Raw genomic sequence first — 260,155 nt, forward strand, 5'->3', positions numbered from 1 at the left:
AGGCGAAGGGGACTCTCCAAGCAAAAAAGACAAGTGGCTCGTCAGTTTGAAGGAAAGATACAATCTCCAATAGGAAGAAGAAAAAGGAGGGGGAGGGGAGGGGGAGGAGAAGAAAATTTACAAGAAGATCCCACTTTTCACCTATCAAACTGATGTTTTTTCAAGATATTTATACTGAGGAGGGTGCAGGGACTTGGCTCTCTCACAGTGTAGAACCTCTCTGCACGCAGTCTGGGAATATCTCAAACCATTTGCCCAGGGAAGCAGCGCTGTGGTGCCGCACTCAGATCCCCTCACACCCAAGGGCCCGTCTCCGCCACTGCACCTGCATTTCTCTCCTGCGGGCTCTGGCTTTTAGAGCCCCTCCGAGCCTGCCCTTTGTCTACCTGCAAGTTGCAGGGAAATTCATGCCACCTGGGAGCTATTGGATTGTGTTACAAAGGCCTTTCCCATGGATGTCTTTATGAATATGTGCTAAGACCTAGCTAGGCTATTCAGTGCTATCCACCCAGAAGTAGGAATTAAATAAATCCTACTGTATCCATGCAGTAGACAGATACTTCTTGGCCACTAAAAACACGTTATACAAAAACCTAGGGAGAACACTCCTGATAAAGTGAAAAAGGAATGTTAGAAGGAAAGGAAAAGGCACTGGATGTGTTTGCTGTAGTTGCAATGCTTTATATGTATATGGATTTGCCAAAGTGGTAACTGTTCAGTAGTTTGGGGAAACGTGACTACCGGAGAGTTTTATTTTCTGGTGTGTGTATGTGTGCACCTCTATATTTTTCAAATTTTCTGTCATAATCATGCACTACCTATATAATTAGAACACATAATTTAACAACAAATAAATGCAACAACAATGAAGATAAGAACACCTTAGAAATATAATTTTTAAGAATTCATATGTCATTCATTGTGGAAAATACCAGAGAAAATAAACTTGCCCGACACTACTTAACAAATTCAGATCCATTTGGCACAAGCTTTTAGCAAATTTAGATCCATTTGGCACAAGCAATGATTCTCCTTTCGAGGATGCCACCCATCAATTTTGTGCACCATTCTTCTCCCCCAAAAGTCAGACATTACACACGTTCTTGAAAGACTCTTTCATTTATTTCATTTATTGAAATAAAGGAATTATGTCATTGCTTTATTTCAAGTACTATGCCCTACAAGAATAAACATTTCCTTTTTTAAATACACCAAGTGACATCTGTGAAGCATGAACATAAATTAAGCTGCCATTATTGGTGAAGGAATTGATCACAACCATCTACAGAAGTCAGATGACGATATTAGAACTGTGGTTTCAGCAGCAGCGGAGGGACCATCTCTGAGACCTGGGCTCCCAAACCAGTCCCCATTTCTGAGAAAGAAAAGTAGTGGAGAGTGAAGGAGGCCTGTCCAACCCTCTCTCCCAGCAAGTCATTTGAAAGATGACAGGTGTAGTCCAGATCAGAGATCCCCAATGGAGCCGAACTCATATTCACATATCTCTACCTTCAGGTGTGACTGCCAATTCAAACGTTTTATTTTAAAATACACTCTGGGGTACCTAGTTTATGGCTGAGTATTTCTTTCATAATCACATGAATTGAACACTGGCTCTCTTTGCAAGTTTGGGTCACCCCATTTCGCACCCACTTCTCAGTGTGCCTTAGATTTGTGAGGTTTCTTAACCTGCGCTTTCTTCCCAAAGCACTTGCGGCAGCCGAAAGCACAGCATTTGTACGTGATGAAGACAACTGCCAGCACAATGGCCAGAAGGAAGCCCATCACGTCCAAAGAGTGGTACTGGTACCAGGTGAGGTCGTGGGCCGCGGGGCGCAGGTGCGGCGCCCCCTTGTGCCTCATCACGAACTCCACCCAGAACACAGCCAGGTCCAGCGGCTCCATGGGGCGGTCCTTGTGAAGGCTGGAGAGGTTCATGATGCTCTTCTTATAGCTAAACAGCAAGACAGTATGTGAATGTGCGGAACACCCACGGTAGTGAACCGCCCACCCTATATGCCTGCTTCCAGTTAAGAATGCAACCAGATTTTACAAACTTGATAGAGGAAATGTATTTCTATTACAGTCAGGAAAGAACACCCAACCCCTCAAACACACACACACACACACACACACACACACACACACACACACACACAATATTCTTTATCGCTAAAAACAAAACCAAAAGAAAGTAGAAAACTGGAATCCAATATTAGAATATTAAATTATTTGAAACTTGCTTCCTACTTTCTTCTTTTCTTTTTAGTGATATTTTTGTAGTAAATTAGACTTTGCATTCTTTATAATAAGATAAATAAATAAAGGAAAAGGTCATGGCAGAAATTATGACTGGTTTCCTGCTGGTAGTTGGAAACAGTCACATTTAGTCAACGTAAAAGCCATTTTTAAGTGCCATCTCCAAGGTGCTGTACACTTTCCATTCAGTTGTAGAAACCTCAGACTATCCTCGTGTGGCGTTTAGCCTGAAGCTGTGTCTATGCAGTCTGTCATGCAAAATGATTTCCGGGTCGTTGTTGTTTTTGGACAGTGCTGATAGCTATACCAGAATCTCCAAATCCAACAGGGGTTAGATGCTTCCACCCGTTAGTATGGACGCCAGAGCAGAAAGAGGAGAAGGAAAACAGAAAGAAAAAGACAAAGAAAGAGAAAATAAGACATTTTTATACAGGAATAATTCTCATCATTGCTGTCCTTAAACATGTCCGTCATCTTACTTGGATATGTTATTATAATGAAATACTAATATTTGGCCATAAATCCTGTTAAACATCTTCCTTTTATATAAATCTCTTAAACAAGATTTTCTTGGAACTTTCACTCATTCATTCAATATTATTGAGCACCTGCTATGGCCTGCTTGCATAATCTGATGTTGAAATTTATCCACTATTTCTCTCTATTTTCTATAGGTATAATCCCAGCTTAGAGTGTTGGGAACATGGAGATTCACAATTAGACAGGGCTGGCTCACAAACGAATAGGTGAAGTTAGTTGATAACTGATTGGTTCATGTCTTTAAAAGATAGTAATGCAGTACAGAACTTCTACCAAGTCATTTTTGGGTTACAAGCAGTTGTCTATACCACCAATCAAAAGATCAAAATTATACTACTAACGTAAACCTCAAGAAACCTCAAGTTTCATCAGCACGTGGAGAGAAGACAAGTTTGAATCATCTTCAATGTGAGCCACGGAGCCTGACGCTTACAAGCTGCGCCGCCAGAAGAGGCCAGCTGGACTGAGGGGATAAGAACCTCACACTCAGCGCTGGGCAGATGGTTACCAGCCCTTTACCCCGACTTATGTGGACTTTTCTTTTTTATGCATTGACACCACACCCACGTGAGCACCACCCTTTCTTCCCATCTTCCCTTGTCCAGGCTCGGTGTGCCCCCAACATGTAGTGTCTCCTCACATCTGAACACACTCGTGTCTTCACATCTGTCCTGAAGTGTCTTACAAAATGAAGCAACTACAGGTGAAGGCTGCTGACACTCTCCCCAACACACACACACACACATTCAAACACATTACTGTTGGATGAAGTCTACCCCAGCCACCACTTCTTCCCATAAGATTTTGATCAGCCTGTTACTAGTGAGTTTGGCAGTAACACAACACATTTCATGGAGACCCTTTGATCTGATGGCTTTACCTTTTAAATCATTTTCAGAGCGTCATTTGAACAAACTTGTCTTTACTTTTATTATAAACCTTTGTAATACCACATGATCCACCCGCTCATTTATAAATCGCCATGGACGAAGTTTCTTACAGGTTTCAGTGATGGGAAAAGCCGTACTTCTAAGCACCTGGTTTGTGTTTATCTTGTGGACACGGTGCCTCTTGTACTGGGACAGTTTTCTCTTTGCGGGAATTTAATCAGATATCTATTACGGTGACACTGTTTTGTTAGAAATAGAACTTTTAAATCCACCAAGGAGATTAATATTTAAAATCATTTCTGTGATACATTCTGTCAGAATTATAGCATCCTTTTATAAAATGACTACTAACCCCAAATCATCTTACTTGTAAATTATATTTTTACATATTTACTTTTGCAGTTGAATATTTATTGTGAATTCCATGGCCAAAATATAGAGAGTATTCCTCTGCATATTCTCTCTTACCTTTTGTCATTGATGACAGTTTTCAGGGCATTTGTTAAATCTTCAGACGTCATTTCCAGGACATTCAAGGTCACCCCAGCCCCCCGGGTCTCCATGCGCTTTGCGTTGTCCATCTGGTCGGCAAACAAGGGCAGCATCACCATGGGGACACCGTTGCATATCCCTTCGTATATGCCGTGGGAGCCGGAGTGCGTGATAAAGGCCCGCGTCTTCGGGTGACCTGGGAATCAAACAGAGCGGGGAGCCAGTGGTTAAGTCACTGAGCTTCACAACTGAACTCATCTAGGTCCTGAAAGATCTCTCAGGTCTCAGTGCTGTACAAATGTGGCCCCTGCAGAAGTTTGCAGAAGAAAATGTGGGTTGAGGTGCCCACTAGGTAGAAAGTAATGTGGGATACGCAGGCCATAATATCTTCTAGCAAAGCAATCCTTTAGAACAGCCATGCCTATACTGCTTTCTTAATTTAACCTTGCTTTGACCTACACCTCATATCCTCCCCACTTACCAAGTAGATCATTTTGGGGCAACCACTTGACAAGAATTGTATTATTTGCAAGATTCGATGGCCGTGGTCCAGTATACCGCCACAGGACCTTGCAGAGAGAAGAACAGAACTTAAAGAGCATAGTATGATTTTCTTAAATCTGCTATAGTATCTAGAAAATGGAGTCCTCTGAATGAATATAACCTTGGAAGGGGTGGGAAGTGTGCTGACTAAGAAGCTTTGTGGACAGGTAACGTTCTTTAAATTTGTGAAAATTCCTCAAGCTGTATATTCATGATGTTGCACTTTTCTGCACTTCAAGGGAAAGATTACTTAATAAGATGGGTGGGTATAGAACTCTAAAAGCAGAACTATAAAAAATGAATTCAGTGTCCTAACACACAGCCCTTTGGAGAACTCCTCCTACACAATATCAAGAAACACTATCCGATTCATAGTCTTTTTAAAGTAAGTTCTCCTTGATACACCTGAGTCTCTTAGAGAAAATGGGGATGCTTGGGGGAGAGGAAAGCTGTCCGAGGAGGATTTCAGAACACGTTCTGTGGGCTCCAAACCTCCTCTGAGTGAAGTGGACCGTGGTTTAAGAGTGCGTTTGAGAGTGAAATATCAAAAAGAAGAACTTTGGATTAATAACTGGGAATGGCAGGGAAACCAAATCAAAAGTCTAACTAATAGAATTAATTAGAAACTGGGAGTCTGGGCTTAGAACTCTTGTGAAGGTAGATATAAGGGAATCTCCTTACGGTCTGAGGTATTTTGCCCAAACCATCAGCAATTTCCATGGCTTTCTTCTCGGGAATCTCTGAGATCATTGAGCCCAAAGAGAAAATCACAATCCCATGTTCTCCAGAAGCGTTAATATAGGCTTCAAATTCCTAGGACCAAAAGATAAATTTCCAGTTAATTTTTTCTCATATTCTTTGGTGACTGCATACACTAAGCTCTGAATCAGGTATCTTCCTCTAAAGAGTATGATTATAGGGCTAAGTGTGTGTGTGTGATAGAGACACAAAGCACTGGTGTGTGCCACAGTTTCTCCCTTCCTCCCCCCCTTCCAAAGGAGAAAGGCTTCTCACTCACAGGGCTGGCTCTTGGGGTCTTTGAGACACAGAAACCAGGTAATGTCCTGATTCTCCGAAAGGAAAGCCATCAGAGATAAGACCACGTCTGCTTCCCCAGGGTTGAGGTGGCTGGGAAAGGAAAAAGCAGCTTTGGGGATGAAGGACAAAAGAGAAAGCAGAAGGCCGTGAGGAGGGATGGAGGGAGGGCAGTGAACAGCGTGCGACAGGAGAGCACCTATGAGCAGCTGCCACCGAAGGAACCATCGGGGGAGAGGGAAGCGGTCCAAAGAGGATTTCAGAACACTTTTCTGTGGACTCTAAACCTCCTGCACTGAACCTTAAGAAAATCTACAGCAAAGATCTGTATTACTTTTCAAAGCTTCTGGAATATTCCTTTTGTGTTGACACAATGAATGCAGTCAAAGCACCAAGTTACAGTGTTAAGGCTTAGGCTCATGATTAAGGGAAAACCTCAAATAGTAAAGATGACCTTTGACAACTGCTTCCTTGCAGCAGGAAGTAGAGTCTTCTTGGACAGCCAGTCCACTTGGATGATCAAAGAGGACATTCACATCAACCCAGGGCTGAAATTAAACCACCCAACGTTGTATTTTTCCACCTTTCCTGGAGAAGAGCTCTCTAAAGTACATAAGTCAGCTTTCTTGCCTTAGCAAGAAGAAAATACAGAAATATATTTGAATCTTTCTTTGCTGGTTCCATAATGTACTGTAAAAAGCAAATTATTCCTTCCTAGGTATGAAAGATATGAAATGGGGGGCAGAAACTCTTGCCAAGTGTGTGTCAATGATCTGAGCCCCTTCTGTGCAGTTCAGAGAGAGACAAGTACATAGTAAACCTTGACTTCCAAAGCCCCTGCTGGGAAGGCTAGAAGGCACTGAGTCCCAACCCACTCCTTGTATGAACCCACAGGTTGTTCATGTCCTGCCCCAGAAGCAGATTCCTTCTAGCAATATGTCCACAACTGTCATCCAAGGAAGATCGAGCTATGAGGCTGAGTGCCTATGGGCATTGTATCCTTGGCTACTTAAGGAGGAAGCTCAAGACAAAGCAATGGGACTTGTTTCTACAGAAACTTCTGGGCCAGATGACCCAGGGAATAAGGAATGAAGAACAGAGACAGGGCTGCACGACAAGCCCACCACAGATTACACCAGCTTGTTGCCTTACTGCATTAAAGGCAGCCTCGTAGAAAACTGGGGCTGGGTTGATTCCAAGTCCTTCCCACTGCTGATAAAGCTCATGTTTCTTAACAAGGAGGAGTTTTTTTTTAATCAAATGAGTTTAGGTGTATTTAAGTACAAACTGTGAGTGATTTTCTAGTTAATAATGAATCGTACAGCTACTGGAAAATGAACAATCTGTGGTTCCCTTGGGTGAAGTGAGAGGATGGGATTTTGGACAGTATCTGTACAATGCTGAGAAACAGATGGCAGGAATCCCAGCTGGGAAATACAGATTACAGATTACAGCCTATCAAGGGCTCATCCCTAAAATAAGAAGGAATCCACTTTAAAGGTAGATGTCAAAAGCTCTGAAAGGATGCAACCAAAGGGTAATTCAATCGGAAGGTCAGCAGCATTACCTACAGCGCTGAAGCCGGGGAACCTGAAGATAAGAGTGCTTCGTGTGTCCCCAGGAAGAGAGCCAAGAAGCTCCTTGATTCCACCCTGGGCAATGGACTTAGCTCAGCCTAATCTGCACCCAACCCTCAAGGACAACTCCAGGGTACTTTGGTCTTCAGGAAACACACACCTGCAGGCTCACAGGGGCAATGCCACGTAGAGGAACTAGAGCAGAGTGTAAGTATGGCAATGTTCCCCCAACCGTGGGTTTGTGGTGATCTAATTAACTACCCAGGAGTCTCACAAATGGTTTTACGTGCTTCCAAAGAATGCCAAGGGCATTCGAGATGACATAACATGGTAGGCTTTGCCCAGAACTGAGGGGCTTCCCGGGATATGGGACTCTTGGGGTTAAAACCTGAAGAGTCCTGAGCAAATCAGAACACCTGGGGCCCGGGATGTGAGACGTGGGAGTCTTTCAACAGGGCTCAGCACACACGGTTTTAAGAGATTTCTGACAAGCTTGATCCTGAGCGAGACCAGTAAAGCCCAAATGCTGGGGAGCCCACTGTCTATCCGTCCCCACCAGCACGAGGCTGTCCTCGAGGCCTCTGGCTCCTAGCGGCAGAGTCTTGGCCTTTCCCACTGGGCTCATCTGAAAGGTCAGGGAGGCCGGCGTCACCCCCACCCCGACTATGCTGCCTTTCTGGTCTGCAGCAAGAATATCCTGAGGGTGGTTTTCCCGAGGTCTTTCCTAGGATCTGTACACATCCTTCCTTCTTGGGGAGAGACAGCTCCTATCCAAGCATCCTTAAGCTCTTTCTCCTGAGCTTTCCTAATTTCCCTGCACCTTCTCTCCATGAAACCCACTCCTACTTTAACCTTGTCTCGAAAGGGCCAACTCTTAATTGCCCTCCTTGAACAGCCTTACACACATGCACTCAGCCACCCACAGGGTGTGGTTAACACAAAACAGGACCCAGAAGGAGCTAAAGTTTAATAGCAAGACTTGGCTAAAGTTTAAGTGACATGAGAGGAAGTTCACCTACAGATCACCAAGGGGCCAGCTGCAGAGACTGTGTTATCACGGCCGAAGCCTACCCTGCACCAGCTCTTCAGGACTCGGTAATGGCAAGGTCCGCCCCGTACTTGGTAAAGCGTCCCCTAAGCCTTGCCCTGACTTCACTGACTCTGGAATGGCCAAAGAGTGAGGCAACCTGCTAACTGAAAATAACCCTTGATCCCCACCTCCTATATCCATCCAGAAAAACAAAGGCCACCTCTGGATGTGAATGCAATCACCCTCTCCAGTGGGGCTTTTCACGTGGGTCCTAATTTTTGCTGAGAGTTTAGTATTTTTAGTTCCAGACTTGCGTTACATTATCCCTTTCTAAAAGTCTTTTGTCTTTCAAGAATCCTTCTCGTAGGCCCTTGGCATGTTGGGAGCATGTTGCATTATCATATAATGCGCTCAGAGCCCCCTGCAAGATTGCAAGCTTAGTGGTCACAGTCTTTCTCCTCGTCATCAAGCCTCTGTTGCCATTGATCTGCTTGACTCTTTTCCTCAGATGCCACATGGGTGTGTGGATGTCATCTCCAAGTCTCTACTTGTCAACAGAGATGGTCTCCCCCTGGGCAGGGAATGCCATCTGGGAATTCCAAACCTTGTTCCTTTGCTCTCAAAGCTGTTCTGCTCACTTCTGTCTTTCAGGCATCCAGAAGACATGCCCAGGCTCTGCTCTCACTATGGACTGTCTTTAAAGAGCTTATCAAATAAAGACTTTACCAAGAATGTCAGGAATGGGACAATCTCCACTAGAGGCACAGAAGTGTAGACTAGCATTCTTTCATTAACAAAAAAGGAAAAAAGAAAATAAACAGGAACTTGGCAAACCAGCAAAAATCAGGAAAAGGGAAAATGATAATGCAAAATAAAAATAAACTGAAAGAGTTACAATCAGATAATAAATTAAGTGCAAACAGGAAAAAAATCACCTGTTAAAGGAATCTGCCTGGCCAGGTTAAAAATATCAGCTTGGTGATGTTTAAAAAGAAGGCAAAAAGCTTGAAGACAGAGGAGGACTGAAGAGGTACTAGAGAAAAATGTAAACAAAAAAATGACAGCACAGGAATCATGATGTTATTATGAAAAAATGGCATTTCACACTAAACATTAAGTAGGACCAAGAGGGCTACTGTCGGGTACAATTTACAAAGACACCCTCACGCCTCAGCTTGCTTGCGCCGCACAGGACATCATCCAGCATGGGGCCCACACACTTCACTGCTTAGACAAATACAGGGGGAGAAATGTATCGATAAATGATACCAAAAAATTGTGATTATCAAGAAAGATAGTTGATAGTGCTGCAGCCGCCTCCATTAAACATCCTAAAGTGAAGGAACTAATTTAAGTAAATAGACTATTTGCCAAAAAATCAATGACAACCATAATGCAGAAGGATAAAATGAAAATCTATTTCCATTAAAATTAGGAGCAAAACAGGAATTCTCACAGTTGCCAACATTATTCAACTGTTTTTTACAGATTCTAATGGATTCACTAAAACCAATATTTGGTATGGACTTCAGAAGAGAAAAAAAAACAAATTTTGTTTATGGAACAAAGATGGCATGCTAGCTTTTTGAAATGATGAAAATCAGTATTTTGGACAGATGGTTGGATCATGAGTGTATAGCCTGCTGGAGAGAGAAATGGAAAAACTATCACATTCATAAGAGTGACCCCCAAAAAACAAACAATAAAACACTTGAGAAAATTTTATAAGAAAGGGATAGAACATGAAGAAAATTATAGAATATTTTATCCTTGTTAGGGTAATATCTGAAGACACAACAGAAAACCCTGGGTACAAATTTCACTGTTCCTCCTCAGGAACTAGAGTTGATGGCAAACACAATAACTTGTGGAACACAAATATCATGAAATAGTATGGAGCAGTTAAAAAAGTTAATTTGTAGAACTGGAGCAATATTTATGACATTCTGATATGTGAGCACTACGGATACATTATTACTGCTTTTCTAAAACAAGCAGCCAAAATTCTGTGCATATACATATATCTGTCTATAACTGTAGGAGTATAAAGAACTCTTGAGGATTGCTACCTACCTAACGACTACTATTTTCCTTTATTCATTTAACAAATGCTGAATTTATGCCTTAGATGCTGGCATTTACAGGACACCAAATATATGAAACCAGTAAGGATTCAATGCCCAGCACAAGCAGTACCTGCCCCTGTGTTTATGGAGGACATGGTCAATAAGCAATTATGACAATGAAATGACGGCAGTATTCAGTGTGTTACCAAGGAAATAGCACGGGATGCCGTCTCAGAGAGAAGTGCTCCCTGAAGAAGTGACATTACAGCTGACCTAAAAAATAAGAAGACAGACACCTAACAAATTCAGGCAACAGCATCCCAGAAAGAGGGAACAACATGCTCAAGGGTCCTGAACTGGGGAAGACTCGGGAATGTCCCGGGAATAGACAGAAGGCCAGTGTAACTGGAGATGTTCCTGCAGACTTACAGACAAGCCCTTCTATGTTGAATAGAATTTCCAGGAGGCACGCCCATCTCCAAATATTCACATTTCAAAGTGGAAGTGAAACACAATTGTTTTCTTTCGGGTCCTCCATAATGATGCCAGAAATATTTGTCCTTAATACCTCTCCAGCTTGGACATGCTGACTAGCCTTTTCCCTTTGATCTGAGATGTGCCTGTTGGTTGGGTAATCCTTCACCTCTTCCTTTTCCTCTATCTTAACAAGAATCATTAAAGGTATTCTATAACATTAGGTTTTCTCATTTTGCCTTCAGAAAATCAACGACACCTCCTTCTTTCTTAAGCAGACAACCTCAGCCACACATTTGTCCAATAGGCCACTGGGGTCAGAATCTTAGTGCCACGAAATCTGCAGGGGCCACCAGATCTCTATGTAACGGGAGGACTCAGAGTCCCACAGTCAGGGTCTGGTCATGCAGCAGTCTAGTGGAGGCATCCACCCAGTGCCTGATTTCTCACTTGGTATACTTCCTGTCACCCAAAGTTTCTCCTTGCCATGACATTTTCATGATCACTTAAAATACGTATCACACTGGAGACACCCTGGGAAGAAGATTCAACGTTCTTCCAGGGTGATGATAGATCCTTATTAGGAATCAGGCTGGCATCTGGAAAGCGCAGGGGCTGCCAGCAGATCCTCAAGCAATAGTTGAAGGATAAACAAATGAATGCCCACTGAAACGTCACCTCTACAGAGAATCTTTCCAAACTCCTCATCCGAAGGAGCCGCTTCTGCTATTCTCTATAACCTGTGTTGAGATTTGGAAGAAGATGTGAATGCTACTTTTTGCACACTTTAAATTCCATAGGGAAATAAATTAACATATAACCATTGTATTGAGTGTGACTCATGCCCACTGTCAGTACTTGACTGTCAAGTTATTTCATTATTAGAACAGAAGATACTGCAGGATCAAGCTTCCTATCAGAATATCTAAAAACTGGAGCTTAAACCTCGACCATAAAGGCAAATATCCCTGCCAGAATCTATAAATGTCTATAAATAAAGGATTATTTCAAAATCTGGAAATCTCACATGCCTGACCCAACCCAGGGCAAGGTGCAAGCAGCACATATTTGTTTTCTGCAAGGAACCCAGGACCCAACGCTCTGTGCTTATAGCATTTAACCCTTGTGGCATTTAACTGATTACTATCTCCTGGAGCACACAAAATAAATGCCCAAACGATACTGTCTCAATGTGTCCCGTACAAAGAAATAACCCAGAAGATGATGTGATAGACAGATATAAATTACAAATCAGACCCAGGAGACTTGCAAGATAGAAACTAACAAAAGAGAACACTTGAGAGTGTCTCAGCGTGCTCTTTCAGCATTTATCTGTGGCAAGTTCATCTCTCCAAAATACTTGCAAGAATATAGACTTGTAAAGTTCCCACTTACATACACACCCGAGAGAGTGGATTATGGCTGTTGCAGTTGATCCCACCAACAAAAATCATATTGGGCATCACGGGCCTGGGGTAATCCTTCACAAAGTCACCTCTGAGAATCCAGATAGATGAAGAGCTCATAAGGTCCTGGACAGTCACATCTCGCTGAAGGACTTCTGAGGCAAGCGGTTCATATGGGAAATAAGCCACATTGCACAGAAAGTTCTCTGAGAAGGCGATGAGCATGTTCTTCACCCTCTGCAGGAAGGTCATGCGATCTGAGTTCAGGGACAGAGCCCTGGGCACATAGGATGGAGGGTTGGGACACTGGGCACCCTGAAAATCCAGGCTGCACGGCAGGGCATTTGAGAAGAACACAGCAGGCAGAGCCAAGGACTGGGCGACAATGGGCCCACAAGGAAGGAAAGGGTCTGTAAGCACGACATCGAAGCGGCTTTCCACCAGGGAGGCCATCAGTTAATTGTTGTGCAGTAAATGGGAGCAGGCGGACAGGAGGAGAGCAGAGTCCTTTTTGATTCTCTTGTATGTTTTGACCACACGCCACAGGAAAGGCTCGTTCTCAAAAATGTCACGCCCAAGAGTGGTAAAAGTCTCCTCCAGGTCCTGCCTTTGGTATGGCACAGGGTATGTCTTCAAGGTGTAAAACGCTCCTTCCTTAATGTGCATGGAGGCCTCAGGCGCTATGACGACTGTGTCATGTCCCCTCTCCTGCAGCTGCTGGAGGACCCCAAGCAAGCTCAGCCAGTGGCTGCCATCCATGGGAACCAACAATAGCTTCCCACCCTGGGACACAATGGGGCCAAGTGCACACAGCAGCAGGCCCAGGACCAGCGGCCGTGGACCCTGGGATCCTGCTGCCATGGTGCCCTGCTTCCCAAGCCTTTCACCACCAGAGGTGAGCCCTCTTCTCCTTCCACGGCGCAAGCACTAATCGATGCACTAAGTCACTGTTTGACCATGTCACGTGGCTGTAGCTGTCAGCGAAAGATGACAGGAAGTTTTCTTTTAGAGATAAGGAGGGCAGAGCGTCACTGGATATCTTAATAGGCAAAAAGGATAATTCCGATGGAAGAATTTTTCAGATGAAACAACCTCAGCTCCCATTCTTGAATGAACAGAAGGCAAAGCATCTCCAGCATCTTTGAATCCATTAAATTCTTTATTTCCAGGGACCAAGAGAATGTTGCCCAAGCAGAAAAAAGGCTATGTAGTGACAAAGTAGACTTCCTCTTCAGAAATGAAATAGAAACCTGAATATGCCTTTTAGAAAGAAAAGAACATACCATTGCAAGCCCACCTTTGGTCCATGGAAACCTTTAAGAACATCCTTCTCTTCAATGGACTCAGGGTTCTGCCCGAACAGAGCAACATTTTTTTTTCATTCATTCAGCCAGCAAATATTTATTGAGTGCAGCACAGCCCTGGGCCTGGAGGCTCCACCAGAGGCCATCACAGATGAGTCCCTTCCTTCTCTGAATTCACGCTCCATCACTGAGAGTCAGATTGACAATTTAAACTAATAAACACATTAGAAGCTGTGAAATCTACTAAGAATGAAATGAATGCTGCAGAGAAGAGAATGATGGGAGGGGAAGCCCACCTGAGTACGCATGCTCAGAAGGCCTTTCCCAGGACAGAGCTGTGTTCATTCTGAGAGACAGGGAGACAACACTTGGTAAATAAGAAAGTAAAACAGCTGAGCAAGCAAAAGTAAGTTAAATTATACTCGTAACACAGACCCGGGGAAAGAAAACATTTGGGAAATTCTTAGGACTGAATTTCCCAAACGGGTTGAAGCAAAGGGAAAAATGGGCCAAAACAAGAGGAAATGTATTTACTAAGCATGTACTCTATGCCAAAGACGGTGCTAAGCGCTTCACAACATATCTTCTGTAATCCCCTAAAACCGCCCTGTGATGGCAAATGCTATTATTCCCATTTTACAAATGAAGACACCAAGAGACAAAGAAATTTGCCAGAGGCCTGCACTTACTAGGCGGTGGAGCTGAGATCCCCACCGGGTATCAGAGCCTAGAGACATTAGAGACCCGGCCCTTAACTGTAACTCCCCATGGCCTCCAGCAAGGCCCAGACAGTAGCACTGACGCCAGGGACAAAATTTACAACCACCTACAAGTCAAAAGCAAAACTCTGATCCCCACCATCATTACCCAGTTGAAGTAAATGGAGCATCTCACTTCCCTTTTAGGATTCATTGCCATTCTCTACAATCCTAGAATGAAAGCACAGATCCCAATATTTTGACCATGGACATCACTGGCCACCCAGTGATTGGGGACCTTTTAGGAGGGTTGTGGAGAAACTGCTAACTTTAAAGATTTGATGTCCTGGGGGGCACGGTCACAGGGCCTGTCTCATTCTGGAACATTCTGGGACTTAGAGTGTGTATGTGGAGTCCCTTTTCCCTGTGCCACCATCCTTCCTCCTCAGTCCTCCTGTCTTGCATGTGCTTCCACACACTGCACATACGTGCATATGCTCCCACGCCTGCATTCTGAAGCTCCCCCACCCCATCCCACAAGCTGTCCATTCTCCAGGACCAACATGCTGGGTGAGCAGAAAAGAGGAAGCAACGCTTATTCTCACTGGTGTGCTCTTATCTGCAATCCTGAAATTCACAGTCCAGTTAAACACCAAGGGTGATAAGTCTTCTGAAGCCTCAGTGTCATGAGAGTTCATCTGCAGATCACACAGAGTAAACGGGCTGTAAACACTCAGTCACCACGATAATGAGTTTATGACCTTCCTGCGTCACGCAGAGAAGCAAAACTTTGTGAGGCTTCTGTGCACCTGGGCAGTTTGGGGTCATAGCTCTGCCTTAAAAGGAGGGTGACGATGTGCTATCCAAGGATTTGCAGACAGGGAGCACTTAGTAACGCTTTTGTGTGCTTTGTGACTTCCCTTCTCCCTTTGCTCTAGGCCCCATGTCCAAGCAAGCAAGTGCTGAATCTGGCTCATTCTACCACTGTCTCCTTCCCAGCTGCCACGGTCCTGTTTCAAGACCTCAGCCTTGAACGCCCCCAGCCCCTATCCTTCTGATTCCCTGCATCAGCTGACCCTGTGTGGACCCACCCCACCACCACCCCTGAAACCTTGGTCAGCAGCTTCCTGGGGCCCTGAGTGAAATTCAGACTCCTGGACCTGTCTCTCCAAACTCCCTGGACTGGACTCCAGCCCTCCTGTCCAAGGCCATTCCCCCTCTCCAGCCCCTCCACTTGCTTGACCCTTGCCTCTGCCCCTTTGCCTCCAGTCGTATTGGGTCACTTAACCCTCCCCAAGTAGGTTTGGTACTTTCCCACTTTGCTTTGCGCACAGTAGACTCTACGACCAATCAGCTCCCTACTACTGCTTATTGTGTGCTTACGAAGTGCCAAGTCCAGGACTGATAGTCTCTCAGGGTAACGTCAGCAGCTTGTTCTGGGGATTTACAGCACTCTTTTGGGTCCACTTTCCCTTTCTTCCTCTTAGAACTAAGTGACCTTTACTGGTGTTGCCTTACATATCACACTATATAATTTGCTTTGATACATATACAGAATATACTGTCTCTGTCACCATATATATATGTCAGATATTAGCAAATGCCAAAAAAAAAACAATGATCATGATACAGCAGTTTTAGTGGAAATAACCACTGTACCCCGTTGACCCTTGGCACTATGAATATGGCCTGCAAATTGTAATCATTTTGATATATGAGACCAGTAGTTCCCAAACTATCGGCCAGGGAACCCTGGGGATACCCAAAAATTTTTTTCTGGGAATTTTGCAAGGTCAAAACTATTTCAGTAATAGTGATATTTGCCTTTTTCATTCTCATTCTCTCCTAAGTTGACAGACAAGTATCCCAGTATTTGACATGACATAGGATATAGCAACAGATTGAAAGCAGACACAGATATAAGAATCCAGCTCTCTTCTATTAAGCCAGAAAAAAATGCAAAGTGAAGTCACTCTTGACTAAATTTTTTGGTTCTGAAAAATGTTTTCCCATAAAAAATATAACCGAAGTCACTGTGAAATGGGTTTATTGTCACGGAATTGCCTAGTTAATATTTTTGATTGTTCTAATTTCTAACGGAGTAAGTACTGATAGGTACAACCCACATAAACAAAAGGAAAAGGGTCTCCAGGGCCTAAACTTTGGAAAACTGCCCTTGACAAATGATAGGACCGTCCTTGACCTCTGGGTCAGATTGAACTCACTCCCCTGGCTCTTCCCTGCAGCAGGGCCCAGGGTAAGCCTGACATAAAGCCTCCTACAAGAGAATCATTTTCTAAGGCAGCCCTCACTCCATTCCCAGTCTTGTTTGGAGATCACGGCCGCGCCGGGTGGGTGGAGCCCCGGGTGGGAGGAGCCCCGGGTGGGAGGAGCCCGGAAGGCGGGTCTCAGGGTGGGCTCGAGGCGGCGGCTGCAGGCTGCGGCGTCGAGGGCCCATCCGCGGACGCCTTCACCCGCCGCGACCCCGCCGACGTCTGCAGGGAATTCTTTGGGGGCCGAGACCCATTTTCGTTTGACCCCTTTGGAGACCCACATGCAAATGTTTGGAGGGGTCGGTGAAGCTCCCACAGAAGCCGAAGCAGAAGCAGACGGGCTACACGCCTTTTCCCCACCTTCGATGACTCCCCGGTGTTTGGCGTTGCTCTTCCCTCTTTTGATACCGGGTTGGCCTCCTTCGGGTCTCTGAGGGACGGGGGCCTGTCATCTGTGTCCACGTCACGTGGCAGTGGGGGGAGGCGCAATTTCAAATCCGTGTCGACTTCCACCAAAATCATTAATGGCAAAAAGATCACCGCCAAGAGAACTGCTGAGAATGGCCAAGAACGGGTGGAAGTGCAAGAAGACGGAGACTTGAAGTCCCTGACAGTAAATGGCAGGGAGCAGTTGTCGCGCCCTGACACTAATTCCAGTCCACCTGTAACTGAAAGCACACGGAGGCGTAGCAGGGCGTTGTTTTGAAGATCGCAAGTGAGCTCTGCTTTCAGGACAACTGTACCTAAACTTCATAAACATTTCATGGCGGCACCTACTGCTTCTTCTTGGGACCACACGAATAGGACCTCTGTTTGTCTTTAAACCTGTTGTAAATATGCGCTTTGCTGTTTATTAAATACAATCCAGAGGTAGACGGTGATTATTTTATAATGATAGAACAGAACATTCACCACAGCACCTCCAAAATATCCAGCATAGATTTCAAAAATGTCTTAAGAAAATGTCCTCTTTCCATTTCGTCTGAAATGTGAGGCAGGTAGTTTTCTCTCGTTAACGTTGCCAAAATAATCATTTTCTTCCGTTTATATCACACAATAGTACAAGATACGAATATGTTACTATGGCTGGCTTAATGATGGTTTTTAGTGCCTCATAAATGCTGGTGACATAGTAGGAACTGACCATTTGAACTGACTGTGAAGCATAGGCTTTTAAAAACGGATAAACCCAGCAAAGTAGATGTATTAGTTTCCTATGGCTGTTCTAATAAATTACCCACAAACTTGGTGACCTAAAACAGTACTCTTAAAGATCTGGAAGTCAGAGGTCTGAAATCAGTTTCGCGGGACGAAAGTCAGTGTCACAAAGAACACATTCCCTGCAACAGTTGGGCAGAATAAAGTGAATCCCTCATGGTTACAGGGTTGGTTAATAGCATCCTTTAGGGCCGTTTTCAGGTCACTTGACTTAAGCAATAAAAATGATGACTGAAAATTTTAATACAAATCTGATGGCTACCCTGTACTACCCCAGTGCCATGCTCAGGATGTATCTCATTTCAGATAAAGTTGACAAAAGGCAGGAATACTGGAAAGCTTGGAATACTGTTTGAGGCAACATATGCACATCTGAGAGACTCGCTTTCTCTCAGTACGGTTTTCTTACCCCCGTGAGAACCCTTTTAGGAATGGTGTGTGTGCCCTTGGTCGTCTCTAAGGAAAGGTTTGCAACAGAGCCTGGAAAATAAAAAAATCTATAGGTGCCAGATGTTCCCAAAGAAGGGAGAACAAAAATTTTGTTAATTTAAGAGGAAAACTTCCAAGTGTTCAGTAAGATCTGGTTTTAGGTTTACTTTGTGTGGTAGGCAGGAAAATGTCCACATCCTAATCCCTGGAACCTGTGACTATGTTATTTTATGTGGCGACAGGGACTCTGCAGATGTGACTGAACAAAGGATCCTGTGATAAAAGGATTCTCTTGGAGTATCTGGGTGGCTTGATGTAATCACAAGGGTCTTTATATGTGAAAGAAGGAGGTAGAGTCAGAGATGAAGATGCTATACTGCATTACAGGAAAGCAGAAAATACCAGAGAATGCCCCTATCGTCAAAGAACAACACTTGTTTAAAAAAGGGAAAAAGGAAACATGTGAAAAGAATGTGCTACACTAAATGTTAGGAATAAAAGTATACATACTGTGTAATGGACAGAGTTCTTACATCAAAAGCCATCAGTAAGGAAACTTTTATATGGTTTTGTTTTTAAATTAAAAGTAGAGAGAGAGAGACTTCATCTAAATGGTCAAATGATCTTTGCTCAACGGAAAAAAGACAGTCTTTTTAATAAATAGTGCTGGGAAATCTAGATATCCACATGCAGAAGAATGAAGTTGGGGTCTTACCTGACACCATCTATAAAAATTAACTCCAAGTGGATGAAAGACCTAAATATAAGAACTAAAACTATAAAACAAGAAGAAAACAGAGGATGAAGTTTGACGACATTGAATTTGCCAAGTGATTTCTTGAATATGACACCAAAAGTACAGCTGATAAAATAGACAAGTTGGACAATGAAATTAAAAAATTTTTTTTAAATTTCTGTATTTAAAAAATCAACAGAGTAAAAAGCCTCTAACTTTGATCTTTCCTATTTAGAGAGAATTTCCATAAACTGGAGGAGTCACACATAAGAGTACACCAAACCAAAATATAAAGTATGACAAAATCTCAAAGTGAAAAAGAGTTTAGTGGAAAATGATACAGTTCACCTATAGTGTATAATACTTGAGAATTCAAGTATAAATGAAGTTCATGTACCAAAAAAACTGGTATAAGCATATCTAAAGGCCTCCAGATGACATATCTTGTCCTGCTGGGCACCTTTTAAATAATCATAATAAATAATATTCATTGTGTGTTCATATTGACAATATTGAGGCCAAAATGATTAGGTCACCTGCCCATTCTGGTCATTCCGTTAGAAAAATGGGAGTGAGGATTTGAACCAATGCAGTTAACTCTACATAATATATTCACATAGAAAAACTTAAAAGAGCAAAAATTCCTCTTTAAATGACTTCCTGTTCATCAATGTTTATAAGTCTAATAGAACATATATATTTTACAAGTGAATAAATGTGTCGCATAATGGAAAAATAAAACCAACTAGAATTGATTCCTTGTGGCTTTGGCAAAAAGAAATGTGATGTTAGAGTCCTTTGCAGTAATATTCACATTAATACAAAGAGGTATACAGAAGTAAAAGTACAAAAACTATAAAAGATCTACAGTCACAACAGTTAGTACTAAGTGAACACAGCATAAATAGGCAACAAAAGATGGCTAACTCAGTGGATAAAGAAAACAGCTCCCAAAAGGCCTATTTCAATTAAACCCAAATATTCAGGGTTAAAAGCTGCCTCTGACGCTATTTCCTACCATGGAAGCTTACAGTGGGGTTGGGTCAGCTTGGTGCTATGATCAGCCCCTTCTAAGGAGCTCGTCACCTTTCAGACTGATTTCATCTCTGTTCCCACCTTGACTGGGTTTACAGGCTCACAGTGTTATCTCTTCCCTAAGCCCTTCCACTCTCCTTCGATGACTTCAGCATCCCAAGGAGAAGAGCGATGTGATAACGCAGTCCATCCCTGGGACGTCCCCATATTACACACCAGACACTGACCCTTGGTCAGAAAATGTTTTCTCAGCGCAGCTCATCTCTAGATAACTGGACTCAATTATTTCTTTCTCCCATCACAGAGCTCCCATCTTCCCCAGCATGGTCTTCCTTGCAGTTAGTTTTTCAATCTCTTTGAAACTTCTACTTCCTTTGGGTGTTTGTGTCTCTCCTGTGGTCATACCTTAGTCCCTTCTGAGATAGGACAGCTAACAACTATCATGTCAACAAATGCAATGCACTAGTCCCTCTATCCACCTAATGAACACCCACAAGCAAAACACCCGCTGGATCAGTTCCCAGTTCAATTTCTCTGCAGCTGCACAACTGGAGGAAAGTGCACAGCCACGAAGACAGTGCCTTTACAAAAGGGGCGATCTTGGTCGAATGACACCCTTGCTTGTCGGTCCTGCCATTGACCCTCACTTGTGCCTCTCATTTTGCTTGGTGACCAATGCAGAGCTTTACTCCACCACTGGAGGCACTTTAACAACTTATCAAAGACTGTTAGAAGGATAATAAAAAGTAGAAATCTGTACAAAGATTGGTAGATAAGCAATCACCTGGAAGTAAGGTTTAAAGAAAATGTGTCCCCCCTGGAACACTGATTGGAACTGATACAGACCTGAGATAATGGCTTCCTGTTGGCACAGTTTATGCCCCCAATGAAGGCCATGTTTGGCATGACTGGCCTGGGGTAGTCGAACACGAAGTCTGCTCTGAACAGCCACACCGATGCAGAGCCGAGAACATCCACCAGCGACACCTCTCTTTGAAGAATTTCAGAAGCAAGGCTTGAATAAGGACCATAAGTAAATTGGCAAATGTGTATCAGGGCCAGAGGGTAGAGCATGTTCTTTACCCTTTGCAGGAATGTCATGTGGTCTGAATTTTGTGTTAAAAACCTAGGAATATATGAGTAAGGGTTTGGGCACTGCGTGCCCTCAACATCTAATTCACATGGAATGATGCGCAAAAAATACACAGCAGGAATCGATAGGTACTCAGCCAGCAATGCCCCGCATGGGAACACAGGATCGGTTAAAACCACATCAAAGGAACTGTCGTTTAGTTGCCTGATCAAGTCCTTGTTATACAGCAGATCCTTACAAGACTTGTAAATAAGTTCACTAAAAGTTTTCATCATTGACATAGATTTCCAAAATGTCTTCAGAAAATGTTCTCTTTCAAAAATCATTTGACTCTGGCTTAACAAGAGGTGATCAAATTCATCCTGGGTGTATGGGACAGCATAGGTCTTCAGGGTGAAAAAGTCCTCTCCCTTGATATGTACATTCACCTCTGGCGAAAGGACCACGATTTGGTGGCCTCTGGCCTGGAGCGCCTGCACGGCCTTCTTCATGCTGAGCCAGTGGCTGCCCTCCGCGGGGAACACCAGCACCTTCCCGCCCTCGGCCCAGGGCCCAGCGCACAGGGAGAGCAACAGCCCCGCCAGCACCGGCAGAGGAACCTGGAGTCCCGCGTTCATCTCGGCAGAAGCCACAAGCAGCCGACTTTCCCGATCGGGCTGCGCCTCCTGCATTTGCTTTCTTTGTCTTCATTTTATCTTGGAGCCACTTTCGGAATGGCATGTAATTGGAAGGCAGCGTCCCCTCCTTGCATTAATCATTACAGAATAAATCTCTGCCAGTCTTTCACCTCTGGCCCTGCCCTTCTGCTCCCACCCAGAGACAGATCAATCTGCCTTATCTTGGAAAACTCATTTGACTTTGCTGCTCTCTCTCGGGGAACATTCTAGTTCACTCTCGTTTTTCATCCAATTCCCAGAACAAGGCTGCGGACACCTCTCATGTGATCACCTCCCACTTCTCTCTTAACCACGTTCTAAAGGGCTGTGACTGAGCTCTGAGGGGTCACCAAGGCCCTAGTCCTGGCCATAAATGCTCTGCTCCATATGACTTAGTTATAACTCTAGAACTCTTTACCCCCTTTCATGGGTAAGTAACACGGAGCCCATCCAGAAAATACATATAACTTTGCTAAGACAGCTTCCTTTAAATAGGGAGGGGGATGCTGGCTCTCTGGTTTTGTTCCTTTTCCATGCAGGGACATCTCTTTTGATGTTCAGGGAAGAATTTGCCTCATTGGAGGCAGCTGTCCAGTGTGGAAATATGTGGAGGAATCCTGAACTAGAGGCTTGATGAAGACAACACAAAGGTTTGCTGAAAACTCCATGTTTACCTCATAGAACAAAGTGCTGTTATCTAAAGCAAGAGCTAGGCCAGACAAGACAACCCTTAGCAATAATGGAGTAAGGCCAGAAAGCCCCCTCCCCACAGGCCCTGCACAGCAGGGACAGGAGGCAGACGTCCTCTGGCCTCAGATTGGGCCGTGTCTGACTTTCCTTTCTCCTGGATGCTAATGGTTCCAGTGTGCTACTGTTTAGGGATTGGGGTACTCATAAACCCAGGCCTTTATTACATTGGGCAGTTTATGCTCAGGCTTTTCTCCAAGGTCATTTACAGTCCTAAATCCTGATAAGGACTGGCTCCGCCAGAACAAGAAGAGCTATCAAATTTATGGGTTCCTTTCAGAGGTTGGGGCCTTGTGCAGTCACATGGGTGGTGTGCCTATGAGGCTGGCCCTGCTCCAGAAAGCAACTCCACATGTGCTCAGCAAGATGCTGACATCGCCTTGTCCTGTGCACCCCAGGGAGGGTGTGGGTGGGCTCCTCGGGCTGTCTTTCTCCCCGAGTGTGCTGTTCTGTATCCACAGCATCTGCCATAGCTACGTCCTGGCCCAGGCCCCCTTGACAGGAGACGCTGAGGCTTCCCTTTGAGAGGAGGTTACCTCCATCAGGGATCCACATTGAGAACAGATGCCCCTCCCCAGCCCACCCCGGGCAAATATGTGCGTGCAGGACACCTCCCTCGTGACCCTAGCTGCCACTGTGCAGGGAGCATTCAGTGTGACCATTCCCTGTAGGCTAGGAGGCCAGATCCTGGTTTTCTCAGTTGCTTTCCAACACCAAGTTCTCCACTCTCTTGTTCTGGATCCTCTTTCTGTCCCAGCCACACAACCATATATTTTTCCCAAGTCACAGTTTCTGTCCTACTCACAGGTCAAATCCTATTTTTTTCAATCCGAAATTCACTCACACAAACAGCCATGCAACGTGGCTTGAATGTATAGGAGGGAAGCTGCTCGCATGACGGTTAATGGGAAGGTGACGTTTGTTGCTGCGGAAGATGCTTTTCTTATCGTTAGCAAGGGAAGCGGCCACATTTTCAGCCATCACCGTACCTAGAGGCAGAAGCACCCAGCTCCTCGCTTACTTTCCCTTGGTTTGGAGAAGAACTCGGAAGTCTCTGTCATACAGCGGCAACGGCAGTGGGCGCCTGTCAGACGGTGTCCCAGGGCACCATCTCCAGCGTCCCTCACTGTGATTGTCTGCCGCGTGTTTACAACCCAACCCAACAGAGATACTACAGGCCAGCAGGAAGATGCGGCTTAGCTACCAGGCTGGTCATGGTGGTGGTGCCTTCTCTGCTCTGATAAAAAATACAAATCTTAATGGAATAAATGAAGAGGATGGGAAGATTTAACGTTGTAACACCCTTGATTTTTGTCCTAAATTGAGCTACAAGTTTAATGCAAACCAAAACAAAATCTCACTGGGATATTTAACGAGACCAAAAAATATTTTCAAATTCACCTGGAAGCATTTCTGGCTTCTGGTAATAAAGGAATAGCTCCCATCAGACCAATGCTCCCACAAATAAGATGATAAATTCTTGAAAAAGGTTTTTTTAACATGTTGTCCAAAGGCACTAGAGAGCAAGCAAAATCAGGCAGAAATGGAAGGGGGAAAGGAACAGTGGATGGAATGGGAGTGTGAGGGTAGCCGAGCGCCAGAGCAGAATTTCCCTGCCCTTCTTAGCACCCCATCTCAGACTGCTGCCCTCACCTCTGCACAGGTCCTTCCCATTCACAGGGACACTGTCCACATCCCATTTGTCCCCATTTGCCAGTAAGTGGCCAGCACCTCAGTCACCCCCAGCCCCAGGGAGGTCACACCACCCTGGGACAACAGGGCTGCCAAGCCCCTGTGTTTCCACCCTGCCATCATGAGTGCCCTTGGCAACTGTGCTTTCTGTACCGTACAGCTGAGCTGAGTACCAGGCACTGGTTACCAAGGTAGGGCAGCAACTGCACATAAAAGTGCAAAGAACATGACTATGCCGGCCGCTGGGAATAGAGGTCAAACACCTCTGCCCACTGCATCTTGTTCTCAGAGTCCCCAAGAACACAACCGAGCCCAGCCGAGCACCGGATGGAAGCATGCCTTAGCCACGGAAGAGACACCGGAAGGTCCGCTCCGATGGAGGGCACTGGACACCACCGGCCGGCAGGTCTCTCCTGACGCTGATGCAGAGCGATTTGCCTCCGCGCATCCGTCCTGCACCACAGTAGAAAGACCCCAGCCCGTTCCTCCAGAGGACAGTTATAACAGCCGAGTGGGGAACCGCATGAGGGAGACTACCTTTCCCAACACCCATTTTTTATGGCTTTTTGCATTTTTATGTTTTTTTCAGCTATTATATCACCCCCCTAAAACTTGTCCCCAAGCGCTTTGATGTCCCCTGCCAACCCCTGCATAGAGGCATGGGGATGGCAGGAAGCATTCCTAATGTTAAGGGAAAAATATGACTTGGGAGACTTGTACAGTGGGCGAGGGCGGGAAGCAGGAGACTGAAAGCAAAGAGGGGTGGTTCCCTTCCTCTAGGGCTGCCGTAACTGTGTCCAGAACTGGGGGACTTGGGGCAACAGAAATGTATACATCCCACATTCTGGAGGGCAGAGTCCAAGTCAGGGGTCAGGCGGGCCACACTCCACTGAACCCTTAAGGGGAGAGTGTTTTTATGCCTTTTCCAGCCCCTGCCTGGTGTTGGCTGTCAGTCCCCGGTGCTCCTTCCGTCACGTGGCTGTCTTCTCCCTGTGCGTCTTCACGTTATCTTCCTTCCATGCGCAGCTGCCTCTGTATCCCAGTTTCCCCTTTTTATAAGGACACAAGTCATATTGGATTAGGGCCCAACCTAATGACCTCATTTTAATGTGGTTTTTCCTCTGTAAAGACCTGCTTTGAAATACATCACATCCTGAGATACTGGGAGTTAAGACGTCAATGCATCTTTTTGTTAGGGCTCACAATTCAGCCCGTAACTAGGGACCAGTCAACACGGAGCTTGTATGCCAAACCAGACGCCTGGGCTTCATGCTGAAGGCTGGGGCAGTCACTGAAGAGGTGTTGCACAGCAGCCAGGTTTGTGTTTCTGAAATACATCACTTGCGGAGAAGTAGGGAATGATTTAAGGGGTCGACCTGGACCCAGGGAGTTCTGTTCAGATGCCATTTATACAAGGTGAGAGCTTGAATCAAAAATGCAGCTGTATTGAGGCAAAGCAAACGTAAAGGGCAGTCCACGGAAATGTCCACTAGGGGGGGGCTCGCAGCAGACAGGCCAAAGGAGGGCCGGAGAACGCAGGGGCGGATCCACACACATTTACTTAAACTCCTGCTTGGCACTGGGCAATCCCTTGCCAGCTCCTAAAGCCAGGGTCAACAGGCATCCAGTGTCCATTTTAATCTGCATGTCATGGGAACTAAGTCCCTACCACCCCAGGATTTGGGGGAACCTCAGAGATTTAGGTGGGGTGAGATTATGGTCTAAGAACTTCTCAAAGCAAAGAAAGGAGATTTTCAGGCAGGCTACTAAACAGCACAATTGTTCGGCTACAACCCTATCTGGGTCACCAGGTGATGGAAACTTGCAAGCCCCGATCAGAGATCTTAGTAGCCCTTCCCTACTTATCTGGAGTAGAGCAGAGAGAGTGACACACTTGAAGAAAGGGCAACTTCAAGAAGGAGGCTCACTTAAGGGTTTAGGGTTTGGAGTTTCATAGGGCATTTTGGATAAGGGTCAGCATAAGGCATGACGTATACAGGTGATTCATAATTCTTTTGAAGTTTTGTCTTAAGAATAGAATTATTTAAGTGACTGTGCTGGTCTGGATCTCATCATTCTTTATCCACGTAAGTTTATTTATACTTTGGTGGTCTATCTGCTGTCTTAGTTATAAAGTTACTTACGGGGCTGGAAGAACAGCATATAGGTTAAATTAAAGAAGAAGCTGGGCCTTTGGCACTAGCTACGTAGATTTTACAACGGCATGACCCTTGTCCTATTTCCCTGCCCTCCCTCAGGGGCTAGGGCCAGGAAGTCCTTGACTGACTTTTATCTGGGGACTATCCTGACGTTCCAAGTCACTCCTGGCCTTTGAAACTTAAACTAATTAACCCCTTAACTCTCTGAGTCCTTTTTGGCCCTCTGGTTTTATCTGGTTAACTCTTTAAATCCCTTTTAGTGAACTCCACTGGCTTTATTCTCCCTCCACCCCACTCATGTCTGCCCTTCTGCCTAACAGGTATCTCTTGGGCTTTGTAGGATTGATCATGGCATCCCTGGCCTCTGTCTTCTCGATGACAATAGTCAGGTGCGTCTACTAGGTGACACAATTAGTCATCCCCTAACTGAGACACCAAAGATGTCTCCAGATATTGTCCCCCTGGGGGAAAAATCACCCCAGTTTAAGAACTACCATCTAGATGATTCCAGAACACAAGAGGAGGTAACCTGGAAACAGAAGAGTTAGTTCTGAGGAATGGGGTCTAATTTTCTGAGAAAGCGTTCCCCCAAAGAATGTTGCAACACCACATTGTTTTTATCACCTCCCAAAGAGTTGCAGCCATATTGAGCTGAGGGCCAGAGAAAACGGGGATAGGAGTCACAGTTTCCCCTGACAGTCCACAAAGCACTTTCATGTGCATTTGATCCTTAAACAACCTTGTGAGGGGGAGGCGGATGTCAGCCCCATATTCAGATAAGAAGCTGAAGTCAAAGGCTACAAGGCCAGGAGGAGGGTTGTCAGATCAGCCGGCTCATCATCCAGCCTCCTTTCTTCCCTCCCCCAGGCTGTTACTTGTCAGGTCTACATAATTGGAAAAAAGAGTGCCAGACACACCCAGGACCTAGGATGGGAAAGTGACAGTGGTATGGTTCTTATCTTGCCTCAGCTCCTGGCTGCAGCCATTGTCTTAGCTTACTCAGCTTGCCCAGAAACAGCAGCTTGCTCGTTGACGTGAAAGTTAACAACCTCTTGTCCCAGGGCCCTCCATCCTGGTATTGCAGCCTAAACAGCCCTGTCCCATTTGTCTGCCTGTACCGTTTTCAAAGCTCTGTGAACTTGGGCTTATCTGCGTCCTACCACAGCTTCCAGAGTTCCCATTTCACCTGGAGAAACAGCCTGCTTATCTCCGCCACACAGCTGGGTTGGAATCTTAGTCTTGTAACTCTTTCCCTGCTAATGTATGGGGATAAGGGAACAATCCCTGGAGTCAGAGGGAAGGGAAACCTGGCCCTTCCCCACCCTAGCTCACTCCCCGCAGAGAGGCTCTGCAGAGAGGATGTGCTGGCCCAGGAGCCTGAGCTCGGGCCAGGACTTGCCTCAAAGGTCTGTGCGTTGCCCATAACAGGGAGAGCGGAACCCAGTCTTCTCAAAGCTGAGCAGGTCTTGGTATTGCAAGTGGAAGAGACTAAGATGTATCACTGAATTCCTTTGTTCTAGGAAAAACACTTCAACAATGGCACTTCTCATAATGAAATATAAATGTTAAACTCTCTTCTAAAATGGAGATATTTCAAACCTGACTACTCCAATAGGAAAAAGGTTAGATGGGTCCCAACTAAGAAGCAAAAGGGCAATGCTGAGTGTGTTCCAGCACCTGGCCTGGACTGAAGGCCCCCGGGCAGAGGAAACACAACAAGCAGAACTGTTTTGGGGCCAGGTGACCCAGTGCATGGTGGGAGAGGAGGCCCTGTGTTGTTGTTTCTTAGCATCATTGAAAAATTTGAAAACCACTCTTAGTTCTGGACTATATAAAAGCAGGCCTCTGGACAGATGTGGTCCACCAGCTATCGTTTGTTGGCCCTCGTTAAGAGCCCAGGAAAAAAGCATGGCACAGAGAGGGGGAAACGGGTTTCAGCCTCAAATGACCTCTTAGCTCTGTGTTCTCTAGGTGAAGCCTCCACCTGTTTCCTCAACAGGTAAGTGTAGGATTTGAGCCGGAACTTCTAAGGCTCATTCTGTGATTCTGTGACTGTCCCCAGATACCCTAGCCAAAGATTTATTCTCTTGCTGCCGGGCATGAGCCTGGTGTTCATTCAGAGCCTCAGCCTCAGATTTCCTGCTAATGTATGGGGATAAGGGAACAATCCCTGGAGTCATCACCTGAGTGACCAGCCCCTCTTCTCAGAGCCTGGCCTCCCCTCCTCAGGCAGCCCTCCTAGGTGACAGCCACCTAGAGGGGCCAAATGTGGAAGGGGAGGCAGAGCACAGGGGAGCGATGCCTGTCCGTGAGGAAACGGGTCCATCGGAAAGAAAGAAAACCACCGACCTGAGGCAGGGCTTTCTTGGCCTGGCAGTTGATCCCCCCGATGAAGATCATACCGGGCATGATCGGCCTGGGGTACTCCAGCACGAAGTCATATCTCAACAGCCAGATGGAGCCCTTCCGATACAAGGTGGGTAGGTGCACGTCCCTCTTGAGGACGCCCGATGCAAGGTCCTCATACTTTGAATAGAGACGGTGAAACAGAGAGGTCTCCAAGTGATTAACGAGGAAGTTGGCCACCCGCTGGGGGAAAGTCATCCGGTCTGAGAACTGAGTGTAGCACCTGGGGATGTAGGACACAGGGTTTGGGCTTCTGCTGATGGCGTGCTCTAGGGAGCATGGGAAGCCCCTGAAGAGGTACACAGGGGGCAGGCCCAGGTACTCAGCCAGAATCACCCCACAGGGTAAGGCGGGGTCTGTGAAAAGGACGTCAAATTTCCCCTCCCTGAGGAAGGTCAGGGTGTCAGTGTCCTGCAGGAGGCTCTGGCAGTTGGTGAAGAGCATGTCAATGACAATCATGTTATTTCTGTACTCCATCAGGGCGGCATTCAGGAACCACCTCTCAGCAAAGTGCTGATTCCCGAAAGCACGGAAACGGCTCTTCAGCTCTTCCTGGTCGTACGGCACTGGGTAGATTCTTCTTGTGTAGTATTTGGATTCTTTCAGAAGCAAATTGACCTCAGGCACCAGCACCAGGATATCATGTCCCTTCTCACTGAGAGGCTCAATTATGTCCTTCATACTGAGCCAGTGGCTTCCGTCCTGTGGCACCACCAGCAGCTTGTCACCCACAACCACCCCCCAAAGCCCTAAAAAGAAAACCAGTGCATAAACTCTGCGGAATGCTTGGAGAAGGCAGGCCATTTGGGAGGGAGCCCCGGCAGGAGCGAGATCAAATTGTTTACACTCGCTGGGGTGCAGGCCTCCTGGCTGTTTCTCTGAACTAACAGTGCTCTTCACCGAGCCTGCCTAGCTCTCCTTGCTTTGAATTTTGCCCTTTGATATGAAAAAAGCTAAATTAATATTTAACCATTTTTTAAGCACACAGCTAACTGGAACCAACTAGGCCCTTTGTCAGCCTTTGCCTGAGCTTCTGGGTTTATTTCATCTCCATCCATCTGCCTCTCCTTCTTCAAAAAATTGGTCACAGTTGAGGACAACTCATACTGGCCCCTGCAGGTGCATACAGCCATCTATCATGGGCTCTCCAGGACCCACATCCATAGACAAAGAGCTGTCTGTGCTTCTCTGCTTGTCAACTTTTCTTAGAGCAGAAAGGAAGTGTCCACAGATGCCACATTCCTGAATCAGAACCACTCAATGGGACTGCCCATTCCTGGTGACCTGGTTACCACAAGGCTGGTTGGATTAAAAGGCAGGGCTGCAGGAAGCCAGGGAAGCACAGAGGAGCCTGGTATAGCTCTCCCCATGCCTGCCTCTCAACGAAACCACTGTTTGGGTGGTGGGGGTTCTGTTACATTAGAAGACAGAATCTAATCCCTAAGTGAATACGTGCCCTAAGACCACAGTTCCCACTCTGACTGTGGTTAGATTAGAATCACACATTCTAGAGTGAACCTGCTGCCTTTGAGCTCTGTGACCCCTTTGCCCTGTGCCTGAATTGCCCATCTGTCAAATGGTGGTTGCATCTGAGGAGCCCCCTCGGGCTATGATGAGGCCACTGGTACTGTGTAGACTGAACCCTGGGGCACGCTGGTGGCCAAACAGTAGCTCTTAAAAAGGCCCAAGGAGTAAAAGAACCAGCCCTACACTGGGAATGCGAGAATTAAAGGAAGAGCAAAAGGGCACAGAAGGGGAAGTGAAAATTTTTTTAAAAGAAGAAAATGTAGAAATAGAAAATGGTGGGAAGGCATCAGGTGATGGACCATTTGATGGTGGCCACTCAATCTGCCAGCAGTTGAAACGAAAAGATGGTTCTAGCATGGGGGCCCCTGCCACCTGCAGAACACTTTCCGGCTTACAAAACAATTTCCCATTGCCCTAGTTTCTAGGGCTGCCATAACAAACTTCCATATGCTGGCCGCCTAAGCAACAGAAATGTATTCCTCCAAGTCTGGAGGCTGGAAGTCTGACATCCAGGCATGGGTAATGCCAGTCCCTTCTGGAGGCTCCGAAGAAGAATCTTCTCCAGTGTTAATATTTCTAGTACTTGAGACTTACAGTTACCTATAAAAAGGCAAATAGCCCTGTAAAAATAATTAAAGAATGTGGATATATAATTCATAAAAAAGGAAATGCACATGGCCAATATAGCTATGAAAATAGGAAATAAAAATTGAAGCATCTATGTGGAATTTTTCCAAAAAAATGTAAAAGTTTGACATTTGAAGCTGGGGAGGATATGGAAGAACTAGAACTCTCATACCCTGTTGACCAAAACGTCAGGTTGCTCAACATTTTGAAAGCAACTTACTGATGTCACGTGTGCGTACCTGTTGGTTGAGCTGCCCTCCTCCTGGCCACTCTAGCCTACTGAGTAAGAGCAAGGATATGGAAACACACGAGTGTAAAGAAGTTATTTAAGAATGTTTAGTACAGTCTCCCTTACAAAAGGAAAAACTGGAAGAAGTTTAAATATCTATCAAGATTGGTTAGCTGGATAAACTACAATGCATCCAAAGTAGAACAACTACTAAAAAAAATGTAACGGATTTGTATGTATTCACTGTAAAGATGTCCATGAAAAAAGCAAAGGACAGTCCGTCCAGTCTGATACAAGATCGTTTTAAATAAAATGGTATAAGAATTTACATTAGATCTATGCATACACATAAAATAATTTCAGAAAAACTGGAAAAGATGCATACAATACTGCTAGGAGCATTTTCTCACGGGGATGGTGTTAGATTAACAAAAAAGGAAGTTTCATTTTTCATTTCTTACTGTGCATTTTTTAGTACTTCCAGAAACTGTATTAAGAAAAGGAAATTATATATAATTATGTCAACTGTATACATATACATATCATATATAAAGGTCAGCTTTATAAAATTTGCTAACTCACAATCAAATGAATTGGCACAAAATAATTCATTCAACAGGGAAGACATTCCAAACGTGAGGAATGTAAGTGATAATCACAGTTCAAAAAGGAATTTCTTTTTTAAATATCCAAAGCTAGATTATTCTTAATATGCTAAAGGAGACACAACTTACCTTTGACAATGGGGTTCCCTCACGGCAGTTGATGCCACTAATGAAAGCCATATTGGGCATGACAGGTTTTGGGTAGTCCAAGACAAAGTCAGTTCTTAGCGACCAAACTGAGGTATGGCTGAAGAGATCATAGGAGAATCTCAGAGGCAACTTCCAAACCACGTTTGAAAAAATAGTTGCAAAACAAATGTTCCTCCAAGTGGAAGACTTGATTTCTCACTCTCTCCCTGAAAGTCATGGCATCTGAGAACTCTGAGAAACCTCTAGGAACATAGGAAAGGGGGCTGGGGCTCTGTGTGCCTTCTTCAAGGTAATGGCAAAATACTCCCCTGGTGAAGACCACGGATGGGAGTGAAAAATATTTGGCTACAATCAAGCCACACAGATCAAAAGGATCTAGAAACACGGCATCAAAAGAACTCTCTTCTAAGTATTTCACTAATTTTTTGTCATTAAACAAACTCCCACAATGTGAAAAAAAGTATTTATAAAAATCATAGCATGAACTCCTTAATATAGAAAATAAACTTTGCTCTCAAGTTTCCCTTCGAGAGTTGGAGAATTTCAAGAAATGGCTATTCAAATCCTCTAGAGTGTAAGGTGTGGTATAAGTCTTCAGTGTATAATTAAATGACTTTCCCAGTTGCCAACTCACGTCTGGTGTGACTACGACCAACTCATGCCCTCTGTGGATGAGTTTCTCCACAACAGAACTCATGGTAAACCAGTGGCTCCCATCCACAGGTACTACCAGCAGCTTGCCTGCCTCTGCGAAGCCAGATGTCAGCAGGACACACACCCAAAGAGGAAGGAAGCCGGTCAAAACTGCAGACGCCATGGGATGACTGTGCCCAGAAAAATCCAGCTGCTTAGATTCTAAGCTCGGATAGCACAGCAGAAAAATAAACACAAAACCTGTCTCAGGGTGAGCATACCTCCATTTTTAAAAAATTACACCCATTGTCAATGATTTACCCATAGTAATAATAATGATTGCGTAGCATTTCCTGAGAACATACTTGTATGTTTTCCAGATAAGAATAGCATTTGATCTTTGCCTTGGGCAGAGATCATGCACTACATTGCAATGCCCCTTTGGAAACAGAATTATTAAGCAATGTTTAATGGATGCTAAGAACTCAAAATGAAAGGACATTTTTTTCAGAATGAAAAAAAAAACCAAGAAAGTAAATTTCAATAAAGCTAATATTTTTGCACCTTATCCCAAAGGAAAATTTGGGTTTTATCCTCAGGCTACCAAAGACTGACCAGAAAGAGAAGGGCATCCCAGGTTCCAAGGAAAGACTCAAAACCTAACCTCCTCATGGAACAATGGGCTGTGGTTCACAAGGGTCTCTGAAATGCTAGGCATTGCTGCTTGTCTTGTCTCATTTCCAAACCCTCTGGGGCTTCCAAAATGTGAGGTAAGATTGACAACCCCATCTACATGGACCATTCTAGGAATTCAATGGATTGTGACTGTCATCTATTGTAAACTGCTTTCTCTAGATATGACACACGCAGTGATGGTCACCTCCCCAGTGTTTGCCAGAAGCATTCTGGCTGGGACTCCTCTCTTTTCTCTCTGCTTCCACACTCCTCTGTTTAGACCTCTGCTGTTGGGTCACCTCCATCAACCAGATGCCCTCCTTCAGGAATTTCTGTATCCCTCTCCCACACTCTACCAAGTACTCCTTGAGGTCAGGGGATATGTTTTCTTCATGTTTGCACTCCCCTCCCCTAGTACCCATGCTGTGCCTCACAAAGAGAAAGCACACAAGGAATGGTTGATGCATCAGACTGAATCACACTATGCTGGTTTATTATGCTGAGGAACATCTGGTGAGGGAACTAAAGCCAAGTGGGCGGCATGATCTTTGTTAGGAACCAAGCTTACTTCTTCTGAGACACCCGAACGGTTGCTAGGCATTTGCTTAGTCACCATTTACTTGGTGACTGGGGAACTTTCAGATGAATATCTGAAAAATAAAAATGGTGGTGAGTGATCTACCTTCCTAGTAGGCTTACTTCAGAGTAGATATCAATAAAATAGAAAACAGAAAAACAATAGAAATAATCAATGAACCTAAAAGCTGGCTCTTTGATAAGTTGAATTTATTTGATAAAGCTCTAGCCAAACTACTCAGAAAAAAGGAGAGAAAAAAATTACCAGTATCAGGAATGAAAGAGGTGACATCACTACAGATCCCACAGATATTAAAAGAATAATAAGAGAATATCATGAACAAGCTTGGCCAATATATTCTACAACCTGGATGCAATGAACAAATTCCTTAAAATATACCTACTACTAGAGTTTAATCAAGAATAATAAATAAGCTTAATAGAAACAACCTATATATTTTTAATTGAGTTAAATTTGTAATTCAAACTTTCCCACAAATGAAACTTCAAGCCCAGATGGATTCACTGATAAATGCTACCAAACATTAGAGGAAGAAATAATACCAATTATTAATCTGGAATATATTCTGGAATACAGACACAATATATTCCAGAGAATGGAAGCATAGGGAACTTCCAAATTCATTCTATAAATCCATAGAATTGGTATATGAGACCAGCATTGCCAAATACTAAAACTAGATAAAGGCATTATAAGAGAGGAAAATTACAGATCAATACCTCTCATGAACATAGATGTAAAAATTCTAAACAAAAGTTTAGCAAATCAAATTCAATAATATAAATTTATATAAAGATATAAAATATATGTAGTAGTAATAAATAAAAAGATAATACATCATAACCAAGTGGGATTTGTCCCAGGGATGCAAGGCTTTTTTTTAACACTGGACACTCAAGTTAATTCACCTATATAAATCAAGCTAATTCTCTATATAAATAAGCTAAAAAAGGCAATACCTTATCTAGTAATCCAAATAGGAACAGGAAAATTATCTGAAAAAATCCGTCATTCATTCCTGATAAATATTCTCAGCAAACTAGGAAAAGAGGGAAAATTTCTCTATCTAATAAAGGGCACTTACTGAAAACTCACAGCCAACTATGGTGAATAACTCAATGCTTTATTCCTAACATCAGATACAAGTCTAGGATGATTGTCTTTTCACTTCTATTCCACATTGTCCTGGAGATTCTACCTAGAGCACAGAAATTCCAATTGAATCACTAAAATCTCCTAGAACAAATAAGTTTAGCATGGTTGCAGGATACAAGATCAACACTCAAAAATCATATGCATTTCTATATACTAGCAATGAAAAACTGGAAATTCAAATTTAAAAATACCACTCAAATAGCATCAAAAATATGAACTCCTTAGAGCTAAATCTGACCAAAGATGTTAAAGACTGTACTGAAAACTACAAAACATTGATGAGAGAAATTAAAGAAAATCTAAATAGATACACCATGTTCATGTGTTACGGAAGATACTGGAAAACCTGGACTGGGTCACTGACGGAAGAACAAAGCAACACTCTTGGAGTGTGGAGGTTTTATTTCACACCGGCAGGCTCAGAGGGGAGTGATCTCCCAAGGTCTGAGCCCTGAGCACAAGCAAGGGGAGCAATTTATATTATTTTGCTATGTGGCATTTCGGCATGCACAGGGCAAAAGAGGAGCCCTCCTTACTTCGGTGACAACTGACCCACGCTGTGTAAAGTTTGCTTAAATGGGTTGTAGAGGGCAGACAAGGTCAATAGGTGGTTGAAGACACTGACTTTCAAACAGTTTGGGTCAGGACCCACAGCAATAATTTACACATAACACCAAAACTCAATACACAAATATGGATCTGTGTATCTGAAACAGAGTTCCACATAACAACCATTATCCTTACTATTTGGAGTAAAAAAAAAAAATTATCTAATCCTATTCTACTTCTTTTCCCTTAGTCTCGCTCTCTTTTTAAAAACTGACTAAAACCTCCTCTGAATAGGTTTCATGACCCTTTACTAAGACACAACTTTTAGTTTGAAAGATTCTTGTTTATAGCATTGGGTAGAGATTGTGTAACAAATATATTAAAAGGAAATGAATAACCAATACCAAATAAACTGCAAGTTTTTCAGGTCAGAGTCCTGGGTTTTTACCTCTTGCAAACCATTTGGGGCAAAAATCACAGAATATTTGAGAAAGTACCCACGAGACTTAAAGAGTTGGTGGCAAATCATTACTGCGTGCAGGAGTGGGATCCAGGGATGGGATCCACAGACAATGTCTGTGGCATTTCTGGCTGGGGTGAGCCTCTGGGGGTGGTGCCGTTCTGCTGCATGCAGGGCACCCTGCATCAGAGTCCCTGTGCGCAGCACCCAAGAGGAAGGTGGACAGTAGAAGAGGAAAATTCTACCCAGGCCCAGAATCAGGACTTTTGGAGCTGGGCCTTAAGGTCAACTAACTTTGTGTTCCTCAGTCCATAGACTAAAATTTTCTCATCTTCTCACATATAGGTTCCTCCCTGTCCCCTCTCTGTCCCCTCCCTACTAGCAGCATTTAAGGCTGTGAGTAAAATTGTAACATTTCCAGATTATCTCGCCTGGCTTTAGTGCATTTGCATATCTTCAGGGGTGGGGAGAAGTTCATCTCCATGTCGGTGGGTAATTACCTGGGCAACTGAGGGCGTGTCTGAACCTGAGAAGTTAAGGGGAGGGGCTGGCTTCCTTGCTTCCTTCCGGAGCAGACGGCACTGGACTGCAGTTTGTAAGCAATAAATGGGTTTTGAACTTTATTTCTCCCTTTGACTGATTTCAGTTTTTAGAGGTATTTTGCCCTGGGATTTCCTCTCCCCAGACTTACAAAGGCTTAGACTATTGCCTGACCTGTAGGATCTATGGAAAAGGCCTGGGTACAACCATCTGTCCCAGCATTGTCCCCTAGAAATCTAATGCAAGCCACGTATGTTGTTTTAGATTTTCTAGCAGTCACATTTTAAAAGCAAAAGAAACAGGTATAATTAATTTTAATTTCATTAAATTTACTTAACATATGCAATATATTATCATTCCAACATGTAATCAACATAAGGATGAGACATTTTCCATTCTTTTCTTCATACTGTCTTCTAATTCTAGTGGGCATGTTACACTGAAGCATATCTCAGTTACGACGAGCCTTATCTCAGGGCCCAGCGGACCAGCAGCTGCTGCATTGAACAGCACAGGTCCAGCCCCCAGCAACTCAAGAGTGGTCCTGAGACCAGCAGCATTAGTTCGCATCAGCCAGGATCTTTCTAGGAATGCAAAATGTAGGGGCCCATTTCAAACCTCCTGAATCAGAATCCATGTGAATAAACTCCCCCGGTGATGCATGGATGTATCAGTGCATTGATGTTTGAGAAGTCTGTTGCACTCTTCCCCAGACTGGGCTGAGGGAAGCAACAGAAGGACTGATCAGTCCTAAGTTAATCAATCTCCATTTCCTAAACTCTCTTTGCTCTCTCCTAAAGCCCATTGGCCTGAGAAAGCATCTGAAGCAAAGGGTTCCCTTTCCCAATCCAATAGCCTTTTCTTCAACTTTACAAAAGAAAAGAATTGCTCTCATCCATTTTATTTTAGGGCATGCATCAAGGTGTAAAACCCTCTCAACAAAAGGACAGTCCCCTGAATAAAGGTACCCACCATTCACTCATCTCATTAAGAGATGCAGTTCCAATAAAAAATGCATTTTTAGTGTTTAATAACCATTTTTCAAAGTTTGTAATATACTATTCATTTAAAATAATTGTGTACTAACAATGATTGCAATAACAACTTAATTCAGAGGACATTGATCACTTAGAGCTAATAGTCATTGGAAATTATTTTTAACATTTAATTTTGATGTTTACAACATACATTAGGATGATCAATAAAAGATGTCAGGCATAAAAGCAGGATAAAAATCTGTGGCACTGTGGAAGAGAAATACAAGTTCAAAGAAGAAAATGGGATGATGCCAGATTAAGCAAATTAAAATCCAAGATACCCAGTCAAACTTGAATGTCAGATAAACAACATTTTAAAAATATAAGAATGTACTAAATGTTTCATGGGTATTCCTTATCTGAAATTCAGATTTTAATGGGCATCTTTTATTGTTATCTGGAATCCTTAAATAATGGGAAACTTCTAATTATAAAGAAGGGCTTGTTTATGTATTTTTTTTTTTAATGGCTATCATCCTAATGCAGGTAGGACTTACAGCGGGTCTCGTGGGCTGAGAGAGAGCTGTGTAAAGGGAAGAGGCATTGTCCAGACAATACTTTTGAAGTAGGTCAGGAACATGGGACAAGCATATGATTAACTTTTCCTGCCTACGATGGAAAATGCTGAGATATAAATAGCATAGTAAGAATATGAGGGATGCCCTCTTAAGGCTAAAATTCCATTTTAAAAACCAGGGAGTTAGGAGGTGAGATTCCTAGCATATTCTTTGGTAATCAGACAACAATTGACCCTATCTTAAGGCAGGGCAAGCAGTCTAACGGATATGTTCCCCATGCTTGAGGGTAACCACTACCTTGGAGAAGAACTGGATCAACAAATACCTTGTGTTAAGTTTATCTTACAGAATTATCTAGAGGACTGACTATGAATGGTGACATAATGTCTCTCACTGGACATAGACATAATGAGACCACATGGGAAGCCTAGGTCTACCCCCCACCCCCTGGCCCTTTGCCCCATTCCTGAAAGTCTTAAAAAGACAGAATCCTAAGCTCTTAAGTGCACCTCCTCTCTGAGGTTGCCTGCACTTCCCTTTCTTTGAGTATGTACTTTTTGTCTTAAATAAAGACTTCTCACTGCTCAACTTATTGCATTTTGTCTCTGTGCTCTTCCAGTAGTAAGTGTCTTTGTTACTTTTTCATTTCATTCAATTTTCTACACTTAAGCACAAGTCTTCATTCTCTCTGCCCTACTTCAGACAAGTAGGGAAGGGCTACTGAGATTTCTGATTTGGGCCTGCAAGTACCCATCACCTGGATGACCCAGACAGGACTGCAGCCGTAGTATGATAGTGCTCTTTAGTAGCTTCCCTGAAAATCTCCTTTCTTTGCCGTTAGGAAGTTCTCAGAACATAATCTAGCTCCATCCAGTGCTCAGGAGCTCCCCTAAATCCTGAGGTTGTAGGGACTTAGTTCCCATGCTGTGCAGATTCAAGTGGACACTGGATGCCAGGTGACCCTGGCTTCAGGAGTTGGCAAGGGATTTACTTTATGCCAAGCAGAAGTTCAGTGAGCTTCCCTTTCCTCCCTCTGTTCTTTCTTGCTCTCTGTTGCCTGCAGAGCAGCTGCCATCCACTACTACTCTTGCTTTAATGAATTCCTTCCTTACCTACACTTGGCCAACCTGTTCAAGAGTGCTTTCTAGTCCAGAGTCAAGAACCTTTCCCCATCCATGTTGAGGTTTCACCTAGTGTGCAGGGAGACACCTCCCTAGATGCAGCTGCCGACAACACTTTGAGTTGCAAATGGTTGGATTCCTGAAAATTGGTGTAGGGAAACCTCTGACACAGAGTTGGGAGGCCTGCAGGGGTGGCTCTCACTCCCACCGCTCCTTAATTGCAGACCCCACCAGAAGAAAGTGACAGACACCTTACAGCTCATACTATTTTGGCTACTTTACCTCCCAGTAGGAAGAAAGAGTTTCTGCCCGCCCTGACAACAGCCCAGCTCATGAGAGGCTGTTGTAACTCAGCCAATAGTTTGCCACAACACATGGGACTCCCAGTTTCCCCCAATGGGCTTTTTGCTTAGAACAGTCCCCCACCAACTCTCCTCCCTTTCTCCATAAAAGAGCATTCCTTTCCTTTGTTCTTAGAACTTGTCTGTGGTTTTGCCTTGGGGTGCTTGTCTGCAATTGCAATTCTTTGCTAGTCTGAATAAGCCTCTTGGGCTAGTAAAGCAATTGATAACTTTACTTTTAAGGCTAACAGACTTCTGGACAAAAGGTGAAGTTTCAAATATAGCTCCAAGATTGTGAGGCTGGTTAAGAGGGAAGATGTTGGTGTTGACAAGCCATTCATTCACTCAACAAATGTTTATTAAGATGCTGTAATGAGCCAGCACTATTGAGGTGGCGGGAACACAGCTGTGCGGAAGAGAGAGCTTGTGTCCTCAAGGAGCCAACCTTCCAGTGCTCATTCTTGGTCAGAGAATGGAAGTTTGAAAACTATGGAGGCGCAGAAAGAACAGGGGGCAGAAAGCAAGGAAGAACAGTTAGAATAAGACAAGGGTCCTGGAGAGGACAAGGGGGATGCTTATTACTAAGGACCTTGAGAATGTGAAAAACAGGAGACTTGCAGCTGAAACAGTGCAACAATGTAAAAAGAAGGTTCTCACTGAACCTCTGGAAAGAGAACCATTTTCACTGACTATAAGTCACACAGCTCATGCAGCTTGACCAAGGCATACTAGGTAAACATAGAAATGACCTCTCATACTGATGCCGGGGTTCTTGTTCACAAAGCCAAAGAATGAGCTTCACAAACACTCAAGGTAGGAGAGTAAGTTACAGGCTTTTATTTAGAGATAAAGAGAAAGAACAGAGCTCCGGGCTTACGCCAGGAGGGGACAAGAGAGTCCCGGGTGGTGCGTTGTCTAGGGGATTTATAGGCAGTTGAGAGACTAAGAGCTAGGGATGTGGATCCACCAGATGGTCTCTAAGTGTTTATTTTTAAAGAGACACTAAGTTTCTTATCGGGTTTTCAGACTATTTTGCGGAGTTAACGTAAGAAATTTACTGCTTTGATCCTTTCTCAGAGTAGCAGTTTCTTGGTTTGGAAGTATATCAGTCAAGGCTGCTTGTTTTGCTTTCAAGGTGAGCTGAGTTACTGACTTGATTAGGGCTGGAGGAGGAAAAGCAGCATCTGGGTAAAGTTAAAGATAAACTGGGCCTCTTGGCAGGCTAAAGTAAATTTTACAATAGCCTCATTTAATTGAAACAAACAAGACATGGGCTATGCTGAGGTATTTTCTTATCTGGGAGATGTTCAAACATTCCAGGCCAGGTTATTCCTGGCTTTTTAGTTTTACCTAATCTTCACTGAAGAATGCTTATATTCCTAGTTTGATATTCTACTTTAGAGAATTAATGTGACTCTGTCTTTGTTTAATTGTTTAATATGGAGTTTTGGTAGGGGTCTTTTTCCAGAGGCTCTCACCCTACTCTGAGTGCACCCACGGTCCCTGTCTCAATACGAAAGGCTATATAGCTGGTATCCTAACGGGAACCTACAGAAACCAAATAGCTTCTCTCCCTAGTCCATGCAACAGCATAAAACCCCTAGACCTGAGCCCCGAAACGGCAACCTCGTCCCTCCCAGTATATCCCTGGGAGCTCTGCGTCTTTATTTCTATCAATAAAAAGCCTTTCTTGCTTGCCTACCTTGAGGGTTTGTGAAGTTCATTATTCGACTCCATAAACAAGAACCCCAACATCAATATCTACAATTAGGGGGCGATAGAACAGTGGCGAAGGAGATGCCATCTAAGGGCAGGCAGAGAAGCGGCAGGCAGAATGCCGTGGAGCCAGGAAGGGGAGTCGCGAGGAGGCTGCCAAGGGGGCAACACGCCTGCGTGAAGATCATCAAGAACTGAGGACAGGCTATTTCCACTATGGTTTCCTAATCTAGACCTTTAAACTCCTAGCTGGTCCCTGGCTCCAGGTCTTTCTCTGCCAACACCTTCTGAACACTGCAGCTACACGAATCTCCCTCAAATATTCCAAATGCAAATCCCTTAAGCTGGCATTCACTTTGACTCCTGCCTTACAACTTCATCTATCACTATTGCTGTTCTCTATCTCTCATACCTTTAGCTGAAATTTAAATGATTTCCTCCCTGTTTCCCTCATTCATTCCCAGATGGAAGCTGGATTGGGTGTGGGAGATGCCAGATGTAGAGCCTAAATAGGCTATTGAAATAGTCCAAGGCAGGCGTTCAAGTACGCAAAAGAGGATAATTTTGAGGTATTTTTAGCGTACTCTTGTGTCTGCTACTTAGAGTTGGTGCAGACAAATACCGAAGATGTTATAAAGCTTTTACTGGAGATGCACGCAGAAAATGTCTACGCAAGTGGATGACAAACTTAAAGTTCTATACACGTTTCCAATGCTTAGGTAATGGGAATTAGCCTTGCCATTGGACAAGTGATCTTTGTATACTCTACTGCAACTCGCACAGATTGAGAACAGCCATAAAGTTAAAAATGTGAATGAACGAGTGTCCGCCTGACCCAGCGGACTCCCGAACCCACCAGCGGACAGCGTAGCCAGCGATCCCTCCCACCGCGACTCCCGAACTTCCCCCTAAAAGAACTACATTGCCCAGAAAGCCTCGCGCGGAGGGCCGGCGCTCCCGCGGGGCGTCCTGGGAGGTGTAGCCCCACGTTCCATAAATCGCTCACGCGCGGGGCCGGGAGAGACCGGCCCACGCTAAAATGGCGGCGCCCATGTCGGGTGCGTTTCTTCGCTTCCAGTTTGGGCCCATGTGGGGGTCTGGGCTTTAGTCAGTAAGTGCGGCCGGCGGCTGGGAATCTCCGGAGGGGTGAGGGAGGTGTAGGAGCCGAGTGGGCCGCACGGCCTGGGGAGGACGAGGCGGAGGGCTGCCCGGGACGCGGCGCTGTGGGGTCAGTGGTCCCCGCACCTGCCTCCTCGCTCGCCCGTGCTTTGTGGGGCCTGGAGGGCTTGAGGGGCCGGCTCGGGACGTGGCGTGGAGGCTAAACTTTCAAGTTCCATTGTGTGTGTGTGTGTGTGTTTTCCTGAGGAACGAGGCAAAAGAAAATCATTGTGTGTAGTGTTTGTGTGTGTGGAAAATCATTGCGTTTTACCTCTTTTGCTTCTTACCAACTGTGCTGGGCGCTTTGCTTTTCTCATCTCTGAGTGACCCTCGTCCGCACTCGGTGTGAGACCTTGGGCGGGTCCGCTAGGTCCCCAGAACTAATGTTGCCATCACTACGTGTGCGTATTCGAGGGCTTGCAGGCTCCATTATTTTAATTGCAGTCTTTTTTCCCCAGTGAACCTCCTCCAGGCTCTCCGGCTTTGGGACCATGTACCGAACTCAATAAAGATTAATCTTTCTCCACTTAATTCATTTACGGCCATAATCTGGTACAAGGAGCTTGAGAAGCAGAGATTTTAAGGAAGTGCTTGATGGTCGCCACGCCCTTGTCAACTCTTGAAATCTAGGATCGCTTTGCCGCCCGAGCAGTAAATTAGGTGTGATGATGAGTTTTCTCACTTTTTTCCCTAGTGAGTCAGACAGCTATCATTTATTGTGGGCCTAACCCTGTGCACCCAGTGCCTTTCTTTCGTTGTTATTTGGTTGTTTGAATGACCCTGAATGACAGGTGGTGTCCCATTTGACCTGTAAGAGCACAGTTTAAGTAACTGGCCCAAGGTCACAGGGTAGTGTGCAAAGCAGGAATGAAAAAATCCCTGTCTTAATGCCGTACAAACTACTGTCTGTATTTTCTAAGGAACAACTTCAAAGTAGATTCTTGACGTAGGACGATGTGGGGAAGTTTTGTTTTAAAAATAAAAGCATTCATATAACATGTCATTTTTTTTAAGGGTAGTATTTAGTTTCACAATGTTTGGGGACCTGTTTGAAGAGGATTATTCCAATGTGTCAGATAATCAGTATGGAAAAGGGAAGAAATTAAAGACTAAAGCTCTGGAGCCACCTGCTCCTAGAAAATTCACCAACTTAAGTGGAATCAGAAATCAGGGTGGAACCTGTTACCTCAATTCCCTTCTTCAAACTCTTCATTTTACACCTGAATTCAGAGGTATGCTATGTTACATGTATTCGATTAGAAATATGAGAGTACTGCGTACCCTCCTCTCTACATTTAATTAACTGTGCAAAATCACAAAAGACAATGTATCTCAAAGGTGTATTCTAAAGCATGTGTTTATTGTTGTTAATGTAAGTCGTAAATTGATAATTCTGCAGAGAAATATGAAGCTTAAATTACATGAAATACATTCTGTGTGATCACAATAATGTTTCATAACAAAATAAAAATGAATGTCCTTTCTAATTACTATAATTTAAATACAACATAAAGACAATTTTGTCATGAGTGCCAGCCTTCATTATCGTTACACTTTTTTTTAACTGTCATACAAAAAAAGAAATACGTATTTCTTAGCTTTAAAATTTCTCCAAAGTAATAACACTAAGCCAGAGTTACCCAAAACAATTATATTCTGCCTTTTAGAGTGGGGAGAGTGTCACATTATTTATACAGTCCACAGTCATTTATCTGCAGTTCTAAAATCCAGAAAGCTGGCCGCCTGATCTGATCTGAACTTGTTTGGCCTCAGAACCCGACCTGATGTGAGGCTGTTTATGGTCTTTGTTACTCTCTTGGGTGAATATTTGTACATTTGTTACAGGAATATTAACTCCTTTGTTAATAGCTACTGTTTGCCCCAGGCCTGCTGGGATTTAATGTTAACGTATATAACCCTTTTTTCATACTTTCTTAAATCTGGAAATTCTGAATCCCAAAGACCCAAGTTAGTAGATAAGGGACTATGTGCAAGGGACAGAAACCCACTCAAAGTACCTCAATTAAAAAGGGGTTTTACTGTAAGAATATAGAATCTTCTTGAAACAACCTACAGGAAGCTGGTCTGGCTTCATTGGACCCTTGATTTCTTGCCCCTGTTTTTCTCTACATGTTTGTCCCATTCCCATCTCTGCAAACTAACTTCCTCCACAAGGGTCTTAGTCTTTGTTCCCTTGATTTCAGCATAAATGTTACATTACCATCACATGGCGCTGGTTGGCACCCCGTGCCCCACACTGCACGACTATAGCTCAGCTCTCCACCATGTTTTCATATCCTGGGGACTGACAACCTGCTCATCCCATATCCAGTATCTCACTCGCCTTACTACCACCACTACCAAATCTAGCAAATTTGGAGACATTTCCTGTTGCTTCTAAGTTTAGAAAGACTTCCTGCCTCCAGAGATTTAGTAAATAACTGCTATCCCTTTCCCAGGGCCATGCTAACGGATTGAACTGCATGTGGGGGTTAAGCGTGGTACCTTCTGTCCTTGACTCCATCCCCTCCATAAAAATATCTCCCTGGTGCATTCAGTAATTCCACCATTAGAAATTGTCAGCCTGAATAAACAGATTCCTAGGGAGGTTAAAACTTTTCCAAGTTGTAACATGGTTGAAGTTAAAGAGCAACCTGAAGCAGAAAAGTAGCCTTAAAAAGAAACCGAGGAAGGCGGTTGGTGGGGGAGGCAGCAGGGTCTGGGAGTACCACTGAGCAAGAATAGGCCTGGGAGCCCCAGGCCATCTTCCTCTCCAGCCAAGGAAATTCCTGGCCAAGCCCATGTGTTGACATCTTCATGTAGATTGTGCACTTGCAAGGCTTAGCATGAATTCTGATGGCTTACTAAAGGTGAGGCATACTTCGGAAAGGGTAAGGACTGGCAAAGAAGTGATGGGGGAATTTTCTGGACTTTTGAAATCGTATTTTAAAGAGGGGCTAGATTGGGTTCCATTGTACTCCCAGTGAGACTCGTGAGAGATGTTTTTATGCCTTAACCTTTACAACCTTTATGTTTGTAGTTCATTTTTTCCCAGTTCCTGCCGGGAACTCAGAGGAAAGTAATGGTAATGGTAGGGCAGCAGTGTTCTTCAGTGGGAGACAGTACCCATCCCATCCCTTATCTCCCTTGAGTGTTTCAAAGTTTCCCAGGAGGAGTTTCTGTCTAGTTTGAATACAGATATACTAGGAGATTGAGATATGCCGCATTGGGTGGCATACGTAGACACTGGAGTATAAAAATACCTTGGAGACCAATACTAGGTTGCCAACTCACTTTTCCAGGTAAGATCACCACCATCTGTACCACCCTCAATATAGAAAAGATATTTTCATACCAAAGAAAGGAAGAGCATGACCTTAGAGTTCCAGGTGGTCCTTCTCATGAAAGGGTGGTTGGAGGCCACACATGTGGCTTGTGAATCAACACATGCGACTCTGTCATGTGTCGCTTATTGTATTTCCTAGTAATCCTCATGTGGCTTTTGGGACCCACTCATAGCAATAGGAAACCACCAAAGATTTGACATTACTGTTTTTAATTTTATGTGCATAATTGTCCTTCTGTAGATATTCCACACTGAAATACTAGTGTGCCACTTTACAGAGTCACTGGTTAAAAATAACATCCCCAGAAAGTAAAATGTATAGGATAAGGGTACAAATGTTGTAGCGATCATAACTCTGAATCTTTAACCTACTGGTGGCCTTTGCTTTCTAAAGCAATTCTCCAAAATGAAATAATGTCGTTTACAACTCTGATTCTACTTTTTTATTTAGAAGCTTTATTTTCTCTTGGCCCGGAAGAGCTTGGTTCATTAGAGGATAAGGATAAACCTGATGCAAAGGTATTAAATCTATGATTTACAGGGGTTTTTTTTAGTATAGAAGAAATGTTTTTTAAGGAAGGAATGAAGTTCCTTATTCATAGAAATCAATAATTTTATTAATTACCAAATATGATCTTTATTTTCAGAAAGTGACATGGCCTTCTGGTAAGGGAACTTTCTTCCAAAAAGAATTACTTTTCCAAGTGTAATGCTGCTTAGTAGACCTGCCCCATTCTCCACTATGCTTAGTCTTTCTTTTAGAGAAGGAGATGGTTGCAAGTTGTCCATACTAGCCTACCAAAAAATCTACTTAACTGCACTTGTAACAACTAAAAATAGAGACTGCTATTCTTTCTATTTGGTATTCTGGAACTAAATTGAATAAGGAATTCGTTTATTATGAATGTGTACCTAATCATGTTTTTCCTTGCTTAAACATCATTCAGAAGTTTATTGCTCTCAGGCAAAAATCTGTACTTCTAACAGGAGTCTTCCATGATCTAGCCCAGTGCTTCTGAAATCACCTGTGTTGCAAACAGCCATTTATTGTGTATTTTTTTATTCCCAGTCTGTTGCAGATCATACTTTTGTGAGATAAAATAAAAATGTGACAATGTCAAATTGCCATAAACATTTCTAAAGGCTTATTCTCACTTCAGATACTTAAGTGCAGTTTGCAGCATTCTCGGGCTGGTCTGCCTGCCCTCACACACCCCGTAAGGCAGGAATGGTCTGGAGCTGGCAGGAAAAAGCAAGGCCGGGTGCAGCCATCCCTGGGAGGTGCCCCAGCTCCGCAGTGAGACCGTTGTGGCTGGAAATTCCTCATAGCGAGTATCTCTGTGCCTGAGATATTATAGAGAAAGAATAAGTATTAGAGACTTAAATTACTGTCAGTCTGAAATCCATTGGGTGGTTCGTTACGGCCTGTTTGGGTTTTAACATTGATCTGTACTACGTTGAAGTAGAAAACCCCAGATAACTAAAACTTTGGATTGATGTAGAATTTTCAAAGAAAAATGAATCATAGCGCACCCTTTATAATATTTATAAATTTTTCCTAAGTGAACTAAATTATCTAGAAGTTAAGAGAGACAACTAGTATGCAATTTTTTTAAAGCCCCAACCAACATCTAAAAAACGTCATTTAGAAATATATTCGTTTCTCATTTAGGTTCGAATCATACCTTTACAGTTACAGCGGTTGTTTGCCCAGCTTCTGCTCTTAGACCAGGACGCTGCGTCCACCGTAGACCTCACGGACAGCTTTGGGTGGACCAGCCATGAGGTAAGAAGGGCGGCTTCTCCAAAGAGGGAAGTTACCAGCAATCAAGAGGAAACCCTGGTTCAATAGTGTCACCTAACTTCCTTTAATTTTGTCTTAGGGTCTCAAGATAGTGTTTACGTATTTTCTTCTCATATTAAATAATTGTAAGCCAGAAATATATTTTTAGATACTTGCTGTGTGCAGGATTTTGTGAATGGTGTGATTTGGGGTTGGGGGAAAGGTTGAGAAGAGCTGATTTTTACATTTTCTAACCTTTGTGTCATCTAGTTGATATATGGTACCTATTACATGGAAATCATCATTTATATAGCCAACTGCTAATCACCTTAAAAGGCTGACTGGCAATAATTCTTACCTGCCTGTATGGCATGCTTTTGTGTTTGAATCTGGGTGTTGAGATTTGCACATTTGCTTCAAGCAAAACAGTAAATCCATTCTTGGCAGGTCTTTTCATTTTCCCTGTCCTTCCTTCCTCCCAGCTCTTCATTTTCTTCTGTATCCTCATGTGGTTCTCTAATTTTTCTGCTTGAGTTCCTAAACGGTATTTCACTACATATAAACTGAACATTAGTCAGCAACAAGTAAAGGTATTGACTTGTAGTCAATATTGGTGAGCTTTTAGCTGTCCAAATCAATCAAAACCAGGTCTGTGGTTTTTTTGTGTGTGAGTTAGGTGATTTCTTGCAGAGACAGAGGTATAGGAGGCTGTCACAGAATTTAAAGAGGCAATAATCAGAGTAATGTTGTTGCCTTCAGAAATAAACTCTAAACTGCAATCTTCTAACCAGGGAAGCTTCTAAACTAGACGAAGCTGTGTGGGAAAAGAGGTAGGGCTGGACTTTGAAGTAAAATGGGGTACGACACGTTCCCTAAACAGTGTATGTTAACTGTCTAGTGTAGGGTAGGTGCTACAGATAATTCCTTTTTCTTTCCTTACTTTAAACATAATCACTTTATTGAGATATAATTCACATGCCATAGATTAACTCTTTTATAGGATACAATTCAGTATTTTTTTTTAAGCATATTCAGAGTTGTACAACTGTCCCTGTAGTCAATTTTAGGATATTTTCACCACCCCAAAAAGAAACTCCATACCCAGTAGCAGCCACTCCACTTCCCATCCCTTCTTTCCCCAGCCCCTGGCAAACCACCCATGTACTTTCTGTCTGTGGATTTGCCTGTTCTGGGCATACACAGAAATGGAATCATACTATCTTTTGTATCTAGCTTCTTGCACTTGATGTTTTCAAGATTCGTTCATGCTGTAGTATGCATCAGCACTTCATTCCTTTTTTCTGCCAAGTAATACTCTATTAGAAGGCTATGCCACATTGTTTTTCATAATGCAGTCATCAGTTGATAGATTTTTCCTTGACTTTTGGTAAGGAGCTTCCACTGAGTTACTCATTCATCCTTCCTAAAGCTGTGAAAACCTTATGTTTCTAAATAAAATCTTATAGGAAATCCTTTGGGGCTGGATCTGCAGTGATGGGGTGTCTGAGGCACTTTTATCAGATTTAGGATTGCTCAGAAGCAGAGCTTGGAAGCTTAAAGTTTTCTGTCCCATCAGAGCCAGTGATAATAGAGAAATTTACTTCCTCTAGCATCTTGTATGTTAAAAAACCAGAAAAAGATCCTGAGGCCCACATGTCGTTCCAGGTTTCGTCCACTTTGTCAGCTTCTCTTTACGTGAAACTTTACAATTATTTTCCCTCACTACCTCTACTTCTGTGCCTCTCAGTCATTCCTCTACTGCCTTTCTTGTCAGTCCCTCATGACATCTGTGTGCCAAGGCCAGAAGACACTTCTCTGCTCTCAGCTGAGTGGGCTCTCAGCGGCAGTCGTCACCTGCCCTTACCACCAGCTCTGCTGGTTTCCTCGACCTCACCCTCCTGGTCTCCCCTCCCACTGCTGTTCCTTGGGTTTCTGTGCTGGGTCTTTATCTGCTTCTCCACTTCTAAGTGTGGTGTACCCCTTGGCTTGACTTATATGTTGTTCTTAAGGAGTAGTTCTCATAGTGGATTAAAGCAGGTTCCATCAGAATTTTTCTCAGTAGTGTGTGTTAGTCTTTTGTTAGTTGGTCTACATGTCAAAACAATAAATCCCAGATCTTTTCAGGTGTTGTTGATAAATCAGACTATTTACTGATCCCTCTTAGCAAAAGAGAGCTTGTGGTGCATACATGGCTTGCTCTGTGTGTGTGTTCCTTCCTCCCCTGGGGCATGGCCATGGGTATCGTTTCCCATAGGAATAAATGCACTTTCCTGTTTGCAAGTTGAGATGAGTTATATGTACACATGAACATCGCCTGTTCATATTTTCATTTTGTAGTAAAAATAACAACCTGTGGTAATCTCTAAACCTGCTCTCATGTCTGCTCATTTAGCTTAGTCATCCTTTGTTTGAGACTTACCTTTGGATTTCTTGATAAATCTTGTGTTTTTTTAACTAATATCACTTTGAAAATCTGTTTTAAAAAATCTAAAGCACAAAATTACATTGAAAAGTTACCTGTTTTGTAGGAAATGAGGCAACATGATGTGCAGGAACTGAATCGAATTCTCTTTAGTGCTTTGGAAACTTCCTTGGTTGGAACCTCCGGCCATGACCTCATCAGTCGTCTCTATCATGGAACCATTGTTAACCAGATTGTTTGTAAAGAATGTAAGAATGTCAGTGAAAAGCAGGTGAATATGCAAGAGAATCTTAGTAATAAGTTATATCATAAATTATAATCCATGTAATAAAATCTATGATCTGTAATACCATATGAGGATTAAAGTATTTATTACTAGAAATAATTTTATCAGTTTTCTTTTACTCTAGTTACACTTTAGTCATAAGTTTATAATCCAGATTTCTCCATGTAAACTGAAAGAAGCAGGTATCTTAAAATGCAACATTAAAGCTTTTACTCAGTACCTGAATATTTGGAAAATAGATTTGGAGGTTGTTTATAAGTAGAAGTTCGTGGACTTGGGAGAAAACTACCATCATCATGGTTAGGGGTTGGAATATTACAAAGAAAGTTACTTAGGGAAATAATAAAAATAGAAAATACTAAGGAATGTTTAAATCAACAAACATCTGTAATTAAACATTGGGTTTAGTTTATTAATGCCCTTCAGAAAGTTCATTTGTATGTGTGTGCTTATGTTTAAATATTATATATTATATAGCTACTTCTTTTTAAACTAGTGTAACCGTCAGTTCTTTGCTATGACAGAGTGCCCATTCAGTCTAATTGGGAATTTGCTCATGTAAATATAGTAATCTTTTGTTATGGCAAGAGTTAAAGTTTCTGTATTTGACTAAAAAAGTAAAATGCCATTTTCTAAATGTGTTAATTGATTTTTTTGGAATATATATATATATATATATATATATATATATACACACACATATATACAAACATTTTTTTTTCTCCTCTTGCTATTTTTCATGAAAGAGTTGTTGTGGATGAAAAAAATACTTTTTGGCCCCTATTGCCTGTGCTGATAGAAGGTTTGGTCAACCGAGTTTGGAAATACTAAGATACTGCATGTGTTTGAATTACTGTACGATTGACTTGACTATAATGTAATAATTCACAAAGTTATTTCAAGACAATGCATATGAAGGCACATTATAAATTAGAGACATTAACTTTTCATATACATATATTGTAAACTACAGTTGAACCTTGAGCAACACAGGTTTGGACTGAGCAGGTCTGCTTTTACACAAATTTTTAAACATAAATTAACTGGAAAATTTTTCAGAAGTTTGTGACAATTTGGAAAAAAACTTCTCTAGCTTATTTTATTGTAAGAATACAGTATATAATACATATAACATACTAAATACATGTTAATCGACTTTATGTTATTGGTAAGGCTTCTGGTTAACAATAGGCTATTAGTAGTTAAGTTCTGGGGGGTTTAGAAGTTATAAGCAGATTTTTGACTATGCCAGGGGTCAGCACCCCTAATCCCTATGTTGTTCAGGAGTCAACCTTATATATAAATGTTGCTTTTACTAGCTTAAATTTCCATCATGAATTAATTAGTGCTCTATTATTTTACAAATCCCCATGTTCCCTTAAAGTGATACTATTGAGTATGTACACACAAAACTATAAATATGCTTTAAACTTGTCAAATTTTAAGTGTTTATTACTAGAAATATGTTGTAATTCAAATATAGTTATAGTAGAAGTGATAGACTCCCACTTTGCAAAATACCCTCCTCTTATTAAGGTAGAAAAAATACCTTTTTATCCTGACTGAAGAAGTTTTTTTAAATTATAGTGGACACAATATTATAATAGTTTCAGGTATACAGTATAGTGATTTGACACTTATATACATTATAAAATGCTCACCACAGTAAATGTGGTTATCTGTTATCAAACTAAGTTATTACAATATTAAAGTTATTTTTTTCTTATAACTTCCTCAGTATATCTTAAACCAACCTTAGCAGAAGATGAGGAAGTGGAGGTTAGAGAGGCCAGCCCTGCCCTTGCTATCCTGGTCTAGAGACTAAGCACTAATGAACTTGGCCAGCATATATGCTTCTCAATTCAGATGTGTGCAGTGGTTTGTTTTATTTCCTGATAGAATAGGTTTTATTGTGTCTATCGTGAGCTCAAATCTAGTTCCTGGTATATTTTAAGCTAAATTATACTTTGATTTGGAAAGGGTAATTTACTGTTAGGAATTTCACAGTATTTGATCAGAGATCTATACCTTCACGCGCACAGTGTTTTAGGAAAATATGTCTGGTTATTCCCAATACACATATGAGTTGGTGATGTGTTTGTGAGCCTCTGTGAGATTTTTTTCAGTATTATTATTTGTGTGTATTTCAGGAAGACTTCTTAGATCTAACAGTAGCGGTAAAAAATGTATCCAGTTTGGAAGATGCCCTCTGGAACATGTATGTAGAAGAGGAAGTTTTTGACTGTGACAACTTATACCAGTGTGGAACATGCAGCGGGCTGGTGAGAGCAGTAAAGGTAAAGATGAAGCTCTGCCTCTTCTTAGGGCGCCCACTTAATGCCCAGAGCAGGAGGTCTGTCAGGTGAAGTCAGCCTGCATGGAGAAATTTGGAAGATACACATGAAGCTGTCAAACAGTAATAAGGATTGAAAAGACCTTGACCTTTTAGCTGTCTGTATTTTAAATTGTTTACAATAAAGAATTTTTTTATGCTTTCACATCAACAATTCTCTCAACTTCTTTCTCTTCCACGGAGAATTTATTTGTGCTTCAGTGTTTCTTAATTATACCTTTTTTAAATAGACTCCCCACATCCCTGCTTTTTGCAAATTACCATTTTGAAGAAAGCAATATGTTTTTATATGTGCCAGCCAGTTGACCTTTCTTTGTGTACTGCTATGAAATAGCTGGCTACATTTTCTGCATATGCAGTTATTTTACTATATATATGTGTGTGTGTGTGTGTGTGTGTATGTATATATATGTATATATCTTCCCTGACTTTAGCAAATCTAATATGCCCTTTCCTCCTTCCCTGGTTGGAAACTTTTAACTTACTAATTAAAGGGCTTGAGTACCTGGATTTCTTTTTGTACAGCAAAGCAAAATACAGGATGAAAGGAGGACTGGCTGTAAGTGACCAATGTCTTCTGCTCGCATGCCATTTATACAAGGAGGTGGGGTAAAAATGATTTCTAAATAAAAAGCAACTTTATGTAGGGTTTTGTTTTAAAACAAGGAATTAAAACAACAAAAAAATTTTCTTCTTATCTGCTTTTTTAAGAACAGTAACTGTAAAACCCCAGTTAGTGGATCTTAGCATCTGGGAGTTAGAGCCTTTTTCAAAGTCTGATGAAAACTATGGATTTTCTTCCCAGAAAAATGTATGTACACAGACATTTTTTGTATAATTTCAAGGGCTTGGATCCATTGAAACAGCTCCCTAGGTCCTCAGTTAAGAGCTTCAGTTCTTCAGTAAATAGAAGGACTGTGTGTCTGCCAGATGCAGTGGAGACAGCAGAGACGAAGGCTCATGACGAGGACTTGGGCAGAAAGAAGCATTGTTAGGGAGGGAGCTCTCAGCTGCCATGGGATCAGCAGATAGCTTTGATTTTATAGCAACACCAGAAACTTAAAAGTGGATTGTAAATTCTTAGTTGTAAGCACAAATGAGTGATATCACCTTTAGTTCCATAAAACAGATGAGTTTATATGAAGAACTATATTGAAGAACTAAGATGAGTCTATGTGCTTTAAGGACATGTCTCTTAAAACTGGGTCATAGGTTGCTTTTTCATGTGTTAAACGTTATGTATTACTTTATATAACTCTGCTTTTAAAAAAATTAAAAATTTTTTCTTTTAACAGTCAGCCAAATTACGAAAGCTGCCGCCCTTTCTTACTGTTTCTTTATTAAGATTTAATTTTGATTTTGTGAAGTGTGAACGATACAAAGAAACTAGCTGTTACACGTTTCCTCTCCGGATCAATCTCAAGCCTTTTTGTGAACAGGTTTGAACTATTTTTATTTTGAAATTCTTTCTCTCCCTCTCTCAAGATTGAATCTTTCATTGGCCTGATTTTCAGCTGGCTTATTGCAGAATCTTTCAACCTCTGCACTGTTAACATCTTGAGTTGGACAGTTCTTTGTTGTGGGGGCTCTCCCAGGCACTGTAGGACGTTAAACGGCATCCCTGGCCTCTACCTACTGGATGACAGTGGCATCCCCACTGCACCCAGTAGTGACAAAATTGTCTTCAGACCTTGCTAAATGGGCGCATCTCCTGGGAGTGGCGGTGGGGGCGGCTTCACTCACAGCTGAGACCCATTGGTGACTGCAGTCTTATTGCATTTCCAGAGTGTGAATTGGTTCTTGGTTCTTTTCATTCAATTCTCCTTGAAAAAACCTTTGAGATGAAAATTTAGGGACAAAATAACCCTGCATCAGGAAACATTACCGTTAATTAGTATTTCACTTTTTGGATTAAGTTTACTTGGATAAGAATCTAGAATTTCACATCTAGATAGTGAACAGGTATTTGGAACGTCACTAGTCTAGAATTTGTAATCCTTAAGTCACAGGAAAGAAGTTTTGAAAACTAATTAATTACAAATAAACCTACTTTATAAGGCATCTTAAGACATTTTCTATATAATTACTTATCTGTGCCAAGAGCAGAATGATGAGACTGATGTATTTCTTATTATAAATCATTCTTTATATGTTTATTAAGACAAGACCATTTTAACTAGCTATTGAATTTCTACATATAAAAATAATCTTTTTAAATGTTCTTAAATTCAGATGGACCTTCCTTTACTTCAGGCCTAGTTACTGAGCTTTTTTGGGTTTTGTTTTATTATATTAATTCTGCCTATTATTGGCACACACAAACAGTTTTGCCAGAGTAAGTTAATATATTCACCCCCACCCTCCACCCCCATTATTTACTGCCTGGGAAAAATAAATTTTTTCAGGATAACTGAATTAATCCTCCCCCCACACAGTAGTTTTATTGAGAAATAATTGACATATCATTTTATAAGTTTAATAAAGTATACAGCATGATGGTTTGTTATAAAAAGTGTGGTATGATTACGGTAACAGGTTTAGTTAACATCTATCATCTCATACAGAAGAAACTTCTGTTCTTTTATAAAAAGTAACTTGTCATATTATTTACTCTGAAATACAAAACTGAAATAAGTAAAACATTAAGCATTTATCTAATAAATTCATGATAATTTTTAATGAAAAAGATTGTCAGTTTGCATCTTTGTTCACATCTCTGTGTGAATCAGACATTTAAAAAATGCTGATTATTTAAAAAGTACAATTTTTAAGCAAACAAGTTCCTGAAATAAGTGACACCCCCTCAAGTAGTATATACAGGGAAACACTGTCTTCACCTAAAATAGATGTTTTTGTTTTAAATGCCAGTGTAAGAATTCATCTGTTGGGTCAATCATAATTATAGAGCACATTAATTATAGAAGAGATTGATCATAGACTTAATAAGTCAAGAAAGAACCTTTTCATTATACTAAACTGCCTCTAAACAAACCAATTGCTAAAGTCCTGTTATATGCAGAAGACTGAATTGTCAGGAGGAATGATAGCAAGTAGGTATCTCTTGACTTGGAGGCACATGGCAATCTAGTTGGATTATAAGACAAATTCAACAGCTAAAGAGCGCATTTATAAAACAGCATGACAATATAAAACAAAAGTAGTTTTTCATGCTAAAACTTTATCACAGTCTTACTGGTAAGGTAGTGTGTTTCATTATCACACTTGCTTACATGATCTTAACCAAAGTGTACATAAAAATAGCATTTAGTTTAAATATATGTTCTCTTGTTTAGCTCAGGCAGAATTTGGTTAGTGCAGTGTGATTGTTAGTAGATCGATGATAGATATCAGCCTAAGAACTAAGAATTTTAAAATTTAAAGCCAATTCAAATTTCTTAGTTTACCCTTAAATAGCAGTAACATTGAAGTTTCTTATTAGTTTCAATATTTGAAATCCCTCTTTCCCTTTGGTAATACATCTTCCTGTTTTATGTAAAATATATCAAGTTCTTCTTTTTTTTGTAGAGTGAATTGGATGACTTGGAGTATATGTATGACCTCTTCTCAGTTATTATACACAAAGGTGGTTGCTATGGAGGACATTATCATGTGTATATTAAAGATGTCGATCATTTGGGAAATTGGCAGTTTCAAGTAAGTATAGAAAGCAATTTAGAAGTATCTTTGCAATCTTTTTCCTTTTCTAGTCCTGTGTTATTTTGGTGAGGATAATCCTTTGTCATTTATTCTATATTCAGTCTGTAGCACAAAGTTAATACAGAGAGAAGCTTTATGTTTTTATTTCTGAACAATTTTACACTTACAGAATAATAATCAGTATAGTACAAATACCTCCTGTACTCTTCACCTAAATTCTTTAGTTGTTAACATCTTGCCATACCTGTGCAGACACACTGTGTATACACGCACACAGTTAACATTATTGCTATAAGTGCTGAACCATTTGAAATTAGGTTGAAGACATCAGGTTTCTTTATCCCTAAATACTTCTGTGTCTATTTCCTGAGAGCAACGACATTCTCTTATGTGAGCATAGATCAAAATCAGGAACTTAAACATTGATATAATACTATTATCTCTTCAGTTTATATTCACATTTCAACAGTTGTTTCATCCAAACCCTTTATGGTATTTTCTTCCCCACTCTAGTATCAAGTCCAGGATCATGCATATATTTAGTTAGCATATCCCTTAATTCTCCTTTAATCAATTGCTAGTCCTCAGCTTTTCTTTATCTTTCATGGCACCAACCAAAGACAATAAAGATTTTCTTCCTGTGTTGTCTTCTCAAAGTTTTGTAATTATGCCTTTTACATTTCAAACTTAAGTCTTCCTGGAAGGGTTTGCTGTGAATGGTGTGAGATTTTTTTTCCATTTGGATACCCAATTTCCCCTAAGCGTTTACTGAGTAATCCATTCTTTCTCTACCAATCTGTAGTGCCAGTTGTGTCATATGAATTGTTTATGTGTGAGGCCATTATGGAGCTCTCTATTCTGTTGCATTGTTGTTTTTTCTATTCCTGAGCAAATACCAGACTGTTCATTTTAAGCCATGATATCTAGCAGGGTAAGTCACCCTACATGTTGTTATTTTGCAGGAGTGTTGTGCCTGTCTTGGCTTTTTATGCTTCTGTGAACATTTCCAGAATCAATGTATCAGTATTCACACAAATGTAGTGGGGATTTGAATCTACATAGGTAAACAAGATACATCTTTTCAATTTTAGAGTTTCTTTAATGTCTTTTTAAAGAGTTCTATAAGTTTCTCAAGAAAAGGACTTGCAGATGTTCTGAGGGAAAGCACTGAGTAGGTGTCTAGTTTCAATTATTTGCAATGGGAAAAATTATAATGTGTTACATACGAACCTCAAGCTCTCAACCAGTTTTCTAAAATGTAACTAAAACACAGTGAAACATTAATATGTAAGTTACATACCATCATGTTAGGATGTAGAATGCTTAAAACATGTCTTCCTGATTATCAAACAGTTAATGTTGATGCATAGCTGCACCACACATGGTGACATGGTTTCTCTTGGTGCCAACAATGTTCAAGATGCACAGTCCTTTTGCTGACACTCTAGTTTGCTTTTCAGAATGTCAGTCTGTATTTCTGGTGCTCTTGTCAGTTCTGCTTGGAATGTATTGAGAGATAAATGTTTTGTGAAGTTTGGATATTAAAGTTGTCAAACCATTCTACCAGTAAATGTTAACCAGGGAGGTATTGTGTGGGGCTATGTCTGTACTTGTATTTTCTGGCCTGCTTGTGACTAGTGTGTTGAAATGCAGTTACCTTTAGTATATTGATTTTATAACCGACCATGCTGCTAAACATTGTTACGTTGTAGACATCTTTGGAAAAAGACAGTTTCACATTTTCCAGTCCTTCACTTTCCATTCCTTGTATCTCCAGAACTGCCGTTCCTAGGTAAAGGAAGCCACACAAGCATCACCCTCAAATGCCTGTGCCACATTTGCAGAGACACTAGCTGTTGGGCACATTGCCAGTCACATGAAGTGAAGCCCTTCTGGTCCGTTTCAGCCCTTGATGTTCCCATGCTTAGTTTGAGCTGATTCTTCCCACGTTACCTTCCTTCACACCACTTTCTTATTATTTACAGTTCTAGGATCCCATAGTAGAGTCCTTATTCTCCAGAGCAGCCACTCTCCTCCACCCTTTTCAAACAATTATATTAGCTTTAGTTCATTCTCTCTAAAAGAGGGAGTTGAAACCTTTCATCAGATCCTGATAGAGGCTTGTGAACAGATTTGGTACATATTTATTATGTTGCTGATTTATTTTTTTCTCTTTGCCTTGCCCACCGTAGTTCTTGATATTTTTCCTCCAGCCATGCCTTCGTTGTCACAACCCGTTTTTTTCAACGTGCCATGTTTCATTTCAGCCTTAGAAAGTGCCCCCGCCCTCTGCGCCAGTTGAGCTCCCACCTCGGGGACTGTGTCTGCTTTCCTCAATGCCTGGTACAGATTCGCTCAGCCAGTATCAGATGTCAGGCACTTCTAGCTGGTGGGATTTATCCTCTCTCTCTTGATACCTAAAATATTTATGTGCAGTTTAGTTTTCAAGTTTATCATTGAGTCATGCGCAGAGGTAGCTTCACACTGTGCGGTGCGGTAGCGTGTCTCAAGAGTAATGGTTTTCTCTTCCGTGTCTGCCTTTGGGTCGTGCTTTGTTGGACATCGGTGCAGTTTTGCGTTCGTTTCTTTGGCCTGCAGCGCTCTTCTCTAGCAGGTCGGGCTCCTCTCCCCCTTCTGCCTGACAGGCCACCTGTGTCCTCTGGACTGCTTGTCTGTTCTTGTGGCTCTTCCTTTAGCAAGGCTGCCTCAGGGCTCAAAGAGCAGTGAGAAGATTACTTTCCACTCCTGCATAGTATGCTTCCTTAATCATGGCTCTCTGAGGCATCTCATTTGTTAATTGTTTTCTTTCTTTTTCTTTTTTTATTGTCAAGCTATCACTGATATAAAATCTTACAAAGGTTTCATATGAGCAACTTTGTGGTTCTTACATTCATCCATATTATCAAGTCCCACACACACACACCCCACTGCAGTCACTGTCCATCAGCATAGTAAGATGCTGTAGAGTCACTCCTTGTCTTCTCAGTGCTATACTGCCTTCCCCGTGACCCCCATACATAATGTGTGCTGATATGCCCTGTAATCAATCCCCTTCTACCTCCCTCCCCACCCACCCTCCCCAACCCCTTCCCTTTAGTTACTGCTAGTCCCTTCTGTTAATTGATTTCTTATTCTGATGTTTAAGAATCACTAGCTTTTCATCCAGAGCCTTGTGGTGTTCACATAAAGTGCTTTAAGAATTTCAGCTTCAGTAGGCACACTTCCGGGACACTTCTGGTCCTTCTACTGCTTCTACTACTGAGAGCTCTCTTGTGCCTAGAAAAAAGGACTCCCAATATTCTAATAATAGCCAGATACTGTTCTTTCTGCTTATATTTTGGTATTTTCTTCTTCCCTGTCAAGGAGTTGATCCCTGAATTCATGGAGTTCATTAATGAGTGCTATCTGCAAGGAATAATTTTCAGGACCAATCTCACATAATTTTCCATGGGTTAAAGCCAACATTCCATTTTCTTTCAGATAGATTTTAGTCTATCTAGAAGGTGATCCCATTTTTATAGTATGGAGGACATGAGCTATTCAAAATGTGACTCTGGATTTGGCTGTAAAGAGGGTCCTGAGCTATGCCTTCCATTTGCTAGGGAGCCTTTGGCTTCATTCACAGTTGACATCACTTTGAGCATCATCTGGAGCATTGAGGAAGTGAGACAAAGGAAGCTTTTACAGCAGCTCCCAGTAGGCAGTCTGGGACTGGCATCGACTTGTCCGGCCTGTCCCCACAGGCCAAGGTTGGACATTGGCAGAGTGGCAGAGGGCTGAGCCAGCCTGTGTGTCACCTGCACCAGCCTATAAAATACCAGGCATTGCCGGCCTTCCTTCCCACTCCTACCATTCTTAAATCTTTTCTTCCTTAGTCATAAATGTCTTTGAACATATTAAGCGTATTCTTGTTACTCTATATTTAATAATTGCAGTATCCGAAGACTTTGTGGGTCTGATTTGTTTAACTACTGATTCTGTTTCCTTGTCATTTTAGACTGTAGGCCTGCTTGGTTGATCGGTTGGTTGGTCTTTTAAGAACATGAGTTACAGGAGTAATTTGAGGCCTGAGTTGAAAGTGCCTTCCTCCAGGAAAGATAAGCATTTATCTCTACCACATGGCTGGGGTCATTTCCAACCCTTAACAATTTAAAATAAGATACTGTCTTAATGGTTTTAAAGCCATATAGCTAGTGTGAATTTGGGCCATAAATCCACATGAGGATGTACTTCTGATTACAGATTGTTAGAGAAAATGTTGTCCACCTTCTGGTATTAATCTCCAAGTAAGCCAGGTCCTCGTTCTTTAGTGTGGGGTGGGTTTTTTCTAGGTCATGCTTATTTTGAGAGTGTAGCCCTTTCAGGATTCTAGCTTTTTGCTAGAGTCATAATAATAAAATTTATGGCATAAATTGTTCATAACAAAAAATTGTGGCATAATAAAAAATATGTATTTGGTCTTCATCCCAGGTTCTTGGCATAGAGCTCCTTGAAATTTTTTGAATGATAGGCATGTCTTTTGTTGTTCATAATGAACCCCTCTGAACCATACCTGAGTTTATGCTAATAAAGGTGACTCTTGGTGGGGGCCTAGCTACTTTTGGTATGAGGGCTGGTCACAGGGGAACCATCTGCATGATTAGAGGGTTGGAACTTTCAGCCCCAGCCCCAAACCTGGGGAGTGGAGAGGGGCTGGAGAGCATTCTGTCACCAAGGACCAATGATTTAATCTGTCACGTCTGCATAATGAAACTTTGATAAAGACTTTGAAACAAGACGGCTAGGGGAGCTTCTAGGTTACATCCACATGCAGGGAGGGAGCCACCTGGACTCCATGGGGCAGAGGCTCCTACACTCAGGATCCTTCCTGACCTCACCCTGTATAACTCTTCATCTGGCTGTTTGTTTATATCTTTTATAATAAATTATAGTCCTGAGTGTAAGTTCCTGAGTTCTGCAAGCTGTTCCAGAAAATTATCAAACTTGAAGTGGGGGTTGTAGGAACCATAGAATTTGTAGTCAGCCAGGCAGAAGTACAGGTAGCCTGGGGACCCCATTAGTGGCTGGTGCCTGAAGTGGAAGCTCTTGTGGGACTTAGTGAAGTTAGTGTCAGAACTGAAGTGAATCATGGGTCACCCCAGTGGTGTCAGACATTTGGAGAACTGTTGGTTCGAACCAATCATTCAAGTCCCTGTTTTGGGCAGGTCCTTAGGCTTCGTCTCCCAAACCCTGTCCTCTCTGAACATCAAAGTGGAAGTCCTGTGTCAGCAAGATTGGGCACCTGGAATTTTGACATATTCCCAAATAACTTCATAGCATGGAGTGAAACCTGGGTGATCATAAACTAGAAGGGAGTGTTTAAACTGACCTTGCATAGATGCGTAGGATTTAATTAGGGCAACACAAGTGACTGAGGATAAATTGAATGAAAGCCAAAAAGTATTTTGAACTGAATGATAATGAAAATGCAACATAGCAAAATTTGTAGGATGTAGCCCAAGTGCTTCTGTCGAACCCTCTGTGCGTACTGTGCCTGAAGCTTTACTTATCTCACTATCCCAATGTACAGACAATACCAGAAAGATTAAGTAATTTGTTCCGGATTATTCAACTGGAGCTGGAATTCAAAGCCAGGTCTGTCTGATTGCAAAGCATATATAAATTAAGTGTTTTTTTTAAATCATCATTTCTCCATCTTGAAACCTCCACAGCACATTTTTACTTTGTCACTTACCTTTTAAGGGATTAGTGATAGATATTTTGTATTGTTTTCCTTCCTAGCAGGAAGAAATTAAGCCAGATGTGAATTTGAAAGATCTTCAAAAGGAAGAAGAGAGTGATGATCCATTGATGATTGTCAAAGCAATCTTATTACAGGTAGAGAGAGGATGTTTGTATTTGTGTGTGTGTGTGTATATCAGATACACAGTTGACCCTTGAACAGTGGTAACCCCCCTGTCCTTGCACACTCAAAAATCTGTGTATAACTTTTGACTTCCCTAAAACTTAATACAGCCTACTGATGACTGAAAAAGCCTTACTGAAACATAGTCGATTAACGCATACTTTGTATGGCATATATATATTGTATACTATACTCTTAGAATATAATAAGCTAGAGAAGAGAAAATGTTTTTCAAATTGTTGCAAATCTCCAAAATTTTTTTCCATATACTTATGAAAAAATTCATGTGTAAGTGAACCTGTGCAATTCAAACCCATGTTGTTCAAGGACCAACTGTGTATATATTTGTGAGATTTTTTTGGTAGAACTCATGTTACTATTCATGGTGTTTTTCCTTTGGAACATTCTCTACTTTAAAAATTTTTTTAATTGGAAACTTTCTGGTTTTAAAAGGAATATGTAGTCATGGTAGGAAATTTGAGAGAAAAAAACTAAAAAATATATAAGGAAATAAAAAGTATAAATAAACTAAATGTCCAGTCATTGTCAACACTTTGATATATATTCTTTACATTCTGCTTTCTTTGTACTTATATAAATATATATATTTATGTATATATATATATAGGGATTGGATTTGGGTTTTTTTGGCATTATTGTCATTTTAAATAGAATTGGGGTTTCATTTACATACTATTTCAGAATTTATTGTTTTCCCATGTTATCCTTTACATGTCTGTGGGACCTGAAGTTATGTCCCTTATATAATTCTTAATATTGGTAATACCCCAAGTCCTTGATTTTCTGTGTTTGCTTAGTACCCTGTTGTGAAGATGGTAGGTTTCCTTTCATACTTATTTTTAATAACTAATTTTTCATAATTCTTTACCAGGGACCTAGGCTGAGTCCTTTAACTATATTATGTGGCTACTGTATTAAACTCTTAGGGCCGCCAGAGCCAAGTACCACTAACTGGGGGGCATCCACAGCAGACACATTTTCTCCCAGTTCTGGGGGCCAGAAGTCTGAGATCATGGTGCTGGCAGGAATGGTTCCTCCTCATGCCCCTCACCTTGGCTTGCAGAGGGCTGCCTTCTCACTGTGTCCTCACGTGACCTTGCCTCTGTGCATGTGCATCTCCGGAATCTCTGTCCAAATTTCCTCCTCTTTTAAGGACACCAGTCAGATCGGATTAGGCCCGCCCAAGTGACCTCATGTTAACTGTATCACTTCTTTAAAGGCTCTATTCAAATACAGTCACAGCTGAAATTTTGAAGGTTTAGAGATTCAACATACAAATTTTGGCAGGAGGACATATTTCAGCCCATAACAGTCACATCTTACCCCCTTTCAGAATTTGTTTACTTCGAAACATTCAGAAAAGGCATTTGTGACCCTTTTTTATACTTAAGTATTTCTCCTAGAAACTCCACATAATATCAGGAACTTAACAAGACTGAGACTATTCTTTGGATATTGCTCTTTAAGTGTTAAACTTTGACACATGGAAAGTAGCAAAATTCAAGCTTTCTAGTTTTAGAAAACTTTTTATTTTTAAGTAAGTATGGTTAATCCACTTACATATTTACTGTTACAGGTTTATTTAATTACATGGTCGCTTTGAACTCATAAGTGTTTTGGTTATATCTCATCAGATTCTCTGAAATGACTTCTGTTTCTTTACTAAGGAGGAGGGTAGTGGAATTCCTGTTGATCAGCTGGGCCAGAGACTCTTGAAAAAGATAGGAATATCTTGGAACAAGAAGTACAGAAAACAGTATGGACCCCTGCGAAAGGTAATACAGGACATCCTTACGGGAAGTCCTATTCCCAGGCCCTCTCATTATGATCCTTTTGCAGAAGGAAATTTAAATCTGGTGAAAATAAAATCAGTATTTATGTTTAATGGTTAGAATTCAGCTATGTTACTTACTAAGTATTGAGTTATCATGGGATCAAGAAGCAAGCAAGCAAAGATCTGAAGGGCCTTTAACCGTAACAGCAAAAAAATGTCACAAGTTCATACCTTAAAGCTTTCCTTTTACTTACAGTAATAAGTCAAGTCTGCAGATATTCACCCAGATTCTACTTGATCTTTCTTTTACAAACAATTCTAGTCAACTTGGTAATCTGGTTTCCTAGCCTATAAAATTAGATGCAAAACTGGTAGTGCCAGAAATAAGAGATGTAACGACTGGGAAGAAGCAAAGCAACAGAAGACGTAATATTTTGGAGCTATTTCTTGTGGGAGTAAAGAGCTTACACACTTCAGTAAGTGCTAACTGCGCCTTTTGATTAGACACAGTTCATAAACCGATGTTAGCTTAACCACCTATTTAAAATGATTGGATTGATGTTTCAGTATTTTACTTTAAAGTATGATAATAGCTGTGCAGGTTTTATAGAAATACAAATACTTTTTGTAATGAGGGAAGTACCTTTTATTCATAGATGACTGAGTTTCATCTTGAGTAGAGGTTGAATTTTATCAAATGCTGATTGTTTGATTTTGGGGTTTTTTGTTTTGGGTTTTTTTTTTTTTTTACATCTATTGAAAGGATCACATTGCTTTTCTCTTTTATTCTGGTAATGTGATTAATTCTGTTGACTGATCTTTTTAATGTTAAATCTTACATTTCTGAGATAAATCACACTTGGTCATGATATATTTTATATATTGCTGTAGTGCATAATTTGGCACTTTAGGATTTTTGTGTCTGTTTTTGAGAGATAACAGTCTTTAATTTTCCTTTTTGTAATGTCTTTGTTAGATTTTAGCATCAGGGTTATGTAGGACTCTTAAGAGGTTGGGAAATATTCCCCTGTATTGTTGGAAATAGCCCTATACTGAGTCCTTTAACTGTTTGGTCTGTGGCCACTGATATTAGTAGTTTGTATTTGCTCACTTTTTGCCTTCAGTCTTGCTTGGGGCTTATCAAGTTTATTACACTTACCAAAACACTCACTTTTGACTTTGTTGATTTTCTCTACTACTCATCTGTTTTCTGTTTCACTGATCTCTGCTCTTGTTTTTAATTATGTCCCTTCCTTTTACCTCTGGGATTTAATTTGATCATCTTTTTCTAGCTTCTTGGGTTTGTATCTCAGTTGTTCTTAAATATTTCTTTTAATACACGCCTTTAAAACTATAAATTTCCTTCTGAGCACTAATTTAACTGCAGCTAAACTAGACACGTTTTCTTTATCATTCAGGTCAAAATATTTCCTAATTTTCCTTGTGATTTTTTTTTTTTGTGAACTTGTTGCTTAATTTCCAAATGCTCAGGGGATTTCTAGTTCTCTTTTTGTTATATCTGTAAATTGATTTCTAATTAATTCTACTGTACTGTGAGAACATGTTCTCTGTATTTTCAGTTCTTTTGAATTTGAGCTGTTCCGTGCTCAGAATATGGTCTGTCTTGATGACTGTTCTGTATTCACTTGGAAAGTTATTTTCTGCAGTTGTTGGGTATAGTGTCTCATAAATGTCCACCTGGTCAGATTGATTAATAGTGTTCTTTATTTCTTCTTTGTCCTTACTAACTTTTCTTTTTATTGTTATCAGTTACTCAGAATAATTTTTAAATCTCCTACAATAATAGTGGATTTGTCCCTTCCTTCTTTTACTTTTGACAATTTTGCTGCATGTCTATGGAAGCTATATTACTAGGTTCATATACCTCCTGACATGAAATACCCTTTATCTCTGCTGATATTCCTTGCCTTGAAATGCACCTTCTCTAGTATTAATGTAACTGTGCAAGCTTTCTTATGAAACGGTGTCTCTTGCAAACTATGAAGTTGATTCTTGCTTGTTTTGGAAAATTGTGATTTTTAAGTAATTTGTTCTTTTACTTACAGTGTCAAATTTTTTATCATAAAGCTCTCTGCAGGACCTGAAGTTAGTTCCATATTTCATTTCTGATACTGATAATGTGTGCTTTTTAGCTCTTTTTTATCAGTCTTGCTAGGGGTTTATCAAGTTTATTAAACTTTACAAAAGAACAAGTTTGCATCTATTGATTTTCTCTACTGTTCATCTGTTTTCTATCAGGTGATAATTTGATAATCTTTTCATTTTAATTAGAATGTTTATTCAGTCCAGTTGTTTTTAATCTATTGATTGATACCCTTGAGTTTGAATTTACCATCTATTTGTTTTTTATTTCCTTCCTCTATTTTGGTTCTTTTGGATTAATTGAGAAATTTTTAGTGTTTCATTTTTATCTCCTCTGTTGGCTTTTTAGCTATACTTCTTTGTTTAATCCTTTTACTCTGCGAATACACTATACATAAATCAATATTTAAGTTAATATTATACAACTTCCTGTACAATGTAAGGTGTCTGCTGTAGCATAATTCCATTTCCTTACTTCCATCCTTTTCTGCTTTGATTTTCTTATATTTTTACCATTACATGTAAATTCTGTACATTACTTATTATTTTTATTGTTATTTTTTGCTTTAATCACTTAGGCAGCTTTTAAAGAAATTAATGAAATAATAGTGTTTATTTATCCATTCTGTGTTCATTTTTCCTTCTTGCACATCCAGGTTTACATCTAATAAATCATTTCCTTTCAACCTCGAAAACTTCCCTTAGCACTTCTTGGAGTCTAGAACTGCTGGCAAAACTATTCTCAGCTATTGTTTGCCTGAAATCTTTATTTTGCCTTCATTTAAAAAAATAATTTTGCTGGCTGTAGAATTCTAGGTTAATAGTATTTTTTTCTTTCAGCACTTTGAAGATGTCATTCCATTATATTCTGGCTTCCATTATTTTGGCTGAGAAGTCAGTGTCACTTAAATGCATCTTTTTCTCTGTCTGCTTTAAGAATTTCTCTTTATCTTTGCTTTTTAGCAGTATAACAATAATGTGTTTCAGTGTATGACATTCTTTGTGTTTATTTGCTTTGTATTAAGTTTTTCATTTCTGTAATTTGAAGTCTTTCTTCCATTTTGGCCATTAATACTTGATTTTTTTTCTGACCAATTATCTCTTCTCCTTCTAGAATGGTAGCACCATGTATATTAGGCCATTCAATATTTCCAAACAGATCATAGATATTCCGGGGTGGTTTTTTTTTTTCTTTTTCTTTTTCTTTTTCTTTTTCCCTCTCCTTCAATTTGGATAATTTCCATTGATCTGTCTTCAAGTTCATTGGTTCTTTCTTCTGTCAAGCCCAACCAGTGAACTTCTGGTTTCGGATACTATGTATTTCAACTGTAGAATTTCCACTTAGCTCTTTATTTAGAGTGTCCATTTCACTGTTGAATTTCCCCATCTAACCCACTCTGTCCATCCTTTCCTATAAGTTAACTGTATTTTTAATAGCAGTTTGCTATTATATCATCTGGATCACTTCTGGGTCTGTTTCTATTAACTTTTTTTCTCTTGTATAAATTTACTGTATCATCTCTTGGTTATGTTTCACATTGTCCTGCTTATCACATTGTTCTGTTTCTTCACATGTCATATAATCTCATATTGCCTTCTGGACATTATGGTTGATGTGTTGTGACTGTGGGTTTTACGTTATGTTCTAACAGGCCCTTAAATTACCTTTGAATCACCTTGATCCTATGGAAGCTCTGTTTCAGGCTTCAGTGGGGTGGGTTGATTGCAGTTTTGCTGTTAGTCCTAGGGAATAACTCTTAGTTCTGGGGTGTGCATGGTCTGTCCTGCCTCTTAAGGCAGAGGTTAGCAAACTATGGCCCATTGGCAAAATATGGCCTGCTGCCTGTTTTTTGTATAGCCCCAAGCTAAGAACTGTTTTTTCATTTTTTAAATAGTTACTTTTTGAAAGTTATATGGATACCTACATAATGTCCTCAAGTTTGTCTCTAGCCCATAAAGCTTTACAGAAAAGCTTGCCAGCACCTGACCTACCGAATGGCCTGTCTGCATTCTCAGTAGAAAGCTTGAGGTATTCATCATATACCTCTGATTTGGCAGGACTTCAATTCTGTGTTCTTTTCTACCTGGCAGCAGGGTGCTAGGATCTGTGTTTAGATCTGGAACCTCCCAGTTTGTTGCTTCCTGTGGGGTTCCTCAGGTCTCAGGCTGTCCATGTACCATTCAGGAGTCACCCAAGGATTTGAAGGGGATTTGACCTAGATTTGGGGCTCCTTAATGGGATTTCCTCTTTCACTTGCTAGCCTTTCTGGCATTCTCAAATTCTGTGTCCTCAGCCCAATAAGATTCCTGCCTTTTGCTTGAATTCTCTTCCACTAAGCACTGCTACAAACTAGGAAGTGGTGGATTAATGTAGAATTCACCTCATTTGCTTCCCTCTTTTGGAGGTTTCTGTCCCCTCCACTTTATGCCTGCCTGTGATTATTCTCAGACAGTTGTTTTCGTTATTTGTTGAAAGTTTATCATTTTTATCAGGAGATTTAGCCCAGTAAAAGTTCTCTGCCATTACTGGGATCAGACTGCACTGAAGTTTGAAATTTAAGAATTAATCCTCAACTGTCAAACAAATAGAAAATTGGCTATACAGAAAGTTCAATACTCAAAGGTTTCAGATTGTTGGTATTTTATTGTACCTAAAACAAATCAGCTACAAAACTATTTTACCATCTGTCATACACAGTGTTAACAATATTGTCTTTGGGTCATATACTCTATGCCTCTCTGCTTGTGATAAAATGGTACTTTTGATTAGAGAGTTGATATTACCATGTTACTCTCTTTCCAAAAGAAAAGTGAAAAAAATCACATATCCATTTTGATTGATGACCCAAGCGAATGTTACACATACCTCCCAAGTGATTTTTATGTAAAATTAATTTGTGCTGAGAGCAAAGGAGATGCAAGGCTGCACAGAGATGAGGCAAAGAGAGGAGCAGAGTAGAGAATGCAAATGTGGGAAGAGTAATGGGGAGGGGAAGTTTTTTTCCTCCTAAACCTTTAGCTAAAAGAACTGGAGAAGTAGTCTTTAGGATTATGACTTAAGTCTTTCTATGCTTTGATTTCCAGAGATAACCTGTTAGCTTCTAGAACAGCATTCAATTTAGTTAATATGAAATGATAATTTAGATTTGTAATTATTACTTTATCCTAACAAGAGCTTGTCTGAGTTACTAGTTTGAAATTATCTTCTATGGTGCTTCACTGTGTGACTGTCTTTGTTTTGTGCTTTGTTTAGATTGCTTTAAACATTTCAGAAGTGTTCTTATTCCATCTAATCTGTTTCAGTAAAGTACTATTTTTAAACAGCATTATTGAGATATAATTAAAATACATTTTAGTTTGTAGCATGGCAGCAATTCTCTTGACTATTAGACATTTAACAGAGAGAACACTCTGATGTTTATTAAATGTTTTTTTACAGTCCAAATGGATATTTTCCTTCCTAGCTGGCCAGGGCAAGAATAAAGGTAAAGTTAAAATATTTAAATCACAGAAAGGAAGATCAAGTTTTTTTAATCATGTCTCATTAAAAAACTCTTTATTAATCTAGTATTTTTTGTTTTTCTGTGTAGTTCTTACAGCTTCATTCTCAGATATTTCTACTCAGTTCAGATGAAAGTATGGTTAGTCTATTGAAGAACTGTTCTCTTCAGGCTGAGTCTGATTTCCAAAAAGATGATCAACAAATTTTCAAGATACTTACTCCAGAATCCCCAGGACTTAATAATAGCACCTCCTATCCCCACTGGTTTGATATAAATGATTCCAAAGTCCAACCAATCAAAGAAAAGGATATTGAGCAGCAATTTCAGGGTAAAGAAAGTGCCTACATGTTGTTTTATCGGAAATCCCAGATGCAGAGACCCCCTGAAGGTATGGAAAGAAAAGTGTTCCTATTTATTTAAGTTGATGACTTCAGAAGGTAATTGTTGAATGCTATTTGAATTTTTTCCCTTTTAAAAGAAAGTTTACTCTTGGAACGTTTTAAAATATTTTCAAGCTAACAGTAAGAAATATATTTTGCCAAAAGAAACTCGATGTCCTATTATAAAGATTGAACATTTCTATTTAATTTTTTTCTCCTCTAATAATTTGAAGCCATAGTTAGGTTTTCAGAATTGGCTTTTCTTGGTTTATATAATGTTTTCTTGTTTTGTGTGCAAGCTTGCATGTGGTTGACCTGTGCTCATGTGTGGTTCTGTCGTCCAGCCATGTGTTGCCTTTGAGTTGTAAGTGGCCTAGGTCTTATTTTTATGTTCCCTTTCATTTTCCTTTCCCTCAAGGTAATCTGTTCTCTCCTAATTGAAATATCTTCGAAGCATTCTTTGTTGAACCTTCTAAGAGAGCTCATCATTGAGACCCACAATGATAACTTTTTACTGAAGTCACTAACATAAATCAGTCTGTAAGACTTTTTGATCACTTCCCAAAGTCTACTCAGAAGTGAAAACTAACTAGGAAAACTCTTTAGATTGAGATAGTTGTGGATTAGAGATGAGGATATCATCCTTAGGGAATAAGAATTGTGTTCTTTTTATAAAGAATAAGAATAAATCAGTTACTAATCTGTATGTGAATCAAAGGAAATTAACTTTCTGGATCTAAAACAGTTCCATTACCTATTCTTTTTACCAGAAGTGGCTCTGCATTTTTCTGAGGGGATAAAGGTATGGTAATGGTTCTGATGATATACTGTGAGCACGATTCACAGTTATAGAACTATTAACAGAAAGAGAATGTCTTCAGGTAATATCTTTTTCCCCGAATTGAATTTTAGTATGTAATAATTGGAGCATGTACTAAATGACAGTTCTCCAGTTAGCTTAGGAATTGAATAAAGGTCCAGCCAAAATCTTGATGGACATTTTGGAGGATGAAGGGATGGAACTTGGCAAAATGATTTAAAAATTCAGAGATAAATTGATGCAAATTGAAGAAGGGACTAATGAAAGAAAATTTACTGTATCTGTAAAAAATTTAGTGCTAATGCAAAGAGTGGACAGGTCATTGACATAGAGCAATAAGCATAGAAATTGATCCAAGTATTTTCAGGATATTAATCCATGGTAAGGTAGCTTTTCATGTAAGGTGGGAAGGAGTTCAAGAAAAGTGAACTACTCAATAAATACAACTGGGAAGTTGATTAGTTGCTAATCAGTTACATTAAATTATAATTCCCTTAGTGTTTATGTAAAAAAGGAACCTTAAAATGTACAAAATATAAATATTTTTCTGATCTTAAGGTTTAGAAGACCTTTCTGAACTTAAAAGCAAAGAAAGAAAAAATCAAGGAAAAGTGATATAAACCTTAAACAGTATTAAAAGGCAAATGATAAGCTAGTGGAAAACAGCAAAGTATATGACAGTTTTATTTCTCCCATCTGGAGAGGGCTCTCACATATATCACAGCGTGCTTAGAGTAAATTAGGAAAAGGTTGTAAATAAGTGATGCACAAAAGAAGGAATAGGAACAACCGGTGAAGTGCAAAAAAGAAAAAAAGATTCTTTCAACCCAGCCCATAATCAAAAAACACAAACTGAAACAGCAGTGAGATGCCACGTTTTTCCTACAAGTCAAATATTTCTATTAATCTGGTTCTCAAACAGTTGATATTTCCTCTGCAGCTGGTAGGCATATAAAGTAATACAACCGATTTGGCTCTATGCATCTAAAAACCTTAAACCAGTAATTCTCCTTCTACAAATTTGCCTTGAAATAATCAGAGTTGTGTATAAATATTTATGTTCAAAGATGTCTGTTATCCCCATTGTTGTATAATAAAGACTAACTGGAAATCCCCTAATAGAAGATTGTTTAGAGAATGCTCTTTATAGAATGGACTACTATGCAATCATTAGAACTTTAGAAAAATGCTCACTATATATGAAATGAAAAAGCATGTTACGAATTTGGAATACAATCCCAATTGCATTAAGTGTGTGTGTGTGTGTGTGTGTACACACACTGTGTAGATAAAAAAAAAAAAGCCCACAAGTATTTATACCAAATTTTAGTAGTAATCTATTTATTTTACATTAAAAAAAATAATTTCCAGAATTTTTACAGTGACCAATTATTATATTTGTTAACAGGAAGAAAATAGAGGGTGTTCTTTTTAAAAAGTGTATTTAAAGACAATTGAAGAAGTGGAATTCTAGCTTGGCTTAAAGAATGTTTATCTTTCATGTATTCTAATGTTTCCATTTCTCAGATGGGAAAGCTGAGAATCAGAGAAAATTAGTATTCACACAGATAGCTAACAGAAGCTGTCCTATGCCCAGCACAATAGTCCTTTTTAGCTTTGCATGATACTTACTCTTCAGCAACCAGATTTCATTTTCTAGTCAACACAAGTTAATGAAAAGTTTTGTTCACAGCTCAGGCTAATCCAAGATACAGGGTTCCATATCATTTGCTGAATGAAATGGATGCAGCCAACATTGAACTGCAAGCAAAAAGGTAATTTTGACTTACTTAGAATTTCAGTGTTTTTTCTGGAGAATGATGATCTAATTTAGGTCTCTAGTGTAATAATGAAAATTAAAAAGGAAAAAAGTCTACTAGTTAATGCTAGTGTCTGTTTAGCTGCTGAATTTTTATAGTGAGAGTATCTTTTACTTCAAAATTAGCCTAATCTGTGAGATTGAAAGATGTACTATGATGTAAATGGCCATTGCTAAGTAGGGATTGAAGCTTAAGAAAACTAGAGAAATCAGTAAATTCACAGTTGTGCTAAATGAATTGTATCCTGGCTTGTCAGGTGATTCTGTCGGTACAAGGAGAGCCTGCTGTGAGAATCACCCCTTATGTTTAAGTAGCCCTGGAGAACTGGCAGGTAGAGACAGAAGAGCAGAGGTGGGCAAAAGGCAGGAAATGTGGATCCTACAAACTACTGGGCTTAATGTCAGTCTTGGGCAGAACCTATAATGGATTATTAAAGGGATGGTTTGTGAGAACTTGATGATCTCAACATTCTTCTCTTTTGAGGTCTAACCTTGGACTCTAAAGAACTGGTTCTTTATCTGTTCTCTGATAGGGTCGGTGGGATATCAGGTTAGGGAAACGGATGTTCCCACAGTCTCCTGGTAGACCCAACAGGCGGATTACATAGCAACATGTTCAGTATTTCTATCATTGACTTGAAGCTGTGGAGAAAAATAGGTAGATTGAAGGCCAACCACTATCAAAGGGAATCTCAGCAAAAGTCAAGACACTAAAAATAAAATTTAGAGTAAAATATCTTAAGTGCAAAATATAACCTGCATGAGCGGGGTGGATTAGCAGTTGGTATAAAAACAAAACACAGCCTAGGGGGATTTAGTCAGCCAGCACCAAGTTTTTTAATGTGGTCGTCAAAAAGGCTAATGCTCTCTCTGACCGCATTAACAGAATTGTATCTGAAGTACCTGAGCAGTGGTGATAGCCTCATCCAACCCTTCGTCAGTCAGGCTGCCTGAATCACAGTGTTGGGGTCTGTGCTTCAAGGCAGCTGAGGGGCTTCAGAGAAGAGCAGCCAGCGCCAGGCCACTGTTGACTGTATTTGATCTGGGGAGGGAGACTCAGACCATGAGACTGACCTCAGTATTGTATGGGAGAGTCACTGGGGTCTACTGGAAGTTAGAATGAAATAGAAGTTTGTAAATCTGGCTCTTAACACAATTATAGAAGCAAGTTGCTAGCTGTTCATAAGTGTAATTCTCAGGATTGAAGCATTCTGAGTGTATGTATTTGTTGAGAGTAACATTACAGAGTGTACATTAAAACTCATTTTCCTTGGAATTCACAGTGGCAGAGCTGAAATTATGCTATTCATTGAGAAAATAAAGTGAGTCATTTTGGAGCATGGAAGAAAAGGATGTTAATGATAATTACTTAGGTGGAATGGAGAATATTTATATCATAAATATATTTTTGGCTTTTGATGAAATAGTGTCTCTTACAAACACATAGAATTTATGTATTTTTTATGCCTCTTTAAAGGGCAGAATGTGATTCTACAAACAATAATTTTGAATTGCATCTCCACCTGGGCCCTCAATATCATTTCTTCAATGGGGCTCTGCACCCAATAGTCTCTCAGACAGAGAGCATGTGGGATTTGACCTTCGATAAAAGAAAAACTTTAGGAGATCTTCGACAATCCATATTTCAGGTAATTTAGCCTTGGTTCCACTTAACTTAGACAGAAGTTCCATCACAGGCTATATTCTCCTTTTCAAAAATCTTATTTAGAATACAACTATTTATTTTCCAAAGCTGCTTAAGAAAATCCTGCATCTGCTGCTTCTATAGAAAGCTGGCCCAGATGTTCTCCCCTTACTTGGGGGTCTGTCAGAGAGGATCTTCTTCCTGGGAGAGACGCTCTCAGTCCTGCCAGCAGGTTTGCAGGGGTAGACGCAAGCCCGGTATAGCTTATTTTAGGGACAGAAAGAATATAAGGTGGTCCCTTTTCTGAAAAATAAATGAATGAAAATTGTTTTTTAAAAGGAGTGAAAAAACAAGCATGTTGCCTAAAACCAAGAACTACTCAACAAATAAAAGCAACTAGCTTTTCTACCTTTCAGTATAGAATAGCATTTTAGTAAGATTTTTAAGTGAAGGAAAATATCTACTGGTCTACAGTAAAAATATTGTTAGCATTGCCTCCAAATAATTTATCCAGTTGTGTTTTAATGATAACGGTGCCCTTTATAATGCTTTCATATAAATTATATCACTTGGTTCTTTAACCTCATGAGGGCAAGCTGACCCACTTTTAAAGCTGAAGAAATGGGGATCTGAAGAGATCTAATATCTACCCATAGTCAGACATCTAATTACTGGTAAAACTAGGACTCCTGCCCTGGTCTCCCTACTCTTTCTTTCCTCTTAATCACACTTCTTCACCCCACAGTACTTACTGATCAAGGAAACATGAAATAGAAAATGTAAGCTTTTTTTTTTCCCCCAGAAATAAATGAAGTTTCTGGAAGACCATATGAGTTACCAAAATTAGCTTTCTTTTTATTTTCCTCATGTACAAAGAAAAGCAGGCCAGTTTCTTTTTTAACTTTAGTTCATGCGAATGATATTTAAATGTTGGATCATATCAGGATTTCTAAAATTGTCTATTTCTGAACTTTTCCATTAAAAGCAAAACCAGTCCTGACAGTGTTGATTCAGGTGGACTTAGGGAATCTAACACTATCTAAGGTGACATTTTGTGGTGGAAAAGACCTTACTCACCTTCATAAGTTTCAGATTTGTTCTAGTCTGCTTTTTGGTCTTTAATACATATCTCTGTTATTTTAGAAGTAAGCAACAGGCAATAGGCTGTGAGAGTGACACAATTAACTAATCTAATCATTTGTCAGTATGAAATTAATTTTTTAGAGAACTATCTTGTGGTATTTTGGAGAGAGGCAAAATAGGACTGACGTTTTAGGTGATGTTATTTTGGCAGAGTTACCACAGTCCCCAGAATCTTGGATCTAGAAACTAAAAAAAATATCCCTGGTAATCTATTACATACACTTTTTTGGATTTGCAGTCGGAGACATGCCTTTCAAGAAAGGAGACAGTGTGCGCTGAAGTTCGCACCGCTTTTCCCTGAACAGGGCTAATTCAACAATTAAGTTTTGCTCTTATGGACAAAGATTCTTGGCTTGGAATGCTTATCAGTCTGCCTTCTGATAAGAAGTCTCCCCATAAATTTGTTTAGACAGTCATTGTGCTCTTTGTGTATGCCAAGTCACTAATGAATGAGATTAAATTTGACTAACTCAACATTGAGTGATGTCTTCTTACCACATTTGTGGCATTGGGCAGGGACGGGCAAATTCGTTTGCTTTCTCCCTGTGTCCTCTGTATATGTATATCTGCACAGTGCTCTTCTTTACCTGGAAATGTGATATATATGTTACTTTTCATTGTTCTCTTTTCTTGTTAATATTTGTACAGCTGTTAGAATTTTGGGAAGGAGATATGGTTCTTAGTGTGGCAAAGTTTGTACCAGCAGGACTTCACATTTACCAGACACTTGATGGTAAGATAAATATTAAACCGTAGTGACTCATTTTATATTTTTATATTTTTGTGGGCTCATCTGTAATGTTCTTTCAGTCTTTCCCCCTACCTACTTCTTTTGTAATGATGTAGATTATCATCACATTGTAGATTTTTAAACAATGTATCCAATTTATGATAATGTGTAAATTTTTGCTAATGTGAAAATGTTTATATTTTTTGAAATTAGGGCTACCTCACTGCCAAAACAATTTTTAAACACTTTGGAATTTTTTATAACCGCAACTTTTTGAGCACAATGGTTTGAAACCATTAGAATCTTGTTTATATGGTTGACTTTTTACCCATCTCTCAGCTTCAGATTTTGTAGCAAAAGTACTTTAAGAGTTTAAAAGTATTTACTTCTGTTATAACAACAAAACAGCAATAGCAGTAGTGGCAGGAATGTTTGCTTTGGACTCCATTGTGCCAGGTACGGAGGTGATGAGAGAGCTGAGGTGAGAGGCTTGAAGTGTGCAGGACATGCAGCTCATTAATGGTGGGGCGAGGATAATTCAATGCCTAAGCCCAACTCCTGTTTACAATTCACCTTTTATTAACTCTTTTTCTCTGCAACCATGCTCACAAAACTTATGTAACATGGGGAAAAGCTTACATACAATGAAAGAAAAAAGATGAGTATGGTGGAAGGAACAAAGATAAAAATAAAAGATTAATATAATAAGCATAACATAATACCGCCTTTTTCTTAATTTTCCTTAATGAAAATACTTTTTCAAACAAGTGTCACAGCTCTGTTTAGTTAAATTGTTTTTGATGATCATGATGAATGGTCTCACTGATAATCTCATCTTCCTAGGAGATGACCTGGCATTGTGTGAAATTGAAATTACTGATGGGGAAGACATCTTTGTATGGAATGGGATGGAGGTAAAAAAGTGTTAAAGAAATATTCATGATAGTTTTGGATTTTTTAAAAGTCATTGAAATAAAATTTTATTCATTATATATGAAGGCAATTAGATATTAGAAAGCTGCTGAAAGAGCCAGTAAATTTGAGGTACCATCAGTGTTAGTTAAAGAGATATTCATGGAGCCCCTCCATTGTGCCAGGCTGTATGTCAGATGCAAGATACAAAGGTAAATAGCCTGTCCTCAGGCGCTCACAGTGTAAGTAGTTTCGCTAATGCAAGTGCTGGGGTGGGGCCTGTGCGTGTTTCCTGTGAGAATTCAGAAGGGGGCAAGTAGGTGTACCAAGTTAGAGAATGGAGGTGACTTACAGGAGGAGAGTGACTTCTAGGTCAGGAAAAGGGTGAGGAGCATCTCACTCACTCAGCGGACTGTCCCTTGGAGGGCCATCTCATGCATTTCAAGGCTTCAGCCACCACTGAGGTCTTGGACATCTGTCTCCAATCTAGATTTCTCTTAAAAAATAAAAGATGGTTAAGAGAAAATTTCAAAAGAAAAATCTGAAGTTTTTCTGATACTTAAAAGATATTTGTGAAAATTAATTTTGCTTGAAAAAAAATGAGAATTGTTCTACAAGAATAGTCTTTTACTATGTTATGTTGACTTCATTTTGGCAAGTATAAGCTATACTGATGGTTGTCTTGTTAATATTGTAGGTTGGAGGAATCCAGATTCCAACTGGTAGTGACTGTGAACCTCTGCTTCTGAATGTTCTTCACATGGCAACAGGCAGTGAAGGAGACAAGTGTCAGCAGTTGGTAGAATCCCCACATGTCTTCCCGTCTAATGCGGAAGTGAGCACGGTGTTCACAGCCTTAGCTCTCCCAGTAGGTGTCCTCTTAGTCAACAGTACTGAGTCTGCAGGTGAGAACAGCTGGACTGCCATTCCCAGGGAAGGCTTGAAGAAGACATTCAGAGAGCAAGGTCTCAGAAATGGAAGCTCACTTTTAATCCAGGATCCTAGTAATGGGGATAACAGGTAACTCTTTACAAAGAGAAAAAATTGTTTTAATTTCAGTTTACTGCTCTCTTAAAACTCAAAAGCTTTATTTTAATGATAAGAATTAAATGTTACTTTTTATTTCTAGACATTGTGTCCTACAGATTGTAAATAGGAAGGTTCTAGGTTAGGCAACTTGGAGAAAAAAGTGATATTGTAATGTGATTTTTTTTTGGTAAATGTGGTAACTAAATACAGGTATAGACAAGATATAATCTAGATTAACTGACTATAAAGCAGAATCCTATCAAATGAATTCTGATTGGTATACTTACTATAAAACTGAAGGCACATTCTCACAAAGAAAGTTCCTGAAATTTTTTACAAGGAGGATATTAAGATCATAGCCAATTTTGTCACAAGAATCCCATAAGGCGATTCAGTTTTTTTTGTAATAGTCCTGTTTATGACTATGCTCTCAGTTCCCATAGGTCACAGTGTGAGCTTAGGTGCTGCCTCTCTCCGTTTTTGTCATCCATGTCCGTTACAGTACATTTCTGGGTGCAAGGTTTGATGTACTGTAATCCCACAAATTCCCATATAGTCAAGGCTTAAGGTTGCAAACAATAAATCAGTTCTGTGAATATATTAGATTACAGAGTCTCTGCATTATTGTTAATGGTGACTGTGATGCAGAATACTTGTGAGCTATGTTTATCTTGTGTTATATTTACTACTAAGACAGGTGGTAAATATATTTCCCCACTTTATCTACTTAATTTTAAAGTTTATTATATATTCCTTTATAAAAAGTAATACCTACTTAACAGATTTGAGAAATACAGAAGCTAAGACAGGAGACCCAGAACAGGACCACCCACTCAGTAGCAGTCACTGTCAGCTTTCCTGACTTCCTGAGTTCAAATAAGTCTTTTTGTTTTGAGATTTTTTTTCTTTTTAAACAAAAATGATTATAGATAAATATTTATATTCTCTTTTCCCCGCCCTGTTGGTAGACTTCATAAACCTCATTTCGTGGTTTTCGGATTTCGTGATTCCGGTATGCAGGCAGAGGTCAACAACTGATTTCCATTTACAACAGTTATCTTTGAAAAATGTGGCAACAAATTATTTGTATAAGTTAAAGATTTGGAATCCTGAATATAGACTCTGTAGAATACTGCCTAACACCACCCTAAAAAAATGGTCAACTTTCATAAAGCCATCTCATTAGAACTTGATCACCTTTAATAGCTATACACTATACACTATAGAATAGCCTGTGTTGGTGTTAAGATTACCTAACTGTGCTCCTGTGTGAGGCAGTACGTGTAGTGGGTAAGGACTCTGAAGCCAGCTGCCTGGGCTTGTTTCCTGCTTTATCACTTTTCTGACAGACCATGGGCAAGTGCTGTCATCTCTCTCTGCTCAGTGTCTTCTGTAAAATGGGGATAATAATCTGTACCAACTTCCTAGAGTTTTAAGGATTGAAAGAGTTAAGTGCTTACAAAGTGTTGGTGTATAATAAATGCTATTTTAGTTAGTGTCATCCTCAGTCATTGTCATCATCGTCTAGTTTTTCACTGTTTTAAGGTAGTCTTCATGCTTAAAACATTGATATATTGAGGACTGTTAACTTCAAGGGGAGACCCAGAGTTGAATAACTGTAGTAGCATAGAATTGTGTTTCAGGGCTCTGACACACACTTCCAAAAAAGACTTCTTCTAGCCCATTCATTGCCTCTGTGAATTAGAAGTCACACTTACTTAAGATGTTTTACTGTCTGTAAGAAAATTTTTTAGAACAAGACACTATGCCACCTGGCTATCATAAAATAGAATTCCATAATGAAAATACAACACTTGCAACATATATGCATATGCAGTGTATGTGATGGGAAAGATACGCCTTAAATGTGGCACTTTTAACATTGTTGGTCTGTGCAGCTGTACGTGGCTGTCCTGTTACTGAACTAAATCTAAGTTCTGTAGTGGGCTTGAGGCGTAAGTACTCTTCTAAAGCTCCCCTGGTGATTCCGGTGTGCAGGCAGAGGTCAACAACTCATTTCCATTTACAACAGTTATCTTTGAAAAATGTGGCAACAAATTATTTGTATAAGTTAAAGATTTGGAATCCTGAATATAGACTCTGTAGAATATTGCCTAACACCACCCTAAAAAAATGGGCAGCCTTCATAAAGCCATCTCATTAGAACTTGGTCACCTTTAATTAGCCACATTAAGGAAAACATGCACCATTTTGGAAGTGGTGCCTAAGAAAAAGTATTAATTTTGTGATCCTTTCTGATTCATAAAAGTGCTGTGTAAAGACACTTTTTAAAAATGTCTTTTAACCTACAGTTTATTGACCAGACAAGGGAAGTGGATCACTAGTATGAATGAGATTGACTGGCTCCAAGTTAAAAATTTGTGTGAATTAGAATCTGAAGAGAAGCAAGTTAAAATATCGGCAACTCTTAACACAGTGAGTAGAGTAGATTATAATTAAAGTTTGGTTGACAGTGTTTTAGTTAACGATGTTATTTAGAAAGCAGTACTTTATTCTTTAAGAACAGTTGTCTCAGTAGACTTCTAAATCAAGAAGTCAACTTTTTAACATTTGATTATTGCTTTTTTACCCATATTAGCCCTTGGCCTATTTCAAGAAAATATACAACCTTATTTTTCCTCCAAAGCCTAGAATTAGAATGTAGGAGTTACCTGTTTAATTAATTCATGGAATCCTCTGGCTTTGATAAGTAGAAAATGTTTCCAAGAGTGTTTTTTTATTTTTTTTAAACAGGTATAAATGTTGTTTTTGTGTTATGTTTTGGGTTTTTTCTTAGTTTATCTTAGACTGCTCTGCATGACACTCCGTGCTCCATATAAAGCCTCAGGTGTCCTTGAGTTTTCCATCTGAACTGTGATACTGGTTTCCCCAAACTTCTTCCAGGAAATCTTTTTATATTTATGAGTCTCAATTCATTAAGTTTTTTTTTTTACAACATTAAGAGAAACTTATTAGAGTATTTTCTATAAATATTCAAATTTCTTAAAGTGCTCCCCTATTTGTTGGTACAGGAGAGGGGCCAGTATAGACCAGTGCGCTAAAGCTCCCCCTAAGTGGGGGCCTGCTGATGTCCTTGATGAGTTCAGTCCCTGCTCCTTCTGGCACAGTGTAGGGCGCCGAGGTGGGGTAGAGTCAGTCATCTCCGACATCACTTCTATCCCTAAATAGCATGCTCTAATGGCAGTTAGCTTAAATTTAAAAAAAGAGAGAAAACAGTCTGAAAGTATTTTAAACAGTGCCCTTGGATTAGTATTGTACATTTTTATATTATTTATTCTTATTGGTCCTGAATTCATCATTCTGGACACAGAGAAATTTGATTACCTGCAGTTTGCATGCTGTCGTTAGAAAGGTTCATGGTTTATCAGCCTGTTGCCTTTCTGGCTAGAATTCTTTAGTTTTGGGTAGCTTTCTGTTCCAATTAACATCAGTTTGGTAAAAACTTAATTGTAAAGATAATCTAAGTTTTTGCCTTTGACTTTGTAGAAGAGAGAAAATTTCAGGGATAGGAAATTTTTTTTCAAGAAGGCAAAAAAACTAACTGTCAGGCAGTGAACGACTCATATGATGTATGCACACACTGATGAGCTTCACTTTGATGTCATTGTTTTCAACTTATACAGAGTTATTAGTTTATTTCTCTATTTTAGGTGGTGTTTGATATTCGAATTAAAGCCATAAAGGAATTAAAGTTAATGAAGGAACTAGGTAATCATTTACATTTGTTTTTGGATTTGGGGTTTAATTTTGTTTTGATTTTTAATCGAAAAAAGTATAGGAGCATACAAAAAATAATTCAAAGAAAACTCATGCACCTACAACCCAAAATGGACAAATTTATATGGAAATGTGAAAAACCCAAAGTACCCATAACAGTGTGGGGTTGTGGGGGATCAAAGGAATGAGGCTGGGAGAGTTCCACTGCCTGATTTCAAGACTCAGTGTGAAGATGTAAGTAATCAAAACAAGTGTATTGCGTTAGAGCTGATCCATTGAACAGGGGTCAGCAGGCTGTGGCCCACAGTCTGTTTCTGTACAGCAAGTGAGCTGAGAATAGTTTTTACATTTTTAAAGGGCTCTTTTGAGAAAAAAAATGTACAACAGAGATTACATGTAATTTTTGAAGCCTAAACCTAAAATATTTATAATGGAACTACATTGAAGGTCCTAAAATAGGTGCAAACTTATATATTTATGTATAGTCAGTTGACTTTCAACAAAAAGGCTAAGGTATTTCCATGGAGGAAGAGAGTGTATTTCAGCATATAGTGCTAGACCAATTGGATATCCATTGATACAAAAATAAATCTCTAGCTTTGCTTTAACATCATGTAAAACACTAACTTAAAATTGTATCCTAGACCTACATGTTAAAACCTAAAACTATAATATTTCTGGAAGAAAACATGAGAAAATCTTTGTCACTTTTACCATAAGGAAAAGATTTTTTTTAGATGGGACTCAAAAAGCACAAATCATAAAAGGAAAAATTGGACAACATCAAAATGTAAAACTTCTGATCTTCAAAAGGCATTTGAAAAGGCAAGCCACAAACTGGTGGGAAAAAAACTGTAAAACACATATTTGACAATAGACTTGTAATCAGGATATATAAAAAACGTGCGACCTACTCAGAAGACACTCAAGCCAAAATGGGATGACAGTTTACAAAAAGAAGACCTACCTATGAGTGACCAGTAAGCACAGAGAAAGATGTTCAGTGTCGCTAGCTATCAAACTGAAAGCACAGAAAACACTACCATATGCTCAGGGGAATGGTTCAAGTATTGACAAAACCGAGTGGTAGCAAAGATGTGGTGCAACTTTAACTCCCGTGTATTGCTGATGAGAGTGTAAAAACCGGTCACTTTGGAAGGAGTTTGCTTGTTTCTTGTGAATTTGAACATTTACTTACCAGTACCCTAGATATTTACCCAAGAAAAGTCAAAATTTAATACAGCCTTACAAATATTGTACATAAATGTTCACAGTAAAAAGCTGGAAACAATCCAAATGTCCATGACCAGGTGAAGGGAGGGGCAGACTGGTGTATCCACACGGTGGGGTGCTGTTCATTCAGAAAAGCAGTAAACCACCTCTGCTTATGAAACATGAGCGAATCTCAAAGACAGTGTGGCAAGCAAAAGAAGTTAGACACAAAAGAGTACTATGAAGTTTTCATAAAAGAAAACAAAACCTAAGTCTTAGTGACAGAAGCAGATCAGGATTAGGGATGGATGATTGACAGCAGAGCAGTTTGAGGGAATTTTGGGGGGTGATGCAAATTATCTACTTGCTGCTGGTTGTTGCGTGTTTATATCTAATTCTTTGAACCAAACATAATGTAAACACTAATTAAAAAAATAAGGCCCATGCCATTCTTGCCCTCTGAGAAGGTCACACCCCTCCTAATAACCTCACTTCACATCTGACTTTGTAAGAAATCTGTTTGGACTAAATATCTGTGTGTTCCTTCCCACAAAGCAGGAATCTTTGCATCCTCAGTCCAGGCACACTGGCACTATCCATTTAATAAGCATAAAAATCACCTGTCATATTTTAAATATAGGCAGTCTCTGCATAGTTCCAGTATGCATGAGTTTCATTTACCACAGTTGATGATGCAAAGTCAGTTACCTAGCAGCATCGTTCAAATTTCAGCTATCACCAGATGTTAACTAAGTAATTGCATCAGTACTAACTCTACTACTAGCTGTTCATTCCACAGATCACTACATGGATAATAGATGTGCATCACGATCAGTGACCAATTACTTCACTCTTTAAATTCTGCCAGTGATTGGTGATTGCACATCTGTTACTAATTTCACCACCGACAGGGACCTCCTTTTCTCCCAGTGGTAAGTCCATACAACATTTCACAAGAATGGATAATCAAATTGCCCAGCAAAGATGAGAGTGCTGCAAAGAAACCAGAGAATATGGAGTAACAGAAGGAATCGCTGACCATTCGAATGTTGATGCTGCTGTCATTCAAGAGACTCTAGGTTTGCAGCCAGAGGAACGACATAAACTTAGCAGCAGAAGCGAAGAAAGTGGTTGTGGCAGAAAGGATGAAGGTATCCCCGAGGGAGTGACACTGGCAAAGAAAACTTCACAGTAAAGGAGCTCTTGGAGATGCTTAATGAGACTGAAAGCACAAAATATAAAATATTGGAAACTGATCCAAATTTTGAGTATTACAATTCGCTAGGGGATACAGAAGGCATTCTGCACTGTAAGCTCTACAGTGAGGAAAAAAGCAAGCCCTGTTTGAAATATTCTTGATATTTGTACAAAGAAATATTTCAATTCTCAATGTTTCTAATATTTTAACTTACAGTGTATTAGTTTTACTATTTTTTTAGGACACTATACATGTATTACGGTTTTAAATGTTTTAGGTTTTTTCATGTCGCCATACATGTATTACTGACAGAGTTTTAAAAGAAATGTTTAAAGGTCATAGAACAGTCATAACGTTCCTCATTGTTTCTAAGCTTGCCGTGTCACAGCCCTGGGCTCCTGTGCAAAGTGAAGACCGCCTGTACTCGTTTTCTAGTTGTTGGGGTTTTTGTTTGTTTGTTTTTTAGCTTGTTGTAGCTCCTGCTAATTAACACATAAGCATCTCTCCTTAGTCTTCTTTGGTGCAATAACCAGCTTCTTTTTATTTCTAGCTGAGAATAGCTGTTTAAGACCTATTGATAGAAATGGGAAGCTTCTTTGTCCAGGTAAATATTTTGGTAGCCCTCAAGAGCTGACACATGCTCATGCCATTTGTCTTTCTTAACACTTTAAATGATGGTTTCTAATACCTAATATTCTTAAATTATTTTTTAGACGTTAATGGGACATATTGCCATCCAGGTGTCTTCTTCATATGTTGCAGAAAATCTTAAGCAAAACTTTAAACAATGTGTTTCCTAAAGTAAAACACCTATCTTTCCTGATTTGCTGATCCTCATCTTAGTCATGGGTTTGATCTAGTTATGGCTTTCTATATTTATTGTCCGTTTTTTATTTGTTTTGCTAATTTTACTGTGACACCAGTTAGGAAATCATCTGCCCTCACCTCTGTAGTGCACCTTTGTCGTTAGACTTAGTTCAGTGCAACTGTTGGTGGGTAGTCACCGTAAGAGTTTTAAACCTGGAAGAAGCTGGACCGTCGTTCATGAATTCTTTCAGAACATCTAGCTTTTAGGCCATGTAAACAGCAGTTATTAAGAATCTAGATCATTCCTAACTGCCCCTTATTTCTTAGCATTGTTGTCTAGAGTGTGGAAATTGAAAATCAAATGTAACTATAATATGGGTAATCCTTTTGCATGGAGTGCAGCTCATTTTTTTTCTTTCTTGACATTCTTGATTTTCAAAGAAACACTGATTTCAGTGTATTATTTTGCCCAGAAAGGTAGGAATTAATAACTGATCATGTTATCAAAATTCTTCTCAGTGCCAGACAATTATACTTTGAAGGAAGCGGAACTGAAAACGGGGAGTTCCTTGGGACTCTGCTTCGGGACGGCACCAGCTCCTTCTCAGGTAACAGGAGGTCCTGTCAGAACAAAATCAGCTTGCCGTGATTGGTTCTTACGTTTACAATTCATACCTTAACTATTGCGGTAATAATGTTTCTTGTAAAAGTTTTATTTTTTCCTGAAATGATAATACCTTTCATAGGAATACATCTGTATAGTGCTCTGTGTTTAAATAGCAGAATTTACATCAAAGCATATTCATAAGGTTCTTTTTCTGTGAAAATTTTGTAGTTAAGGGGGGAATCTTTAAAGTTGAGTGGCCACCAGTTTCAACCAGCATATTTCACAAATTCTAAATTGTTCTCTTTTTCCCACATTTTAACACCTATGGGATTAGGATGAGTCTTATAATCAGTGGCTTCCTGCACTTGTAGCTGGTATCTTCTCTTTCTTTGTGTCACATAAAGGAATGAGTAACAACCAGCAGCACTTCACATTTAATGAAATCAGCATATTGATTTTGGACTTAATTGCTCCCTGCAATAATATGATAGTCTCACAGCAGCTTTGTCTTTATCAGTATTCACTTTCTGTATCAAATGCCATCAGGTTGACCTTTGCCAGAAGCCCTACCTATTTAATAAATTTTTATTGGAGTCCAGAAGTCATAATGCTATCCTAAAATACCATCAGGTCAACCTTTGCCAGAAGCTCTATCTATTTAATAAACTTTTATTAGAGTCCAGGAGTCCTAACGCTCTCCTTCCTCTTAGGACTCTGTGTCACGGTGTACTGGACTCCCGTCAGGATCCCAGGGTTCCCAGGTCTACTGCATTAGTCTCCTAGCCACCTCCCCTTTAATTCGTTCTGCCTCTGAGCTTTAGCGAACAGTGGCACACAACAAGCTGATAGGAGGAAGAACATGGCAGGTGAGGCTGAATTAGAAAGGAAAAGTAGGGCTAGAAGGAACTGCATTGATAGAGATCAGATTTATGTTTTTCCTGTGGGTCTTGGGAGTTACCATATATGGAATATCTGGAAAGAAAATGAAATCACAACCAAAGACTCAGAGGAAAACACAGTTAATGCTTTCAGTGTAAAAAATTGCACATCCCTTTGAGGAATGACCAAAAAAGAGATGGAGGTCATAGTAGAATAAATAACCATGAGAAGAGATTATTAGAATAACATGGGTGGTGAAGCATGTTACATTTCTAGGTTGTTGAGATTTTTGTTTAAATTGTAACATTAAATTACCCAATGTTGTCTTGCTTTTACTTAATTTGAGGTTTTTATTAAAAGTTCATGGACCATTGGCTTTTCTTTTTTGGAAGCAAATAATACATTTATAGAATCTTCAAATTCAGATTAAATTGCATTCATACTTCTGTCTTGGTTTTAGCTGTTCCTGTTTTTTGCTGTGGGAAGTGATGTTCAGCCTGGGACAGAGATGGAGATTATAGTAGAAGAAACAATATCTGTGAAAGAGGTAAGCATTTTTATTTTTATGGGGGAGGAGCGGTCTGTGGGAGGCAGTGCCAAGCTATGTTACAATTTTGAGGTTCTAAAGGTAGGGTTTACAGAATATACCTTAAAGAATTATATACATTCACTGAAACACTAGTTTTGGGAACTTGAAAATTAATGAACCAACTAGAATCTTTAAAATAAGATATATTTTTTTCTGATTTTCAGTAATACTTGTTGATTGTAGAAATTCGGGATATATATAAATGGAGTTAAAGAGAAAGTTAAACCCCTTACTATCCCTTATACCACTAATATTAACATTTTGGCATATTTCCTTCTGGTATTTCACTTTATATACATACATAATCATATATACACAGGATGTGTCTGTGTGAGAGAAAGCAAATGAATAATTACGTTGATGTAATTGAGAACTGGGACTTGCCATGTTGGAAAAGAGAGACAAGTAAAATTGAGTAGTTAGATAAAACCTGTACTCCTGAATTTGAGTTAGATGAGTCAGAATGAACTTGATATATTTTGTCTTTAAAAAAATATTATTCTAGCTCTGTCCCCTGAAAGAGCTTAAAATCAATGATCAACCTATCAGTAGCAAGCACCCCAGCACCCAGACTGTTGTTGCTAAATACCATTTCCTACCAGGGCTTCGTGGGGTAAAAACTGGTCCTGATTCTAGGTCAGGAAAGTGTAAGATAAGCCTGGAACAACCTTGTAACAGAAACAGTGAAGCTAGCAAAGACTGCCAGGTTCAGCAGAGAGTCTCAGGAGCCAACATGAAGAGGCTCTCACTGGTCAGATGAGACCGTTTGAACCTTAGTGGGAATAATAATGAGAACTGATTGGTACACATGCATAAAACCCATGGGTTCATAGTGACCCTAAAAATACCATATGCATTGGTTACCTATACTGGGTGTTAGGGAACCATAAGGAACAAAAATCAGGGATTTACCCCATTTTTCTTCTGCAGACAATACCACAGAATAACCAAGTAGGTAATGAGAAGGTCTTTTTTAATAGATGTATCCCAGCTAATAAATAAAATGAAGACAAAATTTTAGGCTATCAACTTTCTCAAGTTCTGATGAATTCATAGATCTAGGCAGTGATTCTGAAAGAGTGCTAATAAGCCAAAAAGAGTCACACGTAGTCATTGTAGAAATTCAAAACAGTATGCATGCTCATCTTGCCAAAAACAAACAAACAAACAAACAAGTGGACCTGAGTCTGACCAAGCCAACAGGTCTGAGCACTGGTTTATAAAGGAGTACAGGGACGTGGCTGTGTTAATGCACCACAGGCCTGCAGTCAGCTCAGGCCCAAGTGGAAACTCTTAAGAAATAAGTTGCAGGGTGAGGCAGCTTATAGGTTAAAAGAGACAGGCAAAATGGTAAGCAGGGGCAATGTTACAGACTTCAGGGGGCCCTTATTCAAAGAACTTTAGTAATAGTTTAAGTAGACAAATATGAATATTGACTGGATATTTGTTATTAAGGAATTCTTTAGTTTCTTAGATGTTGATTCTTTTAGGGTTATGTTTTTAAAAAGACTCTTCCTCTATAAGAAGTGAATACTAAATATTAATAAATGAAATGATATATCAAACGTGCTTCATAAGAATTTAGGGGGGCATGATGGGAAAGTGGATGGGTTGGACTATTGACAAACAAGATTGGCTCTGGCAGTGATTGAAGATTGGGTGATGGATACTTGAGGGCTCATTTTACTATCCTCTGCATGTGTTTGAAATTTTCTGTAGTAAAACATTTAAAAAAATTTTTTTACCTATCATTACACGCTGTTAATATTTTCCCAATTTTTCATTTGCCTTTTAATTTTAGTGCTTTTTCCTCTCAAAAAAAGGAAATCACAAAACTTTTCCAAATAGAGAAGTGTGTATCTTTATGTTCTCCTTTGGATTCACTGCAGACCTGTTCCCCGCCGCTCTCAGACGCAGCTCTGATCCAGGCCGCACGTGGCCTCCACGCTGCCGTGTCCACTGCGCCCTCGTCTTCGTCTTACCTGCTCTCAGCAACATTTGACAAACTTAGATTTTTGTCACTTATTTCCAGAAGAACACAGCTCTTCAGGTTTTCCTTCCACCACGGGCCTCTCCCCCCGTTTTCTCTTTTCTCTTCTCTCCACCTTATGAGCATCTTCGTGCTCAATCTTAGACTGGGCCTCACCCCAGAAATTCAGGCTTGTATAGCTAGCTGCTGCTTGGTTGTCTGATAGTCATCCCAGATTATAACACATCCACAACCAAAGGCCTGATCTCTCTCAGACATACTTGACTCATATTTTCCTTTTCAGTGGATGGTGGTTTCTCTGCTTGCCCAGGCCAGAGACCCCGGGGTCATCCTTGGTTCTTTTCCTTCTTCCCTCACATCGTGTCTCAGGACATCCTTTGGATTCTACCACCAGAGTTCCCCGATGATCTGAGCGCGTCTCCCCTCCACTGCTGCCACCCCAGTCATCTCTCACCTGGATTATTCCAGCAGCTTCCTAACTGATCGCCTTCCTTCCAGACCCCTCCCGGTGTCTGCTCTTAGGGAGAAGCTGAGTGCCCACTGACGCGTAAGTCCTCATTGGTCCCTGTACTCACAAGCCTCCTCGTGTTCCCGGAGTTCCCGAGTGGCCTCGCGGGGCTCCGATCTGGCCTCCAGTATCTTGGGGTGCGGTGCACCTCCCACTGCTCTTCCTCTTCTGCTCACTCTCATCAGTCACATTGGCCTCCGTGCGGGTCCTTGAACAAGGCCTTTACACTGGCTGTTTCCTCTTTCTAGAACACAGTTAAGTTGAATTCTCAATTGTTTTTCTTAAATAATGGAAGGCTTTAAGACCAGTTTTCTTTGAATACAGCTTTTGATTCATTCCCTATGTTTTAATATATTCTCATTGTCATCATTTTTTAGTCTTTTATTTTTAATCATGCAAGTAATCCTGGATTTATTCTTATCTTTTAAACTTCAGCGAGGGGTAAAAATCCCCCTTGGTTACCACCCTACTCAAGTCCCTTCCCCAGAAGTCACTTTTATCTCCAGATGATGTAATCTTACCCGCATCAGCAGAGTGCCCTCCCAGCCTTTGGCATACATACACCGACACGTGGAGATACATATACGTACTTAGGAATGAAGAGCTTGACTTGTTTGTGTGGTTTCTTTTAAATCATAAACAGGGTCCTGCTGTATGTATTATACCAGGACTTTGTTTCACTTTTAAGACTAGTACATGTAAATCTATTTTACCCTCTTAATCTTTCTAAGACCTCTCCTAGTTTATTTAGATGTTCCCCTGCTAAAGGGGTGTTTTGATTGTCTGCCATTTTTCTCTCACCCCAAGCAGTACCGCAGTGACATCTTTTTCTTGCTCCCTTCTGCTCTAGCATAGTACAGTCAGTTTTTATTAATTCTTCTGCCGTAGGTTCAAGAATGTTTTTCCCTCAAGAAGTTGGGAGTTCCTAATTATTATTTTTGTTATGTGAACTTCTGTAAATCACATCCCATTGATTGCACTGCGCCACAGGATTGGAGCTCACATGGCTCTCTCCCTGGGAGTTCGTATATGGCCAGTTGTGTTTCTTGGGTGCTAAATGAAGGCTAGTCTCTTTTTATAGGATTCAGAGTTTAATGTATGTCTGTGAAATATGCTTAATAAATCACATCTGGTCAAAAATACAGTTAGTCTTCATAAGAAGAGAGTTATACTGCAGATCTGGAAGCAGATGAACAAAACTTTGAACTAAGGCCTGATTGCAAACAGCAGACTGCTTTTTTTCTCTCCTGAGTTGGCCACATCTCTTAACTACGTAGATCTTTATCTCTTTGAGGATTATTAAATATAATCAGACTTAAATAGGCCCGGGGGTGGGCCTCACAATACTGTAACTCTGAAACAGAAAATTAATTAGCTTTCTTTTTTCTTTTACAGTGTTTAAAGATAATGCTGGAGAAATCTGGCTTACCAGGTAGGTTACAGATGATGATGATACAATCTTAGCCACACATTTTACTTACAGTAAATTATCTATAAGCCTAATGGAAACTTTCAAACTTTTTTTTCTCTTGGGTTGTCAGTTACAATTTACATTTCTATATGTATATGAGTTCTCCTGGTTCTTATTTACAAGCTATAAAAGAAAACTAGTTGCAGAAGACTAGGTTAGCTTACCCCAAAGGTAGGCTAGTTAAGAGGTAGTTAAGATCTGTACCCTCTCGAAGTACTCAGGCCTTTCACTCTTTTTTTTTTGCCTCATTGATTCAGAATTTCATGCCAGTATTTTTGTGATATAGATTAGAGAATGTAATATGAATGGAAAAAATAAATCCAAGATACCTGAAGTAGCTCCCTGGGTGGAATCATTTCAGTGAGCGTGGTGAGGCATCACACCGCTGTCATCAGAGCGGTCTGCCGTCCTCGGACTTCATCACAGTGGAAGCCTGGGGCTGCCCTCTGGAAGGGAAGTTAACGTGCTCCGGCTACAGGACAGTCTCCGAGGGGCTTACAGGGTCTCGTGTCATCTGGACAGTGTCCTCTCATGCAGTGATCATCGCCCCTCTCCATTTCAGAGAGGCTAAGAATTGTTAAATGCTTACCTAGAGCTGTACACCAAGTAGCTAAGTCTCTGATTTCAGAACCTGAGTTCTTTCCACCGTGCTGTGCTATGAAGTAATGATGCTCACTTTTAACTTACTGGTATTTTTTTTTTAACCATACAAAGATTAAGGTAACTATTAATACAACTCTTCCTGTATTTAAAACTAGAAGTAATGGCAAAATAGAGTCTACAAAGAACACTATTATGGGGATTCAAAACCCATGGCCTGTGCAGGGTGAATATGAGATCTATGTTTGTCCCACTGGCCACAGCCCCCTTTGGGGCTGGAGGCGCGGACTGCCTATCTGCTGTATTTTTTAATGACCAGGATTCCCAGCTTTTGCTCCATTCATCTCCCTCTCCTCAAAAACCAATCCTCTTCACTTTCATCAGTGTAGCAAGCATGCTGAAAAACAGAAATCTAATGAAAGGTTATTTAACATTTATAAATGTTTCTTTATACCAACGTCATTAAAATGCTATTCCAAAAATACTGTTTTTTGTTAGATTAATTGCCAGTTGTCTAGCAACAGTTTTGTAGTACATGTCAAATGTAGTACATTGCTGAGTGATGTTAGCATGTACTTTCAGCCAAGACAGTGAAATAAAACTCAGCCTCATAATTTTAGAAGGGATTCTATACCTATATATACATGTATATGTATATATCTATACTAGTGCATAATGTACATGTATGTGTGTACATGTAAATAATAGAAATCAATATTAAATATCCTATAATAGTAACAAGTGTTATTTTTATTTGGAAGCATACAGTTCTTGGAGAACAGAGAGCTAATTAACCAAACCAAATTGGGGGAACAACAATGTTTTTCATGCTCTGGAAGAGATAATTTACTTTAAAATTGAGTTAATAATTATTAGATCAAATCCCATTTAATATTCACTTATCCAGAAGGGTCATTACTGATAAACTCTTTAAACATATCCTGAATTTTTTTCATCCTGATTTTGATTCCTTCTAGGCGACACATGGCATTTACGAAAAATGGATTGGTGCTATGAAGCGGGGGAGGCTTTATGTGAAGAAGTATGATTATTTCCATACATTTCGTTCTTAAAAATTATTGTTTATTTTGTGTTTACATACAGGATATCCATCACTTATGTGAGTAAATTCTAGAGAAAGCTTTAATATTTTTTAGGATATAAAAAATCTGTATACATAGGTCTACCTTCACTACAGGTCTTCCTTCCTGTAGTTTTTTGGTAGAATCAGAGGGAAAGTCTCAGCTAGTGGGAGCATCGCTAATATCTGTGTGAAGTCCTCTTTTGACCTACTATGTCCCTACAGTGGTAGCTTTGCATTAGGATGCAGAGAAGCTCAGAGAACAAAAGACATTTGAACTAATGAAAGTATCTGAAGACACACTGTGAATTTTGAGTCCTAAATATTTTAATCTCAGAGTTTTTCTGTAAGTTAATTGATGGCAGAATGCATCTTACCAACCAGTCACTTAGGCTCTGATCCAAACTACATCTCTAGACCCAGCCAAACTCTTAATGTAGCCTTAAGAACAATTTGTCACAGAATAGTTGGAATCTGTTTAATCTTATTGTTGATCCAGTTAGTATAAACCTCCCAGTCCAAACCCATGACCTTAGAACTAGACCCAAAATGAAGCTTTCTTAGAAAGCTTAGATACTTGTGGTCAGCCACCCTTTTCCAGTCTATATCTGCCTTCCTTCTGTTCAGGAATAGACAGTGGCATTGAATATTAACAGAAGATTGATTTAAGCAGGTGTACTGGGCTCTTCCACTGGAATACTCTTTCTGTACAGCAGTCAGGAAATCAATATAGAGAGGCCCCTCTTGAAACATGGCCAGGAATTTAATTGCCCAGAGTAAGAAGTGGACCTCATGGAATCTTCAGGACATACAGTTGGATGTCAACAGATTATTATCTAGTCACATGGTTTCTGCATTTTCTTCTCTATTCCCAAATTGCTATCAAACATTTCATCCTAGAGCAAACTCATTATCTCAAAACTGGTTCCTCTGCCTAGATTTGCTGTCTGTCTTTCCCGTGTGATCTTTCAGCCTGAAATGGGGCTTACCGTACTTACCTTGCCATCCTTCCTATTTGTTCTCAGCCGCCAAAGGCCCGTCAGCTGTTACACTCCTTCCTGGTCATTCCTACTGCTGGTCCCCTGCTTTGAGCCTTTTTCCCCAATGCGTAGTCACCTCTCCAACCCAGTTCTCTTTCTGGTTCCTCTCCAACTGATACTTCTCACTCTAATCAGTCTAGTTTCTTCGCTCTTCCCCCAAACAACATACTTATCCTTGATTTAACCTTAACTTTGGCCTGTTGCTCTTTTCATGAGAAATTCCTTCTCTTGCTTCCTCTAGCTTTCAAAATGTAACCCATGCTTTTAGACTGAAGTAGAATTTCATCTTTTGTAAATCAGTCTCATTTGTCATCTCACCCCTCGCCCTTTCCTCTAACAGAGTTCATACCCCCAAATTATACCTTGTAGTCTTAACTTTTATTTCTTCAATATCTGCTTTATCATTCATTTATTTATTTCTGGAAAGGGTAATAGAGGCATAGGGTTTGAAAAAATTCAAAGGTCTGTTTGTTCCTCTCGTAAGTCATAAGTGACAAAAAATGTCTGTATTCCCAGGATGCAACCCTGAAAGAGCTTATGATATGTTCTGGAGATACTTTGCTTTTAATTGAAGGAAAACTTCGTCCACTGGTAAGATTTTACTTCTGAATTGACATTTTGTTATTAAATAACAGTTACTGTTTTCTGATTATCAAGATGATATATTCTCATTGTGAGAAAATTTAGAGAGACTAGAAAACTTACCCAGTCCCAACAATCAGACAACTACAGTGTTTTACATCTTTATATATTTCCTTCCTATAAAATCAGTTGCATATGTGATTTTATTTCTGGCTTTTTATATTTAATTATCACCTGACCATAAAAATCCAAAAATAGTCATTATATCTAGTGTTTGTCTTACCAGTTTGATTCACTGTAATCCCATTGTTAGAAACTTAGCTTGTTTTAAACTTTTTGTTCTTATAAATAGTTAAATAGTTCTTGAATATGAATCCTTCTTAAGGTAATTGTAAAGATGGAATTAACAAATCAAAAGGTATGAACTTTTTAAAGACATGATGATATATATATTGCTAAGTTGTTTTCCCAGTTGAACTGAATTTACAGTCCGATCCACAGTATGAGAGGGCTGGTCATTGCTTTTTCATAAACAGTGCATATTACCACTTTTTAAAACCATTGTCTATTAGTTATGTTTTTTAATGTGAACATGATGTAATTATGAAACTTCTAGCACTCAGATAACCATTTTATGATTAGCCTTAAAATGTAAAGTTTCTCCCATATCTTTCTCAGAAAAAGCCACAAAAAAATACAGTTTGTATTCTAAGTGTAAATATTTGTATACCCTTTTTAAATTTATATAAAGGGGATCATATTCTTTACATTGTTTTATGCCTCTTGTTTTTATTCACTTAATATATCTTGAGGATCTCCTCATATCAGCACATACAGACCCACCTTATTCTTTCTCATGACTTCATATTCTATACCATGCTCTTTAAAGTCAATTTTTGGATTGGTAATACTCATGATACAAAATTCAAAGTGTATAAAAAGGTGGGCCAGGAAGAATAAATACTCCTCCTCTCCTTCCTGCCTCCAGCCACTCACTCCTGCCCTCCCTCCACAGGCCAGGTTTCTCTATACCCTTCCAGAGGTATATTCTTACATGCACACAGATGTGTATATTTGTAGCATATCTATACATACTCTTTCTTTTTATTTATTTACACAAAAGGTTATATGCTAGACAACCTATTCTGTACCTAGCTTTTTCATTAATACTTAATCTCTGTATATATATCAGTACATATACACTGTCTCATTCTATTTGATGGTTATTATGTGGAGGTACCATAATTTATGTAATCAGCCTCTTTTGAAAGATTTAGATTATTTTCAATCTTTTGTTTATACAAATAACATTGCAAAAAACTATCATATGTGCCATTTTGCATGTGTAATACATCTATAGGATAAATTCCTAGAACTGAAATAGGTGTGTTAAAAGTTGTGGCCTACCATCAAGGAAGCAGACCTTGAGGTTGGTTCGTGGTTTTTGCTACCATAAACAGTGTGCAGCGAATATCCATGCATCTGTGGCTTTATTTGTATGCATGGGCTAGTTTATCAGAATGTAAATTTCTAGCCATGGAATGGATGGTTCAAAGGGCTTGGACATTTAAAATTTTGAGAGCGCCAAATTACTCTCTAAAATTTTTGCAGCAGTTTATTTTATACTCCTGCCACCAGTTTACAAGCATTTAAGTTTACCTGTATTTTCACCAATTTAGAATACTCTTAGACTTACTAGTTTTTGATGGTCTGATAGGTTAAAGAAAGGAATTTTTGTTTTTTCTGATTTATATTTTTTAATTGAATGGAGGTTGAATATTAATGTTCACCCGTTTGATAAATAGAAAAATATTTTCATTTTAATATGCATTCTTGAAAAATATTTTACTTGGTTATTTTCATATTCTTGTCTTCTGTTGTTGCAAATTATCACTGTAACAATATCTTTTATTCCTTAATCTATTAAAGTTTTTTACTAACTCTGAAAAAGAAAGGGGTCGAGAAGAAGCAGGTAAGTAACACTGAAATGACAGGATGTGTTTAAGGAAATGGATTTATTTCATGCAGTTTGCATACAGGAGCCCAGCTTAGGTCAATAGACAGTTGCTTCTTTATAAAATCTTTAGGAATCTGAATACATGAAAATGGCTTGTAATTGATGCATGATGCCAGTGGTGCTCTTACAATGCCTGAAAATACAAGTTTGTTCTGTCAAATACTTTATTTTGTTTATACTTTTATTCTAGCTACTAAGATATTTCTCACAAAGAACACTTAGTCCTGGTTATCTCAAAGACTGATTTTATGATTTTTAAACTTTTGATTGTAAAAATAATAAACAAGTGTAAGATGTGACAGTTACTACATCTAAAAGGAAAAGAAATACATTCAGGAAGCTTCTCTGTTATGAAGCTGTTTCTCTCTGTGGAGGTGGAAGCTCACTTCGTCTGTGTGCATCACAGCAGTTAGAAATGCCCATTCCTCAGGGTTTCCTGGAGGTGCCCGTCTGGTGGTACCAGCCTCGGGGAGTGAGTCACGGAGAGAGTCATCAGGACCGGGTGAACTGCACCCCTTCTCAAGGTGGGGTCTGGAGAGCCACCAGCCAAGGTGAGAACAAGGCAGAAATGCAACAGCCAACCTGCCGTAAAGAAAGGTAAACTGACCACTTCTGCTCTGACAGGCAACTGAGATATGTAAGGTTGAAAATCAAAACTTATTTATTCCATTATTCATTCCATAATAATAACACCGTCCTATTTTTATGAGTGCTTTGTAACCTCTGTCAAGTACCATCTGTTTTCATCTTTATTGTTACATCAGTATATAAAGATTTTTAAAGGGATTCTTATAAATCATCTCTCAAGATCCTCCTGGCAGTATGAATAGTGGCCTCATTTATTATCCTAGCTAGGATATTGAGGCCTAACTCACTCAGAGCGACTTCACTCAGCCCCAGGGGCAGAGAGCCAGGGCTGGAGTCCCCTCCCTGTCCCCTGCCTGCTCGCTCTGTCCCAGCCACTGGAGCCCCAGGAGCTACTTCAGGGACTTTCCGTCTCATCTCAGGGCCTTCTGAGAAGAAACTCAGAGCATAAGCTTATTGTTTGACTCTAAGTTGCTTTTCCACAAATTCACACACACTGTGGAAAGCAAGAGGCACCAGCAGTGAATCTGAATTGCATCGTAAAAAGTGGATTTCTGCTTCACTATAAAACACATATTAATCTCCTTGGTAACTGTAGAGAATATATTTATAGTAGGATCAACTATATATTATTTCCTTTTATCATACTTAATGATTTAGCTTTTCTAGTGCCTTGAAGTATTATACATTTCTTTTTGTCTTTTAAACTTCAGTACTGAAATGAGTACATAAATGAATCAAACTCTTACCTCGTTACTCTTTGAAGTAGAACTGTTTGTATAGAGCAACCTCATAACTTCGTTGTGGGTTAGCTATGAAATTGGCATTCAGTTGTTTTTGTTTGGGTTGTATTAGACATGTTAACTAATTCTTAAAATGCTCTGGTTATAGAATGATAATTATGCTATTGGATACAAACAGTGTGTTTCTCCATGAAAGTAAAGGAAAAAAGTTCATTTTTTGATAGTCTTTCTGTAACACAACATATAGGAAATATTTTTCATTGCCAAGGGTTATCTAAGAGTCTTTTGTGTAGTACTATCTTGTTAGTGTCTTAAGAACACAAGAATCACTCATGGGAAGAGCTTTTTCATTTAGCTTACTTAGAGTCTAATTTCTTATTATGTATTAGCAGGATGCCCAGAAATAAAGACAATTAACTAAAGCAAAAATGAAATTATTCTGAATTTTAAATTTAGTTACCAACTTTTATATCCAGAGGTTCAAATGAAAGAGCATTTTGTTTCCCCCTTTTTTAAACAAACGTAGAAAGGCCTTCCAACTGTCTAAGGATCCTTTCAGTCAGTAAACATTTATTGGGCATTTGCTGTGTGGCACCCACCACTCCAGGCATTGGAGAGACACACAGATAGACGGCCTGCCCTCTCATATTATTTTGAGGAGACAGGAGAAAACAAAGACACACATGAGAACAAATAGAAGAGTAACACGTTGGGATAAGTGTTACGCGAGAAAGAAACGGGAAGGCATCATTAACAATAAGGGCCGAGCATCTTCCCAGCAGAGTCGTCTTTGAGGAAGGAGAGAATGTGGAAAAGAACATTCTAGACGGACAGCATGACTATAAAATTCGTCCAACCCATTACGGGGAGAAAGTCATGGTACTGTGCCAGTAGCCTGCCCCCTGGCTGCCGTGAGCCGGGCAGCGCTCCTCGCCTCTCCAGTGCTAAGGGGGCTAATTGAGGAAGGCAGGTTCCGTGTTTCCTGACTGGAACTGTACTAAACCTACATATGATATCAAAACATGGCATGTATTTCAGAAACATGAAACGTATTTCAGAAGCATATACATTTAAAGCTCCTTTTGGACACCGAGCTCTTGTTCCCTCAGGTGCTCCGGGTGACGTGCACACCGAAGCTGCCCTCCACTACTTGGGAGACGTTGAAATCTCAGAAGATGCCACCTTGGTGGAGCTGAAATCTCAGGTCAGACTTCCTCCTGCAGCGCACCTTAGTGGTGATCTGGCTTATTCCAGTGAGATATTAATATATTCTTCTATTTCCTTTTCCCTCAATTACAGTCGTTCTGATATGGCATGTGTTATATGCCATGTTCAGTGGTAAGTACCCATCAGGCCACACGTGCCTGTGGCTCGGAGAGCTCCCTGGTATTTGTTCTGCCAGTCTCCCTGTGGCTTTCATGTATCCCCACTCTGACAGGCATGCCGTGCTTTCATTTGACTATTTCCTCAGTAACTTGCAGCTTATGTTCGTTTTGATTTTGTAGGGAAACATGATTTATTGAAACATTTGTAAAGCATTCACTTTACCCCTTTATTTACATTGTTTTTGTATATCATTGTAATCCATGTATTGAATGTTGTTAGTAAAAGATGTGTTATCAGTTTCCCAGGTCAGAATATCAACTATATGTTAGGAAATTAAACTAGATACTGTATTGTTTTTTTAGGCTTTAACCTACCTAGAGAAAAGTGTTTTGTCCAATGAGACTGGAATGAGTACAACAAAATGTTTAGCATCTTAGTGTTGTTGGACTGAGGTGAACATCAGTCATTGACTTGACTTTTCCTGTGGATCCTCAAACATATGAACTAACCTTCCTCAAAAAAAGAAAATTATCTTATTCTCATGAGAACTATAAGGAAGACACTTTTTTGTCTTATGTTGGATTGAAACAAAATTGCTGTTTTTAGATGTTAAAAAAGTCAACCATTTCATATTCGAAGCCTAAATATATAAATAGTTATCTACCCTTCAGAATTACTACAGAAGTTTAGGCCTAGCAGTTGGAGCCAAAGATTTTCAAATAGAAGTCATTTCATCAGCAGAGCAAACATCATTGAAGAACTACATTAGCACTAAGGAAAGTTGATGAATCCCTTGCTTTTATCAGAGTGGCCTCTGCTTGTGAGTTATAAACACATAGAAATTAATTCTCAAGTTTCACTTCCTAAAACATAAGGATTAAAAATTTAGAAATAGAAAGTTCACTTATCTCTCAAGTTGTTTTCAGTAGAGAGAAATACAAAAATGACTGGGGAGTAATTTCATTTAAGAGAGATTCCTGTGATTTTTTAAAATAGATTTTATCATTACTCGAGATACTCTCCCTCAGAGGTCATCATGTAGTGCCTCACTTTTCCCGAGAGCAGTGTATTGTTAAGAGTGCTTTGTCAGACCATTAGAGGTGTGCTGTTTCTTTTCTAGGCCATGACCTTGCCCTCCTTCTCGGAGCCCGGCACCCCATCCCCAGGCTTCCTCAGAGCATGGACAGTGGAAGGTCAGCGCCTCAGCAGGCTTTTACGGACTGACCTGCAGCAACTCAGGTGGTTACTCCTGGAGCGCCACGCTGCACGGCTGACATGGGGGGCGGGTGGGGTGCCAGTGGAGAGGTCAGGCAGCACCAGAACGCCTGTTCCTGGCAAGCCCACGTTTGTCACTTGGGTGGTGCTTTTAATCATATACACTGGGACAACTTCAGTTTTCCATATTACATAGAAATGTAGCTTCGTTTTGTAGCATTTTTACTGTGCTCTAGATACTGTGAACAAAATTTTGAGTGTTTTTCAAGCTTTATTGAGATATATTGTGATGTAACATTTTATAAGTTTAAGGTGTATAACATGTTCATTTGATACACTTATATGTTGCAGAGTGATTGCCTCCATATCATTAGCTGCCCCGCCCCCACCCCCACCCCAGCCCCGGCATCGAATCACGTAATTGCCATTTCTTTTTTGTGGTTAAGAACATTTAAAATCTACTCTTAGCAACTTTGAAATCTGTAGTACAGCATTATTAACTATAATCACTGTGCTGTACATTAGATCCGCAGAACTTGTTCATTTTAGAGCTGGAAGTATGTACCTTTTGGCCAACATCTCCCCTTTCCCCCACCTCCAGCCCCTGGAAACCCCCGCTGTATTCGAGCTTGGCTTGTTCAGATTCTGCATATAAGTGGTATCATACAGTGTTTTGTCTCTCTCCATCTCACTTATTTCACTTAGCACAGTGCCCTCGAGGTGCACCCATGTTGTCACAAACTATAGGATGTCCTTTCCCATGGCTGAATAATACTACAGTGTATGTGTATGCACCATGTCATCATGCATTCATCTGTCGGTGGACACTCAGGTTGTTTCTGTGTCTTGGCTGTTGTGAATAATGCTGCTATGAACATGAGTGCACAGATATCTGGTTGAGATCCTGTTTCCATTTCTTTTGCATATATATCTAGGAGTGGGTTGCTGGATCCCATGGTATTTCTATTCTTAATTTTCTGAGGCACATCCATACCGTTTTCCATAGTGGCTGCAGCGCTTCACCTTCCCACCAGCTACGCACAAGGGTTCCCTTTTCTCCACGTCTTCTCCAACTCTTTTGTCTTTTTGGTGATGGCCTTTCTAGCCAGTGGGAGTGATACCCCGTGTGGTTTTCATTTGTATTTCCCTCATGATTGGTGATGTTGAGCGTCTTCTCAGTACTTGGCCATCTGTATGTCTTCTTTGGAAAGATGTCTATTGAGTTCCTCTGGCCATTTTTTTTTAAAACTCTTCATTGTTTTTTGGCTATTAAGTTGTATGAACTCCCAATGTATTTTGGGTATCAACCCCTTAACAGGGACATGGTCTGTAAATAGATGCCTTCCTCATGCTGTTGGTGCCCCGTGCTGGGCAGAAGCGTTTTAGTTTGATGTAGTTTCACTTGTTTCGTTTTGCTTTTGTTGCCTTTCCTTTTGGTGTCAAATCCAAAAAAAAGACCAGAGTCAAGAAACTTACTCTCCTGTGTTTTCTTCTAGGAGTTTTGTGGTTTCGGGTCTTAAATTCAAGTCTTTAATCCATTTTGAGTATGGTGCAAGGTCAGGCTCCTTTGTTGACGACTCTCCTTTCCCCGTTGTTTTTGGCTCCTTTGTTGTGAATTAACGGGCCGTAAGCGCATGGGTTTGTTTCCGTTCCATTGATCTGTGGTCTGTTTTTATGCCATTACCATACTGTTTTGATTATTATAGTCTGTAATATAGTTCGAAATTAGGAAGGGTGATGCATCCAGCTTTGTTCTTTCTCAAAACTCTGTCAGCTCTTCAGGGTCTTTTGTAGTTCCATCTTGAATTTTAGGATTGGTTTTTGTATTTTTGTATTTCTGAAAAATGCCACTGAAATTTTGTTGGGATTGCATTAAATCTTCAGATCACTTTGGGTGGTATGGGCATTTTAACAATATTCTTCCAGTCCATGAAAGTGGAATATCTTCCCATTTATTTTGTCATCTTCAGTTTCTTTTCATCGATGCCCAGATTTTCCCCCCTCCTTGGTTAAATTTGTTCCCAAGTATTTTATTCTTTCTGATGCCATTATATAATGGGACTAAAGTTTTCCTAATTTCTCTTTCTGATGGTTCATTGTTAATGTTTGAAACACAGCTAATTTTTTTGTACATTGATTTTGTATCCTGTGACTTTACTGAACTCACCTATTAGTCCTAATGATTTTTGGTATTTAGAGTGTTCTTTATATATTATGTCATCTGCAAATGGACAGTTTTACTTTTTCCTTTGTAATTGGGATGCTTTTTCATCTCCTTTTCCTGCCTAACTTCTCTGGCCAGGACTTCCACTACTGTTTGAATAAAAGTGGCACATGTCGGCACCCTTGTCTTGTTTCTGTTGTTAGAGGAAAAGCTTGCAATCTTTCACCACTGAGTATGATGTCAGCTGTGTGCTTGTCACATGTGGCCATTATGTTGGGTTATGTTTACTGTCTACCCAGTTTATTGAGAGTTTTGATCATGAAAGGATACTAAATGTTGTCAAATTATTTTTCTGCATCTATTGAGATTAATCACAGGATTTTTATCCTTCATTTTGTTATGTACATTCATTAATGTGGCACATCACATTTATTGATTTGTGGATATTAATCTACTCTTGCATCCCTGGAATAAAGCCTACTTGATCATAGTGTGTGATCCTTTTAATGTACTGTTGAATTCTGTTTTCTAATATTTTGTTGAGAATTTTTACATCTGTGTTTATAAGGGATATAGGTCTGTAATTTTCTTATAGTATCCTTGCTTGGTTTTGCTATCAAGGAAATGCAGCTCATAAAATAATTTTGGAATTCTTCCCTCTTATTTTTTTAGAAGAGTTTGAAAAGGATTGGCATTAATTCTCCTTTAAAGGTTTGGTAGAATTCACCAGTGAAACCGTCTGGTTCTGGAATTTTCTTTGTTAGGAGGTCTTTGATTACTGATTAATTCTTCTTACTAGTAATTACTCTGTTCACATTTTCTGTTTCTTCATGGTTCAGTCTTAGGAGATTCTATGTTTCTAGGAATTTATCCATTTCTTTAGGTTGTCCAATTTGTTAGTGTATAATTATTCATAGGTGTCTCTTAAATGTTCAGTGTTCTTATACAGTATAATCTTTTGCTTATGTTACTCAATATTATTTTATTTATCATCAGGGAATATAAACTGGGAAGGAGAACTGAGATCTGCTTAGAGCCCCTTCAGAGAGAAGAACACTTGGGGTAAGATGTTCTACTAATAGAAAATTACATGTACATGTCTTATTGTGGATAGTTTCTTTAAAAATTTAACAACTTAGTATTTTTTTCACTGCTTCTAAGTAGTCTGGCAACTTAAAACAGATTATGTTCTAGAAAAGTGTTTATATGTCTGGTATCTAGGGCTTGGAATTCTTTTTACCTTAAAAAACAGAATTAATTTTCCAGGAAGTCCTAAATGCATATTGAACCCAAAGTGTAAACAAGATGCTCAGACCCTGTCAGTGCGTTTGGGTCATCTTTCGTCACACTGATTTGTAATGGTAGCCATCACTTTGTGCCTGATGCTGTTCCACCTGATGTATTACATACTGATCGAATTATTATCTGTCTCCCAATACTAGAGTGTAAGCTTTGCAAGAACAAGTACTTTGTTTTTTGGTCACTGCTAGTCCCCAGTACCTAGAACAGTCCCTGTGTCATAGCCAGTAATCAATTATAGATAACTGTAGGTGGTTCTTTAATCAATAATTAAGCTTTCCTGTTCCTTTTTCACTATACAAAAATTTTCTATAACATTTCTTTACCTGATATGAAGTATCATTCTTTTCAACCTGTTGTAGAATTACTGTGGAGCACTCCTTCAACCGTGTCTAACCTTCATTTAATTCCATGTTTTTTTATACAAACATATTCATAATACAAATTGTATTACCAGGAGTAGTTTCCCAGTCTGAAGACCGTGCTGGTCACCCCGGCAGTCCTGGGCACCAGCACTCGGCTCACTGACCGGCCGCCCGACCCTGGCTCGCCAGGCCTGCGCTCACCCTGTGCTCTTCCCTCCAGTTGCTCCTGCTCTTCCACTCTGCCACCCTTTCTTTTGGTAAAAACACCAATATCACAGGGAGATGGGCCTTCTCCCCTCTCTGCCTCCGATTCTTATCTGTAGTTGTCATTTCCTGTCCTAATCTCCGCACATCTAACTTTTCCTCCCGCCGTTCTGAGGTTTTCTCTCCCTCCAAGGCCTCTTGCTCATGCTCGTCCCTTGCAGCATCTCCTTGCGCTCCGCGGCTCTGTCCCCTCGGCTACCGCACAGCAACTCCGATTTTCATCACCTGAAACAGCTTTTTTCTGCCGACTCGTGCTTCTGAAATCAGCACATCCCAGGGAGTCACTGGTTGGGAACCTGACCCCCCCGGCTTGCCTCACGGCGGCGCAACCACTGCCTCCCCAAGGGCTCTGCTGTGGGCTGAGGCTGGGAGCTTCACCTCCAGTCCAGGTCAGGACTGAAGGACACCCAAGCAGAGAAGATGGTTTACCACTGGCTTTCAGGGTTTAGGGAAGATCTGTCCTTACAAAGCCAAGAGACTCAGAGGGGGAGCTTCACCCAGCACAGCCTCATTTTGTTTGTTTTAAATCTGACACTCAATTGTTCTCAGGCCCCAGGACGTGCTGCTGAGGACACAGATGCGCCTCCCTGGCAAGAGGGCATACGCCCCGTCCCTCGACTTCGTGTGGGACACCACCCGGGGCTGGACTGCCAGCTCCCTGAGGCAGCGTGTGGCCGATTTCTATTCTCTTCCCGTGGAGAGGATTGAAATTGCCAAATATTTCCCTGAGAAGTTTGAGTGGCTTCCAATATCTCGCTGGGTAAGGTTGTGGGTCTTCCTCAGAGAAATTGGGCCTTAGTGAAATAGTTAACTACAATGTTCACAGATAGGAATTAAGAATTTTAAGTTGAGTTGCCTTAATTCAACATGCTTGCTTTTTCTATAGAACCAGCAACTTACCAAGAGGAAAAAAAAGAAAAAGCAAGATAATTTGCAGGGGGCACCTTACTACTTGAAAGATGGAGATACTATTGGTATTAAGGTAAGTTATAGAACAGCAAATTTGACAAAACACCAAACAGAGAAGTTTTATCAGATCTTCAAGGCACTTATATAAAGTGTTTCAGAGAATGGAAAATAAAGAGGAAAAGCCAGACACCTCATTTTATGAGACCAGTAGAACCTCCATACCAAAACCTTAATTTTAGGTCTGACTTGAATGAAAATGCTTTTGTGAGATGCTATAGGTTTTCGGTAGATACCTGTATTAGCTTAGAGTTGTCTCCTACTAGGTGGCTCTGAGTTCTTTTTAAACTACGAGTGAACACTGGATTTTTAATACTACATGGATTAAAATGATTGATTCTTAGTCAGTAGTATGTTGAAGAGCAAGCATTCCTTGAATCCCTGCTTCTTAACCTTGTACCCAACAGCACGGCCCACCACCCGCAAGAAAAATAAGTAAGAGAAATTCTAAAAGGAAAAGAGAGAATTGCTTTTATGTGCAGTTTTCCTACAAAGGAGATTCAAGGGACTGTATAGATAAACCATTAGCCCTATGAAGAGAGGTCCAGAGGTTACAAGATCAATATACATAAAACTATAAGGTAACTAGGACTGCATCCAGCAAAAAGATTTTAAAGATCTTTCTGGAGACCATTACAAAAATACTGAGCAGTGTTAAAGTTTTAATTAGCTACACAGCCATACAGATTATATTAAAGAACAAAAAGGTGAGAGGACTTACCTTCCCAAGTATCCAGCTGTGGTTGACAGTGTAGCTTTGGGGCGGGGCAGACAAGCAGGATGGGACAGAGCCCAACACAGTCACACAATAAGGACACCAGGTATTTAGGTGACATTAAAAATAAATCATTCAATATGGTGCTGGCAGAATTGGTTATCTGTGTAGGAACTTTTATTTCATTTTTATAAAGTAGGTCCCTAAGTTTATGTAAGCTTCAGGCCCCATACAATCTGTATCCCCCTTACCTCACCCATATAGTTCAGTCAGTGTGAAGACTTAAATGTGAAAAGCAGTGATTTCAACCTTTAGAAAAACACATGTAAGGAAATCTCTGACTTAGAATGAGAAGGAGTCTTTAAATAAGAAACAAAAGCCAAAACCATAGAGAACAAGTCAGATAAACTGACTACCTTAAAAGTGAAAACATTTGTTCATCAAGGGAAACCAGGAAAAGTGGAAAGACAAGCCACGCAAAGGAGAAGGATCTATGCAACCCTGTAATTAACCAGGATTAGCATCCAGAGTATGAAAGTACTTCTGCACGTAAGCTACAGAATGATAAGCTAATAGAGCAGAAATGGGAAAAAAACGATTAACACCCAGCAATTCTGAGAGCGCAGCGCACACCAGCAGGGGGCGCGCGCTGGCGTTGCTGCCGCGGAGGGCGGTTTGGCGGTATTACAAAACGAGACGCCTGTACGGTACACACAGCGATTCTACTGGAGGAGACGTACAAAAATGTACATGGAGGCACTGTTTTTAATAGTGTAAACTGGAAAAAGCTTAAATGACCCTCAGGATAGAAAAAATACGAGGTTATTGACTCGGTGTAGACAGAACATTCAGGTGTCGAGCCAGGGCTGCATACGCCAACGTGAACAGACATCCAAACGTTAAGGCGCAGAGTGAGCATAACAGCGTGGAACCAGGTAGAAGGCCGAGAGCTGCGGAGGGGCACGCGGACCCCGTGGGGCGGGCGAGGTGCGACAACCGGGCAGCAGGGTGCTCAGCGCCAGTGCGGAGTGGACAAACGGTGTGTTTCTTCCTCGAAAAATAGGCAGGCAAATACGGTGCAAGGTCAATACTGTTAGGAGCCCATTGTCACTGAGCATTCTGTTACATGCCAGGCGCCAGCCACGCACCCACTTACCTCAGTTTTCCCTCATGACAATCCTGGGAAGTAGGTGTGGTTAAGGTGAGGGCACACGCCGGCTGGGCACATGGCCAGGGGACCTCGACCCCCGGCCTCACTGCTGCACCCCTGCTCCGGCTGCCTGCCTGTGATCTCCATGCCCTCTGCTCCCAAGGCCTCACAGATCGGGAAGGCACAGTGCACAATTTCCCTGTTTGTCATGCACCCTTCCCAGGGTGGACACGGTATTTGCTACACGTTCTCTCCCCTGGGAGCAGCAGCAGCCCCCTCCTGCAGTTCTGCCGTTAATGCCGTAGTCGCCAGGGTTTTCTCACTAGGAATGTGACCAGGCAGCCGGGCCATCCTCACCAGCAGCCCCAGCAAGCTCAGAGCTGTCATGTTCTGCCGGACGTTTCCCTTCCTAGTTAGTGTTCTCTTGAGGTTAACATTTTGGCTTGTTAACTGAGAGACATGCTTGTGGGTGGCCAAGGGGAGCAGCCAGTATTCATGGTAAACAATGTCCACAAGAAACGTCCTGGGAAGGAGGCGGCGGCCGCCAGGAGGGCTGCTGAGCGTCCCGTGTTCGGGAAGCTCTGGGAGCGCCCAGGAGTGAGCGCGGGCCTCCCCGGGTGCCCAGCGTGGCTGTGGAGCCGCGTGAGGGCCTGACCCCGCGGGGTGGGCGTGCCGGGGCCTTGGCTCGGGGCGCCGGGAGTCGGGGTGAAGGCCCCGGAGCCGAGCCTGCGTTCCCTTCTCAGCCCCCTGCCCTCGGCGGGCTTCGCCTCTGGCTTCCTTAGCTCTGGACGCCCCCTTTTGTCAATTCGGGTAGTTTTTTACGCCTCTCTTAAATGTAAGCTAAAGATGTTGAAAACCGCTCGTTAATTATCTTGAAATGCAGAATCTCCTGGTTGAAGAGGATGATGATTTCAGTACAGCCAGAGACGACATTGGGAAAGAAAAGCAGAAACAGCTCGCTCTGAGCAAAAAGAAAAGGTACTGTCGGGATTTTCACCTCGAGGCAGGTTCCACTCGACCCCCGTGGGCAGCTCGCGGCCGAAGGCCCCGATCGGGGTTAGGACGCTGGCGGGCCAGGGCGGTGGGGGGCGTGGCGGCAGGACCCGCTGTGAGGGGCCCCCGGCCCTCCCGGGCACTCGGCCCCTCCGCCCTCCCTCTCCCGGCGCCCACCACCTGCCCCATTTCCTGCGTCTTCTCCCCTGCCGGCACCTCGGGTCTCAGTCACCTGAGAACGTGCGCTCTGGCTCGCGCCCTGCACGCCGTCCGCCACGCCTCCTGCTGCCCCCGTGCCCTCGGGGGTTGTCACCTCACTGCCCGGCACCCCAACCCCGCCCTCGCCTGCAGGCTGCGACCCCCTCTGCAGCTCTGCGCGAGTCGCCTCCCCAGTGGACCCGCTCCCTGCCCCGGGTCACAGACCTGTCGGGGTCCGCGGCAACGTTCCGCTCACACCAGTACTTGAACTCCGCGTGCCGGGACCTCTCGCTGCCGGGGCCCAGGTTGCCGCCCCAAGCAGGCCACAGCGGGGGTGCCGGGGTCGGCCTCACTGCCGGTTTCCTGACGGCTTGGCCTGCCCCCCTGTCAGAGCTTCGGGCGTGGTGGGTTTCCTGTTCTTGAGTTGCCACGGGAGCCTCTGCTGTAACTCACCTGCCTCAGTGGCCCCTGCTCACCACCTCTTCCTCCCCTCCCACCCCTCCGTGTCTCGTTAGCAGTGTGTCAGGCATAGTGTGACAGCAGCGAGCAAGACATGCCCTGTGTGTGTCACCCATGTGCACTTAGAGCGATTCATGGAGCTCAGTATTTACAGTTGGTGCTTCTATGAATATTATACTTTGATTCAAAAGATAAAGGGAAGGTGACTGCCGTAGACAGCTACACCTAGCAAATTGGAGAGGACCCCTACTCCGACCCACTGTGGGCACCCACTATCCTGTACGTGGGTTGCTGGCCGTAGACAGAGGTCCTCTGGCCAGGCAGTTTAGAAATATCTGTCAAAATTGCAAATGCACGTCCCTGAGACCCGTTCTCGCCTGCTCCTAAAAGTTGGAGTCAATATTGGAGTCCCTGCAAACCCTCGACCTGATGAGGCCCAGTGTCCGGGCTGCAGGTCAGCGGCAGCCTCTGTGTCTCCCACAGCCGAGAAGCCCTTCGTGCGCAGAGCAGCGACGTCCTCCCCAGTGCGGACACACCTGCCCGGCCTCGTGGGCCAGAAGCCTCTCTTTCCATCCATGTCCGGAGTTTCAGATAGTGTGGGCAGCCGCTGACGTCGCTGTGCGCAGGGCTCCCAAGGCGGTGCCCGTACCGAAGCAGCTGACGTCCCGGGGCCTGGTGGGGCCAGGTGGCCAGTGGGTGCAGGGGCTCTGCGCTCCTGCTGCAGTGCGCGCCGTGGTTCCATGAGAGCAGGTCTGTTGGGTTTCCTGCCAATGGACTCCAAATCCTCGGCTTCCTCACGAGCAGAGGGCCATTTTCCTCTCAGGCCAGGCAGATGCACGTTATCACTCGGCTTCACAGCAGGTCCCCCTGGGGCTTGCACAGACCTGCAGGCATCTGGCAGGTGCCAATCAGATTTTGCCCACATTTGACCCCAGCCTGTTTTTATAAGATTTACTTGTTTTGCATTAACTGCAGGCATAGACAAGTGGCACATTGCTAACCTCTGACAAATCTGCCAGTTAAAATGCACACGTCCATTCTCTGCTCTTGCATTGTTCACATGACTTTTGGTATCTGCACCGGATGAGGGTCTGACAGCCCATCTCACACTGGTGGACTGGCTGGGCTTCTGCTGTGACGGAACGGGCCGTGCCCTGCACAGCACATCTCGCCTCCGTCTGAGTTAGAACTGAAACCAAGGTGTTAGCTCTCTTTCCAGAAGGGTGATGCAGACGGGGCATCCTCTAAGTTAGCATCTGCTGCTCAATGGGGGAGCCCTGGTGTGGCTGTCGGTGGCTGCTCAGCACCTCTAAGGTGTCACCTGACTTGTGGGGAGGTGGGGGCGTCCAGAACGTTCTAGCTGGTGCTGCTGTCTGCAGACACCAGAGCCCCTCATCTGGAAGCCTGGCGGGGAGGCCGAGTCATGGCAGACAGGCCTGGCGCAGCTTTGTTGACAGTTGAGAGTAGCCTTGCCTAAAACAAGAGGAAAAGGAAATGTGGAGTAAAGGTCTTCTCTAGCTCAGCGTGGCTCTGTCGGATTTCAAAGACTGAATCGGCACTAAAGACAATACAGCGTCTGTGTCAGCGAACCAGCTGGTTAGGACGCTAGTTCACTTTCTCAGACTCTAACCTAGCTGAAGGCAGGGTTCCTGAGAAGAGAGAATAAATCCTTCACTTTCTTACCTCAGATGAGACGCTGGCTAATACGGCTACCATCTTAATTCCGCACAATTCCTCACAAGCCCTTTCTTTTCCCACTGATGGTGAAACAGCACTCAAGTGTTAGGAGGGAAAGAAGGCGCAGGTGCGGACGAGCCTGTCCGAGTGGCCCCACGCCTCTCCCCCTTGCTCTGCCTCCCTCCTGCACATCCGCACCTCCCTTAGAAACTTGAGTCTCTTCTGTGTGTCTGTCTGTCGGGTCCCAAATGAGGTGTTCGTGTCATTGTGAAGCAGTTGTGCTCTGGGAAGTTGGACGGTGGTGCCTGCTCTCAGGCTCGGAAACACTAAGTCCGTCTCAGGACGCTCACATGGCGGCTCCGACGTCCTCACAGCTGCCCCCCACTTGCTCTGAGCCCCAAACCGTGAGCGTGGCGCTGACTGGCGGGACGCTCAGCCCGTCCGCGCGGCTCCTCCCCTGTGTCCCTGTCCTGTAGCTGACACGCCTTGCTGTGTGCCCCGTCCTTTCGTTTTCAGGTCATAAAGTGTTGGTGTAAACACTGGAAAGCTTTTGTGAGATGCCAAAGGCCTCGGTGGCGCTACAAGACAGCGGGTGCCTCGTGGGGCCCTGCGGCCCTCGGGAGGGTCTCTGCTCATAGGCCTCCTGCCTTCCCTCCGTCCACTAATTCAGGGGTGCCATGGGGCTCCAGGGAGAGAGCTGTAAGAGTCTGTTAAGGAAGAAATAAACCGTCAGAGCTGTAGTCCCGTGTTCTCTGGTGTGCACTGCTTCGCGTCCCCTTGGCCTTCCCCCGGGGGCTTCAGATGCTGAGGGGGCACCGCCCGCACAGTGTCAGCAATCTAAAATGGTTTTAGAAATAACCAAAGTGTGCTTTGGTTTTTTAAAGATTCACACTCATGGGAAAAATTGTATTGGAAGAAATTGGAAGTGTCTGCTTCTCTTTCCTTGTGGGGAAATGGGACCGGCAGCGGCGGTGAACCACCTCGCACAAAACATGCGTTCACCTGTGACATTTTTCCGGCAGAGGGGCACACGGGAGTCCCCAAGAATCCAAAAGTCCAGCTCCAGAGGGGTGGGCTTCCCTCTGGGCCAGACCTAACTGTGCGGCCCCCTCACCCCGCCCGGACCAGAGCACAGGCAGTTCCTCCGCTCTGGCCACAGGCACGCGCTGTCTGGAGCGTCCCAAGTGTACTGCGAGTGAGCTTGCCCGGGGAAGTTCCCCGCACTTCACGGAGGGCAGTGGAGCGGCGAGAGTGGTCCACACAGACGCCATGTCCCTTGGCCCTCCAGCTGCCCCAGTTCCCGCCGGCCCCGCCCCGCCCCGCCCCAGGGGAGCAGCCTCTCGCCTGGTGGCGCTGTCATCGCCGCTTGCAGACTGTTTCAGCCAGGACTCTTCCCTGGCTGGTGACTGAACCCTGCGCAGGTGGCCGGGCCGCAGTGGCTCCAGGCCCGCGGCAGGAATGAGAAAGGCACAGTCCTGCGAGTTTAAGGAAACACTCCGGGAGTCTCAGTTAATACACGTCTTTGGCCAGAACCGCGTCACGTCACCCAGGTCTGCTGCAGAGGCCCTGGAGAATGTGGTCACACTGCTTCCCCCAGGCGGTGCGGGGCTTCTCGGGGCGTGGAGAACTGACGTTTAAAAGCGTCTAGCAGTGGCTCCCACGAATGCCAGGATTTGAGCTTCTAACACTGCGACTTAGGTTACATAACACAGGGCCAGAACTGGGGCGAGGTGAGGCCGTGAGCACAAGACATACAGGCACCCAAACACTCAGTGATCAAGATCCATTTTCAATACAATATTTTTAGAAATTAAAGTGCAGGGAAGTACACAGTGAACAAAATACAAATATTTTAAAGACAGGGTCCACACAAGTTAGTAGTCACGCAAGCTTATTTCCTTCAGGAGAAACCTGAACTTGCATTTGGCAAGCAGCCAACAAAAGTTGTATCTACAACCTGCTGTGGCCGAGTCCATCCGCAGGCGCTGCCGCAGTGGAGTGGCGAAGGGGAGCCGTCCATTCCATGCAGCCTGCGGGGCGGTGAGCGGGGAAGGGGGCGGGGGAGGCGGTCAGAACTGTTTCCCCTGCACAGGCCCCCCGCCCCATGGCCCAATAGCCCAGCCACCCTGGGTCATGTAGTGTAGACACAGCCAGGAGCCTGTGGCACAGACCAGAGCGGAAGGGACTGAAGCCACCAGGGGTGAGGTGATGGCACCAGGGACATTGGGGCTGAGAGCAACCCCTGCGTCTCAGCCATCAGCCTCCAGGGGCAACTTCAGCGCCCCAGCCAGCAGGTGCAGGACGCGGGGGGCAAGGTTGGCGCCCCAGCTGGCAGGTGCAGGACGCGGGGGGCAAGGTTGGCGCCCCAGCCGGCAGGTGCAAGACGCAGGGGGGCAAGGTCGGCGCCCCAGCCGGCAGGTGCAGGTCGCGGGGGACAAGGTCGGCGCCCCAGCCGGCAGGTGCCAGCCACGGTGGCAGAGGGCACACTGCTGACCAGACAGCACCAAGGGGCAGCTTGGGGCACAAGGGCCCCCTTCCTCTCCCGCCTTGCTAACACCTGGAAACCATCCAAACGAGGAAGGTGGGGCAAGGTGGGTGTTACCTGAGGGACTTCCGTAAGGAGACCTCGTGCCCCCTGGGGGACCAAGAGCAGGGACAGGAGGAGCACCACCCACGGCCACCCACCTTCCCCGACGGCACAGCCCAGCCCCGCACTGAGACGTGGCCACATCCCTCCGGTGTTTTCTAAGTGCTACGTCCAGGCTGGCGCAGGAGGCTCCGAGCTCCCCCCACCCACCCACCCCACGCTGCCCCACACAGCCCACATCCCCGAGTAGCAGCCAGGGTCCCCACATGCCTGAAACACACCTGCCCTCAACTTTTCAGTTCAAGCCATTACATTTGGGGTCGAGCAGTAAGCAGCGAAGTCCTACCCCGACTCACGATTCCCGTCGGATGAGATCGAGTTTGATCTGCTCAGAGTGCGCGCTGTGAGGATCACTTAACAGCAAACGCTTCAGAAAAATAAGGCCCACTGCTTGCATCCCCCGTTCCCCTCTGGGTCGGCATCTGCCTGCCCTCACCTCCTGCCTGCGTGGAGCCCAGCCCCATCCGAGGTGCCCACCCTGGGGCAGAGGAGAGGGAGGCTGGCCGCCGGCCCTCCCCAGACCTGCCCCTGCTCATCTAGGTGCTACCAGCAGGCAGCTAGGGCCAGGATGCCTGCATGTGACACGGCCCTACTTCCTCACCTGTCATGGGAGCTGAGCCTGATGTCAGGCCTAGGACACGGGTTAGCACGTAAGATACGATCTCTGGTGCCCACCTGCCCCATGCTTTCATCTCTGCCACCTGTCAGCTGTGTGACATGGGACAAGTTGTGAACCTCTCTGAGCCTATTTGCTCATCTGTAAAATATCCACTTGGTAGGACTGTTAGGAGGAATAGATGAGTTAACATGTAAAGTACTTAGGCCAGCACCTGGCATAAAGTCTTGCAAATGTACATGAGCATTGTGAGCAATCATCACCGGCGTGGGCCTTTTCTGCGCACAAGTGGGTTTTGTCATGGGTGCGTGATGCTATTCTAGAGTGTGAGACCTTGGGGAGATCAGAGGCCAGGGCTTCTGAAAAGGTTCCTTTTATCTCAGGAAGAGACGAAGAGACAAGTACACACACCTTACCCCAGGCATGGTCATGTTTGGAAGATGGCTGGAATGGTAGCGGCCATCTTGTAACCACGAGGCCTGATCCTGGATGGCCTCATGGAGGAAGGGCGGGGCGTACACCAGGACAAAACTGGGGCTCTGTTAAGGAAAGAAGGAACAGAAAGCCACTGGGGAAGCAACTGACATGTCCAAGGCCCACGCATCCCGTTTGTACACTGATTTCTGATATTCCATGATTCCAGGCCCCAACCCTCACCCCAGGAAACAGACGACAAAGTGACCTTGAGCTTGGAGATGCAACTCCCTTGGGAAAAAGATACTATGACTAAAAACAAGATAGGAGGAGAGCTTCTGGTCTGCAGTTTTACATAAAAGATCTAGGAGGGTTAGAATGTTAGGTAAAGTGGCCCAGCCTCAGGAGACTGGACCCAGGCTGCGTGGGAATTAAGTCTGAGACGCTCAGTCACCCAGTGCCCCGCCTTCTTGCTGAGGTTTTAATTCAACAGATTCTAGAAGCCACACCCTGAAAATAAAACAACGCCATTCTGTTTTGCTTTTCAGCCACCACCAATTCAACTTATTTTTAGCAGTGGAGAAACACAATTCTGAACCCAGTTTGGAAAGATTTTGGCGACAAGTATTTTATGTCAAAGCACAGGAATGACGACAAATCTGACAACACAACATCAAAAACAGGCTTGTTTTATTTATACACAGAACAACTTATTTACAACCCCAGATGTGGATATGTACATAGCAACACAGGAGGCATTTGCTTCCATGGTGGGCACTGTATAAATTAGAATCATAAATATGAGGGGTAAGCCCCACCCGAGGGCACAAAACCTTTTCTCCAAGACTCCAGGATCCTTCCTTCCTCTTCCCACGCTGGCAGGACCATGAGACGCCCCCAGAACCAGGGGCAACGTCCAGCCCCCAGCAGGGGACTGGGGCGGGCAGAAGAGCAGCCCCACACGTGCAGCAACAGAGACCACAAGGAGCCGAGCGCGCCGGCCCTTCCCGACAGCCGCATGCAGCACTCTGGTTTATTCCCTTCGCTTCTAACTTAACTAGAATTACAAAAATTATTTTACGTAAACAGTGTTGCTTTCATTACTGACAACATATTAATTTTAAGCACCACGCTTGACCCAAACCTAGGGGGCTCCTGGCCAGGGAGGACACTGCCGCGCTCTCACCCGTGCTCTCGCTAGTCCGGCGCTTGCTCGGGGAACTGAGAGCCCCCAGCGCCCCCAGCACAGAGCAGACCCGTTCTGGGGCCACGGGCACGGGTCTTCATGATCTTCCCCAGCCTGTTCTACTTGGAAATCGATTTCTGGAGGCTAGATGGTCTCCCTCCACCTGCCGGCTGCAACGGGGGTTGTGTTAGGAAAAGGCGATGCACGGCTGCCCGGGGCCCCTCCACGGGGCAGCGAGCGCGCACACGGGGCACAAGACGGCCAAAAACCAACCCCACTGCTCCACACGCGGGGCGGGGGCCTCCGCCCGAGCCTTGGGCCAGGAAGAGACGCCAAGGGGGGGCACCCCCAAACCACAGGCAGGGGCCTGCCCGGGCACATGCCACTAAGGCGGCCAGCAGAGGGGTCTGCGGAGCTGATGGCAGGTAAATGGTGCTCGGCTGAGCCCCACAGGGAGCCCCGCTACAGGGAGCCTCCGAGGACGCCCTCAGCACCTCCTGCCCAGCGCCTCCCACGGGCAAATGGGGTGAAGCAAACCAGAGGGTGGGGTGGCGGCCCGGGCGGTGCAGGTGCCCCTCACCCAGGGCTGCGTCAAGAACCCCTCTCCAGGCGGGGCTGCATGTCCCTGCAAGCTTCGGCCATCACAGGGCGGAGGGGAGGGCACGGGGTGGGGGGGCACAGCAGCATGGGCGGGGGGCCCGGTCCCTCACCGCCTCCAGCAGCCAGAGCCGAGAAGCCACCCGCAGGGCCAGGGGCAGAGGACGGCCCTCGGACGGCTGCACGCCGGGGAGGAGGCACCACCGGGGTGGGGGGCGGGGGGGCGAGCGGGCCCCGGGGGCTTCCTCTCGGAAACGCTGCACCGCTGCAGACACCGTCCCGCACAGCCCCCCCAGTATCCTGGGGACAGCGCGCCGCGCCCCCATGTCCACAGCTCAGGAGGCGGGGGCGCAACCTCTGACCGAGGGCCGCAGGCCACAGGCGGGGGTCTCCCCAGCCCCGGGGCCGCCCGCCCGAGGGGCAGCCAGCTTTCCTTCTCTCCACGTCAGACCAAAATGACCAGGGCCGGGAACGCCGCCGCCAGGGAGGGCAGGGCCATGGTAAGGGCCTCGCTGATGAGGGTCACCAGCAGCTGGCGCACCACCAAAGGGCCCGGGGGCCGTGCGTGTGGCCCGGTGGCCGGCTGGGCAGGCGGCACAGTCCTGGGGGCAGACGGCAGCAGCAGGCTGACCCCCGACGCCAGGCTGGAGACGGCGCGGTCCCCAAGGTAGCTGCGGTGCTGTGTCAGGCCCGGAGCTGCCGCGGTGGGGTGCCTGGGGGGCGTCCTGTCGCGGGCAGAGGGGTAGCACCAGGAGAAGGGACGGGGGCGCCGCGGCAGCGTCCCCCGGGCCTCAGTCGCGGGCAGGGCAGAGCACGCAGGCCGAGAGGGCCGAGGCTAGGCCTCGGTGGCAGGGGAGCTCCGGCTCAGGTCCTTGATGCCACACAGGATCCTCTTCATGTGGCCCACCTTGGTCACGCCAAGGTCCTGCAACGAGAGGACAGCACCCTGATGCCGGGGAGCGCGGCCGGGGCCACCGACCTTCCTACTGGCCTGGTGCACACCAACGCGGGGGACACGGAACGGCCACATGACGTGGAGACAGTGTCAATCACAACCCAGCAGGAGCGCCCTCGAGTTTCTTATTTCAGCAAGGGCACCTTGAGCAAGACAGAAGAACACGGGCCAGGGAGGGGACAGAGGAGGGGAGGGCAGGGCAGGAGAGGGGAGGTGCGGCCAGCAGCCCAGCCTCCTGACCGAATGGGACCCTGTGGCCAGAGGGACGGCGCATGCGGCTGTCCCACCAAGCGCTCCCCAGCCGACTCAACAGGGTGGCTTCTGCCAGCAGGGTTTTTGATGTTGAAGTGGCTCGTTGCCCAGCCGGCAGAGGCAAGGGCCCCATCACTCCGCTGTGTTTGCCGTGAGTGGGGGCATCACTGTCGAGGCAGGCGGCCTGGCACCGCCCCACACCACCCCGGCGCTGGGCGGGGGCGGGCCGGGGGCGGGGACAAAGAGCGAGCGCGGAGGGGCCCGCGCAGGTCCCGGGAGAAGCCGGAAGTACCTTGAGGTCCCTCCGCTCCAGGTGCAGGAGCTCAGAGCCCCGGATGTCGTGCCGCGTGAAGATGTCCTTATACTCACACAGACTGAGGTGCTCCAGCCAGGAGGCAACCTCCTCTGTGCCCCAGAGGTGAACTGTCGGAGACGGAGAAGCACCAGTGCAGTGAGTGCCCAGAGCCCAGCGCGAGGCAGGGGGCCACCAGCGCCCCAGCAGCCACACCTGATACCCCAGAAGCGGCTCCCAGGCGCCCCAGCAGCCACACAACCCCAAGCAGTGCAAAGCAGCCAGGAGCCACCCACTCTCAAGGGGCTTGGGCTGTAGCAGCTGCTGTCCATCCCTGCGGGTCGGCCATCAGCCTTCTGGACATTTCCGCAGTGTCCCAGGAGGGACCAGACGCCACCAAATAGGAGGGAAATGCCCGTCTGCACAGCTGAAGCCAGCTCTCCCTCCGCCTTCGAGGGTTCATTTCACTCGGGCCCCAGCAGGGAGGGAGGCATGCAGAGACCTCACTGGGTCAGAGACACCATCAAAAGAAACCCAATTTCTGCACAAACATGCAAAGAAAAATCAAATGGAGCTGCCCTTACTGGCAGCCACCAGCAGCCCCAATCCAGGCTTGGGGCCCCTGGCACCTGAGGGTGCTGCGGACAGCCGTACTCAGGAGCGGCACTTCAGATTCAAGCCCCAAATTACTGACCCAAAGGAAAAATATCCTTTAGTGCCACCTGCTGTTGATTTAACCACCCACAATCACTGGCGGCCGGTTCCCAGCCCGAGTGTGAGCGTGTCTCTGAGAGTCGTCACCTCTGCTGTCCTGTCCCCACCCCGCGCCCCGCGTAGGCAGGCAGGCGGCTCAGTGGCTGCCCACCCTGAGTGCACGGGGAGGGAGACCAGGGAGTGGCAATGGCCAGCGCCCCACAGCTACAGGCAGACGCCCTGGCAGGCCGGGCCAGGGCTGCCCAGGGCCCACGAGGGGAGCGCGCCAGGCCAGGCCCGCACGGCGCTGGGCAGGACGGCGGGAAGGGCAGCGGGAGGGCAGGTACCCGGGGCTGCCAGGCTGCTGCTCGCCTCTCGGTTCTTGTTGTTCTTTTCCTTCTTAAACTTGGTCACCAGGCGGAACTTGCCGCTGCGGCTGCGTTTGGAAAGATCCAACATCACATTCTGGCGGGTGGAAGCGAGAAACGGAGGATCAGAGCCGAATTCGGCCAGGCCTCGGCCGCGTCGCCATCAGAGGGCAGGGGCTAGGAAAGGCGCGCGTTCCCTGGGTCATTTATCCTTGTGTTTTCCCTCATTTTTAGTCTTCTATCTATTGATTTCTAATGCCTTTTAAGAGTGGTTTCACAGTCTATTTTCATATTGCATTTTTTCATTTTATGACGTGCGTTTCTGATGCGATTAAAAAGCTCTGTGAATACTATCAGCCCTGTTGTGGGAAGACTACTCGGTAAGCTATGTGCCCCCCAATTTCCCAGGACGGAGCTAGAAGCTGACCAGCGCTCTGAGTAAAAACACAGCTTTTCCTGTACTTTGCAGTCTTTCTCTGGAATCTTCTCCTTGAGGCAGAATCATCGAGGCAGGGGTGTAAGAGGGCCTTGGGTCCCTGCGTCCCCCCTCAGTAGCCACACCGCCCCCCAGCAGTGCAGGGACCTGGCAGGGCTAACAGGGCCCCCTCCCAGGGGGGTGTGGACCTCCTCTGACTGCAGCCCCGCAGAAGCTAGGTCAGGCGTCTCCAGCGATACGAAGTGTTCGCACACACAAACCTGTGTATGCCAACCACCCCAACCCCCATTTGCAAAAAAAAAACATAATCCCCTGATCTTTCAGGTGTGCCAGTCTCCTCCCCCAGGGTCCTATCTGCCAACATCCCCACAAACCCGCAAGGATAGGCTGCAGCTTCATGACTCCTCCAGGTCTGACCGGGCACTTGTGGTCACACTGAAAAAAACTCCATAGGAACTTTCACTGGAATTGCACCACCCAGAGTTGGGAAAGAAAGGGCATCTCTGGAATGTGCTCCTCTGTGCCACTCAATCTTCTTATGCTTGTTACAGCCCTCCTCGTGGGTTTATCCAAGGCATGTGTTTTAGGTTTTCTACTATGAGGGAGGGCTGCGAAATGATATTGGCCATCAACAATTTTGAGTATTCACGTAACTTATTTTTATAAATTTCTTATACTTGGCAAAATTGCCAACTATTGATTCTAATAGCTGCTCCCAGAGGCCATCGCAGCCTCAACAAGCTAGCACCTGCCTGTCAGGGAGGCGGGGGGCAGTGTGGGCAGTGCGGGGTACATACTCTCTGACATAATCCAAGCAAAATCCTATTCCTGACTTTGTAATTTTTTTTAAATGCATACATGAGCATTACATTTATTTCTAACTTAATATGGGTATTTTCATTAACTCGTAGGATGGATAGACTAACTCAATGAGGCTGATTATCAACATGTTATCTTATTTCGTCTACCCTGCCTTTTAAAATAAGCAAATTTCAGACACCAAAGTGTCCCACTCATGAATACTCCACTATGCAACTTGAAAAGACAAGAATACTTTTTAAACCATAATACAGCACCGTTATCACACTCAACACTACCAAGAATCCATTCCTTCCTGATGAGTTCACACGCATCACATCTCTGCAGTCAGAGGCTTACATTCCTCCATGTCTTCTGGCCTCAGAACCCTGAGGCAGCCCCCCGGGACACTGGGCTTGTCTTGTCTGCAGGGCCTGGGTCTGCGTGTGAGGCGGCCCCCACCTGACTGGCCTCAACCCTCTCCACCCCCCGACAGGGAGGAGACAGACAGGCTGAGAGGGGCCTTTGGGGCTGAAGATGTCCTGGGTGACGGGTGCATTCATCAGCTGCCCAAATCTAGGTGTTCCCCAGAGACACAGAACGCCTTTTACTCCTTCTGTAATTTCCAGCTGGAATTTTTTTTATAAAGAACTTCTTTCATCAACTCTATGACTTTTATACATTTACTGATACTACTGAATTTTGGAATCAGATGTGCTAGTTTTAAAAATAACTGTTTGAAACTTCTGGAGATCTGTTTTCACAACAGCATGAATGCAAATAACACTCCCGAACTGTACACCTAAAAATTACAAAGGTGGTACATTTTACACTTTTTACCAAAATTTTTAAAAATGAACTAGAATGCTGGCCATCCTTTTGGAGGCTCAATACTGTTTCTTGTATCTGGAAACCACACATTCCTTGCTATTTTTCCTATGGAAGCAATATTTAGGGTACTTTTCCAAGGTGTTCTGTGGGTGCTTTTTTTAAATGACTTCAGATTTAATCTATGTAATTTGAAATTTTCTTGAAAAAGTTTCATCAAGATTTTTAAATGTATCAGCATTTCTCTGAATGTAACTTATTTTCTTATCTACTGCTATATTCCCTTTATCACTTCATTTTGTTCATTTTTTCCTTGATGATGTTTGCTAGAGGGTAGTTTATTTTTCTTTACTTTCAAAGACCTAGCTCAAAGACTTACCACTTTTTTTTGCTTTCAAATAAATGATTCCTATTTTTATGCCAGTAGAAACATACACCATCCCCTCCAAGGCCCCTCGGCCCTTTGTGCCTCATCCCCATCTCTTAACCTGGGCCAGGGTCCCAGAGGGTGGATGCTCCAAGCTGTAAGGCAGCCAGCAGAGGAGGCTGGAGAAGTCGGGGGCCCAAGCAAGGCCCAGGAGCAAGCTTCCTGCTCTGCCTAGCTGGCGCTATAGGGTTTCTGATTTTTGCAAATAAACCTCCACTCAGGCACCATTTGCGCCACTCCCACCAGCTACGGCAAAACCAATGCACATCCAGGAACTCTTAAAACCAGAGCCACTAGACACGGCGGCTTAGAGGACCCACTGGGGCAGACATCCTGGGGGCCTCGCATGGATTTGTCTGTCTTCTGCGGCACATCAACAGCATTTGGTGGCTTATTTCTAAAACATTTTGAGGCTTAAAGCACTGCAGCTATAATCCCTGTTCCATGGGCTTTTAGGACTAAGACCAGAAAGGTCCAAACAAACACGCTGGTTGGTCACCCTGCAGCCTGGGCAGGCTGCGGACCTCCCGCTGCGGCAGCTGCCGGCAGCGCATGAACAGAGGAAACCCTGGCTGTCCCTGTGTCTTCAGAGGGCATCCGCGTGCAGGGGGAAGCCGCCCATCCCGGGCAGGCAGGGCGCCGGGGGCGGCCGCTGACAGCCCGCCGGGTTTCTGCTCCGAGTCCCTACCTCAGGTCTCCCCGCAGCCCAGAGCCGGCTTTAAACATCGCCAAGCCACACCGGACTGGCACTTCAACGAAACACAGTAAGGCAAGTTACTGGAAAAAGGAAACTTTTAAAAGGACATACAAAATACAAACCTCAATGTTCTGAATGTAAAATAAAATTTCTCTGTCAGTTGCTTTAATTTTTCTAAACTCTTCCTCTCAATTTCTATAATGGTACTAGTGTTTCCTGCTGTCAGGAGCTGGTCTAGCCTATACTCAACATTTTGAAAATGTCCTACGGGCAACAGAAAAGAGAGCATATTCCCCCCTTTATAGAGCATAAAATTCTCCTTATAGAAAAACAGGATATATATTTGTATATATTCTATTATACACGCCTTTTCAATTTTGCTCAAATGCTGTGATACAGTGCATGTAATTGATCATGGACTGTGTGATGGCTCACGCTACAATTTAGTTTTCACTTCATATTCTTTGTGCCTGTAAATCAAAATTAAAATTTGGGGGGTAGTCACTAAAAGAATAGAGAACATATTGACCCTTAAACAACATGGGTTTGAACTGTGCAGAGCCAGTTCAAAATGAACTGCGGATTTTTTTCAGTAAATATATTGAAAACTTTTTTGGAAACTCCCAACAATTTGAAAAATCATTTTCTCTAGCTTATTGTAAGAATACCACACATAAATACATATAACGTACCAAATATGTGTTGATCAACTCTTTATGTTATTGCTAAGGCTTCCAGTCAACAATAGGTTAATAGTAAAGTTTTAGGGGGATCAAAACTTAGAGGTGGATTTTCAACTGTGCTGGGGGTTAGTGACCCGAACCCCTGTATTGTTCAAGAGTCAACTGTACTTCCAAACCAGTAGAGCACAAACAAAATTATGTGGGAGGAAAGAGAGACTCATCGCTCAAAAAGGAGGAAAAGAAAGTGGGAAAAATACAAAGCACAAAACATGGTAAAAATATATCTAAATATACGAGTAATCAGGCTGCTGTAATTAAAGCACAGCATACCACAGTGGAGAAAAATCCAGCATTTAGCAATATGTTATTTATAAGAGAGACAATTCCAATAAAGCTTGAAGATAAAAGTATGAAAAAGAAAATACCAAACAAGTGGACTTGAAAATAAAAATACAAATTATTAAAGGTCTTTACATAATGGTAAAACCTACATATACCTGATAACACAGCCTCAAGATAAGATAAAGCAAAAACACAAAACCACAAAGATAAATTGAGACATCTACTTTGTAGTCAGAGTTCAATAGTAATTGCTAGATCAAGAAGACAAAAACAAATTTTATTATAAAATCATATTTTACCAACATAAAGTGATCTTTATCATTTACTGTCTTAATTATGCAATTCTATTTTTTTTTTTTGAGAGGGCATCTCTCATATTTATTGATCATATGGTTGTTAACAACAATAAAATTTATGCAATTCTATTTTTATATTAGTGTGGCTCCTTTGGTTTTTTTTAATTGTGTTTTCTTAATCTTTCTGTGTCATAAGTCTTTATTGGAGGTATGGGAGAGAAAACTGGGCTCTTATGATAAGACTTCTTTTCTAACACAATCTGATGATAATGGCTTTTAAGAGTGGAAGCTCTGTTGTTTCTATTTTCTTAATTTTATGCTGTTAGCTACATATTCACTAGCTCCTTATTTTCTTTTGCCATACAGATCACATTGTGTTTTTGTCTTCTGCAATGCTTTGGAAAGACATAAGTCTTCAATTCTACTAGAAACTACCTAAAAGTTTTTAAAAACATTACTGACCCTACATTCACCCAATTGTCAGCCAAGAACCCCTCCTTCCACCATAGGGTAAGGAATTTAATGTGCTTTCCTCCCTCTGTCCCTGTCTTCGTCCCAGACTCCCTACCTCACTGTCCAGTCTACAGGTTCCAATAATTTAATCTGGAATTATGGGGCTAGGTTACTGTTACATTTGTTGAACACTTCATATATCGTTATTTTAGAAACTTTCTTTTAAATGAAAACCTTATAATTAACCAATTTTGATAAGCTTGGCCTGACCCTATAACCCAAAGTCCTGTTCTTAAGTTACTGAGGTTTGTTGCTTGGCTAAGAGGGCCTCAAGTCCATTTTCCAGGCAGGGTTTGCACCTGTCTACAAATGCCGTGTGTTCGGGGAAGACATGGACGTGGCTGCCCTGCTCTGCATCCTCACCGTGCGGCCTACAGATTCCAACCAACGAGGCTGGTGGCCGGGCACCCAGTGTGCGGCACGCAGCAGGTCTTTTATCTCGTGAGCCTGTGTTACCCTCTGGTGACCTTTTCTCCTGGCACTTGGGGGGGAAGGCAGTCTAGGCTTTGCCTTTGGCCAGGTGCTACCGTAAAGACTGAGCATCCAATGAGCTCCTCTCCTGGGCTCCCCTGCCTGTGCGCCTGCTGCACATCCAGCTACTGGAACCGTGGCAGGCGGATACATGGAAGAAAAGCATGGCTGTGAGTCCACACCACCTCCATCCCTGCCAGCAGCGGCCTCCAGGGAAGCTGCCACTTATCCTGCCGACGTGTCCCTGGGCTAAGGCACACATGGGGCTGGGCTCCGCCTGCCGTCTATGTACTCCCTGGCTGGCCAGGCCGCACAGTTTGTCCCCATCTGCCCCATTCAGCAAGGACTGCTCTTGATGCCGGCTCCCGGCTCCCTCCTGCCCGCTAGTCTGTCTCGTGCTTGGAAGCATTTTAAGAGACAAGTCTCAAGACGCCATACTACGGCTGCAAGACTGACACCATCCTAATCCCAAATCTGCGCAGAGCACACTAACCGCAGGCACCAAAGGGAGAGAGAGCAGTGTGCCCAGGGCACCCGAGCTGGGGGGCCGGGACCCGCGTACCTCGTCATCACCGGGCTCCAGGGGCGGGCCCAGCCAGGGCGTGTCTGCCAGCTTCCGGAGCTGCTGGTCCATCTCAGTGAGAGCAGCCCCAAGCCGCTCCTTCTGTGGGGGGTCCAACTGCTGCTCCAGGCGGGGAGGAAAGAGACACAGCAGTTGTCAGCAGCGAGGAGTGAGGGCCCAGCATAGCCCCCGGCCGGCCCAGCGCAGACCGCTGCAGAGGCGGAGCGCACCCTACAGGACCTCCCAAGGAGACGCAATCACAGAGCGCCAGCGCAGGGGCCACGCTCAGAACCCCCCTTCTGAGACGCATCAAGGTGGGAATCAACTCCTGTCATAAATAATGCAGTAAACCCAGCTTATCTGAAAATGACATCAGCAGGGCTGACACCTTCCCTGCTTCACTCTTTTTTTAATTAAAGTATTGCTGATACACAATCTTATACTGGTTTCAAGTATACAAGAGTGTTCAGCAGTCACCCGTATCATTAAATCCTCACCCCCACTAGTGCAGTTACTATTTGTCAACATAGGAAGATTACAGATTCCCTGACTGTATTCTCCATGCTCTACTACTATTCCCGTGACCAACTTCTGTTATGATTGAGAAATTTTGTGCCCCTCTGTCCCCATCACCCACCCCAACCCCTCCCCCCGGTAACCATCAGTCACTTCTATCTAAGACTCTCAACTGCTGTTTTGTTCATTTTGTTTTGTTTTTAGATTCCACATGTAAGTGAAATTATATGGTATTTGTCTTTCTCTGTCTGGCTTATTTCACTTAGCATAACACCCTCTAGATCCATCTATGTTGTTGCAAATGGCAGGATTTCTTTCTTTTTTATGGCTGAATAATATTCCGTTGTGTATATGTACCAAATCTTCTTCATCTACACCAACAAAGGCGCTCCTGTCCACAGTCTCTGACAAGCTGGGGATGACACTGAGATGTGGCCAGAAGGCTCACCAGCCAGTGGTCAGACCAGATGACCTCTGAGACCCGTTCCGACACTGAGTCCCGAATTCTTAAGGCCAGAAATTCTGGACTAACGTGTGCCACCCTTTGTGCACCAATAGTCACTTCACGCCCAGCAGGAGCCTGGCCTCTCAGCTCACCAGGGCCATCTTGCCGGCCAGCAGCAGCTCCGTCTCACTGCGCAGAGCTTTGATGTTATTCACCATTTCCAGGACAAAGCTGCAGTTCAGCCCCTGAGAGGAACCTGAAGAGGCTCCATGCAGCAGCCCCGAGGGCCCCAGGAGTCCGGAGGAGGAAGACCTGAGCGGCGCAGGCACCTCCGCGGCTCTGGCCCTGCTGTACACGCGGTCCATGGACTTGGAGCTGGCATTCACAGCGTGGGCGAGCTCCTGCTCCACGCCCCGATGGCACTGGGCTATCTCCCGGATACTAGCGAGCAAGAGAAACAGGGGCTCCTCAGGTCGGGTGAAGGGGGCCTGTAAGGTTCCTCCCTCAACACAAGCCCAGGTTAAGCCAAGGTTAAGCCCAGAGGGCTTGGTTTGATCATAATAACCAGCACAGGATGACCTTACTGATTATTTCCTGACGAATGGCAAACAAAAGATCTTAAACAAGAAATCTAACATAAAAATCTTAAGTTTTTCTAGCAACTTGATCCTGCAAGAAAATGCCCAAAATGAAACTTAACACCCTGTCAAATGGCAAGCTGGTAAACAGCCCAGTTTATAGGCCTGCTGCATGGTGGCCCTGACCCTTCCCTGTTAAGGGGGCTGTGCCTGCCCTGCTAAGTGAAAATGATAGGACCCTCCCAAGCGGGACAATCCTGGCTTAAAAAAGGCTCAGACCCTGGGACACAGCCCCAGGCACTAGCCTCTTGCCCAAGGGAGCCACCCAAATATAAGGCAGTGACAGGGTTGGACACGGAGGGTGGGGGCAGCAGGGGCAGGCAGAGAGCGCAGTCAGGGCAACTGGGTGGGGAGCGACATGCCCTGGCCCCAGGGAAAACGGGGGATTGCCGATGGACTTCAAACAAGGCAAGGACACAGCATGTTCACCTTCCCGGCAGGCCACCAGGATGCCACTGGCTTTGTGGGGACAAGAGTGAAGATGGGAGGCAGCTAGAAGCTGGTTGCACAGCAATGAATTGGGTAAATAAGAAGTCAGGTGTGGTTACTGATTTGGTTGGATGGGGGGACAGAGGTGGAGCCGACCACATGCGACGGAGAACACAGGGACGTGCTCTTGGGGAAGGACATGGAGCCAGAGGGACGCGCTGAGCCGGAAATGCCTACTGGCTGCCCGTGAGAGCTCCCAGCCTACTGGCCGAGGGCCTGGTGCCTGGGGAGAAGGTGTGGCAAGAAGAGCCTAGAAGGGCAGGCAGATCCCCAAACCTCCAGGACCACAGTGCCCCTGGCAAGGGCAGATGACGAGGAGGCCAGGAGGAAGCAAGGGGGCTGGTCAGGGGGTGAGGGCGCACCAGGAGGTGGCAAAACAACCGGGCAGCATTTGAAGAGGGTGATCGGATGTGGCAACTGAGAGGGCAAAGGTCGGTCACAGGCTGAGCATGACCCTCCCAGATGGGCGGGCAGAGCTGTGAACACTGCTGCAAGGTCAAAGCTGCTCTCTGGGATGGTAAAGGAGGCAGCAAGTGAAATATTCTTAGGAATGCAGGATAGGTATTCAAATCTGAGCTGGCTCTCAAAACGCCTGTGGGTTTTAAGCTTCCAGCTACAGAAACCCCACACGAGCTCTCAAAGACCTAAGCCTCTCAAAGTGGACCTAACCAAAGTGCAGGGTGAGCAAAACCCCCAGCCTCGTGACGGGACCGACTGGCACGCAGGACCCAAGTGAAGCTCCACGCCTGCGCGCGGCAATGGAGGCGGAGCCCCGAGGCTGGCAGGGCCCAGGGCTGCAGGGGCGCAGGCTGACCGTGCAGGCGGCCAAGAGCCCACCTGTGGATGAGGGCTCCTGCCGCCTGCCCGAACTGGTCCATCTGGGTGGCCTCTTCCTCGGACAGGATCTCCGGGTGCAGAGAGCAAGATGGGGGGCGCAGCAGCTCGCACTTCTGCTTGTCCTCCCAGGACTTGAGGGTGCTCTCGAAGGCCTAGGGCACAGGGACTCGGCATCAACACCTCCCGCGCCTCAGAGGCAAGCTCACGCTAACAACGACCATCACCGGGTCACCAGCAGGGCAACCCGAAACGGAGACACAGAGGTCTTCTGTGCACTGTGGGGGGGGAATGGTCCTCCACGTTACAGCCCTGTTCACTAGCCTTGGCGACAAAAATAAACTCCTAGGAAACCCAGCTCCAGGTCTTCTCGCAGAATATTGCACGTGTGCCCCGGGCAAGCGCGGCGCCCTCTCTCTGGGTCCCCGCAGGCAGCCTTCTCACCCGATCTCTTGTGAGCGTCTGGGCCCGGTTCTTATGGATAATCCGAATGTATCCCGGGGGCTGGACCCAGGCCTCTCCGTCCACCTGCACAGGCACGCCCTCATCTCCCAGGATGGAAATCTTCACCGTGCGACACTGCGGGAACAGCTGAGCCATTACTCATGCACCGCGCTGAGCCTAGGATCCTCAAAGAGCCGCCTCGGCGCTGTGGGAGCCTCCCATCCTTGCGCTCCGGCCGGTGCCAGGTGACCTCTAGGGTGCCCACAGCCAACCGCCTCTGCGGTCAGCTCAGCCCGCCCTGCCACCCCTCGCGCAGCACTGCGTCTGGGACCGGCAGTGAGAAGTCAGTGCTCAGGCATGAGCCCAGGAGGGCAGCGGGGAGATCAAGACCACCAAGGGCCGCTGGGTCCCTGGGCCCGCGCCAACACTCCCAGCCAGAACAGAGCACATGCCCAACAAGTGGTTAATGACACGCCATTCCTCTCTTTGACAAAAACTACTGCAGAAGAGTTAAAATTGAAAAATCGAAGCAGCAGCCTATGGAGACAGTCTGGGGCAGGAATCACTGGATGATCACAGCCTGGGGTGCAGGTGAGCTGTGCGGTCAGCACCCCCCACCCGCCTACTCTGTGTGCCGTAAGAACACCACCTTCCCAGCCCTACTGACAGGCAGGCCCTTCCCAATCCATTGCAAGAAGTCCTGGGGAAGCCTAGGCCCCATCTCCCCTCTCCAGCTGGGCCTTAGAAGGGCCCACAGGTCACATTCACTCGGCCTCCATTCCCAAACTCAGGCTCCACTTCCGAAAGCTGAAGGCACTGGGCCGGGTTCAGTGGGGACCTGTCTCATCCCACCCCCCTCCCAGGAGGGCCGGGACACAGCCGCTACCACAGGGAGAGCCGGCACAGGGAACTCAGGCTGGGTTCAAGTTGGCCCTAGTTCGGAAGGACTGGTTTTTAACTGTCAAATGCAGCAGGTGAAAAAGGGCTCTCAAGCAGGAGGAGGGACCAGTGGCCATCCTCCTGGTGACCCCTGGCCGGCTCTGCACCAGGGTCACATTTATCAAGGACTACAGTTCTGGGCCAGGCTCTGCCCCTCCAAGCCTGTGAGCCAGGCTGCCTCCCAGGCTCCCCCACCCCGCCTGCAGGGCCATGGCCAGTACCTGGGCAATTCGGTGATGCTGCAGCTTAATGACACGGGACACAGCCATCTGCATACTGCCAAACACAGCGACCACCTCCAAGATCTTATCATCGAATGACGGAGCTGTGAACGTCTGCAAGGGCCCACGTCAGAGCTGACCGCTGCTCTAACTCCTGCGAGCATTCCCCTACCTGCACTCTTCTCACTTGGGGCTGCCGTACTGGTGAGACACAGGGCCCGGGGCATCCTCGCTGCAGCAGCAGGGTAAGGGGAATACGCCACTACGCGGCTTCTAGTACTGACCCTGAAACCGGCTGCCTGGGATCAAATCCTGCAGCTGCCACTTTAAAGCCATGGGACCCTGGGCAAGTTACTTAATTAAAATTCTCTCTTCCTCAGTTGTAAAATGGGGATAATACTGGTATATTCCCAGGAGGTTCTTATGAGGAACGTGCACAGTACTTAGAACAGCGACAGCATGTAGTAAGTATGCAAATGCAACTAGAGTCAACTATCTTTCTTAGCGATTCCGTACAAAGGAAGTCACACCCCCAGTTAAAACCTACTAAGGCCTCCCACAGTTCTTGGCACAGACTCCAAACTTCGTCCCGGGCTTATGCAACCCCATTCTGACTACTAACTTACGTTAGCTCTAACTGCTCTGCACTCCACACGCTGCACATGGCCCTCGGAGAGCTTCCTCTGTGCACCACGCCCTCTCGCCACCACACCTTCACACACGCTGTTCCCTCTGCCGGGAGCAGCCTCCCCAGCTTCCCCTCCCCACCCCCAACTCCATGTGACCTGGTCAACCCCAAGGCTCCCTGCAGATCTCAGCGTAGATGTCTCCTCCTAGAAGCCTTCTCAGCTCCCACATCACACCAGTTCCTCTGATCACATCTGTCCTTCCCAGAGGCCCTTCTTGTGAATGGGGGACCCTGCCTCATTCTCTACTGTCCCCCCACGGCCAGCACAAGGGAGGTATCCCACCCATCCCTCCACGTCACACCAGGTGGGCCAGGATGCCCCATCAGGGTCGAAGTGGCTGACACTCCAGGTACCCACGCCCTGAGCCTGGGCCCACACCATCCAGCACCCTCATACGTACATCATCTTCCTTGGTGCCCCCCCAGAAGTTGGTCCCTCCAGCATAGCTGGGAATGTTGAGGACAGCAATTCCCTGGAGACTGGGGAGTGGGATGGGGCGCCCGTCACACTGAGCAGCAGAAAGGCAGGAAAAGGAGAAGATGCACGGTGTCACCCGGGCCCTTCCACAGCAGGGCTCTCACCGAGGGAGCCACAGGGCCCAGGGGGTCTGTGCACCGTGAGGACGCCGGGCAGCCCCGCCCCCCGCGGCCACGGGAGGCCCCGTGCTCACCTCCAGCAGGACCTTCTGCTCCAGGTTCCTGTAGGTTCGGTGCAGCAGCTCTTTGGTGCCGAGAACACCGTACCACATCATGTTCTTGGTCCTGCTCCTGGAGACGGAGAGCAAAGGCCGACGTGAGCCCCGGCTTGCTTTGTACACTCACCTCCTTTCCGCAGGGGGGATCTGAGCACAAGGCGGCCTGGCTCAGCACCCTCCTAACAGCGGGCTCCCACATAACGGAGCCTGTTCTTATAGTGCATCTATGTAAGATACACTTAAAGAGGCAGATTTAGTGACAGGAAGTTCTGCTAAAAAGTAACATTCTCAAGAAAGTAATCCTGCCCTGAAAGGCAAAAAGTTGCCATTACAGAACTTCACAAAAAACCTATAAATCATTATTTTTTCCAGCTATAAAAAATTATGCTTACCATAGAAAATTTGGCAAGTGCAGAACAAAGGAGGAACTAATCTCGCTGACTCCCGTGCGTGTCTGTGCTGCCGAGCACGCTGCAGTGTATTTCCTTACTCTTTTCCGGGTACTTCATTTAAAGAGCAATGAAGCTTCCAGCCTCCTCAGACGGGTCACTTTGCCCTGCACGCTGTGCCCTGAGGTGTGGCCGAGCACAGCGGGGCATTTCCCTACGGCACTTGCCACATAATCCCTCTCACTGGACCCAGCCTGCTCTCCTCCATGAGCTCTATAAATGACATGGCAGTGGCCCCCCCTGTACACACCTCTTTGCCCACATTGCTAATTACTTCTTTAGGACAGATTTGTAGAAATGGAATTTTTCTGAAGAGACCTTTTTAAAGCTCTCGATAACAAATTCAAGATTATGTATCAAGGTCCCAAGGTTGGAAAATTATATTATACATGCCCTGTTTTCATCTATTTTACTCTGCTAAATTATGCGTTTTAATGCCTTTTCCAGTTATATCTGAACTAAGAGGGATGTTTTTAAATGACTCGGGCTCACCAGCAAGTGCATGTGTAATGGGGACGCCCCTGGGGACGCTGAGCCACCTTCCCCCACTCAGGAGACCCAGAACCCAGAGACTGTTGGAGATCCTAAGCTTGTTTTTGTTTTCCTAGAATTCCAATGGCACAGACCCTGGGTGATCACCAGGGCAACCCTCAGATGTGAGTGGGACACCTCCCAGGCAGCTCCCCTCCAAGAGACAAGGGCACCACGTGGGGGGACATGGACAAGACGCCAAATGGGCAGGTCTGCAGGCTGTCCTGGGCCAATGGCCACTCTCTGGCCAAACCCACAGAGGCCTCCCCTCCCCCTCACTCCCCTAGGACGCCAGAGCTGAGCAGTCTCTCTCCTCAGGGTGACTGTGGGGAAGGGCCGGGTGGGAGAGGTTAACCCCACTTCACTCCTCGTGTTTCCACAGAGGGGGTTTCCCCTGCAGCCCAGAGGGCACCTTCCGAGTCTCTCCATCCTCTCTCTGCGCAAGAAGACTGAGGAGATGGCAATCTAAGGAAAGGAACTGAACACCCCCAGCAAAAGCCCTCGGGGGCCTCTCCTGTGGCTGTCTTGCTGTGAGGCGTGCGCTCTCAGGGGCTTCGTGGGGCGAGCCCTGCCTGCACCATGGAGCTGCCTGCTCTGCCTGCGCCTGGGGTGGGGCCGGCTGACATGGGGACAGACACCCAGACTGGCTGACCAAGGTTGCTGGGGACGCACAGTAACTTCCAAGCGCACTGTCCTTACAGCGTCATCACAGACTTGCAACTTAAGAGACTCAGCCCATTCCAACTGACTGCAGTGACTGGTTTCTCCCCTTGCATTTGCCCCAACCTGGCCGGGCCTAGGGGTGCAACCCCCGCCAGGGCTGGCATCCTGGACACCCACCTGCTTCCTCCCCCACCTCAGGAAAACACTTCCCCTCCAGACAAGGCCCTCCGGCTGTGTGTCTTCTGCCTCAGCACTCCGCACGCCCTTTACCCACCGACTCCACACACCGCCCACCAGCTGGAGGGAGACAGGAGGGCGGGGGAGGGGGGAAGAAGGGGGGTGCCCACGAGTCCCCGCCCACCTGCACTTCTCGGGGTGCTCGTCGCGCTTGTTGTTGAAGTCCAGGGATATCTTCGCGTCCAGGCCGATGCCGAAGTAATTGTTCATGACACACTTCTCAGTATAATACTCTCTGCAAAGCAGGGTTCCAACCAATTAAAAACCCTACTTAGCAGCTTTTCCTCCCAGCCTGCCAGCCTCTAAGCACCTCCACCTGAGGGCAAGACGCACAGCACCTTTTTTTTTTTTGGTAGAAGCTTTGCAACAGAATTCACACAGCCACAAAGTTACCCGCCTGAAACGCACGCTCATCACACAGTCATGTAACTGTCACTAATGCTAACTTCTCATCAGCTCAGGGAAGCCCATGCCCTTCAGCCAGCGGCCCCCACCCCTCCCAGCCCCGGCAACCACTGATCTGCTTGCCAGCTCCATGGATGTGCCTGTTGTTGGAATCACAGGACAGCGCCCTCTGCATCTGCGCCTTCCACTGAGCACAGGTTTTCAGGGCTCATCCATGCTCAGTACTTTATCCCTGTTCTAGGCCGAGTAACCCTCCACTGTAGGGCTACACTGATTTCACTTTTCCCCCATCAGTTGATGGACACCCGGGTTGTTTGACTTTTGGGCCACTGTCTGCAAACAGCTGAACACACACTTTAGCATGAACACATTGCGATTTCTCTTGGGCACGTCTGCAGGAGTGGAGCTGCCAGGCCGCGGGGAAGCTCTGGGTCTTGAGGCATTGCCAGCCTGTCTTCCAAAGTGGCTGTGCTGCCTCACGTCCCTCGCCAGCAACGTCCACCCTGGTGCTGCCCAGGCCCCATCAAAGCAGTCTCCAAATCTGAGAACATCCACCTCGGCCTTCCCTTTCCTGAGCCCACCACTGACAAGACCCATTCATTCCAGCATCTCCTGCCCAGCTGGCAGTCCTGCCCCTGCAGCGGACCTGGCGGCTGGCAAAGCCTCGCCCAGCCCTGCCGTACTGCTACAGGAGCCGGACACCCGTTCCCATGGCTGCAGGGGCGGCACCCGTGCGCTGTCAGCCTGGTTTCCAGCAGTGCGGGTGGGTAAAGGGAGGGGTGATCCTTCACCAGAGGAAGCAGCAAGGAAACAGGCATGTAGACGGTCCCAGCGGAAGACCCCACACAAACACGACAGACTGTCAGGCTCAGGAATACCGCCTGGGTCGGAACTCAGCTCCACTGTAGGCGCACCGGCTTTGCAGCCTTATGTGAAAAGAAATCCCCACGTGTACGTGCGCTTGTGACACACCTCAACCAAGCGTCAGCAGCCGAGTAAGAGCAACGCTCTGGGACAGAACTGTTTTCCGAGCTGAAGTCCACATGCTGACCAGTGTTTACAGGTCCTAGGAAAAGGGTGGGACCCAGCCCAGAAAAACAGCACAGGCACAAAGGAAGAAGCTGGGAAGGCCGGGCACAGGCCGCTGGGAGGCGGGGAGGGCCCAGCCCCAGGAGGCCACTGTAGGCAAAGGCAGGGGGACCCAAGCCCCAGAGCTGCCGGCACAGACCCTGTGCTGGGGGCAGCTCTCGTCTCATCCCCGTCTGAAGGGGAGACCCACAGCCTGAGCTGCCAGACATGGAATTCCAATCTCTCAGATGAAGGAGACAAACGAAGCCTCCAGTTTAGGAGGCCCGTGGGTGCGGCTCACAGAAGGCCACAGCTCTGGCCTTGCTGAAGCAAACCCCACCAGGAAGGGCCAGGACCATAGCCCCAGCCAGGCCCAGGAAGGGGTGGGCCCGGGGGCGGCCAGTGCGAGGAGCAGACAGACCCCAGCAGTGTCCAGCCCGGGACGAGGGCGCTGAGATGTGCAGGCAGGCCAGCACCTGGCAGCAGGTGCCTGCACAGAGGCCGCTGTCTTGCACACAGTGGGGCAGAGGCTGTCGCTGTGTGCTTTCAGCTCCACCTTCCCAAACCACAGCCTCTGTGAACCTCGTGGTTCTCACTGTTACTCTCCCCTACCACGCCTGTTAACAAATTGTCACCAGCTTCTGGCTGCCAACTTGCTATCAGTCAGCAGGAAGGAAAATCTAGAAGACTGGGTTTTCGAAATGCCATTTGTCTGCACCACGGCCTCTCTATACACAGATGCCACTGACCCACTGCACAGACGTCCTCGCTGCCGCAGAAACTGGGGGAGGACGCGGCGTGAGGAGCACAGCACAGTTGGAGCGTTCTTCCCTACGAGTCTAAACCAGGGCAGTATCTCCCGGGACCACAGAGGAGCTTCCAGCCCCAGCATCCTGACTCTGCAGCCCCAACGAGGGGGAGCAGCAGACTGCAAGAGGGGCACAGACTGTGGGGAAGAGGCGGCAACACGGGGCCAGCCAAGGACACTGGCGAGTGAGCACAGAGAACACACGCAAAGCTCTGAACCCACTGAAAACTCAGAACAGGAGGCATGTCCAGGTGCCACTGATGCGTGCCCACTGCAGGAACCTGGGAATGAGCCGCGACAGGCTGCACCCGTCACAGGAAGTACCCAACCCCACTCTTTAGCTGAGGCTTCAGGATTCCTAGGTTTTCCTTATCAGCAAACACCAACTGGAAGAGGATCGCCTAGTCGACTGTTCATGGATTTCTCTAGTTAATTCCAAACACTTTCTGTGCTCTGGCCAGATTTTAACAATATGCCTACTTGGTTTACCCCCATACTCACAGGTTTTCGGGTTCGGAGTTAAAGGGGTCAGCATTAATTAATAAGCGACTGATGACTGACCCTCCAGGCAAAGACCCAGACATCCCAGCCCGAACATCTGGAGAGAGGAAGAGGAAGACACAGGGCTGTCGGGGGCTCCTCATGCAGAGAAGCTCCCGTCTTTGAGGCTGAAGGACATGTAGTCTTCACAACACTGTAATTAAATGTGTCTGAAATAATGCATAAACATGTCCAAATTCTGACAATTAATAGTCTCAGGTCAAAAATCACCATCATAAATCCATGATCATGGAGCAAAAATAAACAAACTGGGTGGCAGAAACCAACACCTCTGAGACATAATGAACACTGCTCCCAAAGGCGGCCCTCATCTCTGCAGGGGGCCCCACCGAGTGACCTCCGAGGGCGCACTTCGTAGCTGTTTCATGAGAAGCGAGAAAAGATCAAGGAGTACCCCAGGCGACCAGAACCCCAGGTTCCTGCACCAATTTGGACATTTTAAATCATAACATCGAGGCAGAGATGGAGCCCTGCTTTTGAACATCATGCCAGTCCATCCCCTCGGGTTAATGCCCTAGGCACTGATTAACCAAACACATCTCCCGAGCCACATTTCCCAAGGACTTCTGCAATTTTCTATCTACTCAGTGAAGATTCACCTAGAAATTGACAAATCACTTATTGGAGCAGACGGTGGGAGAAGTACAAGGGTCACGGGGCTGAAACTGCTGATAGGACTCCCCTGACTTGCTCCAGAGATCCTCGAGGCCTCCTGGGCCAGGCGGGGCACATGCCGCACCGTCTGCTAGAAATAACGGGGTGATGGCACTGGCTCCCCAGCACGACCCTCCCTTTCCACTCCAGAGAACTCCTACATACCCTTCAGCACCCAGCTTGAGTACTACCTCCGCAGTGAGGTGTTCCTGGCCCCCCACCACAAACCCACCCTCCTTCCCCCATGGAATTTGGGTGCCATCTGCCCTTTGTAATAAATAAGGGTACTTTTCATACTATAACTTTGAAGCTCTATCTTTCCCACGGACCTATAAACTCTTGGAGGACAAGGACCAGTCTCATTCATTCCCACACACCCAGTGCCAGGCGAGCGACAGGCCCTGGGCCTCACTGGCCGGCAGGTCACCGTCCCCTGCTCCCCCGCCACCGCCATGGCCCTGCCCACCTGTGGGGACACTCACTGGGGAACAGGATCTTGGTGTTCAGTGCTGGCAGGCCGTCCCGGTTTCCTGACTGGGCTGGAAGAGAGGCAGAACTGCCCAGTGACAGACTTCCTTTGCTTATCAGCTTCTCACATGGGGATTTGGACACTATGAAAACAGAACAGAAAGCCAGAGACTGTCTAAAATAGGACACTACTGACTACTGGGCGAGTTCATCAGACAAATGACCAGGTGGAAGGGCCGAGGGAGGTGAGGGTTGGTTGAAAACCACGGTCAGCACCAGGGAGGGCACGCGAGACAAATAAGGAGGCCCAGAGAGAGGGGAGGAGGAATGAGGCGGGGCAGAGAGGCATCAGGTTTGCATGCAGGCCACTGAGGGCGCTCGGCTGGGCAGAGGAGGCTGAGGCAGCAATGGGGCAGCTCACCCCAGATCACAGCCAGGGCTGTGGGTGTCTGTGCGCAGGCAGAGTGGAGCTCTGGGAGGTAACGACCGTGGAGTGAGCGCTTAGGCAGGTACCTCCCAGGGCCTGTGCAGGTCAGGCAGGGAGGGAGCACCTCTGCACAGCAGGCACATGCACTGGGTGGGGAACGGGGGTGAGCGCTCCCAGGTGGCTCTGCACACAGCGCTGGCTGGCTGCAGCCAGCAGACCCTGAGTCCTGCTGGGCCTGAGCTGCTGCTTCTGGGGGAAGCACACTCCTCAGCAGCGAGGCTCTGGCCACAGACCACACATATCAGGTGGTGCACAGGAACAGGCCGTGTGTTCACGACTTCCTATACCAACAAGTGGCCAAAGCATTTATGAAAAAGCATCCTAAAACCTCCGAGGCAAGCTTTCTGGTGCTGCAAAACCAAAAGGCCTGGCTGCAGTCCTGGGGTCGCCAAGGCCGATGATACCTTTGCGGAGGCTCCTGCTCTTGGCAGCCCCGCAGCTCTCGCTGTGGCACACTCTGTTGTCCGACCTCAGGTCCCTTTTCTCCTCTGACGCAGACAGACCTAAGACGAAGCCCTCCTGTTCTTGGGTCTGGGCGTTCTGCTCGTCGACAGCTGTGCAAGGGAAGGACGTCTGCAGCTGAGCACAGGGCGCCAGGCCCACAGGTCATACCCTGCAGATGAGCACCTGCTGACACGACCCCCTGCCCCGTCTCACGCTGGATTTTTCTTCCAATGGCCTCTCAGCTGAAGGCTGAGACCCCGAAGCTCCCACCCTGCTCCACCCTTCTCCATGGTCAGCACCCTGCAAGTGCAGCAGGCATCCGGGCCTCCATGCCAACAGGCGGGGGACCAAGGACAGCCAAGAGGCCCTAGACCTGGAGAGAAGGTGAGTGACTGATGGCATGAGGGCAGAACAGCCCAGGACGGACATGACGGCCCCACCTGACCATCAGCTAGGAGACGGGTGGGCAGGAGGGGTCACGACCTTGTTATTCTCACTCCCATACATAGCAGGTCCCTCTGCTCAGTGGAAAGGTGGGGGCTGGCAAAAGGCCTGGGGCACGTGGAGTGGGTATGAAATGGTTTCTGAGGGTGATGGGAGAGAAGACAGACCAAGACCGACAAGAGAAAAACCTGCTGAGGAGGGAAATGAGGGCCCGAGGGCTGGAGGCAAAGAGGTGCGCAGATCAATGTGGTTTGTAGGAAAAGGGAGGGTCACTGGGCATCCTGAATCCCACGCAGGCCCCCCACTGCAGCCCGCCCGCCACGGCTCCACCCACGGCTCCAGGCAGCTCACACAGTCCCGACCCCTCCATGCGGCTGGCCCCGCTCTAGCCTCTCTTCCCATCCCTCAACTACAGCCTCGCCCACCTCTCTCCAGGGCACAGGGCCTTTCTCTCCAGGTGTCCTCAGAGCACCTCCGTCCTGAGCGCCAGGGCTCCCCTCTGAATAACGCCCCTCGCTCGCAGCCGCGGCTCTGACTCGGCAAGGCCACACCGCATGGCCCGCGGCTGCCATGCTGCACCACGAGGCACCTTTTCCCCAGTAGGGGGCACCGCTCAGCCTGGCTTCCACTCCCTGGAATGCCAGTGCCCCCTCCACAGCTGGCGTCTTAGGAACAGGCAGCGATGTTCCCAGCACGTCCTTAGGCAGGAAGTGCTGCCAAGCCAGGTGGTCAGGCCGGGGTGGCCTCAGGCAGTCCAGCTGTGCGTACACAGTGGGTCCCTTTATGTCCATCACCGTGTTCAGGGGAAAATGGAGCGCCCAGTGCTTGCCTGTCAAAAACTACCTTGCTACAAAGAGACCAGGTACCTTTTTCTGTGTGCTCTATGATCTGGCGGATCGCTTTTTTCAGGCTGTTGGCTCTTAGCATGAGCTGCTCCCGAGGACGGAATATCTGCGGCCGGGAGGGGCACGCCAGCCCCACAGAGCGGTCCCCAGTGGGGCCGCAGCCGCCGCCTGCCCCGTCCCCATCCTCCACCTCCTCGGCAATGGTCGGGGGTGGGCTGGGCAGTGAGGACGAGGCCTGGGACTCATCATCCAGGGTCTTGAGGAGAGAATCCAGCTTCTCTTTCAGGACAGAGCACTAGACGGGAAACGGGTGCAATGGGTGGGGTGCTTCTCTGTCGCCGCCCTCCCCCCGGGGGTCCAGGGGCCAGACCTTCTTGGCCATGACCTCAGACTCCTCCGAGCTCTCGGTGGTCTTCTCGTAGGCCTTCCCCACTCGAGCCACAAAGTCCTTCACCGTTTCGCAGAGCACTCTAGAGGGGGAGATGCGGGAAGACACTTGTAGAGACAGTCCTGGCTGGGAAAGTGCACAGGTGGCCCCCTGCTCCCCCAGGGTCGGCAGGCACTCACTTGGCTGATGAAATCACCACTGAGTGCTGGTCAGAGGTCAGGATTTTAGAAAGATGAGCTGCAACCGAGTCTTCATAGAAGAGAATTTGCTGCACCTACGATCACCCCAAAACACGGCGGATGACTGCCAGGCCGGGGACTGAGAGCCTCACACGGGGGTCCAGGGACCTCCTCAGCCACGCCCCCTGCCAGCCCAGGCCTCAGCTCACTTCACACTGACCTGGTCGCTAGCGCTATCTCAAAGATTTCAAAAGCTTCATCAAGCTGTGGATGGGCGGATCTTAACAAAAATGATGCCAAGGATACCTTAAGCCACTTAGCAGGAGATCTGCTACCAGCAGCTTGTTCTGGGAGCTGTAATCTTGAACTCATTTCGTCCATACAGGGTTCCCACTCACAGCCTTGCTGGGAACTCGGACCTGGCCCTGGCCTTCTCTCGAGGTAAATCCCCCCTCACCACTCACTCTGCCCAACCACAGTAAGGAGCCCTAGCCCAGGGTCAGCAAACTCCACTACTGGACAGACAGTAAATATTTTAGGCTTTGCACACAAATTCTTCCTCCCTTAAAATGTACAGACCATTCTCTGCTCACAGGCTCAGATTTGACCTGGGGGCCATAGTTTGCTGACCGCTGCCCTAGTCCCCTGTCCTTGACCTTCCTGATGGGGAGACAGCCCTTGGCAGAGCCCTCCCTCTGCTCACCCAGTGGGGATGAGCACAGCAACGTGCCCTGAGAAAACCGCTAAATCGTAAGACCACCATAAAGTGGAAGGGAGCTGAACACTCAACCAGCAGAAGTGAACCAAGGGCCGCAGAAGCAGAGAGGAGCGGGTGGGCCTAGGGAGGAGCCTGGGGCCCCAGCAGGCGTGCACACCGGGAGAGTGGGCAGTCCTGGGACACCCTTGCCACAAAGGACCCCAAATCCCGGGATAACCCTGGAAAGCCCCCAGCGACCCCAAAAGCCCGCAGGCAGTCAGAATCCACTCGGCCCCAGCTCAGCCTCGGGCTGACCCTGCACCGCTAGGGCAGATGTTTAGGGCTCGTCACCAAGGGGCAGGGGAGGCGGTGGAAACCGGGGAGTAGGGCAGCGAGCTCCTGCCACGGGCACCAGGAAGTACCTCAGAGCCCTCACTGAAGTCTTCTGCGGCGGTGGAGGAGGAAGCCTGCCGTGGGAGTTTGGTCTCGTAGGCCATGACGCTCCACCTGCACACACAGAGGAAGCTCGAGGCGGGTGGGCCCAGCCCCAGGGCCGCCCCGCGCCTGGTCATGGCCTGGGGACTCGACCTTAAAACACCTCTAACTTCACTTGCAAGCCCTGAAACTTGACCCTGGTCCCAAAACATGGCTTTGCTGGGAACAACTGTCACAAGTTGGGGGCACTGCAGCTATGCGGAAGGCAGGAGGTACCCCATTAACGCTGCTGCAGGGAGAAACAGGTCTCCCCTCCCTCCAAGAGCTAAAACCCCCCGGCCACCAGCCAGCTCTCCGGGCTACGTGAGCACTGCACAGGCTCCACAGGCACACTGCCCCGGAAGGGAAGGCAGCCACAGGGGCAGCTACAGAGCCCCAGGGGCACTGCTGAAGACCACGGCAGGGGCTGCGAGAGGACCGCAGCGCTTCCAAGCCAACCTCCCACATCCAGCGCAGAACCAAAAGCAGCCCCCTCAAGGAGGACGCCAAAGTATCGTTACTGTCCCAGACTCTGATCCTCCTGGGAACAGAATCTGGGAGAATGCACTTGCTCAACTATGCAGTGAGGAGGGCTTTGCTGACAGGTGTCAGATCAGGGCTGAGGTGGCCCATGGGGACAAAGTCGCCACCTCCAAAGGCCCCGGTGGGTCAGGCAGCCACATGAGAGGCCCTGGCCACTGCGACGGTTCCTAACACGAGCTGTTTTTACCTTTTTATAACCTGACCACAGTTAAAGATACCTCAAAGGAAGCATTCCTGCTCAGGTCCAATATTTATGAGTAACCGCAGAGGGCCTAATGCCTCCGGAGCCCAGGTAAGAAGGGGCCAGGGTGGCCTGTCTGAGCAGCCGCCACTGCGCAGCCCCGGGCACTGCCCCGCTCACCGGTCCAGCATCTTGGTGCCGGCTCTTTCCAGCTTCTCCAGGATCTGTGGGAGCTGGGCATCGTCGTCACAGGCTGAGCCCCAGCCGAGCACGCGAGCCAGGTCATTCCCCGTGCCGAGGGGCAGCACGCCCAGCTGACACTGGGAACACAGTGGGGCAGACACACCATTAGACACCCTCCTTTTCACCTGCATCGGAGGCTAAACCCAGCGCGCGGGCCGAGCTCCAGTGGCGGGGCGGCTATGTTCTGAGCACAGCCCGCTACATCAGACAGACGGTCCTTTGAATCCCGCAGAAGATTCCAGAGCCATGTGAGCCCCCTCTCTCCCACAGGCACCTTTCTCATCTGTTGCCACATCTTGACAATTGAATCTTCTAGGACCTCCCTGGTCATTTCCAAATTCCCCCTCCTTCTCATTTTCACTGCTATGGACACAATCCTGTACCTCCTACTGGGTATCTGAGCCCCTAGAGAGAACCATTCTATGCCTCCCCACACCTCTCTTCACCCACAGCATCTTACTCATTAATGCCAGGTTCATCCTCTGAAAACACCACTAGCATTTCATGCCACTAAACACATCTTCAGTGGTTTCTAAATCCTACCAAAAACAGGTGTTAGGACCTCCACAGTCAGGCCGCCAAACCCGAGCAGGCCCTGGGGCTCAGCCTACACCCCTGCACCTGCCACTCCCAGAGAGATGCCGAGCACTGCATCCCCTCCACCTGGAATTCCCACCTGAGCCCCTGTGGAAGCCCCGCCAGGCCATCCAGTGCTCGGGACACTCCCTGGACACTGGCTACCCAAGAGTTCTGCCCCCGCAATCTGACATGCAGTGTGCGGGCAGGTCAGGGGCCCTCCCCAAGCATGGCACAGTGCGCAGTCACCCACCCCAGCCCCGCGGGAGGTCCTGCTGCCTGGCTGGGGAGAGCAAGCTGGAGGGAAGGTCTGCCTCTTCGAGGATGAGGACAGGCAGCAGGCATGAGCAGGCACACCAGGCAGAGCCTCAACGAGGAAGGGGCAGATAGCGCACTACGTGTAGGCACGGGGGTGCCCGGCGGAGAGGCGGCGCCCTGCCTAGTCAGAGGTCGGTCAGGAGGAAGAGGGATTGGAGAGGCAGCCACAGAAGCAGAGGAGGAAGCAGCAGCCACACTGGCCTTCATCCTCGAGCCAAGGGGCGGCCAAGGGACGCTTGGCGGGGCAGGTGCGTGAGCCTGACTGCCGTGGGAGGGCCCCTCAGGGCAGTGGACAGACAGAGGCCCAGGGCCAGCGGCACACAGGGTGGCCTGGGCACTCTGGGGGGCAGCACTGGGCCCCTGTGATTAACTAGAAATGAAGAGGGGGCGCGAGGGAAGAATCAGGCTCCCTCACACCTCCGGCTTAGACGTCCGGGGGGTGGTGTTTCAGATGCGAAGGGACTGGGGGTTGGCGGCGCTGAGTTGGGGGTTCAGGGCTGGAAATGCCAGGCTGGAGGCACTGTGGGCACCCGGGGCAGGGAGCGGCGGCCAGGAAGAGGAGAAGCACTGAAGGGGGTGGTCGCAGGGAAGCCAAAGGAGACGAACGCTTGCCAAACTCGTTTGTAGGGATGAAGACAAACAGCGTGGTGGCCCTGTCTTCCTGACTGGTCACAGGGAACTTGTAAGTCATCTGGAAGCCAACGCAACGGAACACGGGCCCAAGCGTACTGCTGTCATTCCACCTGTAGGGGGCAGCGTTCTCCTGCCTGAGCAGGCCGCCTGGGCGGTCACCTGGGGGGCTCAGACCGCCCACTTTCCGACTTCAGGCCTGTGTCCAGGGCTAAATACTGACAATGAAAAGTCTGCCCAACCTACAAAGACCACCAACACTAAGAGTGGGGAAAGAATGTTAAGCCTCTGAAACAGTACATGCTCAAGGCAGGTAGAAGATTTTTTAAAAGGTATGTTGAAAGCAACTGACCGACTAGAAAAAATGACCAACAAGGCACTTTATCCCTAACACAGAAATGATACCAGAGATCAATTTTTTTAAAAAGATAAATACCCCAGTAGAAAACTAGGTAAACATCAACACATGACTCATTTAAAAATTCAAAGTTAACTGAAATGCTTGACTTCACAGTACTCAAGAAATAAAAATAAAACATTTTTGTCTACTCTGTTGGGCAAAAACTAAAAAGATGAACAATGGCCAGTGTATGGGAAAGGACAGTTTTATGTGGCATCAAGAATGTAAATTAGGACAGCCCCAAATAGTTCGCGGCACATATAGAGATTCAAACCTGGAGCCCTCGGAAGAGAACGCTAATTGAGAATTGTATACGGTTTTCACCAGAGTTGCCTCCTGAAGCACTAAGCCTCCATCAATGGGGGAAGTGAGCCAGCCCAGCGCTGGCACAGCTCTGCCCAGTGGAAAACCATCCCACAGATCATTTACTGATGGCACCACCAGCTACCTGCCACGGACTGATCCGCAAAGCACAGACAGAAGAGCGTGGCGATGTGGGTACGCTGAAATCGCAACTGCATTTCACATCATACTACATAAACGCTGATGGAGAGTCCTCGAAGGTAGTCCCTGAAATGTCAGCAGTGGTGCAGGACATGGAAACATCAATGAACTTTTTTTTTAAATAATCATGAAAATCTATTTTTAAATTTAATACAAAAGACCACTACTTCCAAGGCATCCTAACTCTAACTTGAGGGGCGGGTCTACCTCTGTCTCCTCCTCACAAGCAGAGGCACAGGCAGATTTGATCACGGCCCAGAGCTGGCATGACAGCAGCCCACCCAGGCTTGCTGCCGCTGGGACATTCAGGGACTGGAATGGTCTTTCTGAAACTCCCTTACTGCTCGGAAGCTCCCAGTCCTGCACTGCGGCCGAGTCCCAGGCCCCACCATGCCATCGAGATACCTGCTCTTCCCCAGACACCCTCACTGTGCCAAGACACTTCTCCCAACGGCTCGGCCTCTCTAACTGGGGCATCGCTTCCCCAGGCTGGCCCCGCCACATCCATGTACCTGTTTGTGAAGACCGAGGCTGTCAATTTCAGAGAGGACCCAGCCGACACTGCCATCCCCACCACAAACCAGAATCCGGAATGTATCGAACTTCTGGAATAAGCGTAAGCTGCAGAGAAAAGAGAACATCAATGAAATGTGGTATATTCTAATGCACAAATGGTGACCAGTTAGTCCTGGGCTAAGAGGCCTGTCCACACTGCTCACAGCTGCCCTTCTGTCCCCTTCTGTGCATAAGTCTCTTGGAGGCTTGGGCCCAGGCACGCTCTCAGCCTGCTGGGCAACCAGGGGGCCGCCGGGCACCTGAGAGCAATGGCCTCCCACCCGCATCCTGCCAGCCCTGCTCGCTTCGCTCAGGAGCCCCCAGCTACAGGACTCTGCCCACACACTCCCCAGTGCCTCTAGGCCACTCCATCCCCCAGGCAACGTGACCCGCCCTGCTCCCCTCTAAACTGCACCTCCACCTCCTGCCTCTGACCTTCTTGCTCACCTTGCCCCCTCCACACAGTGACCCCTCAGGACACCCTGCAGCCTTCTGCTTACTCCTCAGTGGCCTTATCTACATTTTGGACTTAGGGACTACACAGGCACCGATGACCCTGAGGGACCCAAACGATAACCTCCAGGCTTTCCTGAAGGACAACCCTTGCACCTGTCTACCAGATCACACCACCCAGGTGTCCCATGGGTGCCTCAGCAGCCTAGGTTTCCTTCCTCAGTGCAGAGCACCATCAGTTCCCTTGCGATCACTACACGCGCCTCCTACCTACTATAGTCTCCTTGGGACACCTCCATTCTATGCTATCTGCACCATCTTCCCACAACAGGTCTCAGCGGGCATCTAGCTTTAGAAGTTGCCGCTCTTTTCCAGGAAGGGCTCCTCCCCGGCCGGCAGCTGTCCCCCTGCCCCAGCTCCTGCTGCCCCGCTGCGTCCTCGCCTCCGCACACACAGCAGCCTCTGCCGAGAAGGCCCCCACCTCGCTCTCAGCCACCAAAATGCTAACTAACTCTCACTTCACGTGCTAGGCCAGGAGACAAACTGAGACCCCCAGTTGGCTTCCATGCCCCCTCACTGGGCTCCCAGAGGACCTGCACCCTGTTCTGGGACCCTGGCTGTCCCTCTGTGAGCCGCACACCCTGCAGGCAGGGGCCCAGTTCCTTGGGCCTGCTGCTAGCAGAGTCTGAACCAGAGGGAGGCCTCAGAAGACAGAGGAATGAGCGGCAGGGCACAAGACGCGGGGCATAAACAGGTGAGGTTCTCAAGTGGCAGAGCTGCACCCAGCACTCAGGTCACGAGGGACACGGCCACGCGGGCCCCTCTGAGAGTACCGGCCTCTCGGCCTCCTGTTCTCTGCAGCACAAGTGATACATCAGGCCGGGAATCCGAAAACAAAGGATTGTCTCTGAGTTATGAGATTGAGGCTGCTTCCCAGAAACAGGAACTTACTAGCCCAACTTCCACTGCACCTCCGTGGGGCTTCGCAAGTTGCCCAGATTCACGCTGAACCCCTACTGTGAACTGGGGGATCTGCACGCACTCAGAATCTACCCTTGCCTCTTCTCAAGTGCTGCCTGGCCTGCCCAGCACCACTCCATGGCAGTTGTCAGTGCCCTGCTGCCATGCTGAGGAACGGCTGGCCTTTGCTGCATCGCCACTGGGGCCGTGTGGTCCCCCCGCTGCCCCACCGTTTAACTAAAATGATCCTTCTGTCAGCCAGTGAGTGTGCACCTGCGTGCCTGATTCACTTAGCAAGCCCACCTGCAGAACGTGCTGAGAGCTGCCACGAGGAAACAGATTCTGGAGTCACCGTGTAAGACTTTCCTCCAACAGCACCCCGGCCAGTGGGGACACGGACTGTGGCCCCCTGGCGGCTGGTGTGCCCACTCCTCCCTGCCAGGCGTCTGGCTCCAGAACAACACACCACAGAGCAGGTCTGCACGCACGGTCCACTCAAACATCCTGGACAATCTCCCTCACATGCTAGGTGGCCTCTTAGAGCCTCTGCCTTGAACTGGTGTTTCCAAGCAAGTAAGGAGTTCGTTATTGGGCAGAACTCACAGAACAAATGTTTTCTGCAGACCTACACAATGTCCCCAGCCAGGAGGAGCACACCTCCAGTCTCCAGCTAGCGGGCAGAAGGCACCCTTCCACTGCTGCTTCCTCCTGTGTCATCGGGCATGTGTCAGCACGTCCCCAAGCCGAGCCACCTCTTGCACCCTCCCCAGGTGAAGACTCTCCCTTTGGCCTTACTGGAGAAAACCTTCCTCCTCCGCACCAGGCGGAGGATGAAAAAGAAATGAGGCAGATCTGTAACTGCTGACATCCGAACACCCCACGCGGTCACATGCCACATGACAGCACGTCAGTGGGCAACTTGGCTTGAAAGCACACGTGTGCACAGATACAACTGAAACACGGGCTTGAAAGTCAGAGGGACACACAACTTTTACCAAGAGTGGGTACTTCTGCAAGTGGCATTTGGGGAGGGGATGGCTGAAGAAAGACATCTTCTATTTACTACTTTAAATGTCTGTATCTGAGTCTTTTTTTAATAAGCATGTAGTGTCTTCAAAATTTTTTAAACTCTAAGGGAGATATATTTTCCAAGCTTCCCACCCAAGGTGTGGTCCTCCATTCATGAGGTCGAAGACCTGGGCAGGGTTCAGCAGCTGTTTGAACCTTCTGAGGAACTTCACTCCCTGGTTGTCGCCACTTTTTGAGTTGACGAAGACCAACAGCGGGCTGGTGCAGGACGGTGGGCATGTGGCCTTCCAGAAGCCTGGAAAGTGAGGACAGAAAAGGCCAGAAGGAACATGAAGGCCAGGAAGGGCACCAGGGGTGCTGTCACTCCTACTGAGCAAAGAGGCACCGCACGAGTCCCGTGCCTCACACGCACACGCCCAGCCACCAGCGAGAGCCCGGGGAACCCATCTCCACATCGCCACTCCTCACTGGGGAGGGAGGAACATCCAGTCGGACCTTCTGTTTGCAAGGATTCTAAATTTCAGAAGACCATGTGCCTCGCTGCTCCGTCTCTCCCTCTTGCTCTCCATCTGGAAGAGCTGATGTCCCTGGAGACCCGTAGCCCGGTTTCCTGCCTGCCCCCTAACACCCGTTAACATACCTCATCATGCACCATCTGGGCCGGCGAGAGCAGGCACGGAAGGCCGTGCTAACCAGCACCTGCTCTGAGGCGGAGCCTCAGTGATGGAGAGGCACAACTGCCACGGCTCACATCAAAGGCAGAGAAGAGTCTCTGACTCATTCCATTAATGGTCAAGTGGATCCAGTGAAGTCCTGGCCGTGAAGTGTGCTCAAGGGCCATCAGGACACCATTTACCACTTTTGTGCATAACTCCTGCCCCTCCCACCCCTTGGGGAGACTGGCCTGACTCAAAATAACCAATATAACCAACTCTCAAGTGGGGAGGGGAGAATGCACGGAGGAGGCAGGAGGAAATGGCCAGAGGAGAGCGCACGGTACCCACCATCAGAATCAATGCTGTTGAGCGCAGTGGGAGGGATGACTGACACTTTACACAGTCCCAGTGGGCACTTGGTCAGTAAGGAATCCTTGCACGACGTGTGCACCTGAAACCGGTATACGCATGTCACAAGAGGTCACCAGCATGCTGGATGCACAACTCTCCCAGCCCTGCAGCTGCAGGAGGAGGAGGCACTTTCGGAGTCAGGCTAACCTGCTGTTCCCATCAGGGAATTTGCCAGGACTCAGGAGAGGGACAGAGTGCACCACGTGCAGCCTGGAGGCTGTGCGCTCACTCACCATGGCCTTGCACCAGAGGCAGCGCCAGTCCTGCAGGCGCAGGACGCTGCCACATGTCTTATCACACACTGTGCACTTGGCGCTCACAGGCAGGTTTCCCTCCAGCCACTGGTGAGGCATGGCGATCTGCAGACCAGGAAGAGACACACTCAAGGGCCACCCAGGAGCCCCGCACCGGGGCGAGGAAGCCCTTGGGCCAATGTGCCAAAATAAACTCAGCCGAGACGTTCTTGTCGATGTAAGCAGAGGGAGGGCAGGGGCTGTGCCACAGACAAAGCACTGTCCACACCACTGCTCCTGCGCCAGGCACAGCCTGACTCACTGCGCAGAGCTCGGGGCAGCAGGCCGGACAGAGCCCCCAAACACACCACAGGAGCAACGCAAACGCATTCCTGTGCAGAAGAGCACCGAGCACAGGCCAGTGGGGCACACAGGCTCAGCAGCCCCCGCATGGGGCCTGCAGGGAGTTTTCCCTAAAGCGTACCCCATCCTCGTCCTCGATGATGTCCTTCCCAATGGAGGCCAGCGTGGTCCACTTGCAGTTGTTGGTTGCACGCACAGCACACCGTTTGTGGGCCTTAAATTTGCACACTGTGGGAGAATGAACACGTGACCACATGACCCTTCAAGCCTAGCCCATGCCAGGTGCCTCCAGCTTGAGGAGGTGGCCCCATGTGAACCGCCCTGGTTGGCCAGGAAGATTGGGAAAGATCCATGCTATAACCTAAACTGCCAGGGTGTGCACAGACTGACCCCAGAGAGTCTAGGCACCTGGTACACCTGTGAGTTGGCAGACTTTCTGGAAAAGGCCAGATAGGAACCAGTGTGGGTTTTTTGTGGGCCATGCACAGTCTCTGCCCCAACTCCTCAACTCTGTCCCCAACACAAGGGCCACCATGGACGATGCTCATGTGCCGACACTGACATTTGAATTTCATGTGATTGTCTGTGTCACAAATCAATGTTCTTCTTTTAACTTTCTTCAACCACTTAAAAATGTAAAAACCATTCTTAACCTTACAGGTTGTACAAACCCAGGTGGCAGGTGGGAACTGTCCGGGGTCGGCCGGAGCACAGTCTGCCTATCTCTAGTCTTGCCCAAACACTGTTAACCCTGCCCTCTAAATTTGGAAGACGATTTTTAATACATTTATCCACAACCTGATTCACCCAGAGAGCCGGTATTAACTACACTGGGGCTGAGAGATATTTTTAATATCTTTACCCTCCGTGTCCTCTATATTTCCTCTTCATGTCTCCTTATTACCCTCCTTTTTATTATTTTGGTCCATTACTATAAGAAAAGATTTATCAGGGACTCCTCAATAGGTAAAATTAAAAAAGCATGGAGTCACAGAAATCGCCTTACTCCTGAGTGACCTGGGACGACAATGTTTGGATTTGTAAGGCTTTGCTGGGTCCAACCTCAGGCTGCCTCTCCCAGCAGGGTAACACATCATTCATACCTTCACAGGACAGTCCGTGGGATGTGACCCCAGAAAGGGCCTCGCGACACACGTTGCAGTAGGTCGGCCTCGCGTGGGAACAGGCGTACCAATTGTGCATCCCTGAGAAATGGTCCATGCTGTACTGGGTAGGCTAGAAGGGGAAAATACAGATGGCAACGATAAGGTGTTCCTCTGAAATGCTTAAACGAGGAGGAGGACTGGGTCACCATCTGGTGGGTCAGCCAAAAGAAGGAGCAAGAAGCCTTATTTTATAAGGAACACGCTGAGAAAGTGAGTTGCAGGACTGTATGGTCCATGCATGGAGATACATGGATGGCAGGATGCTAAGGAGAGGGCAACGGGGCGGGTGTATTTTTCCCTTAACCTCAAAGTGCTCCCTATTCTGGACCGTCCTCAGGGCTGCAATCCAATCTTCCATTTCTTTTCTGTTATCAGCACACAGGATGAGTTTCCTACATGGAGTGATGACCTAGAGAAAGAAACAAACGTACAGGACATGAACAACAGACAAATACTAAGTTTTATAGCATAAAAACTTTTTAAAAACTGACTGTCGTCGTACATTTTTTAATGAAAAATGTTTCATTCAGATAGTCAGTCAAATACAACATTAAAATGATTATCATGGGTCACTAAAAAACAAGAAAAATCTCAAACCAAAGACAATCACATTTAGTTTGAACATTCACCAAAAATCAACTTAAGTGGACATTTACCAACTATTTACTACTAAGACATGGTAATAAGCCACAGGAAATTTTTTAAAAAGAACACAGTTGCTATAGCTCTGAAGAGCTCACAAATTGAGGTCTAGCACTTGAACAGTTTAGGGAAAGAGTCTGGTCCACGTAACGCTGGGAATAATATGAGTAATTCAAATGTATTAAACATAAATGTTCTTGTACAAAATCTTTTAATAAACAACAGAGTAACAACCAGTTACTACACTCAGGGCTGAATCATTTGACTAGAACCAAGGTCATGAACCTGATAATAACAAATGAAAATTCTATTCAAAACACATAAAGACTTTTTATAAATCAAGAAACTGTTTTTCTTAAAGAAAAAAGGAACTTGCGCTTGCAATGAACTTGAATTCACAGAAGAAATACAAAATGACTAAGAATAAATAGAAGATGTTTAACCTCTCTAGCCTCCGGGGAACACAGCTGACTAGCTCTAACTAGTAGATTAGCAATGTCTTAAAAGATGACAATCTGTCACTGGCAAAGATCTATGGGGAAAAAATGGGAGGAAAGAGTTCTCAAGTACTGATAGAGGCTAAACAGGGTATAAATTTTTTTGAGAAAAATTTGACAATGTCTTATCAAAATTTTTAAAAGCCAATCTTTTATTTGATTTAGTTTTATAATGATTCCACAGTGAAATCTGGTTTGGAACATGGTTCCAAAGTCAAATTTACAAAATAACATTCAGTCAAAAGCGTAGCTTTTACACCTGACCCCTCCCATCCTGGTTCCCTCCCTTCCCCACAGGCAGCTGTGAAATACATCAATAAAAGCATGGTTTATCTTTCCACTTTTGATATTTGCACACACATGTATGTCCTCATATTCCCCCCTTTTAAAGCCTTAGCACATGGCCCATACTTTTCTCCACCTCTGCTTCTTCTCGTCTTCTCCCCTGGCCCCCGCTCCTTTCCGACACACGGCCGCACACAGCTCGACCCGACAGAAGCTCCGGAGCCTTTCCCACCAGTTCCGTAGTAACAGACTTTGAGGCTGTTGAAAATCCCTTCCTATTTCAAGTAGGAAAAAGCTGCAATAGTAGCCTTTATGCTGATCTTTTCATGTTTCCACCAGGGCATTTGGGGGATGAATTCCTACAGGTAGAGCTGCGCTGACAAAGACTAAATGCATGTGTGATTTTGCTGCCTACGGCCAAATTCTCCTCCACTGGGCTTGTACCCACGTCACGTTCCCACCAGCAGTGTTAGGAAAATGCCTGGCTCCCCACAGCTTCACCAATAAAACATGTTATTTAACTTTGAGATTTTTGCCCCTCTTACGGCTTTCTTTACTTTATATTAGGAACACCCAATTTAACTTATTAAATGATCATGTTTCTTGAACAGAAGATTTAGAAACAGTGTTTTACAGATCAACTACCTACAAAGCTGATCACAGGAAGGGATAATCGCAAATGCATGGCACCCCTCATTCTTCCACATAAGCAGGGTAACCAGGGTAACCACGCATAGGAGCCAGACTGGGTGTAGAAGGAGGTGAAGGATGGGAGACTGAAAGACAGAGAAAACGGCCCTGGAGAAGCTGGGTGGGAGGGTGGGAGGCGGCGGCAGCTCCCCTTCACGCTCAGCCCAGCGAACAGCCTGTATCCTGGCACTCCTAACACCCACGGGCCCAGCAAACACGTGCTGAGTGCCTGCCTTAGACCTGGAATTCCAAGAACATGACAGGCAACGTTCCTGCTCACACAGAACTTACACTGGGCAGAGACAGACAGACAGACAAGGAAACAATTCCAGACACTGACAGGGGCCGCAAACACAAGGGGGGGGCGGGCAGGCTGTGGGCGGGCTGACTGCCGATGGCCTGGGGTCGGTGCTTAAGGGATTTCCATCAGTAACTGTCCATAAAATCTCAGCACTTTTCTATTATTCACTTTGGGGTGAGTTTTAATATTTGAACATTTTTATCAGCATTATAAATGCAGTTACAGAAAGATAATGTACCTCACTTCGCATAACAGGGATTATGAGTTGCGCAATGTGACAGTTACAGAAGAGAACAATGAGGTTTCTATGCCCATTCTATTTTAGGTCTTGTTTCTACGACTCCCATGACAACCTTTCCAAGAAGATGAAGTGCCCACCTCATTCCAGAACTCTGCTATGTCATCTGAGAAGATGGGCCTTTGGGAACCACCTTCCACATGCCAAGCAAGGGATGTTTCCTGGAACAGCTTTGTGGATTCTGGGCACCCATGGACAGCAAGTTATAGACAAAAGTGCTATGTTTAAAGACAGCGAGTTAAAGAAATAAATGATAAATGACATCATTTCCTAATTCTGTGCAATTTCCCACAGGGAGTAAACCCTGATCACCAGATGAACATCCAAGAACCTGGTTTGCAGCCTTATAAAAAACTCTTACTTGTACCTGTCTGAAGAAGCCTCAGATTCAGACCTGAAGCCCCTGGCCACTGACTGGCTGGGAAACATGGGCAGACAGGCTATCTCCGTTCCTCTTCTGGAAAGGGGGCCATGATAAAAGCCTGACTGGGACCGAGCATCACAGGGCCTAATACACGATGTTTAGGACATGCCCGGAAGCCCTGACGAGCTGTGTCACCAGCAACAGCTGCCTGCCCTCGCCGCACCTCCCGGTGCTCATCGCAACACTGGGGCTGAGACGGCGACGTCCAGCCCAGCACTGTGTACGCTTTAGGGCAGCCAGTACAAGAGAGCTGAGGGGAGCCCCTTGCAAGCGAGTGCCCACCACCATCACTCTCGGTGCTACTCCAGGCTCTGGGCCTGGTGGGAGGGTGTCATCTATTTCATAGACCCAAGGATGGCTCGTCCACATGGACATCATCCTCTGAGGTCATTCTGGTGGGGACAGCTCACCTTCCAGATCATGAGACCCATCGTAGAAGACTCCCACCAACTGTGATCAATCTCTGCTTCTCTCTGACTACACCAAGCCACCTTCGAGACAGAATCCCTATTTCTTAGTTGCCCCAGGACTGCTCATGACCCCAAATCCCTCATCTCGGTCTCCTTGCAAGGCCCTCAAGAGCCTTCCAACCCTGGGGAAGTGCCCCAAACACCAGCTGGCACCAGCAGAGGCTCCTGCTCCTCAACACCCACCTGGGGCCCACACATGGGAGAAGTAATGGCAGGAGGGTGTCCGAAGGAGGAAAGGAAAACTGGAGGCTGTTTCTGAGAGAGGTCCTGGACAGGACTTTCAATTCCCTGGATTTTGGAGACAGAGTGGGCAGGACAGGACCCAGAGGAGAAGCAGGCGCTGGATGAGACCTTCAGGTTATTCCCTCCTAGCTGCTCACCCCATTCACACGAGGGCAGAAATAAGGCAGGTGGAGGGGAGACGTGCCACAGAATAATAAGAGTGTGCCTCTGTGTCGATCACAGCCAAGGCTGTTAACTGCTAGAAATAAGGAATGGTACAAAAGAGTTAGAACTACCCCCAAAATCCAGCCTTCACACAGAAAAACAGACTTTGGAGACCAAAAGATGCTCTATATTTTTCAAGCAAATTTGTAAGGTAAGAAGAAGCTCAAACAAACTCAAGTGATAAATGCAAATTACAAGTTAACTTGACAGGACAAATGAGTGACATTACAGAGATGCAGCCGGCTGGGATCATGACCAGAATACACAGACTTGGCATCAAGGGACAGAGCAGAGCTATACTTAAAGCAAGATGATGTAGCTATCTACAGAAAACCCACACTCGAAAGTGAAACACATCCCAGACCTTGAGGTTGGAAAGACACGAGAGGCAGTGAAGCAGAAAGAATAGTGCAGAGGAAGAACAGAGAATTCTCACACAATGCTGAGGGACAGCACTGGGAGGGCAATACACAGTTGAGTTCTTAGACACTTGCTGGAATTCTCCTAAAGAACTTAGAAATTAGTAAGAAAAAGGCAGACACACTAACATAAAAATGGGCAAAAGACTTGAACAGTTATTTCAAAATAATAAGACACATGAAAAGGTGTTGTTCAACTTCCTTAGTCATCTAGGAAGGGGGTGTATGCCCCAGTGTGATACAACTTTCACAGTGGCCAAACTGGAAGACAGGCAGTATCAAGTGTTGGTGAGGCTGTGGAGCAACCAGAACTCCATACGGTGCTGGTGGGAAAGCAATTTGGGGCAATCACTTGGGAAAACAGTAAAGCTGAACTTATATATACCCTATGGCTCAGATATTCCACCAATACAGCCAAAAGAAATACAAACATGTATTCTCCTCATCAAGACATGCACAAGAATGTCTGCCTATGGCACTGCTACTCTTAATAGGGCTGCAGTGGACACAAGCCAAACAGCCAGCACTGGTAGAGTGGGCAAATACACAGAAGCACATTAATACAACAGACAGAACATCACAGAGCAATGAGAATGAATCATCTACTGCTAACGCAATAGCAGGATGAATTTTACAATGCAGAAAGCTAGAACATACACTGTTCATATAATTTCATTATGCATATTTAAAGTAAATCTTTAAAAAGGCAAAACGAATCTGTGCTGGAAGCTAGCTGCTCCTAGTAGCTGCTTTTGGGGAGGGGGCACCAAGGAGGACTGCTGGAGGCTGCTAACAACCTTCCTGCTCCTTGGTCTGGAACACTCGTCAAGCTACTTGCTTGTACTAGGTATGCTTTTCCATCTGCAGGCTTTACTTCAGTGAAAAGGATGCAGAACTTGGAATAAATTAACCATGTTACTGAATCAAAAGAAAAATAGCACAGCCGTCCAGACTCTTGGACAAAATCTGGTTAGAAAACTAAATATATAACAGATAGGCAAAAGATGATGGAAGTGTATTAGTAAGTATGAGAAACTGGCACAGCTAGTAAAACGGTGCTAGAAATAGATCTTAAACATAGGGGAAATGCTCAGTCTTACTCGTAATATAAATGCAAATTAAAATTACAAAATGCCCCTCCCCTCCTTTTTTTAACTTACCAGATCCACAGAGATCAAGAGTTTGGTACCATGCTCTGCTGACTCTTACACATTACGACATAAATTAATACAACTCCTATAGAGAACACCTGGTGAAATCTAGTAAGCTTTAAAATACACACTTTGTCTTAGCAGTAGTGCTTCTATAAATTTATCCCACAAATATGCCCTCCTGAGAACTGGTATTACTATGTTACAAGTAATTCAAGGTCACTCATGCAACACTCAGTGTAAAGAAAAAAGACTGGAAACCACTCAAATACAAGATCAAGGTTAATGATGGGCTGTAGTCATTAACAGAACACTACACAGCCACTGAAAAGACAGAGGCTGGTCACTCTTCATGTCTGCAGGAAACAAGATATACTGGTAAGTGCTCAAGGCAAACTGCAGGACTAGCGTAGCTACAGAGGAAAAAGCAATACGAACCCCTCCCCTCATTAGAGGGCTGGGAAACTTTATACCTTTTTATCCTTTTGATTTCTGTGTCATGTATTTGTATTATCTATTAGAACAATATTTAAAAAACATAAAGCCTTAAGTTTATAATATATGTCAAAGACCAAAAAAAAACAGAGCTTTAGAAGTTCTATTTGAATTAGTAACTTTTGCTTCCATCCAGAAGATACAAGAAGACACCCAGCAACTCCAAACAAGTCTAAGACACCCAGCCACCAGGCAATTACCTTCTGGTGTCCTCGGAAGAACTTGCCAGGGAGGTTATTAAGTCATAGGTAGTGGTCTTTGAGAAATCAAGGTGAAAAAGGAGATGTGCTGGAGACACGCAGGAGTGATGCTTAAATGGAGAAGGTGGACTGGTGAATTCCATACACGCTAGCTGATAAGACGGTTAGTTAGCCATTAAGAGGGTGTCAGGTCACAGTGGCAACTACTGTGTGCAGGCACTCAGGAGTCTCGGGAAATCTGCAAGGTGTTTACAAGTATTTTCCAGTTTCATCTTCTCCATAACCTAATGAAGTAGGTCTCTGGGAGGAAACTGTGGCCTGCATAGTGACTTGGCCTAAGTGTCAGAGATAGTGAAGTAGGGGGCAGTTCACCAGGCAGGCTGGCTCCTGACCTCTACCCAACAGCGGCTTCCCACCTGGATTCCTGGCAAGACTGCAGGGCGAGCAAAGCCAGGAGTAGAGGAGCTGAAGGCAGGGAAGGAACTGGCACACCCCTAGAGCTCTCCCAGGTTCCCTCAGAACAAGCAGTGCGTGGTGTGTCACATTTCCTTCTTGGCAGGGAGACCAGCCTGGAGACCAGTGCAGGGATGATAGGGACATCTCACTGAGCCATCTGACCATGGCCCTTCCCAGGCTGACCAGGTTCCCAGGAGCTCAAAATACGAGGTGGAAAAATAACGTCTGGAGGATGGCGACAAGGGCAGCTAGGGACTCGCCAGCGACGTCGGATTTCAGATTGATGTGGACATGCCTCTCATTTGCAAATGAGACCTTAAATGACACAGACCTGAAGATCCTGCCCTTGGTCATGCTGGAACCACAGGCCAAACCAAACAAGCTTACCAGTAATAAACATGAGGCCCTGAACCCAGGACAGTCCAAAGGCCGTGATGAGCAGGCGTGGCGAACACAGCTTGGACCGGGCACTGCTCGGATGCTGGTCGGATACACGGATCCAAAGCAGAACACCAGTAACCAGCACACCTGGGCCTCGGGGAAGGCGATCAGATGTACTCTTCCCTACTTCTCTGGCTAAGCACAACGAAAACCCTGGACATTCGATATAAACATGACAAGACTTGGAAGGGTGGGCAGAAGACAACAGACCGACTAGGGGCCTTGGGGCTGGGGAATGGCATGGGGCTCAGTCCCCTGGGGTCTCTGACTCAGACATCCCAGAGGTGGAACTGAAGCCAGCAGCCAGAAACACCAGTGGGCACAGAAAAAATTTTAAAGCCCACCGGAGAAGTCTGCTCTCTCCAAGGGGCAGCCCAACGAGACAGGAAGCACAGTAGTAGAGTAGCCAGCAAGTACTCCATCCAGCCAAACACTAGGGGAGAGGCGGCCCCACGCCCACCTAGCCAGGCGGGAAACAAGGCGCTCCAGCACCCTGCCAGCTGGTGTCCAGGAACGGTCACGCAGATTCATCTGTGCTTGCTGGCTACAGCCCGTCAGTGTCGGGACACAGAGGCAAAGAGGCACAAGAAAAGGGCTTCCACATCACAGCCACAAAGGCAATGCTGACTAAAATGAGAACACAGTGTTACCAAAGCCTCCTCAATGGTTACACGGAACAGTGACAACGCCAAATGCTGGAGAGGATGAGGAGAAACCGGCTCCCACTAGTGGGAAGGTAAAATGGTACGGCCACTCTGCACGACAGTTGGCTATTTCTTAAAAAACCAAACAGGCAACTACCGTGTGACCCAACAATTCCACTCTTGGGCATTTACCCCAAAGAAATGAAGACTTCTGCTCACACAAAAACCTGTCCATGAATGCTGATAGTAGCTTTATTTGTAATCACCAAAAACTGGAAACAACTCAGATGCCCTTGAGTGGTAAACGATTAACCACACTGTGGAGCACCCGTTCCATGGACTACTATTCAGTAATAAAAAGAAGCATCGCCCTACAACAACCTGCGGGATCTCCAGGAGTCATGCTGAGTGAAGACAGCCCATCCCCAGAGGCTACATGCTGGCTGATCCCATTCACGGCACATTCTGGAAGACAGAATTACAGAAACGCAGAAGGGTGAGTGGTTGCCAGGGGTCAAGGGCGGGAGTGGGTGTGGCTCTGAGAGGGCAGCCCAGGGATCCCTGTTGAGATGGAGATGTTCTGGGTCCTGGCAGTGCCAAGGTGCCGTCCTGGCAGTGATGCTGCACGCCAGTGCTGCAAGAGGTTACTGCTGGTTGGGGGGGGGTGTTCCTGGGTAAGGGCACAGAGGGCCTCTGGACTATGTCAGTTCTGCATGAAAATATGATCTCAAAATAAAAGTTACCACAATCAACATCTTCTAACAGCTAATGTGTTTAGATTGGGAAAATTGGGAGTTAACCCAGAACAATGCTGTATTTTTTAAAGACAAGGGCACCTGTGGTCTGACTCCACACAAATTAGACATGCAATCTTATCTTGTTACAGTCATTTATGGGTACTGCAAACTCAAGAAGCACCTGACTTGCCAAGGAAATACCATGCGGACACGCCTTTGGTTCACACTCTCAATGAAAACCAATCGGATCCTTCGGAACGCCTGACCAAGTAAGTACACACAGGGTCCCAGGGCTCACTGCTACGGGGCGGAGACACGGGGCCTGGGACTCGAGCCTGCACAAGACAGAGGCGCGCAGGAAATGGCAGGACTTGCTTCTACCTACAGCAGGGCTTGAGGGATCAGTGAGGCGCCATCTCACGTCAGCGGTGAACACAGGATGCCAGAACCACAGGCCTGCCCTCCACAGCATGCACTTCCTGGGTGGGCAGACCCCAGCACCCTTCGACACCAGGTGCACTCCGGGAACACCCAGAAATGTTGCCAAGACAAGGGGCACCCCCAGCTCCAGACCCACAGATCTCACCGCCCACCAGACAGGCCCTTCCCGGGTCCCACTCACTCACCTAAACCTGACCTCCCACCAGCCAGCCCTGGGCACTGCCAGGTGTCCCACTGTGCCCTCCGCTTCATGCCTCTCCTGCGCCCAACACTCATCTTCAGGCCCCACGTTCCTCCTTTCTTCTCAGAAATAAATTCAGGCAGTCTTTCATTTACGCCTACAGCCAAGATCCCTGCTGCCACGGAGCACAGAGGCAAATGCAGACAGGAAACGAATACTATAATAAAGAAGTGAATTATATAGCATGGAGAGGACTAGCTGGTGATAAGTCTATGGAAAAAGAAAGAGGAGAGAGAGGTCAGAGGGTCAAGGTAGGCCTCACTGGAAAAGACTGGAAAGGAAGAAGCAGGCAACAGCAGGAGCGGAGGGAGCCTGGGGAGAGGAGCCAGGAGGAGCCTGGAGACACAGCAGGCACGGAGCGCCATGCAGGCCCTGGAGCAGCTCTGGCGGCCACTCCAAGTGAAACGGGGAGCCACGGGGCATTTGTGCGGAAGGCTGACATCTGACTTAGGTGTAAAATGCATCATTCCGGTTACTTATTGAAAACTGAGCAGAGGGGCAGGGCAGAAGTCAAGACAGCTCTTGGGACCGTGCTTAGCAATCCCCCAGCAAGACCAAGGGAGTGGCTGCCCTCCCAAGAGTCCTGAAGGAACAGGGTTTCCTGAGAGACAGGAGGGGGAATGAGACAGAGAGGCACCCACAAGCACCACTTCTCTGCTGGGAGACGCAGCTGCCATCGGGGAGGGGAAGGCTGTGCACAAGCCTTGCAGCTGCGGGTGGGAATCGGCAGCTCCATTTTGGACGTGCAGAGGGCGAGGTGTCTATCCAAATCTTTGACCATATCCAGTGTCTCATCTCAGCCTCAAGGTCTTCACCTTGCCATAAGCCTGGCTACACTAAAATAAGGAATGAGATCACTCCTAAGTTACTACTGCTAGTGGTCATTTACAAAAATTAAGCGTAGGAGAGCAATCTGACAACATGCCATCAAGCTCAAGATGTGCACACCCGGCAATTTTACCCCTGGAAACACACACTAGAGAAACTCAGCCCGTGTGCCCAGCAAGACAGTATAAGAATGTCTGTGACAGCACTGACTACCATGGTGAAATGTGGGAAAACGTTGGTCAACGCTGGGACCCTTTATGCGCTGGACCACTACGAAAGCCACGAAAACTAACCACGGAGCATTGTGACCCCAACTCGGGCTGCCCTGGCAAAAAGTTCATACCCCACACCCCAGAAGTTCTGATTTAATTCCAGGAATCAGGAATCAGTTATATTAAACCTTGAACCACTTAGCTAAAGGCAGGTGAATCCACATGGCTAATCCTTGGAAACACAAAGCTGGGTGAGAAAAGCAAGTTGCGGGAGACAGATGTATGGTATACTGCCATTTATTCGAAGGTTTTAAACTGGCTAAGCAATACTACATACATATTGTTTATTCCTACATCTATGAGTAGAGAATGCATTAAAAACATGCAAACAAATGATAAACACCGAAGTCAGAATGGGAGTGCCTCTGGGGAGGGAGGTCAGGAGGAGACTAGGATAGGAAAGGGAACACAAGACTCAAGTATATCCATTATGTTTCTTTCTCAGGCTGGAGGTGTACACAGTTGTTCATTATGCTACTTTTCGAATGCCTGAAATATTCAGTAACTTTTTAAATGTTTAATGTTTTGGTACTAAAATACACTAAATACCCAAGCCAGAACCAGAGACACACATAGTATGTCTTGTATGTATAGTTTATAGTTCATTGTGTTTACATATACATATGTATAAATATATATATACACATGTATGGTATGCAGTTTACTGTATTTTACAGTATAAATATATAGCTTGCCTTGCATTTAGTTTAGCCCCACAGAAGGGAATGGAATAGTCAGCTTGAAACCACGCCTACAGGGGATTCTGCTGGTGACTGGTGCCCTGATGCCCTGCTCTGGGTGCCCGTCCCTGACGGTTATACAGCCCCACTCCTCCATCTCCACTGGCTGCCATGTATTTCATGGCAGACACAACTGTTCTCAATTTGCCTCTCAAATTTCTCATCCTAAAACAGATTCCCGAATCCTAAAGAGCTGGCTGAATGTATGAAAATAATGCTGGTGTGTTTTAGGAAGGGTGGAACGGGGAGGTACTGGCTGGAGCGCTGGAAGGAAGCTTGTAGAGACCAACAAAACCCTCTTCCACACCCCCCTTCCATGAATCACCTCCCTTCTGGCGGCTGCCAGAAGCTAACATCAAGCCCTAGAAACTAACTTTTTGAGGCTTCTCAAAGCACGCTGAGACGTGTCCTGAGGCTCAGGACAAGCCAGCTCAGTAAGCCTTCATACGAGGTGTGGCAGAGAGTGACAGCACAGCAGAGCGTTAGAGCAGGCTGAGCTACCAGAGAGCCACTGATACAAACGACTTGCCTCTCTAGGCCTCAGCTTCGCAACCTGCAAAATGGGTGTCAGTGCCTGTCCCTCGGGGCCACTTGGTGAGTGCATGAGAGAAGCCACGATTGCTGTTGGCAGCGGGAGCCATCACCGCTGTCCCTGGCAGGAAGGTGCTGGTCTGCAGGCCAGCACATGGCAGGGCGTATGAGGTAATGCATGAGAGCAAACGGTTGGCTCCCCAGCTGCTCCTGCAGCAGGCTGGCAGTCAGAGCAGACACCTGGACACAGGGGACGGACCAATCGGCCCATGCGGGCGTCTGGTCGGCACCTGCCTGAAGCACTGGCCGAAACCACTGAGAAAATCACCTGTGTCCACAGCAGCTCCAGGAAGGAGTGAGCACCCGCCTGGGCAGACTCCCAGGCTCCGCAGAGCTTGTGGCGGGGTGAAATTGCTCCTGACAAAGCTCAGACAATGGGAATTCATCACAGAGAAGCTGATCCTGCCTGCAGGCTTTCTGTCTGGCCAGGTGGGGACCAAAATCTGTTGCTAACATGTGGGTGACGTTGCACTACGAAGCCTGCAGCTTTAAAAACCACAGCCTTCCACTTCTAAGAAATACAAGACAAAAATCAATGCCCTTGAGACGCTTACAATAATTTCCAATTCCTTCCCCTACTTCATTTTAAATCCTTACGTTTGTAACTTCTTCACACAGCTCCAGTGGCCTTATCACCCACCATCACCTGGAATTCTTACCTGCCACTCTGCCCTCTTTCAGAACATTTCCAACTGCTAAAATGGACCAGAACTGAAGGGGCCCAGCAGAAACAAAAAACAAGTTTTAAAAGCAACAGACAAGAGCCTGTGGATCGCCAAAGCAGACCAGAGACGCTGGAGTACGCATCAGCACCGCCCGCTCGGCCACTGACCACAGAGGAGCAAGGGGCAGCCCCCAGACAGGACTAAGGCCTGGAGATGTGCTCTGCTAAATATAGCTCCCTGGCCTGTGGGCTTAGAAAGGTGGCCGAGAGTAAGCATCTGACACGCTGGGTAATTTCTGTCACTTCCTGTTACTCACATCCTGCTGTTCTCATGCTGCCCAAGCACTGGGTTCACAGCACACAAATCTCTACCTTGAAGCCCCCTGAGACCAGACTATTCAAAACAGCTGGGATGTGCGTAGACAACGGACTTCCTTGTGGTGCTGTATGAAACACAAAAATAGACACCACCAGGCAAACAAGCTCCTGGACGCCCCTGTGCAAAAGCAGCCCCAGAAGGAGGCCTGCCCTCCAGGCACTCCGCATGCTGCCCAGCCCCTGAGCAGAGAGCCCCGGCTGAGCACCAACTGAACACCCTCCTCTCTGAAGCTGTACTCATCTCTGGCCTCGGGGCAGCCGCCCACCAAAGCTGCTGGACCTGCCTGGGGACCAGAGCACACAGGCAAGGCAAGGCCCCCTCGGCCGCGCCCCACTTCCCAGCCCTCCTGAGGACACCGGACACCAGGAACACGGGATGCCTGGGCAGGGAGCAGAGCCAATGGGCCCAGAGGCTAGACCCGCATGTAATAAATAACCTATCAGAAGACAGATTTTTTAAAAGGCACAAAAATTAAAAGTTATACCTAAAACTGAAGCATGATAATATTTGAGGTTATTCATCTATTCAGTATTTCAACAGTGCTTCATTAAGCTTTGATATGTGTTCAATGGTAAACCTTAGAGATTACAGACCAGCCCAAGAAGAGGTGGTGGAGGGGGTGCCACTACCCATGAAGGGCAGCCCAGTGTGGGAGGGATGCCCCAGAGAGTGGCTCCCCAAAGGGCAGGTGGGAAACAGGAAGCCAACACGTAGGAGGCAAAACACACAAACAAACCCACCACGCTTCCAGCAGCAAACCCCTACAAGTAGGCTACATCTCCAAAAACCGGGAGCAGTGAAACGCATAATGGCATGACCACACAACAGCACACCACATGGCATTTCTTTAAAGAATGAGAAGACTGCATATTTATGGACTCATAGGAGGACACAAATGTTCATAATATAAATTTTAAAAGCAGGTTATAAATTAATATGTATAACCAAACCCACTTTTTATAAAACTAAAGTGTATTTACTGATATTCATAGGGAAACACTTAAAAAACTATTTGCCTTTATTAGGGTTTTTTGACCTCAGTACTACTGACATGTGGGGCCAAATAATTCTTTGTTGTCCCTGCAACACTGTAGGGTGCCAAGTGGCATCCCCGAGCATGCCAGCAGAAGGCTCCTCACCCCACCAATCTGTCATAGCCCAAAATGCTCCCAACTGCCAAACGTCCTTTATGTGCAGATCTCACTTCCCCCTCCCATCCCTGTCGGGAACCACAAATCTCTGTAATAGTATTTACATCTATGAGCTCTGCGATCACACTTTTGAGTGCTTTATGTTTGTTTTGATTATGTGTACTTCTTTATAATGAAACATATTATTTGTGTTAAAAATAATACAATAAAAAATAATCTTTTATATGAAATAACAATCTTAGCATCAGCACCACATTACAGGCATTTATAATGAAGTATCTCAATTGCTGCAAACCCTCACCTTCTGCAGAAGTGCACAATAAAAATACTAAGTTTTGGGAGAAAAGAAGAGCTGGGGCCAACCGGCTCCAACCCGTGCAACTTTGTAACCGAGCATTAAACAAACAACAGCAATCCTAATAAAACTCTAGTGCAAATTTTTTAAGGTGGTGAAGAAATATTACAGTAAATATAGAATTTACCTTTTAAAAGAGGGAAGGAGCTCGATGGCTGGAGTTGCTGCGGCTAGGTCAGGGAGATGGGCAGAATGCACAGGGCTCTAAGGTGCAACAAGCACTTCCAAGGCAGGGCCTCAGGCTCACCGGGCTCCTCCCTGGCGGTCACTCCTGCAGCTCGGAGTGTCCTCAGCTTTCAGCTGCTCGGTCAGGGCACTTTTTGTTAGAGCAGTAACAGCAGAAAGGACTGTAACTGCATCTCCCTCTTGGCTACTGCACAGAGGGAAAAAGCAGCTCCCAGTCATCAGCTCAAACACCTAGGATTATCATTATCTCAGAGGTAATGAAATCTGAATGACAGACCCCTGGCAGTGGGTATGGACGCCAGGGGGATGAAGAAGAATAGGAAAGCTCTGGCAATCTTAAACTGGCCACCACCATGTTGTCGTAATTTACTTTTTTTCTGTGGGGCTACTGGATGGTACCTGCACATACACCCACTCAAGTGCACCTACAGAAACATTACAGTTAACAAGTATCAAGGGAAGGAGGAAGCTCATAACCTCTGCAGCACAAGGCCCGCCAGGCACTTTTCCGATCAGTTATGGTCAAGCTGAGAGGCACTAAGACTTCCCAGAGCAAGTGGCCCACGATTACAAGGCCTGCTCCTGCTCACTCAGCAGGGGTGCCCCCCAGGAAGAATCTTGGGCACACCTTTGACTGCAGCGCTCATCTCAAGGATCTTTACACATCCAATGCTTCTGGTGATTGAGTAAAAAAAAAACATGGACTAGCTACAGGCAGCATGCTGTGGAGCCAGAATTCAGACGGACAAAATGCCAGGCAAAGGGGAGAAGAAGGTTTACAAAGATTTCTGAAAGGGCATTTTTATACTACATCACTGTGCGAAGGGAACAACAAAACAAGATTTAAAAAGCAGGACACACAGAGCCTGAAAAACTGGAAGTTGACAGATCAGGTTGTGGGATTCAAGCGTTTTTTTTTTCCTTCTGGTTTTCTATATTTTCCACATTTTCCACAGTAGAAAGTATTTTAACACATACCTATGGCATTTTTTTTTGCCATACAAGGTCAACATGTGGGACAACAAAAACTTCTAGCTGCCTAGACAAGCAGCGAGAATTTTCTCCTTCTTCCACCCAGACTGAGCCTGCTGTTTCCGAGGGCCTCTGAGCCTGGCTGTCGCTGCCCCCTGAAGCAAGGGCATCACTGCGGGCAGCTCCCAGAGAGGAGGAGGCCCTGGAGGCCACGCAGGCCTGGCCCACAACCCCCCTGGCCCCACGCGAAGACCTGAGAGAGCAAGTCCGGGGTCCCTGCTGACCGTCCAGCTCCATGCGGGCCCAAGACTGCGGGCCCTGGTCTCTCCAAGGGCACACAGACAAACCTCTACCTTATATAAACTTGTTACCTGGGTTGTCTGTTAAACATCCCAAACCTAATCTTAACCAAGACACCATTCTCATCCAATCTTGATTGAGACGCCATCCTCATCAACACACAGAGAGGAAAACTGAGGCACAGAAATGGAGTCCTCTTTATCCTCCAGGTAAATAATTTATTTCGTTAGATAAGACCTGAAAACCCTTAATTCAAATGGGCAACAATGCCAAGGGAGCCTAACAGAGTAACAGTAAGGTTGGAATAATAACACTGCAAATCAAACCTCAGGACGTAAGTCAGGACTGGGCAAACGACAGACTTTAAATGAAGTTTTATAGGAACACAGCCACACCCATTCATTTACATATTACCCCTGGCAGCTACGTATGGACAGAGAGACCCTACAAACCGTAAGACCTAAACTATCTGGCCCTCGACAGAGGTTTGCTGTAATCCCTGACAGAAATGATTTCCTTGCATCCTTATTAGAAAGATAGCTATAATTATTGCCATATATACCTTATGAAGAACATAAAAAGAATTTGATGTGGAGGTGTTAATGCAATGGGATACATAAAAGATGTAATTTGCACCTTGTCCGTCCTCTCTACCTCTGGCTCACAAAGGAGGGGTCTCTGTTCTGTTCTCAGAGGAACCCAAGTGCCTGGCAGGTAGCACATGTTAACTGAACTCTTCCCATTTATGTGAAGACTCACCACTGAGAAGTGTATATGTATGCTCACACTAAGCAATTTAGGATGGAAAACATTGCAAAAGTGATGGCCACTACAGCAAGGTATACTTCAGCATAATGCCCTGACACATCTCACCCGGTTCATATGGAATGTGCCCTTATGGTTTGCCCAGTGGACTGGAGTCCCACCTTCAGCTTCCCTATGACCCAGTCTGGGAGCTAAACCATCCGGGATAACGCCCACGCCCACTGCAGTCACACTGCTTCGTGCTGTGTGAGGCAGCTCTGGAGTCGTGCTCCTGGCAGAGAACAGGGCCTGTGGGAGCAGCACCTGCGCCGTGGGGCCTCTCAGCCCCCTACCAGCCCCTCGGCAGGGAACCTGGTGCTGCAATGGCCCCACCTCTCCCAGGCAATCCACCGGGCAAGATCAAAGGGACAGTCAGCTCCTCTCCCCCAGAACCAATGCTCAGGAGAACATCTACAGACATGCTACTGTCACACTGAAAAGAAGCAAACCACCATGATGTGAAGGTTTCAGAGGGGACTGCTGCCAGGCACATGACTGTGCCCGGGACATGGATGACCATCTGTTCCAAACCCGCTCACACACTGGGAAATGGATGTCCAGAGAGAACGTGCCTTCCCAAGGCCGCACTGAATGCAGGAAGCAGAGCAGGAGCCAGAAGACAGCTGGCCAACTCGTCCCATCCAGGGTATGTCCTGGTCCGTGGAGCTCCCTCCTGAGGGATGGAGTGACCACCTGACAACTCACATGGGCAGGGGTACTGTGGGCGCCAGCACTTGGCCTAGGCACTCTAATTAGCACGGGAGGCTGGTGTTCCCTGAATCTGAGGACCCTGAGGACCACCACAGGACCCCAGGGAGCACCACTGCTGTTCTCAGCTCCCCCCAGCCCACCTCTGCAGCTGCTCTAGGTGCCCAAAGACCCAGCCCTGGAGCTGCAAAGGGGAAATGGGCACAGACCCCCTCTAGATGCTAGAGAGCTAACAGAGTATATGGCCACAGCGGTCACGTCCTCTCAGAAATGCCCAGTCCAAATCGGGCTATCCACACTAACGCCCCAAGTAACTAATGTACTGGTCAGCTGCCGCCATCTCAGACTACATTCCCAGTCAGGTAGGTAAGTCACACACGCCTCCAGGACAATCCCTCCTCCTAATTTTAGACAGCTTACCCCTCTCCCCCAACCAAGCTTCCTGTATTCCTGAGGTATTTCAAGTATATTTCAAAATTGAAAAGAAGTAATTCCAACCATAGGATTTACCATTTTAAGAAACCAAAACAGAAAGGTTGAAAGTATTTTTTCCCCTTGGCAAGCCTGACTAAGAGGGTCTGTCTACCACGGCTGTGGACGCTGAACAGTCACAGTGGGGGTGCACGGCATGTGGGCTGGCAGAGGCCGGCTGGTCTGACCCAGGGGCCACCTCCCTGTGTCATAGCCGTGATACGTCCCATGTGGACAGAAGAGACAGAAGAGCTTCCCAGAGATGTTGAGCGATGGCAATGCCACCACAACAAACCAATTAACTCAGCAAATATTTACAGAACACCTACTTTGTGCCAGGCATGGTTCTGGGGCGCTGGGATGGAGAAAGTCAAGAAGCCCCAGGACATTCCTTCTCTTGCCAAGTTTACATGTCTCCCTCCAACAAACAGAAATTGAAGGGGAAAAAAGAACAAATAAATCTGAACAGCCTATATTCACTAGTTTTTTTATTTATCTTCAAAAATTTCAAAAGGTATTATCAAAAATCTTCCCTAAAAGAAAACTACACACCCAGACAGTTTCACTGGTAAAGTCTAACAAAAATTTATGAAAGAACTAGCACCAAACTTTATCAGAAAATAGAGGGACAAACAATGACCCTCTTTATTTTATGATGCTAGTTTCTATGTTTGATAAAGCCAGCTAATCTAAGTACCAAAATCTGACAAAGACAAAAGAAAGAAAACTATAGATCAGTGTCTTTCATGGATATAGATGCAAAAATCCTTAACAAAATAACAGCAGATTGAATCCAACAATAAACAAGAAAATAATACATCATGAGGAAATACGGTTTGTCTCAGGAATACAAGGTTGGTTTAACATTTGAAAATCAATTTAATTTGCCATTACAATCACTTCAACAGCTGCAGAAGAGCATTTGACAAAATTAAACACCCATTCATAATAAAAACTCTCAACAAACAAGAAAATCCTCATGCTGTTAAAGGGTACATACCAAACACATACTCAACAGTGAAAAGCTGAATTGTTTCCTGTTATAACTGGAAGAAATGAAAGGATTCCTGCTTTCACTGCTCCCATTCAACATCGTACTGGCAGTCCTAGCTTGTATAATAAAGCAAGAAAAAGAAAAACAAGGCATTTGGGTCATAAAGAAGTAAAGCTGTCTATGTTTGAAGATGAGATCACTGTTTATAAGGAGATTTCTGGAAGAATCTACAAAACTACTACTAGAACTAGTAAGTTATAGTCCAACGTCAGAAAATCCATTGTATTCTTATATACTTGCAGCAAATATGAACTTAAAAAAGTTTTCATTTATTTAACAGGAACAAAAAACATTAACTACATAGGAATGAACCTAAGAAAAGACATCAGAGATATCTACACTGAAAACTACAAAACTTTCCTGAGAGAGATTAAAGACCACAACAAAAACAGTTGTATCATGTTCATGGAAAAGTTCAATGTTATTAAGATATCAATTCTCCCCCAACTAATTTATAGATTCAATGCAATTTTTTTTCACTGAAGTATATTGATAAACAATCTTATGTTGGTTTCAAATGTACAACACAGTGGTTTAACAGTTACCAATATTATTAAATCCTCACCTCCTCTGGTGCTGTTACTATCTGTCAACGAAGAAAGATGTTACAGAATCAGATTCAATGAAATTTTAATCAAGACGCCAGCAGGCCTTTTTTGTAGATATTGACAAGTTATTTTTTTTTAATTTACATGAAAATGCCAAGGGTTTAAAAATAACCAAAGTAATTTTAAGAAAGAACAAAAGTTAGGGATTTGCTCCATCTGATATCAACACTTACTATGAAGTTACAGTAATCAAGAAAGCATGGTGTTAGGGTCAGGGTAGACATGTAGATCAATGGAACAGGACAGAAAGTCTGGAAATAGACTCACAATATATTTTTATTCTTTAAAGATCAGGGTGAACCTTTCTCTGAATAACTAGAGTTGACCATATAGTCTATCATCCAAGCCAGGAAGCCTCTGAAAGCCAAAGCAGGTACTAAAAACAAAGGTGTCAAAGTTAATGCAATGGGGAGAGGAAAGTCTCTTTGACAAATATTGCTGGAAAACGTGCATATTCATATGGGAAGAAAATGAACTTCAACTCTTACTTCATACTACATAATACACAAAAACTAACTATACATCAATCATAATCCTAATTGTAAAACCCAAAACTATAAAACTTCTAGAAAAAAAAAAAAACCTTTACAATGCTGAGGCAGAAAAAAGTTTCTTGAATAGAACACAAGAAGCATGAACCATAAAGAAAAAAGTTTCACCAAAAAGGAAGACTTGGTCCTTCTAAAGATGCCATTAAAAAATGGCAAGCCACAGACTGGGAAAAACATTCAAAATACACGTAGCACACAAAGGACTTATGTACAGAATACAGAAAGAACTCTTAATGACACCATTTGTCATCAGGGAAACAGAAATTAAAACTGCCGTGAGATACCACTGCATATCTATTAGGACATGTAACATAAAAAGACGGACCGCACCAAGTAGTGGTAAGGATGTGGGGCAGCTGTGAAGGGCCTCTCACGCACTCCTGGTGGAAATGTAAACCTCCAAGCACTTGGAAAACAGCTGAACAATTCCTTTAAAAGTTAAATATACATCTACTGCATGACCCAGCATCTCTGCTCTAGGTATTTACCCAAGGGTAATGAAAACATATGTCCACACAAGATTTGCATATCAATGCTAATGGCAGCTTTATTTGCAATAGCTCAAAACTGGAAACTACTAAAATGTCCACCAACAGGTAAATAGATCAATAAATTGTAGAAAAAGAACAAATTACTGATACACCCTACATGAAAAATTTCAAAGTCATTATGCTGAGCCAAAGAAGCCAGACATTAAACAAACAAAAAAAAACATTCTACCATTATTCAATATATATAGGATTGTAAGAAATGCAAACTAATCTGCAAAGATAGAAAACAGATCCATGTTTGCCCAGGGAGGGGCTGAGAGAGGATGGATGGCAAAGAAACTTTCAGAGAGACGGAAATGTTTGTTATCCTGACTGTGGTGACAGTTTTAACTGTGTGTGAAAACTCATCAAGCTGTACACTTTAAATAGTGCAGTTCATTGTACAGCAATTATGCCTCAACTAAGTTATAAAAATATTTTTAATGTTAACATATCTTAATGAAGTGGAATATTCTTTAAAGATCAGGGAGAACCTTTCTCTGAATAACTAGAGTTGACCATATAGTTTATCATCCAAGCCAGGAAGCCTCTGAAAGTCAAAGCAGGTACTAAAAACAATTTATGGGTGTTAAAAACTCATCTACAACAGGGCGTGTGAACTGACAGCGCCCTGACACACCAGCACAACGGCTTTCGGAACAACAAATGCCCAGTCTATTCCTTGGTGTCTTCTTGCATAAAGCAAACCTTGCAGTTCACTCCTCTGAGGACAGAGATCAGAGCTGGCAACGACCTGGAGTATCAGCTATGCCTGGGCCCTTATTTCCCAGTTAAGAAAGTGGACTTGGTTTTCAGTGTTGGGGGCAGGACAGATAACAAGGCTCTTGCCTCTATCTCTTCAGCTCCTTCAAGGATGGGGTAGGGGTCACCCCCACTCCTATTTCCTGAATGCCTAATTGCTCTGATCCACTGCCTTCAGATCTTTGCAGGCAGTGAACAATTAGGAAACAGAGAAGATGAGGCCCTGACATTAACCAGTTTTCTAATGCAAGTCCAGCAGGGATGGAGGTGAGCCTGGGCATGGCCTGGGAATGGCTCCGCGTGGGCAGGGGCTCCCAGCCGTATCTCAGCACCTCTGCACCTGGGTGAGGGCTTCAGCTTCAGCTAAACGTCCTGTACACAACTAGCACAACAGCTCCTACAGTCCTCCTCCAAAAAGGCAGGTGGGGGGCAGGGTCACAGGTTTCGTTTTTGAGTTTACATTTCAAACCAGGTGCTTCAGCTGTGGAGGGGGAGGGATTATTGTCTCAATAAACAGCACAGTCTCCCCTCAACAGAGCAGCGGAATTCTCTTAATTGGATAAGTTGTTTTAAAGGAAATAAAAAGATCCTACCACTGTCTACTCTGAAATACCAGGTTATTCTGGGATAGGAAAGTAGGGGTTTTTTAAGCTAATATCCTACAGAATGACACCATTTCCCTAACATAAAAAGGAAAAAAACAGACTGAACTTGGCTCAATCATGTATCTAGCATATTAACCGAAGAATACTGAGTAAAGAATAACTGAAAGTATTAATTTCCCAGCACCCTAAAAAATTTTCAGTCAAATCCACATATCTTCTCCACTGTTCCTCAAAGAACTCTTATAAAAAAGAACTGTAGTCAAATTATATCCCCTCAACTGTCCATTCTTTTGTTTCCTCTATCATTTGTAAACAAAGACAATAGAAGTATTAACAATCGCACTCCCTCTCTCTCTCTTTCCTGGAAATGGTTTAGATTTCCCAAGTGCAACCTCTCCTCGGTACTCACACAGCCCAGACAGGGAACAGCGTCCCCTCCCATCCCCAATTCCAAACATACTTAGCAGACACCGCAGTTGGTCCTATACCACTCACCAGCCAGCTTGCCCGAGGACAGTGGCCTCTCCCCCTGCCAGCCTGGAACAGCTCTAGGAACCGAGTCCTGAGCCCGCACGTGGAGAACCTGGCTCCAGAACCGGCTGTGCCACGGAAGCAGGTGCTGCCTTCAGCAAAACCCCACACTTAGCAAACACAGCACCAATTTGGCTCAACTCCTGCTTCTTCCTGCTTCTTGAAATTGAGAACACAGAGTGGATTACAAAGCCTGGGATTCTCTGGATCAACGTCCTTCTACAGCTATTCTCCCTGTACTGCTCCACCATCCAAGGTGTGTTTTAACAATCACAGCATTTAATTCTCTAAGCACCTACTATGTGCCAGGCGCCTGCCTCCCTCTGCCCCCCCATGTGCTAGGTAAAGCTACAGGTGTTAAGAAGTTGAGATCCGACAGTTAACAGCTGGCATAGCCAGGACGTGGGGTCAGGTTCTTCTGGAGGCCTGCACAAGAACCAGGGGGGTGCCCGCTCATGGCAGGGAGCCCAAATGGCCGGAGCTGCTGTCCCAATAGGGGGCTTCCTGTCTGGCATGGCTTCCAGCTCAGGAGGACTCCTGGGACAGCCCCGAACCATGAATACGACTCTCCCCAGCCCAGATCCAGGCCGGCAGTCACAGAAATTGGGTAGTTTTTCCATGCAAGGAAACCTGCCAATGATATATATAGCTTTTCCTCTTTCTGAGCCAAAGTGACTGGCGTAGGGTTTTTGCCCAGGAAATATCTGAGCTCCAAACAAGCTGAGAAGGAAAACTGATGTTGAAATCTGGATAAAGGTCATGGTTCCTCACCAAGGGAACATCCCTGCCCACCCCACAGGCTGACATCTGCTGGAAATAGTTAAGAAACTCAGGTCTACATTTTCACCCCATGCAGGCTCACTAAGGAACTTTGATTCATTCAAATATGAATGCCAAATTGATGAGATTTAAAACAACTGAAAATATTACTTAAGTCCATTACATAGCTTCCTTTTCATGTAGAGTTATTGGGCTATAACTACTAATAAACAGGAAAAATAAAATGTAAAGGGAAACCAAATTGGTTAAAAATATAAAATAATTAAACACAGGCATCATATTTTTAATTGCACTTGGCTTCCTTTACATTTGTTTTTAGTAGTTATCGCCTGATAACTCGGAAGGATAATAACTCCTTCCTGGAACCTCCTCTTCAGCTGTAGATGCTACTTCCTTACAGTGTGACCTTACCTGAAATCCTCTGGAATTCCTACAAATCTGAATAACTGCTAAGTATTATTTGCGAATTGAACCCTTACTTTCCTAGTGGAAACATTTAGAAGGAACTTTTTTGCCAACTCAAGGACCTATAAGATGGATTCTAGTATTATAACCACTTCACAGTTGAGAAAACTGGCCAGAAGGTGAAGTATCTTGTCCCCAGTTCACACAGCTAACAAAAAAGACCACCTTTATAGCATACCTCATGAAACTTCTGGATACCATAAAATATTTCAAAAACAATACTTGGGGAAAGGAAGTCATAAATAGACATGAAAAATCACTCCTCTCTGTGGATGGGATGGTCATTCTGACATGGTCATTTGAAGGCAATCATGAGGATGATGCTGAGAGCAAGGCCTGCTAGAGCCACTGCTATCCCAGCAGCCATGTGGTGTGGCTATGTAACTAAGCAGAAGTGCTGCTTCGAACTTTGGAGAAGTCACGCAAAACTTCAATATGGTGTTTTGCAAAAGCAGCACTCTCTATGTAAATCCTACATGAGACTGTACTTCTCATTCAGCTTATACTGAAATTAAACTGAAACACAGCACATCATTTTTGTGCCATGTGGACCCCTTTTAGTAGTCTGGTCAAACCTCTAGACCGCTTCTCTGAATGTGTCTAAATGCAGAAAATGAAATGCTTAGGATTGCAATGAAAACCAATTTTAATAAAATAGTCACATCCACAGACCCCTTGGGGAGAGAGGGGGTCTGTGAACCTAAGTTAAAAACTCCTGCTAGCCAGCATACTTTCTCTTCTCCTCACCCCCACCATCATCTCCCAAAGGGAGTACGGGGATGACTGGCATTCTGACAATCATCTTGGACCAGGAGAATCAAGTTCTGAAAGGACCCAGGTGACCCGGTGAAACAAGCCTACTGGCCAAGGACCGCCTCCTTTCACACGGAACACTAAGACTCCATGTTCACAGCATTCATATTTTGGCATTTCTTCTTATAAGCAGATATAGTAGATTGAATGATGGCCTCCAAAAAGATGTCCACATTCTAATTCCCAAAACCTGTGAATATGAGCTTATTTGGAAAAAGGGTCTTTGCAAAGGTAATTAAGGATCCTGAATGAAAACACCCTGGGTTACCTGGATGGGCCCTAGATTACTGACAAGTGTCCTTCTAAGACACAGAAGGGAAGGCTTGGGAAGGAGAAGGCCATGTGGAGACGGAAGAGACTGGAGCGAAGAAGCCACAAGCCGAGGAGCACCTGGGCCACCGGAAGGCGGGAGAGGCCAGAAGGGAACCTCCCTGAGCATGCCCCTGAGCACGCTGGGAGGGAGCACAGCCCTGCCAGCACCCTGACTTCAGATTTCTGGCCTCCAGAAGTGTTAGAGAACAAATTTCTGTTGTTCCAAACCACATGGTAATTTGTCATGGCACCTCCAGGAAATTAACAGAGCAGCAATTCCTATTTCTAGTATATGCATCTTTATGTTTTTCTAAACAATGAAGTGTGAACTCCCTCCTACGAATGCAGTGATGTATATGGCATTATGCAGAAGCAGCTCTCTGAACATATACATCCTTAAACTTAATTCTCTCTCAGTTTATACTGAAAACTCTACTTTCATCCTCCTTATTAAGACAATCCATTATCCTGAAATTTAACAAGAAACCCAGGGCGTGTTCCTCCAGTCAACTTTGTTCTTATATGACACCCACAAGCATTCACTTTTCTCTTTCTGTCCTCTGTCCAAACCGCTTCCGTTCCCTCCGACCACCCCCGGGCCTCTCACACTCGAGGTCACCTATGTCCCTCGGTCTGTCCACTTCCTCCTCCACAAACCCAGCCCCGTCTCCTCTACTTCTTTATCACAGGAATATAACCTGCTCACGAGAGAGTCTGGGGGTTTAGGATACATTAAGTTCCAATTAGGATCCACCTAAAATAATATAAAGCAAGCTGATCAACCTGTGAAATAGAAACAAACCTGAATCAAACAGAGCAGAAATTTTACCTTCCCAACCTCAAGGGCAGGTGACAGAGGTGAAACAGGACCCCAGAGTGAACAGAGGGTGCCCCACCAGGGGACGGACACAGCTTGTAGGCAGGGGTGCTCATTTCTCCCTCCTGCTATCTAAGATGCTCTTGCTCTGACGGTACCTTCAACAGGCAAAATTGAAAACATTCTAAGTCCCTAATGCTTACTTGCAGGAATGAGCAAGTTTAACCAATTGACTATGACACATCTAAAAAATGGAATACCTGCAACTATAAAGGTGATCATCACAGACACTCATGATATGGAACCATTTCCAAGGCAATGATAAATAAGACCAAGTTATAAGATTATACATATAGTAATATAACACATGTAAAATTTACTGTTTTCCTAAGAAAAAGTCTGAAGGGAACATGAGAAAAGAAAATCGCTGCTGAGCTATGGCACTTTTTTCTATTTTAAATTTCCTCTAAATTAATTAACATGATTTAAACACTTTAGGAAATAAATTAGTAAGGTGACCCACACACAGGGTGTAGTACCTGGGAGGAACTCTCTTGGTTTGTCACAAGAACGAACATTTCTGGGTACTGCTCCCCAAAAGCTGCTGCCTGCTGGAGGGCTGACCCCACATCCAGCTCCCTCATCCCTGTGAGGCCGCCCCCCAGGAGGTCCTCCCCTGAAGCCCCTCCCAGGGAGCCCTCCCCTGGAGCCCTCTCCCCTGGGTCCTCCTCCCCTGGAGCCCCCTCCCCAGGAGCCCCTCTCCTGCAGAGTCTTCCCCTGCAGCCCCCTCCCCTGCAGCCCCTCCCCTGGAGCCCCTCCCCTGGGTCCCCCTCCCCTGGAGCCCTCCTCTGGAGCCCCTCTCCTGCAGAGCCTTCCCCTGCAGCCCCCTCCCCTGCAGCCCCTCCCCTGCAGCCCCTCCCCTGGATCCCCTCCCCAGGAGCCTCCCTTAGGCCAACAGAAAGATGCTCTCACCACCCTCAGTGAGTTCTGCACCCCCTTCCACTCTATCTGTCTCAGGGCCCTGTAATGATTTCTCTTCTTGTCTAACAGGTGGCAAGGGGTCCCTAAGCACAGGGCACGTGGTTACCCACCCCCCGGGTCCCCAGGCACCCAGCAGAGTTTGCCACACAAAGTGTTGCTGAAAGAAGGGAAAACGAGTCTTTCTAAAACATGCCATCTTTTGCAACTGATTTGATGGATCTTGGAAATGAGGTTGCCAGGGTAAAGCCTTACTTGCCAAATCATTCCTGTATTCCAGGGGAAAACAGGAAGTTTCCAAGCTGTCAAACTTGCTGGAAACACAGAGCCAAGGAGCCGCCCCACCCCAAGGCCAGGCACCAGAAGGAGACGCAGCTCCCCGGATGCGCCTCGACTGCAAGTGCCTCGGCTGCTCACTGCCCCACTCAGGCATCTGCAGGGGGCAGGGAACAGAGAGGAGCCCAGCCCACAGGATCATCCACAATAATGAACTGTTTCATGGGGCTTCGCAAAGAAACAATTCAATACCCTCCTGGAACCCAAAGGACCAGGAAGCCCCCTTCCCAGCTCGCCCCTCGCAGCTGGTGTGCACCTGGCCCCAGGGACAGCTGTGAAAGAACCCCGCCCATCAGGAAGGAAGACGTGTGGCCACGTGTGCAGACCCCCAAGGAGCCTGCACCCACTCAGCACCACAGGCCTGTGGATCCCAGTTTGGCTGCACCTCAGACTCATGCGAAGCTCTGAAAAACCACCCGTTTGTAAATCAGCATCAGGGTTTCTGGGGATGGTGCCAGGGCCTCTCTTTTCCCTTAAGTTCCAAAGGGTGCTTGGGCACAGGCAGGCTGGGGATCCTTTGCCCTGAGGGAGCAGAAGGCAGGGGCTCATTCCCTTCTGACTACAGCGTGAGCAGGAGCATCTGACAGGAGAGGTAGTTTCCACCTGACCCTGGAGGAACAGACAAAGTCTGTGGAGGGAACTTGGGGAGAGGGCCTAAAGCTTAAGGGGCCCCACAAAGACCAGAGTGGCTTGCGCCCAGGGATTTCACTCCATACAGAGAGCAGGCTCTCCACGTCAGCGTAAGAGGCTGGGATGGCCCAGGAGCCGCCAGATCCCCTGGGCTATATTAGGTAACAAAGGAGGAGGCACTCGATTTACACTGCTTTTAAAAATGGGCAGAATACGACTCTTTTTAATGGTTTTATGTTTCAGGTATATTCCAGTAAAACTTGTCTTTCCTCTTCAAGGTCCAATTCACTGCCATTGCCGCCATAACCCAACAGATGAGAGCAGAACATCAGGCCGCTCTGGGCCCAGGGGTATCTGCAGCAAGCCACGGGGATTCTCTCTAACTGGAAGTCGTCATTCAGCAAAAAGAAGAAGGGTGCAATGTTTCATTTAGAAATACAAGCTAAACTAAATGAAAAAGTTCTAATTATGCACCAAACGACATAAAAAATTAAGTTGGCCCATTGCTTTCAATTCGGTCACTGAATAACCAGTGAGTGTCCATCAGCATGATGTTAATAACAGCGAACACATCTCGCCTGCACTGTATTAATCCTTAATCCTCAGAACAACCCACAAGTAGGTACTATTATTATGCCCATTTCTCAGATAAGGAAACTGAGGCTCAGAGTCATTAAGTGACTTGCCTGAAGTCACTGATCTAGTGAGAGGCTGAGCTGGGATTCACACCCTGGCTTCCCAGTCCTGGCCTTTGAGCACGGCTACATGCGCAAGGTCCTGTGGCAGGTACCTTCAGAGGTAAAAAAGGAACATAGACTTGTCCTGCTGTCTAGGCTCTTACACCTGAGGGAATACAAAGGGAATGTCTCACACCTGGACATTCAAAGACAGAGTCCCTGATTCCTCTGGGAAAGCCCAAATTTGAAAATGCCACGTTGCGAGTAATTTCCCCCATAAAGGAAATAAACGGTAACTGAACACGTTACAGCAGGGGTCCACGAACACACCAGCTCAATAATGTGTAACACGCCGTCCTTCCTAGGCTCCTCTTCCCCGACGGGCGCTGGCCATCTGGCTCACCGCCGAGAACAGCCTCATCCCTGCCCTCGGGCTGCCCAGCCAGTGGGGACCCAGAGCCCCCACCCGCTAGCCTGCAGAACTGGCTGCTGTCCCAGGGCCAGCGGGCCGTCCAGCACCAGCACCACCCCCTGAGGAGTCTGAGGCAGAGGGCTCAGGCAAGGCCCCAGAGCCAGAGAAGCCAGAACAGGGGACAGTGTGACAGCAGGTGGCCAGGGGGCATCACTGACCTAGGGGAAGGACCCCGGGGAGTGAAACTTGCACCCAGAGCCCACCACCTTTCCGGTATTGGGAGCGCCGTGTGCTCTGGACTCCATGCCCTCCTGGGGACAAGGGCCAGGACTCAGCCCACACTGCCTGCTTCCTGCTGTCCACCAGAAGCCACTGTGTCCTACTCACTGAATTGATTGCAACTCTGATTCTGCCTCCCTCAAATGGGACAGCACCTCTGGCACCAGAGCCACCCGAGCCTCATCCCGCACGACGGACCCTAACATCGCGTGCAGACCTGCTTTCCAGGGAGTCTCTATCATCGCCTGTGCAAAACCCCATTTTTCTGCAATCCTCGTTATTTAATTCCCAAGTCATGCAAGACAAGGACCAGCGCTGGCACAGACGACAACAGTGTGCACCCTACCTGCCTGCAATGCCCTGCTCTCCATCCAGCCCTTCTCTCCTCTGCGCTGCGGCTTCCACACCTCTCACCTGACCACAGCAAAGGCCACCTGTCTGTCCCCCTCACGCCCATTCTGGCCACCTCTTCCCTGAAGATCTAGTCTCCGGCAGCAGCCGGACTCATAACAAGAACCCACCGCTATCACTCCCAGCTTTAAAAATCTTAATGGCTTCCTAATACACGTGGCAAAAAAAGTCCACACTCCCCACGGCCTGGAAGGCGCTCCACCTCCGACCTCACACCTGCTCTGCTCCCTGGGGCAGGAACCACTTTACCCCCAAATCTCGTGCTGCTGGCCAGGCTCCCCTGGCCTCAGGCCTCCACCTGTCTTCTCAGGGGAGGTCTGCAGGGCGTGGCCCACCCCAGCAGCCCGGGACTACTTCTCCCTGGCCTGCTGCCTTAGGTGGCTGTCAGATCCCACTGATCCCAGGCCACAAGAAGGGAGATCTGCACTGATGGCCAGAACCTGGTCCCCTGAACGCGCTCTGCTGAGTGAAGTCAGCAGGAGAAGCAGGGCCCAAAGTATCCGCAAGCTAGGAGTGATCCAGCCACCCTTCAACAAAGACTTATGAGCACCTACTATGTGCTGGTACTTTGGTAAAGAAGCAAACAAAACTCACTGCACTCGTGCCCCACGTATGACAGCATTACAACAAGACAAATGAGCCAAACGGACTTGGAACTGTGACCCTGGGGGGTGAGGGCAGTGACAACAATCTGTGCCCCTCTGCTTTTATTTGTTTTTGCTGTTTCAAATAACATTAAAGAAGGTGATGAAACTTCATCAAATATTTAACAAAAATGGGACAAAGATGAAAAAGGATGAAAACACTGACTTGGAGAAATAAACAAATACAAGCGCTAAACTCTAAGGGCCCTACGATTCCTGGTGTGCTCCGTGGCTCTGGGCTGCCTCAGGGAGAACACAAAAATGAACAGATGGGGAGGGGGATGCCCACAGGCAGTGAAAACATCTGGAAACCCAAGAGGAAATGGAGGTGCTCAAAGGAAAATCCATCCCTGAGGCAGGGAAATGACTGAGCTACACAGAAAATATTTTTAAAATACATCCTCTACCAAACAAGAATAAACTAGGACAAAAACAATAAAAAGAACATGGAAGCTATGCTGGAATGGGGGCAAAAGTTACAAGTAAATGCAATAACAAAATAAAAACTTTAATAAATAGAGCAAACCAACAAATGTAAATGTCACGGAAGAGTACAACAGGCATGGGAGATAAAGAACCCTTTCCCCGCGACCCCACAGGCGCTCACCCCCGCTGACCTCTGTAACTCGCCTAGCCAACCTGCCGCTCAAAAGCAGAGCCCTGACACTTCACTACCTCGCCCTGGGCCGTGCTGCTGGCACCACCCAGGCACTGCCCACCCTCCACGCCCTCTACTCCAAACTGGAGGCACCCTCTCTGGAGGAGGGCGGTGGTCTCACCACAGCCCACACACCCTCCTCCAGGCGCCCTCCACACTGGAGCCACAGTGAAACATTCCAACACTGGATCTGGGAATGTCACCACATGGAACTACTCGATGGCCTTCCAGGCTGAAGGACTAAGTCCCAAGCTGTTTCCATGGCCTCCTATGGTCTCTCCCCTCTGGCCTCAGCCAGCCACACAGCCTTCTTTCACTTCTCCACAGTCGGCACGGCGTCCCCATCAGAAGGCACTGCCTGCACTGGTCCCTAGACCTGCCCCACTCCAGAGTGTTTATATTTGCTAATGACCGCCCTTCAGCTGGTTTACACTAACCACTCCTCACGCCTCGGTTTGCCACTTCCTCAGGGTCAGCCTCCCCAGTGCCTCCCCATGCCCAGTGGGGATGCTTCTCACATGGCCCCTGCGGCCTCCTCCCTACTACCCGGCTCAGCCTGGAACTACACCTCGTGGCTCCATCGAGCCCCCACGAGCATTTGAGCTGCATGAAGAGCCCCTCTCCATTTCTGCCCATCAGCACTGGGCATGGCACTGGCCCCGTGCAGGCCCTCAGCAGAGACATGCTGAGTCAATAAATGAATAAACAAGCAAAGTTCCCAAAGGACAAGAAAAAAAAGCACGTGAAACAGAACTGAAAAGAAAAGAAAAAAACCATTTTCAAAATTGGAAAGCCAAAGCCAGAGCGTGGAGGCAGGTCCATCGCACACCAGCCAAACCAGGGAGCGAGCGCCGGCGTCACGCAAGAGGAAACAGGGTCCCCAGGATTCCAGGCGGGGTGTCCAGCGCTCTTCAAAGGCAGTGACAGCACCGAGGCCTCAGATGTGGCCCGGCAGCACCAGCCCTGGCAACGGCGTGTTGTGGTGATCTAGTGAGAAATGCTGTACTTTGATTCCTTTATGGGAAGCAGAACATTTTACATTATTTTTCTTCCTTGTCCTTCAGTCCTTTCTTATTTTCAGTAGTTTGATACAAGCAATGGAGTAACTGGTGAAAGAAACTGTTGAGAAGCATGTTCTATGTGGTCAAACACTCAGCAACAAAGCATGACCCAGAAATGGTTTGGGCTGGTAAGAAGCAGATGAGGCCTAAGAAAGTTTGTGAACCGTAGACATGTCACTAGCAAATATAAATAAGTGCATTCACCGCTCACAAAATGCAAACAGGAAGGGGAAGGTACCAAGGAAGCATTACACCAAAAAGGCATAATACGGGCAGCCACAAAGCCCAGGAGTTAAGATGAGCAAACACCCGGACAAGCAGAAAACATCTCAACTTCACTATCACAGGCAAGGCGCTCCAGACTGAAACAAGGCAAATTCTAACAGACTGCTTACAGGGACTAAATTCTGAAATAACAAGGAAAAACTAAAGATAAAAGTGACGGTGGAAGAAGGAAGTAAGCATGTTAGGTACAAGACTACCTAAGAATAGATTAAACATATCCAACTGAGGACATCATCAATTAAACAACAGTTTTGAAAACCACACAACTATAAGCACTTATAAGAGACATGTCTGAAATATAAATGAAAAGGTTTGAAGTAGAAGGGTAGCAAACTGTGTACTATTACTTACAATACAACCACTAACCAAATAAAGAAAATGTTAAGGCAAAAATCTGAGATACAGAGGTTATTTCATAATAAAAGGATCAACCTAGTAACAATATAAAATAATAAATCTGTATGCACTTAATAATAACCCCCTCAAAAACACAATGCAAAACCTGACAGAATGAAAGCCAAAAAAAGAAAAGGTAAGTCCACAATCACAGATTTTAATAAATTTCTCTCAATAACTAATGAGGCAAGCAGAAAAACAAATCAATAGGTTATAAAAGGTATGAGAAAAATGACTAAACTTTTGTCCTCATCAACTGCATACAAGAACTACTGAATCCAGGCTCTGCTCAAACACACACAGAACATTTATGAAAACTGGTGGGTCACGAGGAAAGTCTCAACAACTTAAAGAATTAAAATCACAGAGGATGCTCTCAGATGACAGAATCAAGATAGAAATCAGGAACAATACAACTAGAGAAATCCCCCAAGTGCCATGAAATTGGGAAATAAAGCAGAAACAGGCACAAAAGAATATACACTAGGAGTCCATTACATTAAATATCTAAAACAGTCAAAAGTAATCCGCAGTGCTGGAAGCCAGGGCAGTGGTCGTGTCTGGAGGGCCAAGCTATGGAAGCAACCTAAGTGTCCATCAGTAGATGAATGGATAAGGAAGAGGTGGTATGTAAACACAATGGAATACTGTTCAGCCATAGGAAAGAAACAAATCCTACCATTTGCAGCAACATGGATGGAGCTGGAGGATATTATGCTCAGTGAAATAAGCCAGGCAGAGAAAGACAAGTGCCAAATGATGTCACTCATTTGTGGAGTATAACAAGGAAGCAAAACTGAAGGAACCAAACAGCAGCAGACCCACAGACTCCAAGAAGGGACTAGCAGTTACCAAAGGGGAGAGGGCGGAGGGAGAAGGGGATTGAGGCATATTATGTTTAGTACACATGGTGTGTGTGGGGTCACAGGGAAGATAGTGTAGCACAGAGAAGGCACATAGTGGATCTGTGGCATCTTACTACACTGATGGACAGTGACTACACTGGGGTATGGGTGGGGACTTGATAATATGGGTAAATGTAGTAACCACATTGTTTTTTCATGTGAAACCTTCATAGGAGTGTATATCAATAATACCTTAATAAAAAATTTAAAAAAAGAAAAGTTATGGTGATGAAAACATACGTTCAGCACAAATCTGTGAATTTTGCTGTCAGAAGACTGAAAATAACTTAAAACACGTTAGATAATGGGTAGAAAAGAAATACAAAGGAGAAATGAACACAGGAAGCCTTTTTACCTGGTAACATTAGGCTACTATTAGTGGCTAAAATAATATGGAATCTAGTTTTAAAAAAAAAAAACACAAAGCATTAAAACTATTACAGCCAATGAGGACAAATTTAGAGAGTGAGTGAGAAAGATAATTTTGAACCTTAAAAATAAAAATATAGTGCCGACTGAAAGTACAATAAACAGAAATCAATTAATGAGGAGAGAAATACAAATAGCCAATGGACTGTGAGAAATGTTCATCCTCACTTTGATAAACCAAGAAAACTAAAGCAAGTTACCATTTTAAATGAGAAGAGTGGCAAAGCTATGGTAGAACATCAACACATGGTGTTTGCAAAAGGATAGAAAAAAGCACTTTCATGAAGTCCTGTTGACATGAGTTCTAAGGACAATTTGGCAATAATGTACCAAAGTCTTTTGGTTTTCATAGATTACTATTAACAAGTTTAAGCACAACTTCACATCATTGCAGAGGCTGAACATGAAGCTGGTAACCCCTTTTCTCTTCGTGCTGCTTCGCCCTCGGTGTGAGGTGATGGCCCTGGGAAGGCCAGGATGCGCGGGCAGCTCCCCCGTCTTCCGAGAGCCCCCACCATCTGCGCTCCACCTCTCAGGAACCTAAAGGCAATCTCTGCGTCTCCAGCTTCATCCCGCTTCACTTTGCTCTTAAAGAGCAGGCCCCTCCCTCTCTGCTTACAAAAGTCTCCTTTACACCATTTCTTTCTTCAAGGCTCTCTAAAAATTTCTTCTCTCCCCCAAGTATCTCTGCCCATCTCCGTTGGAAGTCCTTTGTTCTGAGGGTTCTTATTTCTTTCTAGTACAGTTTGGGGAGGAATAAAAATGGAGTCGTTTCTAATGGTGAGTGAATTTACTCATGCTTCTCCAGCTACAAAAGGTTCCCATCTGTTGGTTGATCCATGATAATAATAGCAGCTTTCACTGACTGGCTGTTTGTATCAGACATGCAATTTTAGTAGCAGTAGAGGAATTTGGAAATTACTACTGGAATAGCTGGAAAACCAAATGAGATATTCCAGGAAATGGAGCAGCTTCTGGGCATATACATTCACGCCCTCTGCACTCACTCCCTAAGCACATGCGCCAGGCCCTGCCTACTGCCGCTGGGAGACACGCAGATCCCTGCAGTTCACTGCATGACAGGTGAAGGTTCAGAGCTCAGGCAGTAAACACCGCAGGGGGTTAGAAACGGGAAAGACCATTAAGTGTGAAATGTTAAGCATGAAAACATTCGTATCACTTACAGCCCAGCGCCCAGAACTTGTGGCCGCTCTGAGGCAGCAGGACTGGGGGGACCGAGCGCCAACACTCGCTGCTTATCCCCATAAGCCATCATAATTACTCATGGGGTGAGCTTTCTTACCCTGGAATGTTTCTGGGGAACCTAAGAATTCATCTATTAGTCTTTCTCTTGTCCTTTTAGCCCATCCTCATATGAAGGGCAGTTTCTAGAACACTTTGAACAAAACAGAAAATACCTGTGAAAGAATAGGTGCTTCGGTCTGGAGGTCTGGGAAACCCAACAGGAAGGGAATTCCAGAGGTTTCTCCAACACAGGACAGGCTCTCCAAGTTTCTGGCACACTGAACACATTTTCCCATAGAGACAATATGTAATCAGGGTTCATTCCAGGATCTGGCTGACAAAGCTCTGCATTCATTCATTCATATACTACCAAGAGTACACAGTGCCATACTACTTTTTTCATAATATTTTTAGTTGAGATACAGTTCCTATACAATTTACCCTTTTAAAGCATATAATTATGGAGTCTTAGCATATTCACAAAATTGTACAACCATCACTGGTACCTAATTTTGGAACATTTTGTTACCTCCAAAAAATCCTGTTCCCTTTAGAGTCGCTCCTCAGTCCCCACAGCCCCTCCCAACCACTTTCTACTTTCTGCCTCTATAGATTTGCCTGGTGCGGCATGTCACATGAACGGGATCACAGAGTATCGTAACTGTTCAGTCTGGCATCTTTCACTCAGCATGTTTTCAGGGCTCATTCAAGTTACAACATGTATCACCACCTCATTTATTTTTCAAAAACCAGTGAAAGTTCCTACTTTCCACCCTTAAATGGAATTCCACTTCAAAAATGTAAACTATGGAAATAACCAGAAATGCACAAAAGGATCTATGTGCAAATGTGTATCACAATATTATTTCTGATAGGAAAAAATGGAATATTCAATATAGGGACTGGTTAAATAAACTTACACATTTGTATGAAGGAATACTATGCAATATTAGTAAAGATTTTGAAGGATATCCAAAGATAAGAGAAAAGGCTCCCTGTTAAGTAAATAAAAAAGGTTAAAAACTGTATTTTATTAAATATTTGGTGGGAATGACATAAACCAATCACTAGGTATCTTTGAGTAATGGGAATATGGATGGTTTTTAATTTTATATTTATATTTATATACTTCAAGATTTTCTTTAATACCTTGAATAATCAGAAAAGTAATTTGTCCTTAATAACATTTTTCTACTGGGAGAAAAAAACAATTTCGGAATGTGAACAGAAAGGTACTCAGGGCTCAGTCTGGAGTCGCCTCATGTTTTCATCACATTTTCATAATCATTTCATAATTATACACAAATGAAAAGTAAAAATAAGCCAACAATTAAGTTGCTTTTCAAAGTTGTGAAAAGCAAAAAAAAGACAATAAATATAAATGCAAACACTGCATTAGGTAACAGAAAAATGGAATTGATTGATATCCCAAGATTTGGCTCTCTTAAAAAAAAAAAAGAAAAACAAAAATGATAGAGTTTAAGAAATCAGACAAGAAAAACATAAGTTAAATAAAACAGAAATGCAAACGGATATAACCAGACGTTTAAAATGCGAGTAATATGAGCTACTCAATTTGAAGGCGTGGACTAAGCAGGAAAGTAAATTACAAAAATGGACTTGAGAAGCAAAAACAGCCCAAATGAGCAAAAAGCAAAAATAAACCTTTTAGGTTCATTCATAGCCTTACCTCCCTGAAAAGTTTGTGATAGGTAATTTAAAGTATGTTCCCTCAAACTTTCAAGAAACAAATCAATTCTAAAGCTATATAAAATGTTCTAGAACACACAAAATCATGGAAAATTACTAAATGAATTTTATGGGGCTGGTTTAACTCAAAATACAACAAAGGCTACCTCCTGGCCCAAAGAAAAGCACACATGGAAGGGAAAATTCTAAATCCAAAATTAGGCTGTAAAATTCAACGTTACTAAGAACATTATTACCAAGTGTTTTTAACAGCACCAGAAGAAATGAACAAATACCGAAAACCAAACTGATCATCTAAATGAATGATCAAAATAACCCAATGAAATTCAACATCTATTCCTATTTCAAAAATCCATTTATATAGCTTAAAATATCTCTCCTCAGCAAGTAAACAATATAATTAAAGGAAAACAAAAAAATTCCAAGCAAAACGAAGAATAAAATGAGAGACCATAAGAAGAGTCTGACTAATTCAATAAGCCACGAAGCAGAACCAAAAGCACTTAGTTACACCAAAACAAAACAAGTTGAAGTTTAAACGGAGAAAGGAAAATGCCATTCGTATTAGCAACATCAATAATCAATCTGTAAATTAAGTAAGATCAAACAAAACCTGAAAGCATCTGAAACTAACATTAACCCAAAATGTCAGATCCTAACCATGAAGAAAATTACCTATCCTGAGTTATAAAAGAATTGAAAAAAAATTAGGGTGTGAACTCTATTTCCAGATGGGATAGCTTAATATAAAGAAAAATATTTTTGAATATTCCATTCCTGCTATTAGAGTCAGACCTTATACAGGCAGGCTTTACAGTCAGCCACAGAAGCCAAGAACTGTAAAGGCATACAAGAAATGCTACACAGCCATGAAAATATATGATGAACATTTAGGTCAGTCACCATGGGAAAACGTCCCCCATAATTTGTCAAGAGAAAAAAAAAAAAAGTCTATAACTAAAGGATCAATATGACCTCATGGGGAATGTGGGTAAAGTATTTACACAGGTGGACATGTAAATAGGAAGACAGAGGTATTTAGAAATAAAGATAAAAACTCAAAAGTGAGCAGTTGGCTACCTCTGGGTAGTGAGGTCACATGATTTTATGTATTTAGAACTTCTGCAGAAAGGACAACATAACTTTTATAAATTGGGGGAGACAGTTTAAAAGTAAAAAAGAAAAGAAGTACACCAAAATAACGACATTCTATGTTTTGAGGGGGCTGAATTACAGCTGTTAAAAAAGTTCATTTGGTGAGACTATATCAAGCTGAAAAGCTTCTGTACAGTAAAGGGCACCACCAATAGAACAAAAAGGTACCCTACAGTATGGGAGAATATATTCATAAATGACAGATCCGATAAAGGGTTGACATCCAAAATATATAAAGAGCTCATGCATCTCAACAAACAAAAAGCAAATAAGCCAACAAAAAAACTGGTCAGAGGAGCTGAACAGACAGTTCTCCAAAGAAGAAATTCAGATGGCCAACAGACACATGAAAAGATGCTCCACATCGCTAATCATCAGAGAAATGCAAATTAAAACCACAATGAGATAACACCTCACAACAGTAAGGATCACCACCATCCAAAAGACAAATAACAACAAATGTTGGCGAGGTTGTGGAGAAAGGGGAACCCTCCTACACTGCTGGTGGGAGTGTAAATTAGTTCAACCATTGTGGAAAGCAGTATGGAGGTCCCTCAAAATGTTCAAAATAGACTTACCATTTGACCCAGGAATTCCACTTCTAGGAATTTACCCTAAGAATGCAGCAGCCCAGTTTGAAAAAGACAGGTGCACCCCTATGTTTATCGCAGCACTATTTACAATAGCCAAGAAATGGAAGCAACCTAAGTGTCCATCAGTAGATGAATGGATAAAGATGTGGTACATATACACAATGGAATATTATTCAGCCATAAGAAGAAAACAAATCCTACCATTTGCAACAACGTGGATGGAGCTAGAGGGTATTATGCTCAGTGAAATAAGGCAGGCAGAGAAAGACAAGTACCAAATGATTTCACTCATCTGTGGAGTATAAGAACAAAGGAAAACTGAAGGAACAAAACAGCAGCAGACTCACAGAACCCAAGAATGGACTAACAGTTACCAAAGGGAAAGGGACTGGGGAGGATGGGTGGGAAGGGAGGGATAACGTGGGGGGGTAAGAAAGGGGGCCCTACGATCAGCATGTATAATGGGGGGCACGGGGAGGGCTGTGCAACACAGAGAAGACAAGTAGTGATTTTACAGCATCTTACTACGCTGATGGACAGAGACTGTAATGGGGTATCGGGGGGGGACTTGGTGATGGGGGGAGTCTAGTAAACATAATGTTCCTCATGTAATTGTAGATTAATGATACCAAAATTTTAAAAAAAGTTCCCTTGGACCCTCTTGTTCTTCTGTGTTTACAAGTGCCAAATTCTCATTTACTCTCCAAACACATTATTATTTTCAGCATTAAATTCAAAATTTACCAGGAATCATTCCAATCAGAGAGAAAAGGATGAAAAAGTCTGACCTGCTCACACACATTTGTTCACATTAGAAAGAATCAGGAACAGCGTGTGTTCAGCGTCTTACCGTGAAACTGTTGTTGACATTTTTGGTGCTGGACTCAGCCACACTGGCATCTGTCAGGTCCACCTCATCAAATATGATCGACTGGAGGGAGACACAAGGACCACAGTCAGCAAGGGGCTGAGGCCCCCCAAAGTGGGCGCATTCCTAACCCGGCCCCGTGCTGCCCACCACTCTCCCTCGACCACAGGCAAGCCCCCCGGACACCCCAGTGCCCTGACACTGGAACGCAGGCTGACAAAATGAACGCAGACCGAGTCCACCCCATCTGCTTCTAACAAAGAGCACAGAGCTCACAGGTATTGGATCCGTGACTTCTTTAAATCCAGGGAGTTCATTAATGGCGGCATCAGTGGAGGGAGAAAAAAACAAAAAAAAAATGCTGCGATTTCTGTATTTATTTTTTGTAATACCAGCATTTCACTTTTCACTGTGAACTAGCTTTTCACCCGGAGTCCACCCGAGAAAGCAGGGGTCCAGACTGAGGATCCTCTGTGCTTCTCCAGCTGGCACATTTAGGGGGAAAGGGCCCGCTAAAATAAATGGTGCCAGGGAAAGAGAGACCAGCCCAAACAGAAGGGATCAGCCTTGAGAGAAAACAAGGGAGCAGAGAGGGAGGGGTCTCAGCCCGGGGGACACCAGCCAGGCTCCAGAAGGGCTGGCCATTAGGCCTGCAACCTCCCCACCCAATCCTCCTCTCCTCTCTGCCCTACACCTCCCATCACAGCCCTCACCTCCTGTTTACTTCACTGTCCCCTCAAAGGACTCCACTGAGAACCCCTAGAGGAAATACCAGTAACTGAGAAAAGAGACTCAGATGCTTAAGTATCCTACCCTAGAGCCACCCCCAGCACACTCACACACACAACTACAATAACTCCAAAGGGTTCTTTTAAAAATGAGGTATGCGGTCAGAATCCTCTCTAAACAAGTTGCTCCATTCAATTTCACAGTTTAATGCACTAACTCTCTAGGGATCCATCTCAAAATGTACATGATCCAGAACCCAGATGTTTTTAATATCAAAATATCAGTGACGACAGCAATACTGATACAAGAATACTGGTATTCAGAATACCAAAAATGAGCTTTGCAAACACATTAGTGTTTGAAATGTGTCTCTCCACCACCATTTAAACAGAGCAGTAATTCAGTGACCTTCGCTGGCTCCTCCTCTTCACCAGCATCTGCCTGGTGACTTGAGCCGTAAATCTCACCTACACAGAGAGAAGGATTATGGCTAGAAGGCCAAGAGCTAAAGAATTTCACATTTCTGTTCACACACCAAGAAGCCCAAAGCACTTCAAAAATACTTTGTTAGTTTCACAGGTGGATACTTAGCGCCAAACTCATCAAATGGCACACATTAAATATCTACAGCTTTTTGTACACCAACTAGACCTCGACAAAGTGATCTAGGGGGGAAAAAAAAGATGTTTTAGCCCATCATAAGAGACTGGCTTCAACCTTCCAGGAAGAAGACATCCAACTGTAATGTGGTTGTTTCAGCGATATTGAGTCCTCTCCCCACTGGTAGCATATGCATTAAAAGAATATGAATAAAAATCAATGTTTAGAAGAAATGAAACATACCAGAAACAAATAAAACCAAGCACCCTAGAGTGTTACAACTCATTGGAATAACAGATCTAAGAATGGAAGGTCTTCCCAGATGAGGCCGCGGAACCCCTCCCCTGAAGTTCGTTGGGCGTCTTCCCTGATCGGGTTTTCCTCCTCGGCACCTCACCTTTGCCGTCTTGGCATAGTACAGCGTCCGCCCTCGCAGCTTGAAGTACCTCCTTCTGGACCGCTGGAAGGAGCTGTTCTGCTTGCTCAGCATCCCCTCTTTGATGACGGTCTGCAGGCACAGAAACGTACTCATGAGCGTGCGCTCCCGCGGTGCCCGGACGCGCGACTGGGGGAACCGCACACCGAAGGGCCAGCACATACATGACTCCGACGGGTCAACGGCCTCCCACAAATATTTCTCACACTCTCCCCAGACCTTGACCTATGGACAGGCCCTGCACACTGCCGGGGGAGGGATAACACAATTCTCTGAGGGGCGATGGCGTGCCTGGGCGGCAGGGGCTGTGCGCCCTGGACATGCCCGGGGTCAGCAGAAGGGAACAGGAAGGCTCCCAGGACCACAGCAAGCGGCGTGCGGCCAGTGCATTCTCTAACTTCAGCATTTGGTACTTTTCAGCTATTCTTGGCCCCGTCTCCGTGTTCTCTGGCCTCCTGCCATTTCTCAGGATCCTGTTGCCAAAACTGTCAACATAGATTGCTGTGGGGTTCAGCATGGCTCCAGGCCTGCACCCCACGCACCCTCACCCCCATTCCCAGGCCGGGCATGTGCATCTGCCCACACTGTGAGAGAGAAGTATCACGGACAATGTCACTGAAACTCACCTCACCCACAGATCTGATCAGTGTGCCATGAAACAAGAATTCCCCTAAGAGAGTCAAGAGGTGGGCAGTCTGCTCACCGTGGCCCAATTCAGGCCAAGCACAGAGGCACGGCTACTCGCAGAGCTGCCTGTCTCATGGGTGGGACCCCTAACAGGAGTCCCCACAGCCACTCAGAAGTTCAGTGCTCAAGAACTACATGATAATCAGACATTCTGATCCGCTCAGAGCCACTAACACAGTCAAAACCAATGACATGAATGAAACAAGAGCCTGGGTGTGAGCATGGGCACTTACACCTGCCCCCCGCAACAGAAATGTCCATTCCACACAGAGTCTCATCATGGAGTGAAGGTAAGATGTACAAAAATTCTGTTCAAGGACAAGAACACTAGTTCAGAGAAGCTTTTGTTTAATTACCTACTACCATATAGCTTTGCACTTTGAGTGACTTTTTTAGAAGTATCAGAATGAAGCACTCGAGCAACTCAAGAGGACACAAGATGAAACCAGACCAAACCGCCAGTAACCCAAACGCATCAGAGAGGCAACAGTGGCGCACGGAGCCAGCAGGGCCCCCGTCAGCCTCCTCCCAGCTGGACAGGGGGCAGGGCTCGGGATACAGCACTACCCCCACAACACAGCTCCAGGGGGTGCTCTGGGAGGGCAGGCGGTGCTGTTCCTCTCCCTCCCGCCACGGACGCCCGCCCTGCGATTCCTGGGCAGCTCACGACCACATGCAGGCACCATGGAATCTGTGCTGCCAGGCTGGCCCAGCAGGACAAGCAGCCCCCACCCCCACCCCACAGGGAATCCACCCAGGAGGAAAATACTGAGGCATCTCCCTCCCCATTCTGTGTCACATACTTCACCTTTACTTCTGATGTGGGCACCCACCCACTCTCCCAGGCAACTAGGATCAGGAGAAGACGTCACCCAGTGAGCGAGGGAAGAGACACACGAACTAGTCACAGAATCCAACACCTCATCCTTCACAAAGCCAAGGCTCTGGCTTCTGTAACGTGCAGGACCGTGTGCCGAACCAGAACCAGGCTAATCAAGGCAGAGAGACAGCCCCAACCCCTGGCCTCAGTACAGACCAGCTGCTACATGGAAGGACTACCTGGTTGCTTCCTAACATTCTTTTCAGAGGTACACGTGGTGATGCTCGTTTCAATGTGCTGTTCAAAGAGGCAGAACAGCTACATCTGTGCACAGCAGTGCAGATCCCCGGACACCTATGCTACGCTCCACGATGGCCTGTGGCCCTTGACCTCACAGGAAGGCACCTCTCCTCGCCCCCATGTCTTCCTTACCTCTCCAGAGGAAGTAATCGTTTCCATCTCTTTCCTAAATGCAAATTTAAAAAACAAACAAACAAACAAAAGCAACAAGCCCAGACCCAGAGAAGTTTTAAGTTATCTTTAGGAGAAAAGAGCTAGAGTATTGTTTCTCGTGTCTCCCACTAGGCATCTCAAACATAAAAGAAAAGCAAAATTAAAACACAATCCACTCCACCACACACACACAAATCTTTCAGAAAGCGGATGAGAGCTGCGATCTCGGGCTACCCAAGGAGGACTGCTGTTCTATTTATAGAACAAGCGAGCTCAGAAAAAGACTCTGGTGGGTTTCAACGGAAAAGGCTGGGGAAAAGATAAAGACCAGTATTTCTTTGAAGCTTTCTCAGAAACTGCATTTCTCCTGATTCGCTGCCTATGAATACTACAGACACGCTGCAGAATATTTTTAAATACTCAGTATAAAGCAATGAACTAAAAGCGGTCAAGAAAATAACACCCCTGAATAATCTGCTGTGTTTTGCATTTGGCAGCTTGTAAATGGCACCCACAGGAAACTGCTCAGCTGGCAGGGTTCCTCCTCATGCCCAACAGAGCAGAGCACCAGTAGCCAAAAACTCAGACCCAAACGCAGCTCACCCAGGGCATGCTGGGCGGCCAGGCTTTTAAAATCATTTTGTCAAGTTCTCTGCACAAACAAATGGGCCAACTTTGTCCTTCAAGCAATCCAGGCCCCTTCATTACCATCAGGGACAACACAGGACAGATTTGCAACACATGCACGCCCTGAGAAACTGACAAAGTAGCAAGTGGAAAAGTGCGAACTCCACCCACGTCCACACAGAGAGAGGAAGCAAGTCCCCAAGCTGGACTCCAGGGCTGAAATCCAGTACAGCTTTCAGCCTGAGCCTAAGCACAGCCCCGGGGGGCCACAGCCACCGCTGATGAGACAGACACGTGCCCGCCCCCCAGCAAAGCTCACACCTAGTCATCCTACTCAGGAGCAAAGAACGGTGGAGCAAGGCAGCTCTGGAAATGCCCTCTAATAAGGCTTCAAACCAGTGGGCAGAGAACCGCAAGAACAGGCCCTGCAAGCCCCGCCCACCCCCACCTCCCCAGGCATCCTCTGTCCTCAAGGGGCCATGTATGCCCAACCCTGGGGTGAGGATGCCCCTCTCAGGAAAAGCAGTGGGGACCCCTTCCCTCTTCCTTCCCTTCACCCCCCCTTCCAGACACACAGCTGCAGCAATGGCTCTGGGGGCTACACGGCTCACACCCAGAGGAGGACAGGAGACATGGGGCACCCGGGAGGGGGGCAGTGCTCCAGCAAGTGAAAGCCTCCCAGAGCAGGTCTTACATGAGCCAGGGGCTGAGCAGGCTGGGCAGAGGGGCCTGAAGCCCTCAGAGGCCCACAGCGTCCTCAGGGCTGCAGGCAGAGCCGTCTGGCCCAGGAAGGTGGGGGTGGGCCAGAGCATTGGCAGCCAGCCTGCCAGTCCCAGGGGCCCAGTAGGCAGAGGAGGGTGTCTCCCTGATATACACCTTAGAAAGGTGATTTTGGCCACAGTGTGAAGAAAAGGAGGAGGGGGTTATTAGCCCTGGAGGCAGGCAGAACACTCCAGAAGCTCTTTCAAGCGGGCAGCCAGCAATGACCAATGTTTCAGGAAGGAGACAGGGACACAGGCCTCGGAGTGTTTGGGCAAAAGCCCCACCACAGACGGAGGTGAGGAGGGGACAGGTCTCACGGCAGAGGAAGTGGGCTTGCTTGGGACACGCTGCCTGAGGGCCTCTGGGCCTCCAGGGGAGCCTGGTGGAGAGCCGGTAGACAGGCGGTGGTCAGGGTTTAACAAGTTTAACGGGCGAGACACCTCGGTGACGTCCCTAACGGCGGAGGAGTGACTGAGAGGAGGCCAGGGAACTGGGCGCACAGAGGAGGCGGGGGTCCTAAGGAGGCTGAGAAAAATGAGCAGCAAACCCGGGGCAGAGAGGGGCACGTGTCAGTGTCCAGGCAATTGCGGGGAGGCCGCACCCGGGGACGGGGAGGGGCAGAGGGGCAGCGGAGACGGTCACCCAGGACCCGCCAGAGCAGACCTGACGGCCTGGCCCCAGGCGGAGCCAGACCCGAGCGCCAAATGGGTCTGGAAGGGCAGGGGGCAAAGACGGTAGGTGGTTTTTTTTAACTTACATGTTTCTTAACTTTTTATAAACATGGTATCATACTGTACATACCATACTTAACATTCTATTTTTTCTGTCATGATATATTGTCAACATTCTTCCTAAAATAAATATATTTTTGTCCGCTATGGAGTGTCTCACTGATGTGCGTGTACCATTCAACCCACTCCAATTGCTGAACATGAGAATGCTTTCCACTCAATACTGTCAACAAAGCTTCAAAGAATATTTCTATACAAAATACCTGTACATGCCCCAAACTGTTCTATAGAGCAAATTACCAGAAGTAGAATTTGGGGATCAAAGTTAGCCCAAAAATAGACGCTTGAGGATTTGGAAATGTGATGTACGACCGCAGAGGCTTAGAGGGCTGGGCCAGGGAGGGGGAGGGGCAGGGGAGGACCAGGCACTGAATGGGGCCAAGATGACAGATTACCTAAGGGGAAAGACGCACCTGGTCCCTTACCTTCCATAGCACAGAAAAAAGCAGCTCCAGGTGGAGCAGGGATTCAATGCAACATGGAAAATTTTTTAAGTTTCAGCAGACAATATAGAAAAATTTCTTTATGACCTTGGGATTGGGATCCCTCTTAAATAAGGTTAAAAAAAGATGGCTAACACCAACTATATTCCAACTGAGTTCTGTTCATCAGACACCTTACAAAGACAGAGAGAAGCCACAGTCGGGGAGAAGATACACACAATACTGCCAGAGTCAGCATCCAGAATATTCTAAGAACCCTTCTAAAACAATACCAAAGAAAAAGAAACGACTAAAAGGAAAAGTGGTAGGAGGCATGAACCAGAACTTGGAACGGTGACTCCTGACCTGCAGGAGGAGGGACAAAAAGGTGGCACCCCAGTGCTCGGCTGGGCGGATGGGTTCACACAAGTACAGTTTCTTATGTGTGGCACAACTTATATTTGTGTTATGTGTATTACTTAGTATGTGAAAAGATAAAGGGAAAACATAGTTAATCAATAAAAGGATAGAAGTAAAATCTCAGAGAGAGCTTTCTGATACTATCAATGTCTCATGCAGTTAAATGTGAGAATTTCCACATTTTCCTGACTGCCAGCCTGCCTGAGGGGACACGGGCAGTATGGGGAATAAAGGGAGGAAGAGGAAAAAATAAAAGAAGAAAGGGGTGAAATTTTAGCCAAATGTTCACTTCAACATCTATCTGTCCTCAAATCTTTTTAGTCCTTCAACACAAAAAAAGCTACATAAACCTATGTTAGGCAACACTATCCAAATTCACAAGGTCTGGTAAAAGGGGGGAATCTTAGCATAAAAAGTTAATACACAAAAGAAATATTAAAATGTTTCAGAGGGAAGAAGTTAATAAAACTTATTACCTTAAATATGCACATCACTTGAAATTTTCATGAGCATCTTGAGATCAATTTGCCTTCTTAACAGATCAGCTGTGGTCTATGAGACAGACACCAATATTCCAATTGATAAGTAAGAAAACTGGCTGCCGAGAGACTGAGTAATGAATGTGTCCAAGGTTAAACAGCTAATGACAGACCACAGAAGAGACGTCAGGCCGCCTTATTTTTATCTACAGTTCTATGAATACCATAACTCATAAACAGGAAACAACCAGAAAATAATTTGTTCATAAAACATGTGGCATGTACAACATATCCAAAGACCTATAGATTATTTTAAACATTTACTGAATACCCACCATATTTACTACATACATATGAGCCATTTTTCCCTTTTAATCTTCATACCATATTTGCAGGTATGTGGTAAGATTCCCATTTTATACTAGGAAGCTGAAGGTCAGAAGAAGAAATAACCCACTCAAAGCCACACAGCTAGAAATGGAAGACACGGAATTCAAACCCAGAACCTAGATAGCCAAGCCAAATCTGTTGGTAAAATGAAACCTGCAAAAAAATATGATAGCTCTGATTCAAATTAGGCAGAGGTAAATTCCTTTTTTCTGCTCAAAACACCACCCACAAATTCATCCCAATGCAGAACTACCTATAACCTCTCCACCACCACCCACCCGCCACCTGGTCTTGTCACAGTGTATCAGGAGGTGAGGACGTTCACACCCCCGAGCCGCAACTGAATGGATGCCACACAGAGTCGTGCCTCCATGGCACCACTACCAGCAGAGGAGGGAGAACCTAGGCACGCTGGGTAACTGCTGGGCTGCAGACTTCCTCTCAACTCTGCAGGGTCAGGCCCTACCTCCAGGGCTGCCAATTTGACACAAAGGCATCCCAATAAGGTTTTTCTCAAGACCCCAAAACACCAACTCACAGAAGGACAGCCATTCTTTCCTTGCCAATCAAGAGACCCCAATTCCCCCTTTGCCACCACCCTGGTTTTCTTCCTTCAATGTACTGCTCCCAAGATTAAAAGTAAACCTGTCCCCAAGCCCCTATGCCACTTAAGGCTCCACTGAAAGAAGGGACTCCTTCCCGTCCCCACTGTAAGGAAGAGCCAAAGCCGAAAAGCAAAAAAATCCCGCCCTCTCCCCGCCGCACTGTCCCTAAATCTGGAGGCACTTGTACTACTGTGGCAAGGCCCGCTGACTCCGTCCGCTCCTTGCTGACAGTCTCGGTTTTGAGTGGACTGGCTGTACCACACGTGGCCAGTCCCCACAGAGCTGATACCACTTCCCCCGGTCCTCCACGTGATTCAGTCAAGGTCAAAGAGACCTGCACAGACGTCCGGCTGGGGCTGGGGCTGGGGCGGTGGGGGAGTTGCATCAACTCTCCCTTCCCGCTCTTTGCCTGGAATGTAGACAGTGTCTAGTACTGTGGCAGCCATACGGAGGCCATGAGTGGTAGGCCAGCAGTCTAAAGGCAGGAACAACCTGGGTCCCATGGCATCATCAACCCACCAGATGCATTCCTGTCTAACAGAAGGTGGGCTGGCTGGGTGAGCTCCTGCTCAGTCACCGTCAGCGACTACTCTGTCATTACGTGCTGGTACCGCAGGGTCCAGAGCTGGATGCCCCTAAATGTAACTCACCTCCAACCACCTCTCTTCACCAACCCCTTACCTTCTAACTCGCCTCCACTCCAGTTCCAGCATCACCGAAGCTGAAGAAGTATCAGGCACACCGCCTCTTCCCTCCTCCACTGCCCATTCCTAACTGGTCACCCGGGACCCAGTGTCAGCTTCCTCGATAAAATAACTCAAGGTTCTGCCTTCTGCCATCGATTTAGTTCAGACACCCGCCTCAGGCTTGAACGATTCTGTCCCTGTCTCTGTGCTTCAGTGTCTCTCACATGTGACCCGGACCACCTCCAGCAGGACCCCTGGAGTGCTTGTTAAGAATGAAAGCAGGGCTGCTGGGCCCAGGGAGTGTGCACTCCGGGGGCACGTGAGCAAGCCGGAGTCCCAGAGCTGCCGCCACTCCTTCCCTGCCCATCCGCCCTCCCGCCGCTGCCAGCGCCCCCGGACGGCCCCCAACTCCGACAGCAGGCAGAATTCACTGACTGACACTCGGACCGGTCCCACCGGTGCCGCCACAGTCTCGGGGGAAACCAGGTGGCCACAGAGTTTAAAAGCTCCCCTGGGGATCTGAGCGAGCACCCAGCCCTAGACAGAGCGCCCGGAGCCCGCTCAAGTACCTCTCCCTGCCTTCCTGTGTCTCCTTCGCGAGGCTGTCCCTGCTCGCGGGATCTAGGGAGTCCCAGGGCCACGGACCGTCTCACTGATCTTAACCACCCTGGGACCTAGCGCAGTGCATTCTGGGGAAACTTTTTGCAAAATATCATAAAGGGCTAACATCCCTAAGCCATAAAGAGCTTCTAAAAATTGAGAACAACCTGATAGAAATTATGAAAAACATGAATAACGATTTCACAAAAGAATTTACAATGGCCCTTCAACATATGAAAAGATGCTCAACCTAGTTCAAAAGAAAACTAACTAAAACTAAACTAAAATACTCTTCTTAACATCGGATTGATCAAAAAAACAAACAGACAATACACATGTGAGAGAGGTTGTGGGAAACACGCTCTTCAACATCACTGACGCAGTTGCAGGGGTCAGAGGCCCCGAGGATGGGCACCCAGCACCTGCACCCAGCCTTCGATACAGCCAGCCCACTTCAAGGCACCCATCCCACACATGGGCAACATTTACCTCTGGCAAAAATATAGCGAGGTTTGTACAAGGCTATGTGCTGCAAATATTATAGCACACGACTGAAAATACAACCAGCAAAGTGGCTGACTGAGCTATGGTACCTTCATAAAAAGAATGCCACACAATTGTAAACGGGATGAGGAAGATCTTTCTGCAGGTACAGACTGACCTCTAGATTCTACTAAGCGAAAAAAGGAGAAAGACGCAGAACATGCATGGAGCGTATGCCACCTCTTGTGTTAAAAGGGTGTATTGTGGGGTAGGGGAGGGCACAGATGGAACTTAACAGCATGTATTATTTTTAAATTTTCAAACAAACAATGGCAGAATAAACCAAAACAATAAAATAAAAATGGTTAAATGGTTACCTGTAGGGGAAGGGGAGAGCAGGACAGAGTAGAAAAGACAGAGAAGGAAAAGAAACCAGGCCGTTCGCAAGGTTGAACATTTTAAAAAGGATGCCACGGAAGGGGGCTGCCCCTGCAGGGCAGCAGCTAATGGTGGCCCCTGTCTAAGGGCTTCCCTAGGCAACCCCACTCCGTCTGCACGATGACCCTCCTACGAGAGACCCTGTCAGCACTCCATCTCACAGAAACCCAGGCAAAGGGAAGGAACACAGAGTCGGCATGTACGGAGTGCCTACTCTGCACCAGGCGCTTAGTCATCGTCGGTATTTCACTTAATCTTCAAAACCCTGTGAATAGTTACCTCCCCATTTCACTCGGGAAGAACATCCAGAGAGGACCTCCAACCACAGAGAAAGGGCAGAGTTAGGGCTCAAACCCAGATTTCAAATCTCTCCACCCTCCAGTATCAAGAGGAAAAAAATGTATGCTTGAGGAAAGGTTTCTTTTTTTGTTGTTTTTTTGTTTTTACAAGTTAAATAAGACTCAACTATAGTCATAATTAACCCCCCATGTCTCTGGGGTGAACCTGTGGACAAATGTGCATGTATGGAGGCACTGCTCGTCTGCACTACACCCACGCAGGCAAACCCTCAGCACACGCAGCGGGGGCGACTCCTCAAATTCACACACATGGAGGCTCACCAGCTCCTGGGAGCCTGCAGGCTAAGGCCCATCTCCCATGGACCTGTGGAACGAAATGCACTGTTTCAACAAATATTTATTGAACACTTAAGTGCAAGCACTGCTGGGAATCTGATGATGAAAGAGACAGGACCCTTGACCTTTACAGAAATTGCACACTGGTAAAGGGATCCTTTTACAAAGTAAAAAGTACCACAAGAATTTGCTCTAAATACTCAGAAAAAAGTGGGGCTCGGGGGTGGGGACAGACGAAACAAGGACACAACGCTGATGCCTGTTTAGACTGGGTGATTAATTAAACTCCTCTCCCTACTTTTGTGTATGTTTGGAAATTTCCATTGCAGAGGTACAGTCAGGGTGCTTTGGAAACTCAGAAGTGAATGAAACACACCAGAAGCTTGAGTGCAAAGCCTGAAGCCATTAGTCCTTGCACTAAAACCAGCCACTTCCCTGCACCGTTTCCCAACCCACAATCCCACTCGGGGTGGGGGGGAGCTGCGCCGAGTGGACACCACCTGAGAAAACAGCTCAGACTCTGCAGCGTGCTCCAAACGCAAAGCAGTATCGTAACACATGATTCAACTCCTCTTCCTTGGGGCCGCACTCAACCCACTGTCTCCTTGCCCATCTTCAGACTTTCGGTGGAAAGAAAGTCCTCGGTCAACAGCCCAACTCCAGGCCCACATGCTAACCAGAGGGTCACTTTTTCTCTACTTGAGAACACTCGGTCTGGCCACTGCTGACACCTGCCAGTAACATCCTGCCAGAACGTCTGTCAGGGTGTTTTCAGTGTGTAAATAAAATGGAAAAGTGGGGTTATGTAATATACAAATTATTCAATAACCTGCTTTTTCAAACAATATATCATAAGCAGACCTGTTTTTGTGTTTTGTTTCTTACAGCCTATTTCTACTTTATTTATCCAAATGCTTAAGGACACTGACATAAGTATGAACCTACCTAAGAAACTGACAGCATTTAGTGTATCAGTTGTCAGAATAAAATATATCCTATTTACATCAAGACCATGAAGTCTCTGCTTAGATAACTTTAGGTCTATATTCAATACAGGAGTTCCATATAGTGTATACATTTATCAGGATACTATGAAATTTAAGTCCTATGTTTTTACAAGCCAAGCCCTTTTATATCTCTGACTCCTTAAATTTCATCTGTTTGGATCTGACAGTTCAGTTCAAACTGTTTCAGCCTGTCTTAGGACAGCAGAAGAGCCTGAAGGCATACTCTCACCCATCTCCTGCTACCAGAGCACAGCATCCTAAACCATCTACGTCACGATGGCCACGGGTGCCATCAGGAATCTTCAGTTGAAGGGTACCACATTATGCTTTGGTTTTTGTTTTCTTTCGCATAAAATAACAATGCATATTGTAGGAAAGTAGAAATAAAGATAATTCAAACTGCACCACCAAGTACAGTCTCTGGCCTCAGCTGGGAAACTTGCTCTGTCTTACTCGCTATGCAGGGTGATCTGCACACCGCTGACAGCATTCTGTACACGCTGCCTCTGTTCACCAACAGGACAACACCCTGTCCACAACTCTGCCTTCCGCAGCCACCCAAAGGCGGGAGGCACAAGAGCTGCACCTGGCTCTGCCGCTTCCCCCGTGTGGCCTGGTGCGCTGGGCTACTTCCTGCAGTGGTGAAGGTGAATGAAGACCACCCAGGCACAGTGTGCAGTGCAGGGCCAACGCACAGTAGGTGTTAGCTATTGTCATGAACTCACTGACTCACTAAATTGGAGTGTTTCGGGCTTTGCAGCTTTTTATATTAAGTGATGCAATAAACATTTGTCCATTATTCTTTTTTATCTTTAAGATTATTTCCTCAGGACAGGGTTCTACCGGTGGAATTACTGGGTCAAGATTGTGCATTTTTATCTTGCTGCACTGATGGACAGTGACTGCACTGGGGTTTGGGTGGGGACTTGATAATAGGGGTAAATGTAGTAACCACATTGTTTTTTCATGTGAAACCTTCGTAAGAGTGTATATCAATCATACCTTAATAAAAAAAAAAAAAGATTGTGCATTTTCTTGGAATTTTTGTACACGTTACCGAACTGCTTCCCCAGATGGTTATACTCATTACTCACATGTGTTGCCCAAGGGCAAAGAAGCTATAATGTTTCTATAAACAGCAAAATTCCAGCTCATACACAATACTGCTTAGATAAAAAATACACTTAATTATTACTAGTAGACAGCAGAAATACACTGAGACTCCTACCTCAGTCTTGACAAACCTGGGTTTTGTTTGCCCTTTCAAAATCCATGTAAACTTGCAGCCACCACAGAGTTAGGAGATAAAAAACAATTTCCCAGACTTCCTTTCGGTTAGCTTCTGAGTACTGGTCCATCTTAATCAAAAAGTTCTATTATAAAGTCTTTCAAATGGGATTGAACTTAATGAGAAGAGTATTTATTTCAAATTTTCCCAAACCACAAGAAGAACTTAATTGACCCACACTCTCAAAGACAACATGTAGAAGAGTTCTACGGCGGTAAAAACCCTGAAATGCTGGTACTTCCTTTTAAACCCTTTAAGTGTGTAAAAGTCTCATAACCACCCACAAGAAGGACTAAATTAAGAGTCACTTTATGAACTTCACTGAGACCATCCTAAAGGGTCAAGATTACCAACCAATCCTGAGAAGATCATTAGCAGTTTTAAGCATTACAGGGTACACAGTTTGAGAGGTAGAATCCAGCTTTATAAAGTGGTCCCCTTTAATAAATGGTGCTGGGACAACTGGATGGCCACATGGAAAAGAATGAATTTGGACCCTTCACACCATATGCAAAAATTAACTCAAAATGGATCAAAGGCTAAATATAAGAGCTAAAACTATAAAAGTCTAAGAACAAAACAGGCATAAATCTTCTTGACCTTGGATTTGGCAATAATTTAATTATGATACCAAAAGCACAAGTAAAAGAAGAAAGAAAAAAAAGATAAAGTGAAATTAATCAAAATTAAAAACTTTTATGCATGAAAGGACACTATCAAGGGAATGATTAAGATAATCCACTGACCAGAAGAAAATATCCGCAAATCACATATCTGAAAAGGGTCTAGTATCCAGAATAAATACAGAACTCTTACAACAAAAAAAAAGATAACCCAATTTGAAAATGGGCAAAGAACTGGAATAGACATTTCTTCAAAGAAGATATACAAATGGCCAACAAGCAATGAAAAGATGCTCAACATTACTAGTCAGGAAGGTAATGCAAATCAATACCAGAGATAACCCTTCACACCCACTGGGATGGCGGGATGGCTGTAACAAACAAAACCAGAAAGTAACAATGTGCTGGCAAGTGTGAAAACACTGGAACCCTCATACATTGCTATTGGAGTACATGCTACAAACAGTTTGGAGGGTCCTCAATAATGTAAGCACAGAATGACCCAACAATTCTGCTCCCTAGGTATATACCCAAAAGACCTGGAAACACTTCAAATACACATCAACAGATGGATGGGGCTATCCATACAGTGGAATATTATTCAGCCATAAAAAGGAATGACTGATTGGTACCTGCTACAGCCCAGATAAATCTCAAAAACATTATGCTGAAGGAAAGATGTCAGACACAAAAGCCACATACTGCCTGATTCTGTGTAGATGAAATATCCACAATTTGCAAATCCATGAAGACAGAAACAGACTAGTGATTGTCAGGGGCAAAGGAGGAGGGAGGAATGGGGACTGACTCTTCACGGGGAAGGGGTTTCCATATGGGGCATAAAAAAGTTCTGGAACTAACAGTGGTGATGGTTAATGTACCTTATGCCACTGACTTGTATATTTTAAATGGCTAAACTGGTAAAGAAAAAGAAAAGGAAAAAGAGGGTGGCCCTCGTCCACCTTGCCACAGGACAAAGCACTATTCGCCCTGGAGCATGGGCGACCCTCACTATTGTGGGGCCAGAGAGCTGGGCACAGGAACACCCGCACAGCTCAGGCACCCCTCCCCTTCAAAGGCAGAGCATCAGGGCCAGCCAGAAGTGGGTGGCAGATGCCCCAAACCTCCCATCCTCAGAACGAGGAGGCAGGGGGAGCCCACGCAGAGCAGCAGGGCCACAGACTGGACCTGAGGCCAGGCTCACATGGGACCCACGTAGCTTCCCCCAAGGACACAGCTGATGCTCGTGCAGACCCACAAGCCAGCCAACACCACTCACAGATCAGTAAATCTAAAAAGGGGAGGGGACAGATCTGAAATGAATTATTACAGAAAATGGAAGACCATTTTAGAAAATATGTGCTTCTTGTTGTAAGATTATAGGAAGACACTGCCTCTATTAAAAAATTGAACTTAAATACTTTAAAAGCACCAAAAGGAGAATAGGATCAAATTTAAAAACAACAAACTAAGACACAGGCCATAATTAGAAAAGGCAATAAAAATAATCACACTACAGCACATTTAAAATCCACACAGCAGGAACTAAAGGGAAAACACGCTCTGCAGAAATGTCGCTGGTGGTGTGCATGGCAAAGTGAGACACCCACCGAGGCTGCTGGACACTGTTGGGGGGGGGACACAAAGGGCAAAGTGCATGGCCAGATGGTGAAGGGACAGATTATCTAACCTACAAATAATAAGAACCACCCAAAAGAAACACAAAATAAGTGTAGATGCAAAACCAGAGGTAGAGGAGGGAAAGTTTCCCGACTCACTTTAAACCACCCCAAAAGACTAAAGTGAAGATCTGGCAGCTGGTGTGCTGAAATCAATGACCACCCGACCCAGGCACGGGATGGAGGTGCAGCGTCGCACAGGCCACAGGCCAGCCAGCCGCCTCCCAGCAGCCCCACCTCTGGGTCCATCATGGAGATTGAAAGACAGACTGCAACACAGCAAGCAAGAGCTCAAAGACCAAGGGCCAGCCCGAAGGGGCTCCCCTGGGAAAATGGAGACAATCTGAGCATCAAAAAGAATGACTGCAACTGTAAAACGGTAACAGTCATAAATCCACATCGACAGCCACCCACCCCACCTCCCCCCAAAACCACCCCACCTCCCCCCAAAAAAAGAGAGAAATAGAAGGAAACATTTGCCTCCAGTGTGGATGACTATTCTGCCAAATCCTTACTTTGGAATTTGGTAATTAAATGGAAAGAATCCAGCAGGTACGCTGCCTTTTAGGAGGAAATGGGGTCCCTTCCCAGTTGAAGTGGGAACAGTTTACAGAATACCAACAAATCGATGTGGAATAAAGGACGGGGCATGGCGGAGCGAGGGGCTCTCCACTTTGAACCTCTCTCTTAATAAAACTGACTCAGGCAAGTGTTACATATGAATGCTGACAACCACTTGGTAAAAAGTTGTTGGAGAAAAGGGTATTTATGAACCACCTCACAGAGTACCTCCCAGCTGCAGAGGGGGAAGTCCCTGCTTCCAAGGGAAAGTTCCAGCATCTCTACAGAAACCAAATCATCATTTGCAGGGGCTACAGCCTGACAGCGCACAGGGCATCCCACATCTAGGAGGCGTGCTCAAAACATCAATCTGAATGAAATTGAGTTTTCAAACCACTTAATTCCCGTTTATAACAATACAGAGGATAAAAGAGCACTGCAGGAAAAACAAAGAAACAGACAAACGCAGAAACAGACTTTTACAAGACAACCGCCTTCAAAAAGTCAATGTCACAGTGGGAAGGGAAGGAGATGGCTGGGCAGAGCTGCTCTAAGTTAAGAAACTAAAGAGATACAACAACCAAGCACAAAACATGAATTTTGATTAGTATGGGGCTCCCAAAACAGAGGTTATAAAAGACATTTTTGTTTCAACCAAGGAAATCTAAAAATGATGTGGATATTAGAACATTACAATGAATTTTTTAGATACAGTGGTATGCAGGAAAAGGCCCTTATGTTTAGGAGTTTGGATATAATAATGGTATATAGGAAAATGTTATTTTTAGTTTAGGTATAATAATGGAACACAGGAAAATGTCATCTTAGGAGATGCATGTGAGTTATTTAGGGGTAAATTGTTGTGATACCTACAAATTACTTTCAGAAGGTTTAACAAATTATTCACTTATATTCAATACATAAAGATAAAGCATATTTGCCAATATGTTAACAATTACTGACTCTTGGTAGTAGCTGTTACTAGGTGTACACTGAACTATTATCCTTTTTAAATTTTTCACATAAAAAATTGAAAAAAACATTCTTGCAAAGACACTATTCACAGAATATATGGTACAACCATTACAAAGGGTAAGGATAAAGAGATTTTAATAATGCAGAGAAATGCTTATAGCATTAAAGTGAAAACTTACATATAATTTCACTTCAACTAAATTGAACATATCCAGAAAAACAGTTGGGAAGTAAATACAAAAGTGACAATAATGGTGCGGGTGGCCTCTGGGTGCTGAAACCTGGACGTCACCTTCTTCCCTTGGCCTCCCTCTCCTCCCTGGCCCCACTCTCCTACTTCCTTCTCTGACCGGTGTGTCCCCCAAGCCCCACCACTTCCTAAAAGCCAAGGGTCCTGGGTCTGCGTGGGCCCCCTTCCCATCCCACTGTTCTTCATCCTCAGGTTCCGTCTCCGCATGACTGTTGAGGGGCCAGCAGGACACAGTAGGAAGGAAGAGGCGCGATCTGCCATCTACAGACCTGGTGACCTTCTGACACCCTGGCAAGCCACCCAAATTCTCTGAGTCGATGTCCCTCGTCTGTGAAATCGGGGTAGTAGAGAATCACAGGATCCCGGCAGGCAGGCAGCAGGGCTCAGAGGGGGCACACACACAGGGCTGGCTGGTCCTGGGAGAGACTGGGCACATGAGCCACAGCCTCCCCTCCCCCAACACCCGCGCCAAACCAGCACGGGGTTCTCGCAGTGTCCAACCCAGCCAATTCTCTTCATCACACCACCGCAGCCCCGGCCCAGGCTGCCGTCATCTCTCACCGCATGGGGCAGCCAGCATCCACTCAGCCAGCCACAACACAGCAGTGCAGTCTTTTCAACCTGGATCCACTTATGTCTCACTCCCTCCTAAAATCTGAAAAAAATAGTATCCCACTACAGAGCACCCTGACATGGCCTCCTACCCGGGTCCCCAGCCTCAGGCCAGCCAAGGTCTCCCTGACTTTGCTGACTCTATTCACACCAGTTTTCTTTCAGCCCCTTGATTTCCAAATGCCCTCCAGACACAGAGCCTTTAAATACTTCTTTGACCAGCTACTGCCTTCTCATTTTTTTTTATTAAGGTATTATTGATAAACACTCTTATGAAGGTTTCACATGAAAATCAATGCGGTTACTACATTCACCTATATTATCAAGTCCCCACCCATACCCCAATGCAGTCACTGCCCATCAGTGTAGTAAGATGCCACAGAGTCACTGTGTGCCTTCTCTGTGCTACACTGTTCTCCCCGTGATCCCACACACACCATGTGTACTAAACATAATGCCCCTCAATCCCCTTCTCCCTCCCTCCCCACCCACCCTTTCCCACCCCTCCCCTTTGTAACCTCTAGTCCCTTCTTGGAGTCTGTGAGTCTGCTGCTGTTTTGTTCCTTCAGTTTTGTTTCGCTGTTATACTTCACAGATGAGGGAAATCATTTGGCACTTGTCTTTCTCCGCCTGGCTTATTTCACTGAGCATAATACCCTCCAGCTCCATCCATGTTGTTGCAAATGGCAGGATTTGTTTCTTTCTTATGGCTGAATAGTATTCCATTGTATATACGTACCACATCTTCTTTATCCATTCATCTACTGATGAACACTTAAGTTGCTTCCATATCTTGGGTACTGTAAATAGTGCTGCAATAAACATAGGGATGCATATGTCTTTTTGAATCTGAGAACTTGTATTCTTTGGGTAAATTCCAAGGAGTGGGATTCCCAGGTCAAATGGTATTTCTATTTTTAGTTTTTTGAGGAACCTCCATATTGCTTTCCACAATGGTTGAACTAGCTTACTTACATTCCCACCAGCTGTGTAGGAGGGTTCCCCTTTCTCCTCATCCTCGCCAGCATCTGTTGTTCTTAGTCTTTTTGAGGCTGGCCGTCCTTACTGGTGTGAGGTGTTATCTCATTGTGGTTTAATTTGCATTTCCCTGATAATTAGCGATGTGGAGCATCTTTTCATGTGCCTGTTGGCCATCTGAATTTCTTCTTTGGAGTTGTGTCTGTTCATATCCTCTGCCCATTTTTTAATCGGGTTATTTGCTTTTTGGGTGTTGAGGTGTGTGAGTTCTTTATATACTTTGGATGTTAACCCCTTGTCAGATATGTCATTTACAAATATATTCTCCCATACTGTAGGGTGCCTTTTTATTCTGTTGATGGTGTTCTTTGCTGTACAGAAGCTTTTTAGTTTGATGTAGTCCCATGTGTTCATTTTTGCTTTTGTTTCCTTTGCTCGAGGAGATGCATTCAGGAAGAAGTTGCTCGTGTTTATATTCAAGAGATGTTTGCCTATGTATCTTCTAAGAGTTTAATGGTTTCATGACTTACATTCAGGTTTTTGATCCATTTTGAGTTTACTTTTGTATATAGGGTTAAACAATAATCCAGTTTCATTCTCTTGCATGTAGCTGTCCAGTTTTGCCAACACTAGTTGTTGAAGAGGCTGTCATTTCCCCACTGTATGCCCAGAGCTCCTTTATCATATATTAATTGACCATATATGGTTGGGTTTATATCTGGGCTCTCTAGTCTGTTCCATTGGTCTATGGGTCTGTAATTGGGCCAGTACCAAATTGTCTTGATTACTGTGGCTTTGTAGTAGAGCTTGAAGTTGGGGAGCGTAATCCCCCCAGCTTTATTCTTCCTTCTCCAGATTGCTTTGGCTATTTGGGGTCTTTTGTGGTTCCATATGAATTTTTAAATGATTTTCTCTAGTTTGTTGAAGAATGCTGTTGGTATTTTGATAGGAATTGCATTGAATCTGTAGATTGCTTTAGGCAGGATGGCCATTTTAACAATATTAATTCTTCCTATCTATGAGCACAGGATGTGTTTCCATTTATTGGTATCTTATTTAGTTTCTCTCATGAGTTGTCCTGTAGTTTTCAGAGTATAGGTCTTTCACTTCCTTGTTTAGGTTTATTCCTCAGTATTTTATTCTTTTTGATGCAATTGTGAATGGAATTGTTTTCCTGATTTCTCTCTCTGCTAGTTCATTGTTAGTGTATAGGAATGCAACAGGTTTCTGTGTATTAATTTTGTGTCCTGCAACTTTGCTGAATTCAGATATCAGATCTAGCAGTTTAGGAGTGGATTCCTTAGGGTTTTTTTATATACAATATCATGTCATCTGCAAACAGTGACAGTGTAACTTCTTCCTTACCAATCTGGATGCCCTTTATTTCTTTGTGTTGTCTAATTGCTGTGGCAAGGACCTCCAGAGCTATGTTGAATGAAAGTGGAGAGAGTGGGCCGCCTTCTCATTGTTTTATTAATTCTTGAAAAGAAAATCTTTTTCATTATAAAATAGCATAGAGATAACTCCACAAAACAAAAATATACAATTATAACAAACTGAGAACCCAACTAACCACTACCTAGGCCAAGAAACAGACTACTACCAGCACTCCAGAAGCTCTTTTTCATGGCACATCTAACCACTACCCATCTCTTCCCAGATACAGACTTCTATGGTTATCATTTCCTTGTATGCAAGCTTAAACTCACAAGCAGGCAGGCCAAAACAGCTTAGAGTCTTATCTGTTCTGAACTGCATATAAATGGAATCATACAGAATGTACTCTTTTATGTCTGGCTTTTTTGTCCAGATAACATTAATACCATGATTAATCTTTAAATCAGCAGGCAACAGTTTATTTTCATCAATGTATAGTATTCCCTCGTAAGAGCATACCACCATATATCCATTTTACTGTTGACAGACATAGGGGTTGCTTCCATTTTTCAGCTATTACAAATAATACACTAGTAATATTTGTAAATACCCCTTGGAATACATTTGCTTACGTAAGCTTTTAGACACATACTTATTATCAGAATTGCTGGAATATAGGGTATAACTTTAAACTTCAACAGACACTGACAAAAATCTTCTAAAGTGGTATGCCCAATTGAATATTCCCATAACGGTAGATGAGAGCACCCGTGCACCTCATCTGTACGACTACCTGGAAGAGACACCAAATGTCAGGGAAGCACAGGGCAAGATATAGGGCGCTGGGGTGGGCTTCCATGCCCTCTCTGGGCATGCCACCCTCCCAGCACGTTAATGTGCTCACCAACCCAGACCTCCTGGAATCTCCTAGTTAAAGAGATTTTAGAACTCAATCTCCAGCCCCACTCTGCTCCTAGGAAGTTGAGGGTAAGGCTGAAAGTTCACACCTCTCATCACTTGTTTGGTCTTTTTCGTGACCAGCACTGAGTTACCTCATTGGCATTAACTCAGGTATAGGCAAAAAGGGCCTGTTATGCATAATGAAAGACACTCAAGAGCTCTGTGCCAAGAACCAGGGACAAAAAGTAAATTTATTTTGTATTATAACACACAGAAATACAACAGATCTTTTTACACTATCCTTGCATACAGGAACCCTACTGTGCTCATTTATTTACTATGATTTATCTACATACACTTGTAGACCTAAGAAAATGTATGTCATCTGCAAGTAATGACCTACCTTTTCTCTTCCTTTCCAATCCTTACACCTTTTTTTTTGCTTTACTGCAAATGCTGAACTGAAGTGATAATGGTGGACATCCATTTCTTGTTTGCATTTCAAGGGGAAAGCTACCAACATTTATCGTTAAACACGGTATTTGCTGTTTTTGTAGATACTCTTGATTAAGAAAGTGTCCCTAATTCCAGAGGTGAACAAAACACTGCCCAAGAGCAAATCCAGCCCGTCACCCATTTTTGTAATGAACACAGCCATGCCCATATTGCCTGTGGTAGCTTTCACACTACAATGCAAAGCTGAGTAGCTATCACAGAAACCACAGGGCCCACAGAACCTTAGGTATTTACTATCTGGCTCTTCATAGAAAAAGTTTGCTGACACCCCCCCACACACTTTCAGCTTGAAAATGAATCAATGTTGAATTTTATCAAAATTTTTTCTCGACATCTACTGAGAGGCTCATACGTTTTGTTTAGGCATTTTTCACCAGTGCTCATTAGTAATACTGGACTGGGCTTGTTATGACCTTATCAAGTTTTATACTACTGAGGTTTTACTAGTCTCATAAAGAGGTATGGAGAGTTCCCTCTTCTATTTCCTGGAAGAAGAAAACAGTAAAACTGGGATTACTTCTTCCTTAAATGTTTAGACTTCACTAGTAAAGTCATCTGGGCCTCAAGTTTTCCTTGTTGAAAGACTTTAAATGATGGATTCAGTATCTTTAATAGTTATAAAACAATTTACATTTTCTATTTCTTGTGTCAGTTTTAAACTGTGTTTTCCTAGGAATTTGTCCACTTTATCTAAATTTTCAAACTTACTTGTATAAAGTTGTTTGTAATACCTTATTCTTTTTAATGTCTATAGGATCTTTGGAGATGACCCCTTTTCATTCCTAACATTACTTATTTGCCTTCTCTATTTTTTTTTAATTACTCCTGCTGGGGTTTGTTAATTTTATCAGATCTTTCAAGAATCAGTTTTTGCCTTTGTTGATCCTTTCTAATAAATATTTTCCATTTCATTCAATTCTGCTTTTCATTATTTCCTTCATTCCATTTTCTTAGAGTTCAACTTGCTGCAGTTCTTCTACCTGACATACATGCCTAGTTCATGGATTTTCGGGATGCCTTCTAATATAAATGCACTTAGAACTATAAACCTCCCTCTAAACATGACTTCAGCATCCCATTAATTATATATATATTTGCTATCATTCAACTCAAAATATTTTCTAGCTTTGACTCATACATTACTTAGAAACAGATTTCTAAATTTCCAGATACATGGAGATTTTCATTTTATTGATTTCTAGCTTAATTCCACAGTCTGTAATTTCAATCCTTCAAATGCGTTGAGACATGCCTTGTGACCAGCACATAGTGAGTTTTAACAACTGTGCCTTTTGCATTTGAAAAGACTTTCAAATCTGCAATCGCTAGGTACGGTGTTCTATATTTGTCCATTAGATTAAGTTCAGTATGTATGTTGTTCAATTCTTCTACATGTTTACAAATTTTTTGTCAGCTTATCATAACAGCATCTGATACAGGTATGTTAAAATATCCCACTATGACTGTGGATTTATTTCCATTACAGTTGTATTAATTTTTCTTTTACATATTTTGAAATCACATTATTTATAGATTTAAAAGTATTATATCTAAATAAACCTTTTATCATGTATCAGTATATCTTTATTAAATCTTGCCTTCAAAGCCTATTTTGTCTGAAAGTAAAACAGCTATACCAACTTTTGGTTGGTGTGTGCACAGTATTTTTTCCCATTCTTTTTTTTTACTTTCAAATCTTTATTATTATTCTTTGTTTTAAATACGTCTCTTTTAAATAGCCTCATTTTGTTCTCACCTGACAATCTCTGTCCTTTAGCTAGAGCACTCAAGTCCACTTACACTTAATGTAATTACTGATATGCTGGGATTTAAGTCTATTGACTTAATGTTTTCTTTCTATCTGTTCCACATGTTCAGTGTTCCCCTTTTCTCTCCTTTCTTGCCTTCTTTCAGATTTAGAATTTCTTATTACTCAATTATTCTGCCTTTTAGCTTTGATATCATTTAGTATTTCACAGTTTAGTAGCTACCACACAGGTTACTACAAATGTATCCCTGACTTGTCTAACAGTAACTGATTCTTTTTTCTTCTTCCTGGAAACGAAAGGACCTTAAAACACTTTCAGCCCATTTACTTCCTTTCTGATTTCTAATGCCATTGTATGTATTTTAATTCTCTGTATATTTTAAACCCAAAGACTTAAGTAATTTTTACAGTTGATAATCATTTGGTCTTTTCCATGTAGATATCCTTTTTGTTCTTCATTCCTTCAGGCAACTCTAACCTTTCACTTGAGACCATTTTCCTTCAGCCAAAACACAAACAAAAAGCACCTCTTTGTTTCCTTTAGTGTGGGGTCTGCTCACAAAATATTATTTTTGTTTATTTGAAAATGTCTTTATTCCAGATTTCTAAAGGATCTTTTTCTGAGTAAAGGATTCTGAGTTAGCAGTTTCTTTCAGCACTTAAATTTCAGTTGACTTCACTTTCCCAGGGATTCTATGAAGAACACAGATATCAATCTAACTGTTGATTTTTGGAGGGTAATCTGTCTCCCACTTACTTTCAAGTCTCCTTTTTTATCTGTGGTTTTAGTATTTTTATTATGAAATGACCAAATGTGGTTTTCTTTATGTTCACAGGGCTATAGAATTTGTGGATGGCACCTTTTAATAGTTGTGGGAATTCTCAGGCATTATCTTTTCAAATACTATTTTGGCGCAATTTTCTTTCGCCTCTCTTTCTGGAATGACAGACACAAATTAGACCTTCTCACTGTTATTTATGACTCCTGCCCTGTCTTCTAATTTTTTCCTTTTTTTCTTTTTTGATGTTTCCAGGCTTCCTTGTGGGTATTTTCCTTTGAGCTATCTTCTGGGGTCACTAAATTCCTTCTTCAGCTGTGTCTAATCTACCACCCTTCCTTTGAGAAGCTAATCTGATCATATTTTTCAGTTTCAGAATTTTCATTTGGTTCTTTTTTAAGTTTCTAATTCTCTGACAAAACTCTCAATATGGTGTTTTACCTCCTTAAACATAGCAACCAGAAGTGTTTCAAAGTCTGCACCTGATATATAGAGCCCCATCTGTCTTTATAGTCTCTTGTTCTATTGGTTTTAACTCATGTGGCCTTGCCTCCTTGTGTGTCTCTTTTCCACTGCATGCAGAACACTGAGTTCACGACATGGCTTGTGAACATAACTGGGGGACTGAATGATGTTAGATCCCTCTACGGAAGAGTAAAGCTGTTTCTGTTAGGAAGCTACAGGCAGTAGTGCTCTGGGATTACTTTTCCTAACTTCAGAGACCTGACATGAAGTACAGCCCTTGGGAAGTCCAACCTCTGGTTCATCCTCACATTCAGGAAGTGGCTTGTGGGGATCCCAATACAAATTAAGGTGGTTAATTAAGGGAGTTCACAAAGGACCGCTGCCTTTTGGCAGACCCTGATGCCTCAGCAGCCCCAGGCAGTTCCGACAGCCTCGCAGAGTTCAGCATCTCAGCTTCCCCTTCAGAACTGATATATGGTCCTGTATTAGTTTCCTACGGCTGCCCCATAACTAAGTACCACAGACTGGGAGGCTTAAACAACAGAAATTTGAGTCTAAATTTGAGTCCAATGAGAAGTCTAAAATCAAGGTGTCAGCACGGCCACACACTCCCTCCAAAGGATTCAGGGGAGATTCCATCCATTACCTCCTCTAGTGGCCCCACCAGTCTTTGATCTGTGGCTGCATAAATCTAATATCTGGCTCTGCTGTCACATGGCCTTTCTCTCTCTGTGTGCCTTTATGTCCAAATCTCCTTCCCCTTTCTCTTATAAAGACACCAAGCATTAGAGTCCACCCTAAATCCAGGATGATTTCATCACAAGATCCTCAACTAATTCTATCTGTAAAGACCCTATTCCCAAATAAGTTCACATTCTGAGGTCCCAGCTGAACATGAATTTGGCAGGGGACACTATTCCCACACAGACCCTACTGCTGACCCCAAGGTAAAAAGCACTTCAAACTCCCCAGATCCCAGCCCCATAATCCTGCATTATCTTATTAGCCCTCTTCCATTAGTAGACGGTGCCTGGCAGAGTGGGTAGTCAGTTCCTCGGTCCATCATTACCAGAAGCAGAGTCACTTCTTACTACTCACCTTTCAAGTTGCCAAATAGTCCTTTCCTCGAGAAGCCCTTCCCATACCTCCCTAACAGGTCAAATTCACCTAGCGAACATCCTCCCAAAGCACTCCAGACTCTCTGTCCAGCACTCATTGCCATCACAACACCACATTAACTGCGTGATTATTTTATTAATGTCTGTCTTATCTTCAGACTATTAGCTCTGGGAAATTTTTATTGTTGTTCAGTAATGTACCCCAAGTACCTAGCACACTTAACAAGTTTAACGTCTCCTATATTTACTGAGTTAGATTTTATTTGTGAAATAAAGAAAATAACACCTAGCCCACGATATTCCCACTAGTATTCAATAAATTAACAATTTTTAAAAGAGTCTTTCATTGCTAATTGTATGCCAGATTCATTTCTATTTGCTCTTCTGGCTGCTAGAAGCCGAGACTCACCCAGATCAGCGTGAGCGGAGGAGGAGGGGTTCAGGGAGATGGCTACTATCTAAGATACAAAATGTGAACAACCAGAAAGCCAGAAATAATCATAAAAGTAACCATTTGTTGAATGCTTACAATATGTCAGGCACTATGCTATGGTTATACATAGATTATTCTGTTTAATTCTATGAGTTATTACCATCATTTCTATTTTATGAATCTGAGAACTATTATTATCATTTCTATTTTTCAGATATGGAAATTGAGGCTCAGGAACACACACTTAACATTTACTGTCACTACTGCTGACCTCAAAACTATATTATCCCTGTTTACAGAGTAGGAAACCAAGTCGTGAGATTTAGAAACTTGTGCATCCATGATCGTGCCTCATAAACAGGAGAGCAAGACACAAATCGACTTCATTTGACACCAAAGTTAGGCTCTTCAGCACTACTACGCATTAGCTTTAACAATACTTTTGCAACACTTCACACCCACTAGGATGGCTACAAAGAAACATAGTAACTGAGCACACAGAAAAACTGAAATTCTCATACATTACTGGCGGGATTGTAAAACCGAGCAGCCACTTTGAAAAATGGTCTGGCAGTTTCTTGAAGGTTAAGCACTGAGCTACCTATCATGTGACCTAGCAGATCCACTCCTAGGCATATGCCCAACAGAAATAAAACATATGTCCACACAAAAACTTGTATGTAAATGCTCATAGCAGTGTTAACCTCGAATAGCCAAAAAGTGGAAATAACCCAAATGCCCATCAACTGCTGAATGTAAATAAGGTGTGGTATCCCATACAATGGGATATTATTCAGCAATAAAAAGGAATGAAGGCACATGGTACAGCGTGGATGGACTCTGAACATATTATGCTAAGTGAAAGAAGCCAGACACAAAATACACAGACTGCATGATTCTATTTATATGAAATGTCCATAGTTGGCAAATCTATAAGACAGAAAGTAGATTAGCAGTTGCCCAAGGTTGCAAGAGCCTGGAAGAAATGAGAAGTGAAGGCTGATGGTTATGGGGTTTCCTTCTGGGGTGATGAAAACATTCTAAAATTGGCTGTGGTTATGGCTGCACATTATCTGTGAATACACTAAAAGCCACTGAACTGTACATTTTAAATGGGTGAACTGTATGGTATGTGAGTTATATCTTAATAAAGCTCGTATCTTTTGAAGTCTTTTACAATGTGAATGTCTTACCCAATTTCTACTAGCCTTCATTTCACATTAGGAAAACAAATGCCTTATTTAAATTTGAGATCAGGAATATAAGCACTCTATGCACAACGCCAACCAAACATGTTAACTTTTTTTTATTTAAATAAGTTCTATCTATCTTAACTGAAAGACTTCACAGAATCACACTGTTCTTTACTCAAATTTCAAAATACCTTATAATGTGTTAGTGAATTACTTTACCAGTGTATTCGCTCCATTTTCTTTTTTCCACTCCAGCTATGTGGTCCTAATGTCACTACTGTGTCCTCTGGTTAGGAAATACAAATGAAGTCATGTGTTTGCTGAGGACAGTTGGAACGTATGAAAACATCAGACATATGTGAAATGCTCAACTAATAAGCTACCATCCCAAATCTACACACATCAAGTTTGCAGTATGCTTGGAAAAAACCTTGGAGGAAAGTTTTAAAAGAACCTCATAAACTAAAGATTTATTTGGAAGTTGGTAAGGCTTCCCTTTACACCCATATAATCAAAGTCTGGCCCACGCACCATCAGCAGCAGTATCTCGTGGGAGCTGATTAAAAAAGGCAGAACTTCAAGCCCCACCCCAGATTTATTCAACCAGAATCTGCATTTTAGCAAGATCCCCAGGGGATGTGACTGCACATTAAAATTTGAGAAGCACTGTCATAAGGTACTTCCTTTCCTTTTTCCATTAAGACTGCTCTAAACTTGCACTGGACTAATATTTCCAACACTTGACATACACGCAGCTCTGGTCCTGGGCCAGCTGGCCCTCGGTTCCATTGCTCCCTCTTTTGCCCTGTTCCAAACTGCAGTGGGGCTGATCCCTGAAGGGCAGATCCCTGCTTTCCCAAGCAGGAGCCGGACTAGTGTCCCACAGCAGCCATGCCCTCCCAAGGCGCCTTCCCCTCCCCTCTCCTCCCCACAAGGACCCTTGGTGGTTCCAGCCTCTGGTGGGTGGATCTGATATGCGCCTCCTCCCTGCGTCCTCTAACGCAGGGCTGGCAGTGGTTTCCTATGTGTTGCCTCATCAGGGTTGCCTCACTGCCCACTGTTTGCATTCATAGTTCTTCATCACCTGCGCGACCACTTCCCTACATTAAATTCTGTTTTAAATACTTAAAAGTGGGTTCACTTTCCCTTTTTGCACCCAGAATGATACCCCATACAGTTCTGGATATTTCTCTTATGCACCACATACTTTCTGTAGGGGAATTTTCTGAATGGTTTATCTGCCTAAAAAAAAGGGGGTGGGGGTGGGGATGATACTGCATACATGGTAAACCTCACACCTCCAATTCTGACAATCGCTTAACAACCCCAAAGAAAAAGCAGCTTTAACTATTTGCACAGCGATGTAAAAACATTCAGAAACTCAAGTCCTCAGGGTGTATTTTTAACACTGTACCCACCACTCCTCAGCAAGAACAGCTGGTATGGTAGCTATTGTTTTAGGGGAGTAAAAACTGCCTCCTTGAAGAGCAGAATTCTGGACAAATACTGGAATCTCTCAGAGATGAAACCTTAATCACACTGTAAGTCACATGCTCTCCCCCACACCGGGCACATACCATGCTCAAGGACCAAGCAACAGGACAGAGCAACTCCTAGCAGTGCCATTTAAGGGCCACCTGGAGATCTTCCTAAAAGCACACCAGACCAGTCACTGCCATGCTTTGAATAACCTTCAGTGGCTCCCTCTTCTCCAAGGCCAAAAACCCAAAACCAGACCCTGCCCTTCAACATCCATCCTGGTCTACCTTCCCAGCCTCTTCCTAATGCCTCTCAGCCTGCCCCATTCCCAGGTATGCCTAACCTTTAGATACAATATTCAACTACGTGGGAAGCCCTTCCTTCCCCACTTGGCCTGGAAAACCCTTTCCCTTAAGATCCTGCCTTAAAGGGGATCTCCTCCTCCCTGCCTCCCAGGGTAGGTGGATTCTCCCTCCTCTGAGCTTCCACAGCACTTACTATGTCATACTGTCACCTCATAGGTGACCATCTGCTACAGACTGGGAACCCTAGATAGATAAATTGCCTTCCATCTTGGTATCCTGACTGTGGTTCAAATCCAGATCCAAATCTACTACCTGTTCACCCTGGGCAAGTCACCTAACCCTCCTACCTGGACTTCCAATTCCAGAAGATGGACATAATAGGTAACACCCATCTCAATGGGTTATCAATATACTATGAATAGTATATAGTTACATACTAAATGAGTTATCCCATGTAAAGTGCTGTAAAGTTAACCCAAGAAAAGGGCCTAGCACCCAGTAAGCAAGCACTGAGGAATTACTATCATTATAATTATTACTATTACTGTTCAACACCTCTTTGCTGAGTAACTGGAACACTTCACAATAAACCTGCTTGTAACATGTTAGGATGAGAGATTATCCCACCACAGATCTCAAAGGCTGACAGGAGAGAAAGCAAGAAATGGCTTCCACGGTAAAAGTGCCAGCTGAACCAAACTGGCCCCAGAGGAAAAGCGCATTGCAGCAGGATGAGAAAGTCTGTGCCGGCTGGACCTGCTGGGGCTGCTCCGAGAGCGGGCCTGCCCGCAGCCACCTGTCCGGCCACCTGCCTGAGGAAGCCCTGTTTCAACGGAGAGGGCTCACCTGTAGCAAAAACTGTAAGCAGTTTTCAACAGGAACCGCAATGGGAAAACAAAGGGTGCAACTTTTCCTCCGGGAGAAAGGAAATGCGTCTTTCTGCAGCTAATCTTTAGCGTCTGGAGTGCTCCATGGAGAGTTAGGTGCCAAGCGGGTATGCAGCCAGGAAAAGCCCCCTCTCCGCGCTTCCCCGAGGAGGGGGAGAAAGACAGTCATATAACGCGCATCCTTTCCCTCCCTTTCGGGCACCAAAACACACGCGTGTAAACGAGCCCCCACAGACGGATCCAACTGGAATTCTCAGGGGAACACAGGGTAGTCTGCACAGCACCCTGCACAGGCGGGAAATAGCCTGACCAGTCCTGAGCAACGCGCACAACCCGGGGCTCGGGAAGCGCACGCCTGCGGGGCGCAGCCAGGAGTCCCCATTTCTGGTGACCTCGCCCCCCACCTCTAGGCCTCAGTTTCCTCCCGATCCTTGCAGCGCGGGGCTGCCTCGCGGCCCACCGCGGCGTCGACCCCGACCCCGGCGCGCCGCCGCACCCGTCCGGCCCCGCGCGTTGCCCACCTGCGCCCCCGGCCCGGGATCCCGCCGCCGCCCCGCCGAGAGCGCGCTCTGCCCCAGCGCGGGCGGAGCGCCCGGCCCGTTACCCCGCGAGGCGCCCTCCGCGTGGGCAGCGGCGGCCGTGGGACACCCAGCCGGGCCTGGGCGGCTGCTCGGGCCGCGCCGCGGGCCTCACGGGGCTGCCGCGGAGAGAGGGGCGCGCGCCCGGGCCGCCGCCACGGACTCACCTTCTGACGGATCTGGCCGGACGTGGACACCTTACGGATGAGCTTCTGCGGGGAGCCGGGCTCCGCCTCGGGCTCGCTGTCCGACGACTCCTCGGGCGGCGGCGGCGGAGAGGACTGCTGCGGGCCCGGCGGAGGGGCACCCGCCGCCGCCGCCATGCTGCCGGCCAGCGCGCGCACAGCGGCTGGGGGCGGCCCGGGGCGGGGCCTGTCCGGGCGGGGGCGGGGCCGAGGCGGCCCATCGCTCCGCCCCTCCGCGCCCCCTGCCGGCCGCGCTCGCACCCGCCTCTGCTCCAGGGCCCCTCGGCCCCCAGCGGCGGTGTCCCGGGGAATCTCAGCTTTAGCATGTTTGTTTTCCACCTGGGACAGTTTGTGGGTTTTTCGCTTCCATGTTCACTTTCTTTTCATCTTTAACCTCTTTCAAGAGTCTAAGTGGCCTCCAGAGGCCCGGGACCGTGTCGTTCTTGCATTTAGTGGGTAGTTGCACGATAAGCAGTTCGGGGAGTGGATGAACACGTACATGAAGGAAGGAGAGAAAGAATACTTGCACGAGCCTCGGATGCCAGAACGGGGACACACGATTCAACTCGGATAGGCTTCCTGGAGAAAAAGATGTTTAAGAAAAAACGGAAAATGTGAGCCAGAGTTGCCCCTACGGGGACCTGGGAAACCCGTATTCTAGGTTGGAGAGACCAGCGTGTTACAAGGCCTAGAGGCAAGAAAAAACAAGCATCAAGGAAATAAAAAGGGAAGCTGTAGCCTAAAGGGAGGAAAATAACACGAAGAGATGGGCCTGTTGTTTGACCTGGTGCGCAGGGCACACAGAGCCTTGTAAATCTGATAGGGGGATTGGTCTTTTATGCCCAGTCCTAAACCCCACAGGAAGCCCTTGAGGGACTTTAACTGTGGGCGGGGCGGGGCCACAAAGCAGGAACTGTGATCCAGGCTTTGAAGTAATCAGAGCAGGTGGCTCCCCTGGATTATTGGGAGGGGCTGCAAAGATAGAGAAGTGGACTCGGGAGAGGAGTGATCCATAGGTGGTAGGTAGTGGCAGCTGGGATGAGCCCCGGGATTCTGACTAGGACCACTGCCTGGTGGGTAGGGGGAGCCTTCACTGGAGGGAGTGGAGAGTGCAGCTGAAGATGAGATCAGTTGAGCTATGCTGCCCTTTGGGGCATCCAGGTGGGGAAGGGCTTAGTGCCACCTGAGAGGGGCAAACCTGTTGGGCACTGCCAAGTGTCCCCTTGTTCTTTCATAGGACAGCTGCTAGAGACTCAGTGGCCTCTGGCAAGCTCTGGCCCCCACTGTACTGCGAAATGCTTTCCGGAGGCAAAACAAGCAAACACACCCTCATCAGGGACCACAGAGTAGCATCCAGCATGGGTACTTGGCCAGGGGAATGGACTCACAGCCAGGACAGAGCGTGCCAGGGCCTAATGCAGGAACACTCTGGAACAGACTGAGGTCCCCTGGTGCACTGCCCCAAGCTGTAGTCATAGCCACATGTGTCTGCTTCAATTTCAATCTCAATTAATTTACATTAAATTTTCAGTTTCTCAGTCACACTAGCCATATTTCAAGTGCTCAATAGCCACATGTGGCTTAGCAGCCACCATGCAGGATAACACAAACACAGAACATTTCCATCATCCCAGAAAGGAGTGCAATGCAGAGGACAGTGACGGCTCCCGTGCGCTGACCACCGCGCACATGCCAGACAACTGACCAGCAATTCCAATCCCCACAGGAGCCTCACAGAGCAAGCCTGATGGTCCGACTCTGGAACTGAGACTGTTACCTGAGTGTCAGATGCCTCTCCTGAAGAGCGCCAGGGAGGCAGGGTGTGAACCTGAACTATATCATCCCAAGTCCTGCTGCTCCAGGCCGTCTCTCCCAGGAGGCTGAGGCCAGAAAGAACTCGTTAAGAATAAGGAGAGGGGCCCTGTATGGGCTGAATTGTGTCACCTGAAGTCCTAATGCCCAGTACCTTAGAATCTGGCCGTATTAGGAGATAGGATCTTTAAACAGGTATTCTAGTTAAAGTAAGGCCATTCAGGTGGCTAATACCAATATGACTGGGGTCCTTACATGAAGAAATTTGGACACAGAGAAGCTCAGAGGGAAGACCATGTGAAGACACATGGAGAAACCACCTGCGAGCCAAGGAGAGAGGCCTCAGAAGAAACTGCCAACCGCTGAGCTCAGACTTCTGGTCCCCAGGACTGTGAGAAAATAAGTCTGTTGTTTCAGCCCCCCAGTCTGTGGTACTTTGTATGGCAGCCCCATAGGGGTACAGAGGGGAGGGTATCCTGCCTCCCTACAGAGGTTGGTCATTCTGTATCAATCAATGACAATGTAGTATGAGACCTAAGTACAACACCCAGGAAGGGGGCTGCCCAGGGAGAGAAAGAGTTAACTCTGTCAGAGGGGGCTCTCCAGATGACAGGTGACACAGCAGGGTTTGGAGATTTGAACAGAAAGGCGAGAAGATGGAGGGAATTTCTCAGGAAAACAGTAAGACAGGAGATGACCAGGCAGGTTGAGAGGATGACAAGGGATTTGGATCATAAGGCCAGCGAACAGCGACGGGGAGGCCAGGAGTGTGAGCAGCTGCAGCAGGACCCAGAGTAGCCTCTGTGCCCAGGAGCAAGGGTTTTATCCCACGGGCACTGGAGCCACTCAAGAGTTTTTTAAAAGCAGAGAAACAAATGTGTCTGGGCAGAGAATGATCCAGAGGAGAAAAGACTAGGAACAGGGGACGTTAGTAAGTGTCTGCCAATCCAGGTGATACTGATTCGGGCAGAACCAAGGTGGTGGTCAGGGGGTTACAGAGAGGAGGTGGCAGGTGGAGAACACAGCAGAAGGGGGAGGGGGCTAGCTGCTCCTGATCAGATCAGAGAGCAGAACAAGTCAGGGTAGGATGCCTCCCAGAAGTGGGGCTTTCAGGGGGTGACCACCCACTGAGCATGAGTAAGCTTAGAGGAACAGAATAAAATGAACTTGGTTTTGAACAAACAAGTTTGAAGTGCCTGTCTGTGCAGTAGCCTACACGTTAGAAGCTCAGGGGACATCCGGGTTCCAGAATCCATCACTTTACAGGCAAAAGCCAGGGGCACGCACATAAGGGCAAGTAAGAGCTGGGAGAGAGACGTTGTGGCTGGATAGTAGTACGTTTGCAATTATGAAAAAGTACTAGAAATTGTCACAGCCAAGAGGAACCTCAGGAGACATGGCAACTGGATGTCATGTAGGATCCTGGAACAGGGAAAGGGCAGTAGGTAAAACTAAGGAACTCTGAATAAAGAATGGGCTTTAGTTTAATGATAATGTCTGTATTGATTCATTAAAGGTGACAAATGTGCCAGCCTAATGTAAGATGTCACTAATAAGGGAAACTAGGTATGGGGGGACTCACTGTACTATCTTTGCAACTTTTCTGTACATCTAAAACTATTTGAAAATAACAGGTGTATTTTTAAATAGAGTATTAGGCTTGGTAAGAATTATATTACGTTCCTAAATCAGAGAACTATAACTGGCGTATTTTCCCTGATGAGCAAAGAACCCTTGATGTTCTGCGGCGACGGTGGGGCACTGCTGCCTTGGAAGCCTACCCGAAGTCGCATGCCTGTAAGAGCACATTCCCTGCAGTGCCTCTTTATGGAGTGAGTCATGCTGTGAATCATCTCTGCCAATATGCTGCTGCCTGAGTTTACCCCCACCTTGAGGGCATATCAAGGTGGCAGTAATAACACATTTCACATCCAACCACATCTTTCCTCTCAACCTGTCACCCAGAAGTGCACGTCCTGTCAAAGACCGCTTCATGTTGGAAGAGAGAAACAATGCCCTTGCAAATGTGGGAATCATCTCATTTTTCCCTGGACTAGGGTTATGACTAACATTTGGAGGACACTTTGTCACAGTGTGTGACATATAGTTTCCCTGGCCCAGGCACTGTGACAACCCCAAATCACCCTCATACATTTTCAAATGGGCCCAACTCCCCCCTCCACCCTCACTGAGGAACTGTAAACTGAGCCATTAGGGCTGCAACCGACTGTGAGGAGAGCAACAAAAAGTGTTAAAGGAGTTGAAAACAGACATGCTAAAAGTTGAACAGCTGCACATGTGATAAAATGGTAGTGCACCAAATACACCTGCACACACACACAAGTACAGGTGAAACAGAGATATCTGAGTAAGATGGGTAGATTGAACCAATGTCAACTGCAGGTTGTGATACCATACTGTAGTTCTGCAAGATGTTGCCCAGGGCACATACAGGATCTCTCTGTATTGTTTCTAACCAATGCATGTAATCTACAATTGTCTCAATGAAATTTTCCACTTAAAAAAAGACTTAAGGGCAGCCATTGTTAACTCATAAATCTAATCTCCCCCTCTGACCCTCCAAACTCTTGTTTGGCACTTATTCAGCATCAGAAGGTGAGCAAAGGTTTGGTTAGAGACTCAGGGAAGCCAGAGTGCAAACCCTGACTCTGATTCTCACTGTGTGAGCTTGGGTAAGGTATATAACCTCTCTGAACTGCAGTTTCCATCCAAAATGGGAACGACAGGACCAATTTACAAGCATGGTTAAGATGATTAGATGATGGAATATATATATAAAGTGCCTAGCACAAGGTGGCGATCAATCAGCAGCAAGGACCCCACTTCTCCTGCCCTTTGGTCCCACTGCTCAAAGAACTTTGTCCCAAGTTCTCAGCGACCACTTTCCCCATTCAGCACCCTCAACTCTTTGGACCCACCCAGTTTCTTCCATTGCACCTACTTGGAAAACCTGGGGCCACACATCCAACCTGAACATGGATACCCTGCTTCCTTACACGAGAGGCCTGCACATCAGCAGACCCGGGGCCACTCGTGTGGCCGAGGGTCAGGTTCCACACTCCTTTTGGAGCAGCCAGCTGCTCACTTCCTGCTCCCACCCCCACCCCCTCCCCAGGATGGCCAGCTGCAGGACATAAACTAGCCAGCATCTAGAATTCTGTGAACTAGGCCTTTCGGTACCAAAATAACCTAGAGAGCAAGGGCTGTTCTGACCTCTGGTCTGCATGGATTGGCCTGCCAGCTCTTATCTTGCTCTCCCACCCACACAGTTCCAAAGGTTGGGACTATTAACATCCACCCTGACTTAGGATGTCCTGGGTCAAGCAACGCAGGAGCCAACCGGGCCAGCCAGCCTGCCAGAGCTCGGGGAGGACGGCACGGGCGGAGCTTGGATCCCCAGGGAGCATGCCGTCTAGCTCATCCCTTTCCCGAATATCCAGAGAGGGCCGTGGGTGGGAGCGCAATGTGCTGCACCCTTAGCACCAGAGAAAACTGAGGAAGAAATTGTGTCTGACCCTGCAAACCCACAGGCCCAGCCTTCTACCTGTATTATTTTTATTATCATTCCTCCTCCAGAAATGGACCTCACCCCTGTCGAAATTTGAAAGCCCCAAACTCAACACATGAGTCCAAACCTTGCTTTGCTCATGTGGGATCCTGTCCAAGGTCCCCAAGGGGAGCCTCCAGTCTCAATCCATCTCCAGGACCCAAGCCAGCCTGGAATCCTGCTGCACAGCCCCACATGGGGGAGCCTCCATGCACGTGGACCCCATGCTTCCTTCCAGTCCTCCACCACTTGCTCTTGGTTCTGGAGGCCTGACCCCAAGTGTCCACCCTACACATGACCCTCCCCTTCGCCCTCCTACCTCCTATGAGTGGGTTGAACTGTACAGAACTCTCCAAACCCCCTTCATCTGGCTCCCTTGACGTAGGGATCAGAGCCTCCACATCCCCCAACCCCTCCTTGGCCACCAAGAGAGCCGTTCAGTCTCTCTGTCATCCATGCAGGCCCCCAGGCTGGGGGATACAAGGGCCAGGAAGGGACTCCACGCAGGACAGAGCCTCGGCATCACCTCCACTGTGTCCCCTCCTGCTTCAAGTCTGCCTCCCTCCCTGACACCAAGCATCTCCATCCCTGCTATGCCTGATCTCAGTGAAGACACTTAGCAAGAAGCCTGCCTGGCTCACAAGAAACCCCCTCTTCTGGAACAACCCATTGCCAGGGCTGGGCTCTGCCACTACTGACCAGAAGGCAGTGACCCACTGGCCCAGGAACTGCCCCGAGTGAAACCAAGTCACCGAGACTGGGAGCGCTGAGGGCTGAGCCACCACTGAGGGGGAGTGGCTGCCCCAGAGGGTGCGCCGCTGAGCGCCTGGGCAAAAAGCCCCAGAGCTTCTCTGATTTCCACTTGCCCCAGGTGTGACAGCTCAGATTCTTCTTTAACTCAGTTCTCCAAGCCACTCCAAGTTTCTTCCAATGCATTCCTATTTCCCTTTAAAGTAGCTAAATCTGATTTCATTGCTTGCATTCAATAGAAACAACCCACAACCCAGAGCGCGAACGAACAGGCTCAGACTCAAACGCTGAATCGGTGACCAAGGGCGGTCTTTGCCCACTGCGTCCTCTGCCCTGTGTCTCAGGAGGCTCTCTGGGGGCCCTGGAGCTAGGGCTGGTCAGGCCATTAGAAACACTGCCCCCACCATGTGTTTCCAGAGAAACAGTTTCCCCAGCACCTCGGAGAAAGCCCTGGGCACCCCAGACCCCAGCGGGTGAGCATTTTGGGCACCTTCTCGCCTTCCTGGGTCCATGCTCAGCCAGCCTGTGGAAGGCTGGCTTCCCTTCTAGAGGCTGCTCTCCCCCGACCCCCCGACTCCAGACCGCAAAGGCTGCGGCTCCCGTGTTAGTGACATCACTCAGCCTCCCCAGCAAGTCAGCCTGACTCATGACAGGACATGAGAAGAAGAGACAAACTTTATTTCTGTGACAGAGACTCAGACCTTGGTATTTCTCATGACTAGCAGGCTAACGAAGCAGAACCACCATGCCTGGAACTTGCCCACGTCCCCGCGTCCTGGGCCGACCTCCTCATTCATGGACAGCTGCCCCCTGTTCCTTCTTCCCTTCCTCATATTCTCCTCCATCTTTCAGATTTTGGCGAGCAAACTCCTCAAAAACCAAGTTTTCATCCTGCAAACTAAAATAAAGCAAAGAATGTTTGGATCATGGCACACTCTTTGAAGCTTGCAACAAAATCCCAAGCCTTGATTTTTCTTTTGTAACAAAAGGGTTGGTCAAGGATTTTGTTATGTGACGGAACAAAAGGCCACTTTTCAGGTAAGATCTCTTTAACACAAAAAAATAAGAGAAAATGAAGGACCCCCCCCCACCCCACGGAACAGACATACATACCCAGCATCACCGTGCACGCACACACGTGTGTGTGTTTGTGTGTGTGCACGTGCATGCCTTAGTACTGGGGGCAAAAGGAAAACCAGGGCCTGGCAGTGTTGAGAGCAAGAGGTGTGCACAGAAAGACCCCAAAAGTGGTTTGTGCAGGAGGAGGAAGTAACAGAACACAGCAACTCAGAGCAGTCTCACCTTTCCTTTGCTGCAGCTGTGAGCATGGCATAAAGGAGAGGGAGATTTGTTAGTATAAATTCCGTCTAATAGCTGGATGATTTCTCCCTTATTTAGGTGACTTTACAGTTGGAGGGATGAAAAGCCTAGCTATTTCATTTCATGATAATTGCATGTAATTCCTGCTCTCTGCCTTTGCCCACTAGGAAAGCCTTTCTCCCTGCATTTTTAACTATCATATCCTTTTTAAAGTGCCACATCCTCACCTCCTCAAACCCAACAAGCCACAGCCTCACCTCTAGGACCCTTTTCCCTGATTAGCCTCACCCTCTGATGTCACCCTTCTCTTTTCAAAGCATTTCTCCCCACGTGTCCTCTGGATCCTATCTAGGTCAGAGTCCCAGGGAGCTGCTAGGACCACACTCCAGGTCCACCTGATACCTTCGGGCCACCTGTCTAGGAGAGAGAATCACTCCCTGGCCCCTTAGAGTTCAATTTCCCTGTTAACAAATTGGCCTCTTTTTGTTGGGTTATATTTTCATATGTTTTGCAGCCCCAGGTTAATCGCTATTAAATTGAGTGGACTTTTTGTTCTTGTTTTTTTTTTTTTTCAATTTCTGCCCACCTAGTAAAGCACTGGTGTAACCCTCTGGCAGTGAGCCACCGATAGTCTCACAAGCCCACCTCGAAGCCAGCAATGGGTGGCAAATGTCTGAGGGAGCCGTTAGCCACAGGGGACCTAGCAGAGGCTGACTCATCAGAACATCCCGTGGGCGAGAACCATCCCGGACCCCACAGTGCCAACACATTATCCTACCTGGGACCATCAGCCTTGAAGAGAATCAAATCAATATCCTACACTCCGTAGTATGGATGCTCTTGACAAGGGATAGTAAAAACCTGGTAGCATGTCTGCCGTGCTCATCAAGTACAAACCACCTGGGCCCCGGCCCTTGCAGGGCTTCCTGAACACACCTTATGCTTTGTTTGCTCAGAGTCTACCTGTCTAGACTCGGGAGCCGGGGAACTAGGGCAGATGGGAACACACATCTGTGAATGAAACGTGGTGACTCATATATCTCTGGAAAGCAGAATTTTGAGGCCATGGGGTAGTTTGTCCTCTCCCCCTGAAATCTCATGGCACAAAAGATCATTGTTTAGTCTTGACATTGTGGTATGTGCAATGTAAGGGCCATAATGACTGGAACATGAAAATGCCAGCCCCAGAGAAGGAGTGACCCCACTGCCCCCAAGTTAAGCCACGCAGTCTGTCCCCAGTTCCAAACAACCACCTGACATGAACTATGACCTCGCCTCAGCTCAGAGTTGCGCACTCTCCTTTTACAGTGTCCTTGAGAGGGGCAAGATGCACCTCAGTCTCATGTAGCTAAAACCTAGTACTTTAATGATACAAGCACAAATGCATTAAAAAATATATAGCAAGACTGTATTTTTTCCCCCAAGGTAAGGTTTTGGCAAAGTACATTTGGTATTTGAATCCAAAATATTTGGAAGAGATACTTTGAGACAAAATATTTCCGAGACAAACCCAAAATGAATACAGGGCCTCATTCTAATGTTTAAATGACACTAAGAAAAATAAACCCTGCTTGTTTATACCACTTTGACTTAAAATATCCTTTATTGCCTTTATATAACTGGAGAATTCTCATTCAGACAGATCTGTTTTTCTTTTCTTTCCTGACAAAGTAAACCACCTTGACACATGGTGGAATTTTTTTTCTCAGAATTTCTGAGATTGCACCCATATTATTTTTGCTGCTTCATTTTTCTTTTGTAAAAGAGCTGTAAGGAGATCAAATTCATATACCATACAATTCACCTACTGACATGCACAGTCAGTGTTTTTAGTACATTCACAGAGTAATATACTAAAAAAAGCACAGCCATTGCTTCACGTACTTTTAACATCCCTCCCAGAGCCAATAGATCTACAAGGCAAAGCAGCCAAGGGGTCAGGAACCCAGCCCGACTCTCTTTCCTAGTATTTTCTGTGTTCTCATCACAATCCCGCTGTCAAAAGACTCACCATCTTCTGAATGCCTATTCATATTTCCAAATGACATGCAAACACCTCAGGCTCTCAAATTTATTTTTCACCTAAATTTTCTTTAAAGCTAAATCCAAGTCTGTTCATAAAAGAGCTTCCTCTTTTACATTGTTCCTGATGAGACCTAAGGGTCTACGAGCAGGAGTACCCTGTCCTGAACACACAGACCATGGACAAGCCTCCTGGCTCACCACTGAATAGGTGAGCACTCCTTTCCAGCCTGGCCTACACACTTGACCCTGACGTGGAATCTCACGCATCTGAAAACACCCATGCTCAGAGATGTGGTCAAGAAAGACTAGCAATGGACAAATAATAAATCTGCAATAGTGAATGACTAGAGAAAGCCAAGACAGGGCACGACTGACCTGGGTTATCAGGCTGGGGGTGCATGAGGCGGAAAGGCACCTCTGTGGCCACTTCACTAGAAAAAAGAATGCAGAGCATGAGAACATGCACACGATTACAAACTGCACCATGAAGGACTGTGGCTGCAGAGATTCACAAAAGATCCCAGGCCCATGCTGAAAGAAGAGCCCATGAGATTCAAAACAAAACAAAACAGAAATCAGGAAGTGGTCAAGTAGGAATTTAAAATGTATTCCCTGGAATGTGGTCCAGAAACTTCTCTTACGCAGGGCCACGGGGGCTAGCATTTTTAGGTTTCCTTCATCCTGGTTATTAGTTTGACATGATATTGTAGGTAGAGGAGAGGTGAAATCCTGGAGAAAGGATAGTTTTGAAAAATACCCTTTGCAAAAACGGACAGTATTTTTTACATGTTAAATCTACATAAGGCTGGTGTGTTGGGGGACAGGCGGACAGTCTCTTGCTAGAGAGCAGAACAGAGCTGAGCAGAGTCGCCGAATTCCAGGCACTAAAGGGCTTTGGGTAACTTGGAATCTACACAAAAAGGAGGAAGGAAAGGAGTCAGGACGGAGAGCAGAAGGGACATCTGGGCAGAGGAAGAAGGGAAAGGTCCTTGCTTCACCCGGGACCCACCGTCTCCTCCCCTGAGGTCACTGCCTTCATCAAAGGTCATCTGTTCACAGGTTCATGCCCGCCAGACCAGCGCAGGGTCTGGGAGGGAAGGCGCACCCTGGGTTCTGTGCGAGGGAAGGAGGTAAGAGTCGGGGTGAAGGAGCATGCGAGGTCAATGCCTGCCTCAAACATTTCTTACCTCTGCCTCTGTGATTTAAACGGTAGCTGCACCAAGAGGTGGAAACAGCCCAGACGTGTACCGGCTGATAAATGGGTAAACAAAGTGCGGTCTGTCCATACAATGGACTTTTATTCAGGGGGAGCTGACACATGCCACAACGTGGATAAACGTTGAAAACATTATGCTAAGTGAAAGAAGCCAGTCACAAAAGGACAAATGTTGTCTGATTCCACTTATATGAGATAACCAGGATGGGCAAATCCGTGGAGATAGAAGGCAGATTAGTGGTTGCCAGGGACTAGGGAAGGGGAGAAAGGGAAAGACTGCTTAATAGGTGTGGGGTTCCCTTTTGGGATGGGGAAAAATGTGCAGGAGCTAGGCAGTGGGGACTGCACAACATTGTAAGTGTACTCGATGCCACTGAATTGTATACTTTAAAGTGGCTAAAATGGCAAACTTCCTGTTACACACACACACACACAGGCAGCTGCATGGAGCGTGCCAGTTTTCTGAGTGGGCGTGTGTGAGTGCCCTTGCCCAGGTGTAGACCCCGCTATGGTCTCAAGGAGCCATCCCGGCCGCACACCATCAGACAAAGTTTCTGTGCTGCATTCAAACAGCGGTTTTTCATGAGGCCTCTGAGCATAACTACCTGGAAATCAGATTCTACTGTCACTGTTTCGAACCTCAGATTTGTACCCTTTCAGATCCTGCGAATCAAGTAGAGAAGGAAGGGGGCGAGGCTTACCTGGAGGTGAGCTCTCCCAGAAAGCTAGGAAACACAAAAGCAAACCGGGCTGTGGTCACTGTCCGCAGTGGTTACATGGCCTCATCTCTATTCCTCAGGCAGCGCACATCCCAGGCACATCCCTCACGCACACCTTTTAGGATCTGCGCCGCCCTTCATGTTGAACTCAACTGTTCCTCTTTACTTGTAATTTCATCTTTTCCCCAAGTGGGTTAGCTAAAAAGAGGAATCACTTAGATTTATGAACAAATGCTCAGGAATAAACTACAGACCAGAATTTCTCTCTTGGCTGCAAAGGTCATTGTGAAATACCTGCTATTCTTTATCTTGACCCCTGTTTTAGATCTTCTCAGAGAAAATGAAGGAAAAACCGGACACTTTCAAAACCATGACGAATATTTGCAAATAACCAAAATTTGCAAAATCAATCCATATTCTACTTTGTTGCCCCAAGCAAAATTTGGAGAATGCTTCAGATACCCAGACTTACGGGCTGTACAAAGAGACTCACCCTGACGGCCCGTCTACCCAAGGTTCACCAAGGGAAAAGGCCAAGGGCCCCCCGCAATGGAATTTGAAAAGGAAATGAGAATTCAAGTTTTCCCCTTTTGATGAGATTTTAAATGGGGGAAATTCATTCCATTAAAAAATGGAAGACCATGGTGATGGGGGGAGTCTAGTAAACATAATGTTCCTCATGTAATTGTAGATTAATGATACCAAAATTAAAAAAATTAATAAACATAAATTTTAAAAATGGAAGACCATTTCCCAGAACCCTAAGATATCCATGCTCTTGCATGAAAAGGAGGCCCCCTGAATCGTGTGGTTACCCCTTGGGAAGGGAAGGAAAGGTCTCCGCATTAAAGATGGACTCCTCCTAAGGTGCAATCAATTGAAAAGTTCATTTGGTGGCCTCTGTCCTTTTCCCAAGTACAATATAACACTAAGCTAATGCTCCTTTTCTACACACCAAGTTCTACCATGCGAGCACATGCACACCCATTTTTGCCAAGTGGATAATAGAGCACATATTCTGTAGTCTGCTTGTCTACCTTTTACCACGCGATGTTATATCAGACAGAATCATGAAACTAGACAGAGTATCTCCAAAGCTCTACATGGTAATTGGTAGAATTTGTGGACCTCTCTTTCTTTCTGTCTTCCAACCATTCAGGGAAGAAGCACTGTGTACTGCCGGACGCCAAGACAGAACCCTGGAACTTGGACACTTACCCTGACACCGTGAGCTTCACCTTGATCTGGTAGGACACCAGGATCCCCAGGACGGACCGGTCTATGCCCTCCTTTATGCTGCTCAAACAGAAAGGAAAAGCAGAAGAATGCAGGGGAGCAGGGGAGAGCAAAGACTGAATGAGCTCTCATCTCCTGGCAGGCACACCACCACGGGGCGCCTTCTCCAGGAGCTGGGGAACTTGACAAGCTGTCAAAGTCCTAGAACTTTCTATACTCAGGCAGGGAGGATTCCGTTCCTGCATTGCAGCTTGGCGTTTCCCCCTCTGGAAGTTCAGACTGCAGAGTGCTTCCTGGTTCTCCCTGCTCTGCCTCATTGGTATTCGTCCACCTGCTCATCAGCCAGAAGCCCTGTCCTCCTCGGCCCCTCCTCTGTCCCACCTGCCATCCCTGGTCGACCACTGAGTCCTCCCAAGGCTTTTCCTGCCTGGATTGCCTCCATAGCTTACTCCTATGTGTCAGACTCCTTCTCTGAGCTCTCTGCCATTTTGCAGCCAGAGGGATCTTCCAGGGTCAAGCGTTAGCCTGGCTCGGCAGGCAGTTCACAAGCTGGCCTCCTCCTGCTTTAGCCACCTCATATCCTGCTGTGCCCCAGCGTCCCCCATGCGCCACGCTTGCCAAACACAACCTGCCCCAGCATGTCCTCTTCATCTTCCTCGGCCCCGCAAGACCTCAAGTTGAAGTTGATCCTCCTTCGTGAGACCTTCCTGGACACCTGCCAGGCGGCGTGGGTCTCCCTCCCTTACACTCTGCGTCCCCAGGAACCAGCATCAAGTGAATCAATGAAGCCAACAGATGTGCCCCAAAGAGAGTCAGGCTAACTTTCCATATTCCACTAACCTGTACTGAGTTCCTACTGTCTGACTGGCACCATGCTGGGCATTTTAACACAGGATCTCATGTGGTCCAACATGGGGATGGAAGCATGCTAGCAGGTCCAGTCACAGGAATTACAGTATAAAGACCATGAAACGCTGGCTAAAACAATGTGGACAATGACAGACGACCTGGAGGAGAAACTGAAGGCCTGAGGCAGAGGGCAGGGCAGGGTGTACTGAGAGGTCTGAGAAGGGTCTGAGAGGGTGCAAGGCCTGAAGGAAGACCCCTGCCCAGAGAGCCCTCTCACAGGAGGCACCTGCCTTCCAGGACCCCAGGGCCGCCCCCTGCCAAGGACTCCAGTGGCTCATCTGTGTCTGCGGCTCCTTGAAGAAGGTAAATGCCTTTACCTGGAATCACGGAATGTGGCCAAGCGCTTGGTGGAGTGAGGTTGGCTCCAAAGGAGGAAAAGAGGGTGCAAGCCTGAGACCCCACCCCCTTCCAGGACGGACTCCCCACCCTGTACTGAATGGGCTGAACAGCTGGGGAAGAGGATGTGCTTTGTCACATGCCTGAAATGCCTGCAAGCTCTCCCTGCTGCCATTGCTGTGAATGGGACACCCCTGCCCCCCACCCCCCAACACACAGAGATTGGTTAATTCAGGTTCTGCTGCGGTTGTCACTTTCTAGGGCCTGGGAAGGTAGCCCCGAAGCTGAGAGTAAATGAGGGACTCAGGGTTAGAATAGACTTACTCTGCCATTAACTGACCAGATGACGTTGGGCAAGCCTCTCAATCTGGCTGTTTCAATTTCCTTATCCAAAACATGAGTATAAATTCACCTTCCTCACAAAAGCTTGGACTTGCATGTTTATAAAATCGCCCATAGACCACAAGACATTTTTACAAATGCAGCGTGCTATCGTGGATGCCATGATTACTACACCCTTGAATAGGTGGATGCAGGGATCAGTCCCCATCACAAATGTGATTTAGAATCAAGCATGCCACCTGGGAGAGTTACCCTCAGCAAATCCTCTGACGCCCACATTCTGCTTGCTGCAATGCTCGCCAGCCCAGCACTATCTCGGACAACATGCGCTGCTGAGCTACAAGGTCGTGAAGGTCAAGCACGAGAACCTCTTCCCGGTGGCATCATCTTAAGGGTGGTCTGCTGGGGCCACGGAGGGAGCCCAGCGCATCCCATGGGGGTGGCAGTGACGGGGCCTCGAGCCTGGGTCGCTGCTCCTACCCCAAACACTCGGGGCTCACGACAAGACATGCTCCAGGAATTGGGAGCCTCAAAGGATGCCTAGAAGTGGCAGTGGGTATCTGACTTTGAAGCTTCACTCGAGTTATTGCCAGATTTGCTGGCTAAATTCGGCCAGTGATCTTTGGAGTCAAGGTCCGATCTTTAAGCAACACGTGTAGCCATGGAGGCCTCTTGATCTTAACCTTTCCTGATCGGAATGAGTAAACGGCATTTCCATCACTCACGCAGCCAGCTACAATGCTCAGTGTGTGTGCTTCAGCACCACACCAGCTAATGATACTCTGAAAGGTAACAGCTGACATTTCTGGAACACTGGCTGGGTGCCAGGTACCACATTCACATGGACTGTCTCACACAAGCCTTAAAATCTCTCTATGGGAAGGAGCTGTTGGTAGCACCCCCGCTTCACAGACAGGAAAACTGAGGTTCTCGGACAGCTCAAGTAATTTGCCCAGGGTGACCTGAAGGGCAGGCCCTGCTGCTTGGTTTGGTGCACAGCTGTGTCCAGAGCTTTGCTGCAACCACTCATCACACCGAGGCCACACTCAGCACCTTGGACGACAGCCCTCTTGCTGCGTGGGCACACCCCTGGGCTGGGGAAGATGGGCAGGGGGAGCACCCCAGCACTGAGCTCTGTGGACTCACATGGTACTGGACGCCAGATTCGTGTCCTCGTGCTTGATTTTCCCATCTAGGGCGATGCCCCTTCTTTCACGGTTGTTAGCCAGCAAGGGCATCAGCATCAGCGTTGTGGTCAAAGTGCTGTTTGGTGGCACTTTTTCTCTGCAGAAAGAAAACAGAGAGGACATTGGCTAATTGCGCATATGGCCATAAAGCCACCCTTGATCCCATGAGATCCAACCTGCCATCAAGCATCTTCCAGGATCCAAGTTGCCTGCAACTTCCTGGAAAGAGAGTTAGGGCGCCTGTGGAACAGTGTCAGCGACATCTCAGAGCAGGTAGGTGGAAACATCAGGACACTTCAAGTCCCTCAACCTGCTCTGAATCGCTCAATTTCTAGAATGTTCTGTGGGGTTAAATGAGACTGACTCAGGGTTGGGGGTCATTCCAAGTCTCCCCCAAGACTTCGTGGACTGTGGGATGCAAGGCCTTCTGGCCAGTGCCAGTAATAAGCCCAGGCTAGAAGTTGCCTGTCGCCAAAAAACTGTCACTAAAATGGGGATCAGCATGTGCCCACCAAGGTGGTGGGTTGTTGAGAAGGGCAGGGTGGGGTCCTCCATTTGTGAACTGTACAGTCAGGACTGGTCTGTGTTCAAGCAGCACACGCTCTTCCCCAGATCTTCTCCATCATCAGCCAGGAGGCAGGTTTCCCAGCATCTGACAGATGCAGGGAACGTGTCCCAAAGGGTGGCTTTGTGGGTCTGGGACGGAGCTGGGGACACGGCAGCGTGGGTTTGTCCAGGTCTGGCAGCGTCCCCAGCTCTCTGAGGCTTGAGAGGTGGCGTTGCCACTCACCCACATACACTGCACCCCAGGCCTCTGCCAAGAGCCATCTGCAAGTCTGACCACAGAGCCCAGGCGAGCCAGCAGTCTATGTCAGTACCCCTACATGCCTGCCATCCTTGTACCTGCCCAGTAGGCAGGCCCAGGGCCCTGGGAGCACTGGGGTTCAGAGACAATGGCTTATGCTCTGCAGCTTCCTGAGCGGTTTCTGGTCTGAGACCCACTATGCACGATACAGCCCAGCTTTCAGTTTCTCTGCCTCCCACCCCTAGGGGAACCCTAGAATGGCTCCAACTTTCCTGGGAATCATTTGGCCCAAAATGTACTGAATTGCTGGGAAGAGATAATGGGATATATCAGGAAAAAAGTTGGCCAGGGACCATTTTCTCTGATTCTTATTGGGCATATGCCATCAGGTGAGCCAGGGAGATCCCCAGGATGTGCAAGGATGCCCCCCGGAGAGTAGAACAGACCTCAGCCTGACCCCAAGGAGGCACCTGATGAGCTTCGGTTCTTTCCTGCCTCCCTCCCCTCCAGACCTGTATTTAAACTTATGTCTGGGTCTGCTTTGAGTGATAGTTTAGCCTGAAGTTGTCCTTTAAGTATTCTGTAATGTTGTCTTGCTGAGTCAATTTGTCCTTCCTCACGCCCCTCCTTCCTCTAACCGTGGTAATATTTTTTGTGCATGGTAGTGCTTAGAACAAGCCAGTGAGACAAAGAGGAAAGGACCCTCCCAAGCTGTCCTCAGGGAGGTGCAGCCCCCCAAGCCTGTGCCTGAAGGGATCTGGCTGCCACGCCCACAGCACCCGGGGCAGGTCTCCCTCTGCCATGGAGAAGCCACTGCAGGATTCTCATTTGGTACGGGTTCTAAGAAAGGCAGAAGAGTCATTCACGACAAGCTGAGAATTGAGACATCATTCTAATCCAGTTGTTATTGGCACCAGGTATTCAAACTGAGGAGAAAATCAAGATAGCCCACGTGGGCAGGCGGATCATTTGACCCTCTGCTCCAGGAACAGAACTAGTATCAGCTTCCCACCAGCTTATTCCAAGGGGCAACAGAAGGGCCACCTGTCCCACTGTGACGCTTCAATCTTCAAATGCCTCCTCTCCTTCAGCTTGACTGATCTCTCAGACTGGGCAGTGGGAACGAAATCGAGATGCTAGCTTCCTCTGCAGCCTTCAAAGCGAGGAAAGGGGAAGGACACGGGAAGCTGGTGAGCTAGCCCAGCGTTCTACTTCCCGCCTCAGGGTGAGCAAAAGGGGAACTTGACAAAGAAGCTGGGCCGCCCAGGAAGCAGAAACCCAACAGCTACTCACTGTGTTTCCACCGCAGCCACTGACTTGGTGTAATAGTCACTGGAGTAGAGAACCACGTTGGCCACTTGTTCCACTGCAAAAGGGGACAGGGGAGGGGTGACTCAATGCAGGCCCCTCCGCACACATGTGACAAAGAGGAAAGGACCTTCCTGTCTTATGGGGACCTGGTTGGTCTTCCCTCGCTAATGGCCATGTCAGTGTATTTCTCAGGCCCACTTTAAGGCTGAGATTTCTGAGTTCTGTCCTCAGACCACCTCTGCTTACTTGGACCCAGCTCTGTGGCAACTCCCACCAATGAGCCAGTGCCCTAAAACCACACCTCTGGGGGGACCCCTCCTTTCTGCTGAGTCCATGGAGTATCCCTGGGTGCCCTTCCGAGACACATAATCTTCCAGTGTCCCAGAACTTGCCATTTGCTCTCTCTTAACCCGCCCCTTTCCAAAATTCTTTTTTAATGCACATCTCCTTCCAGTCACCCAAGCTAAAAACAAGCTGGAGGCAGACAGGGTTGGTTTGTGGCTATAGAACGGTGGACAGGAAGGTGGGCTCTAGACCAAGCTACATGGGCTCAAATCCCAGCTTTGCCATCAGCTGTGGAATGAGTTACTTAGCTCCTCTAAGCCTCAATTTCCTCATCAGCAAAATGGGGATGATAATTGCATTTAACTGATAAAAATTTAGGACGATTAAAAAGTAATTCTTAATCTCCATTAAAATAAAATTTGAGGGTTAAAATAAACAATTTGTGTGGAGCACCCGGTACAGAGCCTGGCCTGTAGAAAACTATTAACATCTTGTTTCAGAAAATTCAGCAACTTTTTTCAAAAATTAGTGGCTTTGACATAAAAAGAAAAGAAATCTTCTAATTTCCAACAACATGGATGGATCTACAGGGTATTATGCTCGGTGAAGTAAACCAAGGGGAGAAAGACAAACACCAAATGACTTCACTCATCTGTGGAATATAAAAACAAAGCAAAACTGAAGGAACAGAAATAGCAGTAGACTCACAGACACTGAAAAGGGACTAGTGGTTACCAAAGGGGAGGGGTTTGGGAGGGTGGGTGAGGAGAGAGAAGGGGGTTAAAGGGCACTACAATTCTCAGTCACAACATAGGTAGGTCACAGGGATGGTAGCACAGCACACAGAATACAAGTAATGACTCTAACATCTTACTACGTTGATAGACAGTGACCGCAATGGAGGAGGTGAGGACTTGATAATATGAGTGAATGTTGAACCACTGCATTATGTATCTGAAACCATTGTAAGATTGTATATCAATGAAATCTAAAAAAAAAAAATTAGTGGCTTTGATTTTAGGATTCTAAAACCTTGAGCAATAATTTTAAATCAAAGCATCAGATGATACTTTCTAAGTCTTGCTACTTTGTAGGACACTTGTTGGACACTACGCACAACATGCTAAGTAAGGCCAGGTCCTACAAAGACTTAAAGGTACATGAACTAAACCAACACAAAACAAAGCCACACATACAGCATTCATATTAGCATCAAGAAATTCTATAATGCTTCAGTATGCATGCATCAGAATCCCTGAACCATATCTATAATGGACACACAGGGGAACAGAAAAGTGACAAATGATGCTCAGGGTGACCGACAGTCCTGATCTGCCTGGGACTGGCCTTGTTTGAGCGCCGCAAGGCCCCAGTCCTCAGTCCCGGCCAACCCAGGAGAGGTGGCCACCCTACAAACTCTAAGTCTAACTTTGTCTTAGTCATCGAGTGAATTAGAACGTAGAGGTCACCCCCCAAGTCACTGCATCATGTCTTTTTCATGCTGCCCAGCTAATATGGTGATAAAAGACCACGCTGCATTTGATGCCCTCTAAGCTGAATTAATGTGCGTGGCAGCAGTCAGAGGTCGTTTCCTGCAGTACCTGGTGTGCTTGGCCGGGACGTCACGGTGAGGTGACAGCAGGGCTTTCCCACTTAGCCAGCACTCCCAGTGTGACCAGTCCTTACAGTTTCACAGACCCCGGGGAGGCAGACCAGGCGCAAGCGCCATGGGTCCCGGCTGGGGTGCAGAGAGGCCGTGTGCTGCATGGGCTCCCATGCTAAGCCCTGTGCAGGGCTATGCTGAGAGAAAGAAAACATCTCTCACGGCTTCCCCCCAGGGTTTTGACACAGGGACCCCACAGGGACACCTGGAGAGATGGGAAGACTGCCTACCAGGGATGTTGTCCCAAGACAAAAGACAGCCCTAAGCTGGGCACAAAGTTGCATGAGATGACACTGAAGGGCTCTCCCCCTGAGTTCCTGTCATCCAAGCAACAGACAAACAGGCGCTTCCAAGGCCCAGAAGAGAGACCCTGGGGAAAATACGATCAGATTGAGAGACTGTGGAAGACTGCCCTCCAGTTCTGAGAAGGTCCTACCTAATGCCTTGATCTTCTTCACTGTCTTCTCTGTGTTATTAGCCACACTCACGGTCACAGGGATGGGTTCCCCATGGAAATAGATCTGCAAAAGATCAGTCAGAAAAAGGGAACAGACGGTTGGTACCTTTAATCTCATGGCTCTGAATTCACCTCAGTCTTTCAACAGAAGCGGCTGAATCCTCACACTTCCAAGGAAGATAGTGAAAGCAACATGTTTCCTTTAGCAGGAGTCCTGAATGCGTGGAGTGCAGCAAGCACGCTCCCGCCCGGAACGAGTACGCCTCAGGTGTCCAGGGTGGACTCAGGTGATCTGGGGCAGGAGTGGTGTGAAGGCGTCAGCAGGGAAGCCGAGAGCAGGGCTCTCAGCAGCAGTGATTCCAGTGTGATCTAGGTGCAGATGGGCACACCTGGGCATGCACATGGCTGTTGAGCTCTTGCCAATATGTGTACACAGCTCTGGGTGACCAAGGGACAGAGAGCCTCGGCCAACGGCTCTTCACCTCTTTCTGCTGTGACACACCTGATAGATGACATGGCCATCTCCTCACCATTACTGTGAAACTTAAATTTTCCAGGTAAGTAAACAATTTGTAATACCACTCCCATTGCTGCCACACTATAAACGAGGCCCCTGGGGACAACGGGGTCAGAGATCGCCTAGGGCGGGGGTATGTGGAAATAGCTCTCCAGCTGGTCAGTGAATGGAATGCAAGCCGGTTTGACCCTAAGGGCAGCTTTACTGGCTCCAGATTACGAAAAACAGCGAATTGTTCAGATATTGGTGCTTCAGCTGTCCCTGGAAACATGATCTCTTGGAACATGCCCACAGCAGCTAGAGCCGCAGGCAGGGCCTGTGCCCCAGGCCTGCTCCCACGGGGATGCGATGGCGGCAGGGGTTACCTCTTTGCTGAGGGACACTGCCAGGTGCAGGGGCTTGTCAGACATGAAGAACTGCCAGGCGGCCTCAGCGCGGGGCTGGGGGCCCATCTTGAGCGGCGCGTGCTGCACTTTGCGGATCAGTAAGCGCACAGAGCCCCTGTGGGTGAGAAGGCACAGGCAGGTCTGCGGGCGCGGCCGCCTCCTCAGGAGGGCCTCCCTGCTCACGCCGGGGCTCTTAGGGGGATGCTCCCAACAGACACGCTGACCCAGAGGAGGGATGGGCGTTGGCAGACGGAGGGCCATGAGGACTGGTTTCCGATCCTTCCTCTGCCATTTCACGGCTGGGTGGCCTGGGGCTGGACTCTCTTGGTCTCCGGTAGGCCCTTGGCTGGGCCTCCTCTCAGGCTGGAGCTCACGTGGGAATGTGTAGTGCGCCTTACGTAGCGCTCCACAATGTGACGCACCATTACCACCATTTGTTACTAGAAGCATCGCCAGGTGTTGAGTATGAGGACAAAGCGCCAAGGGCACAGTTGGAAACCTTGCTCAGGTTCAAGAGGAAAACAGTGCCAGGGCCTGGGAGGGTAGGAGGAACGCTGCGCGGCAGGTGAAGAACTTCTGTTTGGGATCAGATTGTGGAGAGCAGTGCAACCAGGGTCACACGGCAGTGAATGCACTCCATGCCTCTGAACTGTACACTTAAAAATGGCTAAAATGATACACTTATTGTTGCGTATATTTTATCACAGTAAATACAGAAGTTACAATAGAAGAAAACTAAAGAAAGAGGGACTCTGGGGGGGTGGACGTTGCTAACTCCCCTGGCATTTTCTTTTGTGTTTTTTCCTCAAATGGCCAGCCTTGACTCCACCCCATGGATTGATGGCTCCGCTCTCACTGCCCTGACCTGGGGAGGCCCCATCACTCCAGCCTGCCACTCAGAGAAAAAGTAAGGGGTGCCTTCTTATCCCACCTCCTTGCACCCCCACACCTATTGCCACAACTGCACTCTTACTTCTTGGAAATTTTGCTCTCTTCGCAGTCCGGGCTGTCTGTGGCAAACGCCTTGACCTCGAAGTCAACCCCACAGCACTGCAGAGGACAGGAGAGCAACAGGCCTCAGTCAGCACCTCCCTTCCCGGGGTGGCACAGGTGTCACACCTCATGCAGGGATGCTATGTGACAGCCTAGCCACATCCTCTCTAGGGTTGCACCACAAAGACTAGATTTTGAAGTGCACCAGTAAGGAAATAATGACAATCGTGCCAGGAGAGAGCCAGGTTCTGCAAGCCCCAGAGGAAAGGGAGTCAGCCTGGGATGTGCCCCTCCAGCAGCTGCAGGATTCAAGCAGCTGGCTGCTCCTCGCCTCCACCACCTCATGAGGGGTCCAGCCCGCCCCCCATTTAGCTGTCCTTCCCGATGTTACCCTGCATGTATGTTTCCCACAGCAGGGGCCAGACACAGGCATGCACAGGCCAAGCAGGAGTCCACCAGTGCCCATACTGGAGCCCAACCTCCTGACCCCAGTGGGCAGCTGCTGCCCAGCTGTAGCCAAGCACGGCCAGGCTAGAATGGGGACCTGGTGCCAGCAGCTCTTCCAATTTTTGAAAAGAAACTGGAAATGGAATTTGGACTGAAGCCTCCTGATTTTTAAAAGAACTGCATAAAAATATGTTGCATATGGGTCGAACACCCATTATCTGCTGGCTCTTCAGCCCCCAGCCCAGACTGTGAACTCCTCCCTCACCTGGCTCATGTCCACACGTTAACCCGCGTGGGCCTTTCCACCTGCCTGGAGGGAAAAGTGGAACCAGTGAAAGTACATGAATCGGTCTGGTCACAAGTGGTGCGAAAGCCACAGGCTTATTCATCCCGGAGCTGTGGACGGGTGGCAATTCTAAAACCCAGGTTGAAATAACCCCGAGTTCTGGCCCACCATCACCAGGCACGCTCAGCCAGGCCGGCCCTGCGCTATGCCCCACCAAGCCGCTCCCTGCACGCGGCCCTCCTTTTCACTCGTCCACCAAGGCACGTGCTAGTCCTTCCTCCTGAATACTTACCACTTCTTGTTTCACATTAGACAGTCTCCTACCTACTCTCCTTGCCCAGCTTCAAGGTCTCAGCCATAAGGCCCAAGGTCCCCAGGTAGGTAGCCACTCCCCTGCCAGGCCCCCCTGGGCTCAGTCCAAACCCCTTTCCACAGCTACCTTCCTCTCCTGGGACAGAGGGAAGTGGCACCTTAGCTGGTACAGTGTCCCCGCTTGGATTTAGTGACCTTGTCCTCCTCCATCTTGGCCGCCCACACCCATTTTCCTGGATGAGTGGTTTTCAAATATTTCAGGCCACCGCCCACGGTAAGTAGTTTACAGTGTGGCCCAGGAAGAAGACACGCATGTGTGCAACAGCCCTCATGAAATAACACTGGGCTTTACTACGTGGGAGGCGCCCAGAGATTTCCTCCTCTCTTCTATTTCATTCTATTCCATTTCTCTTACGTGCCATTTCTGCCCCACTACCCTGTTTCACGGAGGAAAATCCCTGCCGTAGGCCCTGTCGCCGGCTGTCACTGCACCCCTCCACAGTCCAGTATGCACCTACTGCTCTCTGCGCCCCCTTGGTCTTCTGAGCTCTCTCCCTCATGACCCTCGTGCCTTGCAGAGCCTGCAATGTCTGGGTCTTGGCACCTTCACTCTCTCCGCCTGTCCTCACTGCCCCCTGCCTTGGTCCGTGGCCCACCATGATCGCTCAGCCCCTCTGGCTTCTCTCTTCTTCGGAGCTCATGCTTGGCCAACGCAACCCCATTCTTAGCAAGTCACCAGAGTGATCCCCTGGAAACCCAAGTCAGAACCTACTGCTCAGAGCCTGCCAGTGACTCCCACAACACTCTGAAAAAGTCCAAGTACCCACCACAGTGTACGAGGCCCTTCACATCCAGCCGCACCTCCCCACACCTCTCTCTGCTTCCACCATCTCACCCCTGCTCCTCCGGCTCCGACACTCAGTCCACTTGCTGACCCCAGGACATGCCATGCGCGGTGTTCCCTCTACCTAGAAGTCCATCCTCTAGGACAGAATGGCTTCTCCTCTACCCTGTTAGAGAGGCCTTCTGGAAACACCCAGAACAAGCACCCCACTGGACTCTCCCTTTGCTTCTCGTGAGCCTCTCACTCTCCACGGTGCCTGCTGTCCTCGGATGTGCCCACGAGTTACTTGTTATTTGTTTTGGGCCTGTTTCTCCCTGTTAACTTGTGGGACGCAGGCATGGAGGGACTGTCCTATTTGGTTCACATTCTTGGTCATAGTTAAGAACTGCTAAAGACAAGTGATGGGTTCATTATCTTCTCTACTTTTGTGTAGGTTTGAAATTTTCCACAATAAAAGGCCATTTAAAAAAGTCTGGTGAAGAAACGAATGAGCCCATGGCGTTTCTTCATGCACTGACCTTCCCCACGTCTTGCGGAGCCGGCTGCAACATCACCGAGCAGGGTAAGTAGTCAGGAAGCTGAGGGAAGAAACAACAGGGCCTTTCTTTCAGAGGGCTCATTCCACATAATACATACGCATCGCACAACACCTGGAAATGCAGACGAGGAGCAAGCAAAGAGGAAGAGGTGTCGACCCCTATGCCCAACACCCGGAATAACACACACTTCCAAGTGCACCCATACACAAAATGTGCATGTGGGTGTATGTGTCTTACAGAAATTAGACCAAACGCGCACATCCTGTGGTCTGCTTTGCCCACATCTGTCCCTAATCCTAGCCCTACCCAAGTGCATGATGACCATTTCCCTACACCATGAGACAGAGTCCTGCACTGCTATTTTTCTCACTTCTGCAACACCACATTTCATTTTGCCAGTCTCCTCTGTTGGCTGGCCCTCAGTTAAATAGTGTATTTTTTTTTGCCATTATAAATAATGCAGCAATAAATATCATTCTTCAGTTTAGCACCGTTTTATCCCATTAATTCTATAGGCTTGCTTACTGCTAGAAAGGGAACTGTCAGGTCAAAATAACTATTTTAAGGTTTTTGGTACATAGTGACAGGTTATCTCCAAAAGGTCACTTCCAACTCCCAGTACCAGTGCCTGGAAGGACCCAGGGGAATAAAATTTTTTAAGTGTTTTTAAAAAAAAATGTGGAAAAATACACATAACATAAAACTTACCATGTAAGTGTACAGTCCAGTGGCATTAAGTATATTCACCTGGTCCTCAGTGAGCCCCACATCCATCCCCGGGACGTTTTTATCATCCTGAACTGAAACTCTGCGCCCATTCAACACCAGCTCCCCTTCCCCAACCATCCCCGGCGACCACCATGCTGCTCTCTGTCTCTATTAATCTGAGTGCGCCCCTCCTCTAAGTGGGATCCTACAGTATTGGCCCTTTTATGCGGCTTCTTTCACTTAGCATAATGTCAAGTTCATTCATGTTGTAGCATGTGTCAAAATTTCCTTCCTTTTTAAGGCTGGACCATGTAACTTTGGAGGAATACGTAATCTCTGAAGGCACATAACCACATTCGTGCCCCAAGTCTTCAGAAGCATGAATGCTGGCACCATGGGCAGCCAGGTTTCACCAGGTAAACTGGGGGCCCAAGAGAGATGAAGTGGGTACTCTGCCATGACCCACCAGGCTCTCAGGGCTACAGACAGCTGCTCATTTCCCTCAGGTCTCCTGCCCCACAGGGGACTCTTTCCTGTTCAGAACTCCTCAGGGCCAACTGAGGGACACTTCTTTCTTTTAATAGATGAGCAAGTGAATGAGTAGTATGCACGTATAATTAGGTGGCCAGAGGAAGGGAAATACTTAAACTGTAGGTTGCAATGGTGCCTTCAGAGGCTAAGAGGCTATTTTCAAGGACTTGAAAAAAGACAATCACAACCCATACCATCCAGAATTTCCTCCAAGTGTGTAATTTGGAGGCCCACAAACGTGTCCCGTCCTTACCTCCTGCTGACTATATGAGGTGCTGTGGGTAAGGAACCAGGGCAGGGAAGTGGGTAGCAGGGGGAGTCACCCACCGTGAGCAGGAAGGGGTACGTGTTGCCCCCCAGCTTCTTGATCAGGTTCTCCTGCAGTTTCGTGGGGGTGCCCATGGCCTCCACAGGAGGGAACACCTGGACCTGGGAGAAGTACAGGTCTCTGCGGAAGGTCAGGCCTATCACGTCGATGTCTTCCTGGCCATAGCGGAAGGCGCAGGTCAGAGAGACAAACACTGTAAGGGAGACAAGAGGAGGGTAGGCTCCCCCATCGGCATGGTGCCCCCACTGGGGCTGAGAGCATGGGGCAACCACTGACCCTGCCTACCCGTCCCGCGAATCCAACTCTAGGCATCTGGAGGGGATGCCATTTGAGACCCAGACTACCCAGCTGGCCCCACACCTGGAGAACCAACACCTTTCCTAGGGCTTGTTAGTTCCTCTAAAGGGGTACATCAAATGATGTGGGGGCACCTGCCATGGAAAACATTATTTTGCCTTCTGAGTCCACTGCTTCCTCCATTTTACCACCCCTTCCTCTTGATCCACCAGCTCAGTGACCTCAAGACGCTTTTAAACTGTGTAAGGTTGGTTGGGTTCTGAGGGCAGAAGTCAGGATGGAGTTGAGAGGGAAGGTAAGAAGCAGAGGACAACAGAACTAGGGAGCAAAGCCGATGGGTGCCGGGCTGGGCCTGCAAGGGGGGCCAGAGAGGCTGATGGTCCTGGTAGAGAGGTGGCATGAAATCTGAGAAGATCCTCTTTTCACATTGCTGGGAAATGGATTAAGTATTCTCTAAATCTATACTTCTGAACATTCAATTTTATTGAACAGTTGTAAATTGTATCCCCCATGGACCAAAAGAATTATATGAAACTGCACGTGCTTTGAGGGTGGACTGTTGACTACTCTTTATTGTGGTAAGTAAAACCACATGAAGCGTGCTGTTCTTGAACAGAAAGCATTTCAGAAGGGGGCCTGCCAAGTCCTTGGCAGCTGTCAGTTGAGGATTTGTCTGTGTCCACCCAGGTATACTGCCCCTCGCCGCTCAGCTCAGAAGGGCCACTGTCACTTGCATACCCCACATCCAAAGCTTGTAAGAGGAAGGTGCCCAGAGATGAGCTGGGTTTACACCGCCCTCGCCAGGCACTGCTTTGCCCTGGAGCAGATGGGCATGGGCTTTAGGGCTTGAAGCAGGCCCCTCCTGGGGCTAGAGGAGCAGGGCACCCAGGAGGAAGTTGGAGACAAGAGAGGGGGTGATTTTCAGCCTCCTTTCTGCCATGCCCCCTTAATGCCAACAGCCCCGTGGCTGACACACTCCCATGAGCACATCCAGGGTTAGGAACAATTCCTTGAGGTTGCCCATAGCAACCACTCAAAGAGGCATATTTGGAATGGAACTGAGTCAGTGACACAAGGAGAACTTGAATCTGCTCTCAGTCCACTAACTGCTGTTACTTGCCACACACACCACCGCTGCCAGAGCTCTTCGAGGGCACCGTGATACCGCCATCTGGAACCACCCAGTTGAGCTAAAGCGTCTGCCCCCCAGCAGACTTGATTCCCTCTGGGACAAACCCACCGAGGAGCCTCCAGAGTCTGCCGTGGTGGAACTAGAGGACACGGGGCTGAGTGCACAGCCGGGGAGCCAATGGCCCTGGGCCCCGGGCTCTGTCCACGCTCCTTATCCTGCCACCCAACAAGGGTTCCCCCAAGGGCTCACCTCCATGCGGAAAATGGGGGCAGGGAGCTCCAACAGTGATGGGACCATGTCCTGAGGGTGTGGTGAATGGGCCTGGCAGTGAGGGGTGCAGAAGCACCCAGTACTCCCCTTCCCGGAGGATGTGGGGCTCTGCCTCACCTTTCTTTCCCTTGACGAGCTCAGGATCCACCAGCACGACACCATCTAAACCAGAAGGGAGAACGATGAGGGCAGAGACGGGGGTGGCCAGAGGCCTCCTGTGAGTGTGAGTACGGGCAGATCCAGTTCACTACAGGGAGATCAGAGCAGGAGGCCAAGCAAAGACAGTCACCCAAGTTCCACTATTTGGAGAACCCCACTGTCAAGATACTGGTGCAGAATTTTTTTTCCAGATGTATACATGCTTATATGAATATTTTTACTAAAATTTAGATCCTACAATACTACCGGTAACTGCTCTCCTCACCAACTGTATATTGCAAACACCTATTCCTACATAAACACACACACACACACACACACATATAATATATCCTTTTTATGGCTACATATTATTCCACTGAATAGATGTAGCATAATATAATTAAACCCCTCTTGTCGGGGCATTTAGGCTGTTTCCAATGGTCTCCATCATAATTAAATTGACACAAACATCCTTATAGAAAAATCTATTTATCCATGGTAGAATTGGATATGGCTTTTGCTAACATACTGCCAAATGTCCTTCCAGAAAAGGTTTTGCTGAGAGACATTCTCACCCTCAGTACCTAAAAATGCCATTTTTAGGTATCTTAAAAAAAATTATTATTTCAGTTGAAATAATTATAGATTCACAGGAAGCTGCTAAGATAGTACAGAGAGGTCCCCTGTGTATCCTTCATTCAGTTTCTTCCAATGGTTACTTCTTAGATAATTATGGTACAGTATCAAGACCAGGACAGTTGATATGTGTACAATGTGTCTAAATCATTTGGTCACAAGTGGACATGTGTAATCCCCAATCTGGATAAATCACTGTCCCTCACCACAGAGATCCGACTCAGGCCATCCCACATGTCCTCCCCCTCCCCAACCCCAGCCATTCTTAGCCCCTGGCAACTACTATTCAGTTTTCCATTTCCACAGTTTTGTCATCTCAAGAATGCTGTATAAAAAGAATTACAAAGCAAATGGCCTTTTGAGGCTGGCTCTTCTGCTCGGCATAGTGCCCTTGAGACCCACAAGCTGTCGGTACCACTAGTTTGTTATTTTTCATTGCTGAGTAGAATTCCACGGTCTGGAAGGGCAACAGCTTGCTCAACTGTATTCATCTAGTGAGAGACACTGGTTCTTTCCAGTTTGAAGCTATTACAAATAAGCTATGAACAATCCTGTACAGGTTTTCATTTCTCTGGGATAAGTGCCCAGGAATGCAATTGCTAGGTGACACTGTAAGTGTATGTTTAGTTTTGAAAGAAACTGCCAAGCTGTTTTCCAGAGTGGCTGTTCCATTTCACAGTCCCACCAGCAATGGATGAGGGATTCATTTCTCTACATCCTCATCAGCATTTGGTATTGTCACTATTTTTAATTTTAGCCATTCTGATTTCCATGTGCTTATTTGCCACCCATATGTCTTTGATGAAATGACTTTTCGTGTTTTTTGTCTATTTTCCAATTAGATTTTGTTGATTTTACTGTTGTTTGAGTATTCTTTATGTACTCTAGAAATGAATCCTGTCTCCCCCACTCTATAAAGTTGTTTTCAATCAGCTAGTAGTACCTCACTGATGTTTTAATTAAATTTCTTTGATTATTAGCTAAGCCAATTCTTAAAAATATGAAACTCGCAGTTGTCTGATGACTTAAAGGAAAACCAGCATTAAAATTTTACATCAAACTCAACTTACCCACAGGTTCTACTTGGTCAACATGGTCTATATAGTCTCTCTTCCCAAGGTAGATGGTCACCTGTGGGAAGAACAGGTGTGGATTCCAAATGGCCAAAGAACACTAAGGCAATTACATTAAAATTTAGTAACAACCAAAACCTTTTAGTTATTCTTGAGAAGAGGAGCCTCCTGGCTATTCAGGTCATCCCCCACCTCACCTCTCCCTGCTTGGCTGTGGGCAGAGATGATGGAGTGCAGGCCAGGTGTGCTCTTTCCTCAGCCTCATAAATCTGCTGAGGAATTTCTCCCACTCCTCTCGATGGTCCCTGTCTTCCCCACCTTTTCCCATTAAGCCCAGGACTGATATCAACCAGGAAAGCTTGTTCAGTTAATCGATAATAACTTTAAAGGAAAATTATGCCAATGCAAATGAGGTCTTCCCACCCATTTTCATGCTCAGCCTGTTATTTATGGCCGTGACTGAAAGGTTTCCCCTCCTTGTTACAATTTCTGAACTGAGCAATGAGGCAGGAGTTCTAGAGTCCCTGAAACCCTGCTAGGTGAGCTTCTGTACAGATGCATACTCTAAGGAAGCAGGGAGGGGGGATCTGAGGGGGGTGACCATTGTCTCCACCCTCATCCTGTCTGATTTTACGACCCAGGCAGCAAGGCTGTCTTTACCAACCCCCTTTGTGGGAGAGCATGATTGTGTTTACCACCACTTATCACTTTAACCTGTGGGGCTATGGGTGCCTTGGTGGTAAGAATTCTGGTGCTAATTCACCTTTCAGCCATCACAGTATCCCCAGAGCATCTGGTACAGAAGAGGAGTTAATCCCCTTTTGCCAAGTGCACCAGTGGATGAGTGCCTGCCCCCTGGTCGGCTCCCTTCTTCCCTAAGCCTCTGAAATTTAGTTTTATTTCCATGAACAACCCAAATCATTTTTGTTGGCACCTAATCATCTCTTAAATCTATCTCCTCATATCAGATAAGCCCAGGGATTCTAGATTATTTGTAGTATTGATGTTGAAGCCCTGAAAGACAGCACAGCCAGGTGACCAGGACTGGCGGTAGGAGGTTGGATGGTGAGGGGATGCTTTCTGGGCAAAATGATTATGTACAGATGCATACAAAGCCCAGAGCCAAGAGAATGCTTCTGGAATCGCCAGTGGTTTCATCCACAGGTGAATGGCCACCTAATGGGGATGCAGGCTGATGCCAGAAAGGATCTTCTAGGACCTTAACGAGTGTAGGAAGAGGCTGGAATATTTTAGGCAGGATGAAAACCTGCAGTTAAATAGCATTTAGAGTGCTTCTCATGTACCAGGTGCCAAGCTAAGTACTTGGACTGCCTTATTTTCCTTAATCCTATTACTACTCTAGGAGATAGGAATTAACCCTATTTATAGAGAACACGGAGGCTTGATCATGTTGGCAGCCAAGTGGAGAACGGATTGGCGAGGGGAGGGCCAGTTAGGCAGCTGACTGAAGGTAGATGGGGAGAAGGTGTTTTCTTCTTTTTCCAGCTGCTGTGAAGGAGGAAGAGCTAGAAAGGGGAGAGGGTCAAGGGCAGTTTGTTGTTTTTAAGATGTGTGAGGTCAGTACTGGTGTTCACACTCAGGCAAACACAGAGGCAAACCTGGAGAGAGGGAGGCGCTGCAGACACAGCCTGGGGGAGGCTGATGGTAAAGGACCCTACGGAGGTGGATCAGGGACGCAGGGTGTCACCAGCATGAACCTCAGATAGGAGCACTGGCTCTACGGCTGCAGTAAATGGAAGGGGAGGGAAGGGACAGGAGCTGCTTGCCCAACCAATGGTCACATGCCACCTTCTTCCTGGATAAAACGTCACCTATGTATTCAGGGCCCACCATCTGCCATGAGGTCCCACCAAGAGGCAGTCAGCACCAGGGGATGATTCATGACTGGCTTGATCCACTTATGACCATCCAATTCCTTTGGCTCAGGATTGGTTAAGGGTGTGTGTGTGACCCAGTTTTGACTGAGAGATGAGAGAAGCTACAGAGCTGCTGGGAAAATACTTCCTCACTCTGAAGAAGAGACCCGAGGAAGCAACAGCCTCTTCCTTCTTCTGGAAGGAAGTGAGGGTGAGGCCCTGTGGAGCCACCTTGCCACCAGCCAGAGGTGAAAGATCACAGAAGGCAGAGTGGAGAGAATCACAGAGAAATGGACCCAGAGCCCTGGCCCATGGTGCCTGGAGCCATACGCACAGAGGTGCAGCTGGAATGATCCTAATACACGAGACTAAGTTTCTTGGTTCAAAGGATATCAAACTAGGTGTGAGGAAGAAAAAAGTGGGAAAATGGTATGATTTCGGCCAGAGTTAAGATACAATGTTCTGGGAAGACACAAGTTGGGAGTTTGGAGAATGAAAGGCTGAGGGACGCCTGACTTGTCAACCCCAAAAACCAGAGTACTTAATGAGAATGATAAGAGTTCCTCCGCTGGAGACGAGGGGGCCAGAGTGCCTGTCAAACCCAATTTTCTTGTGCAGCATCACGAGGACTGGAGTTTCTTCTGGGCCCAGTATAGGCTTCAGGAGTCAGTCTACTAGAAGAATGATTTAGACCCACTCTGTCCAGTAAGGTGGCCACAACTACAGGTGGCTACTGGTCATTTGAAATATGTGCCCATTCCAAATTGACATGTGCCATTATGTAAAATACACATATTTCAGACTTAGAAAATGAATGCAAAATATGTCTACTTTTTGTATCATTTACATGTTGAAATGATAATTTTTTGGATATATTAGGTGGAATAAAATGTAGTATGAAAGTGAATGCCACCTGTTTCTTCCTTTTTAATGTGGTTCCTATATAATTTAAGATTACATATGCGCCCTGCATTGGATGGCACTGAGCTAGATTGCTGGCCCCTAAGAAGCCACTGAGGGGAGAAAGAAGACCTCATCCAAGGAGGCTATGGGGTGGACCTTCCTTTGGCACTCCCACTGCCAAGGTCATGGGCACATCTAGACTACCTACTGTGCCCAATGGGGCCATCAGTGGCATCATCCCTGATGAGTATGCAGGTTCCCAAGATACTGGTGGCCACACCGCCACAGTGTAGAGCAGCAGGGGACTGTTCCCTTACCCAGAGGCCCTGAAGGCCTAGGGAGTTTTGGGAGCATGGCAGCGTAGGTACATGCATAGAGCTGCATTAATCCAGCATTAGGTCTTTCCCTAGGCAGGTAGGTGACATGATAGACCAATGGCCAAATTATTACAGGTATCAACAAAATGTTGTTTGAAATGGTAGATCATTGGTTCAAGGTCAGATAAGAAAAGAGGTAAAATTAGGGATAAGGGGATAGAGACAGAGAGATTAGGAGAAAAGTAAGGGTCTCAGGACTAAAGTCTTGAAGAGATTGAACAGAAGTTGTATTTCTGCAATTCATTCATTCATCTCATTTACCATCCATTTGAAACACAGATCAGTCTCCCTTAATCTCACAAGGTTTTGATGTTGATCATGTCCATTCTTGAAAAGTTCCTTTTCGGAAATTTTCCATTAAACCACTCGCTCCTGTACCACATACCGATTTGTCCCGGGAGATCTTCTTGAAGATCACATGGCTTGGTGTCTTCACGTTAGCTGCCATATTATCTGTCTCTGGCAATGCCTTCCACCTTGGGATGTATGTCAGGTATTGAGTGGGCTGGGAAAAGGCAGAATGATCCTAAACATAAAGTCAAGAACATTCTGAGTATAAAACCTATTTCTTCTGAGATCCTGTGTATCCATAGACATTTCCTCTACCTGCAGCAATATTGATATTTGATTAAATAAGAACATTGTCCACTTTGTATTTTATTACAGTGTGCCTTTTTAAAAAGATGTGTTTTATTTTTCTTGATAGGCCTCAAACCCTCCTCAGTAAGCCTTGCCAGGAAGTCCAGCTAGATTCCAAAGACAAGGTTTTACAATATACTAAATTCTCAAAAGTTCTGTTCAGTCATTCATCCTCAGGACCGTCTTCTTGCTCTCGTCACCCCCAGCTTTACAGGCAAGGAAGAGGCCCCTTTCCTGTCTGGAATTCAGTGCACTCTGACATTCCTCAACTAGCAAAGTCCCTGGAACTACCCGGAAAAGGAGAAACTGGAACAGACTACAGGAAAATGCCTGTTGTCCTGACCCTTGCTCCTTGCTGTGCCTGAGTTTCTGACAAGGCTAGTGCTAGGTCGGTCACATACCTTATACAACCAGTGGATGGGCCCCAGAGGCAAGCAGAGGGTCTCTATCCCTCCAGGTCAGCAGCCAGCCCTTGCTCTGTCTAAGCAGATGCCTGCACAAGGTCCCTGGCTGATGTGTGTGGGGAATTTGTAGGGAGTCTGGAGAGAGTGCCCTGCACCCAGGTCTACAAGTCTAGAAGCCAAATCCCTTTTAAGAAGTGGAGTGGAAATTAGATTAGTGTTGAGACAGTGAACCGGCAGTTTCAGCAGTTCTAGGCATTAGGCAAAGCAGTCTCCTTCCAGAGGGGCTCACAGACACAGGGGCCATCAAGCTGGAGTGCAGAAGGCATAGTGGGAGGGGTAACAGATAAAGGAAAGCTACTTTTTATCCTAACCCTCTTTGGGTTCTGGAAATAGACTGATTATCCCTTTACTCCCCATAGCACGAAGAAAGAGGATTATCAAGTGCTCAACAAACTTGCTTCAACTCAGGGGGCAGTGAAGGCAACCTTGGGTGTGGGGATATAAACAAAAAGGTCAAGGAGATGTCAACCTCAGGATGACCCTGGTATCATGCAAGCCAAGCTAGACATCTCCCTGTCCTCTACCCTGCGTCCAATGATTACCAGTCCTGTCAGTGGCCCCTGGGTTCTCTGGAATCTTCATGTCTTCCCAGCCCGAGCACCTCCTTCAGCATCCACACCACCCTCTGCTTTCCTGGACAATGATGTTTCCTGCTTTCTGACTACAGCCATGTACACCATCCAGGCCCTTCTCCTCACTGCAAGAGAAGGCCCTCCGGACCTTCCAACCTCTGATCCGTCATCCCTGCTTGTACCTCCCATTGCTCTCAGAATACAGGCACAAACCTTGACACCCTTTTGAATTGCCTTTCCACATGGCCCTGTGCTGCAACTTCATGCTCCACACACTGCTGTTTGCCTGGAACAATCCTCTCTTCCTCTTTCCTTGTCACAAACTCTTTTCTCCCTTAGATTCTGGAAGGGGTGAGTTCCTTCCTAGGGGGCGCATCCCCAACCTCCCAGCCTAGGTCAGAGGTGCAGTCACACGTGACACTTGTGTGGGAGGTTATTTTAGGGTCTCTCTTCCAGTTCTTGACTCTGGGCTCCATGAGAGCATTCCTGTTTCATTTCCCTCACCTTTGCATTCTCAGTGCCTAGAACAGTAGCTGCTCCCAACACTCAGGGAATCAATGGATGGGTTCTTGAAGCCACTAATGCATTTACATACTGGACTTGACCTGGCATCTGGGGATTAAGCAAGCCTAAGCAGAAAGCCTGTTCTGACATTTATATGTTAGCATTTATGGATATAGCTCAGTGGCTTTTCGCCTGTCTGGATGAGGCTTGCATAGCCCTGCATGACTTATTCCCATTACCTCTAACCTTATTTCTCACCACCTGGCCTCTTTGCTTTTATTTCCTCTTCTGGAAGACTCTCCCCCACAAATAGCACTTGGCTCACTCCCTTAATTCCTTTGGGGCTTTACTTCAGTGTTGCCCTATTCATCCTACACCCCACAGTGTAGCATCTCACTCAGCACTATATCCTCTCTGCATTTTTTCTCTATAGCAGTTACCACCACCTAACACTAATAATTTATCTGGTTTACTGTCTGTCCCCAAACCCCACCATTATTAGAAGGTAAGTTCCAGGGGTATAGAATTTTTTGACTATTTTTCACCTACCCCACTTCCAGCCTCTAGAATGGGGACCTCCATATACTTCAAGTACATCAATGAGACATTGGATTCCAACAGGGTAATAGCTGGCAATAGGTAAAGTTGGGGAAACTGTTTTTTAATTTCTAAGGGAGAAAACTTTTTTTTTAAATAGAGGAATGCCAGCTAATGAAAAAGTAATTAGAAACTAGAAAAACATCATTTGACAAACTCAGGTTGTATTAATCATGACTTTCTATTTTCTGTATTTCTGATGCTTTGACATCTGGGGTCTCGCTGGCCCTGGAGAGACTGCCCTCCCAGGGCGAACCCTTTCCTAGAGAATGATTCTCAAATGCATACTGACCAAAACAGACTCCGTACACCCGATGATCTCCTTTCCTGTGCGGGCTCTCACACTCCGAGCCACCGCTGCCCTGCCCTGAACATCCCAGGGCCAGGTATCAGACAGCTGGGGAGCCCCTACATCCCCGAGGCCACTGAATTAAAGCTCACCTGCTTACTCTGCCTCACCAGTTCTTTCCCATGGAACACAAATGACTTTTGCCCATGTTTCCTCTTTGATCCTCTGCCTCCTGACTGATCCTGGTGCTTCCCCCCATGGCCCTGTGTGGCATAGTCTGCCCCTTCTTTTGGCAACTATGAGTAATAAACTATCTTTTCAATGGCCATTGTCTCCTGCTGTTGGCCTTACTACAGCTGAAAAATAGTAAAACCTATGTTTTAAAACGCTGGTGAAATTATTGAATCAGACAAGAACTAAACAGGTGAAGAACTGATGGGCAAAATGGCTGTCCCTGCAGCACCAAAGAGATGGCCTATAGATCCCTGGCTCATCACCAGGCACAAGCCTAACAGGGAAGACCAGGCATGGTCCATGGTCAGTCTTAGACAACCAGATCTGCTGTGTCACCTCAGGCTAAGTGGAACCCATGAAGCCTTTAGACATCACATCTAGTTTATAGGAAATACAGGCAACAGAAGAACAAGCTAAATGACATCATGAGAGCTACCAGAAGAAACCAGAGGCTGGTCTTTCATAACTCAATGTCATAGAAAAGGGATGTACTAGACTAATAGACACTTAAGGGGCTCAAGATGCAAATATAATGTGTGGTCCCAGATGGGATGCTCAGTTGGAAAAACATGGCATATGGGACATTCTGGGTCCAGTGGGAAAATCTGAATATGGTCTAGGTGACAGGTTAGATGCAAATATCCTGAACAGTAATGTAGAGATTGTGACTGAATAAAAGTCATCAGATGGTATGAGTAATATGATCACATTCTGCAAACACATAGCACACACGTGTGTATATATGTACACATACGTATAAGCATGTTTTCATACCAATCATGCATATCTGCAAGGCTATGCACTAAGGACTTAACGTTGGTGGTCTGTGTGTGGTGGGAACGTTAGGTTTTATTTGTTTATATATACACATAACAGGTATCAGACAGCTGGAGAGTCCCCACACCTATGATGTAGGAAAATTTTTCTGATAATCATTTACTACTCCTGTAACATAAAGATTCAAATGAGAGAGTTATAAATTTTTAAAAAATCTAATTATTCCCTTAATAACATAGAATAAGAGAAAGACAAATGACTAGGGTGTTTTTTTCATGTCCTGCCCTGCTCTGGGCCTGCCCGAGGACCTGCCCTGTGCTGTGGCTGCAGGACCTGAGAGCGGTTGGCAGCCGTGGGTGCTCCTGCAGCTGTGTTGGCAGCAGGCGGCTGGGCGAGTATGCAGATGCGCGGACCTCAGTCACTGGCCTGCCAGTGCCTAGAGGTGGGAAATCTGGGGGTGCTGGGGGAACGGGCCTCACTCTTTTTGAAAATGGAGTCTCTGGTGGTCATTCCCGACCCATGGTCTGTGCAGAATTTTTCTCTGCTTGGTGGAAATGAGAAAAATAAGGACACTTGTGAGTTTCTTCAGAGTCAAATGTATTCAATTACAGAGGATTATCCTTTATTCTAAGGTTATGAGGTCCTCAATATTTTGATATTAAGATGCCCTCCTTCAATCTCCCTACCTTTATTGAGGTGTACTTTATGCACAACCAAAGCTACCCATTTTAAGTATGCAATTGGTATCAGAGTTTAACCACAACTATGATCAACATAGAACATTCTCATCACCCCTAGAGGTTCTCTGGCACCCATTGCAATGACCTCTTCCACCAACATCCCCAAACCTAGGCAACTACATAGGCCTTCTGTCATTGGTTTTGCATTTTCTGGGATTTGTGAGTTTTACAATACAGAGAAAAGGTGTATTGTTAATACAGTGAACATCCACAGTCAGCACTGAGACCAACAACAGTTTACTGCATATGCTCTTCCATGTCTCTATTGCATTTTTGAACCATTTGAAAGTAAATTGCAGACATCATAACACTTTACTCATAAATATTTTTAAATGCAGCTGCTAAGCCTAAGAACACAATGTCCTTTCATTTATAAAATAAAGATGAGACTAGATGACAGTAGGAAAACATCCTCACTTGGCCAAACTAAATGTCAATCTTCCCCTACAATTCTTTGGGAAGCTTACTGGTCTATAAATTCTGAGAACCTCTGGATATAGCAAGGCCTGTTTCTCTGGAGTTGGGTGACCAGCAAGGTGAAGCTACATGCTCTGTTCCATCTGTCAATACCAAATGTAGCGCCAGTTCATGGGTGTGGTATGGTGGGGACATTCAATTAAGCTTATGGGCTGCAGGTTAGCATCTTAGGGGTTTACTAGTGCACCTGAGGAGAACTGGTACACTGCTATACACCATCCACAAAGGAAAACCCCGTGGCCCCATTGTTAGATTTATCAAAGCTGAGAGCACTTGAGAAGTTTGAGGCAACTCTATTTATAAAGAATGCCAAGAATCCGAGCTTTCATAAGCCACCTTGACTCTATCATGTGCCTAATGGTGATGTTTTATGTACAACCAACTAGCCTAATGAACAGAGAGAAGGCTGTTAGGGGTTGGGTTGGGTTGGGTTGGTTTATAGTATCTGAAATCATAAATGGAGTGTGGCCTCTCAAGTTGGGCAGAAACCTTTAAGTATTTAGTCCACACTCCATCTCTACTTGGATTTCCTCTACAACATCCATAAGAAGTTGTTGAATGCTTCCAGAGATGAGGAAGCACTATGACTTTTTCTTTGAAACTGTGTGAATTGTGAGAACATTTTTAGAACGGAATAAGCCTCGCTTCCACTTCTCTCCATTGCCCCAATTTAATTTCTTCCACATGTGAATCTGTCGTGATTAGAACACAGATGCTCAATTCTCATAAGCATTAAAACCCTCTCATCATCTCAGGGGTCCTACCCTAGATTTCAAATGTCCACCTTGAAGCATGGTGCTGACGTGGTGCTAAATGCCCCAGGTTTCTGTATGACAAGAGTGTGCTGCACCAACAGCCAGACTGGAGTCCTGGGTTCCGGGGCCCACTGATGACTCCACTGTGACCTTGGTAAAGTAGCTTGGCTTCACTGAGACTTCATCTGTAGAGGTGGGCCGATAACCTGCCATCCTGCAGGGCTGGAGAGATGCATCCAATGTGCAGACGAGTCTTTGCTATGGAGGCAGAAGGACCCTAACCAAGATGTTCCCTTGTCCTTTCCGACGTGAGGCTGACGTCTGCCTTGGGTGCTTCCTCACCCTCTGGTCATACCACATGGGTCCTAGTACTAAAGTTTCAATGGTAACAAAGCTGCTTTGACACAAGAATTTTGAGCCAAACACAAATTGAGCTGCTTACTCTTCAAGCTGTGCAAAACCAGGCAGATGGCTTTCAGAGAAGTCTGTTACAGACTCAATATTGGTACGCCCCCTTCCCCCCGACTCCTGACCAAGAATTCATACATTGAAGCCCTAACTCCCAGTGTTGAGTGTTTAGAGATGGGGCCTTTGGGACGGATTATGGTTAGAGGAGGTCATGAGGGCACCCTGATCAGCACAATTAGTGTCCTTAAGAGACTAAGTGCATAAAGTCACAGAGCACACAGCATGCTGGCAGTGACCTACAAGCAGAGGCCTCAGAGAGTAACTTACTTTACTGGCCTTGATCTCAGACATCCAGGCCCCCAGAACTTTTGAGAAATAAACTTGTTGTTTAAGCTACTCCACCTGTGATATTTTGTTACTGCAACTCTGAGCAGACTAAGGCAAGGGAGGCCCCGTGCTTTCCTCAAGATCAACTGCTATAGATCAAAAGGTTCAGGGGGGTGGGGAACTGACACCAATCTAGTTTAAGAAATACCCCTGGAGGCTGTACAACACAGTGGATACACTAAATGCCACTGAAGTGCTCACTGAAGATGGTTAATTTTGTTACGTGAATTTCAACTCAGTTTAGTAAATAGTAAAAAAGAAATACATTTTTTACATTGTGACCTAGTAAACACACATACACGTACAGAACAGAATTTCTCTGAAAGGCACTTACCTTTACTATGTGGGTTGTCCTATTTTTAAGCTGCTCTCCCATCCTCTCTCCCTTTCGGCTGGTCATAGTCCACTATCTTGGGAGTGTTGTTCGTTTTTTGGTGATTTATCAAACTTCTCACAAAATTTTGGGAAACTTATGAAATGTTAAGTTCGTTAAAAAAGTTAATTCCTAACTTCTGAGATATGTTAATGCCTGGACCAAAGCCCCTGACACTTACATGGGAGCATACACAATTCAGATGAATCTCAGAGGATTCATCTGAGAAATTCAAGAATTTCTATGCCTGTCTCCCACCAAGGCAGAACCAACAGCCCTGGGGTAGGGTTCCAGATGACCTGGTAGAGGGGACGGTAGAGACCATGTGCTGGATTGAGTCCTATCCCACCACCCCATGAGCCCACTCCGTGCTCAGCCGTGGCAGTCAGGAGACCTAAGGAGAGCTTTACCGTGTGGATGGATCTCGGACTGAGAAACCGCTGTCAAAAACACAGAAAGCACATGGCTTCCCTCCAAGTTCAAAGAAAACAGGATAATCAGAAGCCACAGCAATGCTTACTTTAGGCCTCTTTCAAGAATGACTTACCTCCTTCAAGTGGCTACAAAGGCCCTCCTTGGTGTTCTGGAGACTGGCTGCCTGAGACTTCAGATCATGGTGGCCTGACTCCGGCTGCTGGGCTAAGCGGACGTTGGGCCAAACCCTCAGTGAATAGTGTGGTAATGGAACTGGACAGCGGTCTTTTGGGGGGC

At 45.6% G+C, this 260,155-nt stretch overlaps 4 protein-coding genes and 2 long non-coding RNA genes across 27 annotated transcripts; 3 read left to right on the forward strand and 3 right to left on the reverse strand.

The window, feature by feature from the left end:
- Positions 1-877: 877 nt before the first annotated feature.
- LOC118925555 (UDP-glucuronosyltransferase 1-6) lies at positions 878-29,683 on the reverse strand. Of its 2 annotated transcripts, none has more exons than XM_057503410.1 (5): positions 28,702-29,683; positions 5,406-5,537; positions 4,663-4,750; positions 4,158-4,377; positions 878-1,954 (listed from the first exon to the last, which is right to left on the reverse strand). In XM_057503410.1, the coding sequence occupies exons 1-5, from the start codon at positions 29,560-29,562 to the stop codon at positions 1,657-1,659; spliced, it is 1,599 nt and encodes a 532-aa protein (XP_057359393.1). In that variant the 5' UTR covers positions 29,563-29,683; the 3' UTR covers positions 878-1,656. The 2 variants fall into 2 exon arrangements, with proteins under 2 accessions (XP_057359393.1, XP_036737295.2); XM_036881400.2 differs by lacking the exon at positions 28,702-29,683 and adding an exon at positions 12,310-12,933.
- A 2,330-nt stretch (positions 29,684-32,013) lies between these two features.
- Positions 32,014-33,647, forward strand: LOC130684034 (uncharacterized). Its single transcript, XR_008998135.1, has 2 exons — positions 32,014-32,800; positions 33,106-33,647. It is a non-coding gene; the product is annotated as an uncharacterized LOC130684034 (long non-coding RNA).
- An 8,544-nt stretch (positions 33,648-42,191) lies between these two features.
- USP40 (ubiquitin specific peptidase 40) lies at positions 42,192-114,828 on the forward strand. Of its 11 annotated transcripts, none has more exons than XM_057503405.1 (33): positions 42,192-42,350; positions 42,856-43,057; positions 43,412-43,629; positions 46,195-46,262; positions 47,416-47,529; positions 50,055-50,219; positions 52,385-52,531; positions 53,883-54,026; positions 56,113-56,241; positions 62,026-62,121; positions 63,838-63,945; positions 69,638-69,938; positions 72,444-72,525; positions 74,047-74,218; positions 76,006-76,090; positions 76,931-77,001; positions 77,697-78,019; positions 80,341-80,464; positions 81,700-81,757; positions 84,727-84,780; positions 85,503-85,591; positions 86,930-87,016; positions 90,952-90,988; positions 92,605-92,669; positions 94,265-94,339; positions 96,778-96,898; positions 98,785-98,879; positions 100,122-100,240; positions 103,377-103,442; positions 104,858-105,068; positions 105,195-105,290; positions 108,023-108,117; positions 114,692-114,828. In XM_057503405.1, the coding sequence occupies exons 3-33, from the start codon at positions 43,431-43,433 to the stop codon at positions 114,792-114,794; spliced, it is 3,699 nt and encodes a 1,232-aa protein (XP_057359388.1). In that variant the 5' UTR covers positions 42,192-42,350; positions 42,856-43,057; positions 43,412-43,430; the 3' UTR covers positions 114,795-114,828. The 11 variants fall into 11 exon arrangements, 9 of the variants coding, with proteins under 9 accessions (XP_057359388.1, XP_036767399.2, XP_036767426.2 ...); XM_036911504.2 differs by lacking the exon at positions 114,692-114,828 and adding an exon at positions 109,273-111,206; XM_036911531.2 differs by lacking the exon at positions 114,692-114,828 and adding an exon at positions 110,983-111,206.
- DGKD (diacylglycerol kinase delta) lies at positions 114,817-219,862 on the reverse strand. 6 transcript variants are annotated; one of them, XM_036911581.2, is made up of 29 exons: positions 219,673-219,862; positions 190,398-190,508; positions 188,654-188,734; positions 149,776-149,880; positions 149,409-149,541; positions 148,427-148,533; positions 147,943-148,068; positions 147,647-147,749; positions 146,775-146,937; positions 144,158-144,266; positions 141,155-141,294; positions 140,199-140,283; positions 139,080-139,174; positions 138,883-138,982; positions 138,534-138,807; positions 137,184-137,333; positions 136,307-136,435; positions 135,111-135,207; positions 132,453-132,563; positions 130,425-130,521; positions 130,155-130,262; positions 129,066-129,179; positions 127,906-128,040; positions 127,465-127,616; positions 125,653-125,941; positions 124,540-124,659; positions 118,466-118,583; positions 117,426-117,556; positions 114,817-116,851 (listed from the first exon to the last, which is right to left on the reverse strand). In XM_036911581.2, exons 1-29 carry the CDS (start codon positions 219,826-219,828, stop codon positions 116,762-116,764), a joined length of 3,729 nt encoding a protein of 1,242 aa, XP_036767476.2. In that variant the 5' UTR covers positions 219,829-219,862; the 3' UTR covers positions 114,817-116,761. The 6 variants fall into 6 exon arrangements, with proteins under 6 accessions (XP_036767476.2, XP_057359383.1, XP_057359385.1 ...); XM_057503400.1 differs by lacking the exon at positions 117,426-117,556; XM_057503402.1 differs by lacking the exons at positions 188,654-188,734; positions 190,398-190,508; positions 219,673-219,862 and adding an exon at positions 161,841-162,381.
- LOC118925615 (uncharacterized) lies at positions 156,667-162,719 on the forward strand. Its single transcript, XR_005030121.2, has 3 exons — positions 156,667-157,827; positions 158,218-158,337; positions 161,800-162,719. It is a non-coding gene; the product is annotated as an uncharacterized LOC118925615 (long non-coding RNA).
- A 6,615-nt stretch (positions 219,863-226,477) lies between the features above and the next one.
- Positions 226,478-256,085, reverse strand: SAG (S-antigen visual arrestin). 6 transcript variants are annotated; one of them, XM_057503418.1, is made up of 15 exons: positions 252,614-256,057; positions 249,069-249,129; positions 247,339-247,383; positions 245,522-245,715; positions 243,935-243,994; positions 241,508-241,584; positions 240,514-240,649; positions 239,611-239,695; positions 237,209-237,281; positions 235,070-235,207; positions 232,319-232,396; positions 231,083-231,106; positions 229,541-229,596; positions 227,123-227,138; positions 226,478-226,718 (listed from the first exon to the last, which is right to left on the reverse strand). In XM_057503418.1, the coding sequence occupies exons 1-15, from the start codon at positions 252,674-252,676 to the stop codon at positions 226,610-226,612; spliced, it is 1,215 nt and encodes a 404-aa protein (XP_057359401.1). In that variant the 5' UTR covers positions 252,677-256,057; the 3' UTR covers positions 226,478-226,609. The 6 variants fall into 6 exon arrangements, with proteins under 6 accessions (XP_057359401.1, XP_057359396.1, XP_057359397.1 ...); XM_057503413.1 differs by lacking the exon at positions 227,123-227,138 and having other exon boundaries at positions 252,614-256,062; XM_057503414.1 differs by lacking the exons at positions 227,123-227,138; positions 231,083-231,106 and having other exon boundaries at positions 252,614-256,073.
- Between the last annotated feature and the right edge of the window lie 4,070 nt (positions 256,086-260,155).

Source organism: Manis pentadactyla, chromosome 6, assembly GCF_030020395.1.
Source record: "Manis pentadactyla isolate mManPen7 chromosome 6, mManPen7.hap1, whole genome shotgun sequence".
NCBI classification, from domain to species: domain Eukaryota; kingdom Metazoa; phylum Chordata; class Mammalia; order Pholidota; family Manidae; genus Manis; species Manis pentadactyla.

Excerpts from the sequence above, each read along its gene's own strand:
- LOC118925555 (XM_057503410.1), bottom strand. The coding sequence starts at position 29,562 with ATGGCCTGCCTTCTCCAAGCATTCCGCAGAGTTTATGCACTGGTTTTC. Across the intron at positions 4,751-5,405 it reads TGGGCAAAATACCTCAGACC|GTCCTGTGGCGGTATACTGG; the intron begins GTAAGGAGATTC and ends TCTCTCTGCAAG. Across the intron at positions 1,955-4,157 it reads ACTGTCATCAATGACAAAAG|CTATAAGAAGAGCATCATGA; the intron begins GTAAGAGAGAAT and ends CTTGCTGTTTAG.
- DGKD (XM_036911581.2), bottom strand. The coding sequence starts at position 219,828 with ATGGCGGCGGCGGCGGGTGCCCCTCCGCCGGGCCCGCAGCAGTCCTCT. Across the intron at positions 135,208-136,306 it reads CACCAAGATCCTGTTCCCCA|ATGTTCGGGCTGGGATGTCT; the intron begins GTGAGTGTCCCC and ends TCCTCTCTCCAG. Across the intron at positions 116,852-117,425 it reads TGGAGCGGAGGGACCTCAAG|GACCTTGGCGTGACCAAGGT; the intron begins GTACTTCCGGCT and ends CTCTCGTTGCAG.
- SAG (XM_057503418.1), bottom strand. The coding sequence starts at position 252,676 with ATGGCAGCTAACGTGAAGACACCAAGCCATGTGATCTTCAAGAAGATC. Across the intron at positions 241,585-243,934 it reads CTCCGCAAGACGTGGGGAAG|TGCTGTGGGGTTGACTTCGA; the intron begins GTCAGTGCATGA and ends TGTCCTCTGCAG. Across the intron at positions 237,282-239,610 it reads GAAGAAGATCAAGGCATTAG|TGGAACAAGTGGCCAACGTG; the intron begins GTAGGACCTTCT and ends CCCCTTTTGCAG.
- USP40 (XM_036911504.2), top strand. The coding sequence starts at position 43,431 with ATGTTTGGGGACCTGTTTGAAGAGGATTATTCCAATGTGTCAGATAAT. Across the intron at positions 54,027-56,112 it reads TCAAGCCTTTTTGTGAACAG|AGTGAATTGGATGACTTGGA; the intron begins GTTTGAACTATT and ends TTTTTTTTGTAG. Across the intron at positions 62,122-63,837 it reads TCAAAGCAATCTTATTACAG|GAGGAGGGTAGTGGAATTCC; the intron begins GTAGAGAGAGGA and ends TTCTTTACTAAG.